Source organism: Mobula birostris, chromosome 29, assembly GCF_030028105.1.
Source record: "Mobula birostris isolate sMobBir1 chromosome 29, sMobBir1.hap1, whole genome shotgun sequence".
Classification (NCBI taxonomy): domain Eukaryota; kingdom Metazoa; phylum Chordata; class Chondrichthyes; order Myliobatiformes; family Myliobatidae; genus Mobula; species Mobula birostris.
The window spans coordinates 6,492,279-6,736,071 of record NC_092398.1 but is presented as its reverse complement, the minus strand read 5'-3'; the positions used below and the strand labels follow the sequence as shown (position 1 = coordinate 6,736,071).

Sequence of the window (243,793 nt, the reverse complement as noted above, 5' to 3'; positions counted from 1 at the left end):
CACTAACTCTTCATACAGCTGACACCCCCAAATCTCAGACCCTCACAACAACCCTCCAAACACCCCCACAACCTCCAAACCCCCCATAACCTCCGATTCTCACCCCTTTCTGCCCAACGACCCCCTGCCACTGCCACATCCACCCTCCTAACCTCAGACCCTCACCCCCTATCAGCCCTCCAACCCGCCACAACGAACCCCCTAAGCTCAGACCCTCATCCCCATCAACCCTCCAACCCGTCACACTAACCTGAGGCCCTTACCACACCGAACCCCTTAAGCTCAGACCCTCATCCCCATTGACCCACCACACCAATCCTCCTAACCTCATCGACCCTTCGACACCCCGCCACACCGACCCCCCAACCTCAGACCCTCACCCCCATCAGCCCTCAGACCCTCACCCCATCAACCCTCAGACACTCACCCCATCAGCCCTCAGACACTCACCCCATCAACCCTCAGACACTCACCCCCATCAGCCCTCAGACACTCACCCCCATCAGCCCTCAGACACTCACCCCATCAACCCTCAGACACTCACCCCCATCAGCCCTCAGACACTCACCCCATCAACCCTCAGACACTCACCCCCATCAGCCCTCAGACCCTCACCCCATCAGCCCTCAGACCCTCACCCCCATCAGCCCTCAGACCCTCACCCCATCAGCCCTCAGACACTCACCCCCAGCAACCCTCAGACACTCACCCCATCAGCCCTCAGACCCTCACCCCATCAGCCCTCAGACCCTCACCCATCAACCCTCAGACACTCACCCCCATCAACCCTCACTCACCCCATCAACCCTCAGACACTCACCCCCATCAACCCTCAGACACTCACCCCATCAGCCCTCAGACCCTCACCCCATCAGCCCTCAGACACTCACCCCATCAACCCTCAGACACTCACCCCATCAGCCCTCAGACCCTCACCCCATCAACCCTCAGACACTCACCCCATCAACCCTCAGACACTCACCCCCATCAGCCCTCAGACCCTCACCCATCAACCCTCAGACACTCACCCCATCAACCCTCAGACACTTACCCCCATCAGCCCTCAGACACTCACCCCATCAGCCCTCAGACACTCACCCCATCAACCCTCAGACCCTCACCCATCAACCCTCAGACACTCACCCCCATCAACCCTCACTCACCCCATCAACCCTCAGACACTCACCCCCATCAGCCCTCAGACACTCACCCCATCAACCCTCAGGCACTCACCCCATCAACCCTCAGACACTCACCCCATCAGCCCTCAGACCCTCACCCCATCAGCCCCTCACCCCATCAACCCTCAGACACTCACCCCCATCAGCCCTCAGACACTCACCCCCATCAACCCCTCACCCCATCAACCCTCAGACACTCACCCCCATCAGCCCTCAGACACTCACCCCCATCAACCCCTCACCCCATCAACCCTCAGACACTCACCCCATCAACCCTCAGACACTCACCCCCATCAACCCTCAGGCACTCACCCCATCAACCCTCAGACACTCACCCCCATCAGCCCTCAGACACTCACCCCATCCGCCCTCAGACACTCACCCCATCAACTCTCAGACCCTCACCCATCAACCCTCAGACACTCACCCCCATCAACCCTCAGACACTCACCCCATCAACCCTCAAACACTCACCCCCATCAGCCCTCAGACACTCACCCCATCAACCCTCAGACACTCACCCCCATCAGCCCTCAGACACTCACCCCATCAACCCTCAGGCACTCACCCCATCAACCCTCAGACACTCACCCCATCAGCCCTCAGACCCTCACCCCATCAGCCCCTCACCCCATCAACCCTCAGACACTCACCCCCATCAGCCCTCAGACACTCACCCCCATCAACCCCTCACCCCATCAACCCTCAGACACTCACCCCCATCAGCCCTCAGACACTCACCCCCATCAACCCCTCACCCCATCAACCCTCAGACACTCACCCCATCAACCCTCAGACACTCACCCCCATCAACCCTCAGGCACTCACCCCATCAACCCTCAGACACTCACCCCCATCAGCCCTCAGACACTCACCCCATCAGCCCTCAGACACTCACCCCATCAACTCTCAGACCCTCACCCATCAACCTTCAGACACTCACCCCCATCAACCCTCAGACACTCACCCCCATCAACCCTCACTCACCCCATCAACCCTCAGACACTCACCCCCATCAACCCTCAGACACTCACCCCATCAGCCCTCAGACACTCACCCCATCAGCCCTCACTCACCCCCATCAGCCCTCAGACACTCACCCCATCAGCCCTCAGACACTCACCCCATCAGCCCCTCACCCCATCAACCCTCAGCCCCTCACCCCATCAGCCCTCAGACACTCACCCCATCAACCCTCAGACACTCACCCCATCAGCCCTCAGACACTCACCCCATCAACCCTCAGACACTCACCCCCATCAGCCCTCAGACACTCACCCCATCAACCCTCAGACACTCACCCCATCAACCCTCACTCACCCCATCAGCCCTCAGACACTCACCCCCATCAACCCTCAGACACTCACCCCCATCAACCCTCAGACACTCACCCCATCAACCCTCAGACACTCACCCCCATCAGCCCTCAGACACTCACCCCCATCAGCCCTCAGACACTCACCCCATCAGCCCTCAGACCCTCACCCATCAACCCTCAGACACTCACCCCCATCAGCCCTCAGACCCTCACCCCATCAGCCCCTCACCCCATCAGCCCTCAGACCCTCACCCCATCAGCCCTCAGACCCTCACCCCATCAGCCCTCAGACACTCACCCCCATCAGCCCTCAGACACTCACCCCATCAACCCTCAGGCACTCACCCCCATCAGCCCTCAGACACTCACCCCCATCAGCCCTCAGACACTCACCCCATCAACCCTCAGACACTCACCCCATCAGCCCTCACTCACCCCCATCAGCCCTCAGACCCTCACCCCATCAACCCTCAGACACTCACCCCATCAACCCTCAGACACTTACCCCCATCAGCCCTCAGACACTCACCCCATCAGCCCTCAGACACTCACCCCATCAACCCTCAGACCCTCACCCATCAACCCTCAGACACTCACCCCCATCAACCCTCACTCACCCCATCAACCCTCAGACACTCACCCCCATCAGCCCTCAGACACTCACCCCATCAACCCTCAGGCACTCACCCCATCAGCCCTCAGACCCTCACCCATCAACCCTGACACTCACCCCATCAACCCTCACTCACCCCATCAACCCTCAGACACTCACCCCCATCAGCCCTCAGACACTCACCCCCATCAACCCTCAGACACTCACCCCATCAACCCTCAGACACTCACCCCATCAGCCCTCAGACACTCACCCCCATCAGCCCTCAGACACTCACCCCATCAACCCTCAGGCACTCACCCCATCAACCCTCAGACACTCACCCCATCAGCCCTCAGACCCTCACCCCATCAACCCTCAGACACTCACCCCATCAACCCTGACACTCACCCCCATCAACCCTCACTCACCCCATCAACCCTCAGACACTCACCCCCATCAGCCCTCAGACCCTCACCCATCAACCCTGACACTCACCCCATCAGCCCTCAGACCCTCACCCATCAACCCTCAGACACTCACCCCATCAACCCTGACTCACCCCCATCAACCCTCACTCACCCCATCAACCCTCAGACACTCACCCCCATCAGCCCTCAGACCCTCACCCCATCAACCCTCAGACACTCACCCCATCAACCCTCAGACACTCACCCCCATCAGCCCTCAGACACTCACCCCATCAGCCCTCAGACACTCACCCCATCAACCCTCAGACACTCACCCCCATCAGCCCTCAGACACTCACCCCATCAGCCCTCAGACACTCACCCCATCAATCCTCAGACACTCACCCCATCAACCCTCAGGCACTCACCCCCATCAGCCCTCAGACACTCACCCCATCAGCCCTCAGACCCTCACCCATCAACCCTCAGACACTCACCCCATCAACCCTCACTCACCCCATCAGCCCTCCAACCCGCCACACCGAATCCCCTAACCTAAGACCCTCATCCCCATTGACCCTCCGATCCCCCTGCCCTAACCTCAGACCCTCACTCCATTGCCCCCCACACTGACCCCACGAACCTCCGACCGTCCCCGTCCCCACACCAACCCCCTCTCACACAGACCGTCGGAAGCGCAGCCGACGCGATTGAGCCGAGTGGGCGGGGAAACGCGCCGGTCACTTCCGCTTCCGGCGGGCGGGCGATGCTGGGCTCGGGCGCGCAGGCCTCAGGCTTCCGGCGGCTCTGGAGTTTTGGCGCCGCTGCGGGCGACCGGGCCGGTATGGGCGAGTAGTGGCTGTGCTGGGTGAGTGAGTGCGCTGGCTTTGGCGGCGATTGCGGGTACGGTGCGAGGTGGTGTGTGTGTGCAGGCTGGCTCCAGTCCCCAGCCCCGGGTGGGGTGTTACGCCTGGTACTGAGACCCCCGGGCTCCATCTGTCCGCCTTCACCTCGCACAAGTGCTCCGAGCGCTTCTCTTTGTGGTTTCCAGTCTTCTTTTACCGAACTGAAGGCTGTCTGTCTAATGGAGTCGGGTGGCTTGTGGAAGGGAGGAGACCGTTCAGCCCGTCGAGTCCCTGCCAGCTCCTATCTCATAATGTCCAGTCCCCGTATCGTTTCTCAGTAATTTCAACTATTGTTTCTTGGCGGCCCCAATTGAACCTCCTTGAATTCCTCGTTACAGGTTTTCGGAGAGGGTGCAGAAGTTCACCAGGATGCTGCCTGAATTAGATAGTTAGAGCTAGAAGCAGAGCTTGGACGCAGTTGGGTTTTCTCTGGACCGCTGAGGAGGCTAAGAGGGTGACCTGGTTATAATAGGTGGGATAGAGGGTGTAGACAGCCGGTATCGTTTCCCCAGGGTATAGAATTATCTATAATTCTAGAGAGCATGACTTTCAGATGGGGGGAGGAGTTCAAAGGTGACCTGTGGGACTAGTTTGTCTTTACAGATGGCTGTTTTTTGAAGGCAGATATGTCAGATTAAGAGGTTTGTAAATATGCAGGGAAAAGAGGGATATGGATCATTTGGAGGCAGGAGTGATTGGTAAAATTGAGCCTTGTGAGCCAAAAGGCCTGTTTCTGTGCCTTACGGTTTGGTGTTCCAATTGATTCTTATTTCTGTTCAAAATCAGAACTGCTCTGTATTAAAAAAGAATGGTTTCCCTTACATTTCCCCAAAATATGATGGTAGCCGTACCATCTTTGTCCATTTTCTGTAACTGAGTGTTCAGAGAAAAAGTTTGCAGATATTAGAAATCTGAAGCAAAAGTTCAAAGTAACTTTAGTATTGAAGTACATATATGTCACCATATGCAACCCTAAGATTCATTTTCTTGCAGGCATACTCAGTAAACCCTTAATAGAATAATGTCCTTTTATGGATTTATTAAATATGTGTGTTGCAAGTACCCAGAGCCCAGTGAATGTCTGTGAACAGAAAAGACAGTTAAACAGAGTAACACATACAAACTGCTAGCGAAACTCAGCAGGTCTGGGCACGAAATATTGACTGGTTTATTCCTCTTCACAGATGCTGCCTGACCTGCTGAGTTCCTCCTGCATTTTGTATGAGTTACACTGGATTTCCTGCATCTGCAGAATCTCATGTCAGTGTAGAGAATTTAACACTTCAGATGTGAATCCTTGAGTATTATATTTTGATGAGCTCTAGATTTATCATGATGTCCTTTGGATCTCATATGAGCCCTTGTTTTATTTATTGAGATAACAGCACAAAATAGACCCTTCCAGCCCTTCAAACCATGCCGCCAGCAACCCCCAACTTAACCCTAGCGTAATCACGGGACAATTTACAATGACCAATTAACTTACCAACTGGTAGGTCTTTGGACTGTGGGGCTTCCAGAGGAGACCTTCTACTCACTGGAATTCAGAAGAATGGGGGGGGGGGGGGTCTCGTAGAAACCTATTGAATATTGATAAGCCTCGATAGAGTGGATGGCGAGAGGATATTTCCTATTTAAGACCAGAGGACATCGCCTCAGAAAAGAGGGGCGTTCTTTTAGACAGAGATGAGGAATTTCTTTAGGCAGAGAGTGGTGAATCTGTGGAATTTGTTGCCACAGACGGCTGTGGAGGCCAAGTCTTTACATATAGAGGTTAATAGATTCTTGATTAGTCAGGCCATGAAGGAATATGGGGAGAAGGCAGGAGACTGGGACTGAGAGGGAGGTGGATCAGCCATGATGAAATGGCAAAGCAGACCCAATGAGCCAAATGACCTAATTCTGCTCCTATATCTATGGTCTTATGAAACCTACCCGGTATCAGAGAGAACGTCCCTCCTTGACGTTCCCCAGTTCCCACCTTCCATTAGAAAAAACGTACAAACTCCTTATAGAGAGGCTTACCCACTCTGGAAACATCTTCCAATCAAACCTTTTATTTTTTCTTAGTAGTTCACCTCTTGGCCTTCTGTTCTGAAGAATTGTGCTCTAGCCTGTTAACTCGTTCTTAAGGAAAAACTTCATTCCAACATTGATAACAACATTATAAATTCTGCCCACTTTGCAATTGTTTTATAAAGTATAGAGAGCAGAACTGTATAGAACTACACACACAATGGTGGAGGAACTCAGCATCTGTAGAAAAGAATAAGCTGTCAATGTTTTAGGCCAAGACCTTTCTTCAGTACTGAGAAGGAAGTGGGAAGATGCTGAAATAAAGAGGGGGGTGAGAGGCTGGCTGTAAGGTGATTGGTGAAGCCAGGTGGGTGGGAAAGGTCAAGGGCTAGAGAAAAAGGTGTCTGATAGGAGAGGAGAGTGGACCATTGGAGAAAGGGAACTGCATGGAGCAGTCTAACACTGACTGGTGTCAGAGTTTGTGAAGCAGCTCCTTTTGCCCATTGTGTCTGCACTGATTATTGACCTTTCATTTATACTAATCTGCCCTTAATCCCCATTTTTATTTACTTCACATTCACAGCCACTCACCAAGGAGCAATTTATAGGCACCAACCTGCACATCTTTGAATGTGGAAGGGACCTGGATCCCCCAAGGGAAACTGGTGCAGTTGTTGGGAAAGCAGACTCCAGATATCTGGCACTGTGAGGCGGCAGCTGTACAGCTGCATAACTGTGCAGCCACTGCACGCTGTGATAGTTTGAAGACGTGTGGGATCTGAGACCAGAACCCAAGGTGCACAGCAGTACAGAGTGCAATGGGTAATCACTGACTGCCCGGTTTGTTTGAAATTCCTTCTGTCTAAATCCGGGGTTCCCAACCTTTTTTATGCCGTGGACCAATACCATTAAGCAAGGGGTCTGTACACCCTAGATTGGAACCCCTGGTGAAGTCTGGGGGGAGTCTAGGAGCAGAGCAGCCTCTGAATAGGACGTCCCTTTAGAGCAGAGATGAGGGGGAATTTTTTTAGCCTGAGGGTGGTGAATTTGTGGAATTCATCGCCACAGATGGTTGTGGAGGCCAAATTATTGGGTGTATTTAAAGTGGAGGTTGGTGGTTCTTGATTCGTAAGGGTGTCAAAGGTTACGAGGGCGAAGGCAGGCGAATGGGGCTGAGAGGGAAAATAAATAGGACCATATAACATAGGAGCAGAATTACGCCATTGGGTCCACAATCAGCCATGACGGAATGGCAGAGCAGACACGACGGGCCAAATAGCCTAATTCTGCTTACGGGCAGATACGAAGTTTCAAGATGGACATTCCAAAGTTTAGCTACTTGTCAGCTGTCAATGATGCAGAACTGGTAAATTTTACGGTGTTTAAAAGGCCTGGATTGGTGGACTGTAGATATCACAAAATATTGTTGGGCTGTAGAAGATATGATCACATTCAGTGAAATGCTATATTTTCTCTATGAACTTTATTTTTTGCTTCTGTCGCTGCATCTGTTCTGTATTAATCTTGCGCAAGTTTTTAAAACATTCAGGAGGATTTGTGAATTGGATTAGTAATCCAAAAGTATAGACAATTGTTCTTTGGATGGGAATTTAAATCCCATAGCAACTAGTGAATTTAAATTCAGATAATTATGTAAGTAGAATATAGTTGTGGTGACTTTGAAAACTTCTGGATATTCATTTTCAAATCTCCACTAATGTCCTTTCAAAATGGAGAGACACCCTCTGCAGGTCTGGTCTTTATGTGACTTCAGATCCATAACATTCTAATAATTCTAAACAGATTTCAGAAATAGCCCACGTTCAATTATATAAAATTAGGCACTAGCACACAGATTACGGTGGTGCAAGGAAGTGGCTTATTGGGCAAAATAGGTTTGACCATTAAATGCTAACCTTTCCAACATTGTCCATGTCCAATAATTGAATGTTCGGAGAGAATGCTGCAGGTGCTAGAAAGCCAACACAAAAGCAGCACCCTGGCCTCTTACCTCTTTTCACCTCCCCTGGGTTTCCTTCTCCTTCCCTTTCTCTTATGGTCCACTGTTCTTTCAGATTCCTTTTCTTCCAGCCCTTGACCTTTCCTACCCACCTGGCTTCACCCATCACCTTCCAGCTAGCCTCTTTCCCCTCCCCCCACCTTTTTTTTTCCTGGCATCTTCCCACTTCCTTCTCAGTCCCAAAGAAAGATCTCGGCCCAAAGCGTCAACTGTCTATTAATTTGCATAGATGCTCCCTGACCTGAGTTCCTCCAGCATTTTGAGTGTGTTGCATTGAAGTCTAAATCCATCTCACCCAGTATGTCATTAGATCCCTGTAGTTGCTGTCAGTAATATCTCCAATACAAGCCAGCCTGTCTTCACCCTAACATTATCTATGCTGATGTTTGATTCTCTTCCCCCTTTAACTGTATCTACGCTGATCTGCTCTGTAGCAGCCAATTCGATCCAAACCAAATCGCCACCTCTGGCGACCCCCATGGATTTGTTACACTTGTATGATGTGCCCTCAACTCCTATAAAGATTGTTCTGAAAGACAAAGATATGTATTCAATCCTTTAATAGCAAACATGCAGTCTTGAAGCGATGAAACTTAAATATATCCACATGTAAGTTAAGCGTAATTAAGTGGCCAGCAAAAGATATGACATCCATCAGTCCCCAGCCCCAAACTGTCACGAACAAAGCACAAATTCGTAACTAATTCCCTTTGCTTTTACCACGCCACCACCCACATGACTAGTCACCATAACAAGCACACAACACAGAATACAAAGCAGATGGAAAACAGATACGTGGCTGCTACAGGCTCTATGTGTTGGTAACTTCCACATTCTCATTACTCTGGGTAAGAAGTTTCTCCTGAGCTTCTTATTGGATTACTGTGATTAATCTCTTTTTTTTGTGATGACCCTCGTTATTATCATGAACCCTAGGTTTTTTTTTAAACAGCCATTACGCTGTTGGTGCCTAGAGCAGCAATGAAGGTCCTCTGGCTCATGGCTTCCTTCATCACGTCGGTAGCTTCCTCTCGGTTTTCACTACTGTCAGTCATGTAAATGCCGGTTGGAGATTCAGGAATAGTGTCACACTCAGACGTAGGATTCTTCCTTGTTGTTTCCACAACAATTTTATTTTACCAATCATGGCTGTTAGCCCTGAGCTGAACCCCTGAACCCAGAGGACCAGTGGGTCACTCTTAGTCTGACCTCTATCCTTTGACCTGTTTGGCGTGGGTGACCCTACCAAGAGCCCTGACTCCAGCCAGCCTAGCTCTCTGGGTCATTGAGGCACGCAAGCCTCCAAACCCTACAAGAAGGTTGTGGTCCTCTTGGAGGAATCCTAGGTTATGGGGGAAAGTAAGTCAGCCAAGATCGAATGGTGGAACGGACTCAATAGGTCGAATGGCCTAATTCTGTCTTATGTTCTACCTCGTTATGATCTTGCACCTTATCTCTACCTGCACTGCATTTTCACAGTAGCTGTTACACTTTATTCTGTGTTTTGTTATTGTTTTGCCCTGTACTGCCTCAATGCACTCGAGCTACTGACACAATGAAGGAGGCCCTGTACACCACCAGAGACGGAGGACCTCCATTGCTGCCCTAAGTGCCAGCGATGTTACAGGAACCTAGACCTCAATGCACAGTGTTATAAGATGATGCATATCAGTGTGCAAGACAAGTTTTTCACCGTCCCTCAGTGCACATGGCAAAAATTTTGGGGTGGCAGGGTAACATAATGGTTAGCACAACGCTTTACAGTGCGGGCAAACCAGGTTCATTTCTTGCCACTGCCTGTAAGAAGAGCCGTGCCAAATCTCAATAAAAATAAATAAAAAATAAGCCAAAAAAAATCCTTTACCATCATAAAGTAATTGTAAATTGATCAAATCTATAAATCTAGGGAATGTTGTCAAGTATAGTTGTCAATAAACTATCCTTGCATTATTAATGTTAACCTGCAGCAATAAGTGTACATAGACCTTTGTAAGTTTTCACATTGCAGAGGTTTATTTAATCGTACCGTGGCCTAATCCTTGCTGTTTGTTTCTAGGCAGCATGTCACAATGAACCCTTCATTAACCGGGCCTACAGCAGTAGCTGATGTGATTAAAGATCTAGACACCCAGATAGCAGTAAGTAGTGGTTGATATAGAATGTAGCATAAAGCTCGGACAGGTCTTTTGCTGCAAGAGAGGGGTTCCCAACCTTTTTTTTATGCCATGGACCAATACCATTAAGCAAGGGGTCCGTGGACCCCAGGTTGGGAACCCCTGATTTAAGAATTTGCTTTCTGGTTCAATAAGAATTGTGATTGCTTACAAATGGCTTATGAGCCCAATGTGATATTTGTTGGGGAGGGGGGTGGTTGTGGGCAGCAAGTGTTACGGTTCTTACTAAATTGGTCATAAAATAGTATTCCTTTTTCTGCAGTTCCTTTTCTTCCATCAAATGGAACCAGTGGTGGCCACTGGTCATGTGCTGTTCAGAGGGTTAACGTGAGCACGGAGGGTTACATACTCAAAACTGACTTTGTTCTTCTGAAATTCCTCCAATGTAGATCATCCTTTGTGGGAAATGAAAAGCTGACTAAATTCCTCTTGCTGGTACACCACTGGCATTCAGATTGAGATTAAGAAATTCAGAGAGCCCTGAAGACCAAAATTTGACTTCCTGGTTTACATTGTCCAGACACTTGCCGTGTTAATAACTGACCTATTCCATAAGATATAGGAGCAGAAGTTGGCCATTCAGCCCATTGAGTCTGCTCAGCCATTTCATCATGACTGAACCATCTGAACTCTCAGCCCCAATCTCCTGCCTTCTCCTATATCCTTTCATGCCCTGACTAATCAAGAATCTTATCAACCTTTTGCCTTAAATATACCGAATGACTTGGCCTCCACAGCTGCCTGTGGCAACGAATTCCACAGACTCGCCACTCTCTGTCTAAAGAAATTCCTCCTCATCGCCATTCTAAAAGGAGATCCCTCTATTCTGAGGCTGTGTCCTCTGGTCTTCGACTCCCCCACCACAGGAAACACCCTCTCCACATCCACTATATCAAGGCCTTTCGCCATTTGATACATTTCAATGAAGTCTCCCCTCATTCTTCTGAGTTCCAGTGAGTAGAGGCCCAGAGCCATTAAAGTCTTCTCACATGACAAGCCTTTCAATCCTGGAATAATTTTTGTGAACCTCCTTTGAACCCTCTCCAATATCAGCACATCCTTTCTTAGATAAGGTGCCCAAAACTGCTCACAATACTCCAGCTGTGGCCTTACCAGTGCTTTATAAAGTGCTTTATTACATCCTTGATTTTATAGTCTAGTTCTCTCATAAAGAATGCTAACATCGCATTTGCTTTCCTCACCACAGACTCAACCTTCAAATTATCCTTTACGGAATCCTGCACGAGGAGTCCCAAGTCCCTTTGCAGCTCAGATTTTTGCATTCAGAATTTTGAATGAAACACTGAGCAAGAGAAATAAGCATACTATGAGTTAACCATTAAAATAAAACATTGGGAAATGTAAAAACGATGTAAAGAGCCAGGGGAGGAGAGTAAGATCTTGTTGTTCCTTAAAAATAATGTTTCTATGCTCTTAAAATTGTACTCTTCAGTACTGAGAATGAGTTGTGTTGTATTGAATTTCAGAGTAATAGAATTATTATTAAACTACATTTACGGTACAACATTGTGCTATACAACGTAGTATCACAATCAGGTTTAATATCACGGGCATGTGTCGTGAAATTTGGTGTCTTTGCGGCAGGAGTACATAATAGAAAAAAGTCATGAATTACAGTAAGTGTCTGTGTATGTATATATAAAATAGATAAACAAGTAGTGCAGAAATAGAAATTAAGAAGTAGTGAGGTAGTGTTCATGGGTTCAATGTCCATTCAGAAATTGTATGGCTCTTCCTGAATTGTTGAATGTGTGCCTTTTTGGTTCCGTACCTCCTTGATGGTTGCAATGAGAAGAAGGCATGACCTGTGTGATGAAGGGTCCTCAATGATAGATGCCGTCTTTTTGAGGCACTGCTCCTTGAGGATGTCCTGGATACTATGGAGGCTAGTACCCATGATGGAGCTGACTTAAATTTACAACTTTCTGCAGCTTAGATCCTGTGTAAGGGTATAGAAATAATGCAATACTGTCTGCTTACAGAATGCAAGACCCATAATACAATCACAGGGGTATACAACACAGAAACAAACCCTTCAGCTCAAATCCGACGAAGGCAGGGGTTCCCATTCTTTCATATACCACAGACCAATACCATTAAGCAAGGGGTAGGTGGACCCTGGGTGGGGAACCCCTGGACTAAAGTGACTTACTAAATGAGCACCATTTACATACACTTGTTCAAAGTTCATTTATTATCAAAGTAGGTATTTATTATACAACCTTGTGATTCATGCCCGGGCAGCCACAAAACAAAGAAACACAAAAGAATCCAAGCAGAAAAAGATCATCAAACACCCAATTTGCAGGGGTGGGGGGAGCAAATCATGCAAACAATACAAGCAAATAGTGTTCTGAACTGAAGTCCACAGGCCCTAAGTTCAGCGCAGAGCTGAGCAACTGGATAAATCGCTCACCCCTGGCTCGGCACCTAAATTCTGTACAAACATCAGCTTCAGTTGCTTCAACACGCTCAAGGCTTGGACCTCACCGCCACATCAAATTGCCTCCAAGTCCAAAGGGAGGGTAAAGATCGTCTACCAAAAAAAAAAGAGTGATTAACAAAGTATTTAGTTGGTTTTTCATGTTTCAACAGCCACCAGCCAGGAGTCACTGAGATTTACCAGCGCCATCTTAAGCCCATATCATTCTAAACTTTTCCTATCCGTGTACCTGTTTAAATATTTTTCATGGCACCACAGCTTCCTCTGGCAGCAAGTTTCACAGACCCACCATTCTTTTTGAGGAAAAACAATTTACCTGCATAGTGTAGAAGTTTGTGCGAGACGAGTAGCATAGCAGACTGCGTGACGCTGTTACAGTAAATTTGCCGATGATTGGTGGAGCTGTGGGTGGTGTAGAACACTGGCAAAGAATAAAGCACGATATAGATCACTTGCAGTTATGGACAGGGAAATGGCAGATAGAGCTTAACCCTGATAGATCTGAGGTGTTGCACCTTGGTAGGGAAAGTGCAAGGAGACAGTACACTGTTAAGAGCAAGATCCTTAACAATGTTACTGAGCAGAGTGATCTTGGGATCCAAGTTCATAGCTCCTTGAAAGTGACAACAAGGTGGTTAAAAAGGCTTTTGGAATGCTTGTTTTTATTAGTCAATCATTGAGTTCAAAAGTCAAGAGGTTATGTTGCAACTTTATAAAACTCTAGTTAGGCTACATCTGGAGTACTGCATACAGTTCTGGTCTCCCTACTCTAGGAAGGATATTGAGGCTTTGGAGAGGCTGCAGAAGAGGTTTACAAGGATGCTGCCTGGTTTAGAGGGCATGTGCTATCATGAGAGGCTGGATAAACTTGGGTTGTCTTCTCTCGAGTGCCAGAGGCTGAGGGGAGATCTGATAGAGGTTTGCAAGATTAGATAGAGTGGACAAGGAGTACGTTTCCCAGGCTAAAATGTTTAATATTAGAGAGCATTCACTGAAGATGAGAGGGGGTATGTTCAAGGGGGATGCGAGTGGTAAGTTTCTTTTACTCAGACTGGTGAATACCTGGAATGTGCTTGCCTGGCTGGGATAGTGTATTAGAGGCTTTTCAGAGACGTTGGGATAGGCACGTGGGTGTAACGAAGAAGGAGGGATATAGACATGGTGTAGTTAGGAGAGATTGGTTTTCAGGGGTTTTTGACTTTTCTGCTGGTTTGGCACCACATTGTGGGCCGAATGGCCTTCCCTGCACTATACTGTTCTATGTAATACTCCCAAGTATGGTTTCACCAGCTTCTTGTGTTGTTGTAGCATGCAGTCCTATCTCTTGTACTGCTCTGACTGATAAACATAAGCATGCCAATCACCTTCTCCACCTCCCCATTAATCTGTGTGGCGCCTTTAGGGAGCTATGTACTTGTCCCCCCCAGGTCACTTTGTTCTACAACATTCTTCAGAGCCCTGCCACTTACTGGTTTAACTCGCTGAAGTGCAACACATCGCATTTGTCCAAGTTAAATTCCGTCTGCCATTCGTTGGGCCAATTCCCCAGTTGATTCAGATTCTGTTTTAATCTTAGATAGCCTTCACTGTCCACTATACTACCAACTTCAGTTTCATCTGCCAACTTACCATGCCAACAATGTTCTCATCCAAATCATTAATATAGACAACAAACGACAGTGAACCCATCTCCAATCTCTGTGGCACACAGTTCATCACCATCCTCCAATCTGAAAAAGATTTATCCAGGACCACCCTCAGTCATCTTCCACCAAGACAATTTTGCATCCATTTGGCAAGCTCACCTTGAATCCTATGTGTTGTAATCTTCAGGATCAGCCTACCTGGCGACACATTGTCGAAGTCCACATAGACAACATTTACCACCCTATCACTCTTGAGAAAAAAACTAAATTAAATCCATGAGATATGCTTGTTCATGCACAAAGCTATGCTGGTTAATCCTAATCAATCCTTGCCAGACTGCGGTGGATGTTAAGTCCGTGGGTATATTTAAGGTGGAAGTTGATCGTTTCCCGATCGGTCAGGGCATCAAAGGCGAGAAGGCAGGTGTATGGGGTTGAGTAGGATCCGGGATCAGCCACGATGGAATGGCAGAGCAGACTCGATGGGCTGAATAGCCTAATTCTGCTCCTATGTCTTGTGGTCTTTCCAAATGCAGGTAGATCCCGTCTCTCAGAATACCCTCCAGTAACTTTCCTGCCACTGATATTTGACTCACTGGCCTGTAGTTCTTTGGCTTGTTCTTGCAGCACTTTTTGAATAGAGGCATAGCATTTTCCAGGTTTCTAGAACCTTACTTGTGGCTAACAAATATACAAGTATCTCTGCCAGAACCCCAGCAATTTCTTCCCTCCCTCCGTAACTTGAGGAAACACTTCAAGTTCAAGTTTATTGCTATTGCAGCATACCATGTATACGGCTGAAAGAAAACATCGTACCCCGGGGCCAAGGTGCTAAACGCAATGTATATGTGTTTATATATTTGGGGATTTATCCACCTTTATGCACTTTGAGACTGAAAACACTAGCAATTTTATACAGATGTACCGTGAGCAGCATTCCAACTGGCTACATCACCGTCGGGTATGGGGATCGAGTAAGCTGCGGAGGGTTGTAAACTTAGTCAGTTCCATCACGAGCACAGCCTCCATAGTAACCAGGACACCTTCAGAGTGAGATGCCTCAAAAAGGTGGCATCCATCGTTCAGGGCCCCCATCACCCAGGTCAAGCCTTGTTCTGATTGCTACCATCAGGAAGGAGGCGCAGAGGTCTGAAGGCACACACTTAACAATTCAGGAACAGCTTCTTCCCCTCTGCCATCTGATTGCTGAATAGACATTGAACCCATGAACACTACCTCACTAATTTAACTATTTTATTTTTTTTTACTGTAATTCATTGTTTTTCTCTATTATTATATATTGCATTGTGCTGCTGCTGCAAAGGCAACAAATTGCACCACATGCCGGTGATATTAAACCTGATTCTGATTCTTTAAGACTGCCAACTCCATCGCTATTGTAGCATGTGTATGCTCCAAGACATCACTGTCACCTTTCCCTGAATTCCCTGACTTCCATGACCTCCACAGTAAATACAGGTGACAATTTTTCACTTAAGACTTCACCCATCTCCTGTGGCTCAACATGGTGATAGAATTTGCTGCTATTTTATGGGAACTATTTCTTAAATAGATGAAATGGATAAAATAACAAGTTGAAATATTGACCAATAACCCATCAAAAGTAGTGTTGCATGTAGCTTCTTGGCATTAGGTACTTCTGTTGTTTAGCTGATGAAGTACAACACTTGGGACAACTGTAAACTCATCATCATCATTATGTGCCATGTCGTATGATGTGAACAATCATGGTCTTGGCAGAAGTGGTTTGCCATTGTTGTCTTCCCCTGGGCAGTGTTTTCACAATGCAGGTGACCCCAGCCATTATCAATACTCTTCAGAGACTGTCTGCCTGGTGTCAGTGGTCGCATAACCAGGACTTTGATATGCACCAGCTGCTCATACGACCATCCACCACCTGCTCCCATGGCTTCATGTGACCCTGATCCGAGGGGGTGGTGGTAAGCAGCTTCTACACTTCACCCAAGGGCGAACTGCAGGCTAGCGGGGGGAAAGAGTGCCTTACACCTCCTTTGGTGGAGATGTATCTCCACTCCTTAAAAACAGGAAGTCAAGTTTATTGTCATTGAACTATATACGTGTATATAACAATATAATGTACATAGAAATGGGACAATGTTTCTCCGACCCTGGGTGTAAAGCACAGTAGTACACCTAACGCATGATAACTTATGAAGGTAAAGATAAAATCTACAGATGAATCACACATAAATAACAGGCATTAATATTAAATATTGTAGGGTACAGAACAGATTAACCAGTGACACTTCGAATACGATGCAGCCAGGAGTTCAAAAGCCCAGTGGCTTGGAGCAAGAAACTGTGTTTCATCCCAACCGTTCTTGTTTTTATGCATCAGAGTCTCCTCCCTGATGGTAGAAAGTCAAAGAGGATGCTGGATGGATGGGTAGGATCCTTAATAATACTAAGGGCCCTGCGTGTGCGGCGCTCCTGATAAATGTCCCCGATGGACAGTAGGGAGACCCCTATGATCCTCTCAGCTGTTCCCACAGTCCTTTGTAGGGACTTCTGGTGCAATGCTCGACTGCTCCCATACCAGATGGTGCTTCTGTAAAATGCAGTTAAGATGGGGGTGGGGGCCTATCCACCTTTTTTTTTGCTCTAATATATGGTTCAGTATAACTTTCTTGGATTGTTACCACTTTAAGCAACAGTTAATTTCATATTGGGTCTTAACGTCCCATATTTCTATCACATTGACCCTTTGCAAAGTTTCAGTTATTTGATGAAATATTGACGCAGAGGTTCCTAACTTGGGGTCCACAGATTCCTCGGTTAATGGTAGGGTTCCAAGGCATAAAAAGGGTTGGGAAACCCTGGTTTGAAGCAATGACTGACTCATAACACTTGTAAGTCATGTAAATTTCATCATAATTCAGTAAAATAACTTTCCCATTCAGAACCTATGTTTGGCATGGTCTATTGTGCTGTTTATTTTTTCCAAAATTGTTGTAATCTGTTAAGTATGGCTGCACATCTATATTAAAGATGGCTCCATTTTAATTCCAGCTCACGATACCATGGTATTGATAGGATAAATGAAAACAGGCTTTTTCCACTGAGGTTAGGTGGGACTATGACCAGAGAACATGGGTTAAGGTTGAAAGGTGAAAAGTTTAAGGGGAACATGAGGGAAAACTTCTTCACTCAGAGGGTCGTGAGAGTGTGGAACAAGCTGCCAGCAGAAGTGGTGCATGCGAGCTCAATTTCAATGTTTAAGAGAAGCTTGGATAGGTACGTGGATGGTAGGCATATGGAGGACTATGGACCTGGTGCAGGTCAATGGGAGTAGGCAGTTTAAATGGTTTGGCATGGACGATTGGGCTGAAGGTCCTGTTTATATGCTGTACTTTTCTGTGACTCTGGTAATCTTCGGACTGCCTGATATTTTGAAGTTGAGGTGTATGAATTTGTTTTGTGGCAGCAGTACAGATCAAAGACATAAAAAATTACTATCAATCACAAAACTATAAAATGTTCACGGACTGTTGAAAAAATATGTTTTAATATATTGGCACAATGTGTTGTGTGGCAAGATGGAGATACGTCTCTAGCAAAGGAGGTGTGGGGCACTCCTTTCCTCCACTAGCCTGCAGGTCACCCTTGGGCAAGGTGTAGCACCTGCTCAGCCCCCTTCCCCCTCCCTCACAAGTCCAGGTTATGTGACCACCGACACCAGGCAGACAATCTCTGAAGAGTATTGATAACAGCTGGGGGGGGGGCGGGGGTCACCCGTCTTGTAAAGACACTGCCCAGAAGAAGGCAATGGCAAACCATTTCTGCAGAAAAATTTACCAAGAACAATCATAGTCATAGAAAGACCAGGATCGCCCAGATCATATGACGCAGCACATAATGGTGATGATGATGATGACAGTTGTGCATTCATGTAGTATCCAGATTCAGCAAAGAAACTGTCCCTAATGTCCAATTGCAAAAACATTTTGTCCCATTGGTACAATAAATGTTTTTCATTGTACCACAGAGAACTAAGTCCAACTGCAAAGGATATTTTACTTGCTGTTAGTGATTAAAATTACTACCTGTAACAACCCATCCAGATTAAATAATGTCAGTTTCAACATTGCAGAGTTAACAATCTGTACCTAATTGTTCAATTGGTTGCCCTCTAAGCTGTGCATTCATGCGGTAACATTGCACTCTCGCTTATCAAGTCTCATCTACCTCCGTGTTAAAATTATTCAAAAATTCTTTTTCCACTGCCTTTCGAGGAAATGAGTTCCAAAGACGCCCAACCCATGATTGTTGAAATTACACCTCATCTCTCTGTTAAATGGATAATGCCTTATGTTTTTTAAACTGTTACCTTCAGATTCTTCCACAAGAAATTAAAAAGCGGGAATAAGATATTCAACTCTTTGAGCTTGTTGCTGCCAGTCAGTAAAATTGTGATATCACCCTAATGCAGTATCAGTTTCCTGCTGTTTTCCCCCTGTGCTGCCTCCTTTGATTAATGATTCCAGGATTGAATAGCTTGTCATATGAAGAGCGTTTGATGGCTGTGGGCTTCTAGTCACTAGAGTTCAGAAGAATGAGAGGTGACCTCATTGAAACCTATCAAATGGTGAAAGGCCTTGACATAGTGGATGTGGAGAGGATGTTTCCTGAGGTGGGAGAATCTAGGACCAGAGGATACAGCCTCAAAACAGAGGGGCATCCTTTTAGAATGGAGATGAGGAAGAATTTTTTTTAGCCAGAGTGATGAGTTTGTGGAATTCATTGCCGCAGGCGGCTGTGAAGGCTAAGTCATTGGGTATATTTAAGGCATAGGTTGATAGATTCTTGATTGGTCGTGGCATGCTGGGATAGGGGGAGAAGGCGGGAGATTGGGGCTCAGAGGGAAACTGGATCAGCCTTGATGAAATGGCAGAGCAGACTCGATAGGCCGAATGGCCTAATTCTGTTCCTATATCTTATGGTTCTGTGGTAGAGAATTATACAGGTTCACTACTTAAGTGAAGGAATTTTTCCAGCTCAAAGGCTCAGAATACATTTATTATCATAGTATGTCTGCAGTGTACAACCTTAGGATTCGACTTCCCCACCGACAGCCATGAAACAAAGAAAACCACAGACTCCATTCAAGAGTGAGAAACACAATATAAAGCACAGAATCGAAAGAGTCCAGGCATATTCAGTTCAACTCAGTGTTTGTTTTCTGTAGGCTGCCCTGATTCAAAATCACCCAAAAACAAAAATAGGAGCAACCAGAAGCCAGAAACAGATCATAACGTGAACTGCAGAGTCCAATCCACAAAATGTGTCGATTAAACCTTGCCCAAGACACAGTTCTGTGGCACCATCCTCAGACAGCATCAAGGGAGAGAGGGACCATGCGAATGCAGGTACCTTCCTCCAGGAGCAGCGAGTGAGAGGCAAGTAGATGGCGCTGAACACCCCCTTGCCTTCCGCACGCACCTCGGTAACTTCAGTCTTGCTCGACCCTTTAATCGGTGAGATCGGCTCACGCCCCTTCTCTTGGCCTCGAGGTCGCATGTCTCACACTCAGTCCTAAACAGCTTACCCTGTCCTTGGATTGTGATCCCTGCTTCTGAAATTCCCACCATTGTAAACAAACATTTTTCTTTAGTTTGTCGGGTCTCATCGTGATTTTATAAAGTTCAACAAAGTTCCTTGTCAGTCTTTTAAACTCTAGTGAATATAACATCACAGCACAATATAGGCCCTTTGGGCCTCAATGTTATGCCAACCTCTTAACCTACTCTAAGATCAGTCTCATCGTTCCCTCACATATAGTCCTCACTTTTTCTTTCATCCGTGTGCCTGTCTTTTAAGTGTCCCTGATGTATCAGGTTCTATCACTTCTGGATCAATGTGCACAACACACTACGTATAACACATAAAGTAATATTACCGCAAATAAATTAACAAATAATAAGGTGCATATACGATACAAATTAAAAAGTAAACAGTATACCCGCTGTTGGCGCTTCATGCATGGTGAGACCTGGATGGTGGCAGGGTGTTCAGTAGTCTTATGGCCTGGGGGAAGAAGTTGTTTCCTGTTCTAATTATTCTTCTCGAAAGATGGGGACGTGTGCAAACACATTGCCTTCTAGGGGGCCAACCAAAGGTGCTGTTTTCTTTGTAAAATTTGTTTTGTACAATCCAAAGACAATTCTTCTCACAGACCATTGGGTACTGCAGGGCTACTCCATCAGTGAGCTGCTCGTTGATCGGAGTAACTGGACTAGTGTAGGCGGTGGGGTCAGCCAAGGTGTCAAAGGAGCCAGTTTGGGTTCAGAGCTGACATGGGCTGCAGACCGTGTTGCTGCCCACTACTTGGAAGCATCAGAGTTGGTGCAGTATAACTGTGAAAGATTATCTCGGACATTTCACTTGCAATCGCAAGATTCTGTTGGGCAGTTGCCTCAGACCTGTTACCTTTGTCTGGTGGAGTGACAGTCAAGATGGCACCTGTGTAGCTTCAGTTATAGCAGGAACTAGGCCTCAAGCCTCAGGCTTGCCTGCTGCTGCACACCAAGTGAGAGACTCGGAAGTGCTACAGTGTGGTTGAGCTCAGCTGGGGCCTGCATCTCGGTGCAGCCCTTCCATGTTTGAGCTGATACGCTAGGTTGCGTGCTTCTGTACGCTGCCAGGAGACTGTACTATCAATTGCTGGACATTGTCGCTTAGGGTCTTGGACGATATATGCTTTTTTTTTGAGTGATTATGCTTCTTTGCTTGAAATTTTGAATTATGTTACTCGCTATTTTTGAAGGTTTGCTTGCTATTTTGAATGTTTTTCACCTTGGTCCCAGAGGAATGCTGTCTTCTTCAGCTGTGTCCATGTATGGTCTGAATGATAATTTATCTTGATTTGATTTTGATTCACCTCCCAATACTACAGTACCTCCTACCTGATGGTAGGGAGTCAGAGACTGTTAGATGGTGGGAAGGATCATTGACAATGTTAAGAGCTCTGCCTGCACCGCACGCCTGATAAATATCTCTAATGAGTGGAAGAGAGACCCTGAAATTCTGCCAACAATAGTTGTGTCATCCAAAAATTTATGGATGGCATTTGAGTTGTGCCCAGTCACACATCCGTGTTTGTAGAGAGAGTAGAGCAGTGGGCTGAGCGTGTTCATGGTTGTAGAGAGAGTAGAGCAGTGGGCTGAGCGTGTTCATGGTTGTAGAGAGAGTAGAGCAGTGGGCTGAGCATGTTCATGGTTGTAGAGAGAGTAGAGCAGTAGGCTGAGCGTGTTTCCTTGAGGTGCACGAGTGTTGATTGTCGGCAAGGAGGAGATGTTATATCCGATCTGCACCTGCTCTGGTCTCCCAGTGAGGAAGTCAAGCATCCAGTTGCGAAGGGAGGTACAGAGGTCCAGGTTTTGGAGCTTGTTGTTTGGAATTGTGCTGAATGCTGAGCTGTAATCAATAAACAGCAGCCCGAGGTAGGGATTGCTGTTGTCCAGGTGATCCAAGGCTGAGTGGAAAGCCAGTGAGATTGCATCTGCTGTAGACCTATTGTGGCGATGCACAAATGCAGGTCCTTGCCTAGGCAGAAGTTGATGACCAACCTCTCGAAGCCCTTCGTCACAATAGATGTGAGTGTCCGCCGAGTCAAAGCAGTCCTGTAAGCACTCCTCCACCTCCTTTGACTATACATTGTTGGTCTTCACCAGTGGTGTTGCAGTCTTTAGTCTCTACCTATAGACCAAGAGTAGAAGTGCAGCCAGGTGATTGGACTTTCCCAGGTGAGGGATGGCATGTTAAGTGTTCTTGATGGTGATATAACAGTGATCAGGTGTGTTGGCTCCTCTGGTGCTTAATGTGATATGTTGATGGTACTTGTTCAGAGACTTCTTCAAGCTGGCCTGGTTGAAATGCCCACAACAATGATAGGAAGGCATCAGGATGTGCTGTTTCATGCCTTCTGATTGTGTTGCTCAGCTCTGAGCCTGTCTAATGTTGGTCTGAGGTAGAATGTACACTGCTACTGGGATGACGGCAAGAAGACCCTCAACAGATAAAGCAGACTGCATTTGACCATTAGATGATGAAGGTCGGGTGAGCAGGACTGAGACAGAATTGCCACGTCTGTGCACCACTATGAATTAATCATAAAGCATATTCCACCTCATCTACCTTGAAAAAACTGAGCTATCCTGTCTCTGCATGAAATAATGAAGCCAAATGTCAGGGGGACTGGAGGGTGGCATTAGCCATGTTTCTGTGAAGCAAAGTACATAGCAGTTCCTGGTGTCCCTCTGTTAGTCTAATCTTGCTATGAGATCTTCAATTTTATTTTCCAGAGTCTGTACATTCGCCAGCATAATAGTTGGAAGTGAGGGTCTAAAGCTTCTGTGTTTCAGTCGTATGTGCAGACTGGCTCACCTTCCACACTTCTGTATACTTAAAGGAGAACTGCACTCACAACCTGAGTCTGCCGCCCGGGGTCTGCTGATATCACTAGATTTGAATATCAATAGATTCTTTAAACGTCTTAAAAGGATGATGGTTACTGACGTACGTGTGGCTGTATCTGTGAATTTCAGTCCTAACTGGGAATGTTTGATTATTCCCATCAGAGCTGCATTTGAAGAGTCACCACTTACCTGCGCCATTTTGAGAAAAGCCTTCAATCGCGTTAAGATTATGCCCACTCGATTTGGCCATTTCCACCCTCAGAAAAAGCCTCTGGCGGTCCTCTTACATTCTTGTACAGTTCTACCACATCATGTCTCATTCTCCTTTCCAAAGAGAAAAGCCCTGCCTTTCTAACCCTATCCTCATAAGACATGCTCTCTAATCCATATTGACCCAGTTTAAAAAAATATTGTGAAGGACTGTGTGAACTTTTACTATTTTCTTTGTGACACGCCCATCCATTTTATAGTAAAATAAATATTATTTGTCATCTAAAGTCTTATAAACATGTGCAATTGTTATATGCCTACATAGATCAGCACAATTTGAAGATCTTTCTCTAATCAGCACATCTGAACCTGCAGTTTGAATTGACCTGGATTTAGTATAAAAGACTTCACTGTAGGATTTTAAAAGAAATGTCAGATGAGACAGATAGCTGGTATTATTTCTATTTACCAAAAGGTTCTATTACTTTGGAAACTAGCAATTTATTCAAAGTAGGTTGAACACAGGCCAGTAGTTTCAGCTTTCTGTCTCCTTCCTGTTTTGAATTATTGATTTGCATTTACAGTCTCCAGTCTTTTTTGTGCAAATTCAAGATAATTTCAGTCACAGCAGGTTTAATTGTGCTGGTTAGCGAAAGCTCTTCAAATTCTGCTGATGTGCTTGGTCACGTAGCCACAATAGTAAGTATTCAATAAGTCCCTTTCAGTGGTTGTTAAATCTGGCCACTCACAAGTGGGTGCCTGAAGACTCCAAATGCTTATTTTTTTAAAAGCCAGTATCTTTTAAATAGAGAGTCCATTCTGTTTTTGTACGCTGCCTGATTTAGCAAGTTCATAAACTGATAATTCCATTTTTGATCATGGAAAATTTAACTGGAAAATCTGAATTGCAACCAAACCAGTCCACGTTTATGTGCATTTTATGCCCAGTTTCATAATTACACACAAAATAAAAAACTATACTGCAGTTTTTATGATCAGATGCAGATGCAGTTTCCTCATTGCGGTGGAATCTGTCTGAGGTACCGCCAAACCCGCGTATATTTGCCCAGTTTCCCAATTACATTCGAAATGAAAACTGTACCATAGTGGAATTTGCCTGAAGTGTCTGCACTTGTAACAGTCATGAGCTGTCAAGTACCTTTTCACAACGTCTCATAACAAGTAACAATTAACTCAGTTGCTCAATCATAAGAGCATTTATTTCACTTGCAGCAAGGGCAGACTAACACCACACAAAGCTGATGATAGCTTCAAGAAAAAGGCAGCATAGACACATCTTTATACATGAGTGTTAGCTACCCACATCAGCTCAATGACAGGTGCATTCTGTTAGTGTACTTCGCATTCTTCCAGTGACCGAATCCGCTGTTCTTTCTGCAGTGTATCATATACTCAAGGTCCATCAGTATAATGTTGCACGAACATTATTAGCAAAGCACTGTGGTACAATACAGATTCCATTTTGTTACAGACAATAATGCCAATTTTGTTAATACAGGTCCACAATCCCTTATCCGAAATCCTTAGGACCAGTTGCATTTCGGAATTCAGAATCTTTTGGATTTCAGACCCCCCCCACCAATGCCAAGAAACACGTATGCTCAAGTCCCTTATTTAACGTGTCTCAGTGCAGTGGACTTTAGGACCCAGTGGCACACCAAATCTACCCACATCCTCCCATATACTTTAAGTCATCTCTAGATTACTTATAATACCTAATACAATGTAAATGCTATGTAAGTAATTGTTATACTGTATAGTTTATGGAATAATGACAAGAAGAAATTTTATTTCCAACAAAAACATTCAATAAAACATAAAAATATACAGCTTCAAACAAACCAAATCAAACACATGGTAAATGACTTATTGGAATAAATGTAGAACGTCACTGTCACTATAAAATTTACTTGTCTTTATTTAAATCATATACAGTGGTAGTTCTGACACTATTTTCTTCAGTAAGATGCCGCTCAGGCACACCACGATCAAGCTTCTGCAATAGCTCCACTTTCTGTGTTATTGATAGTGAAGATTCCTTCTCTTTTTCTCATTGTTACCCATAGGGGTATCTGCAGCTCTTTTTGACATTTTCACAGTGAAATTAAACACAAAGTCAACAGTGAACACAAAATATCAGCGAACAGCAAATGCACGTGTAACCAGTACATCACTGAGCCACAAGTGACGTCTGGTGGCCTCTGCTAGTGCTGCCACGTCACACCTGAGTGACGTCAGCTATTGGCAAAAAAAAACTTCAGTTTTTGGAGCTTTTTGGATTTCAGAATTTCGGATAAAGGAATGTGCACCTGTAGAAGTACATTTCCACAGAGCTATACTGAAGAACTATATTGGAACACAAAGCAATAAAGCACAGAAAAAGCCCCTTTGGCCTACAGTGTTGTGTTAAACATGATGCCTAATTACACTGACCCCTCTGCCGACACATGATCTACATCCCTCCATATTTACTAGAGCCTCTATAAACATTCGATATGTCGCTGATCTCGGTACATGAATACCGAGAAGGACTCCACTTCAATTGGGACACCAAGGAGGTTCTGGCGCAGATACCAGAATTTTTAGGAGCATGGTTTTCTTCTCGTAACTCCATAAACAAACATATCGAAATAGACACCATCTGTGAACCCCAAGAGCCAAAGAAACCTGAACCAATAGAACAGGGGTCCTCAACCTTTTTTTTGCACTGCGGCCTGGTTTCATATTGACAATATTCTTGTGGACTGGCCGAGGTGGAGGGGGGGGGGGTGTGGGGTAAGGTTGCCAACGGACAAGAGTAGCAGTCAAGGCATTGGGTTTACCCCGAGAAAGACTACAATGACCATGAAGCCTTGCGCAGCAACCAGTGTGCATGCTTGACTTGTGCATGCATGTTCATGCTGATTTCTTTTCTGCAAATGGTTTTTGGCGATTCTTCAGGTGGGGGGGGTGTTAATCACAACGGCAATATAAGTGATAAGTGGCTAATACACTCAATTTCGTTTCTCAAAGGGTTTATCTATCGAATTTAATATTAAACACACAGCGCATATTTTTCTCGCATGAATATAGCAATAAGTCAATTATCAGGGGAACTTCAAGTAAGTGTTGAACAAACTCCCAGTAGAAGTGGTAGAGGCAGGTTCGATATTATCATTTAAAGAAAAATTGGATAGGTATATGGACAGAAAAGGAATGGAGGGTTATGGGCTGAGTGCGGGTCGGTGGGACTAGGTGAGTGTAACGTTCGGCATGGACTAGAAGGGCCGAGATAGCCTGTTTCCGTGCTGTAGTTGTCATATGGTTATATAAGTCAATAGCATCATAACATTTTAAGTAACGTTTGGATATTAAACACACAGCACATATTTTCCCCATATTAACATATAAAATCATTGCAACACACCAATATCGCTGAATCAGTGGGAGCCCTGGGCTTGTTTTCCTGCAACAAGAGGGTCCTATCGAGGGGTGATGGGAGACAGCAATACTCGAAGGGGGTTTCTTATGTCCAGTCTATTCCGCAATTTAGTTTTCGTTGCATTCATTGCAGAGATATGTTGGAAATGGAAGCAACGTTTTCAGTGCTTTCGTGGCTATCTCAGGATAGTCAGCCTTGACTTTGATCCGGAATGTCGGCAGAGATGTTATGTCAAACATATTTTTCAGCCCGCCATCATTTGCAAGCTCAAAGAGTTGATCTCCTTCCCGCGCTGTCAAGCATGACGGGTGGGTAATGACCTCGCGTGCGTTCAAGCTCAACAGTGCATGACAGGGTATGAGGAAAGGTGCAGCTGACTCATATCGCCAAATCATATGGTTTCCTCGTGGCCCGGTAGTGCATGCTTTGCGGCCCGGTGGTTGGGGACCGCTGCAATAGAATTCAAAGGTCAGCTGAAGGGGTAGCCAATTAGGACTGAGGTTAGCCCATATAGACGAGAGCACTTCCAGAGAGAAGCAGCAAATTCTGCCCACTGGAGATGTCCTCTTGGATGAAATGTCTGCAAACTTAATTCCCAACCTTGGTGAAACCACAACATCAGACACTCATCATCACCACCACTATGTTTAAAAAAATAAGTCTTGCCCTGCACGTTTCCTTTGTATTTACCCCTTTCTGACCTTAAATGCATGCTTTTCAGTACTGGATAACCCTGAAAAAAGATACTGGCTCTCAATCTATACCTCAGAGTTTTATAAACTTTTATCAGGTCTCCCCTTAGCCTCCACCATACCAGAGGAAAAACACACCAACTGTGTCCAGCCTCTCCATCCTACGCTCTAATCCAGACTTTTGTGGTTTTTTTCCTGTTGTGAGAAATAATAGTGACAGTAAATGACATATAATTTGTTTTATTTTATCCAATGCCACCGTCTTGGGCACAGCAGAGCATTATAATGTGGTAAAACGACCCTGAGGGGCAAGTGATCACAGTATGATCAAATTCACCTGAAGGAAAAGCTAAAGTCAGATGTATCAGTATTACAGTGGAATGAAGGAAATTACAGAGGCATGTGAGAGGAATTGGCCAGAATTGATTGGAAAAGTACACTGGCAGGGATGATGGCAGAGCAGCAAAGGCTAGAATTTCTGGAAGCAACTCGGAAGACACAGGATATATACATACCAAAGAGGAAGAAGAATTCTGAAGGAAAGATGACACGACTGTGGCTAATAAGAGAAGTAAAAGCCAAAGAGAGGGCGTACAATAGAGGAAAACCTAATGGATTGGGTTGCTTTTAAAAACCAACAGAAAGCAACTAAAAACATCATTAAGAATGTGAAGATGGAATATGAAAGTAAGCTAGCCGATAATATTAAAGAGGATGCCAAAAGTTTCTTCAGATACATAAAAGAGAGGTGAGAGTGGATATCGGACTGCTAGAAAACAATGCTGGAGAGATAGTTATTGGGGACAAGGAAAAGTATTTTGCATCAGTCCACTGAGGAAGACACTGACAGTATGGTGTTTGTGCTAGGTGTCAGAGATTATGAAGTAGTTACCTTTACTAGGGAGAAGGCTCTTTGGAAACTGAAATGTCTGAAGGTAGATAAGTCACCTGGACCGGAGAGTGTACACCCCAAGGTTCTGAAAGAGATGGCTGAAGAGATTGCGGAGGCATTAGTAATGATTTTTCCAGAATCACTAGATTCTGGAATGATTGCAGAAGACTGGAAAATTGCAAATGTCACTCCACTCTTTAATAAGGGAGAGAAGCAGAAGAAAGGAAATTATAAGCAAGTCAGTCTGACCTCAGTGGTTGGGAAGATGTTGGAGTCGATTATAAGGATAGGTTTCAGAATACTTGGAGACACATGATAAAATAGGCCGTAGTCAGCATGGTTTCCTCAAGGGAGAATCTTGTCTAACAAATCCATTGGAATTCCTTGAAGGAATAACAAGCAGGATAGATAAAGAAGATTCGGTTGAGGTTGGCAGGAGGCAAAGAGTGGGAATAAAGGGAGCCTTTTCTGGTTGGCTGTCAGTGACTAGTGGTGTTTCACAGAAGTCTGTGTTTGAACCTGTTCTTTTTATGTTACATGTCAATGATTTGGATGATAGAATTTGATGGCTTTGTTGCAGTGTTTGCGGATGATACGAAGATAGGTGCAGTGGTAGGTAGTTTTGAGGGAACAGAGAGGCTACAGAAGGACTTGGATTAGGAGAATGGGCAAAGAAGTGGCAGATGGAATACAGTGTCGGGATATGTATGGTCATGCACTTTGGTAGAAGAAATGAAAGGGTTGACTATTTTCTAAATGGAGAGAAAATACAAAAACTGAGGTGCAAAGGGATTTGAGAGTCTTTGTGCAGGATTCCCTAAAGATTAATTTGCAGTTTGAATCTGTGGTGAGGAGGCAAATGCAATATTAGCATTCATTTCAAGAGGACTAGAATAAAAAAGCAGAGATGTAATGTTGAGACTTTATAAAGCACTGATGAGGCATCACTTGGAGTATTGTGAGCTGTTTTGGGCTCCTTAGAAAGGATGTACTGAAACTGGAGAGGGTTCAAAGGAGATTCACGAAGATGATTCCAGGATTAAACGGCTTGTCATTTGATGGCTCTAGGCCTGAATTATTTGGAATTTATAAGAGTGAGGGGTACCTCATTGAAACCTGTCAAATGGTGCAAGGCCTTGATAGAGTGGATGTGGAGAGGATGTTTACTATGGTGGGAGTGTCTAATACCAAAGGACACAGCTTCAGAACATATAACGGAGATTAGGAGATAATTCTTTAGCCAGAGAGTGATGAATCTGTGGAATTCATTGCCACAAGCCCCTGTGGAGGCCACATCTTTATGTATTTTTAAGGCAGAGGTTGATAGATTCTTGATTGGTCCCAAATAGCCAAATTCTGCTCCTATATTTTATGGTCTTATGGTAAACTGCATGCATACTTTACTGTGACTGGAAAACAAGCCCTGAATCACAGCATCAAAAAGAATTAGCTTTTGATCTCATGAGTAAACTTTTGAGAAATTTGATGTGATTTTAAAACTACAAAGAGCTTGACTTTTGCAAGAACTTGAAGTAATGATGCTGAATGACGGAAATGGGGTAATAGTTGATTGATGGCTTTAGCCAGAAAGTGGTATTGTATTTTACTTCCAAATTGCATTTCCAAAAATTACTATTTTTAATGTTGGTTCAGTATTTTTTGTTTATTTGGAATAAAATACAAAAAAAAATTATTTTTTTTACTGAAGTGGATTCAGTGATTTAATGGTTCCATTTAATATCAGAGAATGTATACAGTTTGAAATTCTTAGTCTTCACAGACATCCATGAAAAAGAAAAAAAAAAGAATGAATGACAGAAAAACGTTAGTACCCCAAAGCTTTCCCCCCACCCACGTGCACATGCAACAACAAAGCACCAACCTCTCCCCCCACTTGCTTCAGCAGGAAGCATAGAGGCCACCACCCACCACGCAAGCAATAGAAAAGTCCCCAAAGAAAGACCATGATCTGCAGTCCAACAAAAACCATTGTTCACCCAACATTTCGACATGCCCTCTCCTCTCACTAACAGGCGGGAGAGAGAGGTGTCACCCCTTCCATATCAGGAGGGGAAACCAACAGATTGCCATTTCGATGCCACTGAAAATTAAAATGAAAAATCCTAGAGTGTGTTGAATTTCCCCAAATAGTTTTCTTGGATTTATATTTTTATGGGGTGAATTGAGTGAACATAAAGAAAATAGAACTATTATCTGGGTTAGTTACTGGTAGCTTCAGTTAAAATCTGGACTATGGATATTGGCGAGGTCTTATTTGGACTTAAAATATTCTTGCATTGCTCCGTGAGGAACATTTGTTTTTTGAGCATATAAAAAGTGGAGAGTTGATTATTTTTTTAAACTAGAGACAATTTTCCTCAACATAAGGTTTGTGAACAGTTTAACGCAAACCCATAACAATGGAGTTCACAATATTTCTTAGAAGCATGGCGACCTTTATCAATAATGGTGCAGTTATATGTGCCGCTAAAATCTTATGTAACTCTTGCTTCGCCTAGCGGCTTAATATAGGGGGTGATAACCCCCTGCCTGGCCAAACTTAAGGAATCTCGTTTGGGTGGATGCTGCGCGATGTGTCCCCTGTTATAAATCAGTACTCCGAAATAACAAACAGTACACAATATGCAATTAAACAATTAAGCTTTATAACTCCTACTTTGTCTATATGGTTAGTAGAGAAACAAAATATAAAAGAAAAAGGGCCCAAATCTTATTAAACCGTCTGTGGACAAAAGTTGGAGCTCACACATAGGCCCATTGACCTCCTCCGATCGTCACTGCCCTTCAGACCCTTGATACAAGTCCGCCCCGTCTGGCGGTCTACCAGATCTCTCCATTCGCGTCTTCTCTCTTCATCTCTTTCTCTCTCTCTCTCTCTCCCTCTGGCAAAAGCCCGCAAAATCAACTGCTTCCAGAATCACAAGACAGGGCAACAAGATCCTGATTGGCTAACATGCGTCCATAGTCCTGTTATCACCAGCCATAACCCAAGCATTGCTGCTACAGAGAAACCATTACTTCAGCAGTAAACATTACAAAAAAACATTACATTAGCAGTGAAACCTTACAACATGTTACACTTATACTAACCAACAAAATTTTAAGTCAAGTCTATTGCCTGTTAACTGGTGCTAGAACATTTGTGAACTCTATAGAATTTTATCTATTTCTGCATAAATATGACCTAAAATTTGAGGTTAGTGTGGCCTTATCACCTTGTTTGAATGCAGCCTGGACTAGTTACATTATGTGTCCATCTGGCACTGATATTGAGTTTGAACAATTTCAATTCTGCTTCTTTGGAACACCTCTCCAGCAGAAAAGTATTCTCATTTAGGGTGTTTTCTTTTGAAATGTCAATAAAGACCAGAGTAGAATTGGGAATTTTTAAATATTTTTTAGTGAAAGTGCTGTGCCCAAGAGAAATGGAAGTGATTGGGTAATTCCCCTGGTTGAAGTTATGCACATGATTTATATGTATCGTCCTCCACTCTCCTTTTTCTGGACAAATTATTCTGCTTTTATTAGGAGCAGTATCTGCTTCCTCTGACTTGTTAAGTATACTCAGTATTCTGAGAATATTAACTTACTTTTGCTGTGCAAGAGATCAGTTGCTGTAACTTAAGAGACACCATCCCATCTCCATCTTATTGCTCAGTTTCCTGAGGGATTTGCTGACTTGAGACATGAGTGTAAAAGTTCAAAGTACATTTATTATCGAAGTATGTATACATTATACAACCTTGAGATTCATCTTCTTACAGGCAGCCACAAAACAAAGAAACCCAAAAGGCCTCCCCACTGCAGTCTGTAAGGAGCTTTTAGGTTCTCCCAGTGACTGCTTGGGTTTCCTCCGGTTTCTTCCCACAGTCCAAAGATGTACGGGTTGGTAGATTAATTGCTCATTGAAAATTGTCCAGTGATTAGACTAGGGTTAAGTCAGGGGTTGGTGGGCCGGAAGGGCCTATTCCGTGCTGTACCTCTAAATCAAAAAAATAAACCCATTAAAAAAGAGACCATCAAACACCCAATGTTCAGAGAGGGAGATTTGAAAACAAAAACAAATCGTGCAAGTGATATATGTAAGCAAAGAGCATTCGGAACTAAAAATGAAGCCTGGAGCAGGCCACGCCTCAGCCTCAGCTCAGTGCAGAGCCAAGTGAACATCACAGAGCCCGTGATATAGTATTAAAGATACGTCTAGTACAGCTATTAACCAGAGATTCTTGGTGTTCAGAATGGGAGGAAAAGGGTGAGTGGATCAGTGGGCGAATCAAAGCAGAACAGACATTGTGGGATGAAGCATCTGTTTGTCTGCGGGACCATAATCTGTTCTAAAACACAACTTGTTACTAAGTGGGAGGCATTATCCAAGTTGATTCCCAGCAGAGTACTCTTGTCAGTCCCTTTTCCTGCCACTATTCTCTTCCAAGTGCCCATCAGCTCCTATCCGCTACTCATCAAAACTAAGGAGTAACTTACCACATCTTTGGGATGTGGGGTCGAGCAGGAGCACCCAGATGAACCCCACAATGGTGTCTCCCACCCAGTAACAAGTTGTGTTTTAGAACACATGACGGTACAGCACAGGAAGAGATATTTCGTCCCGCAATGTCTATGCCAATCATGGTGCCAAATTAAACTAAACCCATCTGTCTGTACAAGATCCACATCGTCCATCCCCCTACGTGTTCTAAATGCCTTTTAAATCATTGTCGTATCTACTTCCACCACCTCCCAGGTGTCTACTTGTCAGTCCACGGCTGCCTCTTGTGCCAATTTGAGGCCACCCTCAGGGTGGAGGTGCAACACCTTATATTCCGTCTGGGTAGCCTCCAAACTGATGGCATGAATATCAATTTCTCCTTCTGGTAAACAAATTCTGCCTCCTCCACTCTACTTACCTGCCTATAATTTCTCCCAGGTTCCCTCCTCCTTCCCTTTCTCCTGTGGTCCACTCTCTTCTCCTATCAGATTCCATCCTCTGCAACCCTTGACCTTTCCCACTCACCTGGCTTCACTTATCACCTTCCAGCTACCCTCCTTCCCCTCCCCCCCCCCCCACCTTTTTATTCTGGCATCTTCCCCCTTCCTTTCCCATCCAGTCTTGGCCCAAAACTTTGACTGTTTATTCATTTCCATTGATACTGCCTAACCTGCTAAGTTCGTCCAGCATTTTGTGTGTGTTGCTCTGGATTTCCAGCATCTACAGTCTTGTGTTTATGATCTACCCCCTCTGTTTGTTTAATTTAATAAAAACTTGCCCTGCACATCTCTTTTAAACTTACCCCTCTCACCTTTAATACACGTCGTCTAGCAATTGACATTTCTAGTCCAGAAAAAGACTTCTGACTGTCCACCTGATTTAAACCTCTTGTAATTTTATAAACTAATCACATCCCCTCAGCCCAAATTTTGTGGGCCCTTTTGGAAGGATGTTGAGACTTTGAGGAGAGTGCAGAAGAGGTTTACCAGGGTGCTGCCTGATTTAGAGGGCATGTGCTATCGTGAGAGGCTAAATACACTTGTTTTTTTTTTCTCTGGAGTGCTGGAGATCTGATATAGGTGTAACGTTCCGTTATATTGGCTCGTGTATGTCTAGGGGAAATCCCGCCCAGCACCTGCTGCAACACTCCCCTCAGGGTCAGTTGTCGCCCGAATCAATCACAAACATCAATCATCAGCCAGCACACCCAGTAAATTTTAACACATGCACTTTATAGATATTACTAATTCTATGACATTAATATACATTTGATACAGAGAGGAAAGTAATGGGAAAAAAAAAGGTGCCAACACTTATCAAAGTCCAAGTTCTTCGCACGCTACCGTTGGAGCTCAGTTCGACGTCAGATGACCACCCGAATTCCGTCGACCCACGGCTCGGGACCACCCGGAGTGATCAACCGGAGCTTCTCCGCACGTCCACCGTCCTCCTCGTCTCTCCTCCGACTCCCCGCCAAAACTCAGTCCACAGTCATATCATACAGCATGGCATCCAAAAACAAAACGATACATAACCACCCATTGGCTAATAGAACCTGGTTATCTCATTTGAAGTAAAACAAACTGTTAGCGTAAACTCTCTGCAGCGTTAAAACACAACAAAGCCGCATTCCACAGATTAACATAACAAAATCGCCATTTTAAATGTAACAAAAGAAAGACCCCGTACGCAGGTTTACAAGATTATGAGAGGCACAGATAGAGTGGACAGAGAGTATCTGTTTCCCAGGGCATACATTGAAGATGAGGGGGTAGGTTCAAGGGGGATATGAGGGGTTTGTTTTTTTTCACTCAGAGTGGTAGATGTCTGCAATGTGCTGCCTGGTATGGTAGAAGCAAATATATTAGAGGCTTCCTCACATGGATGTGAGGAAGGTGGAGGGATATGGACATGGTGTTGGTCGTAGGGATTAGTGTTTGGGTGTTTTTGATCTGCTTTTTAGCTGGTTTGGCACAATATTGAGGGCCAAAGGGCCTGTTCCTGTGCTGTACTGTTCGATGTTCAAATTTGTCCCTGCTTAAATATTTTTATCAACCGAAAACAAATGGCTTGAGTCAACTTCTATTGAGTATATTGTTTTGAGGTTATTAATGTAAATTGTATGCTAAGTTTTCCCTATTATTGCTAACAACCCTGACTGGTCAAACAAAACAGTCTTGCAGAGCAGACTCAATGGGCCAGTGGCCTAATTCTGCTCCTATATCTTACGGTCTTGTACTCTATTATGGATGCAGACGTTATAAATTGTATGGGTAAAGCTCTGGAGTTGTGATCTGTTAAATGACGGCATTATACACTGCAATGTGAGATTGCTATCAATTTCACTCTGAAAGCAAAAGCTTCAGATATTATAACTTTGTTGAAATATGCTGTTTTTTAATTGTTAAGATCTTAACATTGTATGCAAGTCCCAGCCGGAGACTCAGGAATACTGCTGCACTCAGATGTAGAAGGAGTCTTCATTGCTGTTTCCATAACAGTGTTGTTTGACCAGTCAGGGTTGTTAGCCCTCAGCTGAACCCCCAAACCTGAAGGACCAATGGACCACTGTTAGTCTGGCTTCTACCCTTTGACCTGTTTGGCATGGGTGATCCTACCAAGAGCCAAAGCACAAGGCCCTGACTCCATCCAACACAGCTCTCATGTCACTGAGGCACGCAAGCCTCCAAACCACGACAAGTTTGTGGTCCTCTTCGAGGTCATGGGATTCGGCTAGGGTTGAAAGGTGGGTTGCCGGGCAGTGCGGCTCGTTGGGCCAGAAGGGCCTGTTTGGTGCTGTATTTTTGAATAAATAAATAAAGCATAGATTTGGAACTTGCTAAATTTACCCCAGAAATAACATTGTGCTTTTTATGTTCAAACAGCTAATCGGTCCTGGCCCACACACCCCAAAACAGAAACAGGATTTGGAGAAACTTAATGATTTAAAGGCCAAAGCCCAACAGATTATGAACCAGTTTGGACCTGCAACTCTAATAAACCTGACAAATTTTCCCTCCGTGAAGCCCGATCCATCAAGTACGCCGCCTCCAAATACAATGGCTAACAGTACTACCCTGGTAAAGATTCCTGGAACACCAGGCTCAGGAGGGCGCATGAGCCCAGAGGGCAACCAGGTATAGTCGGTTTAATATTTGATTGTCACTTGGTATCCCTTTTAGTTGAAGTGTTGTTTAATAAATTAAAATTAATTTATCTTTGATTTGATACCAGTATGAATTTGTGCAATAATGCTCAACGTTCAAAGTAAATTGATTATCAAAGTACTTGTATGTCACCATATACAACCCCGAGATTCATTTTCTTGCGGGCATTCCATGGTTACTAGAAAGAAGCACAAAAGACCAGGGGTTCCCAACCTTTTTTATACCATGGAGCAATACCATTAAGCCACAGTTCTATGGATTCCAGGTTGGAAGCCCTTGCAATAGAATCAATGAAAAACCACAATCGAAAGAGACAGACAAACCACCAATATGCAAAAGAGAACATTGTAAATACAAAATAATAAATAAATAAGTAAATAATAAATAGAAAACAGGAGTTGTTGAGTCCTTAAAAGTAAGTCTAAAGGTTTGAAATCAGTTCAATGTTCGCGTGAGTGAGGTTATCCCCTCTGATTGAAAGGCCTGATGATTGAGGGGTAATAACTGTTCCTGAACCTAGTAGTGTGGGAATGTAGTGAATAAATTATCAGATTGACATTCACATTCCTGTACAGTACTGTGCAAAAGTCTTGCGCATATATAGCTAGGGTGCATAATGGATCTGTACAATAATGTAGTAATTTTATGTATTGCACTATACCGCCGTTGCAAAAAAAATGTTTCACGACTAATGTGAGTGATGATAAACCTGATTCTGATATGGGTCTCTATTGTGGAGTGAGAGTGGGAAGAGGGCAGGGAGAGGGGAATCGTAGTTGGGAAAAGGGGAGGGAGTGGGAAGCACCAGAGAGACATTCTGTAATGATCAGTAAACCAATTGTTTGGAATGAAGTGACCTTGCCTGGAGTCTCAGGGCTGGGTGTGTTTGCACCTGTTACACCCACCCCTCCCTGGCACTCCTTCTCTGCCACCTGTCCCCCACCCCTCCAGCGGCACTCCACCCTCGCCATTCCCAACTTCCTTGGCTCTCACCAGATTTACAAACTCGCTCTCTGCTCCACATTGAAAAATACAGTACTGTATGAACAGCATGTTGATCTGAACTTGATTTTGATAAATCTAGGAGTTTTAAAAATGTGGGAATGGTATGGCAGCACAGTTGGCACATAAACCTATTGGATAGACTAATTTGAATCTGCTGATCATAGAAACATAGAAACATAGAAAATAGGTGCAGGAGTAGGCCATTCAGCCCTTCGAGCCTGCACCGCCATTTATTATGATCATGGCTGATCATCCAACTCAGAACCCCGCCCCAGCCTTCCCTCCATACCCCCTAACCCCTGTAGCCACAAGGGCCATATCTAACTCCCTCTTAAATATAGCCAATCAACTGGCCTCAACTGTTTCCTGTGGCAGAGAATTCCACAGATTCACCACTCCCTGTGTGAAGAAGCTTTTCCTAATCTCGGTCCTAAAAGGCTTCCCCTCTATCCTCAAACTGTGACCCCTCGTTCTGGACTTCCCCAACATCGGGAACAATCTTCCTGCATCTAGCCTGTCCAATCCCTTTAGGATCTTATACGTTTCAATCAGATCCCCCCTCAATCTTCTAAATTCCAACGAGTACAAGCCCAGTTCATCCAGTCTTTCTTCATATGAAAGTCCTGCCATCCCAGGAATCAATCTGGTGAACCTTCTCTGTACGCCCTCTATGGCAAGGATGTCTTTCCTCAGATTAGGGGACCAAAACTGCACATAATACTCCAGGTGTGGTCTCACCAAGGCCTTGTACAACTGCAGTAGTACCTCCCTGCTCCTGTACTCAAATCCTCTCGCTATAAATGCCAGCATACCATTCGCCTTTTTCACCGCCTGCTGTACCTGCATGCCCACTTTCAATGACTGGTGTATAATGACACCCAGGTCTCGTTGCACCTCCCCTTTTCCTAATCGGCCACCATTCAGATAATAATCTGTTTTCCTATTTTTGCCACCAAAGTGGATAACTTCACATTTATCCACATTAAATTGCATCTGCCATGAATTTGTCCACTCACCCAACCTATCCAAGTCACCCTGCATCCTCTTAGCATCCTCCTCACAGCTAACACTGCCACCCAGCTTCGTGTCATCCGCAAACTTGGAGATGCTGCATTTAATTCCCTCATCCAAGTCATTAATATATATTGTAAACAACTGGGGTCCCAGCACTGAGCCTTGCGGTACCCCACTAGTCACGGCCTGCCATTCTGAAAAGGTCCCGTTTATTCCCACTCTTTGCTTCCTGTCTGCTAACCAACTCTCCACCCACACCAATACCTTACCCCCAATACCGTGTGCTTTAAGTTTGCACACTAATCTCCTGTGTGGGACCTTGTCAAAAGCCTTCTGAAAATCCAAATATACCACATCCACTGGTTCTCCCCTATCCACTCTACTAGTTACATCCTCAAAAAATTCTATGAGATTCGTCAGACATGATTTTCCTTTCACAAATCCATGCTGACTTTGTCCGATCATTTCACCGCTTCCCAAATGTGCTGTTATCACATCCTTGATAACTGACTCCAGCAGTTTCCCCACCACCGACGTTAGGCTAACCGGTCTATAATTCCCCGGTTTCTCTCTCCCTCCTTTTTTAAAAAGTGGAGTTACATTAGCCACCCTCCAATCCTCAGGAACTAGTCCAGAATCTAACGAGTTTTGAAAAATTATCACTAATGCATCCACTATTTCTTGGGCTACTTCCTTAAGCACCCTGGGATGCAGACCATCTGGCCCTGGGGATTTATCTGCCTTCAATCCCTTCAATTTACCTAACACCACTTCCCTACTAACATGTATTTCGCTCAGTTGCTCCATCTCACTGGACCCTCTGTCCCCTACTATTTCTGGAAGATTATTTATGTCCTCCTTAGTGAAGACAGAACCAAAGTAATTATTCAATTGGTCTGCCATGTCCTTGCTCCCCATAATCAATTCACCTGTTTCTGTCTGCAGGGGACCTACATCTGCTTTTACCAGTCTTTTCCTATTTACATATCTATAAAAGCTTTTACAGTCTGTTTTTATGTTGCCTGCCAGTTTTCTCTCATAATCTTTTTTCCCCTTCCTAATTAAGCCCTTTGTCCTCCTCTGCTGAACTCTGAATTTCTCCCAGTCCTCAGGTGAGCCATTTTCTCTGGCTAATTTGTATGCTTCTTCTTTGGAATTGATACTATCCCTAATTTCTCTTGTCAGCCACGGGTGCACTACCTTCCTTGATTTATTCTTTTGCCAAACTGGGGTGAACATTTGTTGCAGTTCATCCATGCAACCTTTAAATGCTTGCCATTGCATATCCACCGTCAATCCTTTAAGTGTCATTTGCCAGTCTATCTTAGCTAATTCACGTCTCCTACCTTCAAAGTTACCCCTCTTTAAGTTCAGAACCTTTGTTTCTGAATTAACTATGTCAATCTCCATCTTAATGAAGAATTCCACCATATTATGGTCACTCTTACCCAAGGGGCCTCTCGCGACAAGATTGCTAATTAACCCTTCCTCATTGCTCAAAACCCAGTCCAGAATAGCCTGCTGTCTGGTCGGTTCCTCGACATGTTGGTTCAAAAAACCATCCCGCATACATTCCAAGAAATCCTCTTCCTCAGCACCTTTACCAATTTGGTTCACCCAATCTACATGTAGATTGAAGTCACCCATTATAACTGCTGTTCCTTTATTGCACACATTTCTAATTTCCTGTTTAATACCATCTCCGACCTCACTACTACTGTTAGGTGGCCTGTACACAACTCCCACCAGCGTCTTCTGCCCATTAGTGTTACGCAGCTCTACCCATATCGATTCCACATCTTCCCGGCTTATGTCCTTCCTTTCTATTGTGTTAATCTCTTCTTTGACTAGCAACGCCACCCCACCTCCCCTTCCTTCATGTCTATCCCTCCTGAATATTGAATATCCCTGAACGTTGAGCTTCCATCCCTGGTCACCCTGGAGCCATGTCTCTGTGATCCCAACTATATCATAATCATTAATAACAATCTGCACTTTCAATTCATCCACCTTATTACGAATGCTCCTTGCATTGACACACAAAGCCTTCAGGCGCTCTTTTACAACTCTCTTAGCCCTTATACAATTATGCTGAAAAGTGGCCCTTTTTAATGCTTGCCCTGGATTTGTCGGCCTGCCACTTTTACTTTTCTCCATAGTTCTTTTTGTTTCTACCCTCACTTTACACCCCTCTGCCTCTCTGCACTGGTTCCCATCCCCCTGTAGTGAACTAACCTCCTCACGCCTAGCCTCCTTAATTTGATTCCCACCCCCCAACCATTCTAGTTTAAAGTCACCTCAGTAGCCCTAGCTAATCTCCCTGCCAGGATATTGGTCCCCCTAGGATTCAAGTGCAACCCGTCCTTTTTGTACAGGTCATGCCTGCGCCAAAAGAGGTCCCAATGATCCAAAAACTTGAATCCCTGCCCCCTGCTCCAATCCCTCAGCCACGCATTCATCCTCCACCTCATCGCATTCTTACTCTCACTGTCGCGTGGCACAGGCAGTAATCCCGAGATTACTACCTTTGCGGTCCTTTTTCTCAACTCCCTTCCTAGCTCCCTATATTCTCCTTTCAGGACCTCATCCCTTTTCCTACCTATGTCATTGGTACCTATATGTACCACGACCTCTGGCTCCTCACCCTCCCACTTCAGGATATCTTGGACACGATCAGAAATATCCCGGACCCTGGCACCAGGGAGGCAAACTACCATCCGGGTCTCTGGACTGCGTCCACAGAATCGCCTATCTGACCCCCTTACTATCGAGTCCCCTATCACAACTGCCCTCCTCTTCCTTGCCCTACCCTTCTGAGCTACAGGGCCGGACTCTGTGCCGGAGGCACGGCCACTGTCGCTTCTCCCGGGTAAGCTGTCCCCCCCCAACAGTACTCAAACAGGAGTACCGTAACCGGACTGGCTAAACTTGATTGCAAACCTCCGACTTGCCCAAGCAAGCTGTTGGGTTTTAAGGCGTAATTGGGCTTGCACAATAAATGCTGATTTCACCAGCAGTGCCTGCATCACGTAGGCAAATAATGTTTTGTAAAAATGATTTTAAGTCTATGATATTGAATGCCAAGAACTCTTTGACTAATATTTTACTGTGTAATGTTAATTTTGGAAGTTATAGCTCCAAAGGTGAAAACAGTAACTTGAGCAAAGCTGTTGTATTGGAAAACCATCATTCTTTTCAGTACAAATATATTACTTAGTATAGAAGAGTATACCAGAGACCAGGTTGTTCATTTGTGATATATATCAAGGATCAACTTTATTCACAATATCCATTTACATCATTGATTCCCAACACGGGTGGTTTCCTGTCCTAAGGGGGCATTAGGGGAAGTAGAAGTCATTGGGGAGCATTTATGATTCCTTGGGGAGGGGATGGTAAGCGGCACCCTAACTTAAGGCACGAGACCTGGCCAACCGTGTCAACTTGCTGCTGCCATCAACATCCGATAGATATTCCCAGTTTATGTCAATTTTCTATTTTAATTTAGCCTAAATAATGATAGATGAATAAATACAGTGCGATCTCTATGAGTCTGAAGGCGGTGAGGCCTTGAATTCTAATCCTGCTAAGAAACAGAACCTATAGAAAGTACGTCAGTACAATGTTACATACCTGGAGTATAGTTTTATTCCGTTCCCATCAGATCAGTGATGCCCTGTGTGTCTTACCTGTGTAGTTCATCGTCAGTACCTCGCAGCCAAAAACCTCAGCCAGCGACTTTTTTCAAGCATGACTCTTGTAATATCTGCTATCAACAAAATTAAAGCTCATCCATTAAATTGCAAAATATTTCATCAGCTCTGCCAAGATAACAGTGAAGAGTTTGAACGCTTACTTCTTTACACAGAAGTGCGTTGGCTGTCAAAAGGCTGCTGCTTAAAATGTTTCTTTGATCTTTTTGACAATAATGGTTGAATTTTTGCTCAACAAGAGCTTGGGAAACAAAATTGAACTTCTACGTGGAGGTGTGCATACCTAGCTGATCTGTATGACAAAATAAGCATTCTAAATATGAAACAGCAGGGTGAGAATTTCAATTTAATCCAGGCAAAAACTGCAGTGTCTACTTTTATGAGAAAATTGGGAATATATGAGCAAACCATTGGGTGAAGAATGTTCTCACAGTTTCCCTGCATGGAAAGTATGGCACTCTCTTTCACAGGCGGTGATTTGCAAGAGTTCCTCCAGCATTTTGTGTGTGTGTTGCTTTGGAACAGCAGACTTTCTCATGGGTGTATAATCACTTTTAATGATGTTGACCAAGAGAAGTAAATATCTGGGTGCCAGGAGATGTATCCTCGCTTTATTCAAATTAGTGATGAGAGAAAATCTTGCAACTGCTGTTAAGGCCTTAGATTAAGAATCAATCCCACTAAATTCTGGCAATTTAGACGAAGGACCCCTTTGAGAATATGCTTCCCTTATCTGGCAAAAAAAAAGAACTAGAATTACTGAAAGATAATCAGACTTAATTGCTGCAAAAATATCAGTGGTGATCAGCAGAAATATCATACTTTAATAAATCAAAACACTTTGGACAAAAATCTAGAATCTTGACACGGCATTTGAACCGTGAAAATGCTCACTATTTAGATATCTGATTATTTGTGTTGCTTTGAGTCCGCTGGGGGAAAGGAGTGGTCAGGGAGTGGGGGAGATGAGTTCATGCACAGAACCTGTTAATGGCAGCTTAATTTCCATATTTTAGAGCAAGTTATCTACTCTGTAAACACTGTACGCCAGATAAATTGTATGCTGTATGTCATTTTGTCATTAAGTACCTGTATGCTGTTTGATATAATTCCATCACTAGGTCCTGAGCAAGAAGAAACTTCAGGATCTAGTACGGGAAATTGATCCAAATGAGCAACTTGATGAAGACGTTGAGGAAGTAAGCTTTAGTTTCAAACTCATAGCTTTAAAAGTACAAAACCTTCATTCACTGTGTACATTGTGTTTTCTTTAGGCAAAAATTGATACCCATTTCTTCCTTGGATGGCCTATTCTGGGAGAATATTCTTCCCTTCTCGATTGCTCTGTCACAAGACGATGCCATTATTCCCATCATGCAGGGTGGCACCATAGTGTAGCGGTTGGCATAACAGTAATACAGTGATCTGGATTCAGTTCCGCTGCTGTCGGTGGTGTTTGTACATTCTTCCCATGACCACGTGGATTTCCTCTCACTTCCCACAGGCCTACGTGTTCATAGATTAATTGGTCACATGGGTGTGATTGGGCAGCATGACCTCAATGAACTTGAAGTGCCTGATACCATGCCTTATCTCTAAATAAAATACTTGCTACCTATTATGTCGCTGGCGTTTAGGGCAGCAATGACGATTCTCCATCCCTGACAGTGTTCAAGGCTTCTTTTACCGTGTCAGTCGCTTCTTCTTGGTTTGCACTACTGTCAGGCATGCAGTTCTCAGATGGAGACTCAGGAATACCATCACTCTCAAATGTTGAAGGATTCTTCATTGCTGTTTCCGTAACAATTTTGTTTGACCTGTCAGGGTTGTTAGCCCTGAGCTGAACCTAGAGGACCTCTAAGAAAAATAGATATCTTTTCCATTACAGACCTCTTCTCCCTTCCAACTATTATTTAAAAGGCCTTTAAGATTGGAACATATTACTTAATCTCCACATTTTCACCCATTTTGTCATCTCCTTTTACTGATAATTTTGCATTTTCACCTAGGTTTGCTGATCAATATATTCAATTTCTCCATTTTTTTGACTGTTGCATAATCCCTATTCATGTCATTTTGAGCAGCAGATTTTCCGTTGTTGCTCTACAGAGGGCAGTAGAGAATATGTATGCAATAAGAAGTAGTTGGGGCTGGAAAAGGACCAGTGTGTGAATGCACACTGTTAAGCTGTACAAATTCTGAAGGTTCAGTACCTGCTTATATACCGAAGAGAGTTCTGTGTCTGCTGCTCCTGAACATTGCAGAAGTATTTGGTGAGAATGCTGAGAATCTAAACAAGTTCAGCTGTACTATCTCCTGTGTATAGTTTTGATCAGAGTGAGTGAGCCCTGTATTGGTCAGGGTCAACCACAGATGTTGTATCCTAGCTGTCTAGATACGCAAGCCAGGACAGTACAATTTGGAGACAAGCTGTTGCCCATGTAGCAAACTCCCCCTCTCCAAGCATCTGATTGAACCAAAAGGAACGGCGGAGACCGATACAGTTTGGCACCAGGAGTTGCCGGGTCAGCGTTGAACTCAACATAGGACTACCTTAAGGACTCCAGCTCCATATTTTTCCCTCAGGGTTTACTCCTGAAGCCTTCCCCATTAGTGGGTATAGCCACAAGGCAGCAGAGATACCTGTACAAGAGAGACGTGTTACACTCGAACTACAGGGGGACCAATATCCTTTCAGGGAGGTTTGTTAGTGCTATTGGGGAGGCTTTAAACTAGATTTGCAGGGGGATGGGAACCAGAGTGCCAGAGCTGACAGTGTGGCTGGGGTGAAAATAAATGATGTTAAAAGTTCAAGCAAATCCGCTGATAGAAAGGTTGTGAGTGGTGGTAAAAATCTTCTGAGGTGTATATATTTCAATGCTAGGAGTATTGCGGGGAAGGCAGATGAGTTGAGGGCGTGGATTGACACGTGGAATTATGATGTTGTAGCAATTAGTGAAACTTGGCTACAGGAGGGGCAGGACTGGCAGCTTAATATTCCAGGGTTCCGATGTTTCAGATGTGATCCAGGCAGAGGAATGAAAGGTGGGGGAGTAGCGTTGCTTGTTAGGGAAAATATTACAGCAGTGCTCAGGCAGGACAGATTAGAGGGCTTGTCTACTGAGTCCTTATGGGTGGAGCTGAGAAACAGGAAAGGTATGGCCACATTAGTGGGATCGTATTACAGACCACCCAATAGTCAACGAGAATTGGAAGAGCAAATCTGCAGAGAGATAGCAGGCAACTGCAGGAAACATAAAGTTGTGGTGGTAGGGGATTTTAATTTTCCACATATTGATTGGGACTCCCATACTGTTAGGAGTCTAGATGGTTTAGAGTTTGTAAAATGTGTTCAGGGAAGTTTTCTAAATCAGTATATAGAGGGACCAACTAGAGGGGATGCAGTATTGGATCTCCTGTTAGGAAACGAGTTAGGACAAGTGACAGAAGTCTGTGTAGGGGAGCACTTTGGTTCCAGTGATCATAACACCATTAGTTTCAACTTGATCATGGACAAGGATAGATCTGGTCCTGGGGTTGAGGTTCTTAACTGAAAGAAGGCCAAATTTGAAGAAATGAGAAAGGATCTAAAAAGCGTGGATTGGGACAGGTTGTTCTCTGGCAAGGATGTAATTGGTAGGTGGGAAGCCTTCAAAGGAGAAATTTTGAGAGTGCAGAATTTTTATGTTCCTGTCAGGATTAAAGGCAAAGTGAATAGGAATAAGGAACCATGGTTCTCAAGGGATATTGCAACTCTGATAAAGAAGAGGGAGTTGTACGACGTGTATAGGAAGCAGGGAGTGAATAAGGTGCTTCAGGAGTATAAGAAGTGCAAGAAAATACTTAAGAAAGAAATCAGGAGAGCTAAAAGAAGACATGAGGTTGCCTTGGCAGTCAAAGTGAAGGATAATCCAAAGAGCTTTTACAGGTATATTAAGAGCAAAAGGATTGTAAGGGATAAAATTGGTCCTCTTGCAGATCAGAGTGGTCGGCTATGTGCGAAACCAAAGGAAATGGGGGAGATCTTAAATAGGTTTTTTGCGTCTGTATTTACTAAGGAAACTGGCATGAAGTCTATGGAATTAAGGGAAACAAGTAGTGAGATCATGGAAACTGTACAGATCGAAAAGGAGGAGGTCCTTGCTGTCTTGAGGAAAATTAAAGTGGATAAATCCCCGGGACCTGACAGGGTGTTCCCTCGGACCTTGAAGGAGACTAGTGTTGAAATTGCAGGGGCCCTGGCAGAAATATTTAAAATGTCACTGTCTACAGGTGAGGTGCCGGAGGATTGGAGAGTAGCTCATGTTGTTCTGTTGTTTAAAAAAGGATCGAAAAGTAATCTGGGAAATTATAGACCAGTAAGTTTAACGTCGGTGGTAGGTAAGTTATTGGAGGGAGTACTAAGAGACAGAACCTACAAGCATTTGGATAGACAGGGACTTATTAGGGAGAGTCAACATGGCTTTGTACGTGGTAGATCATGTTTGATCAATCTATTGGAGTTTTTCGAGGAGGTTACCAGGAAAGTGGATGAAGGGAAGGCAGTGGATATTGTCTACATGGACTTCAGTAAGGCCTTTGACAAGGTCCCGCATGGGAGGTTAGTTAGGAAAATTCAGTCACTAGGTATACATGGAGAGGTGGTAAATTGGATTAGACATTGGCTCAATGGAAGAAGCCAAAGAGTGGTAGTAGAGAATTGCTTCTCCGAGTGGAGGCTTGTGACTAGTGGTGTGCCACAGAGATCAGTGCTGGGTCCATTGTTATTTGTCATCTATGTCAATGATCTGGATGATAATGTGGTAAATTGGATCAGCAAATTTGCTGATGATACAAAGATTGGAGGTGTAGTAGACAGTGAGGAAGGTTTTCAGAGCCTGCAGAGGGACTTGGACCAGCTGGAAAAATGGCAGATGGAGTTTAATACAGACAAGTGTGAGGTATTGCACGTTGGAAGGACAAACCAAGGTAGAACATACAGGGTTAATGGTAAGGCACTGAGGAGTGCAGTGGAACAGAAAATCTGGGAATACGGATACAAAATTCCCTAAAAGTAGCGTCACAGGTAGATAGGGTCATAAAGAGAGCTTTTGGTACATTGGCATTTATTAATCAAAGTATTGAGTATAAGAGCTGGAATGTTATGATGAGGTTGTATAAGGCATTGGTGAGGCCGAATCTGGAGTATTCAGTTTTGGTCACCAAATTACAGGAAGGATATAAATAAGGTTGAAAGAGTGCAGAGAAGGCTTACAAGGATGTTGCCGGGACTTGAGAAACTCAGTTACAGAGGAAGGTTGAATAGGTTAGGACTTTATTCCCTGGAGCGTAGAAGAATGAGGGGAGATTTGATAGAGGTTTATGAAATTATGATGGGTATGGATAGAGTGAATGCAAGCAGGCTTTTTCCACTGAGACAAGGAGAGAAAAAAACCAGAGGACATGGGTTAAGAGTGGAGGGGGGGGAGTTTAAAGGGAACATTGCGGGGGGGGGGGCTTCTTCACACAGAGAGTGGTGGGAGTATGGAATGAGCTGCCAGATGAGGTGGAAAATGCGGGTTCTTTTTTAACATTTAAGAATAAATTGGACAGATACATGGATGGGAAGTGTATGGAGGGATATAGTCCATGTGCAGGTCAGTGGGACTAGGCAGAAAATGGTTCGGCACAGCCAAGAAGGGTCAAAAGGCCTGTTTCTGTGCTGTAGTTTCTATGGTTCTATATGAGAACAGAGTTTTCCTTCTGGTTGAGCTGCCAAGTGCGGCTGGCAAGCCCCATCTGCCAAAGCAATTTGTTTGAAGGTACAAGTAACCTGCCTTTTGCCCCTTCTCCTATCAGTAGGAACAGTTCTGCTGGGCTTATTAGCTAAACCACACATGAAGGCCTGGAGCTGGTCTTGATCTTGGAGCTATTTGAGATGCACACCATTGGGAGCATTTAATAGGTAGTGGGAGCTTATCCCCATGACAAACCCCAGCTATAACAACCTTAAGGAACCTTTGATAGGAAAGGCATGGTTAAACTAGAAAGTGTGCCAAAAAGATTTATGATGATGTCGGCAGGATTGGGGGGCCGGAGTTGTAGGGAGAGGTTGGCCAGGCTAGCTCTTTATTCCTTGGAACATGGGAGAATGAGGGCAACCTTATAAAAATGTTTAAGATTATGAGAGGCATAGATAATGTGAATGGTGACAGTGTTTCTTCAGGGTTCCTGTACGGTACATAGATATAGGCTGAGGGGGAAGTGATTTAAAATGGTCATGAAGGACAACTTTTTCACGCAGAGGTTGGTGAGTGTACAGATCAAGCTGCCAGAGGAAATGGCTGAAGCAATTGTTATTTAAGAAGCACATGGACTCATTGAACTGAAGGGCCTGTATCCTTGACTCTATATGCCATAATCAGTTGATTCAGGACAGTCAGGCCTAAGAATCCTGCAAAATTCTCTAAACCAGAGGTTCCCAACCTGGGGTCCGTGGATCCCTCAGTTCATGGTAAGGCTCCATGGCATTAAAAAGGGTTGGGAACCCCTGCTCTGAGCTGTTCAAATGTGATGTGTCTGACAGTGTTAGATTGAAAAGTTGTTTCTCTTTTTAAAAACCTCCACACTAGAGGGAGCTGATACCTATTTTTATATATGTGTTTGTACTATAGTAGCGATGCCAATGTGTATTGTAAGATTACGGGGTGATTTTTTAAAAATTTGTCCTTGCTACTGCTGAATAGAGCTGTGTAATCTTGCTGTAAACATTTGGGAATAATTAAGTGAATTGCAGTTTTATCTTTATTAGTAATATTGGCATGTAACCCCTCAGAAGGTGCAATTCACAATCTAAAAAGATATGATCAGGAGCTCCGCCATTCGATCATGGCTAATTTATTTTCCCTCTCAACTTCATTCTCGTGCCTCCTCTTTGATGCCTTTCCTAATCAAGAACATAATCAATCTCCACTTTTCATATATTCAATGATGTGGTCTCCACAGCCACCTGTGGCCATGAATACCACAGATTGAGCACCTTCTGGCTAAAGGAATTTCTTCTCATCTCTGTTCTAAAGGGATGTCCTTGTGGTCCTCTAGTCCAAGACTCTCCCACTACTGCAAATATCCTCTGCAATCTACCTAGACCTTGTGTGGCTGATCTAATCTTACAATTGCATGGTTGGTTTGAGTTGCTGTCCGATCTTAGCAATCCCTTTGCAAACATTTCGTCACCATATGAGGAGACGTCATCGGGAGCTGGACTCCCTAAGGCAGCTCAATGCTGACTGGCAACTCCTGCGTTGCTTCTGGTACCAAACTGTATTGGTGTCTGCTGTTCCTTTAGATTCATCAGATGCGTGGATGGGGGAGCTTACTACATGGGCAACAGCTTGCTGTCCATATTGTACTGCCCAGGCTTGGGTATCTAAACATCTAGTATACAATATCCATGGTCCTTGCAAATATAAATAAATAGCAATAAATAACAAGAACGTGAAATAACAAGATAAAGAGTTTTTAAAGTGAGAATCATTGGATGTGGGAACATCACAATAGATGAGTGTAGTTATCCCCATTTGTTCAAGAGCCTGATGGTTGAGGGGTAGTAACTGTTTTTGAACCTGGTGATGCGAGTCCTGAGGCTCTCGCACCCTCTACCTGAAGGCAGCAATGAGAAATGGGCATGAGCTGGGTGATGGAGATGTCTGATGGTGGATGCTGCTTTCCTATGACAGTGTTTCATGTAGATGCATTATACTGTTAATGAAAGAGCCTTTAATCCATGTTTTTCTTTCCCTTTTCAATACAGATGCTTTTGCAGATTGCTGATGATTTTATCGAAAGTGTGGTGAGCGCTGCTTGTCAATTAGCACGTCACCGGAAGTCAAACACACTGGAAGTCAAGGATGTTCAGTTGCATCTAGGTATGTTTTGCATTAGTGCTTTTATCATAAACATGTCAGCACATGCAAATGGTTGCACAAGAAGGAAAAGATTTCATAAAATATTTGGCCCAACTCTCCTCAGCCAATCAAAGCTTTGGATATGTGGTCAACAGATGTAAAAAAACACACATTGGGGCTGCACGGTAGTGTAGTGTTTAGTACAACGCTTTACAATACCAGTGACTGTGGTTCAATTCCCGTCACTGCCTGTAAGGGGTTTGTACATTCTCCTCGTTTTTATGTGGGTTTCCTCTGGGTGCTCTGGTTTCCTCCCACAGTCCAAAGACATACTGGTTGGTAAATTAATTAGTCATTGTAAATTGTCCTGTGATTGGGCTGGGGTTAAATTGGGGGATTGCTAGGTGGTGCGGCACAGAAGGACCTATTCCACGGTGTCTCGCAATAATAATAATCAAATGCTGAAGGAACTTAGCAGGTCAGGCAGCATCTATAGAGGGAAGTAAACAGTTGATGTTTTGGGCCAAGTCCCTTCATTTATTCCCAAAGAGTCGACTGTTTATTCCTCTCCATAGATGCTACCTGACCTGCTGAGTTCCTCGACCATTCGGTGTGTGTTGCTTAAGGTTTCCAGTATCTGCAGAATCTCTTGTTTCTTGGGGTACAAATTAGTGTTTTCCTGAAAATGGCAGCACACATACAGCAGACAGGGTAGTGGTAAGGCATGCGGCATGTTTGGTTAGGGTGGCAAGGTAGTGTAGCAGTTAGCATAACCCCATTGCAGTACCAGCAACCCAGGTTCGATTCCTGCCACTGTCTGTAAGGAGTCTTTACATTCTCCCCGTGACCGCATGGGTTTCCTCCGGGTGCTTCGGTTTCCTCCCACAGGCCAAAGACGTATAGATTGTTAAGTTAATTGGTCATATGGTTGTAATTAGGCTTGTTGGGCCAGAAGGGCCTGTTACTGTGTTGTATCTTTAAATGAACGTAAAGAGTTGTGACATCACATTACAGCTGTATATGACATTGGTGAGACCACACCTGGAATATTGTGTGCAGTTCTGGGAACCAAAGCTAGAGAAATTGCAGATAAGATTCATAAGGATGTTGACTTGAAGGCACTGGAACTGTTTTCTTTGAACTCCATGGGGCGGCACGGTAGCGTAGTGGTTAGCATGACGATTCACAGCACAGGCGACCAGGGTTCAATACCAGCTGTTGCCCGTTGTATGTTCTCCCCATGACTGTGGGTTTCTTCCAGCGTACTCTCACAATCCAAAGATGTATAGATTTCCAGAATCGTCAAGAGTATTGTGTGTTGGATCTGTGGTCACTGTTGCAGTTTAGGAAATATAATGAGCTATTTATCTGCAAAGATATTAATATAATAATGACCAGGCAATTTACTTATGGCATTCCTTTTTATAGTTACCTGAAGCATAACTTCCAAGATGGATAGTTATCAGGTCATCAGACATGGTAACCATCGAGATGGTAACAATTACTAGGGATGGGCAATAAATGGCGGCTTAGCTGGTGACACCCACATCCTGTAAATTAATAAGTAATTTTTTAGAAAATAGAATGTAGTGTTTTGTCTCAGCAATTCCATTTGAGAATGCAAGGAAGGTGTAGCGTGTTTGTTGTTCCTTTCTGTACATCGGGCAACAACCTTGCCGTTTCCTTAACATTTGTTTGTTTTTTACGAGGATGAGTTGCTAGCTCGACACTCCAAGCATGCAAGGTGGCGCCCAGATTCGAACCTGGGACCATTGAACTATCTGCCTTGAAATCCGACGCAAATGCCACTACATCACCAGTTGGCACATAGCATGATTTTCATTTCTAGCGCCTGGGATCCAAGGACACAGCCTCAGAGTAAAGGAACATCCCTTCAAAGTTGAGATGAAGAGGAATTTCTTCACCCAGAGAGCCTGTGAACTTGTGGACTTCATTGCCACAGAGGGCTATGGAGGCCAAATCATTAAGTGTATTTATGGTAGAGATTGTTAATTTTTTGATTAGAAGGGAAGTTAAGAGTTATAGGAAGAAAGTGGAAGAATGGGGTTCCTTTGTGTCTGGAGTCAGAGACCAAATAGGAAAAAGAAATTTCCTTCCACAAAGACACCAGAAGAGCAATTATTTCAATCCACTGGTTTCAAAACCACCACTAACAATTGTTTTTATTCCAAATTCATTTAATTAGCCAATTTAAGTTCCACATTTATTGTGGTGGAATCTAAACTTGTGTCTCTATCTGTACCATCCAGCTCTCCTAACCGCTTATGTAACTGTACCATGATGTTGAGTTCAATTCTCAGTGTGACCCCTTAGAATTACTGATAGTTCATTATTTGGGGTGGGGTAACACTCTAATGTTGTGTAGACTTCTTAATGACGTTGATGTACAAGTCCATAATACATGGGAGCAGAATTAGGGCAGTCTGCTCCACCAGTTCATCATGGCTGATTTATTATCCCTCTCGACCCCATTTTCCTGCCTTCTCCCCGTAACCTTTGCCATCCTGACTACAGTAATCAAGAACCTATCAACCTCCACTTTAAATATACCCAATGATTTGGCCTCCACAGGTGTCTGTCACTATGAATTCCACAGATTCACTATTCTCTAGCAAAAGAAATTCCTCCTCACCTCCGTTCTAAATGGACGTCCCTCTATTCTGAAGCTGTGTCCTCTGGTGTTGGACTCCTCCACCATAGGAAGCATCATCTCCACATCCACTCTTTTGAGACCTTTCAACTTTCGATAGGTTTCATTGAGATCTCCCCTCATTCTTCTGAATTCCAGTGAGTAGAAGCCCAAAGCCATCCTCAAATGACGTGTCTTGCAATCTCTGAATCATTTTCACGAACCTTCTCCTGTTTCAGCACATCCTTTCCTAGATAAAGGGCCCAAAACTGTTCACCATACTCCAAGTGAAACCTCACCAGTGCCTTATAAAGTCTCAACATTACATTCTTGCTTTTATAAAGTTGTTATACTTAATCTCAGGAATTGTTAACCAATGTGATTTTCAAGTGATATTAACCAATAATTTTATTTTGGAGATTTTTTAAAAATGGTGTTCAGTTTGCATGCAGTTGTAATGATTGTGGATATTTGAATTTTTGCATGTTCTATTTTAAACAGAACGTCAGTGGAATATGTGGATACCAGGATTTGGTTCAGATGAAATTAGGCCGTATAAGAAGGCCTGCACAACAGAAGCTCATAAACAGGTTGGATATTTAATTTCTTTAAAAATATATTTTAAAACTGAGGTAAAATTGTAATAAAATTATTTAAAATCTAATAAAGTGTATAAGCAATTGACCTTTCTCATAAGCCACCTGTCGATCTGATGCTCAAAGGCCTGGGTTGAGTGGATGCAGAGAGAGGGGATGTTTCCAGTAGTGGAAGAGTCAAAACAGAGGCCACAGCCTCGGAATAGAAGGGCGTCCCTTTAGAACTGAGATGAAGAAGGATTTCTTGAACCAGATGTTGGTGAATCTCTGGAATTTGTTGCCTCAGATGTTCTGGAGGCCAAGTCATTGGGTATATTTAGGGCGAAGACTGGTAAAGCGGTTAAAGGTTATCAGGCGAAAGAAACAAAGAAAACCTACAGCACAATACAGGTCCTTCGGCCCACAAAGCTGTGCCGAACATGTCCCTCCCTTAGAAATTGCTAGGCTTACCCATAGCCCTCTATTTTTCTAAGCTCCAAGTACCTATCCAAAAGTCTCTTAAAAGACCCTATCGTATCCACCTCCACTACCGTTGCAGGCAGCCCATTCCACACACTCACCACTCTCTGTGTGTAAAAAAAAAACCTACCCTGACATCTCCTCTGTACCTACTCCCCAGCACCTTAAACCTGTGTCCTCTTATGGCAGCCCTGGGAAAAAGCCTCTGACTATCCACACGATCAGTGCCCCTCATCATCTTACACACCTCTATCAGTCACCCCTCATCCTTCATCGCTCCAAGGAGAAAAGGCCAAGTTCACTCAAGGCGACAGAGTGGTGGTTAAAAAAATTGGTCATGGCTTGATGGGCTGAATGGCTTGATTCTTTTTATTTATTCATTGAGATACAGCGCAGAATAGGCCCTTCTGGCTCTTCGAGCCGCACCGCCCAGCAACCCCAAATTTAACCGTAGCCTAGTCACAGGACAATTTACAATGACTAATTAACCTGCCAACTGGTACACAGAAAACCCTGGACAAACTCAGCAGGTCAGGCAGGAAAAGAGTAAACAGTCGATGTTTTGAGCTGAGACCCTTCATCAGGACTGAGAAGGAAGGGGGAAGACATCAGAATAAAAAGGGGGAAGGGGGTTGGAAGGAGGATAGCTGGATGGTGCTCGGTGAAGCCAGGTGGGTTGGAAAGGTAAAGGGCTGGAGAATAAAGAATCTGATAAGAGAGGAGAGTGAAATAGGAGAAAGGGAAGGAGGAGGGAACCCAGGAGGAACCAACCAGTACGTGTTTTTGGACTGTGGGAGGAAACCCTCCTGGTCATGGGGAGAACGTACAAACTCCTTACAGGCAGCAGTGGGAATTGAACCTGGGTCGCTAGTACTGTAAAGTGTTGTGCTAACCACTACACTATTCTGCCACTTACGGGTTTGTGCCACTTTCAGCATAATTAGACTTTTTTATTCTTGCCCCACCCACAATGAATTTCTTCTTTGGAGTGTCTGTGAAGCTAGAACAGATCTTTGCCCTTCTATAGAGCTCTATTCTGACACTAAAATTTATAGAAATGTTTAAAATTTTGAGATGGCCTTATAGAAATGCCAAATGTAATGAGAGGCATCGATAATAAGATGGACAAAAGCAGTCTTTTCCCTAGGGAAGGGAAGTCCATAACTGAGATTTTAGGATGAGGAAGATTAAAAGTGGAACTGAGGGGCAACTCTTTTCACGCAGAGGGTGGTGAGTATATGGAATGAGCTGCCAGAGGAAGTGGTTGAGGCAGGTACAATAGTGTCATTAAAGAAGCTCTTGGTTAGGTACATGAAGGAGCAAGGCTTAGAGAGATGTAGGTGGGAACTGCAGTTTGGGTGGACTTGTTGAGCCAAAAGGCCTACAGTACTGTACAAATGTCTTGGGCACATATATATAGCTAGGGTGCCTAGTACAGTATTTGACAGCGTGGAGTGGAAAGCGAGTTTGTAGGTCTGGCAGGAGCAAAGGATGTTGGAAATGGCAAGGGTGGAGTGCCACGGGAAGGGTGTGAGACAGGTGGCAGAGAAGGAGAGCCAGTGGTGGGGGGGGGGGGGGGAGGCGGGGTGGCACGGGTGCAGATGTAGATACACCCAGCCCTGAGACACCAGGAAAGGTCATTTCATTCCAAACAATTGGTTTATTGATCATTACAGAACGTCTCTCTGGTTCTTCCCAGTCCCTCCGCTCTCCCTTCCCCTTTTCCCAACCATGATTCCCCTCTCCCTGCCCTCTTCCCACTCTCAGTCCACAGTAGAGGCCCAATCAGGTTTATCATCACTCACATGTGACATGAAATTCATTTTTTGTGGCAGCAGTACAGTGCAATACATAAAATTACTACAGTACCATGCAAAAGTCTTAGAGACTCTCACTCTATTTATGTGTCTAAGATTTTTGCACAGTCTGTATGTCATAAAATTTATTTTTTTTGGCAGTAATAGTACAGTGGAATACATAAAATCACTGCAGAACTGTGCAAGAGTCTTAGGGACCCTAGCGATATGTATCTGCCCAAGACTTTTGCACAGTACTGTATATTCTGGTGTATTGCTCTCTGATTCTGTTTGATAATCAACACAATGGTCAAGTAAATTCATCACCTTTAACAGTTACTAAAGTTGTTATATGTTCCTTTTGTTTTTGAACTTGTCTGAAGATTATAGTTACCATTAATTTCATTTATTTGAACATTTGAACTCCATTAATTGGAGCAGCACGGTAGCGTAGTGGTCAGCACAAAGCTTTATGCTACAGGCGACCTGGGTTCAATTCCCGCCTCTGTCTGTAAAGAGTCTGTACGTTCTCCCTGTGACCACGTAGGTTTCCTCAGGGGGCTCTGGTTTCCTCCCACAGTCCAAAGACCTACCGGTTGGTAGGTTAATCAGTCATTGTAAATTGTCCCGTGATTAGACTAGGGTGAAATTGGGGGATTGCTGGGTGGTGTAGCTCAAGGGGCCTATTCTGCGCTGTATCGCAATAAATTAATTCTACCTGTCGAATTAGTGCCAACAGTTATCTTAGTATAGGGTTGTTTTGTTGCCCTGGGAATTAATTCTATTAATAGCACAGGGCATGCTAATTTTAAAATAGTTCATACATAGAAACAGGGAAAGGTAGGACATAGGAGCAGGCATAGGTAAGCCAGCTGTACGACACTGTTCAGTTTGGCTCATCGTACTGAACATTGTCACAGGTGAGGAACTACTGAAACCCGAAAATACTGAGCCCAGCCTCTTTCAGTTCATTTACAATTTCCTTGATAATTGTAAGGTCAGAATAGATATGTAGGGAATACAGGCCCTCACCATAGACTTCAGCTACAGTGCGGGTCAGAAGCTGAAAAGTGGTTCAACCCCTGTCATGCCAATGCCATTCCACCATCTACAATGCACACCAGGTGATTATAGGCAGAAAGGTTCGATTGCAACACTTAAGAGACGTTTGGATACGTATACAAACAGAGGTAGCTTGGTCCATATACCCGCAATGAAATTAGCCAACTGACTGGCAGTGTATCATTGGCAGTAAATTCTTACCCATTCCTCAATGCATAGACCTTGGAGGACTTGTTCAAGTAATAATTTCACAAACCTTTAATGGACAGAGGAAATAGGGCACGTTGCCTTGTTTTATTTTTGGGAACAAACTTATTCTAATATCTTCATCGAACTGCGTCAATTTCAGTTTCAGAAATTACACTTCTGGATGGTATGTTTTCACAAATGTAAAAAAAATCATATCTTTGCTTGACCACGCACTTTTCTTTCTTACAGAGAATGGCACTAATACGCAAAACAACCAAAAAATAAAGCTTGGATGAAGAGATAATTTCTACAGCAAGGTTCTGGACATCACAATACATTCTCAGGCTTAACCCTCCCCCCTCCCCGAACCCCCAAATTCCGTCAAGGAACCTGGAACAGCTGACGGTGTGTTTATTGTGAAAATGAACCAAAATGACGTGACTTCGTACCTGTAACCAACACACTGTAAGAAACTCGTTCGGTGCTTGACTCTCCATCCGAATACAAACTTTAAGGACTTGTACAAAGCGAATGGTGTGTGTGCGCGTGTGTGAAACTGTGCCGTTTCTTTGTTGATTAATGGTAGCGTGATCTATTGGGACTTGGTGGAGTGTTAAGTAGTTGGTTTTCATATCTTTGTATAGAGGAAATGTTGACCATTTTTGCCAATAAAATATTACTCAACTTGAGTGAAAGTAATACGTTTATAACCCATGCTGTTAAAATCCTACTGCTGCCAGGGTGATTGTGGAAAAACTCTCCAATATTGCTTGTAGGATGAGGTTTCTTTTATAATTTACTTTTACTTTATAATTTTAAAAATCTGTCCCTGTAATGGCTCTTAGTCATTCTCTCCTTTATTAATGAGATACAGCACAGTAACAGGCCCTTCGGCCCAACTGTCCTGTGCTGCCCAGTTACACCAATGTTTCCGAGGGTTGGGGAGTCCAAGGCCAGAGCACACATCCTCAGAATAGGGTGCTGTCCTTTTAGAATGGAGATGAGGAGGAATTTCTTTAGCCGGACAGTGATGAATCTGTGGAATTCATTGTTACAGGTGATTGTGGGGGGCCAAGTCATTAGGTATATTTAGGGCAGAGATTGATACAGCAAGAAGGCGGGAGATTGGGGCTGAGAGGGAAAATGGGTCAGCCATGATGAAATGGCTCGAGGGGCCGAGGGGCCGAGTGGCCTAATTCTGCTCCTATATCTTTTCTTTGGAATGTGAGGAAACCGGAGCACTTGGAAGAACTGCACAGTCACGGGGAGAACGTACAAACTCCTTATAGAGAACAGCAGGAATTGAACCCAGGTCGCTGATGCGGTAATAGCTTTATGCTTACCACAATACAACTGTGCTGTCCCAAAGGGACACGATTCCTAGTCTTGCTGGGTTTTCTTATCTAGGACTTGCCCTATTAATTTTCTGTATGAATATTACCACCCTTAATTATAACACTAACCTGAATTGTGCTCAGTGCTATTGATCTGTAATTAACTGGTTACAATTTAATCCACTGATTTCTCCCTTCAGCTTTTCCCCACAGGCTAGATGTAGACAATTACTGCCTTCTTCAACTATCTTTGATTTGGCAGAGGGAAGGCTCGTACCCAATAATTACCATAGCACACACATTAAGCTGCTCAAAAAAATCCACAAGGACTTTAATGTTTCAAAGAAAAATTTATTATCAAAGTATATACATGTCACCACATACAACCCTGAGATTCATTATCCTGTGGGCATACTCAGTAAATCTATAGAATAGTAACTATAACAGGATCAATGAAAGATCAACCAGAGTGCAGAAGACAACAAACTCTGCAAATGCAAATATAAATAAATAGCAATAAATAATGAGAACGTGAGATAATAGATAGAGTTCTTAAAGTGAGATTATTTGTTGTGGGAACATCTCAATGCATGGGGAAGTGAATGTAGTTATGCCCATTTGTTCAAGGGCCTGATGGTTGTGCGGTAGTAACTGTTCTTGAACTTGGTAGTACAAGTCCTGAGGTTTTTGTGGCAGTACCTGAAGGCAGCAGCGAGATAAAAGCATGGCCTGGGCGGTGAGGATCTCTGATGACGGATGCTGCTTTCCTACAACGGCGCAGTGGTTGGGAGGGCTTTAACCATAGTGTACTGAGCTGAATTCACTACCTTTTGTAGGACTTTTTGTTCAAGGGCATCAGTGTTTCCATACCAGACCATGACACAGCCACTCAATACACTCTCCACTACACAGCTATAGAAGTTTGTCAAAAGTTTTAGATGTCACACCGAATCTCTGTAGACTCCTAAGGAAGCCAGCCTGAGCCCCCAAATCCTCAAGACTTTCTCCAGGGGCACCACTGAGAGCATCCTGACTGGCTGTATCATTGCCTGGTACGGGAATTGCACCGACCTTGATCGCTGGGCACTGCAGAGTGTGGTGCGGACAGCCCAGTTCATCTGTAGATATGCACTTCCCTTCGTTGAGGACATTTACAGCAGCAGGTGCATAAAGAAGGCCTGGAGGACCATCAAGGGTCACCAGTCACCCCAACCATAAACTGCTTCAGTCTGGCACAGCATCAAAACCAGGACCAACAAGCCACGGGACAACTTCTTTGTACAGGCTATTAGTCTTATAACTTAACATCTGTACATTGCAATGGAGTCATTACGCAAAGATTTTTACTCCCTCACGTTGTGGGATGGATGTAAGATTTAAATAAATGCAAAGTAGAGGCGCTGCTGTGCTTTCTTTGCAATGTTACTTGCGTGCTGGTTCCAAGGCAGGTCCTCTGAAATACTAACAACTAGGAATTAAAGTTGCTAACCCTCTCCACCTCTGATCCTTCGATGAGGTCTGGCTCGTGGACCTCCGGTTTCTAAGAGCTTATTGGAGCTTAGAATTATACAGATTAATTTATCGTTGAAACAACCCGTGAAATGCATTGTTTACAGAATGACCAGCACTCCCAAGAAGGCAGCCAGCAAGTGTCGGTGCCAACATAGCATACCCACCATGCTAGCAGAGCACAAGATATCAACAACAGCAAAACAAGCCCCATTCCTCTCTCCCTATCACCCACCCATGCACATACACTCCTGTAACCCTAGGACTGGACATCTTTAACCGCCAGCCACCAGCGGGATTTGTTGATTCACAGACATTGAGCCTTTGACTTCCCTCAGCCCTCGAGCCACGATGACTCAGAGCAAGACCTCTGCAAACCCATCCCCATTTATTTCCTTTCAGCAAATTCTATTGCCTCATTTACAAGACAAGTCAATGCCACTTCTCTGTGCTTGGAATTTAGCAGCAGTAGCAACAGATTAGACGGAGTCATAGAAATCTACAGCACAGTAACACGCCCCTTGGCCCATCTAGTCTGTGCCGAACCATTTAAACTGCCTATTCTCGTCAACCTGCACCTGCCTAGCTCTCCGTACCCCTACCATCCATGTACCGATCCAAACTTCTCTTAACCGTTGAAATTCAGCTTGCACGCATCACTTGTGCTGGCAGCTCGTTCCATACTTTCACCACCCTCTATTTCCCCTCATGTGCCCTTAAATATTTCACCTTTCACCCTGAGCCCATGACCTCTAGTTGTAGCCCCACACAACGTCAGTGGAAAAAGCCTGCTTGCATTTACCCTATCTATACCCCTCATAATTTTGCATACCTCTATCAAATCTCCCCTCAGTTTTCTACATTCTACCTGTTCAATCTTTCCTTGTAATTCCGGTCTCCCTAGTCCCGTCAACATCCATGTAAATTTTCTCTGTACTCTTTAACATCTTTCCTGTAGGTAGGTGACCAACACTGCATTCAATACTCCAAATTAGGCATCACCAACATCTTCAACATAACATCCCATCCCATCTTCACATCCATGCCCATTTTCTAGACTAATTAGTAGTACAGCTCTTCAGAGTGAGGGCAAAGCTAAAGTGATTAGTCTGGTCCAGGTCTCCAAGTTTAGGAGAACAAGCCAATCGCTTTGACAACGTGGATCCCAAACAGGCTTGGAGATAGATGCTGGTTAAAACCAAGGCTTCAGGAGCATTAGCATATGGAGTCCTTCACTCAAGGGTATAAAGCCAGAGGCTTTTTGAACCAGAGATCAGTACAGTAGTGTAGCAGTTATGTTAGTGCAATGCTTTACCAGAGCAACAGCGATCACCGAACAGGATTCTATTCCCGCTGTTTGTGAGGAGCGTGTACGTTCTCCCAGTGACCGCTTGGGTTTCCTTCAGCTGTCCTGGTTTCCTGCCACACTCCAAAGACTTGCGGTTACTACACCGTGGGCATGCTAGGTTGATGACTCTTGCAGGCTGCAGAGTCCTTCAATTGTGCTGGTCATCAGTGTATTTCAATGTAGGTTTTTATAAGACAGGAGCAGAATTAGGCTATTTGGCCCCCACCAAGCCTGCTCCAACACTCGATTGTGGCTGATTTATTTTCCCTCCAACCCCATTCTCCTGCTTTTTCCCATACCCTTTGAAGCCTTTGCTAATCAAATGTCTTATCAACCTCTACTTTAAATATCACCGGTGACTTGGTCTCCATAGCCGTCTATGGCAATTAATCCCACAGATTCCATGCCCTCTGGCTAAAGAAATTCCTTCTTTTCTCTTCAAAATAGAGGCAGTTTCTTTGTTGGATCGTTACTAGATGAATGCACTATTGCCATCATTATGTGCCGTGTCGTATTTCATGGGCGATTGTGATCTTTGACCGTGATTGTTCTTGGCAAATTTTTCTACAGAAGTGGCTTCCCATTGCCTTCTTCTGGGCAGTGTCTTTACCATACGGGTGACCCCAGCCATTATCAATACACTTCAGAGATTGTCTACCTGGCATCAGTGGTCGCATAACCAGGACTTGCGATGTGCATCAACTGCTCATGTGAACATCCACCACCTGCTCTCCGATGGCATCATGTGACCCTGATCATGGTGGGTCGGGGGGGGGGGTGGAGAGATTAGCAGGTGCTACACCTTGCCTAAGGGTGACCTGCAGGCTAGCGGAGGGAAGGAGCACTTTACCATTCCTTTGGTAGAGACACATCTCCAATCCATCACCCAAATATAGGTTTTAGGAATGTCAATTAGGAAGTCGTAAATCCAAACATCAGGCTTCATGTTCAACTCAACAGACCATTGACATGCTGAGGCCTACTTACATCCATTTTATTTTCAAACTCACAATTAACAATGTGCAAATAATCGTTAAAATTAATAAAATGAATCCATTGCATAAATACGTGTAAATATGGGTTTCTGTTCCACTTAAGTATCACAATACAGTTTTCAAACCTTTTAAAGTTATAGAAAAAGGTATTGCAAAGCCTGATTTTTTGCATCTAAAAAAAAATCGATCTCTATATTATGGTTAAGTTGAGTTGTTCTCCAACCTTAGCAATTTACTTGCAAACGTTTTGTCGCCATGCGAGGAGACATCATTGGTGCGCTGTTGATTGTGGTGTGTCCTCCGAATGCTTGGCCTTTCAATACTTTTCAATCAGGTTCAAGACCAAACGTTTGGAGAACACACCGCAAATGAGCAGAGTATTGACAATGCCCCCTCTAATGGTAACAAAAGGTTTGCGGTTGCCAGGGTTGAAGAAGAACTCAACCCACTATCAACCACCTGAGCTACACTTTTCCCAATTCTTTCCAACTCTACAATATATCCGAAATTCCATCTTTTCTGTTCAAATAGAACATTTCCTCTCATTGTTCTTTTCTGGGGCTGAGGGTGCAATACTACACATATAATAATCACCAGACTGCATTTATTATAAAACTTTGTGGATATTAAAATATCGAGAATAAAACAACAAAATTCTGCGAAACCAGCGCTTGTGGAGATTCATGCTGTGGGAATAAAAACTAGGAATTATCTCCATAAAAGTCTGTGCTATTTAACATTGACAAAGGTAATGTTGATGCTCCCCACTATAAATTCACCTGTACTGTACTCTAATGAAAAACAATGCATTTATACATTTTCCATTATACACTCTGTATCACTACACAGAATGAGGCCATCCAAACCATGGTGTTTTAGTAGTTTGTTCTTTCTCCCAGCCCCACAGGCTTTGTAGTGGAGTTAATTATTTTGCCTCATCTGCACAAACGGTTCATTTGCCAATTTCTCCACGCTTGGTATCAAGCGGTAGACATATTAGACTGGGTAGAGTCAGGTTGAAATATTAGCAGTTTCTCTTTCCTCAGTACCTGCCTCACCTAGTTCCTCCTGCACCATCTGCTTTTATTTCCGATTTCCACCGACTGCAATCTTCCGATTTTCACTTTATCAATGATATGAAGAAGTCACAGTTATAAAGTGTACCTGGAGCACATCAATGAAGAGCATTGGCATTCATCTCAGCTATTTAGCAGTCATGAAAGATCCATTTCAATCTCTGTCAAGGTCACATCATCATCTGCTAGTTGCAAACTGCTTGTGGTAGACCAAGTTTGTCAACTTTCCCTCCTATATAAAATAGGTCAGCCAATGCAGCATCAAAACTCTTCAGGCCAAAGCCAAAAGTCATCAGGTGAATATGACAAGTCGCGTTTCAGTGATTCCTCCATTGATCTCTGATTTCACCATCTCGGCAATCGATGCTGCCAGCATGTGAAACACTTCTTGTATGTTGGTGTTGTCCTTGGCAGACGTCTCGATGTATCTCAAGCCCATGTCTTCTGCAAATTTCTCGGCTTCCTCTATTGAGACTGTCCTTTCAGCTGACAGGTCACTCTTGTGGCCAACAAGAATGAAGACATACTTGCACTGGTCAATCAGGTTGCTGGCTTCATCCAGCCAATTTCTAATGTAGTCAAGGGAATGGCGATCTGTTATGTCGAATACCAGCAGACCGCCAAGCATAACTTGGAGATATGATTGTGTCATTGTCCTAAAAAAAAAAAGGCAAATAATAGGATCAAATCAAATTTATTTATTGAGATACAGTGCAAAATAGGCACTTTCGGAACTTCAAGCCTAGCCACCCAGTTATTCCCCGATTTAATCCCAGCCTAATCACGGGACAATTTACAATGACCAATTAACCTACCAGCTAGTATGTCTGTGGACTGTGGGAGGAAACCCAAGCGGTCACAGGGAGAACGTACAAACTCCTTACAGGCAGCAGCGGGAATTGAACTGGGTCGCTGGTACTGTAAAGCATTGTGCCAACCACTACGCTATCGTGTTCTAATTATACGACCAAATGACAGTAAGTGAAGCCCATATCCTTCCCGGATTACAACAGAGTTTCATTCCTGCAAACTGTTCATAATCTGAACAGTATGAAAGTGGAAAATGTGGCTGCCCAGCGACATAGTTAAATAAAAATTAAGAGAAGTTTGGATAAGTGCATGGATAGGATGTGTATTGAGGGCTATAGTCCAGCATGTGCAGGGATTTTGTCGAAATATATCTTTCAAAACAATTCTGTTCTACTTTCTTTACACCCATGACTAAGGACAACTCCTAAAATATCCACAAATTCAACAATGACAGCACCATGGTGATAATTCAGCGTTTGGGAGTAAAGGCTGATTTATACTTGTGCGTAACAGCTTACGCTGTAGCCTATGCAAGTGGGCTATGCCGTTGTGAGCATTTATACTTGTGTGTTGGTGTGTCTCCATCACTCTGCAGTTCGGGCACGTATTCGCACGTCGTACATGTGCACACACCTGCCTGTGCAAGGCTTCATGGTCATGATAGTCTTTCTCGGGGTAAACAAGTTTAAAGCAAGCGTTTTTTTCGTAAAAGCCAAATGTGTCCTCCATAATTTCAGAGATGTGTAAAGCTTTATGGAAAGCATTGCAGCCAGAGTTCCTTCCCTGCCCTTCAGTCGCCCAATGGGAAGCTATTGCAGTGTAGGAGGAAATGCAATGCTACCAAGCGGACCAATCACAGTTGTTGCGTTCTGCGTTGCCACGACGCGTAGTTACATTTTGGGAGAGGTGCGCATCAGGCTACAGCGTAGGGATCCGCGTAGGCACTGCGTAGGGTTTGCAGCTACGCCGTACCTTCCTCGTCGATTTGACGCACAAGTATAAATCAGGATTGAACACCGACTTAGTGCCACAATAATGACCTCACACTCAACGTCAGCAAAACCAACAACGTTGACTTGAGAAAGGGAAAAATCGGAGATGGTACGCCAATTTGCGGTTGTGCTGATATGTCAGGTGACTTGTTCTAAGCACAGCACATGGAGGCTGGTCATGCCCTCTTCTCACTACAACCGTCAGGCAGGAGGAGCAGAAAACCTGAAGTCCCACACCACCAGGTTCAGGAACTGATATTACCCTTCAACCATCAGGCTCCTGAACCAGCGTGGATAACTTCACTGACCTCAACTCTGAGCTGATTCCACGACCTATGAACTCACTTTCAGGGACCCTACAACTCATGTTCTCAGTATATATTTTTGTATTTGCTCAGTTTGTCTTCTTTTGCACATTGATGGTCAGTCTTTTTTTTAAATAGTTTTTCATGGATTCTATAGTATTCCTTTGTTCTACTGTGAATGCCTGCAAGAAAATGAATCTGAATGTAGTTTATGGTGATATATAGGCATCCGTTAGTCTCATGAGACCATGGATTTGCACCTTGGAAGGTTTCCAGGGCGCAGGCCCGGGCAAGGTTGTATGGAAGACCGGCAGTTGCCCATAATGCAAGTCTCCCCTCTCCACATCACCAGTGTTGTCTAAGAGAAGGGTATTAGGACCCATATAGCTTGGCATCTGTGTCGTCGCAGAGCAATGTGTGGTTAAGTGCCTTGCTCGAGGACACACACACGCTGCCTCAGCCAAGGCTTGAACTAGCGACCTTCGAATCACTAGACGAACGCCGTAACCACTTAGCCACATATATACACTTTGATAATAAACTTACTTTGAACTTTAAGGGTTTAGTGAGAGAGCAGGAGGAAGGACAATTATTGAGACAACAATTAGCAAGAGAAAACTAAATTAGTTTGGGTTTAAAAGTGTCTCAGTACATTCAGTTTCCTTCTTTTGACTACAAATCCCATTGGACCAGGGGTTTCCAACCTTCCCTTATGCCATTAAGGAGTCCGTGGACCCCAGGTTGGGAACATCTGCATTAGACCATAAGACGTATGCCTTTCGATCCATCGAGTTTGCTCTGCCATTCTATTATGGCTGATTTATTATATCTCTCAACCTCATTCTCCTGTCTTCTTCCCATAATCTTTGACCCACGTACTAATGAAGGACCTATTAACCTCTGCATTAAAAATACTGTACCCAATGACTTCACCTCCACAGCTATCCATACCAATGTATCCCACAGATTCAACATCCTCTGGATAAAGGAATTCCTTCTCATCACTGTTGTAAATGGACTTCTCCCTATTCTGAGGCTGTGCCCTCTGGCCTTAGGCTCTCCCACTGTAGGAAACATCCTCTCCAAAATCCACTCTGTCTAGGCCTTTCAATACTCAATGTTTCCATAGAACCATAGAAACTACAGCACAGAAACAGGCCTTTTGGCCCTTCTTGGCTGTGCCGAACCATTTTCTGCCTAGTCCCACTGACCTGCACATGGACCATATCCCTTCATACACCTCCCATCCATGTATCTGTCCAATTTATTCTTAAATGTTAAAAAAGAATCCACATTTACCACCTCGTCTGGCAGCTCATTCCATACTCCCACCACTCTCTGTATGAAGAAGCCCCCCCCTAATGTTCCCTTTAAACTTTTCCCCCCTCACCCTTAACCCATGTCCTCTGGTTTTTTTTCTCCCCTTGCCTCAGTGGAAAAAGCCTGCTTGCATTCACTCTATCTATACGCATCATAATTTTATATACCTCTATCAAATCTCCCCTCATTCTTCTACGCTCCAGGGAATAAAGTCCTAACCTATTCAACCTTTCTCTGTAACTGAGTTTCTCAAGTCCCAGCAACATCCTTGTAAACCTTCTCTGCACTCTTTCAACCTTATTTATATCCGTCCTGTAATTTGGTGACCAAAACTGAACACAATACTCCAGATTCGGCCTCACCAATGCCTTATACAACCTCATCATAACATTCCAGCTCTTATACTCAATACTTCGATTAATAAAGGCCAATGTACCAAAAGCTCTCTTTATGACCCTATCTACCTGTGACGACACTTTTAGGGAATTTTGTATCTGTATTCCCAGATCCCTCTGTTCCACTGCACTCCTCAGTGCCTTACCATTAACCCTGTATGTTCTACGTTGGTTTGTCCTTCCAACGTGCAATACCTCACACTTATCTGTATTAAACTCCATCTGCCATTTTTCCAGCTGGTCCAAGTCCCTCTGCAGGCTCTGAAAACCTTCCTCACTGTCTACTACACCTCCGATCTTTATATCATCAGCAAACTTGCTGATCCAATTTACCAGATTATCATCCAGATCATTGAGATTTGCCCTCATTCTTCAAAACTCCAGTGAGTACAGGCCCAGAACTATCACACACTCCTCGTATATTAACACCTTCAGTCCTGGGATCATTCTCATGAACTTCCTCTGGACACTCTCCAGTTTCAGCACATCCTTTCTTAGATAAGGGGCCCAAAACTGATCACAACCCTCTAAGTGTGTTCTGACCAGTGGCTTAAAGCCTCAGCATCACATCCTCGCTCTTGTATTCCAGTCCTCTTGAAATGACTGCTTAACATTGCCTTTGCCTTCTGACTCAACCTGCAAGTTAACCTTTATGGTCCTCATGAGGACTCCCAAGTCCTTTGGCACCTCAGATTTTTGAATTTTCTCTCCATTTAGAAAATAGTCTACACCTTTGTTCCTTCTAACAAAATGCCTGACCACGCCATCTACCACACCTTTACCCATTCTCCCAATTAGTCTAAATTCTTCTACAGACTCCTGCTCCCTCAGCACTACCTGCCCCTCCATCGATCTTCATATTGTCTGTAAATTTGGCCTCAAAGCCATCAATTGCATCAAAATCATTGACATATAACGTGAAACAAAGTGGTCCCAATACGGACCCCTGTGGAACACCACTAGTTACTGGCATCCAACGAGAAAAGGCTTCCTTCATTCCTACTCTTTGCATTCTGACAATCATCCAATGCTCTATCCGTGCTAGTATTATTTCTGTAATACCATGGGCTCTTAACTTCTTAAATAGCCTCATGTGTGGCACTTTGTCAAAGGCCTTCTGAAAATCTAAGTAAAAAACATCCACTGACTCCCATTTGTCAAACCTACTTGCTATTTCTTCAAAGAATTCCAAAAGTCTTGCCAGGCAAGATTTCCCCTGCTGACTGTGGTCTACTTTATCATATGCCTCCAAGTACCCCGCAACCTCATCCTTAATAATGGACTGCAACATCCTCCAAACCACTGAAGTCAGGCCTGTAATTTCCTTTCTTCTGTCTCCCTCCCTTCTCAAAGAGTGGAGTGACATTTGCAATTCTCCAGTCCTCTGGAACCATTCCAGAATTAAGTGATTGTTGAAGGATCATTACTAATGCCCCCACAATTACTTCAGTCACCACTTTCAGAACCCTGGTGTGTAATCCATCTGATCCAGGTGACTTACCTCCCTTCAGATCTTTCAGCTTCCCAAGTTTCCTTAGCTTGGGAATAGTAACCACACTCACTTCTGACCCTAACACTCCCAAATTTCTGGCATACTGCTAGTTTCTTCCACGGTGAAGACTGATGCAAAATACTTAAGTTTGTCCACCATTTCTTTGTTCCCCATTACTACCTCCCCAGTGTCATTTTCCAATGGTCTAATATCCATTCTCATCTCTCTCTTACTCTCAAAATATCTGAAAATATTTTTGGCATCCTCTTTGATATCTATGGCTAGCTTATCTTCATATTTCATCTTTTCTCTCCTTATGTTTTTTTATTTAAGTTGACTTCTATTGGTTTTTAAAAGCTTCCCAATCCTCTAACTTTCCACTAATTTTTGCTGTATTATATGCCCCCTCTTAGTTTTATGCTGTATTTGACTTCCCTTGTCAGCCATGGTTGCCTCATCCTCCATTTACAATACTTTTTCATCTTAGGGATGCATCTATCCTGCACCTTCCGCCTGCTACGGTTCTGCCATCACCCCTGCTAGTGTCCCCTTGCAATCAACTTTGGCCAGCTCCTCTCTTATTCTGAATAAGACACTCTCTACCTCATGCATACCCAACAGAAAGCATGAAGTTAAACTGGGCTAAACACCCATCCCTGAGCGAGAGGTTATTGAATTCCTGGTTTATCTCTAGATTAAGCAGATAGTGTTTGTTTTGACCCTGGAGTGCACTTCTGCTTTTGAGTGAGCTACAATGAAAACTTTTCTCCTTTACTGACATATGAAAGCTGCCATTCCAGCCTCTCAACTGCACCCCTCCCCCCCAACAGAACTTAAATTAGTGATATTAAATTTATGAACCCCCCCTCCCCAAAATGCTGGAGGAACTCAGCAGGTCAGGCAGCATCTATGGAAAGGAATAAAGAGTCACCACCTTTCCAGCATCTGTAGAATGTCTTGTGCTTATTAAATTTATCAACAATGTACTTGCCATTGCTTCATGGCTGGAAAGGTCCATCCAACTGATACTTTTAGTTTAAACATGGGAGTGGAGATACATTGCAGTACCACCGATGCGGCAGAGAGGGCCTCAAGATGGCTGTGGCTCAAAAGAGGGGAGCCAAGGGGTCATAAGTAGCTAGCCATCTGGACACAAGCTGGGGTCTGATCAGCCCCGGCTGGGTCACCTGGAGGAGGTTGTATGATGTTGAAAGACCCGAAACACCCGATGATTCCAGGAACATCACTGAAGATGTGTCCAGAAGCATCAGTAGATGTATGGACACAGTTTAAACATGGGAGTGGAGATACATTGCTACCAAATGAGGTGTAAGGGCTCCTTCTTTCTGCTAACCTGCACGTCACTCTTGGGCAAGTTATTGTACCTGCCTAACCCTACCCCATCCTAATTAGGGTCACGTGAAGGCATGGGAGCAGGTGCTGGATGGTCGTATGAGCAGCTGGTGCACATCACAAGTCCTGGCAGACAATCTCTCAAGGTGGTTCACCCATCTTGCAAAAGACACTGCTCAGAAGACGGCGATGGCAAACATCTTCTGTAGAAAAATTTGCCAAGAACAATCATGGTCATGGAAAGACCACGTACACCCACATCATGCAACACAGCATGAATTAATCCAAAATTATGAGGAGTATAGATGAGGTCAATTTAAGCAGGGCTTTTTTCCCCCATTCAGGTTAGGTGAGACTAAAACTTGAGGTTCATGGGTTAACCGTTTAGGGGGAACTTCTTCACTTAGAGGCTGGTGATAGTGTGGAATGAGCTGTCAGTGGATGTGGTGGATGTGGTTTGATTTCAATATTTAAGGGAAATTTGGATAGGATGTGAGGGTATGAAAGCCCATGGTCCTAGTGCAGATCGATGGGACTAGGCAGATTAATAGTTCGGCATGGACTAGATGCGCTGAAGGGCCTGTTTTTGTGCTGTACTTTTCTATAACTGAGACCATCAATTTGACATGGATGCTGCACAGTCTTTTAGCAATGGTCAAAACACCCTTGTGAGTTTTAAGCTAGAAGGTCAGATAATGATTGGTGCTCCCTGCATTTCTCTTGCAGCTGCTACGTGGGTGCTACAGTAGCGTAGTGGTTAGCACAACGCTTTCCAGTGCCAGCGACCGGGGTTCAATTCCCGCCGCCTGTAAGGCAGCGCTCTCTCTGCGACTGTGTGGGCTTCCCCCGGGTGCTCTGCCTTCCTCCCACAGTCCAAAGGCATACCAGCTGGCAGGTTAATTGATCATTGTAAATGGTCCCGTGGTTAGGCTAGGGTTAGATCAGGGGTTGCTGGGCAACACGGCTCAAAAAATCCCAATCAGTAAATCAATAACTAACTAAACAAGTACATAAAAGATCATGTCCATAAGACATAGGAGCAGAATTAGGCCACTCAGCCCGTCAAGTCTGCTCCATCATTCGATCATGGCTGATTATCTCTCTCAACCCATTCTTCCCATAACCTTGACACTCTGACTAATCCAGAACCTATCAACCGCTGTTTTAAATACACCCAATAACTTGTCCTCCACAGCCGTCTGTAGCAATGAATTCCACAGGCTCACCACCCTCTGGCTAAAAGAAAAAATTCTCATCTGTGTTCTAAAAGGATGTCTTTGTATTCTGAGGCTGTGCCCTCTGGTCCTAGACTCATCCCATGGAAACATCCTCTCCATGTCCATTCTGTCTAGGTCTTTCTGTATTGAGTAGGTTTCACTGACATACCCTCACATCCACTGTGCTTGCAACAGGACGGTATCAACGTTGAAGGAAAATTTATTATCAAGGTACATATGTCACCTACACAGCCCTGGGATTCATTTTCTTGCAAGCATACTCAATAAATCCATCACAGAATAATAACCAGGACAGAATCAATGAAAGACCACACCAACTTGGCGGTTCCACCACCGTACAAAAGACAACAAACTGTGCAAATACAAAATGAAAGAAACAATAATAATAAATAAGGAATAAATATTGAGATCCTGAAATGAAGAGTCATTGAAAGAGAGTCAATAGGTTGCAGGAACCCAGCTCTTCAGTGAAAATCTCATCAGCCAGTGGGAGAAGACAGTCGAAGAGAATCTTGGCGATGACTTTCCTGGTGGCAGACAGCCAGCAGATCTACCTGTGGTTACCACAGCTGGGTTTGGCTCCTTTGTTGAGCATAGATCTTGATTATAGCGTGGAGATTAGTCGAGCAGTCACTGGGAATCCTTCATGATCTGAACATGCCAGGGGGCAGGATTCTTTCCAGACTTGCCAATGAAGTTGCCCAGAAGGAACTCCCTCTGGCATATTGGCAAGTGACTTCCACGTTAGTTACTGCCCATTATGCTACTGGTGTTTAGGACAGCAATAAAGATCCTCCAACTGGCTGTGTTCAGGGCTTCCTTCATCACATCAGTAACGCTTCTTGGTTTTCACTATTGTCAGTCATGCAAATCCCAGGGAGAGACTCAGGGATACTATCACACACAGATATAGATGGATTCTTCATTACTCTTTCCGTAACAATATTTTTTTTGGACCGGCCAGGGTTATTAGCCCTGAGCCGAACCCCTGAACCTGGAGGACTGGTGGACCACTCTTAGTCTGACCTCTACCCTGTGACCTGTTTTGCATGGGTGACCCTACTGAGAGACAAAGCACAAGGCCCTGACTCAAGCCAACATAGATATCCAGATTAATGAGGCACATAAGCCTCCAAACTCTACGACAAGGTTGTGGTCCTTTTAGAGGAGTGACTTCCAAAGTAGGAGTAGAAATCCTCCTAAACTCCAGCTGTAACTTCCAGGGTTTTCAGATGGCTATGAGGAGACAGATCAGCTGGTCTTGAGGTGTCAAAACAATAACTTCACACTCAATGTCAGCAGGAACAACTAAACGATAGTGGACTTCAGGAAGAGGATGTCAGGATAGGACACGGTAGTCCTCATTAACAGGTCAGCAGAGGAAAGGATGAGCAGCTTCAAGTTCCTGTGCCTCAACATCTTGGTGGATCTATTTTGGGCTCAGCACATTGAGGCGGTCACAAAGGAGGCAATTCAATGGCCTTACTTCATTAGGTGTTTGATGAGATGTGAAGAGGGCAGCACAACAGTATAATGGTTAGCACAATGCTCTACAGCAGAGGTGACCCAGGTTCAATTCCCACCACTGCCTGTAAGGATTTTGTAACAATAATACGTACTTTATTGACCCCGAGTGAGAAATTATTTTGTACGTTCTCCCTGTAACTGCATGGGTTTCCTCCAGGTGCTCTGGTTTCCTCCTACAGTCCAAAGGTTGGTAGGTTAATTGATCGTTGTAAATTGCCCCACAGTTAGGTGAGGATTAAATCCGTGGATTACTGGGTGGTGCAGCTTGAAGGGCGCCGAAAGGGCATATCCCGCACCCTATCTCAATAAATAGTACGTTACTAAAGAATCTTGCAATTCTTTGTGTTGACGTATCCACCGGCTTATTCACTGAGTTTGTTATGCATGGCAAGAAAGTCATCAGGGCAACAATCTGATCTGTCATCAGTGGGGCTGTCCACAAGGTCAAAGCCAAGCTCAAGCTTATTGTCATTTGCACCAAAAACACATCTGTACACAGGGAACGAAAAGGTTACTTGAAGCAGCATCATAGCACAGCAGCAGCAGAATTAGGCCATTTGGCCCAGCGAGTCCGCTCCGTCATTTCGCCATGGCTGATCCATTTTCCCTCTCACCCCCAATGTCCTGCCTTCTCCCAGTATCCCTTCATTCCCTGACGAACCAAGAATCTATCAACCCCTGCAAGGTGGCAGCATTCACAAGAAAAAACATAATATATAGTCTTTATAAGACGAACAGAATCAGAACGTCAAGATTCAAGAATGTTTAATGTCATTGCCGGTACACAAGTGTAAAAGAGAACAAAATAATTGTTGCTCAGGATAAGATGCAGCACAAAAAAAACACTAAGATAAAGAACACAATAATTTTTTAAAAAACACAATAAATACAAATACATAAGATAGCTTATGTACATAGATTGGTTGTATGTCCATAAAATGACATCAGGCACAGGAGTGTTCATACATAAGGTGACCCAACAGGAAATTCTGAAGCAGTGGTGGTTGAGGGTGTGGAGGGGTGGGTTGGTGGGTGAAGGTTTCAATCAGCCTTACTGCTTAGGGAAAGTAAACAACAGGAATTCTGCAGATGCTGGAAATTCAAGCAACACACATCAAAGTTGCTGGCGAACGCAGCAGGCCAGGCAGCATCTCTAGGAAGAGGTACAGTCGACGTTTCAGGCCGAGACCCTTCATCAGGTCTAACTGCAGTTAGTCCTGACGAAGGGTCTCGGCCTGAAACATCGACTGCACCTCTTCCTAGAGATGCTGCCTGGCCTGCTGCGTTCGCCAGCAACTTTGATGTGTGTTGCTTAGGGAAAGTAACTGTTTTTGCATCTGGTGGTCCTGGCCTGGATGCTACGTGGCCTCCTCCCTGATGGGAGTGGGACATAAAAGAAATTTCATGTCAATACTAAGAGGTCAAACTGTGGTGATCCAGATAATGAGGAGAATGAGGTACCAGTGGGGAGGTTCCTATATGAAGACATCACAGTGAGCTCTTGGTCCATTTGCAAGGGAGATCCAGACCACTGCAGAACATTACACACAGATAGATCCCTTCTGCAGTTATCTCCTTACTTCCCACTCACCTCTCGTCTTGTCCCACACAAATCCACCCTTCCCATCCTTGAATCTCCTCTCATTTGAAAGGTAAAAATATTCAAGGGGAACCTGAGGGGGAACTTCTTCACCAGAGGGTAGTGAGAGCGTGGAACGAGCTGCCAGCAGAATTGGCAGATGCGGGTTCGATTGCAACGTTAGAGAGAAGTTTGGGTGAGTACATAGACGGGAGGGGTATGAAGGCATATGGCCCGGGTGTGGGTCAATGGGACGAGGCAGAATAACAAGTTTGAATGGGGCAGATGTGCAGAAGGGCCTGTTTCTGTGCTATATAGAGCTCTGTGACCGTATGACCGCACATGCGAGCAGTTTTGAGCCCCTTATCTAAAAGACGTGCTGGTGATGCAGAGGAATTTCATAAGAATGATTCCAGGAATGAAAGGGTTAACCTATGAGGAGCGTTTAAAGGCTCTGGGCCTGTATTCACTGTTGTTTAGAATGGAGGGGGGGGGGATATCTGATTGAATCCTGTCAAATATTGCAAGGCCTAGACAGAGTAGATGTGGAAAGAATGTTCCTTATAGAGGGGGAGTCTAGGGCTGGAGGGCACAGCCTCAGGTTAGAGCACCATCCCTGCAGAACAGATACAAGGAGGAGCTTCTTGAACCAGAGGTTGGAGCATCTGTGGAATTCGTTGCCATGGATGGTGGTAGATATGAGTATACTTAAAATAGATATTGATAGGCTTTTGATAAGCAAGAGTGTCAAGTTATGCGAAGCAGACAGGAGAATGGGGTTGAGAGGGATAATAAATCAGCCATGATGGAAAGCATCAGAACCAATGGGCTGAATGGCCTCATTCTGCTCTTGTCTTATGACTGTGCTCCCTCTTTAATCTCCTGCAAACATATCCACAGTATCGTCTGATCCTTCATTCTCTGCTCCGGGGACTTGTGTGCCTCTCTCCTCCGACGCTCCCTCAAGCCCTCAAGACCCACTCCAATCCACCGTCCCCCAGCCCTCCCCCACCTTGTCCCTACCCACTCCCCCCCCACTCCCGCTTCCAATTCTCTGACCCCCAAACCCACACGTGCGATTCACTCAAGGTCCAAGAAATCTTTCCTAACTTGAGCGAGAAACCTACTAACCTAGGTACAACACGGTAAAAAATCTCTTCTGGCCCAACAAGCCCACGTAATCTAATTACACCCATAGGACCAATTAACCGGTAGGTCTTTGGAGACCCATGTGATCGCGGGGAGAACGCAAAAACTCCTTATGAGCGGTATAGATAGGGTAAATGCAAGCAGACTTTTCCCACTGAGTCTGGGTGGGACTATAACCAGAGGTCATGGGATAAGGGCAAAAGGTGAGAATAAGGGGAACATGAGCGGGATCTTCTTCACTCAGAGGGTGGTGAGAGTGTGGAATGAGCTGCCAACACAAGTGGTGCATACGAGCTCGATTTTAATGTTTAAGAGAAGTTTGGACGGATACATGGATAGCACACGGTGCAGTTTTCAATAGGCACATAATAGGTCAATGGGAGTAGGTAGTTTAAAATGGTTTCAGCATAGAACATAGAAATCTGCAGCACCTTACAGGCCCTTCGGCCCACAATGTTGTGCCGACCATGTACCCTACTCTAGAAATGGTCTAGAGTTTCTCTAGCGCATAGCCCTCTATTTTTCTAAGCTCCATGTACCTATCTAAGAGGCTCTTAAAAGACCCTATTGTATCCGCTTCCACCTCCGCCGCTGGCAGTGCATTCCACGCACCCACCACTGTGTGTGTGAAATACTTACCCCTGACACTCCCCTTGTACCTACTTCCAAGCACCTTAAAACAATGCCCCCTCATGTTAGCCATTTCAGCCCTGGTTTTTCCCTTTGGACAGTCTGCTTGCATTTACCCTACATAATCAATGCCTCCCATCATCTTATACACCTTTATCAGGTCATCTTTCAGCCTCAGTCGCTCCAAGGGGAAAAGACTAAATTGACTCAACCTGTTCTCACAAGGCAGCCCCTCCAATCCAGACCACATCTTGGTAAAGACAAGATGGGCCGAAGGGCCTGTTTGCTATGCTTCGGCGTGACTCAGGTCGCTGTCATTGTAATAGTTTTGATCGATTGAGATAGTGCGGATACAGCAATCCCCCTATTTAATCCAGGCCTAGTTTGGGACAATTTACCGACAAAATTGGATGAAACGACCAATTAACCTCCCAATAAGTGTCTGGACCGTGGAGCACCCGTGGAGAGAACTCACGGGGAGAATGTACAAACTCCTTACAGGCAGTGGCGGGAATTGAACCCGGGTCGCCTGCACAGACGTTGTGCCAGCTGCCCCGTTAGGGCAGCAGGTCACGGACAAGGGTAACTCGCACAGTCTAACGCAGACCGGACTTGACGTTTGAACGAGAGAGCACGGTGCTAATCTATCACGCAAGTCAAAACTTCACAGACTGATTATGGTCATAAAAACCACGAGACATAGAACCAGAAATAAATCATTTGGCCCGTCAATTCCACTCCGCCATTCTATCATCGCGGATTTATTTTCCTTCTCAATCCCATTCTCCTGCCTTCTCCCCAAAACTTCTCGCACCCTGACGAATCAAAAACATACCAACCCCCGCTTTAAATTGATGCTGCCTGGCCTGCTGAGTTCCTCCAGCATTTTGTGTGTATTACTTGGATTTCTAGCGTTTCTAAATATTTTCTCTTGTTTGTGTTTCCACTTTAAATATACCCAATGACTTGGCTTCCACAGCCGTCTGTGGCATGAATTCCCACAGCTTCACCACTCCCTGGCTGAAGAAATTCCTCCTCATCTCTGCTCAAAAGGGACGTCCTTCTATTCTGAGGCTGTGCCCTCTGGTCCCAGACTCCCCCACTATTGGAAACATCCTCTCCACATCAACTCTCTCTTGGCCTTTCAATATTTGGTAGGTTTTGATGAGATCGCCTCCCCCCATTCCTCCAAACTCCAGCGAGTGCAGAGCCATCAAACGCCCCTCAAACGTTAACCCTTTCATTTCTGGGGTCATTCTCGTGAACTTCCTCACTCCAATGCCGGCACGTCCTTTTCTGAAAAAAGGGCCCGAAACAGCTCACAATTCTCCAAGTGTGGTCTGACCACCGCCTTACAAAGCCTCGGCGTTACATCCTCGCTTTTATATTCTAGTGCTTTGCAAATGAATGCTAACAATGCATTTGCCTTCCTCACCACCGTCTCAACCTGCAAGGTAACCTTAAGAATCAGGTTTCTTGTCACCTACCTATGTCGTGAAGTTTGTTATTTTGAAGTAGCAGTACAGTGCAATATATACTTTTAAAATTTTAGAAGTTACAATAAGGTCCCAAGTTCCTTTGCACCTCCGATTTCTGAATTCGCTCCCCGCTCCAGGCAGGTCACAGAGTTACATAGTCGGAACACTGTAATTCACACAAAATGTTGGAGGAACTCAGCAGACCTTGTTGAAGGGTCTCAGCCCGAAACGTCGACTATTTACTCTATTCCATTGATGCTGCCTGACCCGCCGAGTTCCTCCAGCATTTTGTGTTGCTTGGATTTCCAGCACTTGCAGAATTTCTCTTGTTTGTGATAAGCATACACTGCATTCGTCTAGCCAAAGTACAAACCTGTTTTCCTTTTGCCCCGCCGTGTCACAGACCTGAAGCTTCACTCTCGGTATCGGCGGAGTTTCCAGCATATGTGCGTAATAGTCCACGCCAATCGTTTCCCGGACATTGACACTGAACTTGTCCTCCGTTAGACGGAGGACGAGGGACGTTTTACCGACGCGCGATTCGCCCACCAAAATAACCCGAAACTGGCAAACGGACTTTTCCCAATTGACGCTCTCGGCTCTGCGAGGCGCAGCTCCTTGCCACGCCTGACCCATCGCGGAAAAATCAATCAAACGAGTCCGCAGACGCGCTCGGGTTCAAAATAAACCAAACGCTGTTTCGGGAACATCATTTGAACGAGGTACAAGTCAGATGCTGCGCTCACTCAAAACGAGTAACTTGCTGGTTTGGTTAGCCAATGATAAGGTCTTTTCCTCGCTGCGAGACCAGGAGAGCCGCATACTTTGAATAAAGTATGTACATCAAACGGATGGAGGTGATTGGATGCGACGTGAAAGCCTCGATTTCTCGAGAGGAGACATCGAGTTCTCCAACTTCCGGTAACATCCAACCCTCCCCACCCCTTCCCTCTTCTACAATTCCCCAGTGTGTCCTCTTCCCTCACCTACCTATCGCCCTCCCCTGGTGCCCTTCCCTTCTCCCATGGTCCACACTATCAGATTCCTTCGTCTTCAGTCCTTTACCTTCTCCACCTCCCACCCGGTTTCACTCTCCAGTCTGTCCTCCTTCCCATCTTCTTATCCTGACATCTTCCCACTTCCTTTCCAGTCCTGAAGAAGGGTCTCGGCCTGAAACATTGACTGTTGGTTCACCTTCATAGATGCTGCCTGACCTGTTGAGTTCCTGTGCATGAAAGACTTCTGATTTTTTTGTTTGTTTGCTTTTCATGGGGCAGAGATTGTTACTATCTTTTCCTAGATGCAAAACAAGTTGAGCTGCGTACTTTGGACAAAGTATGTATATCGAACAGATGGAGGTGATTGGATGCCTCGATTTCGCAAGAGTAGAGATCGATTTCTCCAACTTCCGATAACTTCCCCTCACCCTATCCCCTTCCCTCCCCTCTTCTTCAATTTCCCTGTCTGGCCTCTGACCGCTTCTCTCTTCTCTTCACCTGCCCCTCCTCCTTTCCCTTTCTCCCATGGTCCACGTAGGTCAAAGGGTAGAGGTCAGGCCAAGAGTGATCCACCGATCCTCCAGGATCAGAGGTTCAGCTCAGGATTAACAACCCTGACTGGTCAAAAAACAATTGTCCTGTAAACAGCAATGAGGAATCCCTCTATACGAACAGAGATGGAGGACCTTCATTGTTGCCCTAAATGCCAGTGGCATTAATGGACAGTAAGTAAGTGAGGTCTCACCAATATCTTGTACAGTTGTAAAATGACATGACAGCTCTTTTTTTGTTTACTTTACTTTATACTTTATTGTCACCAAACAATTGGTACTAGAACGTACAATCATCACAGTGATATTTGATTCTGCGCTTCACACTCCCTGGATTACAAAGATTAAATATTAAAAATATTTAAAATTGGTAAATATTCAAAATTTAAATTATAAATCATAAATAGAAAATAGAAAAATGGAAAGTAAGGTAGTACAAAAAAACCGAGAGTCAGGTCTGGATATTTGGAGGGTACGGCCCAGATCCGGGTCAGGATCCGTTCAGCAGTCTTATCACAGTTGGAAAGAAGCTGTTCCCAAATCTGGCCGTACGAGTCTTCAAGCTCCTGAACCTTCTCCCGGAGGGAAGAGGGACAAAAAGTGTGTTGGCTGGGTGGGTCGTGTCCTTGATTATCCTGGCAGCACTGCTCCGACAGCGTGCGATGTAACGTGAGTCCAAGGACGGAAGATTGGTTTGTGTGATGTGATGTGTTTAATTAGAGAGTCACCATGGTAACAGGCCCTTCTGGCCCAACAAGCCCAATTACACCCATGTGACCAATTAACCCATACACCTTTGGACTGTGGGAGGAAACCACAGCCCCCGGAGGAAACCCATGCAGTCACAGGGAGAGCGTACAAACTCCTTACAGACAACAGTGGGAATTGAACTGTAAAGCGTTGTGCTAACCAATACACGGCCGTGCTGTACGAATTTCTTCCCTCGCTGAACAAGATGTCTTAGGATACACTCGGGAATCTACCACAAGCACAAGAGATTCTGCAGATGTCGGAAATCTAGAGGAACACACACAAAATGGTGGAGGAACTCAAAAGTTCAAAGTAAATTTATTATCAAAGTGCATATGTTACCGTGCACAACCCTGAGGTTCATTTACTTGTCGGCATACTCAACAAATCTATAGGATGGGTACCAAAACACATCCTCAGAATAGCGGGACATCCTTTTGGAATGGAGATGACAGGGATGTCTTTAGCTAGAGAGTGGAGAATCTGTGGAATTCATTGTGAAAGGCAGCTGAGGAGACCAAGTCTTTAAGTGTATTTAAGGCAGAGTTTGACAGATTCTTGATTGGTCAGGGCATGAAGGGATACGGGGAGAAGGCAGGAGATTGGGGCTGGGGGTGGGGGTGGAATTGGACCAGCTATGATGAAATGGTGCAGCAGACCCAATGGGCCAAATAGCCTCATTCTGCTCCTATATCTGATGGTCTTACAACAGAATCGTTGGAAGCCTGCCTTACTTGGCTGTTCAACCAGGGTGCAGAAGTCAACCAACTCTGCAAAGAATAATAATAAGATATAAATAAGCAATAAATACCGAGAACATGAGATGAAGGGTTGTTGAAACTGAGTCCATTGGTTATGGGAGTAATTCAATGATGGGGCAAGTAAAGTTCTCCCCTCTGGTTCTAGAGCCTGGTGGCTGAGGGATAATAACTGTTGCTGAACCTGGTGGTGTGAATCCTGAGGCTACCTTCTTCCGGATGGCAGCAGCGAGAAGAGAACCTGTCCTGGGTGGTAGGGAAACCTGATAATGGATGCTGCTTTCCTTCCAAGGTGTGCTCAGTATTTGGGTGGCCTTCACCTGTGATGGACTGGGCCAAATCCACCACCACCATTTGTGGGATTTTCTGCTCTTGGGCATTGGTGTTTCTGTACCAGGCTGTGTAGCCTTGTGTTTTCCTTGTGTACTCTCCGCCACACATCTATAGACGTTTGTCAAAGTTTTAGAAGTCATAGAACATAGAATAGTACAGCACAGTACAGGCCCTTCGGCCCACAATGTTGTGCCGACCCTTAAACCCTGCCTCCCATATAACCCCCACCTTAAATTCCTCCATATACCTGTGCCAAACCTCCGCAAACTCCTAGGGAAGTAAAGGTATTGTAGCACTTTTCTTCGTAGTTACCCTGGGGGGTTTATCATAAACACAAGAGATTCTCCAGATGTTGGAAATCCCACTCACTCTCTCACACAAAATGGTGGATGAACTCAGCAGGTCAGGCAGCATCTGCGGAGAGGAATGTGTAATTCACTTGATGCTGAGACCCTTCACCAGGACACGTGAAGGGTCCAGACCTGATGAACGATCTCGACCTGAAACGTCCCCTCCATAGGTGCTGTCTGTCTGACCTGCTGAGTTCCTCCAGCATTTCCTACTGAAGGGTTTCGGCCCGAAGTGTCGACTGTACTTGTTCCCAGTAGATGCTGCCTGGCCAGCTGAGCTCCTCCAGCATGTTGTGTGTGTTGCTCGGATTTCCAGCAACTGCAGATTCTCTCTTGTCCAGCATTTCATGTGTGTGTTTAAAAACGCAAACACGAGGAAATCTGCTGATGCTGGAATTTCAAGCAGCACACACAAAAAATGCTGGTGAATGCAGGGTCTCAGCCTGAAACTTCAACTGTACCTCTTCCTATAGATGCTGCCTGGCCTGCTGCGTTCACCAGCAACTTTTGTGTGTGTTGCTTTCGTGTGTGTGTGTTGTCTGGAGATTTATCCACCTTTCCCACTTAAAGACCATCAACATCTCCTCCTCTGTAATGCCAATATGCTTCAGGGAATCATTGCTCTCTGCCATGAATCCACTGTAGGCACTCCCACGACAAATTAAGATAAGCAAAGACGAGAAGTACTCATTTAAAAATCCCGTCTCCTGTGGCCCCTCACAAAGGCGAACACAAAGGTGCAAAATGGTGGCACTCATGATCACGTGAATTGCTGAGGCAGGAAGTGCTAAATTAAATTTAAGCAGAATAAACAAAAGAACAAGATTCAAGATATTTAACGTCATTTCCAGTACACAAGTGCAAAGGAGAACAAAATAATTGTTAGAAACGCAAGAAAGTCTGCAGAGGCTGGAAATCCAGAGCAGACCAGCACACAAAATACCGGAGGAACTCAGCAGGCCGGGCAGCATCTGTGGGAATGAATAAACAGTCGGCATTGTTAGTCTGGTTCTAATGCGGGAAAAAAAACACAGGATCAAAATGAACTGCAGAAGGTTTTAAACTCAGTCAGTTTCATCATAGGCACTCGGCACCCCAGAATCCAAGACACCTTCAAGGAGCAGTGCTTCAAAAAGGCAGCATCCATCATTAAGGACTCCCATTACCCAGGACATGCCCTCTTCTCATTGTTACCATCAGGATGGAGGTACAGAAGCCTGAAGACACACACTTGACAATTTAGGATTCTTCTCTCCACCATCTGATTTCTGAAAGGATATTGAACCCATGAACACTAACTCACTACTTTTCTTCTCTTTTTGCACTATATATTTTTATTGTAATTTATAGTTTTTATTATTATGTTATTGGGAAGTTATTGGAAGGTATTCTGAAGGACCAGATACATTGGGATTGACCTGGACTGATTAAGGATAGATAGCTTGGCTTCATGCATGGTAGGTCATATCCAACTAATCTTACAGAATTTTTTGAGGAATTCACCAGGAAAGTTGATGAAAACAAGGATGTTGCCTACATGGTCTTTAGCAAGGCATTTGACAAAGTCCCACATGGGAGATTGGTTAAGAAGCTTCAGATTTATATTGATGTTGTACAAGATGTTGGTGAGGCTTAATTTGGAGTATTATGTGTTGCTTGAAATTCCAGCATCTGCAGATTTCCTGGGGTTGGAGCATTGTGCACAGCTTTTGGTCACCTACCAACAGCAAAGTTATAAATAAGGTTGAAAGAATACAGAGACAATTTACAAGGATGTTGCTGGGTTGGAGGACCTGGGTTACAAGGAAAGATTGAATAGGTTAGGACTTTATTCCTCAGAACATAGAAGATTGACAGAAGATTTGATAGAGGTGTACAAAATTATGAGGGGTACAGGTAGGGTAAATGCAAGCCGGCTTTTCCTACTGAGGTTGGGTGGGTCAACAAGCAGGAGTCATGGGTTAAGGGTGAAAAGTGAACTTTTAAGTGGAACATGAGGGGAAATGTTTTCACTCAGAGGTTCATGAGAGTGTGGAACGAGCTGCCAGCACAAATGGTGCATGGAAGCTCGATTTCAATGTTTAAGAAAGGTTGGGATAGGTACATGGATGGTAGGGGTATTGAGGGCTATGGTCCAGTGTGAGGGAAATGGCCCGATCAGGAATCGAACTCGATTCATTGGGTTGAAAGAGCAGCCCTCTACTCCTGTACCACTGAGGACTGTGAGTGAACCCAACCGCAGAAACCACAATGCAGACTGAAGTTGACGTGCGGATTCAAAAGCAAGCTCGTCTTTTATTCTCGCTTCGAGGGGGAGAATAAAACCACAGCTATGAGGAGCCCTGCAGCATCCGATGACCCTGTGATCTGTCTCGGAGGCCGACGTCAGGCTGTCTTTCAGGAGGGTGAAAGGGAGCAGGGTCCGATGGAGTGCCTGGTGAGGCTCTGAAAACCTGTGCTGACCAAATGGCGGGAGCGTACAAAGACATTTTTAACCTTTCACTGAAACAGTTAGAAGGTCCCGCCTGCAAACTATACCAGTGCCCAAGAAGAGCAGTGTGAGCAGCCTCAATGATATTCATGGTGATGTAATGCTTTGAGAGGTTGGTCATGGCTAGAATCAACACCTGTCTCACAAGGACCTGGACCCACTGCAGTTTGCCTATCGCCACAATAAATCTATTGCAGACACAATCTCAGTGACCCTCCACGCAGCCTTGGATCACCTGGACAATGCAAATACCTATGTTAGAATGCTGTTCATTGACTATCAATCCTGATCAAAAAACCTCAGAACCTGGGCCTCTGTACCTCCCTCTGCAACTGGATCCTCGACTTGCTAACTAGAAAACCCACAACCTGTGTGGATTGAAAATAACATCTCCACCTCGCTGACAATTAACACTGGCACTCCACAGGGATGCGTGCATAGCCCATTTCTCTACTCTCTCTACACCCATGACTGTGTGGCTGGGCACAGCTCAAGCTGCATCTATAAATTTGCTGTTGATACAACCATCGTTGGCAGAATTTCATTTGGTGATGAGAGGGTGTACGGGAGTGAGATACACCAGCTAGTTGAGTGGTGACGCAGCAACAACCTCGCTCTCAACATCAGCAAGACCAGAGCTGGTTATAGACTTCAGGAAGGGTAAGACGAGGGAACACAAGCCAATCCTCGTAGAGGGATCAGAAGTGGAGAGAGTGAGCAGTTTCAAGTTCCTGGGTGTCAGTATCCCGACATATTGATGCAGCTACAAAGAAGGCAAGACAGCGGCTATATTTCGTTAGGAGTTTGAGGAGATTTGGTTTGTCAAATAAAACATTTGAAAACTTATACAAATGAGCCGTGGAGAGCATTCTGACTGGTTGCGCCACAGTCTGGTATTGGGGTGGGGTTGGGGGCTACGGCACAATTTTGAAATAAGTTGCAGAAACTTGTAAAATTAGTCAGCTCTATCGTGCGTACTAGACTCCATAATATCCAGGACATCTTCAAGGAGTGGTGATTGGGAAGGCGGCATCCATCATTAAGGATCCCCACCACCCAGGACATACCTTATCCACGCTGTTACCATCAGGAAGGAGGTACAGGAGTCTGAAGGCACACACTCAGTGATTCAGGAACAGCTTCTTCCCCTCTGCCATCCGATTCCTGAATGGACATTGAACCCATGAACACCACCTTACTATTTTTTTACTTCTGTTGTTTTTTTACTGCTTATTTTAACTTAGCTATTTAATGGACATACATATACTTAATGTAACTCAGTTTTTTTCTCTATATTTATTTATCATGTATTGCATTGTATTGCTGCCGTAAAGTTAACAGACGTGAGTTCTGATTCTGACTTACTTCTAGCCAAGATGGGAAAAAAAACAGGCGTGGACAAAAACAGACACCAAGTAATCCAAGAACTTGATGCAGAGATAAGATCCAGGAAGGGCAGGCAGTCAGCAGACATAAAAAACACACACGGAAAAGTACCCGAGGCTCTTGCTGAATACAGGATCACACTTTAAGACTGAGCGAAGTATGGTACAGGAGGCAGGGTTTAAATACGCAGCTGTTAATTGAGAACATGTGCAGTCAATGTTCAATAACCAGAGAGTCCAATTGGTTCGGGAAATAAAACTCTTGGGGAACTATGTCTGTCCCCGCTGGCCCACCCCGGAACAGACAGGAGTCCTAACATCCAAGCGCAGGTTGATGGGGGTAGGCTGTTTAAATTGGTATAGTACAGACTAGATGGGCAGAAAGGGCCTGTTACTCTGACGTACTTTCCTATGACTCTATGACCTTTGGTCCTCACCGGACACTCCACTCTCACCTGTGGCTCCAAGTAGCCGTTTGTACGCGACAGCGGCCACACCTCAGTACACCACTTCGACAGGCGGGGTAAACCAGGACAGGGTAGCTGGCGGGCCTCTTATTGATAGGGACATGCCTATCCTAGCATGTGAAGTCAATGCTGGCGGACTGGGCCCATGAGATCTACAGTGAGAGCCAATGGTTAGGAAGGCGGTTCTGCAACGCTCCATGGAGAGCGAAGGGCGTGACAAGGCACAGAAGACGTCACGGTCATCCACTGCAACCAAGGAAGTCCCCAATTATGATGATTACTCATACCACTGGACCTGGACTTCCAAGGTCAAGCTGGAGAGATGGAGAGAAAAAAACATAAATAAAAAAAAAATAATAAAAATAAAAGAAGCCACCCCAGTGTAACAGCTTTTTCACTTTTAAAAACTCTCCCTCACCGGTTTCCTGTCATCATCGGACACGATGTACAACCACCATTATTGAAGCAGATCTCACTCTAGTTTGAGAATTGATTATCTTTAATAATGGATGGTACGCTGGTAGCTTCAATTAACTTGAGTGCCAGCATTTGGAGCCACATTCCAGGATTCTGCACCCACATCTCACTTAAGAGGTTCTCCGTTGGAAGTAAAGGATCTTGGGATATGCTGAAGTTGTGGGGTTGCTATAGAAACACAAGCTTCTTTCATTGTTTTATATAGTCACCGAGGACTACAGCACACAAACAGGCCCTTCAGCCCATCTAGTCCATGCCAACTTGTTATTCTACTCAATCCCATCGACCGACACCCGGACCATAACCATCCATACCCGTCCCATCCATGCTTTATCCAAACCTCTCTTAAAAGTTGCAATTGAACCCTCATCCACCACTTCTGCTGGCAGCTCGTTTATACTTCAGTGTAGAGATACCGCAGGGTAACGGGCCATTCCGGCCCAAAGAGACCACGCCACCCAGTCACACCCATGTGACCGGTTAACCTACTAACCCGTAGGTCTTTGGGTTTCACAATATATGTCAGTGATGTAATAAATCTGATTCGGATTCAGTGGGGGAAACCCACGCGGTCACGGGGAGAACGTACGAACTTTGTACATACAGTTGAATGACAACTAAACTTGAACTTCAGAGTTGGCTGGTACAGTAGCGGAATGTCAGTGCTGTAGTGCTCTGTTTGATAACCAACACAATAGTCAAGTAAACTCTTTAATAACTGTTAAAACCGTTGTTTTTGAATGTGTCTGAAGATTATAGTAACTATTAATTTCATTTGTTTGCAAACTTGACCTGCATTAATTGAAGCAGCATGGTAGCGTAGTGGTTAGCACAACGCTCTACAGTACAGGCGACCTGGGTTTAATTCCCGTTGCTGCCTGTAACGAGTCTGTACGTTCTCCCCCGTGACCATGTGGGTTTCCTCTAGGTGCTCTGGTTTCCTCCCACAGTCCAAGGACCTACTGTTGGGAGGTTAATTGGTCATTGTAGATTGACCCGTGATTAGGCAAGGGTTAAGTTGGGGGATTGCTGGGCGGTGAGGCCCAAAGGACAGATTCTGCATTGTATCTCAATCAACAAACTTAATTCTAAGCAGCCGGTAGTGTAACAGTATTACAGCACCAGAGACCAGGGTTCAATTCCCACCACTGCCTGTCAGGAGTCTGTAAGCTAAACTCCTCTTAAAAAAATATAATTAACAACAAAAAAAGTGAGCGAGGAGACTAGATGGGCAATTTTTTTCACACAGGAAGTAGTAGGTATATGGAGCAAGCCGCCAGGTGAGGTGGTAGAGGTGGGATTTGGCAGATGCTTCAGTAGGAAAGGGGCAAGGGATAAGAAGAGCCCAATGTGGGTGAATTGGGTTTCCAACGGGATGGGTCCAGGAACCCATGACAACTCCCTCACTACCTGTTGCTCACTTTTTGCACTATTTATCAATTTATTTTTTATATTTTTTTTGTTGCAGCCTGTTGTAATGCACTGAACTGCTGCTGCAAAACAATACATTTCACAACATACGCCAGTGATAATCAACCTGGTTCTGATAGTGTAAATAGACTGGCTGCTGAACCAGCATGGAGAAAACTTCCCTCACCTCAGCCCTATGACTCACTTTCCAGGACTCATGTTCTCAATATTATCAATCTGTCTATCTACTGTTCCTGTCTGTCTGTATGTCTGTCTATCTCTCTGTCTGTCTATCAATCTGTCTATCAACTGTACCTGTCTGTCTGTATGTCTGTTTATCTATCTCTCTAAATTTCTGTCTGTCTCTCTGTCTGTCTATCTGTCTATCAACCTGTCTATCTACTGTACCTGTATGTCTGTCTGTCTATCTATCTAAATTTCTGTCTATCTCTCTGTCTATCTGTTTGTCTATCAATCTGTCTATCTACTGTTCCTGTCTGTCTGTATGTCTATCTATCTATCTAAATTTCTGTCTATCTCTCTGTCTGTCTATCTGTCTGTCTATCAATTTGTCTATCTACTGTACCTGTCTGTTTGTATGTCGGTCTATCTACCTTTCTATCTAAATTTCTGTCTATCTCTCTGTCTATCTGTTTGTGTATCTGTCTATCTCTCTACCTAGCTATCTATCTGTGTATATGTCCATATCTATCTGTCTATCAGTCTGTCTATTGATCTGTCCCTCTGTCTGTCTATCTATCTACCTGTCTGTCTGTCTCTTTACCTATCAGTCTATCTATATGTCTATCGATCTGTCTATCTATTTGTCAGTCTGTCTATCTATCTGTCAATTTTTTGCTCAGGTTGTCTTCTTTTGCACATTTTTGTCAGTCTTTGTGTGCAGTTTTTCACCGGTTTTATTGTATTTCTTTGAATGGCTGCAAGAAAATGAATTTCAGGGTAATGTATAGTGACATGTACACACTTTGATAGTATATTAACTTTGAACTTTCAACTTAGGATGATTTGAGCTGATCCATCCCTTACAACTCTATAACTAGACTTACTGTGATGTTCAAGTCTCCTCCACCCACAATACTGAGGAAGATCTCTAGGCTGTATTGAGTGGGATTATTTCAGAGGACCTGTTCTCGGCCAGCATGCAAGCATGGCAATGCCCCTAGTCTGTGAGGAGTTTGCAAATATTCGGCATGAGACCTAAAACTTTGACAAACTTCTGTAGATGTGTGGTGGGGCGTATATTGACTGGCTGCATCAGAACCTGGTATGGAAACACCAATGCCCTTGAATGGAAAATCCTGGGTTATGGATTCGGCCCAGTCCATCACAGGTAAAGCCCTCCCCACCATTGAGCACATCTACACAAAGTGTTGTTGCAGGAAACAGCTTCCAACATCAAAGACCCCCGGCCACCTAGGGCATGCTGTCTTCTCGCTGCTGCCATCACGAAGAAGGTCCAGGAGCCTCAGAACTCTAACCACCAGGTTCAGGAACAATTGCTACCCCTCAAACATCAGGCTCTTGAACCAAAGGGGATAACATCACTCAACTTCACTTGAAATGTTCCCACAACCTATGGACTCACTTTCAAGGACTCCATCTGTTTTTCTCAAATTTTATTGCTTATTTATTTATTTCATTCTTTTTTGTATTTCCGCAGTTTGTTGTCTTTTGCACAGTGGTTGAATGCCCAAGTAGTGGTGCGGTCTTTCATTGATTCTATTATTGTTATTATTCTATTATGGATTTACTGAGTATGCCCACGAGAAAATAAATCTCAGGGTAGTATACGGTGGCATATATGGACTTTATCCTTTTGTAAACAATTCTACAATCTCTCGTTTTGCTAATAGGATTGTGTCTAGATAAGGCAGATCACTTCAGCCAGGAAAACAATTAAGAATTGGAAGGCTCTACACTCCTTCCAGCACAGAATTTGTGCTGTTCCATCTACAGCTTAGGAAATAAACAAACAGCTTGCAGCAAACTGATACATGGCCTTGATAGCTTCTCTGTCAGCATCTATGCCTGGAAACTCATTTCAAAAGAAACTCAGATAGATTTCAGTTCAGTCAGCAGGAAAATCAAAATGAGCTAACTCACGACTGTAGACTCTCTACAATGGACTCACTTTCAAAGACTCCACAACCCAGGTTCTCAGTATCATTTATTTATTACTAGGTTAGGGGTTGAGGGGGACTATCTTCGTGATGTTCAGTATTGTGGCTTTCCGGAGATTTACATATATAATGCTGTGTAGACCTAATTGCTTAATGCTCTTGTGTAGTGACTGTGGGATGATACCATTTGTAGATATTACTATTGGGACAATGTATTGCCTATTCATGTTTCTTAGTCTTTCAATTGCTTCTTTTAATTCAGCAAATTTCTAGTGATTTTTATGTATTGATTCCTGTATGCTATGTGTGTTTGGAATGGCTCTATCTATCAAGTAAGTTATTCTTGCTTGTTTATATCCAGGCAATTATTATGAATTGTCTGATGTGTAATAATGGGTTGGTCGTAATATAATTTATGGGACTTTGACTCTAAATCTGGATTGTTTTTGCTGTTTCCACTGCGTTTGACTGTTTTTTTAATGAGGCCGAGTCGCTAGCTTGACGCTCAACCCAGCACCGATGGAAAGAATGCAAGGATCTGAACCTAGGACCATTCGCTTTAAAGTCCTGTGTTGATGCCGGAATTAAACTGGTCGGCTTGTATTTAGGTATGGTGTCTTTTATGAGTTTGCATTTTAAAGCAAGATTTTAGTGAATGATGTTTGCCACTTGATTGTGCCTTTGTAAGTAATCAGATTGAGCTAAACCGCTACAGGATCCTGTAATGTGTTGGATTATTATTATGTTTTTTCTGTACTTGCAGAGTTTGTCTTTTGCGTGTTGGTTGTTTGTCTTTACACGTGAGTTTTCATTAATTCTATTATATCTTTGTTCTACTGTGAATGCCCACAAGAAAAATACATCTCAGGGTAGAATTTGATGATATTTACGTACTTTGACAATAAATTTACTTTGAGCTTCGTCAGAATTAAAGATCAAATATTAGCCTTGTCTGTCACATGTACATTGAAACGTACAGTGAAATGTTTCATTTGCGTTAACGACCAACACAGTCTGTGGAGTTCATTGCTACAGATGGCAGGGGAGGCCAGGTCACTGGGTATACTTACAGCGGAGGTTGATAGGTTCTTGATTAGTCAGGGCGTCAAAGGTCGGCGGGAGAATGGGGTTGAGAGGGATAATACATCAGCCATAATTGACTGGCACGGCATTCCACAGATTTGCCACCCTCTAGCTAACAAAGTTTCTCCTCATCTCTGATCAGAATCAGAATCAGGTTTAATATCACCAGAATGAGTTGTGAAACTTGTTGTGTGACAGTAATACGTAATAATAATACTGTAAATTACAGTGATATATATTTTAAAGTTAACTTAAATAAGTAGCGCAAAAAGAGAAAAAAAATGTAGTGCAGTCTTGTTTCTGGGTTCAATGTCCATTCAGAAATCGGATGGCAGAGCGAAAGAAGCTGTTCCTGAATCATTGAGTGTGTGTCTTCAGGCTCCTGTATCTCCTCTCTGCAATGAGAAGAGGGCACGTCCTGGGTGATGGGGGTCCTAGACGATGGATGGCGCCTTTTTAAGGCATCGCTCCTTAAAGATGTCCTGGATGCTGGTGAGGCAAGTGCCAAGTGTCTAAAGGGACAACCTCCTATTCTGTGGTTGTGCCCTCTGGTTCTAGAATCCCCCACTTCTAGAAACACTCTCACATGTTCACTCTATCTGGGCCTTTCAATATTTGGTAAACATATTAAATCAGCACATTCAGATTCATATTTATTTATCACCTGTACGTTGAAACAAACAGTGAAATGTCAACAACCAACACACCCCAGGATGTGCTGGGGGCAGCCCATAAATGTCACCACATATTCCATCGTCCCTCCTCACCGGGATCCACCCATCACCTCTCAGCCTCTGTTACTAGTTCCACTCCCCACTCCTCCATCTACCCATCGTCCCTCCACACCTGGATCCACCCATCTCCTCCCAGGTTCTTCTCCATCGTTCCATCGTTTCCCTTCGCCACTTGAAATTTATAAGTTGTTTGAAAATTGTCACATGTACCCAAGTACAATGAAAATATTCGTTTGGTATTCCATTTACATCAGTGGCTCCCAAACATTTTTTACGCCATGGACCAATACCATTAAGCGAGGGGTCCATGGACCCAGGTTGGGATCCCCTGAGATACATTGATCATTTCATCATCTGAGTACATTGAGGTAGTACAAGGGAAAACAATAACAGAATGCAGAATGAAGTCTTACAATGACAGAGAAAGTGCGGTGCAGACTGATATGATATAAGGCTGTGACGAGGTAGATTGTGAGGTGAAGAGTCCCTTTTATCATACTCAGGTTTAATTGTCTTACAACAGCGGGATAGAAGCCATCCTTGAGACTGATGGTACGTACTTTCAGATATCTTCTGCCTGAGGGGAGTGTGGAGACGAGGGAATGTCCAGGGTGGGTGGGGGGGTCTTCAATTCCCTTCACTGTTTTACCAAGATAGCGAGAAGTGTACGCGAAGTCCGTGGAGGGGAGGGTGGTTCCGGCCATTTCCTGCACGGATGCTGCCTGACACGCTGAGTTCCTCCTTCAGTTTGTGTCTTGCTCCAGGCTCCGACGCCGGCAGCCTACGTGCAACATGTAGTCCTTAATAATCTGAAAACCCGTAATTAATATAATCATCGCGATTGTCAACTATCATTAACTCCCTCAACCTCCACCACGTCAACGAAGTTCAACTGTGAGTAATCCTGCCAGCAAAGATGGCGTCTTGGATTAATTAGATGAGAATTTATCTTTTGTTTGCAAAGCCAGAATCATTTGGCATTTTAGCTTTCAGATAAACAGTAAGAAACTCTTTGATTTAGTGAACTTCCAAAGGGGAAAATGTTTCCTGTTTTGTGATATTATCAAAAAAATACCGTACGTCTTCCAGTGACCTGGGATATCCACACTGCCATTCAGCTGGGAGGGAACGCAAGAGATTCTGTAGACGCTGGAAATCCAGAGGAACACGCACACAAAGTGCTGGGGGAACTCAGCAGGTCGGGCAGCATCTATGGAGTTAAGTGAACAGTTGATGTCTTTAGGACTGGAATGGAAGGGGGAAGAGGCCGGAATAAGATGGTGATGGGCAGGGGAAGGAGCACATTGACAGGTGATAGGTGAGACCAGCTGAGGGGGAAGGTAGGTGGGTGGAGGAGGGGGGGGATGAGAAGCTGGGAGGGGGCGAGGTGGGAGAGGTACAGGGTTGTAAAAGAAGGAATCTGATAGGAGAGGAGACTTCGTCACTCTGAGGGTGGTGAGGAGGTGGAAAGAGCTGCCAGCACAAGCAGTGCACGCAAATTCGATTTTAACATTTGGGAGAAGTTTGGATAGACACATGGATGGTAGGGATATGGAGGGCTGTAATCCCGATGCAGGCCGATGGGAGTGGGCAGTTTAAATGGTTCTGCATGGACTAGATGGGCTGAAGGGCCTGTTTCGGAGCTGTACTTTTTTATGACTCTATGACCATTGAGGAACGGGTAGGAGAAGTGGAACCAGGGAGAGGTGCCAGCTTCTCAACTCATCCCTCTCCCTCTCCCTCAGCCGGTCTCACCCATCACCTTCTAGCTTGTACTCCCCTCTCTCCCCATACCCTCTTACTCTGGCTTCCTCCCCCTCCCTCTCCATCCTGAAGAAGGGCCTCAGTCCGAAACATCGGCTCCTCATTCCTCTCCATGGATGCTGCCCGGCCTGCTGAGTCCCTCCAGAGTTTTGCGTGCGCGGCTGTGTGAGAACTCAGGGTTCGAGAATATCCGAGGGAGTGAAAACGATGTATGGGGCGAATAGAATTTAGTTGCCACATTTATGCCTCTGGCACGCAGAAGGAAGCAAATTGCACCAAACGGAATTGTCAAAGGGAAGGTAATGAGATTATAATTCTGGAGGCTGGCAACGTTGTGGAAGAGACAAGAGAGTGGGTAACTTTATATAAAGGGTTAATGTGTACTTGAATATTCAATACAAAGTATTGCAATACCTTTTGCTCCTCTCCCCCTACCCGTATAACCTAGTGTCACTTTATGTACATACAATCAGTCCGCATACACTTAGTGGTCACCTGATTCAGTACCTCCTACACACTGGGTGCATGTTCGTGGTCTTCTGCTGCTGTAGCCCATCCACGTCAAGGTTCGACATGCAGTGTGTTCAGACCTGCTCTTCTGCACACTGCTGCTCTAACGTGCGGTTATTTGAATTCCTGTCATCTTCCTGTCTACTTCAACCAGTCTGGCCATTCTCCTCTGACCTCTCTCATTAACAAGGAATTCTCGCCCACAGAACTGCTACTCACTGGATTTTTTTTTGTTTTGTGTTTTTTTTTGCTCTATTCTGCATAAACTCTAAAGCAGAGGTTCACAACCTGAGGTCTACAGACCCCTCGGTTAATGGCATTGATCCGTGACATACAAAAGGTTGGGAATCCCAGTCTGTTATGCATGAAAATCCAAGGAGATCAGCAGTTTCTGAGATACTCAAACCACTCCATCTGGCACCAGCAATCATTCCATGGTCAAAGTCACTTAGATCAAATTTCTTCCCCATTCTGATGTTTGGTCTGAACAACAACTGAATCTCTTGACCATGTCAATGTTGAACATAGAACATAGAATAGCACAGCACAGTACAGGCCCTTCGGCCCACAGTGTTGTGCTGACCCTCAAACCCTGCCTCCCATATAATCCCCCACCTTAAATTCCTCCATATACCTGTCTAGTAGTCTCTTAAACTTCACTAGTGTGTCTGCCTCCACCACTGACTCAGGCAGTGCATTCCACGCACCAACCACTCTCTGAGTAAAAAACCTTCCTCTAATATCCCCCTTGAATTTCCCACCCCTTACCTTAAAGCCATGTCCTCTTGTATTGAGCAGTGGTGCCCTGGGGAAGAGGCGCTGGCTATCCACTCTATCTATTCCTCTTATTATCTTGTACACCTCTATCATGTCTCCTCTCATCCTCCTTCTCTCCAAAGAGTAAAGCCCTAGCTCCCTTAATCTTTGATCATAATGCATACTTTCTAAACCAGGCAGCATCCTGGTAAATCTCCTCTGTACCCTTTCCAATGCTTCCACATCCTTCCTATAGTGAGTTGACCAGAACTGGACACAATACTCCAAGTGTGGCCTAACCAGAGTTTTATAGAACTGCATCATTACATCGCGACTCTTAAACTCTATCCCTCGTCTTATGAAAGCTAACACCCCATAAGCTTTCTTAACTACCCTTTCCACCTGTGAGGCAACTTTCAGGGATCTGTGGACATGTACCCCGAGATCCCTCTGCTCCTCCACACTACCAAGTATCCTGCCATTTACTTTGTACTCTGCCTTGGAGTTTGTCCTTCCAAAGTGTACCACCTCACTCTTCTCTAGGTTGAACTCCATCTGCCACTTCTCAGCCCACTTCTGCATCCTATCAATGTCTCTCTGCAATCTTTGACAATCCTCTACACCATCTACAACACCACCAACCTTTGTGTCGTCCGCAAACTTGCCAACCCACCCTTCTACCCCCACATCCAGGTCGTTAATAAAAATCACAAAAAGTAGAGGTCCCAGAACAGATCCTTGTGGGACACCACTAGTCACAATCCTCCAGTCTGAATGTACTCCCTCCACCACCACCCTCTGCCTTCTGCAGGCAAGCCAATTCTGAATCCACCTGGCCAAACTTCCCTGGATCCCATGCCTTCTAACTTTCTGAATAAGCCTACCGTGTGGAACCTTGTCAAATGCCTTACTAAAATCCATGTAGATCACATCCACTGCACTACCCTCATCTATATGCCTGGTCACCTCCTCAAAGAACTCTATCAGGCTTGTTAGACACGATCTGCTCTTCACAAAGCCATGCTGACTGTCCCTGATCAGACCATGATTAGATATTGAGTTGCTGCCACATGATTGGCTGATTAGATATTCGCATTAATGAGGTATACCTAATAAAGTGGGCACTCAGAGTGCGTTTAACAGTTACTTGTATATTTTATGAGATTGCTTTCATACTTATATTTGTTGTGTTTCTTTTCTGATTGTTATCGCATACTTTATGGTTATTGTGTCTTTTAACAATCAGTTCATGCTCTTTTACACTCACATACTGAAGGATGATAATAAACCATCTTGAATTATGATCAGGTGACTGCACAGTCTTTTTCCCAAGAGAAAGGGAATCATAAACTCGAAGGCAGAGTTTTCCAAGATTTGACCCAACTTCATGGCATTTAAAACTCCATGCTTATTTTCAAACTCATTCTTTTTCCCTCCCCGTCTCTATTCTGCTGACCTGTTTGATTCTGGCCAGCTCTTTCACCACCCAAGCCTTCAGCAGCAAAGGCCCTCGGCTCCCTGGATGTGAAAATCAATCTAACTGCAAATGCTGGCAGTCTGAAATAAAACTGTAAAATACTGGGACCAGAAGACCCCGGATTTAGAATTCCTGAACCAGTATGGATAACTTCACTTACCTCAACACTGAATGATTCCACAGCCTATGGCAAACAAGAAAAATATCTGCCAGAAATCCAGGCAGCGCCTCCTTACTCTGATTTCTCATCTTTTTTTCTCCAGTTCTGATGAAGGGTCTCGGCCCGAAACATCGACTGTACTCTTTCCCTGAACTGCTGAGTTCCTCCAGCACCTGTGGACTCACTTTCAAGGACTCTACAACACGTTCACAATATTATTTATTTATTTATTTATTTATTTATTATTATTAGTTTTATTTTTTATTTGCAGAGTTTGTCTTTTGCACATTGTCAGTCTTTTGTGTAGTTTTTCACTGATTCCATTGTATTCCTTTGTTCCAATGCAAGAAAATTAATCACAGAGTAGTATATGGTGATACATATGGACTTTGAAAATAAACTTACTTTGAACTTCGAAGAGGGCATCGTCCACTTTACTGTAAGTGACAGAACAACCGTGGGAAATGATGGGAGAGAATTGGTAGAACATGCTGCATGAATATGAGAGAGGGATTGGGACTGGTAGGATTGTTCTACTGGAGAGATGGTGTGGACTTGATGGGCCAAATGGTCTCTTTCTGGCTGGGGATGAAGCAAGCTTTTTCTGCAGAAGCACTGGTCCATTTCATTAAGACCTGCTCCAGTTGGCAGACAGGCTGTTGAGTCCAAGAAACGAATCCAGCAGAAGCACTTCCCAGCCATCCTATCACTTGTGCTGATATTAATTTGTGGCTCTGTATTCTATTATATGTGCCGTGTGTGAGTGTATGTACTGTACTTTGCACTCTGGCCCTGGACGAACACTGTTTCGTTTAGCTATATACAGGGGTGGCACGGTAGTGTAGTGGTTAGCACAATGCTCTGCGGTACAGGAGGCCCGGGTTCAATTCCTGCCCCTGCCTGTAAAGAGTTTGTATGTTCTCCATGTGGTCTGGTTTCCTTTCACTGTCCAAAGACGTACTGGTTGGGTAGGTTAATTGGTCATTGTAAATTGTCTTGGCTAGGATAGGATAGAATATAGCCAATGATTAGGCTAGGATTAAATTGGGAGATTGCTGGGCAGTGTGGAAAGAGCCTATATGCATTGTATCTCAATAAATAAATAAACCAACATATTTATGGTTCAATGACAAGTGAGCTCCTTCCTCATTGTTAAATGTCTGATCATATTACCTAAACCAGCCGGTGGTGTCGTGGCATCTGCACCAGACGTCGAGGCCAGCGGTCTCAGGTTCGAATCCGGCCGGCACCTTGCTCACTTTCCACCCGGGCTGGGCTGAGCGTCGAGCAAGCAACTCGGCCTCGTAAAATGCTACAGAAACGGGACGGTTGCCGCCCGATGTACCAGACGGCGCGGAAGGGAACAAAAGCAAACCGTGAGAGAGAAGGTCAGATCATTAGACAGTGGGGCAACTAGAGCCGAAAGTCCCAACGAAAGCATGACCACATTTCGTCCCCATTCAGCTGTTTGGTCCAATCAACAACTGAACCTCTTGACCACATTAAGCACCTAAGATTGATCTATGTTGCAAGACAAAGGGAGCAGGAAAAACTAATCATTATGATTTAATGGTAGCAGGATTAACATATCTGATACTATATCAGATTTCATTTCCTGTGCTTTACATGCAGTAGCAAGACAGGATAATCGATCTGAAACACGACATTGTTTTAATTCATCCAATTAACAGCAAACAAAAGAGTGACATTTGCAGTTGTTGATACATTTGGTTCATCATGTCTATGGCCACCAGTTGACATGGTGAACGTACTCTATCTAACATGGAGTCATTCGTGCTCTCCTCTCAGTTCGAGTGTGGCTCCTTGGTACCTCAGCCCTTTCTTGCCCTCTGCCCCGGCACAAAGCCCCAGAGACACAACCTTGCTTTTATTGTAGCGCCCTAGGTTCAGAGGAGATGCCAGTCTTGCTTTGTTACTGATGGCGTTTTTAAGACAGTGTTCGCACAGAGACTTGGTCAGCTGTTACCGAGCGCTAAGTGTTGTGCCTTTAAGCTGTGTCCATACATCTACTGACGCTTCTGGACACATCTTCAGTGATGTTCCTGGAATCATCGGGTGTTTCGGGTCTTTCAACATCATACACGCTCCTCCAGGTGACCCAGCCGGGGCTGATCAGACCCCAGCTTGTGTCCAGATGGCTAGCTACTTATGACTCCATGGCTCCCCTCTTTTGAGCCACAGCCATCTTGAGGCCCTCTCTGCCGCATCGGTGGTACTGCGGATGGCTCTCCTCTTCCTCTCTCCCTCAATGCCCAAAATGTTGAAGGCTCTAACTAAGGAACGGGCTGCGAATCCCCTACAACCAACCTCCACTGGGAGACACCTCGCTCTCCATCCAGCCTGCTGACAGTTGCTGACCAGTCCTGTGTACTTGGAGAGCTTCCTTTCAAAGGCCTTTAACAAAGAGGAATTTAAAAAATTTTATTGAGATACGGTGTGGAAGCCTTTCCTGCCTTTCCAGCCATGCCACACAGCAATTCCCCGATTTAATCCTACTCTAATCACGGGGCAATTTACAATGACCAATTTACCTACTGACTGGTACGTCTTTGGACTGCGTGAAGAAACTGGAGCTCCCGGAGGAAGCCCACATGGTCACAGGGAGAACGTACAAACTCCTTACGGACAGCGGTGGGAATTGAACCATGGTCACCTGTACTGTAAAGCGTTGTGCGAACCGACACACTACCGGGCTGGCCAGATGCAACTATAAAAGGCGTCTTGCAGCACGAGTCCAGAGGACAACAGCAGAAACAGCACTGAGAATAAATCACAATGACGCAAAACTGTAACATATATTAACATAGGAATGACTGGCCTCAGAGAAGCAAGGCATTTAAAAATCCGATTCCGCTGGATTTCCTCAGTGACTCGGTAACTTAAAAGTTTAAAAAAAAAACATCTCCTGCCGTTAAGCTCACGATCAGGCATTGCAATGTCTAAAACCTAACCAAGCACAGCAAGTCGTGTGAAGTGATCGTCTAACAAATCTCTAAACCAGAGGAGGGAGAATCTGTAGAGTTCATCATCACAGATGCCTGCGGAGGACAAGTCATTTGGTATTTTTTAAGACTATACGATATAGGAGCAGAATTAGGCTATTTGGCCCATCGAGTCTGCTCCACAATTTCATCATGGCTGATCCACTTTCCCTCTCAGCCTCAATCTCCTGCCTTCTCCCCGTATCCCTTCATGCCCTGACCAATCAAGAATCTATCAACCTCTGCCTTAACTATTTAGTTACTGATATATAGCATGGAAAAGGCCTTTCTCGCCCTTCGAGCCACACCACCCATCAATTAACCAATTTAATCATAGCCTAGTCAGGGGAAAAGTGACAATGACCAATTAACCAACCAACCAACTGGTACGCCTTTGGACTGTGGGAGGAAACAGGAGCACTCGGGAGAAAACCCAAGCAGCCACAGGGAGAACATACAAGCTCCTTACAGGCAGCGGTGGGAATGCCCAATATCTTGGCCTCCACACCCGGCTGTGGCCCCAAGTTCCACAGGTTCACCGACGATCTCTGGCCAGAGTTGACGGGCTGTTGACTAGTAACAGCGTGAAAGGTTACGGGAAAGTGGCAGGAGAATGGAATTGGGAGGGATAATTAAAAAAAAAATCAGCCATGATAGAATGGTGGAGCAGACTTATTGGGCAGAATGGCCTAATTCTGCTCTTATGTCTTATGTTCTAAATTACTGAAGCTCAGTACCCAATGACAGTGAGTTCAAAGGTCAGAAACTGCTTAGTTGAAGCCTGATAGACAGCTTATCATGGGAAGTAACTCTGATGAATATTATACTATATGTCTATTACAAGTAATTCAGTTGCAATAAGTTATTTATCCACAAAACCGTGTTACTATCATTCATTCTTAGGGATTTCTTGTTTCGTGGATGTCCGTGAAGAGTAAGAATTTCAGGTTGTATTCTGTATGCATTCTCTGATATTAACTTGAACCAGTTAGCAATTACAGTCACTTTGTTTTTCCTCCTTCCCTCGATCCAGTGCCCTCGGATTAAATCCTCGCTTGACTCCATCCCAGCCATCCTCCAGTGCAATCTCGCCCCCTTTCATCGACTCGTAAATGCATGCTGTCAGCTTCACGAACGCCTCCTCCACGTTGCTGTTACTTTTGGCCGAAGTCTCCAGGTAGTTCAGGCCCAGTGTGTCTGCCAGCTTCTCGGCCTCCTCGCGGGACACCGCCCGGTCGTCGGTCAGGTCACTTTTGTGGCCGACCAGGACGAAGATGGTCCTCTGGGGATACACGTGCCTGTTGACTTCCTTCAGCCACTCCTTGATGTTCTCATACGACCTCCGATTGGTCACATCGAACATCAGAAGCCCCCCGACAGAGTTGCGATAGTAGGATCGGGTAATTGATCTGAAACACAAGGTCATCTTAAATCATCCAGTGTTCAGGGAAACAAAATCATAGAGCTATAGAAAAGTACAGCTCGGAAACAGGCCCTTCAGCCCATCTGGACTGTACTGCACCATCTAAACTGCCTACTCCCACCATCCTGCTCCGGAACCATACTCCTCCCATCCATGTACCTATCCAAACTTCTCTTAAATGTTGAAATTGAATTCGCATCCACCACTTGTGCTGGCAGCTCATTCCACACTCGCACCACCCTCTGAGTGAAGAAGTTTCCCCTGAACAAATTCCCTTAAACTTTTCACCTTTCACCCTTTAGCCATGACCTCTGGTTGTTGTCCCACCCAACCTCAGTGGTAAAAGCCTGCTTTCATTTACCCTCTTTATACCCCTCAATTTTGTATACCTCTACCGAATCTCCCCTCAATCTTCTACATTCCAAGGAATCAAGTTTTGACCTGTTCCATCTTTCCTTACAACTCAGGTCCTCCAGACCCAGCAACATCCTTGTAAATTTTTTCTGCACTCTTACAACCTTATTGACATCTTTCCTGTCGGTAGGTGACCAAATCTGCACACAATCACAAATTAGGCTTCACTAATATCTTACACAAATTCAATATAACATCTCATCTCCTATACTCAGTACTTTCATTTATGAAAGACAATGTGCCAAAAACTTTCTTTGCAACCCTATCCAACTGTGAGTATTGTGATTGTTGACGCAAGACCACAAGACACAGGTCTTTTGGTCCATTGAATCTGCTCTGCCATTCAACTATGGCTGATCGTTTTCTGCCTCACCTCAGCCCACTCCCTGGCCTTCTCTCCGTAACCTTTGATGCTATGTCTAATCAAGAACCGATCAATCTCTGCCTTAAATGCATCCGATGACCTAGCCTCCACAGCTGCCTGTGGTAACAAATTCCACAAATTCACTCTGGGTAGGGAAATTTCTCCATATTTTTGTTTTAAATGGATTCCCTTCTATCCTGAGGTTGTGCCTTCTGGTCCTAGACTCCCCCACCATGAGAAACATCCTTTCCACATCTACTCTGTCTAGGCATTTCAATATTCAAAATATTTCAGTGAGATTCCCCCCCCCATCCTTCTAAAGTACAGACCCAGAGCCATCGAACATTCCACTTATGATAACCCTTTCATTTCCAGAATCATCCTTGTGAACCTCCTCTGAACCCTTGCCAAAGAAAAACCCAAAACTGTTTACAAGACTCAAGGTGAGGCCTCACCAGTGTCTTATAAAGCATCAGCATCACATCTTTGCTCTTGTATTCTTGCAATGAATGCTAACATTGTATTTACCTTCTTTACCACTGACTCTACCTGCAAGTTAACATTTAGGGTGTTCTGTACAAGGACTCCCAAGTCCTTTTGCATCTCAGATTTTCGGATTTTCTCCCCATTTAGAAAATAGTCTGCACATTTAACTCTTCTACCAAAATTCATGACCACCATCTCACTATTTTGCTGTCGTTTTGTGCCACTTGTTCATTTTTAAAAATAATTCTTATTGTAACATAACTTTTTTAATGTACTGCGCTGTACTACTGTGCTGCCACAAATCAACAAATTTTCACAATTTATTGAACAGTCTCGGCCTGATATCTTGATTCTGTATTTCTCACCATAGACCCCTCAGTCATTGGTAAGGCTCCATGGCAGAAAGAAGGTTGGGAACCCCCGGTTTAGATGCTGCCTGACCTACTGAGTTCCTCCAGCATTTTGTGTGTGTGTGTGTGTGTGTGTTGCTCCGAATTTCCATCATCTGAAGAATCTCAAACAAGAGAAAGTCTGCAGATGCTGGAAATCCAAGCAACACACTCAAGATGCTGGTGGAACTCAGCAGGCCAGGCAGCATCCATGGAAAAGAGTAAACAGTCGCCATTTCAGGCTGAGACCCTTCGTCAGGACATTAGGGTTGTCCTGCTGAATAGTCTCAGCTTGAAATATCAACTGCACTTTTTTTCCATGGATGCTGCCTGGCCTGCTGAGTTCCTCCAGCATCTTGTGTGTGTTGAGCTGAAGAATCTTCTGTTTAAAATTTCACAACATCTGTCAGTGGTAATAAGCCGGGTTCTGACTATAGAAATCACTGTTTCACATGTGCTATCAAGGTTGGTGCAGAGTTGGACACTGAACGTCTGGAAATTCTCCAAATTCGTTCACGCTTGAAATGTGGCGTCAGTTTGTCTTCATTTTGCTTTGTAGCCTTGATGAGGCCCGAGTCTGAACCAGGGACAAGAACCAACATGTCAACAGAGGAATGTAGAGTCATTCCTTGTAACCAAAACCCAAAGGTGCTGAGAGTCAGCTGGAGCTCACTGCCTCCCGTGCCTCCAGCAACAACCTCACACTCAACGTCAGTAAGACCAAAGGGGTTGATCGTGGACTTCAGAAGGGAAAGGTGAGGGAACACACACCGGTCCACAGAGGGATCAGAAGTGGAAAGGGTGAGCAATTTCAAGTTCCTGGGTGCCAATATCTCTGAGGATCTCTCCTGGGCCTAACATATCGATGCAGCTACAAAGAAGGCACGACTCATTAGAAGTGTGAGGAGATTTGGCACTACAATGAAAACACCTGCAGATTTCGGCAGATATACTCTAACTGGCTGCTCACTGTCTTGTATGGGGGGGGGCACCGTACAGGATTGAAATAAGCTGCAGAAAGTTGTAAACTCAGTCAGCTCCATCAGGAGGACTAGCCTCCATTGTATCCAGAGCATCGTGTGGGAGCGATGCCTCAGAGAGGCGGCGTCCATTATTAAAGGCCCCCACCACCCAGGTCATGCCCTTTTCTCGTTGCTACCGTCAAGGAGGAGGTACAGGAGTCCGCAGGCAGACACTAACGGATCAGGAACAGCTTCTTCCCCTCTGCCATCCGATTTCTGATTTTTTTCCCCTCATTTTGCATTACCTATTTAACTTTTTAAAATATATAAATATATATACTTACAGTAATTTATAGTTTTGTTCTCACATACTGCTGCTGCATAAGAACAAAGTTCAGGACATATAACAGTGATATTAAACCTGATTCTGACTGCACATGTCGGCCACATCACAGCAACACATAACAAAAGCTGGAGACGCTCAGGTCAGGTAGAGTGAGATGAACGGTCAGTCTATAGAGGGAATGCGACAGGCTGAGACCTTTCATAATAACGCGCAGCACGCTGTCACCAATGTACACCCTCCTCTCAACAACACGCAAAGTGTTTGCATGTTTGATGGCTCTGGGCCTGAACTCACTGGAACTTAGAAGAACAGGGGTGGGAGAGGGGAGGATTTCTCATTGAAACCTATCGAACGTTGAAAGGCCTCGATAGAGTGGATGTGGGGGAAGTCTAAGACCAGAGGACACAGCCTCAGAATAGAGGGGCGTCCTTTTAGAACGGAGATGAGGAGGAATTTCTTTAGCCATAGGGTGGTTAATCTGTGGAACTCATTGCCTCAAGGCGGCTGTGGAGGCCAAGCCTTTGGGTTTATTTAAGGCAAAGGCTGATAGGTTCTTGATTGGTCAGGGCATGAGGGATGACGGTGGTGTCTGAAAAGAGGATGCTGTCCAAGTTGCATGCCATCTTGGTCAATGTCTCCCATCCACTACATAATGTACTGGGTGGGCACAGGAGTACATTCAGCCAGAGACTCACTCCACCGAGATGCAGTACAGAGCGTCATAGGAAGTCATTCCTACCTGTGGCCATCAAACTTTACAACTCCTCCCTTGGAGGGTCAGACACCCTGAGCCAATAGGCTGGTCCTGGACTTATTTCATAACTTACTGGCATAATTTACATATTACTATTTAACTATTTATGGTTCTATTACTATTTATTATTTATGGTACAACTGTAACGAAAACCAATTTCCCCTGGGATCAATAAAGTATGACTATGACTATGACTATGATAGGGGGAGAAGGCCGGAGATTGGGGCTGAGAGGGAAAATGGATCAGCCACGATGAAACGGTGGAGCAGAATCGATGGGCCGAATGGCCTAATTCTGCTCCAATATTTTACGGTATCCTTGACAATCACCTCCACCTACTATCTGAAGAGGCACTCCTCGAATCGCAGTATGTTTGCCAACCATCTGGAGGTAGCACAGTCACGATCTTCCTTTACTCCCAGTTGAAGGGAGGTCAGTGAGCCCCCTGGTGGGCAAAGGCAGCACTTCAAAGAAAACATCAAAATCAGCCTGAAGAAATCCAACATTACATCTAAAAACTGGGAAGGGAATGCACTCAATAGATACACTTGGAGGAAATCTGTTTGAGAGGGAGCTGCACTACATAAGAACAATCTCCGCTGTGCTGCAGAGACCAAGCGGCAGCTGTGAAAGGAGAGACTGAACAACTAAAAGACCCGACCACTGACCACGGCCACCACACGTAGCCAAGTCCACACTGCACCAGAACGTGTGGATCCTGGCTCGACCTCTATAGCCTCCTGCAGACCCACCGACAGACAAACTCTCAGGGGATCATCACCCTCGACTCGAGTGATCGCACTACTATCACCACAGCACAGAAACAGGCCCTTCGTCCCATCGTGCACAGCACCCAACAAAAATAGAGAGGTACTGAAGGAAGGGTCTCGGCCCAAAACGACATTGGCTCTTTCGTTTCCATGGATGCTGCCTGACCTGCTGAGTTCCTCCGTCGTTTTCTGTGTGTTGCTCTGAATTTCCAGCAGCTGCGGAATCTCTGGTCCCATCTTTCCCACTCTTTCCCTATAGCCTTTCTCAAACTTCTCAATCTCTCCCCCAACCTCTCTCCTTCACCGTCCCCCATTCCTGCTTCTCCTCTCTCACCTGATTTCACTACCTGCCCATCACCTCCCTCTGGTGCTCCTCTCCCTTCCCTTTCTTCAATGGTCTTCTGCCCTCTCCTATCAGATTCCCCCTTCTCCAGCCCTTTATCTCTTTCATCAACTTCTCAGGTCTTTACTTCACCCCTCCCCCCCCCGATTCACCCATCACCTTCCTCCCCTCCCCCCACCATCTTACTCTGACTTCTCTCCTTCCTTTCCCATCCTGATGAAGGGTCTCAGCCAGAAATGTCAGTTGTTTCATCCTTACCATGGATGCTGTCTGGCCTGCTGAGTTCCTCCAGCATTTTGTGTGTGTTGCTGAGTCTTTAATTTCTCAAGTGACTACTCAGTTCCCTTTCGAAGGCCCTGTGGGCTCCGGCTCATCATCTTACAGGATCCGTTAGTCTCGTGAGACCATGGACTTGCGCCTTGGAAGGTTTCCAGGGCACAGGCCTGGGCAAGGTTGTATGGAAGACCGGCAGTTGCCCATGCTGCAAGTCTCCCCTCTCCACGCCACCGATGTTGTCCAAGGGAAGGGCATTAGGACCCATACAGCTTGGCACCGGTGTCGTCGCAGAGCAATGTGTGGTTAAGTGCCTTGCTCAAGGACACAACATGCCGCCTCAGCCAAGGCTCGAACTAGTGACCTTCAGATCACTAGACGAACACCTTAACTACTTGGCCACGCACCACAATTTGTCTAAAATACATTTCTCCTCACATCCCCCAAGGTACCTTCCAGCTTGTCCTCCTTCCCCACTCCCATACCTTCTTATTCTGACGTCTTCCCCCACCCTTTCCGGTCCTGAAGAAGGGTCTCGGCCTGAAACATTGGCTATTGATTCATCTCCATAGATACTGCCTGACCTGCTGAGTTCCTCCAGCATTTTGTGTGAGTTCCTCTGGATTTCCAGCATCTGCAGAATCTCTTGTGTTAATGAGGCACTTTTGCAGTTTCGTACAGTTTTTTAATTTAATCTTTTCTGACAATGCATTATCTCCTCTGTACTGCCCGTCTAAGAGAGCACTTTTCGCTTGGTAATGGTCCTCAAGTTTTAACAGATAATTTAATCAATTTCTCTAGGGAGCTTTGACTGTAAGATCTCCCCAAATCACAGGTTCATTAGCACTCAAGCAGCTGGTGGGTGGGGCTGGGTCACTACTCAGTTTAACAGAAGTATTCAGAGTCAGAATCCGGTTTAACATCACCGACATATGTTGTCTTCGCGGCAGCAGTGGAGTTCATTCATTATGTGCCGTGTCATATGACATGGGCCATCACAGTCTTTCCATGACCATGATAGTTCTTGCAAATTTCTCTGCAGAAGTGCTTTTCCATTGCCTTCTTCTGGGCAGAGTCTTACATATAAAAAAAAGAGCACTATACATAAAAACATAATTTTAAATTACAATAAGAAATATATTTTATAAGTTTAATAAAGAAGCGCAAGAAGAGAAAAACAGTAAGGTAGTGTTCATGGGTTCATTGTCTGTTCAGAAATCTGATGGTGGAGGGGAAAAAAACTGTTCCTGAAACATTGAGTGTGTGACGTTAGGCTCTTGCATCTCCTCCCTGATGGTGGCAATGAGAGGAGGACATGTCCTGGGTGATGGGGGGCCTTAATGACGGACGCTGCCTTTTTGAGATACTGTATCGTCTTTTGAAGATGTCCTCCATTGTGGGGCGGCTAGTCCCCATGATGGAGTGGCTGCTTTTTCCCACCCACTGCAGTGGCCCCTCCACGCCAGACGGTGATGCCACCAGTTAGAATGTTCTCCACAGTACATCTGTAGAAATTTGCTAGAATCTTTGGTGACATTCCAAGTATCCTCAAACTCCCAAACAAAAAATAGCTGCTGGTTTTCCCTCTTTGTAATGACTTCAGTAAGTTGGATCCAGGGTAATTCTTCAATATTAAGTTAGATCATGCTGAATTAATGCCTGTTTCTAGTCGTTCTCTTTTATTACAAATTTCCTCTCTGTTCCTTCCAGCTCCGATAAGATGGCAGTGCCTTCAATTGGAGAAGCTTCTACGGGATCAACAAAAGTTGCTACTGTCCTTCTTTAAACGTATTTCTTTATGATCACAAGATCCTTCCACACATTAAGTACTTGAAGTACTGCAAGTCTACCCCATCAGCGAGTCATGTGATTAGTGTACTTGTTGGTCGAAAGCCGCTTCCAACGTGTGGGGCATCGATGGGCCCATTTGAAGGATGCAGCAGCTCTTTCCCACTGGTTGCCCCGTGTGCCAGGCAGCGGTGTCCCGTTCTGGGCGCCTCAGGGGTATAAGAATAGCACGAGCGAGGGCTTGGCCTCTTTCCTTTTGTCTCCAGGGCTCCTCTTCACAATGAGGTCACGAGCAGTGCTGAAGAACCAACGGGAAGGTTTGCTCCAGATTCGGATCTCGTAGCCAAGTGATTGTTCAATATTTAGTTTTGTAGTTTGTGTAACTCAGGGACTGAGATGTTTGGTTGAATCTTTTACTGTTTGTAAATAAATGATTAATAGATAGATAGATAGATAGATATACTTTATTAATCCCGAGGGAAATTTGGTTTCGTTACAGCTGCACCAACCAAGAATAGAGCGTAAATATAGCAATACAAAAACCACAAATAATCAAACAACAAAATGCAAACTATGCTACATGGAAATAAGTCCGGGACCAGCCTATTGGCTCAGGGTGTCTGACCCTCCACAGGAGGAGCTGCACATTCGATGGCCACAGGCAGGAACGACCTCCCGTGTCGCCCAGTGTTGTATCACGGTGGAATGTGGCTGAAGTCCAACAATAAAAAGTTCAATGTCCGGTCTGGAAACACGTTCCTCGATCGTAATATACCCAGGATTGCACCATCCATTGTTAACCAGAACAGTAAGCACCCAACTCCTTTAAGCTTACCGCTCTCAGTGCACTTCCGGTCAGCCGGAACAGTATTACCCACCAAACTCCTCTTCTCTGTAAGTCTCTGCTGTCTCGACCCGGTCCTCCTTCCTAATATGATTATTCGTAGCCGGTGTTTTCTGTCTCTCTTGCCAAAGCTGTGGACCTGCTTCCACGTTACTGCTGTGTACTGTGAGTGACTGTTGCTAAAGTATTTTGTACCATGGCCCCAAAGGAATGCCGTTTCATTTGACTGTATTGAGGTGTATGGTTGAATGACAATTCAATTTGAACTTGCGTAGCCTCTTACAATTCCAAAACCTCAGCCCTCAGCCTTCACAGTGCGTTGGATCACTTGCAGATCCCGCCTGTCCTCAACCCTCCACCGTTACTTATTGTAGTAGCGCTGAGAGATCAAGAAAAGGCAGCAAGTTTCCAGGAGGATGAAGGAAAGGGTGGAGCGAGAGACAGTAGGCAGTGCACAAGTCTGGCGCTATGCAGTGTGTCCTCATCAGCAAGAGGCTACACTGGTTGACAAAGTCCATTTGCACTCAACACTCCATAACAAAGCTCAAAGTAAATTTATTATCAAAGTGCATCACAGCACTGCACAGCATCGTCTATAGACAAAGAAACAGCCCACCCTGATGCGTTTGAAATTTTAGTCGGATAACCCAGCCTGTTTGAAGAAAATCCTGCCGAATTATCACCAACATATAACCTGTTGCACCAGAGGGCCCAACACACTAGACCGCTGCTACACTACGATAAGGAGTGCCTATCGGTCCTTCCCGAGACCGTATTTTGACAAGGCGGATCATCTGGCCATACTCTTGCTACCTGCTCTTGATTGTGGATGATCAGCCATGATCACAGTGAATGGCGGTGCTGGCTCGAAGGGCTGAATGGCCTACTCCTGCACCTATTGTCTATTGTCTATTGCATACAGGCAGAGCCTGAAGAGCAAGGCTCCAGAGATCAAGACAATTAAGAGTTGGTCGTGGGAGGCTGAGAAATGGTTAAAGGATTGCTTTGAATCGGAACAGACAGGGCCGTGTTCGAGAACACATCTGAGGACCTGAATGGCTACATCGGGGTCATTGCAGACTTTGTTCAAACAGCCGTGGATGAGTGCGTCCCCACAAAATCATTCAGGACTTTCCCCAATCAGAAGCCCTGGATGGACAATGAAACCTGGAACCTGCTGAGACCCAGATCAGAGGCTTTCAAGTGTGGAGATCAAGAATGCTACAAGAGGTGCAGGTATAATCTCTGGAAAGCCACCTCATGGGCAAAGTGGAGATACTGGACCAAACTGGAATCAATAAGGGATGCGAGACAACTATAGCAGGGTTTGAATGTTCTAACCTCCTACAAAGTTAAATCAAGTGACATGTGGGGGGGCAGCAGGGATTTGCTTCCAGATGAGGTCAATGCCTTCTCTGCTCGCTTTGACCACCAGAACAGGGAGCAACCATCGCGAACCCCCACATCTTCTGATGATCCTTTGGTCTCAGTATCCGAAGCTGACATGAGGACTGCCGTCAGGAGGGTGAATCCAAGGATGGCATCTGGACCGGACGGGTACCTGGCCAAGTACTGACGAACTGTGCTGACCAACTGGCTGGTGCGTTCACGGATATCTTCAACCTCTCGCTCTGGTACTTCAAGCAGGCTTCAATCGCACCGGTGCCCAAGAAGAGCATGGTAACCTGCCTTAATGACTATTGAAGAGTGGCACTTACATCCACAGTAGTGAGAGAGGCTGATGCTGAAGCTGAGTGGCAACTTGGATCCATTCCCAACTCGCCTTCCGAAGCAACAGGTCCACAGCAGATGCCATCTCATTGACTCTTCACTCAACCCTGGAACATCTGGACAGCAAAGATGCATACATCAGGAAGCTCTTTATCGATCACAGCTCAGCATTTAACGCAATCATCCCCTCAAAACTAATCAGAAAACTCCAGGACTTAGGCCTCAGTACCCCCTTGTGCAACTGGATCCTGGGTTTCCTCACCTGCAGACCGTAGTCAGTCGGATTGGTAAAACATCTCCTCAACGTCTCCAGCAGCACAGGAGCACTGCAGAGATGCGTACTCAACCCCTTCCTCTACGCACGTAACACCTACGACTGTGTGGCTAACACCACATACAAGTTTGCTGATGACACCATTCTTGTGGGCTGTATCAAAGTTGGTGCTGAATCAGCATACAGGAGGGAGATCAGAAATTTGGCTGAGTGGTGTCATAAGAGCAACCTCTCACTCAATGTCAGCAAGACCAAGGAAATGATTGTAGACCAGGAGAGGGAAACCAGTGGTCCATAAGCTGGTTTTAATTGCAGGATCAGAGGAGGACAGGGTCAGTAACTTTAAATTCCTGGGTGTCGCCATCTCAGAGAACCTGTCCTGGATGCCTCATATAAATATAATTGTGAAGAAAGCACAGCAGTGCCTCTACTTCCTCAGGAGTTTGCGGAGATTTGGCAAAACATCAAAAACCTTGGCAAACTTCTGTAGATGTGCAGTGAGCATATTGACTGGCTGCATCATGGCCTGGTCTGGAAACACCAATGCCTTCGAACAAACTATCCTAGAAAAGGCAGTGGATTTGGCCCAGTACATTACGGGTAAAACCCTCCCAACCACTGAGCACATCGACATGAAACGCTGTCGTAGGAAAGCAGCATCCACCGTCAGAGATCCTCACCACCCAGACCATGCTCGTTTCTCGCTGGTTTGTCACGTGGGCACGTGGCCAAGAGGTTAAGGCGTTCGTCTAGTGATCTGAAGGTCGCTAGTTCGAGCCTCAGCTGTGGCAGCGTGTTTGTGTCCTTGAGCAAGGCACTTAATCACACATTGCTCTAGTCTGTGCGAGGAGTGGCGCCCCACACAGACTTCCAATCTGCGCCTTGTAAGGCATGAAAATGCACGACACAGGCCTCTCATGGTCTGAGTCGACGTCCCCTCCCTTCTCAGGACGGTTTATGAAGTTACTCCTTTCAATTCTTCTGTGTCTTCCTTTTCTTTCAAAGGTGGTTCTGTTACTGTGGGAGCCAGTGATCTACATTCTGGCAGAGTGGTTTTGGGCCAATCGAGTGATCTGGGGCTTTGCTGACTCCGAGAGGGTTCCACGAAACTGCAGCCAGAGCGTTCGGCACGGAGGCCAGTAAACCAGGAGACAGGTTGCGAGCCCGCGATCGACTCCATATCTCACCGATCTCGCTGACTAAGGCGTCCAGGAAGATCGAAATCATCGAGGTGGGTGCGGAGGGCGAGTGAGTGTTCAGTGCTGTTTACCAGCCTCTTGCTCGCTGCTGCCGGAGGAAGGTGTCTGCGTGTGGCAGCCTCTCCCTCCCTCTTGTTTGCTGCTCTCGAGGGAAGGTCCTTGCATTCGAATGATCGATCTCCCCCTCGATGCTGTCTGGGGATAGCGCCGGAGCAAAGTTTAATTCATAGTCATAGTCATACTTTATTGATCCCGGGGGAAATTGGTTTTCGTTACAGTTGCACCATAAATAATAAATAGTAATAGAACCATAAATAGTTAAATAGTATTAGAAACATAGAAACATAGAAAATAGGTGCAGGAGTAGGCTATTCGGCCCTTCGAGCCTGCACCGCCATTTATTATGATCATGGCTGATCATCCAACTCAGAACACCGCCCCAGCCTTCCCTCCATACCCCCTGACCCCCGTAGCCACAAGGGCCATATCTAACTCCCTCTTAAATATAGCCAATCAACTGGCCTCAACTGTTTCCTGTGGTAGAGAATTCCACAGATTCCCCACTCTCTGTGTGAAGAAGTTTTTCCTAATCTCGGTCCTAAAAGGCTTCCCCTCTATCCTCAAACTGTGGCCCCTCGTTCTGGAAATTATGCCAGTAAATTATAAAATAATTTATGTAAATTATGCCAGTAAATTATGAAATAAGTCCAGGACCAGCCTATTGGCTCAGGGTGTCTGACCCTCCAAGGGAGGAGTTGTAAAGTTTGATGGCCACAGGCAGGAATGACTTCCTATGACGCTCTGTGCTGCATCTCGGTGGAATGAGTCTCTGGCTGAATGTACTCCTGTGCCCACCCAGTACATTACGTAGTGGATGGGAAACATTGACCAAGATGGAATGCAACTTGGGCAGCATCCTCTTTTCAGACACCACCGTGGGAGAGTCCAGTTCCATCCCCACAACATCACTGGCCTTACGAATGAGTTTGTTGATTCTGTTGGTGTCTGCTACCCTCAGCCTGCTGCCCCAGCACACAACAGCAAACATGATCGCACTGGCCACCACAGATTTTATTCCCTAACTCATGTATGATGAGTTTCTAGTTTTACTGGTCACTCTTTTTTTTTGTTGCTAATTTCAGTGATTTTGAATCGGGGCAGACTGTCGATAAGGAACACCGAGCTGAACTGAAATATGCCTTTGGATTTTGCAATTATATCCCGTGTTTTTAGCTCTTTTCTCCATTAGCACTTGCACAATTTGCTTTTCTTTTGCATTGGGTGGGGGTTTGAATGTTTTTTTCCTCTGAACGGGTTCCACGTGTTTCTTTGTTTCCTGGCTGTCTGTGGGGAAGACAAATCTCAGGGTTGTTTACTGAATGCATACTTTGATAACAAATGTACTTTGAATTGTTTCACGTAGAGGGTGTGGAATGAGCAGGCAGAAGAAGTGTTAGAGGCAGGTACAATCAGAAGTTTAGGAAGCAATTTAAGAAATACATGAAGGGGCAGGGTTTAGCCCAGGGGCCCCCAACTTTTTTTATGCCATGGACCCCCAGCGTTAACCGAGGGATCCGTAGACACCAGGTAAAGAACCGCTGATTTAGAGGGATATAGGCCAAACATCTGAAATCAGTATTGGCTGGCTGGACACCATGGTCAGCATGGACTATGGTGAAAAGGGGAAGTACAACGAGATCTAGGTGTTCTTGTACATCAGTCACTGAAAGTAAGCATGCAGGTACAGCAGGCAGTGAAGAAAGCTAATGGCATGTTGGCCTTCGTAACAAGTGGAGTTGAGTATAGGAGCAAAGAGGTCCTTCTGCAGTTGTAGCGGGCCCTGGTGAGACCACACCTGGAGTATTGTGTACAGTTCTGGTCTCCAAATTTGAGGAAGAACATTCTTGCTATTGAGGGAGTGCAGCGTAAGTTCATAAGGTTAATTCCTGGGATGGCGGGACTGTCATATGTTGAAAGATTGGAGCAACTGGGGTTGTATACACTGGAATTTAGAAGGATGAGAGAGGATTTGATTGAAACATATCAGATTATTAAGGGATTGGACACACTAGAGGCAGGAAACATGTTCCCGATGTTGGAGGAGTCCAGAACCAGAGGCCACAGTTTAAGAATAAGGGGTAGACAATTTAGAACGGAGTTGAGGAAAAACTTCTTCACACAGAGGGTTGTGGTTCTGTGGAATGCTCTGCCTCAGGAGGCAGTGGAGGCCAATTCTCTGGATTCTTTCACAAAAGAGTTAGATAGAGCTCTTAAAGATAGCGGAGTGAAGGGATATGGGGAGAAGGCAGGAAAAGGGTACTGATTGTGGATGATCAGCCATGATCACAGTGAATGGTGGTGCTGGCTCGAAGGGCTGAATGGCCTACTCCTGCACCTATTGTCTATTGCATATTGACTAGTTGGGCAGAAGGGCATGTATCTTTGCAGTAGGACCCTCTATTTCAAAAACACCTTTATCCGTACCGTGTTTAAAGAAATAAGCAGCCCATCTATACCCCTTAACCTTCCTCTCACCTCTCCAAAAGAAGAACAGGCACAGCTCTTTTCTCAAACAAGAGGAAATCTGCAGATGCAGGAAATCCGAGCAACACTCTTTTCTTGTTCATATTTATGAACAGAAATGGCTTCACCCAGCCCACAATCAAAATAAAGTCACTTATTATATAGTTTGAAAGTCAGTAAAAAAGGGCAGTTATATTCCAGTGGGGATTACGGTCGGGTGAAAGTACACAGGGCAGGCGTGTTCCAGGCACGTCACCAGTGGCAGACAGATGAGTTGTGGTTTGGTGACTTAATGCAGTCAGAATGAGGAAAGTGCATCACACAAAACAAACGAGCTTCTTAAAGGGGCCATACAACAGGATGATCCTACTCATACCATATTCTCTAGCAGCCCATAAGATTTAGGAGCAGATTTGGGCCATTTGACTAATCGAGTCTGCTCCGCCATTTTATCATGGCTGATCCATTTCAAAGTTCAAAGAAAATTTATTATCCAAGTACATATATTTCACCATTTTCTGCCCTGAGATTCATTTTCTTGTGAGCATACTCAATAAATCTATTGAAAGATAACCGCAACAGAGTCAATGAGTGCAGGAGATGAAAGAAAGAAAAAGAGAGAGAGAGAGATAGAGAGAGATAGAGAGAGAGATAGAGATAAAGAGAGAGATAGAGATAGAGAGAGAGAGAGAGAGAATGGATGAGAGAATGGGAGAACGAACATGAGATGAAGAGCCTTTGAAAGTGAGCCCATGCGTTGTGGGAACATTTCAGTGATGGGGCAAGTGGAGTTATCCCCTTTGGTTCAAGAGCCTGATGGTTGAGGGGTGGTAACTGTTCCTGAACCTGGCCCAGCAAGTTTCTTTTTCCTGATGGCAGCAGTGAGAAGAGGGCAGGTCCCGGGTTGTGGGGGCCCCTGATGATGGATGCAGCGTTCCCACTAGAGTGTTTCATGTAGGTGCGCTCAATGGTCGCTCAATGCTTTACCCGTCCGTATTCACATTTTGTCCGATTTTCCGTTCAAGCGCATGGATGTTTCCATACCAGACTATGATGCAGCCAGTCAATGTATCCTGCACCACACATCTGTAGAAGTTTGTCACAGTTTTGGATGTCATGCCGAATCTCCCCCTCTACCCCACTCTCCTACCTTCACACCCTGAATAATCAAGAACCTACCAACCTCCGCCCTAAATACAACTCAGAGCACCTTAGCGTTAAGCATCCTGCCAGTCTTATGCCAGCTTTAGTAAAACAACAGATTCTCACAGAACGTACACTCCGTGGCCACTTTGTTAGGTACACCTGCGTGTTAAGCTCAAGTTAAAATTTAACTATCACTCAACCATACACGAATATCATCATCGTCGTTATGGGCCGTGTCATATAACAGAAGCAATCGTGGTCGTATGACCTTGCTTGTCCTTGGCAAATTTTTCTACAGAAGTGGTTTGCCATTGCCTTCTTCTGGCCAGTGACTTTACAAGACGGGTAACCCCAGCCATTATCAATACTCTTCAGAGATTGTCTGCCTGGGGCCAGTGGTCACATAACCAGGACTTGTGATGTGCACCGGCTGCTCATACGACCATCCACCACCTGCTCCCATGACTTCATGTGACCCTGATCAGAGGTTGGGGCTAAGCGGGTGCTACACCTTGCCCAAGGGTGACCTGTGGGCTAGCGAAGAGAAGGAGTCCATTACACCTTCTTTGTTCGAGATGTATCTCCACCCTGCCATGAATACATCAAACAAAAATGGCATTCCTCCAAGGCCAAGGTGCAAGACGCATTACCAACAGCACACAACGCATAGCACAAATAGCACATAATATTTACGTTAGCAGAGAAATATACAGTGAAAAAGAAAAAGAATAATATAGCCCAAGTCCCCTGAGTGGCGTGACTGTAGATGGTAAGTTGTCTTGGCCCAGCTTGTTGTTCTGCTGAGCAAACACCAGAGGGCAGCATGAACAGAAAGGGCCAGCCCACAACCCAGTACGGATTCTAGCGCGTCCGCACAGGCCTCTGCTCTCTCCCACGCCGTTCTCTCTCCTGAGTGGCTCCAACAGGTGACCCTGTGGCATGAGGGTCTAGTCCTTGCCACAACCAAGATAGCGCAGCTTCCCCGCTGTTGGTCTCGCCGATGAACCAGTGAACTGGACTCAGTATTCTACATTACCAATATCCAACAGGGTATGGCAAGCACTGTACACCACTGAACGGTACACGGTAAGTCCAGGCGACAACACAACAACACAAGTCCAGTTTCATCGCTATCATTAACTCGCTGATGGGATAGTCTTCCAGTATTTGACGTTCTTTGTAACCAGCTGTGTTTTGTAATTGTAAAAAATATGTATGGCTGAATAATTACACCTTAGATTGGACCTGGAATAATGCAAATATCTAATCAGCCAATCACGTGGCAGCACCTCAACGCATAAAGGCATGCTGACATGGTCAAGAGGTTCAGATGTTGTTCAGACCAAACATCAGAATGGGGATGAAATGTGATCTAAGTGACTTTGACTGTGGAATGATTGTCGGTGCCAGATGGGGTGGTTTGAGTATCTCAGAAATTGCTGATCTCCTGGGATTTTCATGTGCAACAGTCTCTGAAGTTTACAGAGAATGGAGTGAAAAACAAAAAAAAAATCCAGTGAGCGGCAGTCCTGTGGGTGAAAACACCTTGTTAATGAGACAGGTGAGAGGAGAATGGCCGGACTGGTCAAGTTGGCAGGAAGGCGACAGGATCTCAAACAACCACACTTTACAACAGTGCTGTGTGTTTCTTGGTGATAGATCTTTCTGCAATCCCAAACACCTAACACAGGAGTGATGCTACATTTATCCAAAGGCGGCAGTTGTGGTTCTGTGGTCAGCACAGCTACCTCTGAATCAGGAGTTGTGAGTTCAAGACCCACTCTAGAAACTTGAGCACAAATTCTAGAACATGCCAGTCGGGTAAAGAAGGTAACAAAACACAGACACTGGAAATCCCAAAGAAATACTGGAAACACTCTAGAGATCAGTAAGCAATTGTGGAACTTGAAACAGTCAATGCTTCAGCTATAAGAGCCTTCGCCAGAACCTAGAAAGAGAATTAGTCTCAGTTCCCTCGAAGCGGAGCAGATGTATAGCCCTGCAGTAACTGGAATGCTCCTGCACACATAGCCTTTGGCTCTTCACATTTCATTTATATATTGCTAATATAATTTTGAAATCTGTTAAAATAATTGTGAAATACTCTTGTAATTAATTATGAATATTTAGAATTAAAATTGAAAACTCACATACTTTTGATTTTATTTATTAATACAGTACAAAGAAAATTCATACATTTTCTAAATAACAAACATACCTTTACTTTGAAACATTTTGAAGCTTCAAACTTATTTTCATTGTCAAACATTTACAACACTGTTGCAAATTGCAACAATAAACACAGAATGGAAGTCGGTAGCTCACCGTTAATAAACCGCTAGACTGCTGAACTCAGCCCCTACTACGAATTACGACAAAAGTGTTGCTTCAAAAATATCGCAGCAATGCTATGATTTCAATTTTGCCATTTCTGAGAAAGTTAAGACTGGTTCACTTAAGACTTGAACTGATATGTTGAGCTACGTGCTCAGAAACGAAGAATTTGAAAAATTGTCAACAAGTTGACATCGTTGGAACATTTCAAGCTTCTAGTGCTGACTGTGAATGTGGATTCAGTCTTATAAGTTCAATCAAATGTAAACCCAGAAACACACTAGAACCTCTGAACGATCTAAGACACATCTTTCACCTGGATGCAAAATTCATCTGGATAGTGTTTATCTACAATGGATTTTTAATAAAAGCAAAAGAGAAAAAGTTCACAAAATGTGAAAGATTACCTTTGGTCTACTGTATTTCACTATACCCTTCGATTAATAAATCAGAAGTATGTGATTTTTCAATTTTTATTCTAAATATTCATGGAATGCTTATTACTAAAAACATTTAAAAAGCTGCACATTTTTCAGACTGAGTAAAAATTTTCTGCTCAGAGTAAAGGTTGGTCTGCACAGCTGTTTAAGAAAAAAATAGAGGGAGTGTTCAGTTGCAGGGAAGGGTGATGTGGGAGGAGTAGAATTCAGGGAATATCTCTGATACCATGAGATCAGAGTACTTAGTGCTGTCAATGGGAACAGATTATGCTTGAACATGAAACTATTTAGATGCCACTGCAGCGAGCTGCGTGGTCCCTGTCGTAGTGACGACTAGGCCTCAAGCCGCTGTGTCGCCCATTTACATCCATCCAGGAGAGAGGTGTCGGAGTCGGAACGCTGCACCGGAGGTGGTGCAAACTAGAGTCAGTGCTGCCCCCCAGTGTTCACTCAGCAGAAGACAAGCTGTATTGTTTTCGACTGCAGACAGCTGCAACCTTCATGGACTGACTATTTTTTTCGTGTGACGGTATTTTACTGATGATCTTATACGTGCCTGGTGCTGTGTGTTGGCTCTGTGTTTTGCACCTTGGCCCCAGAGAAGCAGTGTTTCATTTGGCTGTATTCATGGGTTTTCATGATAATTAGTCAAGTCAAGCCACTTTTTATTGTCATTTCAACCATGACTGCTGGTACAGAACATAGTAAAAATGAGACAACTTTTTCCTGGACCATGGTGCTACATGAAACAATACAAAAACTACACTGAACTACGTAAGATAAAACACAAAAACTACACTAGACTGCAGACCTATCCAGGACTGCACAAAGTGTCACAAAACAGTGCAGGCACTACAATAACTGATAAACAAGACAGCAGGCACAATAGAGGGTATAGTAGGTTGGTTCCGAGCCAGGTTGTGTAATTAAACTTGAACTCTGGATAATATATACGAAGTGTTCACCAACCAAACAACGGAGATCTCCCCACTGTCCCGATCCACTTCCCAAAGAGACGATCGCATCTGTAACACAAGGTGTCCCGCAGATGCTCGCAACGCACGCGGACTGCGAGAGGAACTCAGCAGGTCAGACAGCATCCACGGAGTGGGGGAATTAACAGTCGATGTTTCGGGCCGAGATCCTTCATCGTAACATCTGTATCACACCCGTGGGCGCTTATTTCGCCCGGATTTGGGATGCAGCCGCGGTTTGTTACTGTGTTGGTGGGAGACATTTCGGGCGGTGAGGTGGGGTGGTGGGGGGTTCCCAGGAACTCGAAAGACTCGTAGAGAGACTTACTCTTTATATTTTAATCCTGTATGAGGTTTTTGGCGGAAGTATTTGACAGAAGGGCGGGGAGAGAGACGGGCAGGATAAACACAGACCCTGAAGGGTCTCGGCCCGAAACATCGACTGTTTATTCCTGTCCAGGACCTGCCGAGTTGCTCCAGCATTTTTGCGTGCCTTACAGAGAGACAGGGAGCGGGAAGTCGACTGGCAGGCAGCTGCCAAGAGTGACCCAGCCCTCGGGACAGCATTTATGAAAGGTATTCCCGAAGCCACGGCAGGTCTGGGAGGGTTGCGCTGCGCGAAGGGACGGCGATCCGCCTCACTGACCTGAACCGCTCCTGGCCGGCGGTGTCCCACAGCTGAAGCTTGATCTTGCAGCCCGGCTCCACTTCCAGGACGCGGGCGTAGAAATCCACTCCCACCGTGGGGTCCTGAACCTCGCTGAAAGTTCCATCGGTGAAGCGCTTCAGCAGCGAAGACTTCCCCACCGTGGAGTCGCCCAGCAAAATAATGCGAAACTGATACTGCCAGACCTCATCCATGGCGCACTCCCCTCCACAGGGAGGGCCCCGCACTCCGAGTTAACACAAACTGAAGTTTGCGTCCCAAAAGAGTTGCCGAAAAATTCCTCCCATTGACGGAAGTGAACAGTTTTCGGAGTTTTGCCCTCGCATTGGTTCAGAGTTTTCTCGGGATCATGTGACGGCTGCCGGCGACTCACAACCATGTGTGTTGGACCGGTTAAGTCCCGGTGCTGGTAACCGAGTTCAGAGTGGGCTTCCTGTGTCTCTCTCGCTCAGAGACACTTTTTAATTTTTGCAGCCGTGCACATTTACCGAGGCCAGTATCAGGTTTGCTGCTCAACCCAGGGAGCTTGTTGCACTTTAAAAGTGTGCAGTTTTCAGTGAACGAGTTGATTCATTTCTGAAGGAGTTGCCCTCCTTAATTCAGAATAAGTCAGGTTAAATATCGCTGGCAATATATCGTGTTGTTTTGCGGCAGCTGTACAGCCAGTGTAGAGGAGGCCGCATCGGGAGCACCGGACACAATAGACGACCTCAGCAGATGCGCAGGTGAAGTGTGTCTCACCTGGAAGGACTGTTTGTGGCCCTGAATGGAGATAAGGGAGAAGCTGTATGGGCAGGTGTAACACTAAGGCCGCTTGCAGGGGATATGCACAGATATCACAAGACCTGGTTATGTGACCACTGATGCCCGGCAGACAATCCCTGAAGAATATTGATAATGACTGGGTCATCCGTCTCGTAGAGGTACTGCCCAGAAGGAGGAATGTCAAATCAATTTGGTAGAAAAATTTGCCAAGAGCAATCATAGCCATTATTGCTCATGTCAAACAACATGGCACATACAAATGAATTATCCTTTAACCACCGGGCTCTTGGACCAGCATAGATAACTTCACTCATCTCAACGTACATTTAACTGATTCCACAACCTATGGATTTACTTTCAAGGACTCAATAACTCATGTCCTCAGTATTTATTTAATCGTTTGTTATATTTATTTGTGCTTTTTTGTATTCGCACGTTGTTTGTTGGTCTTTCAGTGTATAGTTTCTCATTGATACAGTTTTATTTCTTTGTGCTATTGTGAATGCTGGCAGGAAAATGAATTTCAGGGTAGCAAATGGTACGTTGATAATAAATGTACTATCTGCCGATTATGCACCTGGTGTTTAGGGCAGCAATGAAGGTCTTTCATTTCTGGTGGTGTTCAGGGCTTCCTTCATCATGTCGGTAGCTTCCTCTCGGTTTTCACTACTGTCAGTCAAACGAGCCCCGGGTGGAGACTCAGAAATACCGTCACACTCAGATGTAGAAGGATTCTTCATTGCTGTTCCCGTAACAGTTTTGTTTTACCAGTCAGGGTTGTTAGCCCTGAGCTGAACCCCCGAACCTGGACCACTCTTAGTCTGACCTCTACCCCTTGACCTGTTTCGCATGGGTGACCCCAACAAGAGCCAAAGCATAAAGCCCTGACTCCAGCCAACATCGCTCTCCGGGTCACTGAGGCACGCAAGCCTCCAAACCACAATGAGGATAACAAATTTAATAAACTTTTGATTTTAATTATGACTCTTCTCCCCAGTCCATAACTTGCATTCTACAATGACCAATCCTTAGAGCATATGTTTGTTAACTGGAATAACTATACTCGTACACCAGCTCGCTGCTCTGTGACGTTTACTCTGCTCTCGGTGGCACTGGGGCTGAAGCTCTGGCCTGCTCCGGGCTTTGGGTCCGAGAGCTTCGTGACAATTTGTCCCACTGTGGGATGAACTGAGGCTGAGGGCCTACTCCCGGCTTCACCTTCATTCTGAACACGGTTGCTTGCTTAATTATTAGTTGCACGATTCATGTCTTTTTCTCTCTCTCTGCATATTGGGTGTCTGTTAGTCTTTTTTAAAATATAACCGTTTTTTGGGGGTTTCTTGTTTTGTGGTTTCCTGGAGGGGGACGAAACTCAAGGTTGTATAATCTATACATACTTTGAACATCTCTGTCCTGTAACAATTCAAAATTACTCCAGGTTAAACAAAAAAGTGACTACAAAAAGTTTCAAAGTGCAGCAGTCATTTGTGATTTTCATCTCTAAAAAAATACTTTATTCATCTTGACACCATATAGCCCACTCTCTGAGTCAGTCTGATATCAAAACTTTGTGAATACAGATACATTCATTAATTAGCAATTTCCCTTATCGATTACCTTTCCATTTCTGCTTGCTGTTAGTTGTAATCTTCACTGAGAACATCTGGGTGAAAGCATGTATACAAATGCAATTTATAAAACAAAGTTTCAAATGTAACCATAAACATAATACTGAGCAGCAGTGGAAGTCACGGTGCAAGCAAACGTGGTACGAAAGGGAATTCTTAGAAGTGTGGTTTTCCAGGAACAAGTCTATAAACAAATATGTAGACTTTGATCCTATTTATGAGCCGATGCGGGCAAAAGTCCAGACCACAGCGAATGAAGGTCGCCACACAACCACTCAGCGATGAGCTTTCCTCCCCACATCACAATAACGTCCAGTCAGTTGATTGAAAAGTACGTGAAGGCCAGCCATTCGGAGGGCACACCCCAGTCAACGGCGCGCTGATCATGTCTCCTCACGTGGTGACGAAAGACTTGCAAGAAAATTCCCAAGATTGGAGAACAAATCAACCCAATCATAATACAATTTATGTAAGGCATTAACAGAATAAAAAAGGCATTAATAGAATTTTTAAAAAATCAATTAAATACATTTAGTTCACTCTTGTACTATAGTCTATCTTTGAAGCTTTGAGACCTTTACGCTTCAAGTATATTATGTTTTCACAACAACCACCTCAAATAAACAGAATATATCAATACTATTAAATAACTTGATCTCTCAGCATTCTAGGATTCCTTTCTTAATATAAGACAAACGGCAGATTACCGGTAAATTATGGAAGATTCCTGTCCATATTCTGGGAAGGTAGGATGCCTTTGAACAGGAAGTTCTACAGAAGATTGTGGATTTGGCCGAGCGCATCATGGATAAAGCCTTCTCGACCATTGAGCACACCTACGTGAAATGCTTTCGTAGGAAAGCAACATCTGTCATCAGAGATCCCCAGCACCCAGGACTTGCTCTCTTCTCGCTGCTGCCATTAGGTAGAAGGTACAAGAGGCTCAGGAGTTGCACCATCAGGCTGAAGAACAGTTACTACCCCTCAACCATCAGATTCTTGAACAAAAGGGGATAACTACACTCACTTGCCTATCAGTTGAGATGTTCCCACAACCAAGGATCTCACTTTAAGGACTCTTTATCTCATGTTCTTGCTATTCATTGCTATTTATTTATATTTGCATTTGCACAGTTTGTTGTCTTCTGCACTCTGGTTGATCTTTCACTGATCCTCTTATAGCTACTATTATTGTGAGTACGCCCACAGGAAAATGAATCTCGGGATTGTATGTGGTGACATATATGTACTTTGATAAAACTTACTTTTATACTTTTAAGTACTATTTCTGAGCATGTTTTAATCCTTATTTGTAGAAGCAATGATTGAACATCTGAGGGGGAAATAGACTCTTTTAAAAGGCCAGTTCTGAAGACTCTACCAGGTGTTTTCGATTAAATGGTTCACCATAAGACTATCTGAATAATATTTACCTAATTTTCAGCCTTTAGGCAAATTTTTCTTTGCTTTCCTTCTGACACATTGCATTTGTCGAGGAGATGAAGTGAGCAAACCAGCATCTTCCCCTGAAGGTTTACCACACGCACAGAAAGGCCCTTCTGACTAACTGGCTCTCTGGGTGTCTGCAGCTTGGCCTGCAAGGAATTGTGGGATTTCTCTATGCTTTACTTTGGTGACCTACCACACTACAAGCATTGCAGCCCATCATGACCCTTTCTGGGCACCCTGAGTGTTGGCCGTGAAGAGGAAAGAGGCAGGTTTCACACCCCTTTCTGAAGAGGGAGGTGAAATACTGCAGAGAAACAAATTTATCTGCCTTTTGGTTGCAGTTGATAACCACAGATAAACCTAAGCACATATGGATCCTTTTCTTTCTCATATTATACAGAATATATTAACAATAAAAAACCATTAAAAAACAGATAGTGCATTGAGAACATTAGTAATTAAGCTAAAATTCAGCTAATTAAGCTTTAAACTAAAACCAGGATGAGGGAAGATGTCCTAGCTACTCTGCTGTTCGGGTACATTCTGGAGTTATGGTCTATGTCAAATATTAATTTTAACAGCATCAAACATGAGCGTGGACAGTAGATTGAACTGAAATACAGCTCTGAGCATGGCCTTCCATTTCACCCCAGAAGAATGCATATGCATGAAGTCTGAGGAGATTAACATTCATTTTGGGTGTCTAGGGTGTGGGTGCAAAAGAGGTGGTGTTTCTGGAAACTATATGTAATTCAAAGGAAGCATTGTAGATACCTAACTATAGAATTGTCATGCAGTTAACCTTGATCTTTAGCATTCAAAATGTCACGTAATATTGGATCAAGGAGGCCTCTTCTTCCAAGAGTGTCTCAATATGATGCCTATTGCTCATTTTTGGTGAATAAAACAATTCTATATCCACTAAGTTCAGTGTCCCTCTGGTGACTCTGTTCATATCAGAACACTACATTGGCTTCCTGTACCTTTGAGAATTGATTATAAAGTTCTCTTCTTTGTTTCTAAAGCTCTTTATGATCTGGGACTGAAGGACATCACAGAATTGCTTTCGTTTAATAACCCTGCTCGAGCTTTGTCTACCGCTGGTCTCTTAAATTTAAACAACCTCCTTCAAACGCTAATTGGCAGGTCAGCTTTTCTGAATCATGCTCCTAAACTGTGGAATTCAACATCTTAAACTATAAGGAATGCAGACTTAATTGTGACTTTTAAGGCAAAGGTTGGTAAATTCTTGATTAGGCATGGTATGAAGGGATACGGAGAGAAGGCAAGAGATTGGGGCTGAGAGAGAAAATGGATCGGCCATGATGAAAAGGCGGAAAAGATCACCTATTTAATTATCCTGCCTTTTATTTTCATGTTTGCACTTTATCCCATTGTAAAACACTTTGAACTATATCAGCTGTATGGAAAGTGCTCGATAAATAAGATTATTATTATTAAGCTGGTGGTGTTGAGATGTTTAAAGCTTAAATCTTACTATGAACCAAATAAAGTATTCTTTATCTCATTGAAAATAGTTTGAGAAAATTAGTTCATCAAATATTGCTTCCTTGGGTCAATGGAACATGTATTACGGGAACAAGGTTCCTCCTGCAAGCCCTTTAGTCCTCTTCTCGAAGCAATGCCTCAATTTCTTTCTCCCAGGCTTCACTAACGTTTACTGTTTCATGAACAATTTCAAATTCCTGCAGTTCTCTCTGCAGCTCTTTCTCCCACTCGGGGATATCATCTGCTGGGAGAGGGAAAACACGAATAATTTGTGAACATGTACAGATAAAAATTAAATATAACCACTAACAGAGAGTCAGTGTGAAGTCACAGAGAAGAACAGCACAGAAATAGGCCCTTTGGCCCATCTAGTCCATGCCAAAACCATTTGAACTGCGACTTTCCAATAGCCTGTACCGGGACTATAGCCCTCCATATTCCTACTATCCATGTACCTGTCCAAACTTCTCTTAAACGTGGCAATCGAGCCTAAATTATGTCAAAGTTTTGATCTGCATCGATAAACTGTTGTTGAATGTGGACTAATTATACAAGAGTTGTGACTTCTACCACCCAGTGCCAACACCTCATTAGAAAATTTACAGAAGACCATTTCATTAAGATCTGACAGACCAGGAAATGAGTATAAAAATATACACATATCCTTTGTAGATTGATTAACTTTGCTCTTTTGTTTAAGCAAGGCCCTGTCCGCTCTACATAAAATATCCCACATTATTACTTCATAAATAAAGTCGAGACAGTATCCTGACCAATACTGGAATTGGAGTAGGTTTATTATTGTCAGTCACATGCACTGAGATACAGTCGAAAGCTTGTCTTGCACATTGTTCAGAAGTGGAGAGACTGAGCAATTTCAAGTTCCTGGGTATTAACATCTCTGAGGATCTATCCTGGGCCCAACATATTGATGCAGCGACAAAGAAGGCACAACAGCGGCTACATTTAATCACGAGTTTGAGGAGATTTGGTTTGTCACCTAAAACACTTGGAAATGTCTACAGTTGTACTGTGGAGAGCATTCCAACTATCTGTGTCACTATCTGGTTGAGGGGAAGGGGGCTACTGCACGGGCTCGAAGTAAGCTGCAGAGAGTTGGAAACTCAGTCAGCTCCATCATGGGCACTAGACTCCGTAGTAACCTCCAGGTTGAGTTGGTAGTGAAGAAGGCGAATGCAATGTTGGCATTCATTTCTAGAGGAATAGAGTATAGGAGCAGGGATGTGATGTTGAGGCTCTATAAGGCACTGGTGAGACCTCACTTGGAGTACTGTGGGCAGTTTTGGTCTCCTTATTTAAGAAAGGATGTGCTGACGTTGGAGATGGTACAGAGAAGATTCACTAGAATGATTCCGGGAATGAGAGGGTTAACATATGAGGAACGTTTGTCCACTCTTGGACTGTATTCCTTGGAGTTTAGAAGAATGAGGGGAGACCTCATAGAAACATTTCAAATGTTGAAAGGCATGGACAGAGTGGATGTGGCAAAGTTGTTTCCCGTGATGGGGGAGTCTAGTCCGAGAGGGCATGACTTAAGGATTGAAGGGTGCCCATTCAGAACAGAAATGCGAAGAAATTTTTTTAGTTAGAGGGTGGTGAATCTATGGAATTCGTTGCCATGGGCAGCAGTGGAGGCCAAGTCATTGGGTGTATCTAAGGCAGAGATTGATAGGTATCTGAGTAGCCAGGGCATCAAAGGTTATGGTGAGAAGGCGGGGGAGTGGGACTAAATAGGAGAAAATGGATCAGCTCATGATAAAATGGTGGAGCAGACTCGACGGGCCGAATGGCCTACTTCTGCTCCTCTGTCTTTTGGTCTTATTCAGGACATTTTCAGGGACCGATACTCAGGAAGGTGGTGTCCATCATTAAGGCGCCCCATCACCCAGGTCATGCCTTGTCTCACTGTTACATCAGGAAGGAGGTACAGGAGCCTGAAGGCACACACTCAAAGATTCAGGAACACCTTCTTTCTTTCTGAATGGACATTGAACCTATGAACACTATCTCTCTACTTTTTTATTTCTATTTTGCACTATTTATTTAGCTACTTAATATACATATAGTTAACAAATTTGATTTCAATTGATAACAAGACTCTTCAATACTTCACTCCAGCATTTGGAAAAACATAGTTTGACGTTACATGAAGATGTCCTATAATGCAATTTTATTGAAGTGCTCTTTATCAGCGACACAAGAGACTATAGATGCTGAAATCTGGAGCAACAATCAATCTCCTGGAGGGACATAGCAGGTAGGGCAGTGTCTGTGGGGAAAGGAATTGTCCATATTTCAGGTCATGACACTGCATCAGGACTGACAGCAGAGAGGGGAGATGGCCGACAGCTCAGCCAACTGCCTCTTCACTCCCCTCCTCCTCCTCATACCAGCCATCTCCCCATTTAATTCTGAAGCAGGGTTTCGCCCTGAAACTCTGACGGATTCGCCTTGACTCACCAAGTTCTTCCAGTTTGTTTAACTGTCTTCAGGTAAGGGCGGACTGAACAAAAGTCACTGCATGATTCAACTGGAAAACTGTGTACTTAGCTTTGAGAAACGGCTTGTTTAAGGAAAGAGGGCGGAACTGCAAAAAGATGTGTGTTTGATTGCTGAGGTATTGAAAATGCTGTACAATTTATCAGCATATTTAGCTTGTAAATAATTGCTACTAATATTTAGGTTATTAACTACTAACCTAGTGCTAACTACTACCTACTTTATTAATCACACTTTTTCTGGTAAACCATCATGGCAATCAATAGTCGGTAACTTCCCTTTCGGAGTTGAGCACTGGAACCACCTGCACGACCTGGCATTATTGCGGTGGGAACTGCAGCTTCAAGGTGCAGGATGGCTGAAGCCTGGCATGTACCGGTCAAATCCAGGCGGCTTGGCCCGGGCACGAGAGCGGGGAATGAGCTAATGTTTGGTCATTGCTGGAGCGGACATGGAGACAATTTGACGTGGAAGAATTCAGGTGAGGTGAGCAGAGTCGAGGCAGAGCCTGGTCCTGAGAGCAAGGGAACATTGATCAATTTAAGCACAGGATCGAATCGGAAAGGTCAGGTACGGGCCAGCCAAACTGAAGTGACGAGACCCGGGCCTCAGGGCCCAGGTCCGGGAGCAAGGAATGACCGATCCGAGGTTTGGTCGACTTAAGTGCAGGCCAGATCGAAAGGTTGGGTGTTGAGGCCGGAGGCGAGGGACTGGCTCATTCAAGTTGCTGCTCTGCGAGGTATACTTGCCTCTACACTGAACTGAGGCTGTGGCCTGCAACTAATGAGCTCCTGGCTTGAGGTCTGCGGACTCCCTGTTGTCAATTTCAGTTCTGAATACTATTTGCTTACTTTTATTGTTTGCACAATGTGTTTTTTTCTCCCTGCACATAGGATGTTTTGACGGTCTTATTTCTGTTAATGGATTCTATTGAGTTCCTGTAAGGAGACGAATCTCAGTGCTGAATATTGTATACATACTTTGAACTTCAGGTTTTGTTGGCCATCTGAGTTATACTAGAGAACAATTTCCATAAGGTATTTCAGACTATAAACAGCACGTCCTAAGAAAGGATGTGCTCACATTGGAGAGGGTTCAAAGGAGGTTTATGAAAATGATTCCAGGATTGAAAGTCTTGTCATATGAAGAGCGTTTGATGGCTTTGGACCTCTGCTCACTGGAATTCAGAAGAATGAGGAGTGACCTCATTGAAACCTATCAAACGTTGAAAAGCCTCAGCAGAGTGGATGTGGAGAGGATGTTTCCTACGGTGGGGGAGTCTAAGACCAGAGGACACAAGCCTCAGAATAGAGGGGCATCCTTTTAGAACGGAGATGAGGAAGAATTTCTTTAGCCAGGGAGTGGTGAATCTGTGGAAATCGTTGCCACAGACGGCGGTGGCGGCCGAGTTTTTACGTATGTTTAAGACAGAGGTTGATAGATTCTTGATTAGTCAGGGCCTGAAGGGATACGGGGCGAAGACAGGAGACTGGGGCTGAGAGGGAACATGGATCATCCACGATGAAATGGTGGAGCAGACTTGAGGGGCCAAATGGCCTAATTCTGCTCCTGTATCTTATAGTCTTATCTTACTGTAAACCTCTTTTTTCCTCAAAATATCTTAAAATGTAATTCAACCTCAGAACCATGCTGAACAAAATGCAACAACGGTTGTAAATAGAAAATGAGGAATTGTGCACTTGCATTTTTAATCATGAACGAAAAATTAAGGAATGACACTATATACTTGGAAAACATAAATAAGATAACACATGTTCTGACAGAGAAATAATGATACGCCCACAGCTTTAACGAAATGAAATAATTGTTTAAGGAGTTGTATGCAAAATATTATGCCACTGGAAGAGAAAAGTCTTTTATCTTCCAGTAAGATTGACACTGACACGTTCAGAGTTCAAAGAACATTGATTATCAAAGTATGTACACATTATACAACCTAAAGATTTGTCTCCTTATAGGCAGCCACAAGTCAAAGGAACACAAAAGAACAATTAAAAAAAACAAATACCCAATGTGCAGAGAGAGAATGAAAAACGGAGCATGCAAACAATGAAAGTAAGCAAACAGCATTTTGAACACTTCAGACATGAAGCCTGGAGAAGCCGGAGCAGGCCACAGCCTCAGGCTCAGTTTAGCACAGAGCGGAGTAGTGAGCAGAACCAGCCTGACCCCCGCCCCTGGCCCCAACACCCCGCTTTTTCAATCTATCTGACCTGGTGCTTAAATCATCCAAACATCGGTTTGTTCCTTGCTCTAGGACCCAGGACTAGGGTAAAGGGTAACTGAACATCCAGTATTCTGGTTTTGTGTAGTTTAGATGAACATTTGCTTAACTAGAAGCCCGGTTTAGTGTTTCACTGTTAATGTTTAAATATATCGTTAATGTACCCATTTTAAAATCTGTGTCACCTATTTTACTCATTGGATCCTTGAAAACAGAAATAAAAAAGTAGTGAGGTAGTGTTCACGGGTTCAATGTCCATTCAGAAATCAGATGGCAGAGGGGAAGAAGCTGTTCCTGAATCACTGAGTGTGTGTCTTCAGGCTTCTGTACCTCCTTCCTGATGGTAGCAATGAGAAGAGGGCATGTCCTGGGTGATGGGAGATCTTATTGATGTGCTTCTCCTTTTTCAGGCATCGCTCCTTGGATTCTAGGGAGGATAGTGCCCATGATGGAGCCGACTAATTTTACAACTCTCTGCAGTTTATTTCGATCCTGTGTAGTACGCCCCCCCCCACCCCACCCAAAACGGTGATACAGCCAGTCAGAATGCTCTCCATGGTTCTCAAATTTTCGAGCGCTTTAGACGACATTCCAAAACTCCTAATGAAATATAGCCATAAGGAGCATTAACAAGGGGCAACTTACAGTGCCTGACAATGGGAGGAAACTGTAGCATCATGGCCATAGAGGGAACAGGGTAGCGTAGTGGTCAGCACAATGCTTTACAGTACCAGTGATCTGGTTCAATTCCCGCCGCTGCCTATAAGGAGTTTGTATGTTCTCCCTGTGACCCCATCGGTTTCCTCTGTGCGCTCCAGTTTCCTCCCATAGGCCAAAGACTCGCTGGTTGGTAGGTTAATTGGCCATTGTAAATTATCCCATAATTTAGCTAGGATTAAATCGGGGATTGCTGGCGACGTGGCTCAAAGGGCCTATTCCGTGCTGTATCTCAATGAAATAAAAAAAATAAAAACTTAACATGCGAACTCTGCATAGACAGCATCTGAGGTCAAGAATGACACGAGGTGGTTGGAGCTGTGAGCCACACTACTGTGCCCCTCGTAGGGCTGCATGGTGCTGTAGCGGTTAGCATAATTCCATAACCACATAGATTTCCTCCCACGTCCCAAAGACATACTGGTTAGGGTTAGTAAGTTGGCGGCAGGCACTGTTGGCGCCGGAAGCATGGCGGCACTCGCGGTCTGCCCCCAGCCTTGGGCTGCACAGGCCGTCGATGCAAATGACGTATTCCACTTTACATTTCCATGCACTTTATGTGACAAGTACAGCTAAAACAAAACAGATGCGATATGTATTCTTGCTCTACGTACCGTTGTCAACAGGCGCTGGCTGACCACCACTCATGCCCAGTTGATCCATCTCCCTCAAGACGTCTTCTTGATTCAGCAACGATGTGCCGTACGCATCACTCACAAATTCATTAGCGGTTGGGCTTATTGAAAACTCTTCTGAAGGGTGGATCTATAAAGGAAAACAGGTTTATTTTCAGCGTGCGGATGGAACGTATAGAAAGGTATATGGGAAGTTTGGATAGGTACATGGATGGGAAGGGACTGGAGGCATAAGGTCCAGGAGAGAGGAGATCTTATAGAAACATATAAAACTATGAAAGTGATAGATAAGATAGAGGCAGGAAAGTTGTTTCTACTGGTAGGTGGGACTAGAACCAGGGGGCATAACCTCAGGGTTTGGGGGAGTAGATTTAGGATGGAGACGAAGAAGAACTACTTTTCCCAGAGAGTGGAGAATCTGCAGAATTCTCTGCCCAATGAGGCTACCTCGGTAAATATACTTAAGACAAGGTTGGATAGATTTTTGCATAGTAGGAGAATTAAAGGTTATGGGAAAAAGGCAGGTAGGTGGAGATGAGTCCATAGCCAGATCAGCCACGATCTTATTGAAAGGCACAGCAGGCTCGACAGGCGAGATGGCCGACTCCTCCTCCTATTTCTTATGTATAGGTGCAGGTAGATGAGATTAGGTAGAAGATGGGGTTGGCATGGACTGTAGGTGTACAGTGGAGAGTATCCTAACTGGTTGCATCAAGGCTTGATATGGGATGACGAATGTCCAGGAATGGAAAAGGCTACAGAAAGAGGTCGATGCAGCCCAGTCCATCACAGGCAAATCCCTCCCCACCATTTAGCACATCTACAAGGAGCACTGCCATAAGTAAGTAGCACCCACCATCCAGCCCATGCCCTCTTCTCACCTCTACACAAGCCTTAAGACCCACACCATCATGCTCAGGAACAATTATTACCCTACAACCATCTAGCATGGAAAACTCAACCATCACCACTCTCAACTGATTCTATAGCCTACAGAGCAACTTTCAAGGATTATTTACAACTCTTGATCGCAGTCTTATTTGTTACACCGTTTGTCTTTTGCACATTGGTTGTTTGTCAGTCTTTATTTTATTTGTTTATTGAAGTACAGCACGGAATAGGACCTTCTGGCCCTTCAAGCTGCACTGCCCGAAACCCTCGATTTAACCCAGCCAAATCACGGGACAATTTACAATGACCAATTAATGCACAAGAGTTACTGCAGATGCTGGAAGTCCAGAGGAACACACACACACAATGCTGGACGCACTCAGCAGGTCAGGAAGCATCTGCAGAGGGGAATAAACAGTCGACGTTACATCAGGGCAGGAAAGGAAGGAGGGAAGACAACAGAATAAGAAGGTGGAAGGGGAAGGGCGATGAAACAGCAAACTGGGAGGTGATAGATGAAAAATTAAAAGGGCAGAAGAAGGAATCTGATAGGAGAGTAGAGTGGACCATGGGAGAATGGGAAGGAAGAGAGGCACCAGGGGGAGGTGATAGGCAGATGGGCAGAAGAGTAATGATGAGGCCTTCGTCCATCAGGGTCGACCATGGATGTTGAGTCCTAGATGTCTAGACATGCAAGCCAGGGCATTACAATATGGACAGCAAGCTGTGCCCATGTAGCAAGCTCCCCTCTCCACACATCTGATAAACCCAAAGGAACAGATACACTTTGGCACCAGCAGCATCGCATTGAGTTGCCAGTCAGTGCTGAACTCAACGTAGGACTGCCTTAGGAATTCCAACTCCAGAATTTTCCCTCAGGGTTTCCTCCTGAAGCTTTCCCCGTGAGCGGGTAGTGGGGGTTTGAGATCAGAGTTTTCCTTCTCCTAGATGAGCTGCCAGCCACAGCCTACGAGCCCCAGCTGCCAAAGCAACCCGCCTTTGCCACTTCGCCTGTCGGTAGAAACGGATCCACCAGGCTTAGTAGCTAAGCCACACGTGAAGGCCAGGAGCTGGACTTGGTTGTCAGAGGCTATTTGAGTTGCACGCCATTGGGAGCATTTAATAGGTAGTGGGAGCTTATCTCCACTACCGCCCCCAACTATAACAACCTTAAGGAACCACAGGAGAGGTAAATTTGCCACGAACAATCACGGTAATAGACCATGATCGCCCATGTCATACCACACGGCACATAATGATGATGATCACTAGTAAAACTAGTTATAACTGAATTTATAAATATTTCACAGCAAATGCCTTTCTTTGACAGGATGTGTATGGATAGCTGAATCCTATCCTTGCTGTCCAGTTGGGAAAAACTAATGACAGGAGCTGGGCTCAATCTTAACATGATGTGGGAACTCTTCTCTACAGCTGGATCAGATGTATTCATCTCTGGCAAATTTGGAATCAGAGTTGTAAGGCAGTATTGTTCAAATGACACATTTGCTTGGTTAACAGAATTTATTTATTTATTTGTTGATCGATTGTTTGAGATACAATGAGGTATAGGCCCTTCCAGCTGTACCACCCAGCAATCCCCCAATTTACTCCGAGCCTAATCAAAGTTCAAAGTAAATTTATGTCAGCATATACAACCTCGAGATTCATTTTCCTGCAGGCATACTCAGTATAGAATAGTAACTACAACGGGATCAATGAAAGATCAACCAGACTGCAGAAGACAACAAACTGTGCAAATGCAAATATAAATAAATAGCAATAAATAATGAGAACATGAGATAGTGAGATAAAGAGTCCTTAAAGTGAGATCATTGTTTGTGGGAACATTTCAGTGATGGGGCAAGTGAGTGTAGTTTTCCCCTTTTATTCAAGAGCCTGATGGTAGCAGCGAGAAGAGAGCATGACCTGTGTGGTGGGGATCTCTGATTATGGACTCTGCTTTCCTACGAAAGTGTTTCATGTAGATGTGCTTAATGCTTGGGAGGGCTTTACCCATGATGGACTGGGCTGAACCCACTAACTTTTGTAGGATTTTCCAAAGGCATTAGTGTTTCTACAGCAAGCAGTGATCATGGGACAACTTACAACGACCAATTAACCTACTGACTGGTGTGTCTTTGGACCGTGGGAGGAAGCTGAAGGACTGGGAGGAAACCCACTCGGTCACGGGGGAATACGCAAACTTCTGAGAGTCAGCAGCGGGAATTGAAGCAAGATTGCTGGTACAGTAAAGTGTTGTGTTTATCACTACACCCCAAATAAATTCATTATACTCTTTGATTTTTTCATGAAAATTGATTAAAACAAATTCTAAGATGCACAAGAAGGGTAGGCAATCTCATAAAACTTACCCCTACAGATTCCTTGGTTTTTCTCATTGGCACTGGGGATGTCTTGGAAAGCACTGAATGTAAGAGAAACAAAGCAGATGTACAGTATATAACATGGACTGAAGTTTGAAGTATCTTAAAAGTGCAAATTGTTTAATTTATTTCTCATTCAAGGACAGACTGCAGTTGGTTTGTGTAAAGCAAGAGACTGTGAAATCTCACTCGCAATATTGAAACATGCAGAGAAAAGTCATCCATTTTGTTATACTGATTCAAAAATGGAGCACCTGTAGTGGGAAAGTTGCTTTCTAAATGATTTGGTTCCTCTCTGGAGCCTACAGGCTGCCCAGCAGCTAAAGACAAGAGCTGTGCTGATCGTTCAATGAGAGAGATTCGGTAAAAGTAGTTTCTCCAGAACTGCTCTTCCTTTATGCTGCAAAGAAAGAAATGGAGTTAGTTCAAAACATACGTCTAGTTATAGAAATAAAAATTCAGTTTGTATAATTTCATGATTTCCCAAACATACAGTACTGTGCAAAAGTCTTAGGCACATATATATAGTTATGGTGCCTTAAGGCTTTTGCACAGTACTGTATTTGTTAATGTGGAGCAGAAGGTGAGTTTGTAAATCGGGTGAGAGCAAAAGATGCTGGGAACAGTGAGGGTGGAGCGCTGTGGGAGGGGTGTGGGTTAGGTGGTAGAGAAGGATGCCAGGGTGGGGTTGGCACGAATGCAGACACACCCAGCCCTGAGACACCAGGGAAGGTCCTTTGATTTCAAACAATTGGCTTATTGATCATTACAGAATGTCTCTCTGTTGCTTCCTGCTCTCTCCGCTCTCCCTCCCCCTTTTCCCAACCACAATACCCCTCTCCCTGACCCCTTCCCATTCTCAATCCACAGCAAAGAGCCATATCAGAATCAAGTTTTTCATCCAGTGGGTCAGTTTCGGTGCTGTACTTTCCTATGACTCTGTAAAATAAATCTCACAGTACTATATGATAACACATACGAATTTTGATAATAAATTTACTTTAAACTTTTTATTTAATAAAAATATTTTTCCCCTTCCAGTAACAGCCGAGAACTTATTTCTTCTCTGCCACACAAGATTGTGTACTTCAGTATGTATATTCCCATCGACGTGTCACAGTCATAGAAAAGTACAGCACAGAAGCAGGCCCTTCAGCCCATCTAGTCCATGCCGAAGCATTTAAACTGCCTACTCCCATCGACCTGCACCGGAACCATAGCCCTCCCATGTACCTATAAAAAACCTCTCTTAACCAAGCAGTACTCAAGCTTGCATGCACCACTTGCACTAGCAGCTCACTCCACACTTTCACCACGCTCTGAGTGAAGAAGTTTCCCCTCATGCTCCCCTTAAACTTCTCACCTTTCACCCTTAAACCATGACCTCTAGTTATAGTCCCACCCAACCTCAGTGGAAAAAGCCTGCATGCACATACTCTATCAATACCCCTCATGACTTGGTATACCTCTATCGAATCTCCCCTCAGTCTTCTAAGTTGCAAGGAATAAAGTCCTAACCTATTCAATCTTTGCACGTAACTCAGGTCCTCCAGACCCAGCAACATCCTTGTAAATTTCCTCTGTACTCTTTCCTGTAGGTAGGTGACCAAAACTGCACACAATACTTACCAATGTCTTATACAACTTACAAAACACAATGCCTATATATGTCCTTTTCATGTTTTGTAGTGCATCAGGCAGCATTTTTTTGCCGTTTCCTGGTTTTTACGAGGTTCAATGCTCAAACCAGCACAGATGGAAAGCGTGCCGGATTCGATCCTGGGACCATTAGCCTCAAAGTCCAGTGCTGATGCCACTACACCACCGGCCAGCTGACTGAATTGTCTCACTGAAATGAACAACTTGCGAATCTAGGCCAAAGACTGTTGGCACATAAGGATTTATCCTGGCAAGTTTGCTGCATTTACCAATGACAATGCGAGAATACTCTTGCCAATGCTAAACAAAGCAACAGCAAATCTTAGTTATACAACAGAGATAAACAGATCTGAACTGCATATCTGGATCTTGAAAAGTCTTAATTGGAGTACATATTTTCTTTAACAAAATTGATATAACAGAAGAAATGCCCGGGACAGGGTGCAAACCACGCCATAAAAAGACGGAGAAAAGATCTTCATCCCATCCTGTTTTTTTAAACAGTGAACCTATCTTAGTCCTGAAAGGTTTCAGGCCAAAACACCTACTGTTTATTCCTGTCCATAGGTACTGCTTGACCTGCTGAGTTCCTCCAGCATTATGGATGTGTTGCTCTGGATTTCCAGCATCTGCAGGATCTCATGTTTAGAACCCATCCTAGGCTATTTTATACACCCCACGTTCTCATCAACACCTCCCCATCCTTCCCTATCTCAGGATGACACACTGGGATTACAATTTACATTAATGTACTAATCCTTACACTTCTGGGATGAACCAGAAGTAGAGAACCTGGAGGGAATCCATCCAGTCACAGTGAGAGTGTGCAAACTTAACTCAAAATACTGTGAAATATATCCAAAACTTTTGAGATTTTTTTTGCATTCAATTTTGTAATGTGACAAAAATGGAACCCATATAATCCCATAGTGCTTTATCCCATAGTACGTGTCCAGAGGCATGTACTGTCCTACTCATTGTTCATTGTGTAACTAAGAGAAGGTTGATATACTCAAACAACAGGAATTCTGCAGATGCTGGAAATTCAAGCAACACACATCAAAGTTGCTGGTGAACGCAGCAGGCGAGGCAGCATCTCTAGGAAGAGGTACAGTCGACGTTTCAGGCCGAGGCCCTTCGTCAGGACTAACTGAAGGAAGAGTTAGTAAGAGATTTGAAAGTGGGAGGGGGAGATCCAAACTGATAGGAGAAGACAGGAGGGGGAGGGATGGAGCCAAGAGCTGGACAGGTGATTGGCAAAAGGCTATAGGATTAGTGTGGAGGGAGTGGGGAGCACAGCGTTCCGAAGGAGTGAGGTTGGAATGGGAACAAGGTGCGGTGAAGTCGAGACGGTTGATGTCCCGTTGGCGGTTAGCGACAAAGAGATCCAGAGCAGGCAGAAGACCAGAGCGGGGTGTCCATGAAGAAGAGGAGGGTTGAAGACGGGAGAAGGGGTCATCGGTGGGGGTGGAAGAGTCCTTGCCGAAGAAGTAGGCTCGGAGACGGCGGAAGAAGAGTTCCGCATCATGGCGAACACGGAACTCGCTGAGGTGTGGGCGAAGGGGGACAAAGGTCAATCCCCTTTGCCAATCACCTGTCTAGCTCTTGGCTCCATCCCTCCCCCTCCTGTCTTCTCCTATCATTTTGGATCTCCCCCTCCCCCTCCCACTTTCAAATCTCTTACTAACTCTTCCTTCAGTTAGTCCTGACGAAGGGTCTCGGCCTGAAATGTCGACTGTACCGCTTCCTAGAGACGCTGCCTGGCCTGCTGCGTTCACCAGCAACTTTGATGTGTGAAGGTTGATATACTACTGGCCTTGAGAAGTGCAGCTGTACTGAAGCTGACCTCGCAAAACAGATAACAGCCAAAGCCCAGCCTGAAAACTTGTATAAAAAAATGAACTTTCTAATCTGTAAATCAGAAGCAGCCTCCATCCATGAGCAGTGGAGGTGCTTCTTATCATTGTTATCAGTAAACACGTCTTTGAACCAAAACACTGTGTTTTGTTTTGGTGCCTTGTTATCAGACCTAGCAAAAGATACACGACAATAGAACTGGAGGCCAGGATTGAACCCAGGTCACTGAGATCACAAGGTTATTGTTCTAGTATTTGCAATGCATAAAAAGCTGGAGGATCTCAGCAGGTCACCCAGCATCTTTTTCATTTTAAAGATACAGCACAGTAATAGGCCCTACTGGCCCAAAAGCCAATGCCGGCCAATTGCACCCATGTAACTAATGGTCAAATCAAATCAAGTTTCTTATCATTCAATCTTACACGAATACAACTGAAAGAAAATAGTGTTCCTCTGGGGCCAGGGTGCAAAACATTCAGAGCATATTCAAAATAGCAGGCAGAAAAAAAAGTCTCGCAAAAAAAATAACTATATATAAATAAGGGAAGCAGGCCTGTGGCATTTTATATTATCAATGTCCAACAGGGGAGGCCAGCCCCCAACCGAGCACGGACACCACGCTACACCGTACAACTTCTAAACCGTACATCTTCGGACCATGGGAGGAAACCCACTCAGGCACTGTTACCATCAAAGTTGCTGCTGAACGCAGCAGGCCAGGCAGCATCTCTAGGAAGAGGTACAGTCGACGTTTCGGCCCGAGACCCTTCGTCAGGGCTAACTGAAAGAAGAGCTAGTAAGGTCCTTCAGTTAGTCCTGACGAAGGGTCTCGGCCTGAAACGTCGACTGTACCTCTTCCTAGAGATGCTGCCTGGCCTGCTGCGTTCACCAGCAACTTTGATGTGCGTTGCTTGAAATTCCAGCACCTGCAGAATTCCTGGTGGTTACAGGCACTGTTAAGTTCTGTACATTTGGGCTACATAAGCATTTCGCTGGGATGCGCACTTTCCCTGTTATGGGCAAGCGTATGATGATATGAAGGGGATTCAGGGTAAGAAAATGGCAGCCCTTGAGTACTGAATGTGTGTGAATGGAGAAAGTAAAGTTGTTGAAAAGAAAGAAAATCTTGTCTTGGTTGTTTAAGCATTAACAGTCACAGGGAGAATGTACAAACTCTTTACAGGAATTGTACCTTGATCACTGGTGCTGTAATAATATTATGCCAATCACTAACCACTACACTACCATGTCGCCGTATGGAAAACTATAAGACACAGGAGCAGAATTAGGTCATTCAGCCCATCGTGTCTGCTCTGCCATTCCATCATGGCTGATCCCAGATCCCACTCAACCCCATACACTGCCTTCTCTCCATAACACTTGATGGCCTGACCGATCAGGAAACGATCAACTTCTGCCTTAAATATACACACAGACTTGGCCTCCACCGCTGTCTGTGGCAGAGCATTCCACAGGTTTACTACTCTCTGGCTAAAAAAATTCCTCCTTACCTCTGTACTAAAGAGTCACCACTCAATTTTAAGGTTGGGCCCCTCTTGTTTGGGATACCACCACCACAGGAAACATCCTCTCCAAGCTATCTAGTCCTTTCAACATTTGGTAGGTTTCAATGAGATCCCCATACATTATTCTATATTCCAGTGTGTACAGGCCCAAAGCTGCCAAACGCTCCTCATATGTTAACGGCCTCATCCTTGTGAACCTCCTCTGGACTTTCTCCAATGACAACACATCCTTTCTGAGACATGGGGCCCATAACTGTTGACAATACTCCCAAGTACGGCCTGACTAGTGTCTTATAAAGGCTTAGCATTATCTCCTTGAAACCTACTATTCTATTCCCCTTGAAATAAGTGCCAACATTGCAATTGCCTTCTTTACTACAGATCCGACCTGTAAATTAACCTTCTGGGAATCTTGCACGAGGACCCCTAAGTCCCTTTGCACCTCTGGATAATCAACATTTCAGGTCATGATCCTTCCTCCTGCTTTTCCGTGTTGCTGCCTATTGTCTCATCTGCAGCCCTGTGTCTGCAGTTGTAACTAGCTTCAGCCCTGTGTCACCCAGCACAAGAAATTGCTGGTGCTGACTTAGAGAGAGTGATTAAGAGTGGCTATTCATGCCTGGAGCAAATGCAAGCAGGAGACACAAATAGCAATAGATGTGGATGAAAGCCTTTGATACGGAGCCGCACACGCGGCTGCTGAATAAGAGAAGAGTGCATGGTATCACAGGAAAAATAATAGCATAGATAGAAACAACATACATAAAAATTGCTGGTGAGCGCTGCAGGCCAGGCAGCATCTCTAGGAAGAGGTACAGTCGACGTTTCGGGCCGAGACCCTTCGTCAGGACTAACTGAAGGAAGAGTTAGTAAGAGATTAGAAAGTGGGAGGGGGAGATCCAAAATGATAGGAGAAGACAGGAGGGGGAGGGATGGAGCTAAGAGCTGAAAAGTCCCATTCTGATATGTCTATCCACGGCCTCCTCTACTGTCAAGATGAAGCCACACTCAGGTTGGAGGAACAATACCTTATATTCCGTCTGGGTAGCCTCCAACCTGATGGCATGAACACTGACTTCTCTAATTTCCATTAATGCCGCACCTCCCCTTTGTACCCCATCCATTATTTATTTATTTTTCTTCTCTCCTTTTTCTCCCTCTGTCCCTCTCACTATACTTCTTGCCCATCCTCTGGGCTTCCCCCCTCCACCCTTCTTTCTCCTTGGGCCTCCTGTCCCATGATCCTCTCATATCCCTTTTGCCAATCACCTGTCCAGCTCTTGGCTCCATCCCTCCCCCTCCTGTCTTCTCCTATCATTTTGGATCTGCCCCTCCCCCTCCCACTTTCAAATCTCTTAACTATCTCTTCTTTCAGTTAGTCCTGATGAAGGGGTCTTGGCCTGAAATGTCGACTGTACCTCTTCTTATAGATTCTGCCTGGCATACTGCGTTCACCAGCAACTTTGATGTGTGTTGCTTGAAATTCCAGCATCTGCAGATTTCCTCGTGTTAGCATAGATAGAAGATTGGCTGACTGGCAGGAGGAAAAGAGTGGGAATAAAGGGGGTCTTATTTGCTTGGATGCCAGCGACGACTGGTGTTCCTCAGGGGTCAGTACGGGGGCTGCTTCCTTTCATGTTATGTGTTAGTGATTTAGATGACAAAGTTGACAGCACTTTGGCCAAGTTTACAGACAATACAAAGATAAGTGGAAGTGCAGACAGTGTTGAAGAAGCAGGGTGCTTTCAGTAGGACTTGGACAGATTAGAAGAAAGGGCAAAAAAGAGGGTCATGGAATACGATGTAAGGAACTGTACGGTCATGCACTTTTGTAGAAGATATAAAGATGTAGCTATTTTCTAAACAGGGTGCAAAGTCAGAAATCAGAGATCTAAAGGGAATTGGGAGTCCGAGTGCAGGATTCCAAGTTAACTTCCAAGTTGAGTTGGTGGTAAGAAAGACAAATGCAATGTTATCATTTATTTCAAATGGACTAGAATATAAAAGCAAGCATGTAATGCTGAGGCTTTACAGGGTACTGTCAGACTGCACTTGGAAAATGATGAACCTTATCTATGAAAGGATATCCTGGCATTGGCGAAAGAGTCCAGAGGAAATTCATGAGAATGATCCTGGCAATGAAAGGGTTAGTGTACGAGCAGCATTTGATGGCTCTGGACCTGTACTCACTGGGGTTTAGAAGAATGAGGGGAGGGATCTTACTGAAACCTCTGGAATATTTAATTGCCTAAATAGTGTGGATGTAGAATGGATGTTTCCTTATGTGGGGGAATCTCGAACCATGGGGAACTACCTCAGAATAGAAGAATGTCCCTTTAGAACAGAGATGAGGAAGAATTTCTTCAGCCAGAGGCTGGTGAATCAATGGAATTCATTGCCACAGACGGCTGTGGAAGCCAAGTAATTGGGCATACTTAAAGCGGAGGTTGATAGGTTCCAGATTAGTAAGGACGTCGAAGGTTATGGAGAGAAGGAAGGAGAATGGGGTTGAAAGGGATAATGATGGAACAGAGGCTGAATGGTCTAATTCTGCTCCTTTGTCTTGTGGTCTGCGATAGGGAAAGCACAAACATTTCTGTTCACTTACAGTTTAGGGACAAGCTCAAAACGCATTTTGCTCAGCAGCTCGTCCTCCCGGAGCATCACCATGGCAACAGGCGCCACGGCGTTGAAATCAAAATTAAATCGTACACCTACGGGAGGGTCCTGCAGAAAGTTCCGGCGATCCTAGGAAAACAAAGGAAGCACTCAGTTTCTTACAAGCTCAGAATCTTCTGGGTTAAGTAGATAATTTACCACTCTGGGAGCTTGGCGATAGTGAGTCTGGAATAAGTATTAAGGAAAAATTTACAAAAATTAACTGCCTTTTCTTACCCAATCACACCTAGCCTATCCACACCTAGCCTAGCCTATCTAATGTATAGGTCAATGAAAGAGTTTAAATAGCTATTGGCTTTCATCCATCGGATTAGATTAATCATTTTCATCATGTGCCACGTCATATGACAAGGGTGATCGTGGTCTCATGATCATGATGGTACTTGGCAAATTTTTCTACAGAAGTGCTTTGCCTTTGCCTTCTTTTAGGCAGCGTCTTTACAAGATGAGTGATCCCAGATATTATCAATACTTTTCAGAGATTGTCTGCCCAGGGTCAGTGGTCACATGACCAGACCTTGTGATATGCACCAGCTGCTCGTACGACCATCCACCAACTGCTCCCGTGGCTTCACATGACCCAGATCGGTGGGAGGGGGTGGGCTGAGCAGCTGCCACACCTTGCCCACGGGTGACCTGCAGGTTAGCGGAAGGAATGAGCACCTTCCACCTCCTTAGGTAGAGATGCATCTCCATCCCACCACCCAACAGATTAGATTAGCTATTTTTGTCACACTTACATCAAAACATTTAGTGATATACGTTGTTTTGCATTGAAGACCAACACAGTCCGAAATGTGGTGTGGGCAACCCACAAGTGTTGCCATGCTTCCAGCGCCAACACAGAATTCTCATGACTTACTAAGGCTAACTTGTACGTCTTTGGCAGGTGCGAGGAAACTGGAATTCCCAGAGGAAATCTATGTAGTTATGGACAGAACGCACACATTCCTTACCGATAATGGCGGGAATTGAAACTGGATGACAGCTGGCCTTGTAAAGCATTATGCTAACCCCTACTCTACTATGCCGCCAATATCAGTGAACTTAGTTTAATGAACTTCAAGAGCAAAATACCTGAAATGCTGGAGATCTGAACTAAAAGCAAATAATTCTGGAAGTATTCAGCTCCTGTACCTTCTATCCAATGGGGTGGGGAATTTGTGGGCTGAGGTGCCTGTCCCATTTTGTTCATTCCTTTGTGCGGGAAGAGGGATTTGGGGGTCGACGTGCCTGTTCCGTTTTGCATTTTTTGTGCGGGGAGGGGGGATTTGGAGGTCGACGTGCCTGTTATGTTTCATTCATTTTTTTGTGCGGGGAGGGGGTATTTTGGGGTTGATGATCTTGCCGCCTCTCTTTTCTTTTCTTGGCTTCATGGCTACCCAACAGAATTGAAGAATTACAGAGTTGTATACTTTGATAATAAATGAACCTTTGAATGCCAGCGACATAATGGGCAAGAAATAAGATAGTATCTACTATGCAAGGTATGGTACGTGTCATAAGGAACAGAAGCAGGCAGAGGTTATTTAGCTTCTTGTAGCTGCTCCATCATTCAAGACGACCATGGCCTGTGCCATTGGTACTTTCCTGTGCTAATCCCACATCGTTCAATTCTCTTCAGGCTGCTTCTATGGAAATGAATATACAGTCAATGTTTTGGGCCAAGATCCTTCTTCAGGACCCACTTCCAGCATCTGCAGATTTTCTTGTGTTTACGTTCTTAATACATAGAAATCTATCAATGTGTCTGAAGTATACCCAGAGAACATCCCTGGTACTTACTGTGGACAGAGAGAGAACTTGCTTCTTCACAGTTTCCTCTTCATTATATCCAGCCCATGGTGGAAGGGCTGATCCTGGAAATAAAATCATTAGTAATTAGTACACAGCTTTATACCTTTTCATCTGATTTTTACTGGTTCACTTAGTAACACAAGAGATTCTGTAGATGCTGGAAATCTTGAGCAACACACACAAAATCCTATTAATCCTGGGCCTGTTACTATTAACCATAAAATAACCCAATGACATTTATCACGCAACTCATTTAAGAGGAGTAGCCATTTTGCTAAAATGATACATGGATGTCTAATTGAACTGCTTCCCAATTCTAGCTGTTCTGCCTTTCAGGTAATTAATTTATGTTTTTTTCTATGTGATTAGGCATATTCGGCTTTTATTTTGAAATGAGCAGTTTCAGATCTGTATTAGATTACATTAGAAATTGGAAAAAGGAGAGCATATTGGCTGGTAGAAGGCCAAAGACTTATGTTAGGAGTGAAAGAAGTTTCTATCTAAAGCCATCCTTTTGTTTCCCCAGCAGAACACTGCTTGCGAGTTGATGTTATATTGTTTAGAAGTTAATCTAAAGGTATCAATGAGATTTTGCTGAAATAGAAGCAACACACACAACATGCTGGAGGAACTCAGCAGGCCAGGCAGGACCTATGGAAAAAGAGTACAGTCAATGTACTCTTTTCACCCTTCGGCAGGACTGGAGAAAAAAAGCTGAGGTGTACAGGTGGGGGGAGCGGAGACAGAAACACAAGGTCATAGGTGAAACCTTAAGTGGGTGGGATGAAGTAAAGATCTGGGCAAAGATTCGTGAATGAAGGCCACGGAAGAAAGAAGAGGGGAAAGGAGCACTAGAGGGAGGCAATGGGCGGGCAAGGAGATAAGGTAAGAGAGGGAAAAGGCAATGGGAAATGGTGAAGGAGAGGTGGGGAGGGGCATTACCCGAAGTTCGAGACATCGATGTTCATGCCATCAGGTTGGAGGCTACTCAAACGGAACTTCCTCCAATCTAAGTGTGGCCCCATCACGGCAGTGGAGGAGGCCATGGGTAGCCATATCGGAATGGGAATGGGAAGTGGAATTAAAATGGATGGCTACTGGGAAATCCCGCATTTTCTGGCCGACGGAGCGCAGGTGCTTGGTGAAGTGGTCTCCCAATCTACGTCAGGTCTCACTGATATACAAGAAGCCACACCAGGAGCACTGGACACAGTACATGATATGATCCCAAGAGACACACAGGAGAAGTGTCGCCTCACCTGGAAGGACTGTTTAGGGCACTGAATGGTAGTGAGGGAGGAAGTGTAGCAATTATTCCGCTTGCAAGGATAAGTGCTAGGAGGGAGATCAGTGGGGAGGGACAAATGGACAAAAGAGTCGCGTGGGGGCAATCCCTGCGGAAAGCAGAAAGTGGGAGGGAGGGAAAGATGTGCTTGGTGGTGGAATCCCGTTGGAGATGGTGAAAGTTTTGGAGAATTATATGCTGGACGCAGAGGCTGGTAGGATGGTAGGTGAGGACAAGAGGAACCCTATCCCTGGTAGCGTGGTGGGAGGATGGGGTATGAGCAAATGTGCAAGAAGTGGAAGAGATGCAGCTGAGGGCAGTGTTGATGGTGGAGGAAGGGAAGCCCCTTTCTTTGAAAAAGGAGGACATCTTCTTCGTTCTAGAATGAAAAGCCTCATCCCGAGTGCAGAAGCGGTGGAGACGGAGGAATTGAGAGAAGGGGATGGCGTTTTAACAAGTAACGGGATGGGAAGCTGTATAGTCCAGGTAGCTGTGAGAGTCCATGAGTTTATAACAGACATCAGTGGATAAGCATAGAGACAGTGAGATCAAGTAAGGGGAGTGTGGTGTCGGAAATGGACCAGATAAACTTGAGGGCAGGTTGGAAGTTGGAGGCAAAGTGGATGAAGTTGACGAGTTTAGCATAGGTGCAGGAAGTAGCACCAATGTAGTCATTGATGTAGCATGGGAAAGTGTGGGACGGTCACCAGTGTAGGCTTGGAATGTACTGTTCCATGTAGCCAACAAACAGGTGGGCATAGCTGGGACCCATGCTAGTACCCATGGCTACACCTTTTGTTTGAAGGAAGTGGGAGGACCCAAAGGAGAAATCATTTAGAGTGAGGACAAGTTCTGCTAGGTGGAGGAGAGTGGTGGTGGTGGAGGGGAACTGGTGAGATCTGGTGTCAAGAAAGAGGCCTTACTGGTGGGGGTGGAAGTGTATAGGGACTGGACATCCATAGCAAAAATAAGATGATGGGGGCCAAGGAACTTAAAATCTTTGAAATGATCCAGAGCATGTGAAGTGTCTTGGATGTGAATAGGAAGGGACTGAACGAGGGGGGATAAAACAGAGTTGAAGTATGCAGATATGAGTTCAGTGGGGCAAGAACAAGCTGAAACAATGGGTCTAGCTAGACAAGCTGGCCTGTGGATCTTGGATAGGAGGGAGAAATGGGAGGTGCGGGGTGCGGGAACTATGAGATTGGTGGCGGTGGATGGGAGATCCCCAGAGACAATAAGGTTGTTGATAATGAAATAGAATACAGTTGGTGAGGCTGAAATAGAATGTTATTTTTGAGTCTATTAGACACTGACCTAGATGCTAATGGTTTACACATATTATTTACCTGTAACTACTTGTCAGAATCTTATAATGGAGAAAAGTTAACTAAATTCTTACTTATCTGTGAATATTTACTTGTGCGAATAGAACAATGCAGTAATTACACTGTATTTTCTTGTTTTTCAATCACTATGTCTCGCCATTGAGTCTGCAATAAACACAAGGAGCCTGGAGGCTACACCCCAACTCTCGTGTCAGTTTACTGACTGCCTAGTTGGTGTTACGGCACCTCAGCGAGGGCAGTATACTAGCTAATATTTATCTGTTGCTTAATATGACTCAGTGTGGTCTGAGACCTCACTGTATGCAAAATGGCTGTCAGAGTTCGTCCCATGTCAATAGTGAATAACAAATATTTACACACACGACAGGTTTAAAACATTAGTAAATAAACATAAGAGTTGATAAATCACCTCTGTTGCTTGAGTCAGATGGTTATAGGATTAACTGCTTAAGGTGAGATGAGCACAACAGCCTAATCTATTGTCCACGTACTGAAGCACTGAGAAATCCAGTACTCTCCACAGGATGAGATATAGTTATTTATTGAGGTACAACACGAATAGGCCCTTTGAGCCACGCCACACAGCAACCCCCAATTTAATCCTAGCCTAATCAGGGGATGATTTACAATTACCAATTAACCTATCAACCAGTACATCTTTGGATTGTGGGAGTAAACTGGAGCAGCTGCAAGAAACTCATAGTCATGGGGAGAACATACAAACTCCTTTACAGGCAGCAGCAGGAACTGAACCAAGGTTTGCCTGTACTGTAAAGCATTGTGCTAACCCCTGTGCTACCGCGCCACCCTATTTTAAACCAAGGCCATCTACTGCAAGGATAATAAAAATGTCAAAGGAAAGCAGAGGTGATATCTCTGTGACCCAGCCAATAGTTCCCCTTCAACAGACATCACTAAAACAATAATAATTCTCGCATAATAGTTTTGACAGAAATGCAATCACAAATTGATTTGCCAACGTTACTACCAAACTACTTCTAACATTTTAATTTCTTCAGTAGCATAAAATAGCTCCATAAATCCAAATTCCCTCATGCCTTCAAATTCTTCAGTCTTGCTAAAATAAAGTGTAGGATTCTTGTTTCTAAGCTTGCAATATCATATATTGAGGAGCATACATGGCTCATGTGGAATTGGTATCCAAACACACAAAAACTCTCAAAAAAAAAAGAAGATTCAGTTTGACTTCCCATTCTGACATGACTGTCTGACCTTGGCCTCCTCCACTGCCATGATGAGGTGTGGATGAAAATTTCAAATATAGGGTTAAAAGATCAGTGTGTTGCTAAAATGATCTTGTGGACATCCTAAATCTTCTTTTAATTAAGTTGCAAATCTACATGACTAAGATTATGGTGCTAGGCACTAATACTTAGAGAAATAAGATAGCTGCATAAACAAGATAAGCACAGTTAAAGATGTCACAAATTATGAAGAGACGCTATGACCGTCAAGCCTTTGACATTTAAAGGGTGGGGGGAGGTGCTAGTTTTTCTCACTTGTCCACTACTGAGTGTAAACATAAGCTGATTTCCTTGTAATTCAGAGTTCCATACGTGGACTCTCCATGATACCATGCTAAAATAAAAGATTTGCCACATGAAGCCTAGTATCCAGCTTTATTTTAAAAATTCTCTGATGAGACCAATCTCAGGTTGAAGAGCAACACCTCATATTCCTTCTATAGACGTCGATTACCTCTATTTCCAGTAATTTCTCTCAACTCCCTCCTCCTCTCTTTTTCCATTCCCCATTTTGGTTACCCTGTCACTTCTTTCTTCACCTGCCCATCACCCCCCTCTGGTTTCCCTCCTCCATAGTCCATTGTCCACTTATATCATGGTTCACTGTTCTTTCCAATCAGATTCCTTCTTCTTCAGCCCTTTACCTCTTCCACCTATCACCTCCCAGCTTCATCATCCCACTCCCCCAGCCAACCACCTAGCTTCTCCCTCATCTGGTCTCACCTATCACCTACCAGCTTGTACTCCTCCCCTTCCCCCACCTTCTTATTCTGGCTTCTGTCCCCTTCCTTTCCAGTCCTGAAGGGTCTTGGCTCAAAACACTACTTCCCTCTGTAGAAGTTACCTGACTTCTGAGTTCCTCCAGCATGTTATGCGTGCGTTGTTCAAAAATTTCCAGCACAATCTTTCCTGTTTATGAAACTTATATAACAAAGGACATAAATGAGACCACTCTCAAAATAATACTCTCCATTTAAATTTGAGAAACAGATGGAATATTAGCTTTTTTCTGATTCTGAAACTGTAACAAAGCCAAAATTAGAAGGGATGTCACTGACTGAAGCGAAATGGGAGATTGAAACATCGGGACAGCAGGCGGTATGTGCAGCAATTGGAAAGTCCCTCCCTCGCTAGTGAGAGCGAGAGCCTGTCTGAGATGTCAAAATGATGGGATGGACAGTAGTTTTTGACGGACTCTAGATCACGGTCTCTATGGGGCTTTGCTATTGCTTGCATGGGAGGTGATGGGGGGGGTGTTGATGCATTTGCTGGGGCAAGGGGGGGAGGGGGAAGGGGCGGTTTGACGTTTTCGTTGCTGCTTGTGAGTTGGGGGGGTCTTTGGAGTTCCATTGTTTTCTGTCATTCATTCTTTAGGTCTTATTTTCTGTTTCGTGGATGTCTGCGAAGGGCGAGAATTTCAGGTTGTATACTGTACACATTCTCTGATATTAAATTGAACCATTGGTTAGAATTATACTCAAAAGCATACATAAATGTTATGTTAAATTAAGTACCTGATTTCTTTGATTTTTGCTCTTTCATAAATTTTTCTTGCTCCTTATTGAAGTTTCCAATGATTGTCTGCAAGTAGCAAAGAAATGAGAAGTATTAAACTCATTAAAATAACCTGACCTTCAAGAACCAAACGTATTATGATCGTAATTGAATTATAAATGGATTTGACCAATAACATTATGGTGTTTATTGTTCCACTGACAAATTTTAAAGCCACTCATCTGGTAGGGAGTAATGTCTGCCCATCATATTGTCTCATCCAAATTAAAACAGTAATGTACACACACCTTCAGACATCTACTAAGGCACCCAATGCATGGAGCCTGCAGTTGGATATTTCAACCTCGAAGGCGGCAACTTACACTGGATAACAAAGATTTTGCTTACTGAATATTGTTGGTGCATCTTATTGATTTTGAGCGGATGACCATGAAAATGACCATGAAATTTCCCTAACATGCACCATTTTTTGGGAATTGTCTATATTAGTGCTTTCAATTCATAATTCAAGTCAGAATAACTTTTGCCAAGATTAAGAAAGCCATTTGTATTGGTCCACAAATCAAATATCAGAGCCTCTAGTGGACCTGGAGAAAATCTCATAGAAGGCATTCAAGGATGTTGTTGAAAATTTTCTTGGCAACTACAGAACACCAACCTACGTGCAGCTGGTTGGCAACATGCTTCAAGCATACAAAACCATGGAAGTTCAACATGTCACAAACTACTCATTTTCTGCATTCCCATTTAGACTTCTTCCCTGCCAATCTTGGTGCTGTCATTGACGAAAGATTTCACCAGGACACTGCAGTCATGGAGAAAAGGTATCATGGGAATTGGAATCCATTAATGCTGGCTGATTATTATTGGACACCTAAGTGGGAAGCCTCAGGTATTGAGTATAAAATCATCAACAAAACATTTTTAGCTGAGTTGAACCAGTGCAAAGCATCAGAACCATTATGCAATCAAGCACATTCTATTCAATAAAAGTTAATTGCTTGCTTCTCCAAATTCCATCCATGATAAAGGTAGTCTGAAATTATATCTGTATTCAGTTTCAAGTGAACGATCATAAACAAAAAAAACTCTAAGGAAGCAACACTTACAAAAAAATTTGTTGTCCAGTGTAATGTTACAGTATTTATTACTATCCAGACAAATTTTAAAGCTACTCAACAGGTGGGGAGTCATGCCTGTTCATCACACTGTTCCATTCACATTAAGGCATCACTTGATCTGACACCTACTGAGGATCCCAATGCATGGGGCCTGCAGTAGGATATTTCAATCTAGAAGGCGGCAACTTATTAGCAATTCTAACGATATTTGAAGTTCAGATTTTGGGAGGTCCAAAAGAAGCCAGCCCTTGATGGCTGAACCAGTTTAGGTAATGGAGTGGGCAGAAGATGCTGCCATTAGACGATAGACAACAGGAAGAAGGTACTCGCTCCACAAGGTTTAGGAACAGTTACTACCCCTCAACCACCAAAAAAACCAATCTCAGGGTTGTATATAGTGACATAGATGTAATTTGAAAATAAAATTTACTTTGAACTTTGAGAAGAGGATGGAATAATGCTGATCTTATTGAAAGATCTGCTGCTGAGAGATAGAGAGAGAGAGAATTTCTCTCCACTTACACACTCATCTATCTGCAACGCGCCCTATGAAAACCAACCCAACAGCTCAATTGGGTAAAGCACTGAGTGATAAAAGAAATAGTGAGCCATTAAGGCAGGCTCAGGTTCAGTGACTCATTTGTACTGAGTTAATTTGTCATTCTGAAACAAACAAGAACTTCAAACCGAAAAAAAAAATGACTCAGCAAGGGTTTCTCTAATGGCCATCCAGTCCAGCATATTCATTGATCACTACATATCCAAAATACCAATACCAGAGAATTACCACATTACACACGCGGTTGCTGTCATTGTTCCTTGTGGCACAACGCTATTACAGCATGGGGCATTGGGGTTCGGATATAAATTCCAATGTCCGAACGACCTCTCCCTGGAACGTGTGGGTGCTCTGGTTTCCTCTCACAGTCTAAAGACATATCGGTTGGTCATTGTAAATTGTCCCGTGATTAGGCTACGGTTAAATTGTGGGGGGGGGGGGGGGTGCTGTACCTCAATAACTAAATAGCTAATACCCTGCTGCCACCGAGGTCTCGTCTCTAGGACGACAAGCTCTTTACATACGTTGCGCACTATACATGCATTTTAACTATATTTTATTCCCGTCACTGACTGTAAAGAATTTGTATGTTCTCCCCGTGACTGTGTGGGTTTCCTCTGGGCAACCTGGTTTCTCTCCCACAATCTAAAGGAATACTGGATGTCATTGTAAATTCCCCGGTCATTAGGCTAGGGTCAAATCGGGAGTTGCCGGGCAGCGTGGCTCAAAGGGCCAGAAAGGACTATTCCGCACTGTATCTCAATAAAGAACTTATTTGTGGTTATACTTTGTTTTATATGCTGTGTGTGATAGATGTCTTACATCAAACATACAAATCTACAGGCCCTCCGGCCCAGAATGTTGTACCGAATATGTAACCTATTCTAGACGCTGCCTAGAATTTCCCTACCACATAGCCCTCTATTTTTCTAAGCTCCATATACCTATCTAAGAGTCTCGTCAGAGACCCTGTTGTATCCGTCTCCACCACCATTGCCAGCAGTATATTCCACGCATCCACCACTCTCTGTGTGAAAAGCTTACCCCTGACCTTAAAACTATGCCCCTCGTGTTAGCCACTTCAGCCTCTGGCTACCCAGATGATCAATGCCTCTCATCACCTTATACATCTCTATCAGGTCATCTCTCATCCTCTGTTGCTCCAAGGAGAATTGGAGTGGCCTGTGGTCGGGAGGTGAATTGTTTAATTTGGTTGTATACATACAGCCAGATGACAACAATTTTGAACCTGAATGTTGGGAAAATAGTTTCTACGACACACAGACAGAAACAATTGAAAACCCCAATCCAACATGAATAATGTCAATTACCAATTAGGTTTCCAATGATCTGAGCATTTTTTTTACTATAAAAACACATTAATGACTATTCGTAAATGCATCAAGTGTTGCAGCTGTTTGAAGTCAAATTTCAAAATAAATTTATTATCAAATTATGCATATGTTCCTATATAGTACCTTGAGATTCATTTTCTTGCGGGCATTTTCAGAACAATAAAGATATACCATGCCTCTCAAAGTCCAACCCTACATCGCTGTCGTGAGAGGTGGAAACGGGTAAGACTGGCCAACAGGGCTCTGGTGAAGCTGTACAGGCCAATCCCCTGTCCAGTGGACTCAATGGATTGCAGAAACATTGATGAACTCCAACCACACCGTCAACTTCAGGGGACGATGGGAGACAGGAGGTCATCAATGGCCTATGCTAAGGGTCCAAGTAAGTAAAGATAAACAATAGAATTTATGGAAGTCTATATACATAAAGACTGACAAACAATGAGCAAAGAAGACAAATCCCACAAATAAAAAAAAGTACTGAGAAAGTAAGTTTTAAATAGGCCTTGAAAGTTCATGAAATCAGTTCCGTGAGTGAAGGAATCCTCGCCAGTTCAGGACCCTGATGGCTGAAGGGCAATAACTGCTCCTGAGCCTGGTGGCTTGGAACCCAAGGCTCCTGAACCTCCTGCCCGATGGCAGTAGCCTGGATGGTGGGGATTAGGTGCAAGAAATGCTGTAACAGATCTGTTGCTTGTGTCAACTCAGCAAAATTAACACACCATGAAAGGGGCATGATAAAAGGAGTTTAAAATTGCCATGTCCATCACCAAGGACTGCCATTGCCCAAGTCATACCTTGTTCTCATTGCTACCATTAGGAATCCAAGATCATAACTCCTTCAAATTGGCTACACAGGTCAATAAGATGGTTAAGAAGGCTTTTGGAACATTGGTCAAGGCATTGAGTTCAAAGGTCAGGAGGTTATGATGCAACTTTATAAAACTCTGGTTTGGCCTCATTTGGAGTATTGTGTACAGTTCTGGTCACCCCACGATAGGAAAAGATGTGGAGGCTTTGGAGAGGGTGCAGAAGAGGTTCATTAGGATGCTGCCTGGTTTAGACGGTACGTGGTATCACGAGAGGCTAAATACACTTGGGTTGTTTTCTCTGAAGTGCCGGAGATCTGATATAGGTTTGTAAGATGATGACAGGCATAGAGTAGACAAGGAGTATCTGTTTCCCAGGGTTGAAATGTCTAATGCCAGAGGGCAGGCATTGAAGGTGAGAGGGAATCGGTTCAAGGGGGATGTGAGGGGGAAGTTTTTTTCTCAGAGAGTCATGGATGCCGGGAAAGTGCTGCTTGGAATGGTGGTAGGAGCAAATACCTTAGAGGCTTTTAAGAGGTGTTTGGATAGGCACATGAAGGGAAGGAAGATGGAGGGATATGGACATGGTGTAGGTAGGAGGGATTTGTATTTGGGTGGTTTTGATTTGCTGTTTGGTACAATATTGTGGGCCGAATGGCCTGTCCCTGTGCTGTGCTGTACTGTTGTTCTACAAAGGAGGTACAGAAGCCTGAAGGCACACACTCAGTGATTCAGGAACAGCTTCTTCCCCTCTGCCATCCAATTTCTGAATGGACATTGAACCATGAACACTACCTCACTACTTTTTATTTCTATTTTTGAACAACTTATTAACATATATACTTAGTGTAATTCACATTTTCTCTATTATTATTCTCTATTTCTCTTATATTATTGCATTGTACTGCTTCCACAAAGACAACAAAAATTTCATGACATATGCTGATGATATTAAACCTGATTCTGATGATTTTAAGGTGACAGGTGGAAAGTACAGGGGATGGGTGTCGGAGGTAGATTTTTTTACAGAGAGTGGGGGGTGCATGGAAAGCGCTGCCAGGGGTGGTTGTCTAGGTAGATATTAAGGAAAAATGGAAGGCCATGCGGGAGGGAAGGGTTAGATTGATCAGGGAGGATGCTTAAAGTTCGGCACAACATCGTGGGCTGAAAGGCCTGCACTGTGCTGTGAAGTTCAAATGTTCTACAGATACGTTAGGGGCTCTTAGATAGGCACACAGATGAAAGAAAAGTGGAAGACTGTGAGGGAAGGACGAATTAGATTTATCTTGGGATAGGTTAAAAGTTCAGCACATTGTGGGCTGAAGGGTCTGTACAGTGCTGTACTGCTTTATGTTTTAACTACACCTCCCTCATGTAAAGTGAGTGCACACATTAGAACCCTGATCAAGTCATTTCAACATTCTCAATATTTAATAATCAATATACTGATTTTGCCATCCATCTCATTATAAGCTTTTTTTAAAAACTTCTGTCATTAAAAAAAAATCAAGTCAATAATCTTTCCTGTGCATTTATGTCCACTATTTAATGAACCTGGTATCTAATTCTGACTTTAAACAAGTGAACTAGTGTCTGAAAGAAACTCAATCTCAGTATTAATAATGACATTACCACTACTTTGAAAACCGATTTTTACCAAGTGAACACTTCTCACCAGGTAAAATACACCGGGAACTAACATAACTGGCTTTTTCACTCAGTGGAAAATCCAACTTAAAGCTCATAACCTTGTTCTAACAGATATTTTCTGGCAATATTGTAGTTGTTCAAACCATATCAAGGAGATTGCCTATTTTATGCTCCTCAACGGACTTCTTGATCGTTTGGGCAGTTTCTCTCATTGAGTCGGAAACTTTCTTTGTAGCAGACATAGCCATTTTACGCAGATAATCTGTAATTAAAAATACACAAACGTTAACTGTACTTGGTTTTACTCAATGCATTTAGTTTTAGACGGTTAACTTGTATACAAAGCAACACACACAAAATGCTGGAGAAACTCAGCAGGCTAGACAGCATCTATGGAAAAGAGTAAACGATCGACGTTTCGATCCGAGACACTTCTTCAGGATTGGAAAGGAAGGGGGAAGAATTTAGACTAAGAAGGTAGGGGACGGAAGAAAGAGTCTTTTTCTGTTGATCAAGTGTCAAAAAAGCCAAATTAAATCTACTGTGATTCAATGTTGTAAAACAATAAAACCTAAAAATTTGGGGGGGAGGGGGAGTGAATACTTTTCATAGGCACTGTAAGTGCTAGGAGGGTGATGAGTGAAGAGGGACAAATGGAGAAAGGTCAAGTTGTTGGACACTGTTAATCCAACAAAGAGTAATCAAGTCCATGCAGATTTTGTGCTTGTAAATATTCTTTATTATTAAACCACAGTAACAACATTTCCTTTAAACACAAGAGATCCTGCAGATGCTGGAAATCCAGAGCAACACACACAAAATGCTGGAGGAACTCAGCAGGTCAGACAGCATCAAACAAGAGAAAATCTGCAGATGCTGGAATCTATCGAAATGAAAAAAACAGTCGATGTATTGGGTCGAGAACCTTCATCAGGACTGCAAGGACGAAGATGCCAGAATAAGAAGGTGGGGGTTGGGGGGGGAAGGGAAAGGCATAGATGGTGACAGGTGATAACACGTGGGTGGGGGAAGGGGGATAAAGTAAGAGACTGGGAGGTGATTCTTACCTCCCACTCTTTGCACAGGTAAACTTACCCTGCTATAATTCCCACTTCCCCACAGTGAATTTCTGCACCAGCAGCAGGTAAATGTAACCTTGCCCTGATAAGTTTACGTGCGCAGTTTTCATTTTCCTCCACATAAAGTTAATTGTAAAGGGATTAAGACATAAAGGAAAGCAAGGATCACAATCATAGATAATACAAACATTGTGCACCTTTCACAAGGTAGCATTGTACACACAGTGGCCGCTTTATCGGGTATACCTGCTCATTAATGCAAATACCAAATCAGCCGATCATGTGGCAGCAACTCAATGCATAAAAGAAAGTAGACATGGTCAAGATGTTCAGACCAAACATCAGAATGGGGAAGAAATGTGATCGAAGTGACTTTGACCGTGGAACGACTGTCAGTGCCAAACAGTGTGGTTTGAGCTTCTCAGAAACTGCTGTTCTCCTGGGACTTTCACACCCAAATCTCTCGACTTTACAGAGAATGGTGTGAAATACAAAAAGCATACAGTGAGCAACAGTTCTGTGGGTGAAAACGCTTTGCTCATCAGAGTGGTCACAGAATGGCCAGTCTGGTTCAAGCTGACAGGAAGATGACAGTGACTCATGTAACCACGTGTTATAACAGTGGTGTGTTGAAAAGAATCCCTGAACACACAATATGTCGAACCTTGAAGTGGATGGGCTACAGCAGCAGAAGATCACACCGGTACCTAACAAAGTGGTGACTGAGTGTACTTTGAACAGAGAACATCACAGCACAGGTACAAGCCCTTTGCACCAATACCTGTGCCAACCCCAATGCAGTTTAACAAATCCCAACTACTCCCTGCTGGCTCATGTGCCTGTCTAAATGCTTTTTAAACATTGCTGTGGAATCTGCTTTTATCACCTCCCCTGACAGTGCATTCCAGACACTACCACTTCTTGCGCAAAGTCAAACTCACCTCACACACCTTTTGCAAACTTCTCTGCTCAGCTTAAAGCTTTGCCTTTGGTATTTGATATTTCTACCGTGTGGAAAAGATTCTGACCGTGCACCCTCTCGTAATTTTACATACCTGCATGAGATTGCCCCCCTGATGCCAATGCTCTAGGGAAAACAATCCAGTCTCTCCTTACAACTAATACCCTCCAGGCAACATCCGTAAGACCACAAGATATTGAAGCAGAATTAGGCCATTTAGCCCACTCACTCTGCCCCGCCAATTCATCGTGGCTGATCCACCTTCCTTATCAGTTCCAGTCTCCTGCCTTCTCCCCATACCCCTTCATGCCCTGACTAATCAAGAATCTAACAGCCTCTGCCTTAAACATACCCAATGACTTGGGCTCCACATCTGCCTGTGGCAACGAATTCCACAGATTGACCACTCTCTGGCTGAAGAAATTCCTCCTCATCTCCGTTCTAAAAGGCCACCCCTCTATTCTGAGGCTGTGTCCTCTGGTCTTCGACTCCCCCACTATAGGCTCAGCAGGGTAAAGTCAAGCAGAGCGATAGTAATAGCAGACTCGACAGGGGGAATGGAGAGGAGGTTCCGTGGCTGCAAAAGAGACACCAGATTGTGCGTTGCCTCCCAGTTGTGGGGGTCCAAGATGTCAGAGTGGCTGCGGTAGATTGTTTGGAGGGAGGGTGAGCAGCCAGAGGTCAGCCTGCACATTGACACCAATGACAGGGGGTAAAGGGAGTTACAAAAGAGGCAGAAGAGGAATGACAGAGGGACCACTTATTTTAACTATACTTACTGTAATTCAGTTTTTCTCTATCCATATTTATTGTATTTAGATTAGATTCAACTTTATTGTCATTGTGCCGAGTACAGATACAAAGCCAAAGAAATACAGTTAGCATCTGACCAGAAATGCGAAGAATAGTGTTATTTACAAAATAACTGCAATGAAAAGTAAGTGCTACAGCACACAAATACAAAAGTACTGAGACAGTACTGCTGCTGCAAAGTTAACAAATACCGGTGATATTAAACCCGATTTTGAGGTAAGTATGGTGTCAAAATGGTTGCTGAAATGCACCTAGTGTGGTAGTGTAGTGGGAAGTACTTGTCGCTCTCACTTTCAGCATGAAGCCATGGGAGCGGATGGTGGATGGTCGTATGAGCAGCTGGTGCATATCACAAGTCCTGGTTATGCGACCACTGATGCCAGGCAGAAAATCTCTGGAGTATTGATAATGGCTGGGGTCACCCATCTTGTAAAGACACTGCCCAGAAGGTAATGGCAAACCACTTCTGTGGAAAAATTTGCCAAGAACAATCATGGTCACGGAAAGGCCACGATCACCCATGTCATACGACACAGCACATAATGATGATGACACACTGCACCTACAATACTGCACGTAGCTTGGGTCACTCTAGTATAGGGAGGATTTCATTAAGAGAGTGCAGAAAAGATTCACAAGGATGTTGCCCAGAGCTTGACTCAAAGGAGAGACTACAGGCCAGGACTGTTTTTCCTGGAGCAACTGAAGCTAAGGAAAATTTAAAGGGGATTGAAGAGGTAAATCTGGCATACCGAGTGTAGGTGACAGAAATCTAGTCCAGACTACCAGGGGCAGGTACGCTTACAACAGCTAGGAAGGGCTCAGTGGGAGGTGGGCAGTATACAGGCAAATTAAGACTAGTTAAGAAAAGTACACTGGTCAGTTGAGGCAAAAGGACTGTTTCTGACTCTTGAACTAAGTTGGGCAATGAAGCCACCGTAGATTTAATGGGCTGAAAATCCATCGCGTACCATATGGAAGCAGCTAAGAAGAAGTGGACAGTCACTCAATGAGAAATGATTAATGGGGGGGGGAGGGCTTTGGGTCTGAATGGGTTTCTGAGCAAGGAGCCGGGGATTTTGAAAGGACTGAATGGCCTCATCCCGTGCCACCAGAAGTTTATGACCACGTCCAACTTCACCCACAGGTTATGTATGCCCACGGGATCTTAATGTGTGGGGGGAGGGGAGGAGGGGAGGGGGAGGGGGAGGGGAGGAGGGGAGGGGGAGGGGGAGGGGGAGGGGGAGGGGGAGGGGGAGGGGGAGGGGGAGGGGAGGAGGGAGGGGTGCTATGAGCAAAGGAGGGGCCAGTTGGGGTGTTGGAGGGGGCAGAGTGGGTTGTTCAGGGGCAACAGGATTTGGGCGTTTTGAGGAGGGAGAGGATGGGGTGTTAAGGCGAAGAAGGAGGAGCTGGGTGAGACGGTGGGACAGGTGAATAGGGAGGATATATCGGAGCCGGGGTGAGGTTGGTGGAGGGTGTGTTTGCTTCTGGGCGCCCGCCGCGCACTCACTGCCCACGCCTCTGGCCTGCTCCAGGACAGGCCCGGTCCCAGGCTCCCGGGCCGTTGGCGCCCCTTGCCCGGGAGGCGATTCGTCGGGCTCCTCCTTCGGCACCAGCAACGTGGCCTCCTGCCACTGGGCAGAGTCGCCGCCTCCCGATTCCCGTAACATTGCCACCAGCTCCCAAGGCCCGTAGAGCAGGCCCACTCACGTGACCGCCGGCGGAACCGCATAGCATTCTGGGATCTATAGTCCCAATCCTACTCCCCTTACTGAAACCGTTAAAACAGCCTACCAACGAGCTGGAATTGCAATTTATATAACTTTTTGATTCTTTTAAATGCTCTTGCATCTGATTATTCTTCAAAAAATCTTTTTTTTGAGCTGGGGCCTCCATTACTTTGAATGCAGAGCGACATACTTGCGCAGACGCAGTTGCGAGGTTATAGACACGTGACGTAAATAAGCCAATCATAGCGCAGACCGGTCACTATATAAAAGATGCCCACGTCACTTTGTTCTTTCTCGCTGGTCAGTTGGTGGTGAAGGTGTAATCGTAGTCCATCTATTGCTTTCTACTACCTTTGTCTTCTTAAAGCTGTCGTAATACTCTTCCCAAGGTAGTTATCTTTTGCATTTTAAGGTTATTTTCATAATTATTGTATTTTTTTTTGGTCTTGGAGTGATGGGACTCTCCTTTTCTGCTCCAGACTTCTTGTTGGAGTGCATTTGCCCAAGGAGGCCCTGATCGAAGCCATGTTCAGCTAAAACAAGTAGCTTATGTGGTCAAAACAGGTGCCCAGAGTGAATTCTCTTCCATAGACGGTCGCTGGTCAGTCTTCAATTGTGTCTTGACTAGCAACATTGATATGGAAGACAATACTATAACGCCCATCTTTGCTCAAGTGTAAACAACAGGAATTCTGCAGATGCTGGAAATTCAAGCAACACACATCAAAGTAGCTGATCAATGCTGCCTGGCCTGCTGCGTTCACCAGCTACTTTGATGTGTGTTGCTTTGCTATAGTGTATTCACAGCAGGGCATGTAAGATCTTTTTATTGCATTAGTGCGTTACTTTATGTATTTGCGATGCTCTTGAGCAAGTCATAATAACTTACTAACTGCGATTTTCTATGGACTTTTTTTCTTCCCCGCTTGCAGATGGATTGTTTTGGCGTCTCCGATTTCCGAGAGGACTTTGCTGCCGGTTAGACCATTGATTCCTTTCCGCAGAGAGTAAAGATGGCGAGCTGTGATCTTGGAAGCTCGTAAAATCCACTTTCGTCAAGGTTAGCACAGTTCAAAGTAAACCTTTTAAGTACATGCATGTACGACCCTGAGATTAATTTTCTGGCAGGCATACTTAGTAAATCTTTAGAATAGTAATTATAACTGGATCAATAGGATGTGGAACAGTGCAGAAGGCAACACTGCAAATCCAAATATCAATATTTAGCAATAAATAATGAGCAAGGGGTCCTTATAATGAGATAATTGGTTGTGGGAATATCTCGATGGATGGGCAAGTGAGTATAGTTTCCCCTTCTATTCAAGAACCTGATGGTTGTAGGGTAGTAACTGTTCTTGAACTTGTTGGTGCCAGTCCTGAGGATCTTGTACCTTCTACCTGATGGCAGCAGTGAGAAGAGTGTGGCTGGGGTGGTGGGGATCTCTGGATGCTGCAGCACCTTTAGTAAGTAGAGCGAAGCAAAATGTTTTTCTTAGGCTAGCTAATAAAACATTAAGTCACTTGGTTACGATGAAAGGCAGGAGAATGCGGTTGAGAGGGGAAATAAATAGACCACGGTCGAATGGTGGTGCGGACTGAACAGCTTATAAGTTTTCCTGTGTCTTGTGGTCTTACAATTTAGCCACTTCAATCGCTTTTCACTAAAGTAGACTTTATTGTTCAACCACTGTGTTTATGAAAATTATATGTGATTTTATACTTAGGAATGCTGCTTACCTGATGTTATTTGGTTATGAGGTTGCTGTATGTTTCCAGTAGATGGGCCTCTGGTAGATAGGTTTGTTGAGAAAGCTTTTTGACACATTGGCCTTCATAAATCCAAGTGCAGGAGATGGAATGTTATGTTGAAGTTGTATAAGACATTGGTGAGGCCTGATTTAGAGTATTGTCATTTGGGTCACCTAGCTACAGGAAAAGATGTAAATAAGGTCGAGTGCATGATGTTGCTGGGACTGAGGGGCCTGAGTTGTAAGGAAAGATTGAACAGTTTAGGACTGTATTCCTTAGAATGTAGACAATTAGAGGGAGATTTGATAGAGGTATACAAAATTGAGGGGTATAGCTAGAGTAAATGCAAACAGGCTTTTTCCACTGAGGTTGGGTGGGACTAAATGAGAGATTAAGGGTGAAAAGTCCAAGGAGAATATGAGGGAAAGTGTCTTCATTCAGAGGGTCATGAGTTTGGAACGAGCTGCCAGTATGTGTGGTGCATACAAGCTCAATTTCAACATTTAAAAGTGAGTTTGGATCAGTACATAGGTGGTAGGGGTACAGGTCAAAGGGAGTAGGCAGTTTAAATGGCTCAGCACAAACTAGATGGGCCGAAGGGCCTGATTTTCGTACTTTTCTATGACTACTTTTATGCATATGACAGTAAACTGGGCTTTGACTTTGCATCTCCTTTTACAGTAGGTCCTCGATGGGCGAATGTTTTACGACTCAAAACCAAAGATCCTTACTGGTGAGTTTCATCTAGAAACCCAGCCATGTGCACAGAGTGCATTTTATAGCAGTGCATAACTTTGTGGGTGTTGGGCATCACCTTGTGCATGTCTTCCAAGAGCCGCAGCTTCACAGTTGGTAGCTGTGGACTCTCCAACTGCATGCTATAGAGTTGGAGAGACTTTGACAACTTTGGATCTTGTTTATCCTCTGTTGCCACTCGACTCTCCTACATTCCTTGGGCTGGTGTACTGTGTTGGAATCCATCATGTTTGATGGGCTTAATCGTGTAGCCTGCATTTACCTGGGTACAATTCCACTACTCGCACGGCTTTTCCGTTCGGTTTAAGATTTCTGTAGGCTAAGCTGGGTCTTGAATCCATTGGTTTTCAACCTTTTGCCTCTGCATTTCCTTCGTAACATGCTGTGTCACATAGTGCAAGAAGAGCAAAAAATAGTGAGGTTGTGTGCATGGGTTCATTGTCCAATCAGAAATCTGATGGGGGGAAGAAGCTGTTCCTGAAGCATTGTGTGTCTTAAAGGTTCAATGAGGAGGGCTTTGTTCCGGATGATGGGGGTCCTTAATGATTCAAGATTCAAAGTACTGTTGTTATCATTCAAATTGTTTATTCAGTATACAACCCTGAGATGCTGCCTTTTTGAGGCATCACCTTTTGAAGGTGTCTATGAGGCTGCTGGTCGAGTTCACAGCTTTCTGCAGCCTTTTGCGATTCTGTACAGTGGCCCTTGCGTATGGGGTGCCACATGTGAGAGGCAAAAGTAACCATGTCAGCCACTAATTCTATCTTCCATTTTATAGGGTGTTTGAAGCTGAGGAAGAGGTAACGAGATGCTGGTGCAAGACTTCATTGGTGAGGACGTTTCAGAGTTTCAATGATATAACTCACAATGTCTAGTAGTTTGTTCCATATTGTAGAAGAGGATGGCTGATCACTGATGAAAACCCCATGTTTTGTGGACTGCTGGATGAGAGCTGCGGATATGGGACTGAGATCAGAGAATGCAGTGTGATCTGCTCATAGAGGTTACAGGGTAGGGACAGGCCCCTTTCATCGAATTTGTCCCTGCTGAGCATGTTGTCCTCCTAAACCAGTTCCATTAGGTCTGCATTCCTCTAACCCAGGGATTCCCAGCCTTGTTATGCCACCGACCAATGCCTGTGGACCCCTGCCTCTAACCTTTCCTATCCCCATTTCTACCCAACTATCTGAACTGCTTCCTTTGACAGCTTGTTGTTTTTCACTGTCCTTCCTAAGAAGTTTGTTCATTTTGTTTTATTTAGCAAAACAGCCCTTCTGGCCCACTGAGCCCATACTGCTGAATAACACCCATGTGACCAATTAATCACATGTTGGAGTGGGGTAATCACGCAGCTCGCATTTACCTGACTATAACTCCCCTGCTTGCATGTCTTTACAGTTTCCTTAAGGTTTCTGTAGATTAAGCCAGTTCTTGAATTGATTGATTTTGAAGTTTTTGCTTCTAAATATGCATCTTTATAAACCTCCTTGTCCACTGGGCATAGCTGCTCGTTAGTATTTACTTGCATGACTGATTAAATTGGTATATTGGTTATTGTTACGCGTACTGAAGTTGAGTGAGTGTTTTGCATGCAGAATTTTCATTACAACAGTGCATTAAGGCATTGTGATGTGGGCAATGGTGGTCTTTGTTCTTGGCAAATTTTTCTATAGAAGTGGTTTGCCATTGCCTCCTTTTGGCCAGTGTCTTTACAAGATGGGTGACCCCATACACTTCAGAGATTGTCTGCCTGGCATCGTTGGTCGCATAACCAGGACTTGTGATGTGCACCGGCTGCTCATATGACCATCCACCACCTGCTCCCATGGCTTCACGTGACCCTGATCTTGGGGTGGGGGGGCTAAGCAGGTGCTACATCTTGCCCAAGGGTGACCTGCAGGCTAGCGGAGGGAAGGAGCACCTTACACCACCTTTGGTGTAGACATATCTGAACCCCATCACCTGCATGTTTAGAAAACTCCTTGTCCGTTGGGTATAGCTGGCATTTCTCATCCACGACTGATCCACAGTGAATCAGGGTTAATATCACTGACGTCTTGAAATTTGTTCTGTGGCAGCAGTACAGTACAATACATCATGAAACTATAAATTACTATAAGAAATATATATTAAATATGCAGTTCAAAAGATAGGTACTGTGCATGCGTTCATTGAGCATTCTGAAAAACTGGTGGCAGAAGGGAAGAAACTTCCTGAACTATTGAGAAATGAGAAAATCTGCAGATGCTGGAATGTTGCCTGAACTAATGAGTGCTTCTTAAGGCTCCTATACCACCACCTTGATGGTAATAATGAAAAGAGGGCATGTTCTGGGTGATGGGCATCCATGTGACTCAAGATTGGCATTTATTATCAATGCTGAGAGGCTGCCTTTTTGCAGGTGTCTTCACTGCTTGGGAGGCTAGTGCGCATGATGGACCTGGCTGTGTTTATAACTTCCAGCAGCCTTTTCCAATCCTGCGGAGTGACTGCCCTGCACCAGTTGCCATGTGTTTACCACTAACTCTACCTTTTGTTTTGTAGGTATTTGAAGCTGAGGAAGAGGTGACTAGATATTGGTGCAAGACTTCAGTGGTGAGGACATTTTAGATCTTCACTGATGTAACTTAATGTCTGTAGTAGTTTGTTCCATACTGTAGAAAAGAGGATGGCTGATCACTGATGAAAACCCATGTTTTTGTGGACTGCTGGATGAGAGCTGCGGATATGGGACTGAGATCAGCAGAGTTCCAATGTGATCTGCTCATAGCAGTTACAGGGTGGGAACAGGCCCTTTCACCCAATTTGGTATCCAACTAAGCTAGTCCCATTTGGTCTGCATTCCTCTAACCTGCCAGGTGAAGTAGTTCAGGTCAGTTGGGTAGGTATGGAGATAGGAAAGGTTAGAGCAGAGGTTCCCAACCCTTTTTTTTTACAACCATGGACCAATACCATTAAAGGAGTCTGTGGAGTCCAGGAGGATAGCTAGGTTGATTGCTGAAGCTGGGTGCATGGGGAAAGTTAAAGGGCTGGAGAACAGAGTGGACCATTGGTGAAAGGGGACCTAGGGGGAGGTGAGAAGAAGTGAGGCCAGAGTCTGGAAGGGGAGAGAAAACATTTCAATGAGGAGAAATTGATGTTAATGTTATCAGGTTGGGGGGGCTACCCAAATGGAATACAAGGTGTTCCTCCTCCACCCTGAGGGTGGCATATGAGAGAGCCATGGGCCAACATGTTCGAATGGGAATCAGAATTAAAATGTTTGGCCAGTTCTGCTTTTGATGGGATGGAGCAGAGGTGCATGACAAAGTTGGCCACGGACAGGTCTTTCTAATGTAGAGAGCACCAGACAATAGGTGACCCCAGCATCCTTTAGTGGTGTGATTGAGCCTGTGTTGCTAAGTGATTGAGCCTGTGTTGCTAATACTAACAGTCATACTGCCCCTTTGTCCCTCTGTTAAATCCTTCCCCCTCACCCATTATCTGAAATCCACTAGTCTTTGGTTCCCTTTTCCTTGGGGTGGTTAGGGCAGTGAATGCCGTCTGACTTCATAAACCTCTGTAAGGTCACTCCTAGGACAGGATAAAAGTCTCATCTGCCCATCTTCTCCCTGTAACTCAGATCAGTGATGCTGCCTGTGTTCTGTCATCATCCCCAGTTGCCATTTCTTCCACATTACACATTCCTGCCCTCTGCAGAAGGAATAATTTTAAAGTCAAATTTGAATCTGAGAGAAAGGCAAACTGTCTGAATGGTGGCCTTGCATTCACATTTCATGTTTTTCTTGGTTCTATAGGTATGCAGCAATTCCCGGAATGGAGTGTGTTCACACTTGAAACTTGCTGTTGACCTGCAGCACTGACTGGATGGTAGCTGAATTTCCTGAATTATTTTTTGCTTTGCAATTGGTACATCTGTTAAAGAGTGTTGTGCTAATAAATAATGCAAACTGAACTTGTTTGGAATTCAGAATCTGTTCTACTGGAACTGAGTAACAATCTTGCACTGGTTCTCTTGGCTTCCAGAGCAGTATAGCAAGCTCATTAAAAGGCTGAGACCATGGCAGTAGAAAATGATTTGTTTTTAACTTGGAATAAGAACTTAATACTTCTACCAGTGAGTTCAAAAAAAGTAACTGGAATTTGTTAAAGAAATCGTGAAAGAATTTAGATCGAGTTGGTATATTGGTTATTACATGGACTGGGGTACAGTGAGAATGTTAACAAGAGATTCTGCAGATGCTGGAAATCCAAAGCAACACGCAAAATGCCGGAGGAACTCGGCAAGTCAGGCAGCATCCATGGAAAGGGGGACGATGCCAGAAGAAAGGTGGTTACCTTACCTGCTGAGTTCCACCAGCATTTTCCCCTGGGATTAATAAAGTATGACTGACTATATGATATTGTGTGTGTTACAGTGAGAAAGTGTTCTGCATGCCATCAATACAGAATTTTCATTGTAAGTGTATTAAGGTAGTTCATTGTTAAGTAGGTGGTCATGGTCTTTCCATGACCACAATCATTCTGGCAAATATTTCTTCTAGGCAGTGTCTACAAGATGGGTGGGTGACCCTGGCCATTATCAATACTGTTCAGAGATTGCAGTGGTCAAATGGGGCAGGAATTGTGATCTGCACCAGCTGCTCATAGCACCACCCTCCACTTTCTCCCATGGCTTCACACAACCCTGATCTGAGGGGGTTGAGTGTACTATGCATCTTGCCCAAGAATGACCTGCAGGCTAGTGGAGGGATGGATGCTATGCATCTACTATATCTCCAACCTGCTAGCCAAAAGGCTGTGTGAAGGAAGCTAACAGTGCAAAATAAGTTTCTGAAGAGAAGGCCACCTTATTAAACCAAAAGGGTCTCTGCCAAAAATATCAACTGTTTACTCTTCATAGGTGCTGCCTGGCCTGCTGAGTTCCTCCAGTTTTTTTGTGTTGCTTATTAAAGTGACCAGAGGCCTGGTCACTTTTTATAACTGGGGTAGAAGCTGTCTTTGAGTCTGTATGCTTTCAGGCTTTTGTACCTTCTGCCTGATTGGGGAGTAGAAGAGGTGGTATTGGGATCAGCAGGGGTCTTTGATTACTCAGGCAGAGATATAGAAACAAAGCCTATAGCACAATACAGGCCCTTTGGCCCACAAAGCTGTGCTGAATGTGTCCCTATCTGTGAAATTACCTAGGGTTACCCCTAGCCTATTCTACAAGCTCCATATACCTGTCCAGGAGGCAAAGACCCTATCGTATCCACCTCGACCACAGTTGCTGGCAGCCCATTCTACACACACACACACCACTCTGCATTTTTAAAAAAACTTGACATTTGTACCTACTTCCAAGCACCTTAAACTTGCGCCCTCTTGTGCTAGCCATTTGAGCCCTGGGGAAAAAGCCTCTGACTATCCATCATTATAGATACAGTCCAGAGAGGGAGAATGTAGTTTCTTGCAGTCACAGGCTGAGCAGTTTAAAGTATCTGTAAATTGTACAACCTTGAGATCTGTCTGCTTCCAGGCACCCACAAAGGAACTGGGGGGGGGGGGGTTGGGTTGGGTTGGAAACTATGCAAACAATAAAAGCAAGCAACAACATTCAGAACCAAGGTTTAGTCCATAGAAACACATAAAAGTTGCTGGTGAATGCAGCAGGCCAGGCAGCATCCCTAGGAAGAGGGGCAGTTGATGTGTCAAACTAATGAGCCCATAGACCTGAGGCTTGTAGCAGGCCCATACCAAATTGCCATGTTGAACCATGATATGTCCAGATGAGATGCTTTCTATTGTTTGTCAAAAGTTGGCAGACAACAAAGGTGCAGATATGTGGATGTTTATGGAGCACCAGCTGGTACTTCTGGAGTGTTTTTGTCATTTGATACACGATTCTACACCAATAGTGTTTTTCTTTTGCACTATCAAACTAGTGTAATCAGGCCAAAGGGGACACTGGCCCAGGGTGTTTTGTTTACCAGGAGTCTGGAATTCTCTGTCCTGGAAATGATGGAAGCTGAATTACTAGGAGTGAGTAAAATATAGTGGCATACAGAGAAATGGGACAGGGGAGGAATTGAGGTCAGCCATGTTCATATTTAATGCTGGGTTAGGCTTGAAGGCCTGATGGTTATTGCTGTCTTATGTTCTAGAGGGGAAATTGCAAGCCTCTGGAATATGAGCAGAGGGAAGCATAACAATGACTCTATTTCCCTAAAAGTTTGTGAAACTTGGGCATGACAAATACTTCTATAGATGCATAATGGAGAGTATGACTGGCTGTTTCATGGCCTGATATGGTAACAACAATGCCCTTTTGACTGGAAAATCCTACAAAAGGTAGTGGATTTAGCCCGGTACATCACTGGTAAAGTCCTCCTAGCACATCACAAAACGTAGGAAAGCACCATCCACCATCAAAGATTGCTGCCACCCAGACCTTGTTGCTGCCATCAGGTAGAAGATACACGAGCCTCAGGACTGGCACCACCAGGTTTAAGAACAGTTAGAATCCTGCAGCCATCAGGAGACAAAGGAGGATAACTAGCTCACCAGTGAGATGTTCCCACAAACAATGATCTCACTTTAAAGACTCTTATCTCATGTTCTTATTTATAACCTTGTTTATATTGCATTTTCACAGTTTGTTGTCTTCTGCACTCTGGTTGATCTTTGATACTGTTACTGTTGCTATTCTATAGATTTTCCACAGGAAAATGAATCTCAGGGTTGTATATGTACTTTGATAATAAAATGTGCTTTTGAAGGGTGCTCTTAAAAATGAAACCTCTCAAACTGCTGGTGAAACATCTGTGGAGGCAAAGGGGATGGTTGTGATCCTGCTTTAAGACTAAAACCGAAGCAGCAACCATTCCTTTGCTGTCACAGATGCTGCTTGACTTTTGTCCCTTCGAGTTATGACAGAGGGGTAGAAGTTATCCTTCAGCCTAGTGGTACTTGCTTTCAGTCTTCATCTTCTGCTGTGCACCACAAAATGCTGGAGGAACTCAGCAGGCCAGACAGCATCTATGGAAAAGAGTAAAACATGTCCCGAGGAAGGGTCTAGGCTTGAAACGTCGATTGTTTACTCTTTTCCGCAGATGCTGCCCGGCCTGCTGAGTTCTAGCATTTTCTGTGAGTGTGTTGCTTTGGATTTCCAGTACCTGCAGACTTTCTTGTTCTTGTGTATTCTGCCTGATAGAAGGGAGAAGAGGGAATGCCCAAGATGGGTTAGGCTAATTATGTTGGTTGCTTTACCGAGGCAGCAATAAATGTAAGAGCGAGTCTGTGGTATCTGGTATGTACACAGGTTACAGGTTGTACCAGTTCCCTTGACCTTTCCCACCAGCCTTCACCTATCACCTTCCAGCTAGCTTCCTTCCCCTCCCCCCACCTTTATTCTGATGTCTTCTCCCTTCCTTTCCAGTCCTGAAGAAGGGCCTCAACCAGAAATGTCGACTGTTTATTCATTTCCATAGCTGCTGTCATCTTTACTTCCTCCCCCCTCCACTTTCCACAGGGATTGCTTCCTCCGTGATTCCAACGTTTTTTCATCTCTTCCCAATAATCTCCCTCCCAGCACTTATCCCTGAAAGCGGCCAAAGCACTGCACCTGCACACTCTCCTCTATTCAGGGCCCCAAACAGTCCTTCCAGGTGAGGCAACACTTCACCTGCAAATTTGTCTCCTCTACATTGGGGAGACGCACCGTTTCGCCCAGCCAAAAGCAATGGGGGCAGAGGTGGCCGACGAAGTCGGTGGTCGCGTAACCAGGACTTGTGATGTGCACCGGCTGCTCATACGATCATCCACCACTTGTTCTCATGGCTTCACGTGACCCTGATCGCAGGGGCTAAGCATCCTGACGCTCTTGAATCCTCTACCAGATGGCAGCAGCAAGAAGAGGCCTGGGTGGTGGGGATCTCTGATGATGGATGCTGCTTTCCCATGACAGTGTTTCATATAGATGTGCTCAATGGTTGGGAGGGCTTTATCCGTGATGTACTGGGCTGAAACCACTACTTTTTGTTGGATTTTCCATTCAAAAGCATTGGTGTTTCCATACCAGGCTACCACACATCTATAGAAGTTTGTCAACGTTTTACATAGTAAAGTAAGAATAAACAATATGGCTCTTCGACATCTATTAGTGCACCCATCTTGATAAGAATAGGTCATCCCCCGAAGTTCAGCTTTATTTTCCTCTGTCATAATGTTGTTTGCTGGGATCTTCTTTTATCACAAAGGACCCCCATCACCCAGGTCATGCCCTGTTCTCATTGCCACCATCAGGGTAGTGCAGGAGCCTGAAGACACACATTCAACAATTCTGGAACAGCTTCTTCCCCTCTGCTATTTGATTTCTAAATGGATATTAAACCCATGAACACGGCCTCACTACTTATTTAATTTAACTATATATACATTAAAGGGGGTGAAAACTTTTTATAGGCACTGTATATATGTACAGTGTGTATATATACAGTGCCTATAAAGCATATTCACCCCCTTTAATATGACACACCAAATCATCACTGGTGCAGTCAATTGGTTTTAGAAGTCATATAATTAGTTAAATAGAGATCACCTGTCAAGATGTTTCAATTGACTCATAAAAATACGCCTGAATCTGAAAGGTCCAACTGCTAGTGAGTCAGTATCCTGACAAAAACTACACCATGAAGACAAAGGAACACTCCAAGCAACTCCACAAAAAGGCTATTGAAAAGCACAAGTCAGGAGATGGATACAGGAAAATTTCAAAGTCACTGAATACAGTTAAGTCAATCATCAAAAAATGTAAAGAATATGTAAATCTGCCTAGAGCAGGCCGTCCTCAAAAACTGAGTGACTGTGCAAGAAGGGGACCAGTGAGGGAGGCCACCAAGAGACCTATGACAACTCTGGAGGAGTTACAAGCTTCAGTAGCCGAGGTGGGAGAGACTGCGCATACAACAACTGTTGCCCAGGTTCTTCACCACTTTATCGGAGAGTGGCAAAGAGAAAGCCACTGTTGAAAGAACTCACATGAAACCTTGGCTAGAGTTTGCCAGAAGGCATGTGGGAGACTCCGAAGTCAGCTGGAGGAATGTTCTATAGTCTGATGAAACTAAAATTGAGCTTTTTGGCCATCAGACTAAATGCTATGTTTGGTGTAAGCCAAAGGACAAGTATAATCAAAGACACACCATCCCTCCCATGAAGCATGGTGGTGGCTGCATCATGCTGTGGGGATGCGTCACTGCAACAGGCCCTGGAAGGCTTGTGAAGGTAGAGGGTAAAATGAATGCGGCAAAATACAGGGATTAAAGGCAGATAAATCCCCAGGGCCAGATGGTCTGCATCCAAGAGTGCTTAAGGAAGTAGCCCAAGAAATAGTGGATGCATTAGTGATAATTTTTCAAAACTCGTTAGATTCTGGACTAGTTCCTGAGGATTGGAGGGTGGCTAATGTAACCCCACTTTTTAAAAAAGGAGGGAGAGAGAAACCGGGGAATTATAGACCGGTTAGCCTAACGTCGGTGGTGGGGAAACTGCTGGAGTCAGTTATCAAAGATGTGATAACAGCACATTTGGAAAGCAATGAAATCATCGGACAAAGTCAGCATGGATTTGTGAAAGGAAAATCATATCTGACGAATCTCATAGAATTTTTTGAGGATGTAACTAGTAGAGTGGATAGGGGAGAACCAGTGGATGTGGTATATTTGGATTTTCAAAAGGCTTTTTGACAAGGTCCCACACAGGAGATTAGTGTGCAAACTTAAAGCACACGGTATTGGGGGTAAGGTATTGATGTGGATAGAGAATTGGTTAGCAGACAGGAAGCAAAGAGTGGGAATAAATGGGACCTTTTCAGAATGGCAGGCAGTGACTAGTGGGGTACCGCAAGGCTCAGTGCTGGGACCCCAGTTGTTTACAATATATATTAATGACTTGGATGAGGGAATTAAATGCAGCATCTCCAAGTTTGCTGATGACACGAAGCTGGGCGGCAGTGTTAGCTGTGAGGAGGATGCTAAGAGGATGCAGGGTGACTTGGATAGGTTGGGTGAGTGGGCAAATGCAATTTAATGTGGATAAATGTGAAGTTATCCACTTTGGTGGCAAAAATAGGAAAACAGATTATTATCTGAATGGTGGCCGATTAGGAAAAGGGGAGGTGCAATGAGACCTGGGTGTCATTATACACCAGTCATTGAAAGTGGGCATGCAGGTACAGCAGGGGGTGAAAAAGGCAAATGGTATGCTGGCATTTATAGCGAGAGGATTCGAGTACAGGAGCAGGGAGGTACTACTGCAGTTGTACAAGGCCTTGGTGAGACCACACCTGGAGTATTGTGTGCAGTTTTGGTCCCCTAATCTGAGGAAAGACATCCTTGCCATAGAGGGAGTACAAAGAAGGTACACCAGATTGATTCCTGGGATGGCAGGATTTTCATATGAAGAAAGACTGGATGAACTAGGCTTGTACTCATTGGAATTTAGAAGATTGAGGGGGAGATCTGATTGAAACGTATAAAATCCTAAAGGGATTGGATAGGCTAGATGCAGGAAGATTGTTCCCGATGTTGGGGAAGTCCAGAACAAGGGGTCACGGTTTGAGGATAAAGGTGAAGCCTTTTAGGACTGAGATTAGGAAAAACTTCTTCACACGGAGAGTGGTGAATCTGTGGAATTCTCTGCCACAGGAAACAGTTGAGGCCAGTTCACTGGCTATATTTAAGAGGGAGTTAGATATGGCCCTTGTGGCTAGGGGGATCAGAGGGTATGGAGGGAAGGCTGGTGCAGGGTTCTGAGTTGGATGATCAGCCATGATCATAATAAATGGCGGTGCAGGCTCGAAGGGCCGAATGGCCTACTCCTGCACCTATTTTCTATGTTTCTATGAAATCTTGGAGGAAAAGCTAATGCAGTCCGCAAGAGAACTGCGACTTGGGAGAAGATTTGTTTTCCCGCAAGACAATGACCCCAAGCATAAAGCCAAAGCGACACAAAAATGGCTTAAAAACAGCAAGGTTAATGTCCTGGAGTGGGTAGTCATAGTCCAGACCTCAATCCAATTGAGAATTTGTGGCTGAATTTGAGAAGGGCTGTTCACTCATGATCCCCACGCAATCTGACAGAGCTTGAGCAGTTTTGTTAAGGGGAATAGGAAAACATTGCAGTGTCCAGATGTGCCAAGCTGATAGAGACCTATCCACACAGACTCAAGGCTGTAATTGCTGTCAAAGGTGCATCTACTAAATACTGATTTGAAGAGGGTGAATACTTATACAATAAATAATTTTGTGTTTTATATTTGTAATTAATTTAGATCACTCCTTAGAGACTTGTTTTTACTTTGACACGAAAGAGTCTTGTTCTGTTGATCAGTGTCAAAGCCGTTGTGATTCAATGTTGCAAAACAATAAAACATGAAAACTTTCAAGGGGGTGAATAATTTTTATAGACACTGTGTGTATTTACTGTAATTTACTGTTGTTATGTATTGCATTGTATTGCTACTGCTTAACAACAAACTTGACAATATATGCCAGTGATATTAAACCTGATTCTGATAATGGCTCTCTAGTGAAACTCACTGTTGAAGACTAAGCTGGAGAATTGAATATTTTACGCGGCATGTGTCAGCCTGTTCCAAGAATCTGAAGGAAAAGATTGTTTTGTCTGGGGAGGTTTACCCTGAACAGTCAATAGAGGGCACCCGTGTTTGCTTAAAGTTGCCGTTCAAATCAGAGTCAGGTTTAATATCACCAGAATATGTCATGAAATTTGTTGTCTTTGCGGCAGCAGTACATTGCAATGCATAATAATAGAGAAAAAACAGTGAATTACTTTAAATATATATATTAAATTAAATAAGTAGTGCGAAGATAGAAATAAATAAAAAGTAGCAAAGTAGTGTTAATTGGTTCAATGTCCATTCAGAAATCAGATGGCAGAGGGGAAGAAGCCGTTCCTGAATCACTGAGTGTGTGTCTTCAGACTCCTGTACCTCCCCACTGATGGTAGCAATGAGAAGAGGGCATAGCCTGGTTGATGGGGGTCTTTAATGATGGATGCCACCTTTTTGAGGCATTGCTCCTTGAAGATGTTGAGGATACTATGAAGGCAAGTATCCATAATATAGCTAACTAATTTTGCTACTCTGCAATCGATTTCGATCAGCGCCCCTCCCCCATACCAGACAGTTAGAATGTCTCCACAGTACATCTGTAGAAATTTACGCATGCCTTTGGTGCAATAACTAATCTTCTCAAACTCCTAATGAAACATAGCCTCTGTCATACCTTCTTTGTTGTTGCATCAACATATTGGGTCCAGGATAGATCCTCAGAGATGTTGACACCCAGGAACTTGAAATTGCTCACTCTCTCCACTTCTGATCCCTCGATGAGGGCTGGCGTGTGTTCCCTTGTCTTACCCTTTCAGAAGTCCGCCATCAGTTCTTTGGTCTTACTGACATTGAGTTCAAGGTTGTTGCTGTGACACCACTCAACGAGCTGATATGTCACGCTCCTGTACGCCCTCTTGTCACCATCTGAAATTCTGCCAGCAATCGTTATATTCGCTCCTTTATTCAACGGCTTTCCCGAGACAAGAAGTTTATTCCAACCAAATCGCTTTATTTACATACTGTAGCACAAAATCATCTTCTCACCTTTTAAAACAAGAGATTCTGCAGCTGCTGGAAATCTGCAGCCACGGTAGTGGAGAGGTTAGCCCGTTGCCATTACTGCTCAGAGTATCGGAGTTCAGTTCAGGTGTCTTCTGTCAGTGTGTTTACGTGTTCTTCCCATGTGTACATGGGTTTCCTCTGGGTGCTCGGACACAATGCTAAAGGAGCACAGCAGGTCGGGCAGCATCTATGGAGAAAAAGAAACAGTCAACATTTTAGACGGAGACTTTTCAACCGGATTTCAATGATTCAATAGTTCTATTTAATATCAGAGAATATATACAATATACAACCTGATATTCTTACTCTCTGCAGACATCCATGAAACAGAAGGAAACACTCAAGGAATGAATGACAGGAAAGCATTAAAACCCCAAAGCCCCCCTCCCCTTCCTTCACCTGCCTCAACCAAAGCATCGACCCCCACCACCACACACCCGCCAAGCAAGCAATATCGAAGTCCCCCAGACACCATGATCTAGAGTCCCTCAAAAACTATTGTCCATCCAACAGTTCAACAGACTCTCTCTTTCTCTCACTAACAAGGAAGAGAGAGGTATCACTCCTACCACAGCAAGAAGGAAGGTCAACAGCTCACTGTTTCGATTTTGTGTGCGTTGTGGAAGATTTCCAGCATCTGCAAAACCTCTTGCGTTTTGGATCATCTGAGGCAGTGCGGGGTCAGCCAATGCAGAAAGGACATCTTCCTGAATATGAAAGGTCATTCCAAGACAGCCCAAGTTTGAATCGAGACCATCAGACGGAACGAGCCCACTTTCCTCTATCCTCAGCCTTCCTCCCTCTGCCCTCATTCGCTGGACTACCAGAATCCAAAGCACTTTTTGAAGCATGGAAAATATTCACCTGTGGTCCATCCAAATGAAATACTAAGTCAAAGCCTTCAACGGCCTTTGCCCAGACCATTCTCCAAGCCAGAAGACTGCTCTGGTCAATGTGAGGCAGTGAATCTCTGTGCCTGTATCATGTCTCTGCAGGACCTTCCAATTGGTCACACTCCCCTGCATAGCCTCACGGTTTATATGTTAAATATCTATCCAGCTACTTTGAAAGTTACTATTAGATTAGATTAGATTATGAGGACACGCAGTCCTCTTTTATTGTCATTTAGTAATGCATGAATTAAGAAATGATATAATATTCCTCCGGTGTGATATCACAGAAACACAGGACAGACCAAGACTGAAAAACTAACAAAAACCGCATAATTATAACATATAGTTATAATAGCGCAACAATATCATAACTTGATGAAAAACAGGCCATGGGCACAGTAAAAAAAGTTCAAAGTCTCTCGAAAGTCCTACATCTCACACAGACGGGAGAAGGAAGAAAACTCTCCCTGCCATGCCCGACCACAGCCTGACTCTGAGTCGTCCGAAAACTTCAAGCTCTGATCAGCCCTCCGACACCGAGTACCGAGCACCATCTCTGCGGAACGCTTCAACCCCAGCCTCTGTCGCCAGCAGCAGGCAAAGCCGGGGATTTTGGGGCCTTCCCTCTGGAGATACTCGATATTGAGTACGTATTCATCATTGAGATGGCACTCTCATTCCACATCACATCAGCTCATTGTGGAAAATAAGGCTCTTCTTCCATTCTCCACTCTGACCTTTTACCTCTTTCCAGCTGCCTATCACCACCCCGAGTCTCTTCCTCCTTCCCTTTCTCCTGTCAGATTACATCTTCTCCAGCCTTTATCTTTCCCACCTCCCAGGCTTCACCTATCACTTCAGAGACCAAAATGCCATAAGATAGTGGAGCAGAATTAGGCCACTTGGCCCATCGGGTCTGCACCATTTCAACATGGCTGATCCATTTACCCTCTCAGACCCAGTCTCCCGCCTTCTCCACATTTCCCTTCATGCCCTGACCGATCAAGAATCTATCAATCTCTGCCTTACATAAACATAAAGACTTGGCCTCCACAGCTGCTTGTAGTAAAGAATTCCACAGATTTGCCACTTTCTGGCTAAAGAAATCCCACCTCATCTCCATTCTAACAGGACGCCTCTCTATTCTGAGGCTGTGTCCTCTAGTCCTAGACTCTCCCACCATAGGAAATATCCTCTCCACATCAACTCTATTGAAGCCTTTTAGCATTCGATAGGTTTCAATGAGGTCATCCCTCATTCTTCTAAGTACTAGTGAATACAGACCTAGATCCCTCAAATGCTCCTCATGTGACCAGCTGTTCAATTCAGGACCTTCCAGCTATCCTCCGTCCCTTCCTCCACCTTTTTACTCTGGCGTCTTCCCCCTTCTATCTCAGTCCTGAAGAAGGGTCTTGGCCAAAAAAATCAACTGTTTACTCATTTCAAAAGATGCTTCCTGACCTTCTGAGTTCCTTCAGCATTTTGTGTGTCACGCTCTTCTTTTTCCCTTTGATATTATTGCCAACTATTCTAAATCTGGTTATTGACCTTAGCACTGCTGGGAGTATGACTATTCATAAGACTTGAAAGCCCTAGGTAGAGTGGATGCGGAGAAGGTGTTTCCAATAGTGGGACTGTCTAGGACCAGAGGGCACAGCCTCAGAATGGAAGGTTGTCTCTTTAAAACAGCGGTGAGGAGGAATTTCTTTAGTCAGAGGTGCTGTACCTGCGCAATTCATTCCTACAGACCGTTGTGGAGGCTAAGTCATCAGGTACATTTAAAGCAGAGATTGATAGGTTCTTGTGTTGGCGCGTGGCCAAATAGATAGATCGATAGATAGACATACTTTATTGATCCCGAAGGAAACTGGGTTTCATTACAGTTGCACCAACCAAGAATAGAGTATAAATATAGCACTATAAAACCATAACTAATTAAATAATAATACATAAATTTTGCAAATATATGTAAATAGTTAAGGCGGTCTAGTGATCTGAAGGTTACTAGTTTGAGCCTTGGCTGAGGCGGCGTGTTGTGTCCTTGAGCAAGGCACTTAACCACACATTGCTCTGCGACGACACTGGTGCCAAGCTGTATGGGTCCTCATGCCCTTCCCTTGGACAACATCAGTGGCGTGGAGAGGGGAGACTTGCTGCACAGGTAACTGCCAGTCTTCCATACAATCTTGCCCAGGCCTGCGCCCTGGAAACCTTCTGAGGCACAAATCCATGGTCTCACGACACTAATGGATGTCTATAAGATAGGTTCTTGATAGTACAGTGTCACAGATCAACACTCAATAGTTCAGAAGCAACTTCTCCCCCCTCCTCCATCAAATTTCTGAACATTCCACAATCCATGAACTCGACTACATGATTTCTTTCCTTTGCCCTGCTAATTATTTTTGTAATTTATAGTTACATTTTTGCTGCCGCAGAACAAGTCAACTCCATGATAGCGCAGTAGTTAATGCCACACTTCCACAGCTTAGAACAGTGAAGCTCGGAGTTCAGTTGTGACGTACTCTGTAAGGGGTTTGTCCGCCCTTCCCGTGACGGCCTTGGTTTCCCTGCCGCATTCTGGAGTGAGTTCTGGTAAGTAATAGTAGGGTGCTGCGGTAACAGCGCTGTTTCAGCTCGCGCTGTCAGGGTTCGGGGTTCAATTCCAGTGGCCTCTGTAGGGAGTTTGCACGTGATCGCGTGGGTTTCCTCCGGGTGATCCGGTTTCGGAATTAGAATCGGATTTAATATCACCGATACATGTCATGAAATTTGTGGTTATGTTATGCAGTAGTACGTTGCAATAGATAATATTAAAAACTGTAATTTACAGTAAGAAGTACATATAATGCATATTAAAAAGTTAAATTCAATAAGTAGTGCAAAAAAAGTAGTGAAGTAGTGTTCATGGACTCAAAGTCCATTCAAAAACCGGATGGCAGAGGGGAAGAAGCTGTTCCTGAATCATTGAGTGTGTGCCTTCAGGCTCCGGTACCTTCTCCCTGATGGTAGTAATGAGAAGAGGAGTCTTCCGGCTCCTGTACCTTCTCCCCGATGGTAGCAATGAGAACAAGACGTGTCCTGTGTGATGGGACTCCATGATTGATGCCACCTTTTTGGGGCATCACTCCTTGAAGATGTCCTGGACACTATAGAGGCTAGTGCCCATGATGGTGCCCAAAGACTTGCTGGTTGGCAGGTTAGTTGGTCATTGTAAATTGTTCAGTGATTAGGCTAGGGTTAAGTGGGTGATTGTTGGGCAGTGCGCCTCAGCAGTGCCAATTCACGCTGCAGCTCCAAAATAAAACAAAAAAAAAACAAATACTATGAATTCCCAAAGTTCAAAATAAAATTTATTAACAGAGTGCATACACGTCACCACATACAACGCTGAGGTTCTTTTTCTGTGGGCGTACGTAGCAAAGCTACAGAATTGTAACTGTAAACTGCAATCATCTGGAACTATAAACTGTGCAAATGCAGAAATAAATAAATAGCAGTAAACAACGAGCATGAAATAACAATATAACAGAGTCCTTAAATGAGTGTGGTTATCCCCCCTCGTTCAAGAGCCTGATGGTTGAGGGGTGGTAACTGTTCTTGAACCTGGTGGTGTGAGTCCTGAGGCTCTTGTACCTTCTACCTGATGGCAACAGGGAGAAAAGAGCATAGCCTTGGTAGTGAGGATCTCTGAGGATGGATGTGGCTTTCCTGTGGCAACTTTTCATGTAGATGTGCTCAATTGGTTGAGAGGGTTTTACATATGATGTACTGCACTATCTTTTATATAACTAAAATGGTTCATTTCAATTTCTTCTCTTCTCTATTAACAACAAGTCAGTGATAACAGATTTGATTCAGATTCTAATTCTCAAGGGCACTTAGGTTATGAAACATAACGGAAAAAAATTGCAGTTCGTGACCTGTTATTTCCCTCCCCTTGAAAACCCTGCTTTCCACCTTGTGTAGGAACACAAGACCAGTCACAAGAACTTTGTAAAATTCCGGTAGACACCAGGAAAATCACACATGCAAATTCTAGAGTGAGAAAGTGCTTTGCGTTATTTTGTTAAGCACAATAGTTCTTTGAAGGACTTTTGTATTGACAATTCTCTGTACTCTCAGAATGATGCATCTATAAAATTTATATCCACCTGTATCCTGTTTGGAGTTTACACCCAGTTCAAAACCACAGTAGATGATGGTAGTGCGTGGCTAAAACTATAACAAACTAAATTAAAAAAAAACAAAAGCAGTGAGGAGTAACGGCTGCCTTTACAAGCACTGTGACAAAGTTCAACCAAAACTTATTACCAAACTATATACAGTACTGTGCTAAAGTCTTGGGCTCATATACAGTGGCATGCAAAAGTTTGGGCACTCCTGGTCAAAATTTCTGTTACTGTGAATAGTGAGTAAAAGATGAACTGATTTATAAAGTTAAAGATGACACATTTCTTTAATATTTTAAGCAAGAAAACTTTTTTATTTCCATCTTTTACAGTTTCAAAATAACTAAAAAGGAAAAGGGCCTGAAGCAAAAGTTTGGGCACCCTGCATGGCAGTACTTAGTAACACCCCCTTTGGAAAGTATCACAGCTTGTAAACGCTTTCAGTAGCCAGCCAAGTCGTTCAATTCTTGTTTGGGGGATTTTTGCCCATTCTTCCTTGCAAAAAGCTTCTAGTTCTGCGAGATTCTTGGGCTGTCTTGCATGCACTGCTCTTTTGAGGTCTATCCACAGATTCTCGATGATGTTTAGGTCAGGGGACTGTGAGGGCCATGGCAAAATCTTCAGCTTGCGCCTCTTGAGGTAGTCCATTGTGGATTTTGAGGTGTGTTTAGGTTCATTATCCTGTTGTAGAAGCCATCCTCTTTTCATCTTCGGCTTTTTTACAGACGGTGTGATGTTTGCTTCCAGAATTTGCTGGTATTTAATTGGATTCATTCTTCCCTCTACCAGTAAATGCTCCCCGTGCCAAAGGATGATCGATCCACCTCCGTGCTTAACAGATAGAGAGGGGTTCTTTTCATGAAATTCTGCACCCTTTTTTCTCCAAACATACCTTTGCTCATTGCAGCCAGAAAGTTCTATTCAAAAGGTTCAAAAGAACATCTAAACAAGCCTGATGCATTTTGGAAACAAGTCCTGTGGACTGATGAAGTTAAAATGGAACTTTTTAGATTTGTTTTCTTGCAGGCATGCACAGTAAATATAAGAAACACAATAGAATTAATGAAAGACTGCACCCAACAGGACTGACAAATGATCAATGTGCAAAAGACAACAAACTGAGCAAATACAAAAGAGAATGAATAATAAATAAATAAGCAATCAATATCAAGAATATGAGATGGAGGATCTTCGAAAGTGAGCCCATAGTTTGTGGGAACACCTAGATTAGATTAGATTAGATTAGATTCAACTTTATTGTCATTGTACCGAGTACAGATACAACATCAATGAAATGCATTTAGCATCTGACCAGAAATGCAAAGAATAGTGTTATTTACAAAATAACTGTGAATAAAAAAAGTGCTACAGCACACAAATATAAAAGTACCGAGATGTACAATACTGTGATGAGAGGTTCAGCAGTGTCACAGCCTCAGAGTAAAAAGTCCATGGTTAGGGTGAGATGCATCCTTGATAATGCTTTTCGCCCTGCCCAGGCAGCATTTATGGTAGATGTTCTCAATGGTGGGCAATTGCGTGCCGATAATCCGCTGGGCAGTTTTCACCACACGCTGGAGTGCTTTGCGGTCCGATACGGGACAACTGCCATACCACACTGAGATGCAGTTGGTGAGTATGCTCTCAATGGTACAGCGGTTAAAGTCCGTCAGTATCCTGGGACAGAGGTGAGCTTTCTTGATGCTCCGCAGGAAATAAAGGCGCTGTTGCGCCTTTTTGATCAGGATGGAGGAGTTCAGGGAGCAGGTGAGATCCTCGGAAATGTGGACACTAAGGAATTTGAAGCTTGATACACACTCCACTACAGTTCCGTTGATGTAGATGAGGACGTGAGTGTGACTCCTGGCATGCCTGAAGTCCACAATGATCTCCTTGGTTTTCTGGGTGTTAAGGGCCAAATTGTTGTCGGCACACCACGCAGCCAGGTGCTGGACCTCGTCCCTGTAGGCTGTCTTGTCATCCCATCTGATCAGGCCAACCACCGTGGTGTCGTCTGCAAACTTGATTATGGAGTTAGAACCGTGTACAGGAACGCAGTCATAGGTGAAAAGGGAGTACAGAAGAGGGCTCAGCACACAGCCTTGAGGTACACCAGTATTCAGGATGAGAGTGGAGGAGGAGAGGTTGTCTAACTTAACTGATTGGGGTCTATTAGTCAGAAAGTCCAGGGCCCAATTGAAGAGGGATATGCTGATACCAATGATGGGGTGAGTGAATTTACCCCTCTGGTTCAAGAGCCTGATGGGTGACGGGCAGTAACTGTTCCTGAACCTGGTGGTGTGAGTCCTGAGGCTCCTGTACCTTCTTCCTGATGGCAGCAGTGAGAAGAGAGCATGACCTGGGTGGCGGGAAGTCTTTGATGGTGGATGCTTTTTTCTTCAACCGTGCTCTGTCTAGATGTGCTCAATGGTGGTGAGGGTTTTTATCTATGATGGACTATAATGGATCCATTGCTTTTTGTAGGAATTTGCATTCAAGGGCATTGGTGTTTCCATACCAGGATGTGATGCAACCAGTCAATGTACTCTCCACTACACATCAATAGAAGTTTGTCAAAGTCTTAGAAGTCATACCGAATCTTCATAAACTTCTAAGGAAGTAGAGCTGCTGCCGTGCTTTCTTCATAATTGCATTTACGTGCTGAGCCCAGAACAGATCCTCTGAAATAATAATACCAAGGAATTTAAGTTTGTTGCCCCTCTCCACCTCTGATCCCCTGACGAGGACACTGGTTTGCTCCCCCTGAAGTCGATAATCAGCTCCTTAGTCTTGACATTGTTGGTGAGGCACCCCTCCGCCAGATTTTCAATCTCCCTCCTACATACTGATTCCTCTCACCTCATTTGATTTGGCCAAAGACAGTGGTGTCGTCAGAAGACTTGAATATGACATTAGAGCTGTCTTTAGCCACACAGTCATAGGTGTAAAGCGAGTAGAGCGGGGGGCTAAGCACACAGCCTTGTGGTGCTACTGTGCTGATGGAGATTGTGGAGGAGATGCCGCTGCCAATCCGAACTGACTGGAGTCTACAAGTGAGGAAATCCAGGATCCAATTGCCCAAGGGGATATTGAGGCCAAGGTCTTGGAGCCTATTGATTCGTTTTGAGGGGTTGATAATATTGAATGCTGAGCTGTAGTCGATAAAGAGCATTCTGATGCATGCACCTTTGCTGTCCAGATGTTCCTGGGATGAGATGGCATCTGCTGTGGACCTGTTGCTCTGACAGGCAAATTGGAGTGGATCCAGGTCACGTCTCAGGCAGGAGTTGATACGTTTCATCACCAACCTCTCAAAAGTCAATGATGCAGGCTGCATCACTGTCTGGTATGGAGGGGCTACTGCACAGGACTGAAAGAAGCTGCAGAAGGTTGTAAATCTAGTCAGCTCCATCTTGGACACTAGCCTACAAAGTACCCAGAACGTCTTTAGGGAGTAGTGTCTCAGAAAGGCAGCGTCCATTATTAAGGACCTCCAGCACCCAAGGCATGCCCTTTTCTCACTGTTACCATCAGGTAGGAGATACAGAAGCCTGAAGGCACACACTCAGCGATTCAGGAACAGCTTCTTCCCCTCTGACATCTGATTCCTGAATGGACTTTGAAGCTTTGGACACTGCCTCACTTTTTTAAATATACAGTATTTCTGTTTTTTTACATTTTTAAAAATCTATTCAATATACGTAATTGATTTACTTGTTTATTTATTATTATGTTTTATTTTATTTATTATTATTATTATTTCTCTCTCTCTGCTGGATTATGTATTGCATTGAACTGCTGCTGCTAAGTTAACAAATTTCACGTCACATGCCGGTGATAATAAACCTGATTCTGAAATATTTCATCACTGTGCATGTAAGTGCTATTGGGCACTTACCCTCTTAATTATTTACTTCAAGCTGATTAGGTGATGAGTTAAGATCATGAGATAAAGGAACAGAAGTGGGCCATTTGGCCCATTGAGTCTGCTCCACCATTTCATCATGGAGCTCCAAGATCTGCCTTCAGACAGCAAGGAGCATTGACTGTACTCTGAAACGGATTTAGGAATAATTTGTGACAGTATTAATCCAGTTTACATAATCATGCATATAGAATAACGTTTGTGACTGCTTTCAAATGACATATCTTTTAAAAGAATCAGAGGAATTTATGTTGTCCTGCTCTTCCTATCAGAGTTAATTCATTTAATTACTTTCATAGTAAATGAGGTAAATTGCTCAGCAAACAAAAAGTCTCAATGCGGCAATGATTAACTTTCAGTTTTACTGGGCAATTTCCATTTTAAATCCACCGTAAGGTGTGATATACTCTCTGGCCAGGAGAGGCGCTGTTGCTCTTCTTCTGATGCTGGAAGTTTGAAACAAGAACCAAGTCAGAAATGCTGTGGACACACTACAGATCAGACTGTATCAGTGGAAAAGAAATAAAATAAAACTTCCAGGTTGAAGACTTTTGTCAGTGTATATGTACATATTCTGGCAAAAAGTCTTCAATCCAATTCATCAGCTCTGTTTCAAATGCTGAGCGTTTCCAGCATCTTTTGTTTTTGTTTTAGACTTCTAATATTTGGACATTTTTACAATTTTCACAATATGCAATTCATAAATTGGTGGTGCACAAGTGGAACAGGTCAAAAGCTTTAAGTTCCTCGGGGTCAATATCACAAATGACCTGACTTGGTCCAACCAAGCAGAGTCCACTGCCAAGAAGGCCCACCAGTGCCTTTACTTCCTGAGAAAATTAAAGAAATTTGGCCTGTCCCCTAAAACCCTCAGTAATTTTTATAGATGCACCGTAGAAACCATTCTTCTAGGGTGCATCCCAACCTGGTATGGAAGTTGTCCTGTCCAAGACCGAAAGAAGCTGCAGAAGATCGTGAACACGGCGCAGCACATCACACAAACTAATCTTCTGTCCTTGGACTCACTTTACACCGCACGCTGTCGGAGCACTGCTGCCAGGATAATCAAGGACACGACCCACCCAGCCAACACACTTTTCATCCCTCTTCCCTCCGGGAGAAGGCTCAGGAGCTTGAAGACTCATACGGCCAGATTTGGGAACAGCTTCTTTCCAACTGTGATAAGACTGCTGAACGGATCCTGACCCGGATCTAGGCCGTACCCTCCAAATATCCAGACCTGCCTCTCGGTTTTTTTGCACGACCTTACTTTCCATTTTTCTATTTATGATTTATAATTTAAATTTTTAATATTTACTAATTTTTACCATTTTTAGTATTTTTAATATTTAATATTTGTAATCCAGGGAGCGGGAAGCGCAGAATCAAATATCGCTGTGATGATTGTACGTTCTAGTATCAATTGTTTGGTGACAATAAAGTATAAAGTATAAATTGTGTATTTAACAGAAAAATTAGAAATGAATGAATGGCCAAAATAAACTGTTCAACCTTTGATGTTTAACAAAGTTGTTTCTGACACTAGTAGGAAGTATAAAATATATTTTACCTGCGACAATGAACAATTAAACAGTGTCTGCAATAATGAACTGTCAATGTAATAAATCTCTTCACACCGCTGCTCCATCATTCCAAATCTTTGTCACACTCTCCTTCCCTATTTGAAGGAGTAGCCAGGCAATACTAAATGTTAATGCTTACCGAACAGACTGTTTTCTTTTCCACAGATGCTGCCTGGCTTGCTGAGTTCCTCCAGCATTTTGCGTGAGTTGCGCAGATTTCCAGCACCTGCAGATTTTCCCTTGTCAGTGCTTGCCAGTAGCTACTGGCCAGAACAGCAGTGGCAATCCCTAGATTGCTTCACTCTCCTTCTTTCCTCCCTCTTTTAGTTAGGAAATGCATGTCTAAAAAGTTTTAAAAAGTTACTGAATGACCAATTGGAATCTGCCTGATGGGATGGTGGGGGCAGATACTCTCACAACTTTTAAGAGGCATCTAGAAAAGTATTTTAATCATCAAAGAATAGAAGAAGTAAATATCATTAGCATAGATGTGTGCATTTGCCTGGTGGGGTTGATGGACCTGCTTGTATGTTATATTCTTCTTTGTCCATCTGCCCTTATTTTTTGCGGAAACTATTAAGATTAATTTTAGACAACATCAGTGAATGTTAACAGTTGCCTACGGCCACCTGCTGCATTTTATAACAATAATAAAGAGCCTCACTTATTAGTAAACATGAAGGCAATACTCAGCAGATCGGGCAGCATCTGTAGGGACAGCAGCAGAGTCATTATTGAATGTTTCACTTGTCATCTGTATAACCCAGCAATTTTTAAAGGAAAATATTACAAATGCTTGAGAAAGATGAAAGAAACAGGTCACTGCTGGAGATTTCAGGAGAGGAATCAAAACGCCACATCAGTCAGAATGTTCTTCAAAATTGTGGTCAACCATTTTAATTCCTCACTCCGTTCCTATTTTGACATTTCGGTCCGTGGCCTCCTCTGCTATGATGATGCCACTCTCGGTGAGGAAGAGCAGCACCCCGATCTTGACAGCCTTCAACATGGCCTCCAACCTAGTGGCATGTTCATTGATTCCTCCTTCTGGTAATCTTCCACCCTCCTCCTTCGCTCTTCTTCTATTCCCCACTCTGGCCTCTCAACCCTTCTCTTCACCAGCCTATCATCTTGTACGAGGGCCCCTCCTTCTTCCTTTCCTCCTATGGTCCACTCTCCTCTCCTGTCAGCTTCCTTCCTCTCCAGCCCTTGACCTTTTCCACCCACCTGGCTTCACCTCTCACCTTCCAGACATCCTCCTTGCACTCCACGCCACTTTTTAATTCTGCCTTTCCAGTCCTGCTGAAGGGTCTCGCCCCAAAATGTCGCCTGTACTCTTTTCCACAGATGCTGCCTGGCCTGCTGAGTTCCTCCAGCATTTTGTGTGTGTGTGTTGCTCGGATTTCCAGCATCTGCAGATTTTCTCTGGTTTGCTGCTCCACTTCTGGTGTGATACACTCTCTGCCCAGGGGAGGCGCTGTTGCCCTACTTCTGCTCAGAGCTTGTAACTTAAAACTTCATTATCAACTGTTTCCCATTGTAAACATATGTGCCCTGTTGTGTTTTTATTTATTACTCTATGACTGCATGGAGATTTTCACAGTGTTCACAAATGGTTACTACTGATAAGTACAAGAGATAATGCAGATGCTAGAAATCCAAGACAACACACACGTCTTCCACCACCGCCTTCCTTTCCAGTCCTGATGAAGGGTCTTGGCCCGAAATGTCGACTGTTTATTCCTCCCCATAGGTGCTGCCTGACCTGCTGAGTTCCTCCGGTATTTTGTGTTGTGTTGCTCTGGTTAGTAGGGAGAAGGGCTGTAAAGCAATATAATCGTCCTCCAGCAGCAATAGGAATATCATGTAAACAAATCCATTATCTACATTGGTTGGTTTTATTTGTCACGTACATCAAAACATCAAAGCGTACAGTGTTTGCGTCAACAACCGACTCAGTCTGAGGGATGCGCCGGGGGCAGCCTGCAAGTGTCGCCACACCTCCCTCCCCCGGTGCTAACGTAGCATCCCCACGACTCACTGACCGTAACCTGCACACCTTTGGAAGTTGGGAGGAAACTGAAGCACCTGGGGGAAGCCGATGTGGTCACAGGGAGAACCTACAGAGTCCTTACCGACCTTTCCAATCTGCTGGGGTCGCCTACTGCGTCCGGTGCTCCCGATGTGGCCTCCTCTATGTCGGTGCGACCGGGCGTAAACTGGGGGACCGCTCCATCTGCCACAAGTGGGACTTCCCGGTGGCTGAACGTTTTAATTACAATTCCCATCCATGTTCTGGCATGTCGGTCCATGGCCTCCTCTTGCTCCAAGATGAGGCCATCCCCAGGATGGAGGAGCAACACCTTATATTCCATCTGGGTAGCCTCCAACCTGATGGCATGAACATCGATTTCTTGTTCCGGTAAAAATATTTCCTTTCTCCCCCACCCACCTCCTCTATTGCCCACTCTGATCTTTTACCATTTATCACCTGCCTATCATCTCCCACTGGGTCCCCTCCTGCTTCCCTTTCTCCTATGGTCCACTCTCCTCTCCTATCAGAGTCCTTCCTCTCCAGCCCTTTACTTTTCCTAACCAGCTGGCTTCACCTATCAACTTCCAGCTATCCTCCCTTCCCGCCAGGACAATCAAGGGCACGACCCACCCAGCCAACACACTGTTCGTCCCTCTTCCCTCTGGGAGAAGGCTCAGGAGCTTGAAGACTCGTACGGCCAGATTTGGGAACAGCTTCTTTCCAACTGTGATAAGACTGCTGAACGGATCCTGACCCGGATCTGGGCCGTACCCTCCAAATATCCGGACCTGCATCCTGTTTTTTTTTGCACTATCTTACTTTCCATTTTTATATTTTCTATTGATGATTTATAATTTAAATTTTTAATATTTACTATCGATTTGTAATCCAGGGAGCAGGAAGCACAGAATCAAATATCGCTATGATGATTTTACGTTCTAGTATCAATTGTTTGGCGACAACAAAGTATAAAGCATAAAGTATCTTCTGCCCTTTCAATCTGATGCCTTCCCCCTTCCTTCCTAGCCCTGATGAAGGGTCTCGGCTTGAAACATTAACTGCTTATTCATTTCCATAGATGCTGTCTGACCTGCTGGGTTTCTCCAGCATTTTGTGTGCGTGTGTGCGTGTGTTGGAGGGAAGGAGCACTTTACACCTCCTTTGGTAGAGAAGAGGGGACCCAGTGTGAAGTGAATCTCCTTCCCTCCGCTAACATGCAGGTGAACCTGGGTTAGCTTGCCTCCACCCCCCCCCCGCCCCTGCTATCAGGGTCATGTGAAGCCCATGGGAGCAGATGGTGGATGGTCACACGAGCAGCTGGTGCACATCACAAGACCTGGTTACGCGACCACTGACGCCAGGCGTAGACAATCTCTGAGGAGTATTGATAATGGCTGGGGTCACCTGTCTTGTAGAGATACTGCCCAGAAGAATAATGCAATGGAAAAATTTGTCAAGACCAAGAACAGTCATGTTCAATACACCATGATCGCCCACGTCATACAACATGACTCACAATGATGATGTCACATGGCACGGCTCATAATGATGATGAGAAATAAAGAGCACAGCCCTTAAGCAATTTCGGGGAATTTCTGTCGGAGGATTTTGTCCTGTTAATGTATAACATTGCGTCTTCCTTCCTCTAAGTTTAATGAAACTTTTTAGCAGCCTTATGAAAGAAAAACAATATATCCGCCAATATTCTGTGGGGTTTTCTTTTCAAACACAGATCTCCATTTCGAGATTTGAAGAAATAGTTTATCTTGGCCCCACGTTAAGGTTGCTCATATTTCCTGTAGGTGCAGGTCAAAACAGGAAGGCGGTGGTTTTGTGTAGCTGTTTGTGAGATGCAGGAGAAATATGAAATCAAATGTTTCCCATAAGGACTTAAAAGGGTTAAAGTACAGAGTTATTTTTCACTACTAGCAGATTTGCATTGAAAACAAGTCAGAGTCAAATTATTGAGGGAAACACCAGCTGCACTAAATCCCTCATTCATTTCATTCTGTTGCACCCGAGTAATGTTAGTCATCAGTGAGGCTTCATGAAAATACGTTAATTATGAACATCAGCCTACCTTAATTTTCATAAGGCAACATTATGGAATTGACTTGGAAATAGCAGGCATAAGCAACATTAAGAGTACTTTACAGTCAAAAAATTCCCCCCATTCCTCTTCTTCTATTCCCCACTCTGGCCTCCTACCTCTTCTCACCTCTCCCGGGGCTCTACCCCTTCCCTTTCCCCCATGGTCCCCACTCCTCTCCATTCCCCACCTGGCTTCATCTATCATCTTCCAGCTATCCTCTCTCCCCCCACCCCCAGCCCCGTCCTTTTCACTCTGGCCTCTTCCCCCTTCCCCTCCAGTCCCAAGCAAGGGTCTCGGCCCAAAACAGCCGACTGTTTATTCCTCTCCGTAGATGTGGCCTGACCCCCGCTGAGCTCCCCCAGCATTCTGTGCGTGTTGCCTCGCATATAAAGGAACAGCCTCGAGAGCGAGGGGGCGCACAGTACGCAACATAAGCAAAAAAAATCACAGTATCAAAGATTAACTTTATTTGTCACATGCATTGAAACATCGAAACGTACAGTGAAACGCCCTGGCTACGCCCACGGCCAACACAGTCCAAGGATGTACGGGGAGCAGCCCACCAGTATCACCATTCTTCCAAAGTTCGAAGTTCAAAGCAACCTTTATTACTGTACATATATGTCACCACATACAACCCTGAGTTCTGCAGAGTGCCGTGGAATAGTAACTACAACAGGGTCAATGAAAGATCAATCAGGGTGCAGGAGACAACAAACTGTGCAAATGCAAAGATAAATAAATAGCAATAAATAACGAGAACATGAGATGACGAGATAAAGAGTGGTTGTGGGAACATCTCAATAGATGAGTGCGGTTATCCTGTTTTGTTCAAGAGCCAACAGCAACGTAGCGTGCCAGGAACTTTCTAACGCCAACGCATAGGTCTTTGGAATGAGGGAACACCTGGAGGAGACCAGCATACAGACCCCTCATAGGGAGCGGCAGAAGTTGCCCCCCTCCCCACAATCTTCCGAATGCTGGTGCTGTAAAGCGTTGCAATAATTGCTAAGCCACCGTGCTGCTATTAAAAGATCACGATGAATCAGCGGCCACGCAGTGCTGCTTCCATATTTAGCTTTTGTAAGCCAGATTCAATAGTGGGTACACTTTTCAAAGTACCTCATTAGTTACCAGGTGTTCAGGACGTCCTGGAAGGGGTGTGTCTGCATTTTTTAAAAATCTGCACATTTTGTCTTCTTTTGGTTGTGTTTCAGTCTTTGTTTACGTGCAGTTTTTCAATGATTCTATTGTGTTTCTTCGTTCTATTGTGACTGCCTGCAAGAAAATGGATTTCAGTATTGCATATGGCGACCTATGCCGCACCTTGAATAAACATTAACTTTAAACCTTGCTAGCGGAGGATCAGTCCTCAGCCCAGCGCACTGATGCCTTCCCAACGAGAGCACGACAGCCCCTCCACTTTGAGAGGAGTTTCAGTAGATTTGCCACATCACCAAAAACCGTCCTCTGTTGAGGAAGTAGAATGATTTTGCAATTGTGTCATCGCAAAGAAAGCACGGCAGCATCTCTACATTCTTCGAAGTTCGCGCAGATTCAACGCGGCGTCTAAAACTTTGACGAACTTCTGCAGCTGCACGGCGGAGAGTATCCGAACTCTTTGCGTCACGGTCCGGCACGGAAACACCAACGTCCGGGAAAGGAATAGGCTCCAGAAAGTGGTGCAAACGCGAGAAGATCTGCAGATGCTGGAAATCCAAGTAACTCACACAGAATGCTGGAGGAACGCGGCATCTATGTAAAAAAGCAAACAGTCGACGTTTTAGGCCAAGTCCCTTTGTTAGGACTGGGATTGAATTGAATTGATTTTATTACTCACATCCTTCATATACATGAGGAGTAAAAATCTCTGTGTTACATCTTCATCTGGATGTACAATGTGCAATTTATAATAAATAGAATTCAGTAAGAAGGTGGTTTGGAGGGGGAGGAAGAAATACGAGGTGGCGGGTGATAGGCGAGACCAGGAGAAGGGGGAGGGGGTGAAGTAAAGAGCTAGGAAGTTGAGTGGTGAAAGAGATAAAGGGCTGGAGAAGGAGGAATCTGAGAGTAGGGGGTAGAAAACCAGGGAAAAAAGGGAAGGGCAGGTAAGGAGATAAGGTGAGAGAGGGAAACAAATGGGGAATGGTGATGAGTTGGGGGGGGGGGGGGGGCAATTACCGGGAGGTTGAGAAATCGATGCTCACGCCACCAGGCTGGATATAGGCCAGTTCATCACAGGCAAAACCTTTCCTTCCATTCAGCACATTTGCGGAGCAGACTCGATAAGTCAAACGGCCTAATTCTGCTTCTATGTCTTATCGTTTACATACAAGGAGAACTGCCACAAGAAAGCAGCATCCATCATTAAGGCCCGTCGTCTACCAAGCTATGCTCTCTTCTCACTACTACCATCGAGAAGCAGGTGCAGAAGTCTTAGGTCCCGCACCATCAGGTTCAGGAACAGTTATTACCCCACAAGCATCAGGCTCCCGAACCAGTGTGGATAACTTCACTCACCACAACTCTGAACTGGTTCTACCACCTGCAGACTCACTTTCAAGGGCTTGTTACCACTCGCATTCTCAGTATTACTTTTAATTTACACAGATTGTCTTCTTATAACCATGTAACAATTACAGCCGGAAACAGGCCATCTCGGCCCTTCTAGTCCGTGCCGAACTCTTACTCTCACCTAGTCCCACCGACCTGCATTCAGCCCATAACCCTCCATTCTTTTCCCGTCCATATATCTATCCGATTTAACTTGAAACGACAACATTGAACCTGCCTCAACCACTTCTGCTGGAAGCTCGTTCCACTCAGCTACCACTCTCTGAGTAAAGAAGTTCCCCCTCTTGTTACCCCTAAACTTTTGCCCTTTAACTCTCATGTCCTCATTTGAATCCCCTCCACTCTCAATGGAAAAAGCCTATCCACGTCAACTCTATCTATCTCCCTCGTAATTTTAAACACCTCGATCAAGTCCCCTCTCAACCTTCTATGCTCCAAAGAATAAAGACCTAACTTGTTCAACCTTTCTCTGTAACTTAGGAGATGAAACCTAGGCAACATTTTAGTAAATCTCCTCTGTACATTGGTTGTTTTGCACATTGGTTGTTTGTTAGTCTTTGTTTATGTATCGTTTTTCATTAATTCTATTGTATTTCTTTATTTTCCTGCAAGGCCTGCAAAAACATAAACGGATCTCATGGTATTTGGAACACACAAGTACTTTGAGCTTTTCGGGTATTGAGCGCACCCGCCACAATGTATTTTCCAGGTTTTTAAATGCACACAGGAACGGTAGCTGCCATTAGGTGTTTGACTGCTTCCAACATTCTTAAACTACAGTGCTTCGCTTCTGGCGAGGTACCCAGGTGATCCTGGCAACGGCGTAAATCGCTGCTTTGATAAAACGAGCCCTCTCCAACACAGAAGCCCAAGGACACCAAAGACAATGAGAATCACTTCCATTTTTGAAGCCAAAGTCAAAACCAAAGTACACGTCACCGTTTACGACCCTGAGCTTCGTTTTCTTGCGGGCATTCACAGTAGAGCAAAGAGACGCAACAGAATCAGGGAAAGGCTGCACGGAAGCAAAGGCGGCCAAACGTGCAAAAAGACGACAAACTGTGCAAATTATAAGTAAATGAATAAAATTGAGAACTTTTGAGTTGTAGAGTCCTTGAGAGTGAGTCCATCGGTGGTGGAATCAGTTCATTGTTGAGGTGAGTGAAGCTATCCACACTGGCTTGAAGGGTGACGGCTGACCCTGAACTTGGCAGCGTGCGACCCGAGGCTCCTGTACCTCCTTCCCAATGACCTGGGTGGTGGAGGTCCTTGATGAGGGGCAGAACTCCTTGCAGAGGTGCCCAGTGGTGGGGGAGGGTTTTGCCTGTGATGGACAAATTTCTCTGTGGGCTTCTTCTTTCCCAGACGGTGGTGTTCCTATACTGGTGATACCATTACAAATCAAAGCACACAAGGTCAAAAGGTGACCAAAGCCCAAAATGGTAAAAAAGTTCTTTTTTTAAAAAAAAATACATTCAGAACCAAAACATTCCACATTTGGATTAACATTCTCAATTGCTGCTTTAAGGAGGAGCACTGTGATATAAAAGTAAAATGGTCTATGAACTCTCTGGAATGCAAGTTAAAGTCAAGTTTATGAAACGCACACTTTCCCCGTTAGCTTGAAAAGTGTTTTTAATACATGCTGAAAGGCACTTGATCCCCGTATTGTTTCTCTCTGTGCTGTTATTTTTATTAATCACAGTATTATAAATTAGAATCAGAAGCTATGTGATGAACAGACATTGCCTCCCACACTGTATGTATTAACTAGCGTCCCTGGTCAGTCACAGAACATAGACACCACAGCACTGTACAGGCACGACAGTGGGTAGATTTCATTAGGAGTTTGAGGAGATTTGGTGTGTCACCAAAGACACTCGCAGGTTTCTACAGATGTACTGTGGAGAGTGTTCTAACTGGCTGCATCACTGTCTGGTGTGGGTGGCGGGGGGGGGTGGGGAGCTACAACACAGGATCAAAATAAGCTGCAGAGAGTTGTGAACTTAGTCAGCTCCATCAGAAGGGGACCGGCCTCCATAGTATCCAGGACATCCTCAAGGAGCGGTGCCTCAAAAAGGCGGCATCCATCATTAAGGACCCCCGTCACCCAGGACGTGCCCTCTTCTCATTACTACCATCAGGGGGGAGGTACAGGAGCCTGAAGACCCCTCTTCTCATTACTACCATCAGGGAGGAGGTACAGGAGCCTGAAGACCCCTCTTCTCATCACTACCATCAGGGAGGAGGTACAGGAGTCTGAAGACCCCTCTTCTCATCACTACCATCAGGGAGGAGGTACAGGAGCCTGAAGACCCCTCTTCTCATCACTACCATCAGGGAGGAGGTACAGGAGCCTGAAGAGCCCTCTTCTCATTACTACCATCAGGGAGGAGGTACAGGAGCCTGAAGACCCACACTCAGCGATTCAGGAACAGCTTCTTCCCCTCTGCCATCTGAATGGACATTGAACCCATGAATACTACTTCACTGCATTTTCCCTTTTTACTCGACTTACACTATTTAATAGATGTATCTATACAAATACACACGCACACTACTTACCATAATTTATTATGTATTGCAATGTACCCTTACCTCATAACAACAAATTTCTCAACATCTGCCAGTGATATTAAAGCGGCTTCTGGGTCTGACAAAGTCCTTGTTATTATTCGTGACTCATCTTGTTTGTCAAGCAGATTGAGATTTATTTGTCACATGTACACCAAAACATACAGTGAAATGTGTCATTTGCGTCAACAACCAGCACAGTGCTGGGGACAGCCCGTAAGTGTTTTCAGACACTCCGCTGCCAACGCAGCAGACCAACACAAGTAACAACAACAACCGGGACAGGACGAGAGATCGCTGGCCTCCTCAGGGCCCGCCGACCCGAGCCCCAGAATCACTGACCTTCCACTGTGGAGCATTCTGACCCAGACTCTTCCATGACTGCCCGAGCTTTTAACCCCCCGCCAAACCCCGTCTCGAAACTTAAACTGGCCCCCAAGTCCCTGCGCTGTCCCCAAAACTATCCCTACAAACCTTAAACAAGACAACCCCAAGGAGGACCACAACCTTCTCATTGGGTTTGGAGGCTTGCGTGCCTCAGTGACCGGGGGAGCTATGTTGGCTGGAGGCAGCGCTTTGTGCTTTGGCTCTTGGAAGGGTCACCCATGCCACACAGGTCAAAGGGCAGAGGCCAGACTAAGAGTGGTCCACTGGACCTCCAAGTTGAGGCGAGGTCATCTCAGGTCGAACAACCCTGACTGGTAAAAGAAAGTTGTTACGGAAACAGCAATGAAGATTCCTTCTACATCCGAGTGCGACGGTATTCCTGAGTCTCCACCCGGGACGTGCATGACTGACAGTGAAAACCGAGGGGAAGCTACTGACACGATGAAAGAAATCCTGAACACCGCCAGAGATGGAGGACCTTCATTGCAGCATAACACCCAGTGAGTGGGTAAACCTAAAAAAAATACAACTAAATCGGAGCCACGGTTATGACATTCTGACAGGAAGCTGTCCCTTTGCCCCTCTCCGTACCACCATCCAAATATTTCCATTTAGGTGTTATACAGTCAGCGTTAACCTGTGTCAGAGAAACCCAATGAAGCTCAGGAAGAAGGAACAGCAGGAGCTGGGGTGTGCTGCAGATTGCTTCTTGCTGCACACTGGGTGTCCGGTTTTTGCTGAATGCTTCTGATCTGATGGCAAAGGTCGACCTTGGGCTTCTCACCACCAGTCGCTTTAGAGCTCTATTTCCTTCCTGACTCTGTACGAAGTCAGGGGAACCATAGCTCACGTCCTGCCACTAGTAGAACATAGATCAGTACAGCCCAGGAACAGGCCCTTTGGCCCTCAAATGTTGCGCCGAGCCAGCTGAAAAAAGCAAATCAAAAACACCCAAAAACTAGTTCCTCCTACCTACACCATGTGCATATCCCTCCATCTTCCTCACTTCCATGTGTCTATCCAATCATCTGTTAAAAGCCTCTAATGTATTTGTCTCTACCACCACACCAGGCATCCACCACTCTCTGAGTAAAAAAACTTACCCCTCACACCTTCAAAACATCCTCCCTGGTATTAGACATTTCAACCCTGGGAAAAAGATACTCTGTCCACTCTATCTGTACCTCTCATAATCTTATAAACCTCTATCCAGCCTCTCATGATAGCACATGCCCTCTAAACCAGGCAGCATCCTGTTACTGTTAGTACAAATCTCAGGGCTCTCCAAATTCAGTTTCAGACAACCAACCCTTCCAATTCAGAACATAGGGCAGCACAATACAGGCCCTTCAGCCCACAATGTTGTGCTGACCTTTTAACCTATTCCAAGATCAATCTAACCCTACCCTCCCTGAAGGCTCTCAATTTTTCTAACATCCACATGCTTGTACAAGAATCTCTTAAATATTCTTAATATATCTGCCTGCACCATCACATCAAACTCCTACCTACTTTAGGTTAAAACAAATCCTCTGACATTCCTCCCCCTGTACTTTCCTCCAATCACCTTAAAATGATGACCCCTTGTATTAACCATTTCTGACTTGGGGAAATAGTTTCAGACAGTCCACTATCTACACCCCTCGTCTCTGTACTATGCAAAAGTCTTAAACACCCTAGCTACATAAACGTGCCTATGGCGTTTGCATAGTACTGCACCTTCTAAGCCTTGGGGTGGCATGGTAAAGACATACCGGTTGGTAAGTTAATTGATCATTGTTAATTGTCCTGTGATTAGGCAAAGTTAAATCAGGGGATGGCTGCGCAGTGCGGCTCGAGGGGGCAGAAGGCCTCCTCTGCGCTGTACAATAAAGATACAGGAGCTCGAAGGTTCAGACAAGACTCAAGGAACAGATTACAGCACAAGACATAGGAGCAGAATTAGGCCATTCGGCCCATCAAGTCTGCTCTGCTGTTCGATCATGGCTGAGTTATTACCTCTCAACCCCATCTTCCTGCCTTCTCCCTCCCGTAACCTGGCGAGTCACCGTGAGAGACCATCTACCAGTAATTATCTTAGCTTTTCTTCTCTTTACAGACAGTAAATGATCCAGTCTTTTTTTCCAGCAACTGTAGAGCGTTTGGTGTCCTGTTTCATTCCCCTCCACCTCCTCAACCCTCTAAATGTCTTCACATCCTATACAACCACATCAGCTACAACTAACCAACATTTACCCCTTCAAGCAGCATCAACAATGGCACTTAATCTCTGCTGGTTGCCTCCCCCCCCCCCCAACATCCTTTTGGTTCGCCCCTTAAATTCATAATTTAAAAAAAAAACTGGACCTGACAAAGTATCGCTGACTTGAAATATTAACTGCATCCCTCCCTGCAGATGCTGCCTGACATGCAGAGTATTCTGGTATCTGGTTTTCATTCTCAAAATTTCTGCAGTTTCTCCCCCCCACCAAAAAAAAAACACACACCTCAATTAGAGACACAGGCCCAGCAACTCACCAGTTTAACCCTAGCCTAATCACAGGACAATTTACAATGACCAACTAAATGGAAGACCTTTGGACTGTGGGTGGAAACCCAAGCTCCCAGAGGAAACCCACATGTTCGCGGGGAGGATGTACAGACGGTTCCGGAATTGAACTCCAACATCCTGAGCCGTAATAGCGCCGCACTAACTGTGGCGCCAAGGAGTGCTTTTTGCATATTTTCATATTCCAGCAACATGCAAATCACATTTAATAAGTGATTTTTTTGCGGGGGGGGGGAATTTACAAACAGTTAATATAGAACAGTATCAAACAGTTGTTAGCATACCGCCGCTATCACCAGCAATCGAATCAGTTATACACTAACTATACACCTGTGGCTAGCAGCATACAGTTAAGTAACAGTTTAGTAATCTAGCAGAGCACCACAGGAGGTGGAAGAACCCAGTGGGTCAGGCAGCATCTGTGGAAGGAAATGGCCAATATAAAGAGGCTGGGGTGAAACTCTTTTGCAGGAAGCCTTCTGAAATATTATTGTTCTCCTGATATACCTGGATTGAGGGCTTTGGGCAGAGGCATTCCAGTTTTTAAAAAAAAAATCAAGTATTTTCCAAATTGTCACTTATTACTAATAGAAAACTTGTTCCAATTTGAAAATAAAAAACAAAATTAAATAGACTCCAACAGAGTAACATTTTAAAATCTCAATTCCCAAAATATCCTAAAAGTTTGGTGAGTACACATTTCTCAATTTCACAACATATGCAGGTGATATTAAACCTGATTCTTATTCAATGCAAGATACCTTTGCTACATTAACTGGTCGGTCATGATCTAAAGCAGTATGACAATTATTCAGGAGAGAGAAAAAAAAATAAAAGTTCGAGTAACTTTAAATGAAACGTCTTTATTATTTTTTTTCGTTCTGCTTTAAAAGTCTCGCTTCATCGATCAACAATGAGGAGCTGCAATTTGCTATCCATAACAGCAGGTGGCGGTAGCAACCGGCAATAGACAAAATGTAAGCACTCCCAAAGCAAAAAAAAATCCAGCAAACATAATGTACAATTCTATTTTATATTGGTCTTGTTCATAATAGTTAAAATTATACACGACTGTATCAGTCATTAACAGCTCCGGAGGTGCCAATCTGCAACTACTTGGTTTAAAGTTTGTTTTTTTTTTAAACACAATACACTGAATACCCCTGTTGCTGCAGTCAGAGTTTCCAATTTACGTCGCAACAATGAGGAAAGTTATGACTGGTGTCTCCAATATCCTTGCGAGCTGGATGGCTGTTACTCTGAAAGAAACAAGGCCCCTCATAGTCTTATCCGGGAAAAGGTAACTCATGCGCCACTAAATCAGAGCATTTAAAAAAATAAATTGAATAAGATGGGTTAAATTGAGTCGACGTGATTATACCTTTTTTTGGTCTAATGAATCAGTTTAAAATCGCTTCAAACAATCGTGGGAATTTTTTTTGACGCAGATTTTTTTTTCTTCGTGAAACGTGCGGATTTTGAATGAACACACACACACACTCACTCACACACACAAAGGGGCAGATGTCTCTAACAGCAGCGCTGCTGGGCATTTGGAGCTGAAGTCCCAACACTCTCCAAAATAAAAAGGAGTCGTCGACCCTTTACAGTGCAATTATTTCCGATGCTTGTAACCGGCGATCCAAAACGATCGTTGCCGTCCCAGCGTGCCAGGCTCTCTCCCTCTCTCTCAGCAGCTCACAGTACTCGGCTGCTGTTTATGGACAAAATCTGATATGAAATCGAACTCGTTCTGTCCCAGCCAGAGCTCGGGCAGTTCTTGAATACGATCCAAGCCCAGCTCGAGTACAAGCGATGTCAACACCTCCTCGTCGATCAGATCGGTGTCCATAACGTTCAAAGAGAGGGAAGGGGCCGCTGCGTGTTGGATGCCGGGCAGCTGACTCTGGTTCAGGGCACCCCGAAACTGTTGGCTACTCTGAACCATCCCATTATTCACGCCAATCAGCGGATGGCCGTGGTACTGGTTGTTCAGTTTCTGCAGATGCACCGTGGCCATTAACTGCTGCGGACTCAGATTTTCCAGGAATTGCTGCTGCTGCTGCTGGCCGTTGTACATCACGTTAGACATCGGGTGATGGTTCATTTGCCCGGTCATATTCCCCAGCCCGGGACGGGACCTCATGCCCCCGCTCGCATCCACGTTGGCCCCGCCGTAGTGCAGGAGCTGGGCGCCCGGGTGATCTCGCCTCAACCCGGGCTGCGCATGCTGGGAGTTCTGCAGTCCGTTGATACCCATGCGATAGTTCTGAAGTCCGTTCGTGCCGTCGGGAAATCGCCCGGGATTCACCGACATCATGATGTGATCTGCCATTTCTCGCAGCTGCGAAAAAAACAAACACTGTCACCCCGCATCAAACCACATATTGCTACAACACTATAAGACGCTCCGAAAACAACACCCAACTTTTTGTTTCTGCCGGCCATTCCCTCCTTTTTAAAAAAAATCAATCGGTATATTTTTTTACAAATAGAGTTTCCCTAACGATCAAGTCAGGTCTAATCGCAGTTAAACATTTGCATTAAAGGATTGTCCAAAAGTACAAGGAAAATTCTTTTAAAATCTACCTTAGCTCGGTTAAAGAAAAAGACTGCACACAGGAACCGTGAACCACGATCTCCTCCGAAAATTCAGCCTCTGTGCTCGCACATTACAGTAATTGTTGACACACTCCGATATCCGTCTGCTGAAACGCGCCTCCTGTTAATGGGTCAACAGCAGATTATATAGTGCACGATAGGGTGCACGAGGGGAGGGGTTTCCCAAACGCCAAACGTCCTGTGCATGCCCGCGATTGGCTGCTCCTTGTATTAATGAGCCTCCTGTTTACCTTTTCACGGGCCAATCATTTCCCTCCCGAGTTTCCTGACTGTATTGCTCGGGCATTTTTTTTAAATGCCTAAATTGCAAGAGGAGATTGCTTCTTTGCAGGAAACGCCAAGGTTCTAGCCCTATTTTCACTCCCAATTCCCCACCAATGTGGCGGATGCAAGCATCGTAATAAGACGCCCTCCCCCCAGGCAAATTACTGGAACGACTGGGAGCTAGGAATCAAGGCGCTGTGTTGTGGTTTTAAGAAGAGGACTTGCAAACTATGGCAACCCATTTGAAAATTGCGCTCTCACTTTTTAAAGCAATGTGCATTGCAATGTTTTTTTTGGGGAAATAAATAGTAACTTTTTAAGGTACCCGCACAACTTTAACCTACTCGGCACTTATTTTGACAACTAATATTATTCCTTATTTGGCTGGACTGTGTTGTCCAATCACAGACCAACCTCCAAATATAAAGGAGTTAGTTATGCGAGCAGTTTTTTTTTAAATTTTCGTTCCATCAATGGATTAAGCCAATGGGTTTTTTTGTTCGCTTATCGCTTGTTAGCATTGCAAGTTTTAAAAAAAGAGAGTGTTACGAAGGGGATGCGGCATTGTGAGCGCGTATCGTTGAATGGGCGTATTGTTGTTCATTCGGCGCAAGGTTTGCAAAGCTGTTGTTTTTGTTTTTGGAAAAAAAAAGAAACATCTTTTAAGGGCAAGGTGAAGGGAAAACAGGCCAGCGCCGTGGAGTTCGATAGCGCATGGTTCGGTTCTCGGCCGGGGACAGTAATGCAAATTCCGGAATGCGCGATGTTTCTGCTGGGGAACACATCCAAGAGCTTTTCGGAGGTGTCCCGTCTGCCACTTACTGTGTGATCATACTTGTTAGTGATGAATTTGTTGGTGAGAGAGTCGGTTCTCGGTGCAAACTTGAGTGATCACACCCCCAACGATGAGTTGGAAGGGGGGGGGGCGGAGACTTCTCACGCCGGGGATCCTGTGGGAAATTGGTCCTTTGAATTCTCCGCCGATCTTTGTGTTTGCGCTTTCCAGATCGCACCCGTACACCCGGAGGGCACGCAGGGTTGAGACTGCCTGTATTTTCCTTGTGCATCTCATTACTAATGTAAACACAAAGGAAATTGAAACCACCTGAACTCTGACGGCAGACACAAGAGCAGAATCAGGCCATTCGGCCCGTCGAGTCTCCGCCATTCTATCATGTCTCATTTATTTTCCCTCTGAACCCCCATTCTCCTCTCTTCTCCTCGAAACCCATGTTGCCCTGACTAATCAAGAATCTATCAACCCCTGCTTTAAAAACACCCAAGGACTTGGCCCCCTGATGCACCATCAATAACTCCAAAAGACTGGAAGTAGGGTAAAGACTGAAAGGCTTTTATTAGCAGTAAAATGTGACCTCCATCATGCTGAGTATCTGCCCCTGGACTGAGGAGGAAGAGCAATGGTGCAATCGCCTTTATTTAGGGGCAGTCAGCAGAGGGGCGTGTCCAGACAGGTAACCCAGTTACAACATATAAATATGGTTTACCACACCCGCAAAGCTGTCTGTGGCAACGAATTCCACAGATTCACCACCCTCTGGCTAAAGAAATTCATCGTCATCTCTGTTATCAAGGGGCATTCTTCTGTCCCGAGGCTGTGCCCTCTGGTCCTTGCCTCTCCCACTATCTAGGCCTTTGATGAGATTCACCTCCCCCCCAACCCCTTCATTCTTCTAATCTCCAGGAAGAACAGGCCCAGAGCCATCAAACATTAACCCTTTCATTCCCGGGCTCATTCTTGTAACCCTCCTCTGGACCCCAATGCTAGCACATCCTTTCTTAGATACGGGGCCCAAAATTACTCATGATAGTCCAAATATGGTTTGACCAATGCCTTCCAAAGTCTGAGCATCACATCCCCATCCCCTCGAAATGAATGCTAACATTGCATTTGCCTTCCTTACCACCGACTCAGTAGGTTTCAATAGGTACATTTAATGTCAGAGAAACGTATACGGTATACATCCTGAAATTCTTTTTCTTCGCAAACATCCACGAAAACAGAAGAGTGCCCCAGAGAATGAATGGCAGTTAAATGTTAGAACCCCAAAGTGCCCCCCAGCTTCCCCCACCCACACACAAGCAGCAGCAAAGCAACGACCCCCCCCCCTCCACCACCAGCAAAAAGCATCAGCACCCCCCCATCGAGCACTCAGGCGTGCAGCAAAGCATCAATAAAGACACAGACTTGCAGTACCCCAAAGACTACTCATTCACCCGGTATTTGACCTACCGCAGGCTCTCTCTCTCTCTAATAAGGGAAAAAGGGGTGTCCCCATTTCACAGTGAAACTCAACCAGCAAGTTAACAGTTAGGGAATCCTGTACTAAGACTCTCAAACCCTGTTACACCTTTCATTTCTAGGTTCACTCCCCACTTAGAAAAACATCTCCACCTTTAGTCGTTCTACCGCAGTGCACAGCCCATACACTTCCCTACACTGTGTTCCATCTGCCAGTTCTTTGCCCATTCTCCTAATCTGTCCAAGTCCTCTGCAGACTTCCTGCTTCCTCAGCGCCACCTGCCCCTCCACCTATCCTCGTATCATCAAGAAACTTGGCCGCAAAGCCAACAATTGCAGCATCCAAATCACTGGCACACAGCGTAAAAGGTAACTGGCCCAACAGAAGGGCTGGGTGGGAAGGGACCACACTGCAGTGTTCTTCTGTTACTAGACAGGGGGAGGCTAGGTTTGGTGGGAAGCCTGCTATTAGTGCATAACCCCAGTAGGACACAGGAGTGTGCGACTCTTGTTCTTCCTTTTCTCGCACCTTGGGGCATTTATTGTTTGCCTTTTCCTTAGCATTTGTCTGTTTTTCTCCGAGGTTGAGTTGCTAGCTTGACGCTCAACCCAGCACGGATGGGAAACGCGCAAGGAGCCAGCCGGATTGGAACCCGGGACCACTCACCTCAAAGTGATGCCACTACACCACTGGCTGGCTAGGGGCAACAGTGCTACAGATTTATACACAAAAAAACAACAAAGTTAACACAACTGAATGTACTCCAATGCTTTCTAAAGCCTCAGCATTACATCCTTGTTTTTATATTCCAGTCCTCTCGAGATGAATGCTAACATATACTCAGTTGCTGGCTGGTGGCGCCGTGAGATCAGCGCCGGACTCTGGAGCGAAGGTTCCCGAGTTGGAATCGAGGTCGGGCCACCCCCGAGCATGCTTTCCATTCATGCCGAGTTGTGTATCGAGCTAGCCACTCGGCCTCGTAAAAAATACAAGGGTCGAGTCAGGAACGTTCATAACGTGACCCGGCTAATCCTGACACCATGTGCCAGCCAAGAACGGCTGAATGTCTGGTACGACACGCTTAAAAAAAAACGTACTCAGTTGTGGCGGGGGCTTTACCTGCGATGGTCTGGGCCGTATCGACCCTTTTTTGTAGGATTTTCCGTTCAAGGACATGGGTGTTTCCATACCAGGCCGTGACGCAGCCGGTTAATTTACTCTCCACCACACATCCAGAGAAGTTTGTCAAAGTTTTAGCTGACATGCTGAATCTTCTTCGCAAGCTTCCAATGAAGTAGAGGCACTGTTGTGCTTTCTTCATAACGGCACTTACGTTCTGGGTGCGGGACAGATCCTCCGAATTGATAACATCGAGGAATTTAAAAGTATGTGGAACTGGCCTTGCTCCAGGTCTGAATGTTGTAGGCTGACACAGGTAGGACACCATGAATGCATAGTCCCTCAAGAGGACCACAAACTTGCCGTAGGGTGTGGAGGCTTGCATGTCTCAATAACCTGGAGAATTATGTTGGCTGGAGTCAGGGCTTTATGCTTTGGCTCTTGGTCAGGTCACCCATGCCAGACAGGTCAAAGGGTAGAGGCCAGACTAAGAGTGGTCCACCGGTCCTCCAGGTTTGGGGGTTCAGCTCAGGATTAATAACCCTGACTGGTCAAAATACAATAGTTGTGGAAACAGCGATGAAGAATCCTTCTATGCAGACAGAGATGGAGGACCTTCATTGCTGCTCTAAACGCCAGCAGCATAACAGCCAATAAGTGCTCCAGCGTGTGGTGAAAACTGCCCAGCGGATTATCGGCACCCAATTGCCCACCATTGAGAACCTCTACCATAAACGCTGCCTGGGCAGGGCGAAAAGCATTATCAGGGATGCATCTCACCCTAACCATGGACTTTTTACTCTCCTCCCATCCGGTAGGCGCTACAGGAGCTTCTTCCCTGAGGCTGTGACATAGAAAACATAGAAAATAGGTGCAGGAGTAGGCCATTCGGCCCTTCAAGCCTGCACCGCCATTCAGTATGATCATGGCTGATCATCCAACTCAGAACCCTGTACCTGCCTTCTCTCCATACCCCCGATCCCTTTAGCCACAAGGGCCATATCTAACTCCCTCTTAAATATAGCCAATGAACTGGCCTCAGCTGTCTCCTGTGGTAGAGAATTCCACAGATTCACCACTCTCGGTGTGAAGAAGTTTTTCCTAATCTCAGTCCTAAAGGCTTTCCCTTTATCCTCAAACTGTGACCCCTCGTTCTGGACTTCCCCAACATCGGGAACAATCTTCCTGCATCTAGCCTGTCCAATCCCTTTAGGATTTTATATGTTTCATTAAGATGCCCCCTCAATCTTCTAAATTCCAATGAGTATAAGCCTAGTCGATCCAGTCTTTCATTATATGAAAGTCCTGCCATCCCAGGAATCAATCTGGTGACCCTGCTGAACCTCTCATCACAGCGCGAAGCAGTATTGCACCCATATTGTACTGTCTCAGTACTTTTATATTTGTGAGCTGTAGCACTTCTGTTATTCGCAGTTATTTTGTAAATAACACTATTCTTTGCATTTCTGGTCAGATGCTAAATGCATTTCATTGGCTTTGTATCTGTACTTGGCACAATGACAATAAGGTTGAATCTAAACTAATCTAAAAAAGGTACGATAGCGTAGCGGCTATTGTAATGCTTTTACATCGCCAGTGACCTGGGTTCAATTCCGCCGCTGTCTGTAATGGGCTTTGAACGCTTGCCCTGTGACTGCGTGGATTCCCTCCGGGTGCTCCGGTTTCCTCCCGCATTCCAAGGATGTATGGGTTAGGGTTAGCGAGTCGCGGGCAAGCTACACTGGCGGCACTTGCGGGCTGCCCCCAGCGCATCCTCGGAACCATGCTGGCCCCTGACGCGAGTGATGCATTTCAGCATACGTTTCAAACTTTTGCAGTCCACTTGACAAATAAAATAAATCAATATCTTTTACGTACGGAGGTCCAGGTCAGCACACTGATGGATGCTCTGAGTGTTGAGGCAACCAGCAGAAAGGTTTCAACACCCTGGCACTGGTGCGCACTGCAGGATCGGGATCTCTGTTTGCTTGAACTACTTTTCAAGGCAAGTACGCAAAGGGAAACTGCTGACATGGTGATGTACTGCAAATGGAATGATGTAACGTAGTGGGAACATTTTCAAATTTTACAGATAAAGTAATAACGTCTGAAATAAAAAGGTTGTTTGTACAGTGAGCAACATCTGTTTAAAGAGGGTAAGGAACCCACTTCATTGAAAGAAACCACAGCCACATTCTCAATAATATTTATCAGGTGAATGTCATGACGGCAAGGGACACTTCCAAGTGGACCACAATCTTGTCGTAGGGTTTGGAGGCCTGCTTGCCTCAGTGATGCGGAGAGGAGAGTGACGTTGGCTGGAGTCAGAGGCTTGTGGTTTGGCTGTTTGTGGGGTCATCCATGCCAGACAGATCAAAGGTTAGAGGCCAGACTGAGGGTAGTTCACTGGTCCTCCAGGTTCGGGGGTTCAGCTCAGGGTCAACAACCCTGATTAGTCAAATAGAATTGTTACGGAAACGGCAATGAAAAGTTCTTCTACGTCTGAGTGCGACGGTATTCCTGAGTCTCCACCCGGGACTTGCATGGCTGACAGTAGTGACAACCGAGGGGAAGTGACTGACATGATGAAGGAAGCCCTGAACTCTGCCAGAGATGGAGGATCTTCATTGCTGCCTGAGATGCCAGTGGCGTAGCGGGCAGTAAGTCGTTGCAGTTGTGTAGTGGTTGGCACAATGCTCTTACAGCTTGGGGCACCGGAGTTTGGGGTTCAGCACTGGCTGCCGATCGTAAGGAGGTTGCACGCTCTCCCCGTGACTGCGTGGGTTTCCTCTGGGTGCTCCGGTTTCCTCTCATGGTCCAGGGATGGGACTGTTCGGTAGGTTCATTGGTCATTGTAAACTGCCCAATAAGTAGGCAAGGGTTAGGTCGGGGGATTGCTGAGCGGTACAGCTGGTCGGACGTGAAGGCCCGTTCCACGCTGTAGCTCTCTCTGTATATTTAAAAACATAAAATAAACTGATAAAACATCGAATAGACAATAATTACACGCAAGTTCTGTCCTCTAATTCGATCTCAGAGGTTTTTAATTATTTATCATACGTACACCCAAGCATTTGGTGAAATGTGTTGTTTGCGTTAACAATCAACACAACCTGAGGGTGTGCTGGGGAGGGGGGCAGCTTGCAGATATCACCACACATTCTGACATCACCATGGCACGTGTCTCTCTCTCTCTGTCTCTCTCTCTCACACACACACACACACACACACACACACACACACACACTTACACACATGCATGTACGCACACATGTACACACTCACTCATACACACACTCACACACATACACACTTACACACATGCATGTACACACATGCATGTACACACAAACACAAACATACTGTACATGCTTACACATGCATGTACACACACAAACACACACATGCATGTACACACACAAACACGCACATGCATGTACACACAAACACAAGCACTGTACACAATTACACACACACATGCATGTACACACAAACATACAGTATACACTTACACATGCATGTACACACAAACACAAACACTGTACATACACACATGCATGTACACACAAACACAAACACTGTACATACACACATGCATGTACACACACATGCATATACACACAAACACATGCTGTACACACACATGCATGTACACACATGTGTACACACACACATGCATATACACACAAACACATGCTGTACACACACACATGCATGTACACACAAACACAAACATACTGTACATGCTTACACACACATGCATGTACACACACACACACACACACACACACACACACAGGCCTCCCACGGCAGAACAGGCTGCCGCCGCCGGGCCTCCAGCCTCTCATGGACCGGTGAACTCACAAATTCGAAGATATCAGTCATATAGACATTCTTGCAATCAGTAGACTAGTGGAATTCCCCAATTAAGACATTGCTACTAAAAGCCACCTAAGTCAAAATTCTCCCCTTCCTCAAAAGACAATCTCTCTTTGACTCATTGCAATTCAGTCCCTAGGAGGAGATAGTTTCAGTTCTGAAAATATGAGTTAAAATAAAGCGAGACAACTCGATAGAAGTGTACAGAATAGGAGACAGAGATGGAGCGTACGGCCAGAGACTAATTCCCCAGGGTGGAGATGGTTAATGGGGGGAGGGGGGCTATTCGGAGAAACGTTTGGGGGCAGATGTTACAGGTACACAGATTGCTGGTGCATGGAATATCCTGCCGGGGGTGGTGTGGTGGAGGCAGATACATTACGGGCATTTAACTGTCTCTTAGGTAGTCACACAGATGAAAGAAAAATAGGGAGATACGTAGGTAGGAAGGGTTGGAACATGGAACAGTACTGCACAAGAGCAGGCCTTTGGCCCATGGTGCTGTGCCGAAACAAATAACTTAGTAATCACATGGCAAACTAAGCTTATTCCCTCTGCCTATGCAATGTCTATATCCCTGCATTTTCCACTCATTCATAAACCTATCTAAGTGTCTCTTAAAAGTCCCTAATTTTTCTGCCTCTACCACCACCCCAGGCAACACATTGCCCTCCCGCTCACCTTCAGTGCATGCCCTCTGCTATTAGACATTCCTACCCTGGGGGAATGGATACTCGCTCTCTACTCTATCTGTGCCTCTCATAATCTTATAAACCTCTATCAGATCTCCCCTTAGCTTCCTCCACTCAATAGACAATAGGTGCAGGAGTAGGCCATTTGGCTCCAGAGAAAACAACCGAAATTTGTCCATCCTCTTGTTACAGCACAGGCAGCATCCTGGTGAACCTCTTCTGCACCCTCTCCTCAGCCTCGACATCCTTCCTGCAGTGAGGCGACCAGAACTGTACGCAATACTCCAGATGCGACCCAACCAGAGTTTTATAAAGTTCTAACATAACCTCCTGACTTTCGAACTCAATGCCTCAACTAATAAAGGCTAGCATGCCAAATGCCTTCCTAACCACCCCATCAAGCTACAGTTGCCACCTCACAACCATCAGGCTCTTGAACAAAAGGGGATAACTACACTCACTTGCCCCATCCATTGAGATGTTCCCACAACCAATGATCTCACATTAAGGACTCTTTATCTCATTATCTAATGTTCTTGTTATTTATTGCTATTGGTGTATATTTGCATTTGCATAGTTTTGTTGTCTTCTGCACTCTGATTAATCTTTAATTGGTCCTGCTAAATTTACTGTTCTATAGAATGGCCGATTATGCCCACAGGGAACTGAAACTCAGGGTTGTATATGGTGACGTATATGTAGTTGATTGTAAAATTTATTTTGAACTTTGAACTTTGAAACTATGTAGCCACTCCTTTGAACTATGAACTTGGCCTCCAAAATTCCTCTGCTGATCAACACTGTTAAGAGTCTTGTTCTTAACAGTGTACTGTCTTTACATTTGAATGAATGTAAAATTGATCTTATTGTAACTTAAAAGGTTGGCACAACATTGTGGGCTGAAGGGCCTGTACTGTACTGTTCTATGTTTGAAAGTAACCCCTTTCCTCAGTCGTTCAACCCTGCTCCTCACTGCTAAAAAAGTCCAATTGAACCACAATGAATACTTCTGCGTTCCAAATGTTCTGAGGATATTTCTGGTAGTTACATGTCAAAAATGAATCCAAATCAGAATCAGAATTATTATCACTGGCAAGACCAGAAACTTTTGTTTTTTTTAAAGTTCAAAGCCCTCCAAAAGGACTACAACCTTGTTATTGGATTTGGAGGCTTACACACCTCAATGACCCGGAGAGCTATGTTGGCTGGAGTCAGGGCTTTATGCTTTGGCTCCTGGTAGGGTCACCCATGCCAAACAGGTCAAAGGGTAGAGGTCAGACTAAGAGTGGTTCGCTGGTCCTCCAGGTTTGGGGGTTCAGCTCAAGACTAACAACCCTGATAGGTCAAACAGAACTGTTACGGCAAAAGCAATGAGGATTCCTTCTACATCTGAGTGCGATGGTATTCCTGAGTCTCCACCTGGGACTTGCATGACTGACAGTAGTCAAAGCCGAGAGGAAGTTACCGACATGATGAAGGAAGCCCTGAACACCGCCAGAGATGGAGGACCTTCATTGCTGCCCTAAATGCCAACGGCGTAACGGGTAGTAAGTAATTAAAGTTCGGAGTAAATGTTATTATCAGAGTACATATATGTCACCATATACAACCCTGAGATTCATTTTCCTGTGGGCATACTCAGTAAATCTATAGAGTGGCAACTGTAACAGGATCAATGAAAGATCAACCAGAGTGCAGAAGACAACAAACTGTGCAAATGCAAATATAAATAAATAGCAATAAATAACGAGAACATGAGATAGTGAGATAAAGAGTCCTTGAAGTGAGATCACCGGTTGTGGGAACATCACAATGGGTGGGCGAGTAAGTATAGTCACCCACCTTTAATTATTTATAAATTTATTGAGATACAGTGTGGAATAGGTTCTACTGGCCCTTCGAGCCGCGCCACCCAGTAACCGCCCCCCCCCCGACTTAACCCCAGCCTAATCACGGGGCAACCTATGGTGACCAATGAACCTACTGACTGGTATGTCTTTGGACTGTGTGGGAGGAAACCAGAGCTCCCGGAGGAAAACTTGCTTATGGAGGACACCGAAACTGAACTCCAAACTCCGAAGCCCCCAGCTGCAATGACATCACGCCGCTACCCTGTTGCGGCGCCCGTGTTGTTAGAAAATTGTAAATGATATCACAGTAATTTGAATCCGTGGATTGTCACCTTGTCGCGGTGGAGAAGCTTGTGTGGTCCTGTGATCTCGAGAGCAATGCCGTCTGGAGCTATGCTCCTGGTAGGGTCACCCATGGTGGTAAGGTCGAGGGTGAGGTCCCTGACAAAGAACAATCCAACCAAGACCTCAACGGTGGAACAGGTGGATGAAGTTACTTCGAACTCAACGGCTGTGAAGGCGGATGAAGGCTGCGACAAATCCATCAGCTCCAATGGTCGTGGTTTCCGTGCCATTGGAATCAGTTGGTTGATTTGTGAAGTATCGTGTGCTTGTTGGAGTGCAACATCAAGTACACGTTAAACAAATACACGCACAGGCATCTTCGCTCTGTGGGCCACTTCTTCAGAATGAAGACCATCATCCTCGAACCCAAGGGCGAGCCACGACAACGATGACGATTGTATGATAATCAGTGCTTCTTGGTAATTACTATTTAAGTGAATATTTGCCTTCCATTCACATGTAGAGTGTCCACAATGTACACGTGGCTTTTCATACACTCATGATCAATGTTTGTAATCCCCAGGTGCGGCCACATTTCTTTCTGATGGATGAAAAGCTTGCATCTTCATTTAACTCTCATTCACAATACAATAGAATTTGACAGCAAGGGATATATATCAAAAAAAGGATCTAGTGCTTTCCCAGTGTATACGACAAACAAACTCTTCTCAAGTTTCCAATCAAGTACAGGTATCGACTTTAACCAATGTTTTGATGACAAACTCTGCCATCTTCATCAGGGATGATGCCTAGGCACGTTTAGTCTGGTAGTATTTATACCCCTATCATCCTTCCCTCCTTTATTTTGAGTTACTGTCACCTTCCTGTCAGCTTGAGTCAGTCTGGCCATTCTCCTCTGAACACCACTGTTGTAGCATGTGGTTATTTGGGTTACTCGAAGCTGTCAGAGGATGGTGCCAGGGTTCTGGGTCTTGGGCAAGCTTTAATCGACGCGGTTTGTGCATTGGACTCTGCAGTTCACGTTACGATGTGTTTCCGGTTTCTGGTCGCTCCTTTTTTTGGGTGATCGTGAAGCGGGCAGGCCCGTAGATAACGAACACCGAGCTGAACTGAATATGGCTGAACTCTTCAGATTTTATGTTTTATATTTTGTGCTTTTTGCTCATTCTTTGATGCCATTTGCGTGATTCATTTAGTTTTGTGTCTGCGAGGAGGTTTTGATGTCTTTCTTTGAAACAGGTTCCATGGGTCTCTTGGTTTTGAGGCTGTCTGTGGGGAAGACAAATCTCAGGGTTGTTTACTGCATACATACTTTGATAATAAATGTACTTTGAATCTATTGTCACCTTCCTGTCAGTTTGAGCCAGTCTGACCTCTGACCTCTCTCATTAACAAGCCATTTTTGCCCACAGAAATGCTGCCCACTGGATGTTTTTTTGTTTTTCATGCCACTCACTGTAAACTCCAGACTGTTGTGTGTGAAAATCCCAGGAGATCAGCAATTTCTGAGATGCACAAACCACCCCGTCTGGCACCAGCAATCATTCCACGGTCATCGCCACTTACTTCACATTTCTTCCCCTTTCTGATGTTTGGTCTCAACAACAACTGAACCTCTTGACCATGTCTGAATATCTTAATGCAGTGAGTGGCTGTCAAATGATTGGCTGATTGGCGATTTGCTTTAACAAGCATGTTTTCAGGTGTTCCTGGTAAAGTGGCCATTATTTAGGCCATTGAGTCTGCTCTGCCATTCCATCATGGAATCAGCCATGTTGGAATGGAGAAAGCAGACTTGATGGAATGAGGGGGACAGACTTGACTGGCCGAATGGTCTAATTCTGCTTCTATGCCTTATGGTCTTATTTTATGGGCTACTAAACACATTGGGGTACCCCAAGGTTGTATAGAAATGGAAGATTTTAAATTTTAAAAACAGCAATAAACATTATGAAATCTAGCTCTTGGAAAAGCACACGTCAGAGATTTCTATTGTTCCTTTTAAATCACTATGGGTTACAGGCAACAATCTATTCCATGTGAAGTCATCCCTTCATTAAAAAATGCTGTAGCAGATTCCATTCAGGCACACAAGAGAACGAGGCAGTGATAGGACTGGCTTTGTGTTCTGCACATTAGCGATAAGGAGCAGATTAGAGCAATATTAGAAAAACAAGACAAAACACACTCTGTGTTCAGAGTTAATTAATTGGAATCTCAGTTACTATGCTAAATTTTGCAGCTTGGTTCGACTTGTGTTGGAGACCAAACATAATAGTTTGCAAATGTGCCTGTCAATTTAAAACATCTCTGACAGTGAAGAGAGATGAAAAAGACACATTTATTCTGGCTTAATTGCAAAACTTCTATCGTTGGATCAAAGTGAGGCCATTCAGCTCATTAGAACTCTGCTACCTTTATTTGACTTATTTCCTCGCTCTTTCCCCATAGCCACGCATTCTATTTTGCCTTAGTTATGCTGTACAGCTGTACACCTGCTCGTTAATGTGAATATCTATTCAGCCAATCATATGGCAGCAACTCAATGCATAAAAGCACGTAGACATGGTCAAGAGGTTCAGTTGTTGTTCAGAACAAACACCAGAATGGGGAAGAAATGCGATCTAAGTGACTTTGGCTGTGGAATGATTGTTGGTGCTAGATGGGGTGGTTTGAGGATCTTAGACACTGCTGATCTGCTGGGATTTTGATGCACAGCAGTCTCTAGAGTTTACAGAGAGCGGTGTGAAAAACTAAAGAAAACATCCAGTGAGCAGCAGTTCTGTGGGCGAAAACACCTTGTTAATGAGAAAGGTCAAAGGAGGATGGCCAGATTAATTTTCAAAATTATAAACATAACAACAATATTAATGAACAGAGATTGGGATTACATTATTAATAATTGACATTGAAACTATAGCATTGGTAATAATACAGATGTATACATTTTCCCAAACTCTAAGTATAATTAAACATGGTAGAGGGATAAATGAGAAAAAATCTAAATAAAAACCCCAAAATTAGAAAAGAAAAAAAGACATATTAATTAAACTAAGTGATATTAATCTAAACTAAATAAAACTAAAAACAAAACTATAGAAAAAAAAGATGGGCTAACATATTACATTGAATACAATCATTAATGTCGTTAACTCCACTTGTCTATCTGTGTATCTTAAATTTTAAAAAAAGGATTCAAAAAGGTCAAACTACATCATATGGAAATGTTGAATAAATGGTCTCTAAGTTTCTCAAATTTAATCGAAGGGTTGGAGGTGCTACTTCTAATTTTCTCTAAATTTAAACAAGGTATAGTTTGAGAAAAACATTGAAGTGTAGTAGGGGGATTGACCTCTTTCCAGTCCAATAAGATAAATTTTCTAGCTATTAATGTTAAAAAAGCAAACATCTGACAGGCTGAAGGGGATAAGTAACTATTTTGCACCATTGGTAACCCAAAAATTGCGGTTGTAAATTAATACGCAAAACGGTAGAAATAATATCAAAGATATCTTTCCAATATTTATGCAAGAAAGGGCAAGACCAAAACATATGAGTCAAGGAAGCAACTTCAGAATGGCATCTATCACAAATTGGGCTTATATGTGAATAGAAATGAGCTAATTTGTCTTTAGACATATACGCCCTGTGCACCACTTTAAATGGTATCAATGTATAGATAGATAGATAGATATACTTCATTGATCCCGAGGGAAATTGGGTTTCGTTACAGCTGCACCAACCAAGAATAGAGCGTAAATATAGCAATACAAAAACCACAAACAAAAATGAGAACTATGCCAGATGGAAATAAATCCAGGACCAGCCTATTGGCTCTGGGTGTCTGACCCTCCACAGGAGGAGCTGCAAAGTTCGATGGCCTCAGGCAGGAACAACCTCCCATGACACCCAGTGTTGTATCTCGGTGGAATATGACCGGGGTCCAACAGTAAAAAGTTCAATATCCGGTCTGGAAACACGTTCCTCGATCGTAATATGACCCGGATTGAACCATCCGTTGTTAACCAGAACAGTAAGCGCCCAACTCCTTTACGCTTACCGCTCTCAGTGCACTTCCAGTCAGCCTGAACAGTCTGGAAGCCGTCCATAGAAAAGATTTGATCGGGTATGTTTAGCACATAAAGAAGACATGTTAACTAATTGAAATTTTTTTTCCCCATTTTTCTATAGGTTAATGAAGTTGGAGTGCCCTTTCCCATTCAATCTTAATTTTATCAGATATACCTGAATTTATTTTCATAATCAAATCGTAAATGAATGCTATTAAACCCTTCGGAAAAGGATTTAAACTTAGAATTTTTTTCCGTAATATCAATTGGATGTGAAGTAGGAAATGTGGGTAAATTAATATTTAAAAAGTTTCTAATTTGTAAATATCTGAAAAAGTGAGATCTAGGCAAATTATACTTATTAGATAACTGTTCAAAAGTCATGAAACAGTTATCCAAAAATAAGTCACGAAAGCTTAATATACCCTTCATTTTCCATAACCAAAAAACTTGATCTATAATAGAAGGTTGAAAGAAAAAATTAGACGTAATAGGGCTTGATAAAATAAATTGGGTCAAGCTAAAAATTTACAAAATTGAAACCACATTCGTATTATATGTTTAATTATTGGATTAACCGTTTGTTTATCTAATTTTGAAATAACAAATGGTAAAGAAGTCCCTAAAATGGAAGTCAAAGAAAGCCCTTGTATAGATTTACATTCCAGGTTTCCCCATTGTGGGCGTAAAATTATATGCAAATCTTGAGTCCAAAATATTAAATATCGGACAGTAACCTAGATAGCCACATGTTACAACAGTGGTGTGCAGAAGAGCATCTCTGAATGCACACCACGTCGAACCTTGATGTGGACGGGGCACAGCAGCAGAGGACCACACCAGGTTCCACTCCTGTACCTAGTAAAGTGGCCACTGAGTGTATGTCGTCAAATTTGTTGCTGATATAGCAGTGAATGGAGTGGGCTTGTGCTCTGTATCTGTTTGATAAGGAGAATTTCTCCATCTCGACTATGAACCACAAGGAAAGTAAACTAATTTTAAAAGAAACTAATTTCCCATTACAATGTGGTGACTCACACGCTCGTTTCTGAACATCTCACAGCTTGTGGCGTGGGCTTGTTGTGGTGCTCCCCACTTCCCCCTGTGAGCAGCTGGGGTCCTCCGCTGCTTTGTTTCCTTACCACACCCCAAACAGCCTTTGCAGGCTGCCTATCCACTGTAGATTTCCCTTATGATGGTGGATCAGAATCAGAATCAGGGTTGGTGTTGTGAAATTTGTTAACTTTGCGGCAGCAGTACAATGCAAAACATGATAATGGAAAAGCTACAAACTATATATATATTAAATAGCTAAATTAAACAAGAGTTTCAAAAATAGAGATAAAAAGGTGGTTCACGGGTTCAATGTCCACTCAGAAATCGGATAGCAGAGCAGAAGAGGCTGTTCTTGAATCGTTGAGTGTGTGCCTTCAGACTTCTGTACCTCCTGATAGCAATGAGAACAATGCCTGACCTGGGTGATGGGGTCCTTAATGATGGACGCTGTCTTTCTGAGGCACCGCTTCCTGAAGATGTCCTGGATACTACGCAGGCTTGTGCCCACGATGGAGCTGATTAAGTTTACAACTCTCTGCAGCTTACTTTGATCCTGTGCAGTAGCCGCCCCTCCCCCCCATACCATACCAGGCATGCCTCAAAAGCCCGGAACGGCCAACTCGGAGCTGTACCTCTAAATAAAAGTTTTCGACTTTGAAAACACAACTTAAATTTATCTAGTAGCTTTCATAATAACTCACATTGTTAGAATTATCCATCTATCCATCTCTCTCTCTCTCTCTATCTATCTGCCTCTCTGTCTATCTGTTTATCTATCTCTCCATTTATCTGTCTCTCTATCTATCTGCCTATCTGTCTATTTCTCTCTATTTCTCTATCTCTCTCTTTCTATTTGTCTATCTCTCTATCTCTCCAGTTATCTATCTCTCAATCTATTTCTCTCTCTCTCTCTCTGTCTATCTATCTATGAATGTATTTATTTATAGATACAGTGTGGAACAGCTCATTTCAGCGTAATAAGCCAAACCAACCAGCAATCCACTGATTTAATCCTAGCCTAATCCCACAACAATTTGCAATGACCAATTAACCTACTAACAGGTACGCCTTTGGACTGTGGGAGGACACTGGAGAACCTGAGAGAAACACACGCACATCACGGGGAGAACATACAAACTCCTTACAGACGGCGTAGGAATTGAACTCTGACCTCCAGAATGTCCCCAGCGGTAATTGTGTCGAGTTAACCGCTACGCTACGGAAATGAAGATTTCCGAAGCATGATCGGTACTCTTCTGTGGAAAGTGCAGCAGCCGCCCTGCACCCAACAAGACCCCACTGATGCTGAGAGAAACCTAGGATGCGCTTGGACACATCATCTGTGATGAAAGCTTGGGGTCATCGGGTGTTTCGAATCTTTCAGCATCAGACACCCTCGCCCAGGCAACCCAGCCAGGGTTGATCAGGCCCTGGTTTGTGTTCTAGCAGCCCACGGGTCACATCTCTTGATCCATAGCGATCTGGAGGCTTGCTTTTGATGGGTCCTTTCTTTGCATCCCCCTTAATGCCCAGGAGGGAGTGATAATTACCAATGACGTGATAATGACCAGGTAATCGGCTTTAGTAAGACAAGTAAGGGGCTTTACACATTATGAATAACTGACATACAGAAATCCAGTTTGATGCTAAGTTTCAAATGGTTCAAAATGTTTCCATTTAATATCGTCGTCGTTGTGGCTATCCCTCGAGGTTGAGGATGATGGTCTTCGTTCTGAAGAAGTGGCCCAGAGAGCAAAGACGCCTGTGTGTGTATTTGTTTAACGTGTACTTGATGCTGCACTCCAAGAAGCACACGATACTTCACAAATCAACCAACTGATTCCAGTGGCATGGGCACCACGACGATTGGAGCCGATGGATTTGTTGCAGCCTTCATCCGCTTTCACAGCTGAGTATCAAGTAACTCAGCCTGAGATTCTTACTCTTCACAGACATCCATGAAACGAGAAACCCCAAGGATTGAAAGGTGAAACATCAGAACCCCAAAGCCCCCCTCCCCCCACTGCACAAGCAGTAGCAGAAGCAGCAAACTTCCCCCTCCTCCTCCCCCTTCCCCCACTTGCACCAGCAAAAGTGTCAACTCCCCCCCACTACCACCACCCACCATGCAAACAATAGCGAAGCCCCACAAAAAGATCAAGATCAAGTTCGTCAAAAACGGCAGTCACAACCCAGCACTTTGGTATCTCAGACAGACTCTCGCTCCCCAGCGATGGAGAAAGAGGTTGCTCCTGCAACACCGAGACCAGAGATAAGCAGCTGACTGTTTCGATCTTACAGATTTTGGTGTCGCTTCTCCAAACCCCCGGACTCAGGAACCGACGGGCTCTCACTCTCCCTAAGAAGAGAGATCAAGAGAGAGAGAGGGATCAGTCGTGTATAGGGACCTTTCCCCAGCAGCAGCACACACACCGCCCGCCGTCCTGACATTTCAGCCTCCCCCGATGCTTCAGCTGGTGAAATTGGTGAGGAATCGGGTCATGTACGGGGTTGTCTCCCTGATGGCGCACATCTTCCAGGCCATTCCCGGAGACAGCGAAACGCTAGGCCGCACAGCTGGCCTAAAAACTGACCGCTTGCAAAGAACCAGAGTTTGAGCTGTAAATCACAGGATCGGACAGAACCCCAACCACCTCGAAAAGAAAGGAAAGAGACTAGAGAAGAAAAAGAAGCTGTTTTGTAGACAAACTAGAAGAAGTCGCCTGGGTCTGCAAAAAGCACTGGCATTATCTTTCTGAACTAATAATAATAATAATGATAATAATAATATAATGCATTTTTCGAATCATAGAATACTGCAATACAGTAACAAGCCCTTCAGCCCATCTAGTCAAAGTTCAAAGTTTAAAGTATATTCATGAGCAAAGTTTCGTTATGTTACGATATCCTACATTGAAATTCATTTTCTTGCAGGTATTTGTCGGGAAAAACTGACATGCAATAGAATTTATTAAAAATCGTCATAAACGGACAAAGACTGACAAACAACCAATGTGCAAAAGAAGACAAACTGTGCAAATAGAAAACAATTACTGGGAGCACAAATTGTAAAAGGGAGTCTGTAGGTTGTAGAGTCCGTTCAGAGTTGTGGTGAATGAAGTCATCCACACCGGTTCAGGAGCCTGATGGTTATAGGGCAATAAATGTTTCTGAACCTGGTGGTGTGGGCCCTAGTGCTTCTGTGCCCCCTGCCCATCGCGAGAAGCAGGTATGGCCTGGATTGTGGGGGGGACTTTAATGACCGATGCTGCTTTCTTGTGGTACTGCTCCATGCCAATGGATTTAAAGGTGGAAACGGCTTTGCCTGTGATAGACTGGGCTATATCCACCATTTTCTGTAGCCTTCTGCATTCCCGGGTGTTGGTGTTTCCATACCAGACCATGATGCAACAAGTTAGGATGCTCTCCGCTGTTCACCTACAGTCCATATTGACCTCATCTTCTACCTACCTGCAGCTGGACCATATGTTCCAAGCCCCTCCCATCCATATATGACCATAAGATTTAGGAGTAGAATTATAACATTGAGTCCTCTCCACCTTTCTATCATTTATCCGTTTGTTCTGAGCTGTGTTTTATGACGTAGGCGATTATGATGACCGTGATAGCCCCAGCAAGTTTTTCCACAGAAGTGGTTTGCCGTTGCCTTCTTCTGGGCAGTGCCTTTCAGAGATTGTCTGCCTGGTGTCAGTGGTCGCATGACTAGGACTTGTGATCTGCACCAGCTGCTCGTATGGCCATCCACCACCTGCTCCCATGTCTTCATGTGACCCTGATCGAGGGGCTAAGCTGGTGCTACACCTTGCCTAAGGGTGACCTGCAGGCTAGCGGAGGGAAGGAGCGCCTTACGTCTCCTTTGGTAGAGATGTATCTCCACCCTGCCACCCAATTCTATCATGGCCGATTTATTACCCATGTTCCCATCCATGTTCTCGTAAATGTTATAATTAAATCCATCCACCACAGGCAGGACTTCCTGGTGGTCAAACATATTAATTCTGATTTCCAGTCCCCTTCTGATGTGTCAGTCCATGGCCTCCTCTTGTGCCAAGATGAGGCCATCCTCAGGGTGGAGGAGCAACACCTTGTATTCCATCTGGGTGGCCTCCAATCTGGCATGAATGTTGATTTCCCCCTCCAGTGACCAAAAATTTCACCCCCAACCCTCCTCTATTCCCCTCTCTGACCTTTTACTTCTTCTCACCCACCTATTACTTCCCCTGGTCCCCCTCCTCCTTCCCTTTTTTCCCACTGTACTTTCCACCGGGGTTGGGCGGGACTACAACCAGAGGCCATGGGTTAAGGGTTGAAAGGTGAAAAATTTAGGGGGAACAGGAGGAGAAACTTCTTCACTCAGAGGGTCGTGAGAGTGCAGATGAGCGAAGTTTGGATAGGTACGTGGATGGTAGGGGTATGAAGGGCTATGATCCGGGGGCAGGATGATGGAATGAGGCAGTTTAAGTGTTTCAGCATGGACTAGATGGGTCAAAGGGCCTGTTTCTGTGCTGCACTCGATATGCTAATGGTTATGGACCCTCTTGGCTGTTTGTACAGCAGGAACGGTGCACTTTTATGACTTCCTGCGTAGCTTGTCAAAGAAAGGACCCCTTCCAGCTATTAACTGCTTTTGTTAAGATCGTTCCTGTCAGATCCATTCACAGTGGATTGCAGCCATCAGTAAGCGCCAGTTTTGAATGAGCATGGACTGGCAGTCAGTTTCTTTGAGGAGACCGCACCACTAGAATAAAATGAGGAACACTCCCAAATATAGCTGTAGAGGCATCAGAATCGTCGTGGGTCCAAATCCAGACTGCCCCTTGCGTGCTTCCCGTCAAAGCTGGGTCGGGCATCAAGTTAGCAACTCTGTCTCATAAAAAAACAGACAAATGATATGGAAACAGCAAAAAAATTGCACCCGATGCTGAAAGAGGAACAACAATTCCCAGATGTACAGGTTAATCAATAGACAGGAAAGATTTGATTTTATTTGATGTATTTTCTACAAACTAATCAATTGCAGTTTTCTCCAGTCTTCAGTTGAAATAATCATGTTGTGAGGTTTGCCCTGATGTTCGCTCTATCACCTGTAATTATTAGTTACTTACTTGCTGTCCGTTACGCCACTGGCGTGTAGAGCAGCAGTGAAGATCCTCCGTCTCTGGCGGAGTTCGGGGCTTCCTTCATGGTGCCAGTAGCTTCCTCTTGGTTTTCGCTACCGTCAGTCGTACAAGCTCCTGGACAGAGACTCAGGAATACCATCAAACTCAGGTGTAGAAGGATTCTTCATTGTTGTCTCTGTAACAATTTAGTTTGACCAGTCAGGGTTGTTAGCCCTGAGCTGAACCCCTGAACATGGAGGACCGGTGGCCCACTCTTAGTCTGACATCTACCCTGTGACCTGTTTGGCATGGGTGACCCTACCAAGAGCCAAAGCATAAAGCCCTGACTCCAGCCGACGTAGCTCTCTGGGTCATTGAGGAACACAAGCCTCCAAGCAACGACAAGGTTGTGGTCCTCTTGGAGGTTCTATAATTGTACTGACGGGAAAATTATTAAACTACTTTCTGCCTTCTTGTGTGGGTGTGGAAATCCCGTGACTATAAAAAGTACCTTGAAGAAGTTTCTTGTTGTTTGGAATTCCTTGCAGTTTTAGTAAGTCCACTTAGAAACCTGAAAAGCAGCTCAATAACAGTACTTCAGATTCAGATTCAGATTTATTTAAAGCTCAAAAGATCAAAGTACATTTATCATTTATTATCAAAGTATGTATACGGTATACAACCTTGAGATTTGTCTTCTAATAGCACCTAACAGGCAGCCATAAAACAAAGAAACCAGAAAGAATCCATGGAAAAAGAAGATTGACAAACTCCGCATGTGGGGAAGGAGGGAGGGAGGGGGAGGGGAGGGGGAGGGAGAGGGAGAGAGAGAGGGGGAGAGAGAGGGGGAGGGGGTGGGGGAGGGGGTGGGAGAGGGAGAGGAAGAGGAAGAAGGAACAAATCATCTAAACAATAAAAGTAAAATAGCATTCAGAACAGAAGTGAATCCACAGGCACAGAGCCCCGAGCAACAGGAGTAGGCCACAGCCTCAGCCTCAGTTCAACGCAGAGCCGAGTAAATGTCATGGATCCCCCAGACACAGAGCCTGGTGCAGAAGTAGCAGGCCACAGCCTCAGCCTCAGTTCAGTGCAGAGCCGAGTAGACATAATGGAGCAGTGAGCAGAATCTGCCCGGCCCTTGCCTCTTGTCCCGACACCCTGCCTATTCAATCCATCTGGCCTGGCATTTAAATTGTCCAAACGTCGGATCGTTCCTCACATTGGGGCCCAGCCCTGTTGCCTCGATATGCTCTGGGGCTGGACCCTGCCATCGCGTGTGCATGAAAGCATTCCGTAAACCGCGTCATTTGTGTTAACAGCCACCGCAACCTAACGATGTGCTGGGGGCAGCCCGCAAATGTCACAGTACAGTACAGTGCCGACGTTCAGGAAGGAGCTACTGGAGGTTGAAGACCCTCCAGTTTATTGTCTTCTGCACTCCGGTTGATCTTGCACCGTTATTTATTGTTGTTTAATTATATTTGCATTTGAACAGTCCAAGTTTCCGACACTCTTAGGTAAGTCACCACAGAGGTAAAGGAAGACTTGCGATGCTGTGGTGCCACTTGCCTGGCGTTCCAGACAGGTCCACGTCTTACAGGCAGCAAAGTGCTTCCAAAGAAGGTCACCCGGCCTGTAAAGCAGAAAACACAGCAGTCAGTTTACGCAACATTGACTCCAACAAGCAACAAAAGATAATAATCATTCCCTTTCTCTCTTCTACAATACTATGTAAAAGTCTTCAGCATGTATGTATGTAGCTAAGGTATGTTGATGATTATGAAGACACACAGTCCTCTTTTATTGTCATTTAGTAATGCATGCATTAAGAAATGATACATTATTTCCTCCAGTATGATATCACAAAACACAGGACAGACCAAGACTGAAAAAACTGACAAAACCACATAATTATAACATATAGTTACAACAGTGCACAATACCATAACTTGATGAAGAAGTCCATGAACACAGTAAAGTTCAAAGTTTCTCAACTGTCCCACACCTCACGCAGACGGGAGAAGGAAAAAAAACTCTCCCTGACGTGCCGACCACAATCCGACTCTGAGTCATCCGAAAACTTCGAGCTCTGATCAGCTGTCCGACACTGAGTACGGAGCGCCATCTCTGTCTGAATGATTCGACCTCCTTCTCAGTCGCCAAAAGCAGGCAAGGCCGGGGATTTTGAGGCCTACCCTCCGAAAGATTCCTGACCACACAGTAACGACAGCAGCGAACGGGCGTTTCAGAAATTTCTCCAGATGTTCCTCTGTGCTTTCACGTCCATTCTCCATCAAATCAGAATTGTCCATGGCCCCTATTTAACAGATACGACATCATTTTTCACCGGAGGGCTGAGCACGCATGGCGCACCGCCATCTTCTTCTCCCGCCTCCTTTTACCTACTTTTACACAGTACTGTAGTAATTTTATGCATTGCACTGTAGTGCTGTCACAAAAAAAAACAAATTTCACAACACATGTGAGTGTGATAAAACGGATTCTGATGTGGGTCTGTGTTGTGGGAAGGGGGCAAGGAGAGGGGAATCTTGGTTGGGAAAAGGGGAAGGGAGAGGGGAGGGAGTGGAAAGCACCAGAGAGACATTCCACAATGATCAATTATCCAATTGTTTGGAAGTAAATGACCTTGCCCGGTGTCTCAGGGCTGGGTGTGTTGGCACTCACCACCCACCCACCCCCCCCCGTCCCTGGCATTCCATCTCTGCCACTTGTCCCGCACCCCTCCCGCAGCACTCCACCGTCACCATTCCCAACATTCTTTGCTCCTGCCAGATCTCGTTTCATGGCTCAGGCAAATCTCAAGGTTGTATAATGTATACACACTTTGATAAATAAATGACTTTGAACTTTGTTTTACACATTGATAAATACAGTACTGTGCAAAAGTTTTAGGCACCCTAGCTATATATATGCCTAAGACTTCTGCACAGTACAGTATTTTTGATTCTGATTCTGGGTAATTCATCTGTCAATCATACTTCGTTGCCACATTACTGTACAATTTAACGCACAATTTTTATGCAACTGCACCTTGTTTTGGGAAAACAATAACCTTGCTTTTAATGGGAGAGCAACACACATCAAAGTTGCTGGTGAACGCAGCAGGCCAGGCAGCACCTCTAGGAAGAGGTACAGTTAACGTTTCAGGCCGAGATTCTTCGTCAGGGCTCTTTCCAGGTCTCCGTTCTGACACGTGATGTCTGGAGCCAAGGAAGCGGTCGCGCGTTTCGGACAGGCGATCCGCTGGTGGACTGCCGGGACATGGTGATTCACTTTCTGCTCCCGCTTTGGTTCCTGGGCTGTTTTTCTCTGACCACTGTCCTGTCCTCACCATCACGATCTTCACTACCTGGATTGTGTTCTTCGGCCCGGCCATCGCGTGTCAGAACGGACACCCAAAACAAATCAAACCTGGCAGTGGCCGGACCGTGATCGGGCATGAGAGGGGTGACCGGTTCTCTGTCCCCTTCACCATCACGTCAGCTCCGACCACCTGAAATTTTTTTCTTTTAATGGGAAGTGTTACTTCAAGTTTCCATTCTCTTTTCCAAATTTTACGCGGACTCAGTTTGGGAGTATTAACGTTGATATGAGATACATACTGAGTGAGAAGCCGTGAACAGCCTTTAGCTCATTGGCTGATACCGTGTTGACATTGAATACTCAGCTTAACCAAGTCACACGGTTATCAGACGAGCTGTTCCAGAGAATTATGTTGTAATGGGATGGTGCCCCTTTGCAGCTGTATCTATAGTGAACGCATTCCTTTATGCAGTCAGGCTTGAGGCGTACAAACTCAAAATGATTGTGGGACCACTTAATCGAGCACCTTTGCTCCATCCACAGCAAACGGGTTTTCCCGACGGCCAGCTGCTCTAATTGGACTGCCCATTCCCATTCTGACATGTCGGTCCAATGCTACCATGAGGTCACTCTCAGGATGAAGGAGCAACAACTTATATTCTTTCCGGGTAGCTTCCAACCTGACGGCATGAACATCGATTTCTCTAACTTCTGGTAATTTCTTCCCCCCACCCCCCCCCTCTCTTTTTCCATTCCCTATTCTGACTTTACCTCTTACCCCTTCTCATCTCCTCACCTGCCTATCACCTCCTTCTGCTGCCCCTCCTCTTTCTCTGTCTCCCACGCTCTACTCACCTCTCCTATCAGATTCCTCCTTCTTCAGCCCTTGACCTTTTCCACAAATCACCTCCAAGCTTCTCACTTCATTTCCCCCTCCCTCACTCACCTTCCTCCTCACCTGTCTTCACCTATCACTTTCCAGCTTGTACTCCCCCCGTCTCTTCCTATTCTGAATTCCTCTTCCCCCTACCTTTCCTGCCCCGATGTAGGGCCTTGTCCTGGAACGTTGGCCCCTTATTCCTCTCCATAGATGCTGCCTGACTTGGTGAGTTTTTTCAGCATTCTGTCTATGTTACTGTGGACGTATAACCTTCCTTGTACATTTGCAAAGCCCCAACACATAAACACAAAAGGGATGGGGTAATTGTTGAGGCTGCAGAAGTAACTGGTATGTCTGCAAGTTACTGTGTAACTGGATTATCGAGTGGCTGATTTTAATTTCAATATATTCAGTACTGTGCAAAAATCTTGGGCACCCTAGCACAGTATGAACATACAACTCCTCTGCCTCTTCCCTGAATGCACCCATTGAGTCTGCTCTGCTATTCCATCATGGCTGATTTATTTTCCCTCTCAACCCCATTCTCCTGCCTTCTCCCCATATCCTTTGACACCCTCACTAATCAAGAACCTATCAACCTCCACTTTAAATATGCCCAGTAACCCAGTCCAAATTATCCGCTGCAATGAATTCCACAGATTCATCACCCTCTTGCTAAAGAAATTCCTCCTCATCCCTGTTTTGAGGGGGCATCCTTGTTTTCTGGGGCTTTGCCTTCTGGTCCTAGGACCTCCCTCTGTCCACCTTTGTGAGATCTCCCTTCCAAACCCCTCCCCCCGCCATTCTTCTAAACTCCAGCGAGTACAGGACCAGAGCCGCCAAACGCTCCTCATTCATTCCTGGGCCTAGTCATTTACGGTCAAGTTAAGGAGAAAGCTCCTTCCTTAGAGGAGGGGCTTTCAACCTTTTTTAAAATACATTAACTAAGGGATCTGTGGACCCTGGGTTGGGAAACCGTAGAGGAATGTGAATGTTTGGAATTATCTCCTCAAGAGGCGAAGATTTTTTGGACACCAAAGGAATCAGTTTGTGGATTGGGCGGGAGTATGAATTTAAAGAGATTTCAATGATCTTATTGAGTGAGGTGCCTCTGTTGCCTTTGTTCTTCGACTGGAAATGGAAACAAAACTTCAGACAGTCGACAATTCACACCAACTTGGTGAAAACAGCTGGAAACTGACTGGGAGAACTCCTTTGATGAGGGATCAAAGTCGGGGAAATTTAAATTGCCCAAGGAACAAGTCGAGTCAAGGTTTCTCAGGGACCCGTGGCAGAAGTCAGTGGGTGAAGGAAGGCTGCTTGGCGGGGAGAGGGAAGAGGGAATCGCTTGCAGAGCAGGCTGGAGCTGGGATACAACTCAGAATGAGAATCAAAGTCAGGTTTTGTATCACTGGCGTATGTCGTGGAATTTGTTGTTATGCAGCAACAGTACAATGCAATACATGACCACGGAAGAAACAATAAGTGTATATATATAAAATTAAATTAAACAAGTAGTGCAAAAAATGGAAATAAAAAAACAGTGAGGTAGTGTTCATGGGTTCAATGTCCATTCAGAAATTGGATACTGAGGATGTTCTACGAGTCTGTGGTGGCCAGTGCTATCATGTTTGCTGTTGTGTGCTGGGGCAGCAGGCTGAGGGTAGCAGACACCAACAGAATCGACAAACTCATTCGTAAGGCCAGTGATGTTGTGGGGATGGAACTGGACTCTCTGATGGTGGTGTCTGAAAAGAGGATGCTGTCCAAGTTGCATGCCATCTTGGTCAATGTTTCCCATCCATTACATAATGGACTGGCTGGGCACAGGAGTACATTCAGCCAGAGACTCATTTCACTGAGATACAACACAGAGCGTCATAGGAAGTCATTCCTGCCTGTGGCCATCAAACTTTCCAACTCCTCCCTTGGAGGGTCAGACACCCTGAGCCAATAGGCTGGTCCTGGACTTGTTTCCTGGCATAATTTACATATTACTATTTATGGTTTTATTACTATTTAATTATTTATGGTGCAACTGTAACGCAAACCAATTTCCCCTGGGATCAATAAAGTATGACTATGACTATGACTATGAAGAAATCTAATGGCAGAAGGGAAGAAGCTGTTCCTGAATTGCTGAGTGTGTGTCTTCAGGCTCCTGTACCTCCTCCCTGATGATAGCAATGAGAAGAGGGCATGTCCTGGGTGATGGGGGTCCTTAATGATGGACCTTTTTGAGGCACCACTCCTTGCAGATGTCTTGAATACTAGTACCCATGATGGAGCTGTCTGATCTTACAACTTCCTGCAGCTCACTCTGATCCTGTGGAGTAGCCCCACCCACCCCCACCCCCCGACCCAGAGGTTCCATCTCCTGCCTGGTGGACAATGCCATTGAAGGTGTCCATGAAAGGATGCAAGGAGACTGGAGACTGGAGTCCTGTCCTGGCGTTGGAGGATTGTCCGTGTGTGTGTGTGTGTGAGCGGGAGGGATGGACGGGAAGGAAGGATGAGAGGGGGTTGTTTTGCTGTTCATAAATGCAGGAAAGGCCACAGATGCTGGGAATCCAGAGCAACGCACACAAAATGCTGGAGGAACTCAGCAGATCAGGCAGCAACACACATCAAAGTTGCTGGTGGACGCAGCAGGCCAGGAAGCATCTCTAGGAAGAGGTACAGTCGACGTTTCGGGCCGAGACCCTTTGTCAGGACTAACTGAAGGAAGAGCTAGTAAGAGATTTGAAAGTGGGAGGGGGAGGGGGAGATCCAAAATGATAGGAGAAGACAGGAGGGGGAGTGATGGAGCCAGGAGCTGGACAAGGCATCTATGGAAGTGAATAAACAGTCACTGTTTCCGGCCGAGACCCTTCTTCAGGACTGAGAACGAAGGGGGAAGGTACCGGAATGAAAAGGTGGTGGGGGGAGGGGAAAGAGGCTATCTGGAAGGTGATAGGTGAAGCCAGGTGAGTGGGAAAGATCAAGGGCTGGAGAGGAAGGAATCTGAAAGGAGAGGAAAGCGGAGAAAGGGAAGGAGGAGGGGACCGGGGGGAGCGTGCTGGGCAGGTTGAGAAGTAAAAGGTCAGGGTGGGGAATAGAGGAAGTAGAGTGGGGGGGGTGGGGAAATTTGTTTACTGGTAGGAGAAATCAATATTTATGCCATCAGGTTGGAGACTATTCAGATGAAATATAAGGTATTGCTTTTCCACCCTGAGTTTGGCCTCATCTTGGGACAAGAGGAGGCCATGAACTAAACTGTCAGTACGGGAACGGGAATGGGAATCAGCCACCAGGAAGTCCCGCTTGTGGTGGATCCCCGAGGAAGCAGCCCCCCTGATTTACGACAGGCTCCACCAACGTAGAGGAAGCCACATCGGGAGCACCGGACACAATAAACGACCCCAGCAGACCCGCAGGTGAATTGTTACCACGCGGTGAAATTTCACTGCATATTTCAATGCATGTGTTCAAAGTTCAAAGTAAAGGCACGGCAGCGTAGCGGTTAGCACAAACGCTTTACAGTATCAGCAACTGGGGCTCAATTCCCACTGCTGCCTGTAAGGAGTTTGTACGTTCTCTCTGTGACTGTGTGGGTTTCCTCTGGATGCTCAGGTTTCCTCCCACAGTCCAAAGACATACCCATTGGAAGGTTAATTGGTCATTGTAAATTGTCCTGTGATTAAGCTAGGGTTAAATCGGGGGTTACAGGGTGGCGTGACTCCACAATGTATCTCAATTAGAAAGCATATATCTGTCACCATACACAACCCTATGATTCATTCTCTTGTGGGCATACTCCAATAAACCCAGATTACAATAATAACCGTAACAGAATCAATGAAAGGCTGCATTGGTAAATAAATCTGAGCCTGAATCTGAACCTGCTTCAGAAACAATAACAAAAGATCTTATCAAGGGAAGGGTGACCCTGAGTTCAGCAATGAGCACGCATTACAAAGATGAAGTCAGCCCAAATCATATTGGCATCGTTTACTTTGCCGTATAATGGGATTCTCAGAGAGAAAGAGAATTCCTGCGAGAATACATTTGAAGCAGCCCCCAGGTCGCTCATAAAGCTGATAGCCAGAGTTGAGATATCAATGCAATTTTCGGTAATCATTTCTTTATGTTTCTTGCCTCCAGCAAGAAAATAGACATCGGGAAACATGACTGAATATTGGTCCTGACAAAAGAGCGCGTTTTCCCTTAATAGCGGTAGTGGTGAACCAATGTATTTGGGCTCAATTTTAATATAAATGATGACGATTGACTCTATTAAAGCCGGTGCTTTCATAGTCAGGTGCTAATTTAGATGTCTGTGCCAGAGTTATAAACAGAACCCTACAGCTTTTCTGCACTGACACACACCAGCATTAAAGTGTTCCCTTACGATTTGTCCTTTTTATTCCCTCTTTTTATTGCCTTCTCCTTTCGACGGTTCAGCGGTCCTGTTTAATGTCGGAGAATGCATACAGTATACAACCTGAAATTCTTATTCTTCGCAGGCATCCGCGAAACAAAAGGAATCACCAAAGAAAGAATAACAGGAAAACGTTAGAGCCCCGAAGCCCTCACCCCGCTGCTCCCATGCACAAACAGCAAAAAAATCATCAATCGTCTCCCTACCCCCGCTTGTTTCGACAAGAAGCATTAGCACCCCACCCCGACCACCACCATTCAAGCAATAGCAAAGCCTTCAAATAAACCATGATCTACGTCCGTCAAAAGCATCAAACCCAGCACTTAGAACACAATTTCTTGGTGTTCACCTGGCAGAGAATCTCACCTGGCCCCTCAACGCCAGTTCCATAGCAAAGAAAGCGCAGCAGCGTCTCTACTTTCTGCGAAGGCTGAGAAAAGTCCATCTCCCACCCCCCCATCCTCACCACATTCTGTAGAGGTTGTATTGAGAGCATCCTGAGCAGCTGCATCACTGCCTGGTTCGGAAATTGCGCCATCTCGGATCGCAAGACCCTGCAGCGGATAGTGAGGTCAGCTGAGAAGATCATCGGGGTCTCCCTTCCCGCCATCACAGACATTTACACCACACGCTGCATCCGTAAAGCAAACAGCATTATGAAGGACCCCACACGCCCCTCATACAAACTCTTCTCCCTCCTGCCATCTGGCAAAAGGCACCGAAGCATTTGGGCTCTCACGACTGGACTATGTAACAGTTTCTTCCCCCAAGCCATCAGACTCCTCAATACCCAAAGCCTGGTTTGACACCAACCTACTATACCCTCTACTGCGCCTACTGTCTTGTTTATTATTTATTATTATTTATTGTAGTGCCTGCACTGTTTTGTGCACTTTATGCAGTCCTGGATAGGTCTGTAGTCTAGTGTAGTTTTTGTGTTTTTTCTTACGTAGTTCAGTGTAGTTTTTGTATTGTTTCATGTAGCACCATGGTCCTGGAAAACACTGTCTCATTTTTACTATGTTCTGTACCAGCAGTTACGGTTGAAATGACAATAAAAAGTGACTTGACTTGACTTGACTAGACATGCTACAGGCTCTGTCTCTCTCACTAGCAAGGGAGAGAGAGGTGTCACTCCTTCCCCAGCGAAAGCGGAGGCCAACAACTCGCTGTTTCGATGTTACAGTCTGCAGTGACGCTTTAACGAGCTCACCAGCGATGCCTATTCAAGCTCCTTTAAGCCCCCACGTTATTCTTTCAGCCCCGACGCAGAGCTTAAATCTGAAACATCAGTGATTTCTTTCCTCTTACAGATGTTGCTTGCCTTGCTGAGTTCTTCCAGCAGATAGTTTCTTATCCTCTCATTGGTGGGTTGACCTTAAGGTCTAAATTTTGTCTCTAACTTAACAACTAATCTAATTTCTGAATCAACATTGAACCCATGAACACGACCTCACTACTTTTTTATTTCTATTTTTGCACTACTTATCTAGACCATAAGACCATAAGACAAAGGAGCAGAAGTAGGCCATTCAGCCCATCGAGTCTGCTCCGCCATTTTATCATGAGCTGATCCATTCTCCTTTTAGTCCCACTCCCCTGCCTTCTCACCATAACCTTTGATGCCCTGGCTACTCAGATACCTATCAATCTCTGCTTTAAATACGCCCAATGACTTGGCCTCCACTGCCGCCCGTGGCAACGAATTCCATAGATTCACCACCCTCTGACTAAAAAAATTTCTTCGCATTTCTGTTCTGAATGGGCGCCCTTCAATCCTTAAGTCATGCCCTCTCGTACTAGACTCTCCCATCATGGGAAACAACTTTGCCACATCCACTCTGTCCATGCCTTTCAACATTCAAAATGTTTCTATGAGGTCTCCCCTCATTCTTCTAAACTCCAAGGAATACAGTCGAAGAGCGGACAAACATTCCTCATATGTTAACCCTCTCATTTCCGGAATCATTCTAGTGAATCTTCTCTGTACCCTCTCCAACGTCAGCACACCCATCCTTAAATAAGGAGACCAAAACTGCCCACAGTACTCCAAGTGAGGTCTCACCAGCACCTTATAGAGCCTCAACATCACATCTCTGCTCCTATACTCTATTCCTCTAGGAATGAATGCCAACATTGCATTCGCCTTCTTCACTACTGACTCAACCTGGAGGTTAACTTTAAGGGTATCCTGTACGAGGACTCTCAAGTCCTGTTGCATCTCAGAACTTTGAATTCTTTCCCCATTTAAATAATAGTCTGCCCGTTTATTTTTTCTGCCAAAGTGCATAACCGTACACTTTCCAACATTGTACTTCATTTGCCACTTCTCTGCCCATTCTTCCAATCTATCCAAGTCTCTCTGCAGACTCTCCGTTTCCTCAGCACTACCGGCCCCTCCACCTATCTTCGTATCATCAGCAAACTTAGCCACAAAGCCATCTATTCCATAATCCAAATCGTTGATGTACAATGTAAAAAGAAGTGGCCCCAACACTGACCCCTGTGGAACACCACTGGTAACCGGCAGCCAACCAGAATAGGATCCCTTTATTCCCACTCTCTGTTTCCTGCCAATCAGCCAACGCTCTATCCACGTATGTAACTTTCCTGTAATTCCAGGGGCTCTTATCTTGTTAAGTAGCCTCATGTTGGCACCTTGTCAAAGGCCTTCTGAAAATCCAAATATACAACATCCACTGCATCTCCCTTGTCTAGCCTAATGGTAATTTCCTCAAAAAATTGTAATAGGTTTGTCAGGCAGGAATTTCCTTCAAGGAATCCATGCTGAGTTCTGCCTATCTTGTCATATGCCTCCAGGTACTCTGTAACCTCATCCTTGACAATTGACTCCAACAACTTCCCAACCACCGATGTTAAGCTAACAGGTCTATAATTTCCTTTTTGCTTCCTCGCCCCCTTCTTAAATAGCGGAGTGACATTTGCAATCTTCCAGTCTTCCAGAACCATGCCAGAATCTATCGACTTTTGAAAGATCATCGCTAATGCCTCCGCAATCTCCACAGCTACTTCCTTCAGAACACGAGGGTGCATTCCATCTGGTCCAGGAGATTCATCTACCTTTAGACTATTCAGCTTCCTGAGTACTTTCTCTGTCGTAATTGTGACTGCGCACACTTCTCTTTCCTGCCACCCTTGAGTGTCCGGTATACTGCTGATGTCTTCCTCAGTGAAGACTGATGCAAAATACTCGTTCAGTTCCTCTGCCATCTCCTTATCTCCCATTACAATTTAGTTTAACTATTTAATATATATACTTACTGTAACTGACAATTTTTTTCAATTATTATGTATTGCATTGTAAATGGCCGCAAAGTTAACAAATTTCATGCCCTGATATTAACCCTGATTCTATAACCCTGTGAGACCAATATCAAGACTAGACTGAAGAACAGCTTCTTCCTCACTGCTGTCAGACTCCTGCACCTCCCTCACATCCCCTTCCCAGTAGTGCTACCGCGATCTCAGGTGCTTCATTTGACCACTCTGTTATTGTCTGCGTAGAATTTCCTTTTGCATCAGCTCAGTTTGTACTTCTGTTGTGACTTACCTTTGTACCATTTGTAATTTTACAATCATTGCTGAGTATAATGAGACCCAACATATTGATGCAATTACAAGAATACAGCCAGCGGCAATATTTCATTAGGATTTTGAGGAGATTCGATTACAAAATACAGTATTGTGCAAAATTGTCTGGCACATATAACTAACTAGAGTGCCCAAGATTTTTGCCGAGTAATATAAGACTATAAGATATAGGAGCAGGGTTAGTCCATTTGGCCCATCGAGTATGCTCTGCCATTTCAACAGGGCTGATCCATTTTCCCTCTTAGCCCCAACCTCCTGCTTTCCCCCTCTCCTGTATCCCTTCACAAAAGTATCCACCTCTGCCTTAAATATACCCTATGACTTGGCCTCCACAGTTGCCTGTGGCAACGAATTCCACAGATCCACCAGTCTCTGGCTAAAGAAATTCCTCCTCGTCTCCGTTCTGAAAGACGCCCCTCTATTCTGACACTGTGTCATCTAGTCCTAGACACTCCTGCCATAGGAATCATTCTCTCCCCATCCACTCTTTTGAGGCCTTTTATCATTCAATAGGTTTCAATGATATCACCCCTTATTGTTCTGAATACAGGCCTAGAGCCATCAAATGTTCCTCGTTTAATCCTGGAATTATTTACATGAACCTCCTGTGGACCCTTTCCAGTTTCAGCACGTCCTTTCTTGGATAAGGGGCTCACAATACTTGAAATGAGGCTCCACCAGTGCTTTCTAAAGTCTCAACGTTACATCCTTGTAATACAGTACCCTAATACTGTAGTAATTTTATGTATTGCACTGTACTGCTTCTGCATATGTGAGTGATATTGTTGACTGAGAGTGGGAAGGGGTCAGGGAGAGGGGAATCATGGTAGGGAAAAGGGGAAGCAGCAGGAAGCACCAGAGAGACATTCTGTAATGATCAATAAACCTATTGTTTGCAGTCAAATGACCTTGCCTGGTGTCTCAGGGCTGGGTGTGTCTGCCCCTGACCATTCTCTGCCACCTTTCTCATACTATATATGTATTGCACAATACTGTATATAAATAGTGTAAGAGGAATAATGATGCTAAGCTCTTAGGTTCAATGTCCATTCAGAAATCAGATGGCAGAGGGGAAGAAGCTGTTCCTGAATCGTTGAGTGTGTTTCTGTACCTCCTTCCTGAGGGTTACAATGAGAAGAAGGCATGTCCTGGGTGACTGGGGTTCTTAATGATGGACGCCGCCTTTCTGAGGCATCGCTCCTTGAAGATGTCCTGGATACTACGGAGGCTTGTGCGCAGAATTGATCTGACTAAGTTTACAACTCTCCGCAGCTTACTTCGATTCTGTGCTGTAGCCCCCACACCAGATGGTGATGCAGCCAGTTAGAATGCTCTCCACGGTACATCTGTAAAAATTTACAAGTGTCTTTGGTGACATAACCAATTCTCCTCAAACTCCTAATGAAATATAGCCACAGATGTTCCAGAAACATATCATGGAATATTTGTATTCTGAGGCTGTGCTTCCTGGTCCTAGACTCCCCCATAACAGGAAACATCATCTCCACATCCACTCTCTCTAGGTCTTTCAATATTTGGTAGCCTTGCACAAGCAAAGAACTTCAGTGCTTTCTGCTGTGTCTGAAAATCAATTAATCTGAATCTTGGGCTCCAAAGGAGTCCAAATTAAGTCAATTCACCATTTTCTTCTTGAGGAGTGGAATACTTCAGATTCGTTGATGCTCCTTATGGGTCTTGATCCTTGTAATGACATCTGCTGAGCAGACATACTACTGTGCTCATTAGCGTAAGGATCTGTTAAAGGGACATTGTAAGTCAGGGAGTTCATCCACTGGGCCCAACACGTAAGTGAAATTACAACGAAAGCATGGCAACATCTTTACTTGACATTGAACCCTACCTCACTTTTAAAATATATATTATTTCTGTTTTTTGCATGATTTTTAATCTATTCAATATACGTATACTGATATTTATTTATTTATTTATTATTTTATTTATTTTTCTTCTTCTATATTATATATTGCATTGAACTGGTGCTGCTAAGTCTACAAATTTCACATGCCAGTGATAATAAACCTGATTCTGAATTCCTGAGGAGTTTGTGGAGATTCAGCATGACATCTAGAACTTTGACACACCTCCACTGATCTGTGGTGGAGAGTATATTGACTGGCTGCATCACAGCCTGGTATGGAAACGCCAACACCCTTGAACGGAAAAACCCACAAATGTAGTGGTTTTGGCCCAGACCATCACGGGTAAAGCCCTCCCCACCATTGAGCACATCTACATGAAGCACTGTCGCAGGAAAGCATCATCCATTGTCAGGGTTCCCACCACCCAGAACATGCTCTCTTCTCACTGCTGCCATCAGGAAGAAACTACAGGAGTCTCAGGGCTCACGGAACAGAATCAGGAACAGTTACTACCCCTCAATCATCAGGGTCTTGAACCAAGGGGATAACTTCACACAACTTCACTTGCCCATCACTGATGTGTTCCCTCAACCAACGGGCTCTCCTTCATCATCCCATGTTCACGATGTTCATTGCTTATTTATTTATTATTATTATCTCTCTCTTTTTGTGTTTGCACAGTATGTTGTCTTTTGCACACTGGTTGAATGCCCAAATTCGTGTGGTCTGTCATTGATTCTGTTCTGGTTATCATTCTGTAGATTTATTGAGTATGCCCCCAAGAAAACAAATCTCAGGGTTGTATATGGTGACATATTGGTGTGGGCACGTGGCCAAGTGGTTAAGGCATTGGACTAGCGATCTGAAGGTCGCTAGTTCGAGCCTTGGCTGAGGCAGCGTGTTGTGTCCTTGAGCAAGGCACTTAACCACACATTGCTCTGCGACGACGCCGGTGCCAAGCTGTATGGGTCCTAATGCCCTTCCCTTGGACAACATTGGTGTCATGGAGAGGGGAGACTTGCAGCATGGGCAACTGCTGGTCTTCCATACAACCTTGCCCTGGAGAGTGGAGACTTTCCAGGCGCAGATCCACGGTCTTGTAAGACTAACGGATGCCTTCATGTGTACTTTGATAACAAAATCTACTTTGAAATTTGATTTGTATGATGCAAAATCCCACAAGCACCAACCAAACACTGTGATCAAATGTCGGTTTGTGATTTTTGAGTGCGATAGAAATCACAGCCAAAGTACCGGAGGCAACTGAATTTCAAATTCATTTATTTATCTCAAGAACATCAAAACATGCAGTAAAATGCATCACTTGCATTAACAACCAACGCAGCGTAAGAGTGTGCTGGGCACACCTGCAACATCGCCACACATTCTGACGCCGATATAAAAAGAAAAAAGATTAGTTTTATTTTTCACAGGTACAGTATATTGAAACATCTGAGAATTGGACTCTATAGTTCCCGTTATGATTTGTTTCTGGTTTCTGGTTGCTGCTTTTTTTGTTACTATTTTGAGCGATTATGAATTGGGATGGCTTATAGATAACAAACACTGAGCTGAATTGAGTATGCCTGGACGCTTTCAATTTTGTGTTTTATATTCTGTGTTTTTCTCTCATTTTTTGTTGCTGTTTGTGTGATTTTTTTTTGGCGTGGGCTGGGGTTTTGATATTTTTCTTTGAATGGTTTTCTTTGTTTCATGGCTGTCGGGGAAGACGAATCTCAGGGTTGTATCTGCATCCAGGTTTTGATCATAAATGTATTTCGGATCTTTTTTTTGAATCTGCAACATCAAAAAATACAGTGAAATGATTTGCTTTGCTGGAGGCAGCTCACAAGTCTCACCGTGCTTCTGGCGCCAACGTAGCACGCTTACAGTTCACTAACCCTAATCTGTATGTCTTTGGAACATGGGAGGAAACCAGAACACTGGGAGGAAAACTGCATAGTCATGGGGCGTACATAAATTTCTTTACAGACATTGGTGGGAACTGAACTGAGATTTGTGATCAAGCCCCTTTCTCACTCCTCTCGCAATGGGATCTTTCAGTTCCAACTAGAAGAGTAGACGCGCTCCTGGTTTAGCTTATAATCTCATCAAAAGATGGGTAACTCGCCCAAAGTGCTACAATGAGGTTAAAACTCGAAATAAAAATCCTGCAGATGCTGGAATTCTGGAACAAAAACAGAAAATGCTGGAAGAACTCAACAGGTCAGGCAGCATCTGCGTATAGAGAAACAGTTAACATTTTACATCCAGGACCCATCATCAAACTGGGAAAGAGAGTTAGAAAGTGGGTTTCAGTAGGAGAGAAGGCAGCAGAATGGATGTATAGAAGAAAGGGAAAGTCTCTGATAGGATGAGTTGAAATGGTTTAATAAGGAAGGAACCTGCATGCTAAACTCTTTGGTCTGTGTAATGAATCATTGACAATAAGGCCGTAGAAACTGCCTGGCAGGGCTGTCTTATACCAGTCAGATACGACTAATTGAGCCAATGTAATATCAATATTAACTACTAATATTTAAGACAGCATGGTAGCATAGTGGTTAGCACAATGCTTTTCATTACCAGCAAGCTGGGTTCAATTCTTGTTGCTGCCTGAAAGGAGATTGTATGTTCTCCCCGTGACCATGTTGGTTTTCTCCCACAGTCTAAAGATATATCGGTTAGTAGGCCAGTTGGCCATTGTAAGTTGTCCTGTGATTAGGCTAGGGTTAAATCAGGGGATTGCTGGGCATCACGGCTTGAAGGGCCCAAAGGGCCTATTCCACGCTGTAGCTCATTAAATAAACAAACATATACATAAATAAATAGAAAAGGCTGGAAAAATGAGCCAGTCAGACGGTGTCATTGGGAAGGGCAAGAGTTAATATTTCGGATGGAAGAGCCTTGATGAAGGAGGGGAATTTCTCTGATAGGATGAAGTCACTTGGCAGACAGGATCTGGTTAGGCTCTGTAATTCTAATCCAGTCCCAGTAAAGGGTCTTGGCCTCAAACATCGACGACTCATTCCCCTCCATTGACCCTACCTGACTTGCTGAAGTCCGCCAGCACTCTGTGTGCGTTGCTGAAGTTGTGTAAGCTGCTGTTGATGGGGATGTGGCAGACTGGGTAATGACCAGCAGGCTGAACTATACAAAGGCAGAGAGGGAATAAAAGGATAGCTCTTCAACCTTGCCAGCAACAACACATTACACAGAGCAAATAGCTTAATGTGCAATAATTGCACCATAAGTCTGTGAGAGATATTCCTGCTATTAACACAACCCTCCCCCACTGCCTCTCCCACTGAAAGCTGATTTAGTCCTTAGGGTCACAGGAGGTAGCACCAAGCCACTTGGCCACCATGTTCTCTCTGACAATTTTGGACCAATCAGCACAAATCTCATTTTCCACACTTGACCTGTAGTCTGGGTGACCTAATTGCTTGTCCGGATATTTAAATGTCACTAGTGGCTCTGCTTACATCACTTTGCCAGGCAGTGCGTTCTACGTACTCACCAGTCCCTACTCTCTGCATTCACAAGCCTTCCAGGGCCTGCTGCAGTGAAGAATCCCTACAGAATGATGCAGCCACCACCATGCTTCATGGTAGGGATGGTGTGTTTTTGATGATGTGTGGTGTTTGGCTTCTACCAAACACGGCGTTTAGACTGATGGCCAAAAAGCTCAATTTTGGTTTCATTGAATTATAGAACCTTCTTCCAGCTGACTTCGAGTCTCCCACATGCCCTCAAGCTGAGATTTCATGAGAGTTTTTCTCAACAGTGGCTTTCTCTTTGCAACTCTCCCATAAAGCTGCAACTGATGAAGCACCTGGGTAACAGTTGTTGTATGCGCAGTCTCTCCCATCTCAGCCACTGAAGCTTGTAACTCCTCCAGAGTTGTCATAGCTCTCTTGGTGACTGCCCTCTCTAGACCCCTTCTTGCACGGTCACTCAGTTTTTGAGGACGGCTTGCTCTAGGCAAATTTACAGCTGTGCAATATTCTTTCCATTTCTCGATGATTGACTTTAACTGTACTCCAAGAAATATTCAGTGACTTGGAAATTCTCCTGTATCAATCTCCTGACTTGTGCTTTTCAATAACCTTTTCACTCAGTTGCTTGGAGTGTTCTTTTGTCTTCATGGTGTAGTTTTTGCCAGGATACTAATTCACCAGCAGTTGGACCTTCCAGATACAGGTGCATTTTCACTACATTCAATTGAAACACCTTGACTGCACACAGGTCTCCAAAAACAGATCTCCATTTAATGAATTATGTGACTTCTAAAACCAGTTGGATGCACCAGTGATGATTTGATGTGTCATATTAAGGGGGGGGGGTGAATATTATGCAATCAATTATTTTGTGTTTTATACTTGTAATTAATTTAGATCACCTTGTAGAGATCTGTTTTCACTGTGACATGGAAGAGTCTTTTTCTGTTGATCAGTGTCAAAAAAAAAGCCACATTAAATCCACTGTGATTCAATGTTGTAAAATAATAAAACATGAAAACTTCCAAGGGGGTGAATACTTTTTATAGGCACTGTATTGCTTATTTATTATTATTATTATTTCTTTCTTTTTGTATTTGCACTGTCTGTGGCAGGTGGCCAAGTGGTTAAGGCATTGGTCTAGTGACCTGAAGGTTGTGAGTTCGAGCCCCAGCCGAGGGAACGTGTTGTGTCCTTGAGCAAGGCACTTAATCACACATTGCTCTGCGACGACACTGGTGCCAAGCTGTATGGGTCCTAATGCCCCTCCCTTGGGCAACATTGGTGTCATGGAGAGGGGAGGCTTGCAGCATGGGCAACTGCTGGTCTTCCATACAACCTTGCCCAGGCCTGCACCTTGGAGAGTGAAGACTTTCCAGGCACAGAGCCATGGTCTCGTAAGACTAACGGATGCCTTATCTTATCTATGCCTTTTGCACACACGCTGAACACTCAAGTTGGCGCGGTCTTTCATTGATGCTGTTATGGTTATAATTCTATAGACTTATTGAGTATGTCCCCAAGAAAGTGACCCCCAGGGTTGTATTTGGTGATGCTGAGATACATTCTAGGTTGCCCTGGGGCACACCACCAGTGAAGTAACTGTTCGCCACGGCGCCTGACTGGCAACTGGAAGTGGATCGAAAGTTGGTAAGCAATTAAAATTCCCTGACTTCATCACATCATCATCCCAGAGGCCTGACAAGGTCATTCTGACAGAAATCTCGAAGCAGGTGGTCATGGGAGAATTGAGAGTGCCTTGGGAAGACCGGATTGAGGAGGCGTTTGAGTGCAAGAAAGCCGAATCGCATGAGCTGGCAGGGCAGTGCCAGAGAGAGGGGCAGAGGTCACAATACGAGCCTGCGGAGGTGGGGTATAGAAGTTTTGCTGGCTGCTTGCATGCATGTACTATGATAATAAATTTACTTTGAACTTTGAACTTCATGGAACAGTAGAGCACACTTTGGCTCGAGATGTTGTGCTGACCTGCTCCAAGATCAATCTAACTGTAACCCTGTCATTGCTGGTGGTTCCAATGCAAGAATCTGTGCTCCGCTGAACTGCGCGACCTTGCTCACTTTAAGGATAGTTTAAAGCTACGCCTCACCAGCCCCTTTTCCAGGGCAAATGTTGATGGGCAATAAATGCTGGGGCTCGTTGACAACATTGGCATCCCGAGTAAATACACGAGTAAATAGAGAGATAGAATGACGGACAGATAGACAGTCAGATAGATAGATAGACAGATAGATAGTCGGATAGACAGATAGATAGTCGGATAGACAGATGGCTACAGAGATGGATAGAGAGACGGTTAGCTAGACAGACGGATGGATAAACAGACAGATAGATAGACAGACAGACAGATAGATATAGCCGGGAAAACAGACAGACAGCTAGACAGATAGACGGACAGATAGAGAGCTATATAGATAGATAAATAGACAGAGAGGTAGATAGACAGACAGAGAGATAGACACATCATAGATAAGTACATAGACAGATAGACAAGACATATGGATTGATAAATAAACAGAGATAGATGGAAAGATAGAACAATGGACAGATGGATGGAAAAACACAGTACTGTGCTAAAGTCTCAGGCACATATACATAGAGCAAGGGTGCATGAGACCTGTGCACAGTACTGCAGTAATTTTATGTATTGCATTGTACTGCTGCCGTAAAAAAACCCACAAATTTCATAACACGTGAGTGATGATAAACCTGATTCTGATCTGGGTCTCTATTGTGGACTGAGAGTGGGAAGGGGGCAGGGAGAGGGGAATCATGGTTGGGAAAAGGGGAAGGGAGAGGGGAGGGAACGGGAAGCACCAGAGAGACATTCTGTAATGATCAATAAACCAATTGTTTGGAATCAAATGACCTTGTCTGGTGTCTAGGGGCTGGGTGTGTCTGCACCTGCGCCAGCCCCCACCCCTGGCACTCCTTCTTTGCCACCTGCCCCACACCCCTCCCGTGTCACTCGACTCTCGCCATTCCCAACACCCTTTGCTCCCGTCAGATTTACAAACTCACTCTCCACTCCACGTTGACAAATACAGTGCTGTGCAAAAGGCTTAGGAACCCCCTAACTACACATAGGTGCCTAAGACTTTTGCATGGTACTGTAGATAAATGGATAGATAAGCAGCCCCTATGGAAACATAGAAAGATGAATAGACGTATGCCGGCTGGCCGTGTAGGGCACTAGCACCGGACTTTGAGGTGAGTGGTCATGAGTTCGAATCCGGCTGGCTCCTGGTACGCTTTCCATCAGTGCTGGGTTGAGCATCGAGCTAGCAACTCGGCCTTGCTGAAGAAACTGTTCCAACTGCTCCAACATGCTCTGGGACAGCTTCTTCCACCAGGCCAGCAGACTGATTAATTCATGCTGATACAATTGTATTTCTTTGTTATATTGACTGTCCTGTTGTACATACTATTTATTATAAATTACTATAAATTACACATTGCACATTCAGACGGAGACATAATGTAAAGATTTTGACTCCTCATGTATGTGAAGGATGTAAGAAATAAAGTCAATTCAATTCAAAATGGCAGGGTTGCCATCTGAAGCACCATGAGGGCATGGGGAGAAACAACAACAATGGAGAGATAGATAGACATAGATAGATAGATGGAGAGATAGATAGACATAGATAGATAGATGGATGGATAGACAGACAGATTAATGGATAGGCAGTTCAATAGATGGAGAGACAGACTGATGGATAATAGATATATGGACAGGCAGATACCTATGTAGTAGACACATAGACGGAGAGACAGACAGATAGAGCAGGCCCATTGTTGTTGAAGCGGTGGTGACCCTCGTCCTGCACTGTCAGAAGCACCTCACTGGCTGCACTGAGCTGTGGCAAATGCCGGTAGTTTAAAACCAATCCTTTTTGTTTTTCCCTCCTCATCGAGTCATCTTCAAAGAGCGATGTCTCAGAAAGGCCACATCCATCGTTAAGGATGCCCCAACACCCAGGTCATGCCTTGTTCTCATTGCTACCATCAGGGAGGAGGTACAGGAGCCTGAAGACCCCTCTTCTCGTTACTACCATCAGGGAGGAGGTACAGGGGCCTGAAGACCCCTCTTCTCATTACTACCATCAGGGAGGAGGTACAGGAGCCTGAAGGCACACACTCAATGATTCAGGGACAGCTTCTTCCCCTCTGCTCTCCAATTTCTACCTCACTAGCTTTTTTGGCACTCTAATACATAAATAAATATATATATACTTACTGTAATTCACAGTTTTTATTATTTTGTACTTTTGATGCAAAGACAGCAAATTTCATGACATATGCCGGTGATATTAAACCTGATCCTTTTTCTGAACTGGCATTGTCCGAGGTATGCAAAGCTGCTGGTGTATTGCACTATAAGTAGTCATCAAACCTGTAGCAAACCGGTATTTTACCCATAGTCAGACTGTGAAAGCATCTTATTCATCTTTCAGATCTTTGGTTCAATTGGTCATCGATGGGCTCCTGAAAAGAATAATTAGTCATTGAATTTGTAGTTGATACTAAATTATGAGTCAGAGTTAGTAAACTCGAAGGGGATGAATTCTGCTGCTGGAGTCACACATGCAAAATGCCAGAGGAACTAAGCAGGTCTGGCAGCATCTATGGAAAGGAATAACCCATCATCATTTTGGGCCAAGACTCTTCATCAGGACTGGAAATGATGGTTGGGGGTTGCTGGGGGTGGGGGGTGTGAGAAGCCGGAATAATAAGGTGCAGGGAAGAGAATTACAAGCTAGAAGGTAATGGGCGAAGGAAAATATAGCAGTTAATGTGACACTAATGCAGCTTGGGGGTTTGGAGTCTGGAATTCAATTCTGATGTCCTCTGTAAGGAGTCTCTGTACGTCCTCCCCGTGGAATGCGTGGGTTTTCTCCAGGTGCTCTGGTTTCCTCCCACAGTCCAAAGATGTCCTGGTTAGTTGGTTAGTTTGTCATTGTAAAAATTGTCCCGTGACTAGACTAGGGTTGAATCGGGGGTTGCTGGGCGGTGTGGCTCGAAGGGCCTGTTCCACACTCTATCTCAATAGATACGCCAAGTAGGATGAAGCGAGAAGCTAGGGAGTGATAGGTGGAAAAGGTAAAGGGCTGAAGAAGAATGATTCTGATAGGAGAGGGGAATGGACCATGGGGGGAAAGGAAAGGGGAAAGGGGCCCAGGGGGAGGAGAGAAGAGGTAAGAGGGGAGCTACAGTGGGGAATGGCAGAAGAGAGAAGGGGAAGGAGGACAAATTACTGATAGTTGGGGAAATCGATATTCATGTCGTCAGGTTGGTTGCTGCAACTTGATAGTGGCCCCAAAGTGGCAGTAGTGGAGACCATGGATTATGGACCGACCAACAAGGTCTTGAAGCTTATTGATTAGTTTTGAGGGTATATAAAATTATGATGGGTATAGATAGAGTGAATGCAAGCAGGCTTTTTCCACTGAGGCAAGGGGAGAAGAAAACCAGAGGACATGGGTTAAGGGTGAAGGGGGAAAAGTTTAAAGGGAACATTGGGGGGGGGGACTTCTTCACATAGAAAGTGGTGGGAGTGTGGAATGAGCTGCCAGGTGAAGTGGTAAATGCGGGCTCACTTTTAACATTTAAGAAAAACTCGGACAGGTACATGGATGGGAGGTGTATGGAGGGATATGGTCCAGGTGCAGGTCAGTGGGACTAAGCAGAAAAATGGTTCAGCACAGCCAAGAAGGGCCAAAAGGCCTGTTTCTGTGCTGTAATGTTCTATGGTTCTATAGTTCTATGTTGGAATGGGAATGAGGATTGGACTTAAAACGTTCGGCCACCGGAAAATCCTGTTTGTTGCGGATGGAGAGAAGGTGCTAAATGAAACGGTCTCCCAATCCACGTTGGGTCTCGCCAATGTGGAGGAAGCCGCATCAATAGATGATCCCAACAGGTGGAGTGTTGCCTGCTGCTGGATTTGGATCGACTGAGTAAATGGCCTTAAGACTGGTGTGTTCTTTAAAGGAAATGCTCGCAGTATTTCATTGAGCTACAGGCTTTGAAAGCAGAGTTCACACTCATGTGCCTTGCACGGTAATGCCGTTGCTGGGGTGATGTGGTTGTGGTAAACCATTACTTTCCCAAAGTTCAGAATGTTGGGAAGCATGCCTTACGAGAATAAGGTGAGTGAACTCGGCCTTT

General features: G+C 44.6%; 5 protein-coding genes, 1 long non-coding RNA gene and 4 other non-coding genes across 18 annotated transcripts; 6 read left to right on the top strand and 4 right to left on the bottom strand.

Annotated features, from left to right (window-relative positions):
- The first annotated feature begins 4,250 nt into the window (after positions 1-4,250).
- Positions 4,251-57,151, top strand: taf12 (TAF12 RNA polymerase II, TATA box binding protein (TBP)-associated factor). Of its 4 annotated transcripts, none has more exons than XM_072246410.1 (7): positions 4,251-4,369; positions 10,503-10,580; positions 35,811-36,062; positions 42,946-43,023; positions 49,617-49,731; positions 52,862-52,950; positions 56,712-57,151. In XM_072246410.1, exons 2-7 carry the CDS (start codon positions 10,512-10,514, stop codon positions 56,745-56,747), a joined length of 639 nt encoding a protein of 212 aa, XP_072102511.1. In that variant the 5' UTR covers positions 4,251-4,369; positions 10,503-10,511; the 3' UTR covers positions 56,748-57,151. The 4 variants fall into 4 exon arrangements, with proteins under 4 accessions (XP_072102511.1, XP_072102510.1, XP_072102513.1 ...); XM_072246409.1 differs by having other exon boundaries at positions 10,499-10,580; XM_072246412.1 differs by lacking the exon at positions 10,503-10,580.
- A 5,841-nt stretch (positions 57,152-62,992) lies between these two features.
- On the bottom strand, positions 62,993-77,628 carry LOC140190020 (ras-related protein Rab-39A-like). The gene is made up of 2 exons (XM_072246413.1): positions 77,366-77,628; positions 62,993-63,380 (listed from the first exon to the last, which is right to left on the bottom strand). The coding sequence occupies exons 1-2, from the start codon at positions 77,626-77,628 to the stop codon at positions 63,017-63,019; spliced, it is 627 nt and encodes a 208-aa protein (XP_072102514.1). The 3' UTR covers positions 62,993-63,016.
- An 18,212-nt stretch (positions 77,629-95,840) lies between these two features.
- On the bottom strand, positions 95,841-119,437 carry LOC140190105 (ras-related protein Rab-39B-like). Its single transcript, XM_072246593.1, has 2 exons — positions 119,013-119,437; positions 95,841-99,998 (listed from the first exon to the last, which is right to left on the bottom strand). The coding sequence occupies exons 1-2, from the start codon at positions 119,225-119,227 to the stop codon at positions 99,578-99,580; spliced, it is 636 nt and encodes a 211-aa protein (XP_072102694.1). The 5' UTR covers positions 119,228-119,437; the 3' UTR covers positions 95,841-99,577.
- Positions 119,438-121,268: 1,831 nt separating this feature from the next.
- LOC140190103 (synapse-associated protein 1-like) lies at positions 121,269-173,654 on the bottom strand. Of its 6 annotated transcripts, XM_072246588.1 has the most exons (10): positions 158,569-158,777; positions 154,349-154,467; positions 148,711-148,777; positions 143,286-143,359; positions 141,430-141,569; positions 134,034-134,179; positions 133,768-133,820; positions 130,481-130,631; positions 124,471-124,628; positions 121,748-121,837 (listed from the first exon to the last, which is right to left on the bottom strand). In XM_072246588.1, the coding sequence occupies exons 1-9, from the start codon at positions 158,726-158,728 to the stop codon at positions 124,498-124,500; spliced, it is 1,041 nt and encodes a 346-aa protein (XP_072102689.1). In that variant the 5' UTR covers positions 158,729-158,777; the 3' UTR covers positions 121,748-121,837; positions 124,471-124,497. The 6 variants fall into 6 exon arrangements, with proteins under 6 accessions (XP_072102691.1, XP_072102693.1, XP_072102688.1 ...); XM_072246590.1 differs by lacking the exon at positions 124,471-124,628 and having other exon boundaries at positions 121,269-121,837; XM_072246592.1 differs by lacking the exon at positions 158,569-158,777 and adding an exon at positions 173,578-173,654 and having other exon boundaries at positions 121,745-124,628.
- Positions 159,069-165,248, top strand: LOC140190106 (uncharacterized). The gene is made up of 6 exons (XR_011883535.1): positions 159,069-159,177; positions 159,721-159,848; positions 161,219-161,270; positions 162,072-162,123; positions 163,838-163,888; positions 165,091-165,248. It is a non-coding gene; the product is annotated as an uncharacterized lncRNA (long non-coding RNA).
- Positions 159,295-159,439, top strand: LOC140190323 (small nucleolar RNA SNORA16B/SNORA16A family). Its single transcript, XR_011883585.1, has one exon. It is a non-coding gene; the product is annotated as a small nucleolar RNA SNORA16B/SNORA16A family (small nucleolar RNA).
- Positions 161,355-161,488, top strand: LOC140190324 (small nucleolar RNA SNORA44). Its single transcript, XR_011883586.1, has one exon. It is a non-coding gene; the product is annotated as a small nucleolar RNA SNORA44 (small nucleolar RNA).
- LOC140190328 (small nucleolar RNA SNORD99) lies at positions 162,198-162,271 on the top strand. Its single transcript, XR_011883590.1, has one exon. It is a non-coding gene; the product is annotated as a small nucleolar RNA SNORD99 (small nucleolar RNA).
- LOC140190327 (small nucleolar RNA SNORD99) lies at positions 163,965-164,038 on the top strand. The gene has a single exon (XR_011883589.1). It is a non-coding gene; the product is annotated as a small nucleolar RNA SNORD99 (small nucleolar RNA).
- Positions 173,655-197,592: 23,938 nt separating the features above from the next.
- On the bottom strand, positions 197,593-199,471 carry cited4b (Cbp/p300-interacting transactivator, with Glu/Asp-rich carboxy-terminal domain, 4b). Its single transcript, XM_072246573.1, has 2 exons — positions 199,339-199,471; positions 197,593-199,093 (listed from the first exon to the last, which is right to left on the bottom strand). Exon 2 carries the CDS (start codon positions 199,082-199,084, stop codon positions 198,440-198,442), a length of 645 nt encoding a protein of 214 aa, XP_072102674.1. The 5' UTR covers positions 199,085-199,093; positions 199,339-199,471; the 3' UTR covers positions 197,593-198,439.
- Positions 199,472-243,793: the final 44,322 nt, after the last annotated feature.

Bases quoted from the DNA above. Each gene is read 5' to 3' on its own strand.
- taf12 (XM_072246410.1), top strand. From the start codon at position 10,512: ATGAACCCTTCATTAACCGGGCCTACAGCAGTAGCTGATGTGATTAAA. The intron at 10,581-35,810 runs GTAAGTAGTGGT...ATGTTCAAACAG, and splicing joins ATCTAGACACCCAGATAGCA to CTAATCGGTCCTGGCCCACA. The intron at 36,063-42,945 runs GTATAGTCGGTT...TTCCATCACTAG, and splicing joins TGAGCCCAGAGGGCAACCAG to GTCCTGAGCAAGAAGAAACT.
- LOC140190020 (XM_072246413.1), bottom strand. From the start codon at position 77,628: ATGGGTCAGGCGTGGCAAGGAGCTGCGCCTCGCAGAGCCGAGAGCGTC. The intron at 63,381-77,365 runs GTTTGTACTTTG...TTTTTTTTTTAG, and splicing joins GCGGGGCAAAAGGAAAACAG to GACAATGACACAATCATATC.
- LOC140190105 (XM_072246593.1), bottom strand. From the start codon at position 119,227: ATGGATGAGGTCTGGCAGTATCAGTTTCGCATTATTTTGCTGGGCGAC. The intron at 99,999-119,012 runs GTCAGTGAGGCG...CTTGTGTTTCAG, and splicing joins GCCGGCCAGGAGCGGTTCAG to ATCAATTACCCGATCCTACT.
- LOC140190103 (XM_072246587.1), bottom strand. From the start codon at position 158,728: ATGTTACGGGAATCGGGAGGCGGCGACTCTGCCCAGTGGCAGGAGGCC. The intron at 148,778-154,348 runs GTTTGAACAACT...TGCTACTTGCAG, and splicing joins TAGGCAATCTCCTTGATATG to ACAATCATTGGAAACTTCAA. The intron at 133,821-134,033 runs GTGCTCCATTTT...TCTTACATTCAG, and splicing joins AAGCAACTTTCCCACTACAG to TGCTTTCCAAGACATCCCCA.
- cited4b (XM_072246573.1), bottom strand. From the start codon at position 199,084: ATGGCAGATCACATCATGATGTCGGTGAATCCCGGGCGATTTCCCGAC.